Here is a 278894-nt window from a genome sequence, read left to right on the forward strand (position 1 = left end):
AGGAACAGGATTCCAAATCTAAATCGTGATCCACTTATTTATAAAATGTTTTATAGTATTGTGTAGCACGGTATAAATATATCTATCTGTAATAGTTTGCAAACTAATTATATATGATTTGTGAATAAAAAAGAAAGCATGGGGGCGGAGCCTAGCACCCAGGCTGAGAGGTTGTGCTGAATCTCAGCTCCGGCCTAATCCTGCACTTTTAGGGGGTAATCCCCCCAAAATCCAGCACAATCCCCCACTGGAGAGCATCTATCATGATGGGGACACCCGGGGGAATCACCCAATACCAAAATCAAGCATGTAACCCCCCTGGGACCCGACAATTTAACCCGAGGCCTGACGGAGATCGAGCAACGGGGAGACGGCCGCTCTCCGCACTGACTGACCTGGACGTGGATACCTCAGGGCACTCACCTCCTACCCCCCCCCCCCCCCCCCATGGACCGATGGGGGTCATCTCGGTCCACATTAAGCAACTGGAGAGGCAGTAAAAAGCAGCAACACCAGGACAACCGAGCACATGGCATACCTAAAATGGCGGCGGTGAGCGCGCTGTGCAAGACATCGGAGTGCCATACAGGGGTGCCGGATTACTCGGCCAGATTAAATGCTATATTTGAAGCCTTTTGGGCGAAACTGGAGATCTGGGCACGGCAGATCAAAAAAAGCCTGAACGACGAGACACTCAGGCAACCCAGCCGTAAGCGAACTGCTCCTCACCCACACAGGGCCTCAAGATGGCGCCGCAGAAGGAAATGTCCTCCGCACAAAAGCCACCACATGAGAGGTAACCTAGCCCCAGACCGCAACCACAGAGTGTTACGAACCCTCCACACACCCGGTACCCGACCGCACTCTTCTTCCGAGCTGGGAGCTCACCTGGAGGTAGCACTCCACCACCACCCATACACCCAGGGAGATAGCCAGGACCCGGTGGAACCCTGGGCCCACGACCCTGACGATGGGGTCAATGGACATGTGGTAGGGGCCCCCGCTAAGGCCTCGGGCCGAAGACACGCGGCAACACTCGGGAGTGATAGGAGAAAAACCGCAACAGGGAGGATCAAGCGACTGGATGGTCGGAATGGGCAGGCAAGAAAAGCAGGACAGCTTCCTAGCCGAGTGCAGGTTAGGGGGGGATTCCCCCCACTCCCTGATGGACTGGCTCTCGTTTCTTGCACCGCCATCCCACCCTGTGGCGTGGGCTGATTGCTCAAGCAGACGACTGCAATGCCCATCACCCGGGACTCCTACTAATCATTGCAAGTGTTATAACCTGTACCAAAACTGGTGCTAGATTTGCAAATGTCACATCAGGCCTAAGTCTCATCGCATAAGACTTAGCAAAGTTTTAATAATTGTGTGTTTCCTTAGTTACTCACCTAAGTTTAGCCTATGCTAATTAACATGTTACTCTAAAAGGAAGTAATAGCTAAGCTTTGTTTATTTAGTTGCTTATAATTTTGACTTAATCAGATGCGCAGTTTCCTATGTCTAGGCCCATAACCCAGCGGCATAACGTTCTCAATGCATGCAAGACTCAATGTTTAACTAGCCTGTTTACTCACAGACACATCGGCCTAGCAATTTTCAGTCTGAAGTCACTAGCCTGTATAGTTGCACAAAAAGCCATAAGATTGTAACCAGCGATTTGGAAACAAGAGTATCGCATTTCTTGGATAGCAGTCTATGTACCTTATATATACACTACTACTAACTAATCTATTCGCACTAGTCTGTTTAATTAACTAGTATAATATACCCATACTACCTATACTGTTACTAGAGCAACTTAAGTATTACCTTGACAAATGTACCTTACAGTTATGAGGGTATTAACAATCTACTTATTCTTTACAAAAAAAAAAAAAGAGGCAGATGCTTCGTGGAGATGATAGCAATTGTAGTGTTATACCCCCGTTTGGAATGTATATTAATTGTCTCCCCTTCTTTCTTCTGTACCCATGCAACTCTATGCCTCAATAAAAGAAAGATTGAAAGAAAAAAAAAAGAGAGCATTTTTTAGAATGCTCGCCAGAGGACATATATAAGATATTCCCGCATTGTACACAGCGAGCTTTCTGCAGGACATGTGGAAATTGACAGAATTTGCTGAAATACTGATATAGAAAATACCATATTAATCGTCAGCCACCTGGAAAAACAGGAAACAGAGGTATGACATCGAGAGAGGGAAAAACAAGACTTCCTGGCACTCATTCGTTAATACAAGCAAACGCAGGAAACAGAGAAACTGTTGCACTCTGCCACAGGTCAAAGGGCAGAAAAAAAATGGGATTATCTGATCTGTTTTTTAAAAGGGAAAAGAAGAACCTAAACCCTAAACGTGTATTCATTTATTGAGCGTTATAAAGAACATACTCCAGTCTCCCATCTCGGAAAGCATGTTTGTAAGCAATTTCCTATAGCAGTACATACATTATATTACATATTCACTGCACTCTATTGTAAAATGTCGGCAGAATATTCTGCTGTTTTATAAATAAAAATAACCACACACACACACACACACACACACACACTACAATAGAGGACAAAACATAGTGAATATTGCCAGTGATCAGAATGCACTCACATATTCCAGAATAGTAATGCGTGTTATAGGTGCCTCCCCTTGGTAGAAATGGGGGGTGTGTTCCTTTAAAATTCCCTCCTCAAGTGATAGCCGATAGGGTATCCAGGTCAGCATAGAATCTCACAAACAGCAACCAAAGGAATACTTAAAGGCGATTTATTCACTTGAAAAAAGGTTGAATTGAATAAAATAATAAAAACAAGACAGAGATGCTGCATCTCTGTCTTGTTTTTATTATTTTATTCAATTCAACCTTTTTTCAAGTGAATAAATCGCCTTTAAGTATTCCTTTGGTTGCTGTTTGTGAGATTCTATGCTGACCTGGATACCCTATCGGCTATCACTTGAGGAGGGAATTTTAAAGGAACACACCCCCCATTTCTACCAAGGGGAGGCACCTATAACACGCATTACTATTCTGGAATATGTGAGTGCATTCTGATCACTGGCAATATTCATTATATTTTAGTAGCAATATTTGCACTATGTTTTGTCCTCTATTATAGGTACACTAGTAATATCCCAAAATATCCCATCAACTATACAGTCTTGCAATTTGGTTATCAGCTGGGAGATAACCCTGGGAGGCCGTGTACCTATCAGTTAAGTTAAAGTTTTTGTGTTTTTTATCACTTTTCCACGGGTGTCCGTGTTGTTTTGTTACACACACTACAATGCCTGAAGACAGTTGTGCCCAGCATACAAATAACTTTAGATAAACCTTCATTTAAAGGGACACTATAGTCACCAGAACAACTACAGCTTAGTTTTGTGGCGCTGGTGTCTATAGCCTGTCCCTGCAGACTTCATAGAAAAGGCAGTGTTTACATTGCAGCCTAGTTACACCTCTAGTTGCAGTCACTCAGATGGCTACTAGAGGTGCTTCCTAGTCCAGTGTCGCATTGTGTGCAGCACATACGTTCAACGCCACCATGCTCTACATTGAGACGCTAAACACGTAGCCGATCCTGGGTGGGTGCACAGCGCCCAGGCGCTCTGTGAGTAGAGGCGCATTGTGGCGGTAGGCTCCGCACTCTCGCTAAGCCCCACCCTTCGGTTTTAAGATTCGCCTCCTGTCTGAGGCCTTCAGAGCTCCTGGAAAAAGTGATCACACACAGGGAAGTGGGGCTACATAAGGGCCCAGGAGGGGAAGGAGGAAAGATGGCACAGAAGGAGGGTTACATAAGGGCACAGGAGGGGAAGGGGCTAAAGATGGCACAGAAGGGGGGGTTACATAAGGGCACAGGAGGGAAAGTGGCTAAGAGGGCACTAGAAGGGGAAGGGCCAAAAGAAGAGGAGGGGTGTTGTGGAAATGAAATATTATCCTGATTTCTTTAAACTAGTAAAATGTCTATTTACTTTATATAGTTCTCAATCAGCATTTATCATTTTATATGATTTACCTAAAATGGCCGCTAGGGCCAGGGAGTTTCCCTTAGTCATCGAATAACACCCTCACTAACAAGATGGCGCTGGAATCTGGGGGAGGACCGCAAGATGCCAGTGACATCACACCAGATAGGACGAGCAATAAATCAACCACTTAACCCCTAACCAATTGTTGATGTATAAATCAATGTTATCTCTGACAATGCCTATGATGTAATTTTGCTTTATAAGGGGCATGCCACCCCCTTCTAATAAACATTCCTCAAGTTCTTCATTAACCTGAAACTTGTGTCTGGTGTGAATTACTTCAGGGAGCGTGCACGCACTGTTTCTTTAATTTGGCCTGGGACAGATACACAAAATAATCAATTTATTGATTGATTTCCACTTCAAGGGGAATCTTAAAACAAAGGGGACAGGGGTGGAAAGGGGCTAAAGAGGGCACAGGAGAGGAGGTGGCTAAAGATGGCACAGGAAGGGGAGGGGGCAGAAAAGGGCACAGGAGGGGAGGGTACTAATAAAGAGGGGAGGGGGCTGATAAAGAGGGCACAGGAGTGAAGGTGGCTACATAAGGGGACAGGAGGGGCTAAAGAGTGTTCAGGAGGGAAGGGGGGCTTCATAGGGGACAGGAGAGAAAAGCAGCCGGAGGGGGCTAGAGAGGACACAGGAAGGAAGGGGGGCAAAAGAGGGCACATAAAGAGAGGGGGCTAAAGAGGGCACAGGAGGGGGGCTACATAAGCAGACAGGAGAGGAGAGGGGCTAAAGAGGACACAGGAGGGAACGTGGCTAAAGAGACACAAAGAGGAAGCGGCAGGTGAGGGCCCTAAATAACTATACCGGGGGACACCTGTTGTCCTCCCCGCCGGCTCCCATCCCTGAGCGGCAGGTGGGGGCCCTAAATGAAAATTTGATGTCTTTTTTTTTCTAAAATCTTTTTTTTCAGCCCCAAAAAAGGCCAAACAAAAATCCATAATGCCCATCGAACTTTGAAAAAAAAAAAAAAAAAAAACAATGGAGAAAAAAACCCCCAGATGCTAAAAAACTAATCCATCTTCACCTATGGAGGGCACAGTGTCCCGGAGTGTCCCTTTAATGTTTGGCGATACATCCAAAGATCTTATGTGGACTAAGCAGAGGTTTTATAATAAAGATAATAAAGGAGGTACTCTGTTAGCTTGCTGCTTGAAATCAAAGTCAATGCCAAGAAAATTTCTGAAATGTCTATCTCCTGGGGTTCCTTGTTCCATGACCCAGAATCTTGAACTTTATACCTCGTTGTACGATCACTCTCCACATCTTAGTGCAGGTGAATCTGGCCTACTTCATCGCATTTCTCAATTTCTTGAATCCCTGCAGCAGAAATCTCTCTTTCAAGACACTAAGAAAGCATTGTCAGCGGCGATTACTACAGAGTAGAGATTGCAGATGTACTGAGATCCCTCAAACCTAATAAAAGCTGAGGATCTTATGGCACCAGTGCCTTGTATTATAAAGAATTTGGCTCTGTATTGATTCCTTATTTATGCATGATGTTCAATGATTTACTTGGAGAAGACCACCTACCTCCGAATATACTAACTGCTTACATCTCCTTAACTCACTTAGTTTGACTGCTTACGCTAGAGTTGTGCTCAAAGGCTTACATACCCTTGGAGATTTGGTAATTTATATACCATTTTTATAGAAAACATCAGTGAGCAGGCAAAACATATTTCTTTTATTTCTTATGGGATTCATATTCAACTGTAGGTTATAACAGAATGGCACAATCATAAAACAAACCATGGCAACAAAGAACAAAATGAAATGATCCCTGTTCAAAAGTCTGCATACCCTTAGTTCTTATTACTGCGTTTTGTCCCATTTTGCATCAATGAGAGCGTGCAGTCTTTTGTAATAGTTGTCTATGAGGCCCCTAATTCTTGCAGGTGGTATAGCTGCCCATTTGTCTTGGCAAAATGCCTCCAGGTCATGCAAAATCTTTGGTCGTCTTGCATGAACCGCACGTTTGAGTTGGCCACTCCAGAACCTTCACCTTTTCCTCCTGTAACCACTGGAGGGTAAACTTGGCCTTCTGCTTAGGGTCATTGTCATGCTGGAAAGTCCAAGAGCGTCCCATGTGCAGCCTACATTTAGAAGAATTGTAATTATCTGCCAGTATTTTCTGATAACATGCTGCATTCATCTTGCCATCAATTTTCACAAGATTCCCTGTGCCTTTAGAGCTCACTCCCTTTCTCCCCGCGAAAACATCAGTGAGCCACTACCAAGCTTCACAGTGTGCATGGTATTCTTTTCACCATAAGTCTTGTTGACCCCTCTCCAAACATAGCGCTTATGGTTGTGACCATAAAGCTCTATTTTGGTCTTGTCACTCCAAATTACAGTGTGCCAGAAGCTTGAGGCGTGTCAATGCGTTGTTGGGCATATTGTAACAAGGTTTTTTGTGGCATTGGCGCAGTAAAAGAGAGATAGACACCCCCCTAAGGGGGCCTAAAGTGTGTAAAGGAACTTTGAAGGAGGTAACCCTAAAAGTTAGACAAATTGTATACTGAAAAATGTCCAATGGTTACAAAGTCCATAGGACATAGAGAAGTCCCTACAAGAACACAATGTATTGAGCAATGTAATAAAAATTAAATTTATTAGATAATGATTAAAAAAAGTAACAGAGTAAGAAAAAGGAAACGTATAACTTTTTGATCAGGGCCATTTGGGTGATTTCTGTTATCATTATGATTTAAAAAGGAGCCGAAAAACGATGTGATAACAAATGGCTTTATTTGATCACTATCCTTCAGTAAAATACTTTTTTTGCATGGACAGTCATATTTTCAAAATCAATGCCAAAATTTCAGAATTTCTGCAAGGGCATGCAAACTTGTGAGCACAATTGTATATTCAACTTAGAAACTTGGCTTCCTCACCAGAAATGTGCCATTAACCTCATATGAACAAGATTGTTAGAAGCAAAAATGGCACAACTCCTTGTGGATGGGTTGAGTCATCATCAAAAATGGCGCAGGATTAACATGACTCCACGTGCAATTCTGCACGAACAATTGTGGTTGCATCATAAATGACACCAGTAGGAACGCAATAGTATTTTCATGCCTCTTTCTATCCTTTATGTGTTAAAAATTCAAACATGGGAATCCTTTAGTTGCAATCTATAAAAAATAGAAAGAGAATTATAAGCCAGTGAATATAGCTGGGAAAAAAATGTATTCAAGGCAGTGTGTGTGTGTCTGCGTGCGTACATGCGTGCGTGCGTGTGTGACTTTTAACACTATTTCATTTTATTGATGGCATTTCACTATGTATGTTTCTGTTATTCTTTTAGGTTTATATTATATCCCAGTTCTGTGTGCAGGTGTATTAAAGAGACCACTGGAAGGTCTTGAAGAGAAGAAGAATTCTCCATCTACAGAAGTATATGTGTTAATTGGTTATAGGGGTTTGCTGCATATTTTACTTATTGCCAACACTGCAAATGTTTTTACACAATCTTGTTTCAGAGGGTTCGCACATTGTCTCATATTTATGTATGTCTTTAAAGGACCACTATAGGCACCCAGACCACTTCAGCTCAATGAAGTGGTCTGTGTGCCAGGTCCATCTAGGTTTAACCCTGTAGCTGTAAACATAGCAGTTTCAGAAAAACTGCTATGTTTACATTAGGGTTAATCCAGCCTCTAGTGGCTGTCTCACTGACAGCCGCTAGAGGTGCTTCTGCGCTTCTCACAGTAAAAATCACAGTGAGAAGATGCTGACATCCATTGAAAAGCATTGAGAAATGCTTTCCTATGGACTGAGCGCGGACGTCGGAAGAGGGAGGAGAGTTCCCCAGCGCCGAGGAAGCCCGGCGCTGGAGTAAGGTAAGAGTTCAGCCCAGCGGGAGTGGGACCCTGGGGGTGGGGAGGACCTAAAGACCCTATAGTGCCAGGAAAACTAGTTTGTTTTCCTGGCACTATAGTGGTCCTTTAACCCCTTAAGGACCAATCTTCTGGAATAAAAGGGAATCATGACATGTCACACATGTCATGTGTCCTTAAGGGGTTAAGTAGGCACCTTGGACACACAAATTCTTGAAAATATTTTGGCTGCGATATTTAAGAAACTGTATGAAGGTCTGTTATCTTCTGTCTGAAATATAACATTTTCATCACCTGTAAAGCAGGTATATTTGCCTCAGTAATGATTCTGTAATTTGTCAAATATGGCAAAGGCATTACTGCAAAAGGCAGTGGCAAAGCCCAAGGGGTGGCTCTGAGGCCGAAGATAAAAATGCAATACATTTATTAAGCCTCCTTTAATTATTATGTTATTTCTTAAAACATGCTTTTTGGCAATGCTAGGATGTTCACAATTATTTTCTATTCCTGTAGGCTGTCCCCTAACCCAGTGAGACCTTCTAGCAAAAAATAAAAATGCAAAGTGACAAGTGACAGTTCCATTTTACGGTTTAGACTCTCTAAAGTTTAAACTAGGGCAGGGATCAAGAGGACGAACCTACTTATGTGTTATTTTGTTCTGTGTAGCTTTGGGATCCATACCAGATTCCTATCGGTCTGAGCACTCTACCCCTCCACTATAGGTGCCCCTTTGAAGGTGACCACAGGGAAGCATAAATTGAGGAGTTTCTGAAAGTTACCATGTAAATCTCCCATGTTAAAATTCATATTATTATTATTTATAAAGCGACAACAAATTCCGCTATACTGTACAATGGGTGGACTAACAGACATGTATTTGTAACCAGACAAGTTTGACGCACAGGAACAGAGGGGTTGAGGGCCCTGCTCAGTGAGCTTACATGCTAAAGGGAGTGGGGTAAAGTGACACAAAAGGTAATGGTAGGGTAGAAAAGTAGGTTGCTAGGATAGTATTCACTGAGGTCTTAGTGTTTTGTTTTGACAGTTTCAGCAGGGCGGTGCAAGGAGTTTTGGGTACATAGGCGAAGATGCATTTTTCCGCCCCCTTAACCCCCCCAAATAATAACATTTTCACCTGTGTGCCTCTTAACCTCCCTTATGTGTTTCTTATCCCCTCTTTTAAATCTTTCCCCTTTTAATGTATCGTATCTCCTATTTTTCCCCCATTGTGTCTTACATCTCCCTTGTGTATCAGTTACAACCCCCCCCTTGTGTGTCTCTTATCTCCCCTCTTTGTATGACTCTTACATCCTCCCACATTTTGTGTCTTACTCCTCCCAGCCCCTTTGTGTGACTCCTTGTCTCCCAGCCCCATTGTGTCTTTTGCTCTTCCCAGTTCCTTTGTGTGTGTCTCTTTCACCCCCAGCCCATCTGACTTCCCCCAGCCCCTCTGTGTGTCTATTCTTCCCCTTCTCAAACCCTGCTGTGTGTTTCTTGTACATCCAGCCCCTCTCCCCTCCCTCTCCCTTAGTGTTCCTCTCCCCTCCTTTTCCATTACCTTAGTGTTTCTCTCCCATCCCCTGCCTGTCCCTTGGTGCACCTCCCATCCCCTACCTGGTGTGCCTCCTACCTCTCTTGTAGCGTGGTCAAGCGGAGCGGATCCCGGTACAGGAGGTCAGTTTTCTGTACCCAGCTGACTGACAGGAAGTGCTCTCTCAGTGAGCATCTACTGTCCGTCTGGCCAGGTACAGGAAACAGAAGCTCCTGTAGTGCGGTCTGCTCCGCTCGGCCACGCTACACTCAGTGTTGTATACACATTGAAAGTCACACACACTCAATGACAAAAACACAGATGTCACTGACAGGCACAGACTCACTGATCTAAACACACTCTAAAACACACTCAAACCTTGACAGACACACACACGTATACTGACAGACACATACACTGACAGACAGACACATATGCACTGACAGACACTCATTGACAGACACACACTGTAGTCACACACAGACTCAAAGACAAACATACTCTCACTGATTTGACAGACAGACACACACACACTGACAGACACACTCATACACTCACATGCAGCGGTGTATTTAGGTTTTGTGCTGCCCTAGGCATGACTAAACCTGGAGACCCCCCTAATCTAAATTTGCCCCACCCCTACCGGTCAAGGCTGCACCTCTTCCTGATTAACAACCCACCCCTTCCTCTTTAGACTCCACCCTTTCCTACTCATTTTAAAGGGATACTATGGTGCCAGGAAAGTGTCCTACTCAGCATTGAAGGGGTTAAAACTCAGTCACTTCCCTGAATCCAGCAGCGATGTCTGTCAGCACTGGGTCAGGCTCCTCCTTCGCGTTTGCTTTAGGCTTCCCCATAGGAAAGCATTTTGTATCAATTCTTTCCTATGGGTATTTAGCAGACGCTTGATGTCCTAATGCACAGCGTGAGGACGTCCTGCATCAGTTAGACAAATTTTGGTCGCCTAACCACTCGGTAGGAGCTAACCCCTCAAGTTAATTATTGCAGTTTCTGAGAAACTGCAATAATTAAACTCGCAGGGTTAAGGGGAGTGGGACACTGCCCCCAGACACCTTCAATGACCTGACGTGGTCTGGGTGCCTATAGCACACACTCTGACAGTCACACACACACACACTCAATGACAATTACACAGACGTCACTGACAGACAGACTCACTGATTTGACACACAAGCATTCCCCAACAGACACACTGGCAGATACGCACTGACAGTCACACACACCCAATGACAAACACAGAGACGTCACTGACAGACACAGACTCACAGATCTGACACACACATGCACACTGACAGCCACACACTGATAGTCACACACAGACTCAATGAGAAACAGACTTTCACTGATTTGACAGACACTCACAAACACACACACATACAGACACACTCATACACTCACAGACACACACACACGCACTAATTATTTATATTATTAAAATACTCTGAAAATTTCCACCCAGCCTCCCTATCGTGGCTCTGTCCCTGGGGTCTAGTGGGGCTGCTGGGAGGTGTGCGGCTGTATTGGAATCCGAGGCGGCAAGGGAGCTCTGATCTCCATGCTCTGCTCCCTCGCGCCTCGCGGGCCGTCTACTGATGCCGTCTACTGTTCCTGTAAGTTTTTGTAATTGTCTCATTTATTGTTAAATCTATCCCCTCTTATAATATTGTAAAAGCGCTACGGAATATGTTGGCGCTATATAAAACCCAAAAGTAATTTTAAAAAAGTAACTGCGGCAAACCAATATTTCCTACTTTCCAAAATATGAAAGTAAAAAAAGGTTGTGCTGGCTACGAAGGGACGCGCCAATGTAGCCATACCGCCACTGACGCCGTAAAGGGCGGACCTGGTAGAACATGGGGTAACATGGGGTAATAGCCTGATTGGGGGGGCTCAGAGCCCTATTGGATAGATTATTATAGAGCATCTAATAATGTGTAGATGCTGTGCTGACTGGGATTACAGATATACAGTAACTATAACCACTGTAAATCAATTGATATAAAACCACCACGGTGACGTCACCGCAGTGGGATTACTCGACTGAACCGTTAACTCTACGACCCAGCAGCCAGTGTGTGGTGGGGCGGGGCCCGGCTGTCACGTGCCGTCCAATCGCGGCCCTCCAGTCCGCCTCGTCCGTCCAATGGGAAGAGGCCAAAGCTGGTTGGGCTCGCGCTGGGAGAGACTGAGCTGGAAGAGGGACGTCACTTCCCACACCACACCCTTCTGCCCTCCCCCTCCCTGACGCGGCGTGCGCGACGGACAGGCGGCTGAGCCAATCAGCTGCGCCACGTCGCGGCCGCCGTCCAATGGGAGGTGAGAGGGGGCGGGACTAGCCCTTGCGGCGGATTTCCTGCTGTTCCTCAGGTCCCTGGCTCCGAGCTTTCACGCCGTATTCTCTCTCGCTCGTTCCGTCGCTCTTCGCGCGGTGTCTCCGTGCTCTCTCTCCCTCTCCGCCCCTCCCAGTGTGACTAACCCTCTCCGCCCCCGCCCAGGCTGCCGGAGCTCACTCAGAGGGCAAGATGCCGGCGGTGTCCAAAGGTGACGGGATGCGGGGACTGGCCGTGTTCATCTCCGACATCAGGAACTGTGAGTGTTGCCGGCCCGCGGGCCCTGCCTGTCACCTTGTAACACTGCGAGGGCTAGCCTCGTACTGTGCAGCGGCTGCGGACTACATCTCCCAGCGACACACACAGCGCGCTCTAACCACAGAGCATCACGGGAAATGTAGTGCACAGCTGCAATAGCAAAGGTTACTCCTCACTGGTGCAATATGTGGCTCTCACAGGGCTTATAATGGGAGCTATATTATGGGAGCTGTATTCTAATAATGGGAATCCCAGTACTTGTGGGAGTGTTGGGGGAGTCTTTACTAAGTGTAGGAACTGTCCCTAGGGGGGAACTGGGAGTGGGAGCTGCCCCTTGTATTGGGAAGGGGGGGGGGCTGCCCCTTGTATTGGGAAGGGGGGGGGGGCTGCCCCTTGTATTGGGAAGGGGGGGGGGGGCTGCCCCTTGTATTGGGAAGGGGGGGGGGGCTGCCCCTTGTATTGGGAAGGGGGGGGGGGCTGCCCCTTGTATTGGGAAGGGGGGGGGGGCTGCCCCTTGTATTGGGAAGGGGGGGGGGCTGCCCCTTGTATTGGGAAGGGGGGGGGGCTGCCCCTTGTATTGGGAAGGGGGGGGGCTGCCCCTTGTATTGGGAAGGGGGGGGGGGCTGCCCCTTGTATTGGGAAGGGGGGGGGCTGCCCCTTGTATTGGGAAGGGGGGGGGGCTGCCCCTTGTATTGGGAAGGGGGGGGGCTGCCCCTTGTATTGGGAAGGGGGGGGGGCTGCCCCTTGTATTGGGAAGGGGGGGGGGCTGCCCCTTGTATTGGGAAGGGGGGGGGGCTGCCCCTTGTATTGGGAAGGGGGGGGGGCTGCCCCTTGTATTGGGAAGGGGGGGGGGGGCTGCCCCTTGTATTGGGAAGGGGGGGGGGGCTGCCCCTTGTATTGGGAAGGGGGGGGGCTGCCCCTTGTATTGGGAAGGGGGGGGGGCTGCCCCTTGTATTGGGAAGGGGGGGGGGCTGCCCCTTGTATTGGGAAGGGGGGGGGGGCTGCCCCTTGTATTGGGAGGGGGGGGGGGGCTGCCCCTTGTATTGGGAAGGGGGGGGGCTGCCCCTTGTATTGGGAAGGGGGGGGGGCTGCCCCTTGTATTGGGAAGGGGGGGGGCTGCCCCTTGTATTGGGAAGGGGGGGGGCTGCCCCTTGTATTGGGAAGGGGGGGGGCTGCCCCTTGTATTGGGAAGGGGGGGGGCTGCCCCTTGTATTGGGAAGGGGGTGGGGCTGCCCCTTGTATTGGGAAGGGGGGGGGGCTGCCCCTTGTATTGGGAAGGGGGGGGGGCTGCCCCTTGTATTGGGAAGGGGGGGGGGCTGCCCCTTGTATTGGGAAGGGGGGGGGCTGCCCCTTGTATTGGGAAGGGGGGGGGCTGCCCCTTGTATTGGGAAGGGGGGGGGCTGCCCCTTGTATTGGGAAGGGGGGGGGCTGCCCCTTGTATTGGGAAGGGGGGGGGGCTGCCCCTTGTATTGGGAAGGGGGGGGGAGCTGCCCCTTGTATGGGGTGTATTGGGGGGAGCTGCCCCTTGTATGGGGTGTATTGGGGGGAGCTGCCCCTTGTATGGGGTGTATTGGGGGGAGCTGCCCCTTGTATGGGGTGTATTGGGGGGAGCTGCCCCTTGTATGGGGTGTATTGGGGGGAGCTGCCCCTTGTATGGGGTGTATTGGGGGGAGCTGCCCCTTGTATGGGGTGTATTGGGGGGAGCTGCCCCTTGTAGGGGGTGTATTGGGGGGAGCTGCCCCTTGTAGGGGGTGTATTGGGGGGAGCTGCCCCTTGTAGGGGGTGTATTGGGGGGAGCTGCCCCTTGTAGGGGGTGTATTGGGGGGAGCTGCCCCTTGTAGGGGGTGTATTGGGGGGAGCTGCCCCTTGTAGGGGGTGTATTGGGAGGGGCTTTGTCTGTTGTAGGAGTATGGCTGAGGTGCATTATGTACCTTGTAGGCGTGGTATGGGAGGGGGAGTTGTCCATTGTAACTGTGTTTTGGGAGGGCAAGCCTCCCCTTGTAGTTGTATTTACGGCTGACTTTTTTAATTTAGAAGGTGCTCTTTCCTTGTTATTTAGGGGGGTGGGGTTATTTACTGAACTCTAAAATTTAACGAAATAAGCCCAAAGAGAAAAACTGAGGTTAAAGAAAACTTCAGCTACAGTCACAACTTGGCCTTGATTTTTCCATTTGGATTTAATTTGGGAACATATGAAGTTTATTCAATAGCCCTGTTAAAGTGTGAACTGTTATATTGTGACAGGAGCGCAAATCTTCAGTCTCTGTTGACTGTCAGATTGCGAATGTTATTGATGACCGTCACTTGTTCGTCAATAAATAGATGTTGATAACGCTCAACAATATAAAGGCTTGTTATATAAAGTAAATACAGTAAGAAGATAATGAATCAAAAAGACGTGAGAGCTCCAAATTATATACTGCATAAGCAGTAGTTACAAAGGCATATGCCTAAAACAAATACAGAATAAAAAATTATATGAAGTAGAATGAGATAATATAGCAAGTAAGTCTATTATACATTAAAACTATCCTCCAGCATGGATCGTACAGTAGCATGCCATCTAAAGGGATTGTTGCTCAATAGAATGTGAGTGTAATGTAACAAATTTGTTTGTCAAAACAGATGTATTTTAAAAGTGGTATCTGTTTTACACAATTGGTACACCTACTAGCAAATAATATCAGAGCATTTTTACTGTACTTTTGTTGATAAACTGTGTTCCCTTTTATACGTGGACAACTACATATCTTTGTTTTTGCAAGCAGCAAGATAGATAGCCGACTTACAAAATTTAAATTGGAGGGGTGGTGGCGTTTGGCCCATGGAGTGTTAATGGCAGGGTTTGTAGTTTGCTGTCAGCTTAAATTAGGTTGTTGACTCTTAGAGAGTTAATAATGTCCAAGTTGATGTTTAGCAAATTGATGTAATGAATAATTCTCAGTAGTCAAGCTATAAATGAGATATGGGAGCCGTTCCGTCTTGAGCAGAAGGAATGATTGACATTTTATTTTGAAAGTGTAAATGGAAGGTATAGCAGTTGACTGTCAGAGCTTTAACCCCTTAAGGACCAAACTTCTGGAATAGAAGGGAATCATGACATGTCACACACGTCATGTGTCCTTAAGGGGTTAATGATTGCCATCTTATAAACAGGAAGGGTTTATTCCATCGTTTGATGCATGAATGGAATGTAAAAATGACAGGTGCAATTGACAAATGTCAATATTTCATTGTGAGCGACAGTTATTAAATTTGCAAGCGGGAAGGATGATTGCTGCTCTTGAGTATTTAAATAGAAGAGTCATTCAGTGTCTCCCTGCTTGAAGGTATGGAAACGGTTCTTGAGCGCAGACGTTACCAAGCATATTTAAATTTGATTTGTGTAAGTCACTGTGGATATTCTAGATTTGTGAACAGAAAGATTGAGATACAGCTGTTAGAATGGTGTTATGCTCAAAAACTGCATGTGTCTATGTAAATGGAATCTGGATTATTGCAGTATTTGTGTGTATTTTTTTATTTTTTATTTGTATGTAATGATACAGTATTCTTTTGTTACACTTTTTCCAGGGAACCACACAGGTTTTGTATTATGGTTTTATTGTTTTTTCTTCTTTCTGCAGGTAAAAGTAAAGAAGCTGAAATTAAAAGAATCAATAAGGAGCTAGCCAACATTCGATCAAAGTTTAAAGGTGTGGATCCTATTTTTTTTTTCCTACTTCTCCTTTAACCTATCTGCAACACATTTGTCATGATCTATTCTAGAGCATACGTGCAAGGAATTGATCTAATCTGTTTCTTTTGTGTTTGGCCTGAGCCCTTCCGTTAGACTGCCTACTTCTTTAAATATAAATACAGTGCCACTATTCTCTATTTGTATCGGTAAATTGCATGAAATATGAGTCACTGAGCCAAAAAAATATGTGAATTATCACTCTTGTTGGAGACCCTAAAGTCACCCAGACAACTTTATCTCTAAGAAGTGGTCTGATATTGCAGTTTTTTACAAACTGAAATGTGTAAATTGTAGGGTAAAAGGTAAGTAACACTTTCATTTTATAACTTATTATTGCATAGGAAGGAGGGAGGGTGTACCTAACTCTATAGTGTTCCTTTAACACTTGACAAAAACTGATACTATGAATGAAAATACCGTACTCTATATTGAGGAGGGAGGGTGGAAAACAGGGTTGGAACATGCATGCTTCTGATCAAGGTTGAGGAGCGGTTGCCTCCCTTTCCCTGTGCATATCTGCAGGCCGCAGGTAGTCTGCTATTGGCTGCGCCTGACTGTTGCGGGTCAAAAGGTGCCAGAATATTGGCAAAATGTTTTCCAGGTCTGGGAACAAGATTGTAACCAAGACAGGAGTGAGAAAGTCCAATTTTACACTATATAACATGATTTCCCTGAGGAGCTTCAGCACCATGCCACTGTCCTGGTCGGCTATCAGGCCGCGCGCCCCTTATAGTCTCTTTTTAATCCAACCACAATTTTTGCAACATAGTCTTCAGGGTAGTACTCCTGTATGAGGAGAGATGCAACCTATTCGTTGGTGGCAAACTCCCATCCCCACGTTTGTTACAGTTTAACTTTATCCTTTACAGGGACACTCCTAAGAGCCAAAACAATATTAGCTTAAAGGACAACTCTAACATGCAAATGCAAATATGGTATTCCTAACGTCAGAAAGTAGCTGTATTTCTCTTGTTGCAGTATTTTCCTTATAACGTCTAAAAATGGATTGACAGCTTGGACATATGAGCAATTTAAATACAAATGTCTGGGCTCACCTTTTTGTTTTTCTAAGAGTGACAGTCTATTATTTAGGAGTACAAAAGATAAGTAATGTTTCAGCACTTCTCCTGTGCCTTTGTCAGAAGTGTTGAAACAGTGTTTACCTTTTGCACTCCTAAATAAGACTGCCACTCTAAGAAACCAACAGGTGTGCCAAGATATTTGTATTTAGATTGACTGGATGTATTTAGGAGCCTGGCCTCTCCCCAATTTGGAAGTGCCCTGGTGGGAGTAGGAAACAGCTTAGATATGAGACATTTCTACAATCAGGACTGATAATTACAGTTTGGCACTCTGCAAAAGGGTCAAAACAACCCCTGACCCTAATGCAGAGTAAAAACTCTTTTACTAATAAGCTGCAGTGGGACGCTGAAAAAAGATGGCCACTTGAGCACCATGCTCTGTGACCCACAGACTTATCAGTGTACTCAATCCCTTTTATGGGGCCCTCATGTAGGACCACAATGAACCCCTCAACATACTCGCAGTGCAAGTCCAAGGTAATGGTGCCTGGCTCAACAGCTACAGAAAACACAGCCGGTGGAATTCCGGGCACCTGAGACAGGTTCACCCTATTTGCTTTCTTGTAAAAAAAAAAAAAAAAGATCTACACGTAATGCAGGAGGAAGTGAAGCAAGCCTTCCACTCTGAGCTCCAGGACCTCTGGAGGGAAGTTCCTCGACCCTTGAAGCACCCGACCCTAATCCCAGTGATCCTACAATGCAATATCAAGAAAGCCAACTAGCAGAACTATGCACCCACATGAAAGCCCTTGAAAATAGAGATAGGAAACACAATAACAGGGTCAGAGGGCTAAGAGGTGCAGCAGGCCCTGAGGACCTTAAAGCAAAACTCGCCCAACTTTGTAGCTAGATACTTAAGAAGCTGCTGGATGCCAGCCTCGTCATTGACAGGGCACATAGGGCTCTCCGCCCGATACCGCCACCCATGTCTCCCGCAAGGGATGTAACATGTTGTATTCAGGACTACTCCACCAAACAGTCTATTATGCTCAAAGCTTGAACTGCAGGGATCTGGCGCTTTGAGGGAAATGCCATAGAATTATATTGCAACTCTTCATTCATTGCAAATAGCCCTTAAACCAGTTACTGAAGCATTACAAAGCTGCCACATACATTATAGATGGCACTTCTCCTTTGCCATGTTGGCTATCACAGATAATGCAGAGGTGCTCATTATTCAAGCAGATGTCTTCCACTTTTTAACTTCATTGGGCTAACCTGAGATCTCAGTCCCGGACTAGGCTCTGCTCCCCATTATGGGGACCCTACCATACCCCAGAGACTGCCAAACCGCAGGAGAATATCCTCTACCAGCCCGAACTGTGACTTCACTCCTCATTTTCCAGCAAGACTTGAGAAATAAAGCCCACACGTCCCACTAAGAGTCTCTGTTCACAATGCCAATACAACCCTACAGAAAGCTGCCCATTCATCCCGGTTATTAGCTGCTGCTTAAGTGGGTGAAAGATCTTCTAATGTAAAACATTTTATATATATATATATATATAGTTTTTTTTTTTATTTGTATGTAATGATACAGTATTCTTTTGTTACACTTTTTCCAGGGAACCACACAGTATTTATATTATGGTGTGTGTGTATATGTATGTGTATATATATATATATATATATATATATATATATATATATATATATATAATCTCAAGAAAACTTTTTGACAGAAATTACCCGGGTGCCTCCAGCGCATATGTACCGGTAAATAGAAAATACATGGAGCACTCCTCAGGGACTCTCATTTATTTTATATATATTTCTTCATCCCCACTGCACTGCCAAACGAAAGTCTATATGAAATTAATAATGCCATAACATTACCTAATGTTTATAACCAAGTGTTTTATATGTTTTAAATTATTCATATGTCTCTCTTCGAGAGCTGATTTCCTGTGCTGTTACTGCTAACGGAGGCACATACCACATGTATGTGACCGTCTTGCTGAATAAACTTAAACAGAAAAATTTAAATGAAGAATAGTTCTTGTTGGGTTGGTCAGATGGGCTTATAAACCTCTAGATACTTTGTATTTGAAGTAAAACTGATCTCTGTCAGGTTATTAATTTGTCACAGCTTTTTTTATTAGCACTGTTCTTGTTAATTCATATTTGTGTTCTAATTAGCATGAACATGCTTGTAAGTCTCCATAATTGGTTAATTGTCTCTTTTCTAAAATGTAATGTCACCTGACCGTGGGTGGTTTTTATATTTAAGAAAGTTTCTGTTGTGAATAAGAATCTGTCAAGAATCTTGTAGTGTTTTAACGTGTTTCATATATGTGTGATTTATTTATTTATTTATTTATGCATTTTCATTTAATTTGATTGATTGGTTTGAAATGTGTACTCCAAGTACTATAACCTGTGGGGATATTTATGGGATAATAATAGTCTCAGATCCCAAAGATTGTTATCGTGTAAGTGAAATGTATTCCATATAAATAAAATTTGTTATAAAAATAGATACAATTTATTGTGACAACTTAAATAATAATAATAAGTAACATGCGTGTCAATAATCAATGAATATTTAGTAAAACATGGTATGCAATACAATGGCAATACAAAAACATTTTTCAATGGTTAACAGCCTTAATTGTCAAGACAAGATTTATGACTGTCTTTCACAGAGACAAAGAAAAGGTTTCACACAGTTTGCAGCATAAAGCCATAAAACTTTAGCTGACAGTTAAAATAACCCTTTCAATGCTGGCTAGACCTCCTAAGTAATTAAGACCTATTCTCATGTGATTTAAAATAAAATAACATTTAAACCAGTTCATTAGTCATTTCCTGGAACCATCCAATAAGAGTAATCTACTATGTTCTATAAGCAGAATCTTAACTTGCCTAAACAGATATTTTATCTTACTTTAGAGCAAATCAATACACCTGGATAAATATCACGATATGCTATCATGTGATATGTCACATAAATACATACTTATTCTAATTCCATCTGCAGCATGGAATGGTTATAAATATATACTTCTTAGTTAACTAAGATTTCTAAATATCGAAATCTGATCGTGATTTATCCAGTCATATATCATACTATTAGATTTTTGTTAATTAAATTAGGTTAATTAAATGAAGCCAGTATATTTACCAGTTGAGTAGACATTCTCATCTGATGAGTAGGTAGTCTCAGGAACTTGTTTCTTTCTCGCTCTCTGCTTTTCTTTCTTAGCCTGCTTTCGACTCTTTGCCCCCGACTGCTCACTCTCTTGCTTTCTTGCTTTGCTTTCTCTGCATACCTTCTCTTCCCTTTGTCTTAACTTTTAAAGGAAAAATTCACTAGGTGATAGACCAATAGAAACATTGGAGGTGTGGTTACCTTCCAGATAGCAATTTAAGTATTTGGTCTATAGAGGGCAGTCTCGTCCCCCTAAACATACCTATCCAGGAAAGAGTTAACTTTTCCTGGTGGCTATTTTGACGTCATTTACCTTATCTTTATAGTTGTCTATGATTTAAGTTTACTGTCAGATCAAAGCGTTTCTTTGAAATTTCTTCAGACTATGTGTCTGGCAAATTCTGCTATAATTTCTAATATGACAGTTATAACTAAGTATGACCCCTAAACTTACAATGGGACGTTATACAATAATGAAAGTAAAATTAAATTATTTAATCTTCTCTGTCACAAATGTCTGGGTTTAGGATTGATTATATTCCATTAGCATTTAGACAGTCTGTCCATCCCACCTTCTCATTCCTTATCACTCGATTTGTATATACTAAGCATTCCTTTAGCTCTGGCAAAGTGGTTAGTTTTACAGAAAGGATAGAAATTTTGTGTCTCTTTGTTAACTTGAAAATAACAAAATGGAATCTGGTCTGTTCAGAGTGACTCTGACAATATACATTTTAATTTCTATCATAGCACAAAATGTCTGCCGATATAAATACCCTGACAAACCACGTCAGTGCTTTGAATTGGGCATGGTGCAAGGAGGCTGTATATGCCACTATTGGCTATGAAGTGCTGCACATACTTAGTCTAGCTGTCGAAGGTGTAACTCCACCAACGTCAGTGTCAATAGCTGGCTAATGTCTGTTCTGTGCACAGATTTTTAGTCATTGGCTGGTGCCTTTAGCTGACGAAGGATGGAAGTAGCTGCAGAAGCCAGGTGCGGTTCAGCCAAAGTTCCATTAAGTTCGGCACATGTCGAGACCTAGGTAACAGGCAAACCATTCCAAAATGGTACCAGGGTACCTAGCAATATAATCACTACAATGGGCTGTAGTGGTTGATATGCTTAGATTAATCCTATACTATATATATATATATATATATATATATATATATATATATATATATATATATATATATATATATATATATATATATATTTTTTTTTTAAATAACTTTTTTTATTTAGGTATGGTTTAGGTAGAAGAGCATGTTGAGTTTCTTTTTATTTATCTATTTTCATATATACCTATAATTCTAGTTATGTATTTGTATAATTTAAATATAATATATAAAGCTGTGTGATTATGTTGGCTTATCTCAAAATCCCAGCTTTCTCAGTAACCGCTTTTGCAGTGATGCAGCCGCTACATCTTTCACAATTGTGATTCGCCAGATAGGTGGAGTTAGGCTGCTTTGGAGCCTTGTGGAAAGATGTGTTAAAAGTTCCAGGCCATGTGAATACTATTTACTTATTTTAAGAGTTGGTTTCAGATGTCCAAATGTTCTCTCCATTCTCACAGTTTGTGTAGCCTGTAGCATCACTATAGCCTTCTGTTACTTGCTAAATAGATTTTAAGAGACATTGGGTGCCTGGAAGGAAAACGGTAAGCCGTATACTTACCTGAAAGTACTTACCTGATATTATAGAAGTCATATACAGTCATTCGCCTTTTAGTTTAAAATGTTGTTTATCCAATAAGGATCCTCAGCAGGACTTCTGGCTCCTTTCACTCATAACGGCACAGAAAAAGAAGCACAAAGGATAATGGGAAAGGTTTTGGTGTGACACCCCATGTAATTGACAAAGATCATTTAAGATTTCTTCAAATAAAGAATTGAAAAATAAAAATTGGACTGCTATTTTCAAACTTACTACTTGCTTAATTATACAAATAGAATAACTGGGAAAAAAAGATTTATTTGCAAACTTGCCTGTTTTGTGCTCTGAAGTGAAAAAAGAAAATTGTGACCTTTATTTTGCATGTTGTGTGCATTGATTCAAAACTAGAGGAAACATAGCTCGTATATCCTCACATTTCCTAAACATTCCATTACGTTTTGAGACCTCACAGTAGGTGAAACAAATAGTGTAGATATGAAGCATATGTGTAACGGTAGAAAAACAATGTTGCTGCAGAAGACACGGCCAGAGTTGATCATCTGTGTCTTTAACCACACTCCACTCCCTATTATGTTTTAAAGACAATTCTTACTTTATCTTTGTCAATATCATGGCATGTTGTATGAGGCTGGTCACACCAAAACCTTTCACGTTAATCTTTGTGCATCTTTTTCTGTGCTGTTATGAGTGAGAGGAGCCAGAAGACTTTTTCTTTAATGACTTTAATCACTTATTCTTTCTGTTTGGACATTTTCTGATGGGGAATTATGTAATATGCCTCTCATGTTTTCTCTGTTAATTTGTTTTAGGGGACAAAGCTCTAGATGGCTACAGTAAGAAGAAGTATGTATGCAAGCTTCTTTTCATATTCCTCCTGGGTCACGATATTGATTTCGGTCATATGGAAGCTGTGAACTTGCTGAGTTCCAACAAGTACACAGAGAAGCAGATTGTAAGTAGATGTGATGTGTTGATTAATCTCTACTTCCTGTGGGTGTTACATTATGGGGAAAGGAGATAGTTTCACAAGAACTGAGTGACAACTATATATTAGGAAAGTCAATCGAGTTCAATCTTTCACACATCTGTTTATGATGGTGATCTAATATAAGACGAAAAAAAACACGCTTTCTAAGTGTGCGACAAAAAGGGAGCAAAATCAAACTCCTCGTTGTATCAACAAGCGTATATTGCGTGTGTCAAGGATTACTTCCTCTGCTATAGGCAGAATCTCCATTCTTCTAGACTCAGTGGGTGACCTATTGTCCTTTGTACAATCCTGTTAAAAAGGAAGACTGGTACTGGTCCAATGTGTAGTGTAAAGTGATGCCTTTATTTGCCTGCAGTACAAATAGGCATTTTTATAGAGTTTCTTCAAAAATCTGTCATACCCCACCTTCATTTGTAGCCCACCTCTGCCGCTGATATTTTGCCCTGTGCTAAACCATCAAGAAAATGTACAGCTCGGACGATTAAAGGAAACCTATGTAGTAATAATTAGCCTCTATTTAAATGCCTTATAAAGTTAAAAATAATGAAAAAAATAGACCCACACATTCTATTTTTGTACTGTTTACTGAAGCTGCAGATAGACCCCCTCCCGTACCATCGAGAAACTCTTTTCTGTTAAATCTTTGCACTGTAGTAGTTTATTCCTAAAAGCATTCCACTCATCACACAGGATGATTGGAACTGCTGCATAAACTGATAGTAGCCATGTCTGTTACTGCTGTCCGTTATCCAGTAGCCTGGCTCACTGTCTAGTAACCCTGGTCTATGTTATATTCTTGTCAAAGCCACGGTCTGCTTGAACAGTTCAAGGCTCAGCTCTCCCTGCTGGGTAATGTAGACTAAATACATAATTTTTTTTGTGGGGTGGATTACACACCATATGGTTCATATGTTTTGAAAATAGGATATGCTTATTGATTAGATTACCCCTCCGGCAGTCAGATCAATGATTTATTCTGCCCACAAGTGTTGGACGTTTTGAGGGAGCTATAAAGGTTGCATTTTAGCATGGTAACATAATGACAAATACTCACTAGCCAGTAAATCTGCCACATCCACATCCCAGGAGAGCAGCTGGCATAGATAATGCATTAACTGTTCCACTGCCAGAGTGTGAATATATCACATAGCAATATGTTGCTGTATTTGGATGCATTCAAGAAATTACATTAAGAAGTAATGGAAATCAATAGCTGGCATCTCTGCAACCAGTTTCTTTTCAGTAGTGAGATTTTTTTTTTTTAGATTCTGCTTGATGGAGAATTGAATGTAATGGATATATTGCCATGCCCTCCTATGTGTGTGGGGGGAGGGTTTATAGATCTTTTCTCTAAAAATAAATCTCATAAATTGACACCAAACCTCTCTTTCTTTCATATCCCAGGGCTACCTTTTTATATCTGTGCTGGTGAATTCTAACAGTGAACTGATCCGCCTTATTAACAATGCCATCAAGAATGACCTGGCCAGCCGCAACCCTACCTTCATGTGCCTGGCCCTCCATTGCATTGCTAATGTTGGCAGCAGAGAAATGGCAGAAGCTTTTGCTTCTGAAATCCCCAGGATTCTGGTGGCAGGGTAAGGGCACAAGGTTCATGTAACGGTCTACATTCTTTCTCTGTTAATTAACGTTTTATGGTTATTATTTTTTTTTAATGGTAAAAAGGAAGCTCTTAGGATTTCAATCATACTCCTCCAGAAATATGGTCATTGTAATCCGAATGGACATTCAAGATTCTACTCCCCGGGCCTTGACAGTTTCTATATGTTCTTTAATTATTAGCAAATCTGAACCTTTTTTTTTAATTTTTATTTTTTTATGAATAATTAAAAATTTTTTTTTTTTTTTTAACGTTTCCCACAAAAGACATAACACATCAGTAATCTGTTTTGCAGGACCTAGTAGTCTGTATATTTATAAGAAAAATCTAAAAAAAAAAAAGTAAAAGAACAGTATGCGATGCACATTTCCCTTAGTAGGCAACATATTATGTGTAAACAACATATTGTGTATTTGTCTGTTAAGTAGTTTTCTTTGTAAACTTTAGGAAAAACAAATCTTAGTAAGGCCTGATTGATCTAGACCTCTCAGCAGAGAACACCAACAGGCCAATTAGGACCAGCCATCGGTACTGTTTCTTATGGGATACCAAGGCACTGGTCAATTATTTATTTAAGCGCCCTGCGGTCTGGGAATAGCTGGAGGGGATGACTCTGTTACTGGAGCTCACCCAAATCCTTGGCTGCCTGCATGATCTCCTCTTTCAGGCCATTACTGGCCAAACAGCAAGTCACATTCCGGGGGAGGGAGGAGGGCCTCTCCATTGGGCCACGAGGTCTCGGTGCCATGTGAGCCCTCACAAATCAATTGTAGTGGTGGGGTCCAGTTTTAGGAGATTATTAAAAAATCTCTGAGGACTGAAGTGAGCTGCTGAGGGGGCTCCTCCATCTCTGTCAGGCCCTGGAATCTGAGGTTTTGCATAGTCCGCTATTATCACGGTCTGCGATGTGGAGGGCCATATTTAATAGTTGGGCAGTTTGGCATTCTCAGGGTGTCTGTGCTTGCAGCCTTGGCCACTAACAAGTTGCCATGGTCTTACTCAATGTGAGCCACCCTGTTCATTAGGCATCATAAGACGGAATGGAGCAATTGAAATCAGCCCTAATTGAGGTCTGGAGGAAAGTTGTATCTTCGCATGTTAAAAGTTGAGATCTTCCTCTGTGGATAATGCCTTGAACAGACATGCTGAGTCAGTAGCCATTGGAACCTACGTCAGAGTCTGAGGACAGAGATGCTGGCATGGAGTCTCCTTGAGACATTGAGGCCTCTGCGTGGTCTGAGATATGGGGTCGGAGAGCTGCCACCAGTGTTGCCAGATACAACCAGAGGGATTGAGTAATCACCCTTTTCCTCGGGTCCAGGAGCCTAGAGGCATTAGTAGGCATTTAAAACAATGGGTGGCTGTGGGTCGGAGGGAGCACTGAGCTATGTGCCCATCTTGATCAGCAGTTCAGCCACGGCCCAGGTCATTTTTTTTTTTTTTTTTTTGGGTTCTGCAGTGCAGAAGACCTGTTTTCGTCTGATCTCCTGTGTGATTTTGGTTATGCCTATATGTTTTTCACTGTTTTATTTATTTATTTTTTGCTCCAACAGAGACACCATGGATAGTGTAAAGCAGAGTGCTGCTCTGTGCCTGTTGAGACTTTATAAGACATCCCCAGACCTTGTGCCTATGGGTGAATGGACATCACGGGTGGTCCACCTTCTTAACGATCAGCACATGGTATGTTCTTGAAGTGTGTATTAGCAAGTTAGGATTTCCTTTTAAATTTTTTTGTGTTTTATAGATTGTGTATATCTGTGTGTTACATTAGAGATTGTACTCCGGTAGTGGTTGATTTAAAAAAAAAAAAGAATATAGATATTTCCTTTTTTTTCAAAGTTAACTAAGGATTTTTCAAAATATCTGTTCTGAAAAGAAACTTAGTACAAAGAAACACTTGTCAAATCACCAATGAAATATCTCTTCTGTTCCCACTCATTTCCAGGGTGATTGCCCATGTGTAGTTATTGCACACCTTCCAACATGTATGTAGTCTTGCAAAACTGGTTGATTTTTAAATGTTATTACAGGGAGTAGTGACAGCAGCCGTCAGCCTCATTACTTGTCTCTGTCGAAAAAACCCTGAAGACTTCAAAACATGCGTCTCTTTGGCAGTCTCCAGACTCAGCAGGGTAATGGTCTTTTTATCATACTGATACCACTGAGCCGTTTGACTTTTATTAAAATGCGTTTTGGTTCTCCTGACATAGTTTAACTTTTGGACCTCCTCTTCAGATTGTCTCATCAGCTTCAACAGATCTCCAGGATTACACCTATTACTTTGTCCCAGCTCCCTGGCTGTCTGTCAAACTTCTTCGTCTCCTTCAATGTTACCCTCCACCAGGTAAACATTTCCTCGTTCTAACTCTGATAAATACTGTGTGCCTCGTGTTTGTGGTTAGACCTCAAATATGCCTTCGCTATTTCCAGAGGATGCTGCTGTGAAGGGGCGGCTTGTAGAATGTCTAGAGACCATCTTGAACAAAGCACAAGAGCCACCAAAATCAAAGAAGGTCCAACATTCCAATGCCAAGAATGCTATTCTGTTCGAGGCCATCAGTCTCATTATCCACTATGACAGGTAACACAAGATACAGATTGATATTGCATTCCACATTGTAAGGTGTGAATTGTCGATGAGGAATCAAAGTTCTTTCTTTCCCATTCAGTGAACCTAACCTATTGGTGAGAGCCTGCAACCAGTTGGGCCAATTCCTTCAGCACAGAGAGACCAACCTTCGATACCTGGCCCTGGAAAGCATGTGCACTCTGGCTAGTTCTGAATTCTCTCACGAGGCTGTGAAAACACACATTGAGACTGTAATCAATGCCTTAAAGGTGAGCAAGTCTTCAACAAGTTACATGAGGACATCCCACTTTAGTTTTGACATATGATCACATAGAATTGTGCTATCATTCTTTGTGTGTTATGCATGTATCGTAGAGGGCAGATGTTTATCGCATAAAAATACAAGCAAACAATCTTAAACGTTTATTTTCTTGTGTATGTTTGCTAGTTAGTTGTGTAGTGCACCTTACTTGTTGAGTGCAAAGATGATTCCAGTGGTATAGAATTATTTTCTAAAATCTAATTTTTAAACCTGCCCTTCAGAGTTCCCCAGTAATCATAGGAGTTGGGTATACTTCTTTCTCATCAGAAACTACATTTTCTACAGCTTGTGTCCCTACTTACCTGCTCTAGTTCTGAAAAAGACAAAGAAAAACAGGGAATGAGCTAGGTACTAAACACACCATCCTATTAGGGGGTAGCCCTAAATAATTACAGTAAGCAAAAGAAAAGACAAAATGGAGTGTGTCACACGGTGTATTAGAAAGTGGAAGTTTTAGAACTATATATATATATATATATAGAACTTAACTTTTATTGAGTATAAATCTAAAATTAATAATTACTTCTAGTTTTATACTCAATAAAAGTTACGTTTCATATATATATAGTTCTAAAACTTCCACTTTCCATTTTGTCTTTTCTTTTGCTTAGTTCTGCAGAAGAGCCCAGCCTGTGTGCATGCGCATTCAGTGGCTCTGATAATGCTTTACGCAGGCCTGTTCACAAAGCTGAATTTGTTCACTCAATTTATAGCAGCTGCAGTATATCTGCTACCCACTTATTCTGCAGTTCGTTCTTCCTATGTAATCCATGGTACTGTTGCTGATGGCTGAACCACAGCTTCCGTAATGCTCTGCTTGGCACGATTATACTGGATAAGATCAGGCCCCATAGACCAAAACGTGAGGCTGCTGATTGTTGGAGGCCATTCCTAGGTAGAGCTCTCTGCTGCATTTTGATGCTGCAGGTATTTGCAGCGTGCATAATTTTAGCCTATTCGTGAGTGTATAAATATGTAGCATTTTAAATGGAAAGGCACTTCTAGTCGTAATTGTCCCTTTATCTTCCAGTCCCTTAAGGTGATACACAAGCTCTTAAAACAAAACAAAAAAAATGAATAAAAAATCAATAAAAAATAAAAAATTAAGCAATATTTTAAGCTCTTTCATAAGCAGGAAATTGTGTTTTGGTTCTTGGTATGAATCTTTAAAATGATTAGTTATTAAAGGTTTGTACTGTAACTGTGTTTACAGTAAATTATGATTAGATGTGTTGGTCTCCTTGTGGCTTTTCCTGTAGACTGAAAGGGATGTCAGCGTCAGACAGCGGGCAGCAGATCTCCTTTACGCAATGTGTGATCGTACAAATGCTAAGCAGATTGTCTCGGAAATGCTAAGCTACCTGGAAACTGCAGATTATTCCATACGGGAGGAAATTGTAAGTTACCTTAATCCTGAATTGCACAGTTGCTGCTCAAAAACCCAACTACCTTTATACATTACACTCACACACTGACTGCTCCTGTAGGCATTTGTCGCGGATGGTGTAATTGCTTATGTTGTAAATCTAAGGCACACAAAACATTTAGAATCAAACCTATAAGGCAGTAAAAAAACTAAAAATAAATAATGGACGCTTTACTTCTTTGTTTTGATTGTTTTATGGGTTTTTTTGTGCTCTGTTTTTATTTTGCTGTCCCTCCCCATAAGACTGCATGTTTAATTTTTCTTTGAAAAGGTACTTAAAGTTGCCATTTTGGCTGAAAAATATGCTGTTGACTACAGTTGGTATGTAGACACTATTCTGAACCTGATACGCATTGCTGGAGATTATGTGAGTGAAGAGGTCTGGTACCGTGTCATCCAGATAGTCATCAACCGGGATGACGTACAAGGTTATGCTGCTAAAACAGTATTTGAGGTAAGTGGGAGCACTTTATTAATCTAAACAGAAGAAGTGTAAAATGACACACCTTAGAGACTTTCAGCTAAGAGCAAACTGAACATTTCACCCTGGAAAGGAAAGGACACAGCCAATGGCCTGTGAACATAATGCCTCAGCATTTTTGATATAGACAATGCCAAGATTGTCCACCTGAGTAAATATAATGTTACAGCACTCCTTAAACGTTCTCTATAGAAAACACATATTGGAAACCTGGAAAGTGTCTAGCCATTGGAATCACTTACTGATATTAACTATGCTTTGGGAGAAAGGAGATATAGGTTAATTAAAACAGCATTAAAGGAAATGCTAGTGTCACTCTCCCTAGCTCTAAATAGGTCCCTCATATGTGCCATAAAACCTAGATTTCTCACCTTTTTTTCAGCACAGAGGCTCCCTCTCCGCCTCCTGCAACATCACGCCACAATGGTCTAAACTAGTCCTCATACAGGAGCTTTGGGGACCTAATAAACAGTTAGAGCCACATACGCATTCAAAGTTTCCTTCGGAAAGCATTGAGTCAGTGATTTCCTATGTTACTTCTGCGTCACAAGACTGTTTTACTTGGTCATACTGACACCCACCTGAGGTGGACTTATCTCTGCAATGTAAACATTGCAGTTTCTCAAAAACTGATTTTATGTTTTTATATTTACATTACACTGCACCCAGAACACTTCACTCAGACGAAGTGGTCTGGGTGACTATAGTGTTCCTTAATAGAAAAAAAATCATTGTGTTTGTTTTTTTGTTTGTTTTCTTTCAATTTTGCAAATATCTCTAAAGTGGGTCAGCAACACTCACCAGTGTCTAATATATTGTATACAACCATTACCTAGTCACACGAGTTCCATTGCGATACCTGCATTCTGTAACGAACAGGTGAATTTGTATACCTTTTGTTGCTAACCCCCTTCACCAGATACTGCACAGCCTCTTTATTAATTTAGTAGGGAAATGAACCACAGAAGAGGTTACAGCTACTAAACTGTAAAAAAATATATTTGAATTTAAATGTTAAGGGTTTTTACATTAATGTTTTACTATGAACCCATCATGAAATCATAGTTTCCTTTTTACAAAGGCCCTACCTTAGGGGACTTTTCCACTACATGGTAGCCATTGGGACATATGCTTACCTGACTCTCTCCCTTCTCGACCATCTTTGGCTCTTGGCAACAGAAGTTACCAAGAGGTGACTTTTCATATTCTACCACATGTCCTAGAATACAATACAGGATATCCAGTGAGATTTAGTATCAATGAGATGTTAAGGATGCTTTTTTCCTATCGGCTGTTGTGTGAAATGGCCGTTGGCTAATGGTAAGGTATGGCAAGCGGAAGCTGTTTGGGAAATGGTAAGGTATGGCAAGCGGAAGCGCTTTAGAGCTCAGTGTATAGTTTAAGTTCTTGGCGCTTGCCTTTATTGAGCCCATATCATCAGAAGCTGAAAATTGATTTTGAACTAATCCACTTTAAATTCCACCTCACGCAGGCAATATATTGATGCGGCTAATTACTGTTTTCATGATGACCTTGCAGGCTCTGCAGGCCCCAGCTTGCCACGAGAACATGGTGAAGGTCGGAGGTTACATATTAGGAGAGTTTGGCAATCTTATAGCAGGAGATCCCAGGTCGAGGTAGGACTTCCCTTATGTATTGCTGAAATAAAGTGCAGTGAGTGTGTGCGGAATCACAGTGAACCTTGTAGGTAGTGTCACGGGAACATATTTAATTGGCATCCCACTGTTTCTGTGTCATTCATAGCCCATTGGTACAGTTCAACTTGCTCCACTCCAAATTCCACTTGTGCAGCGTCTCTACCAGAGCCCTCCTGCTCTCCACCTACATCAAATTTATTAATCTGTTTCCTGAGACCAAGCCTACTATTCAAGATGTTCTGCGGTCTGACAGCCAGATCAGAAATGCTGACGTGGAGCTACAGCAGAGGGCAGTAGAATACCTGAAACTCAGCTCAGTCGCCAGTACTGATGTCTTGGTAAGAGCGTCTACTAACGATAGAGGTTTTGTTTGGTCCATGCGCCTCTTATTTGTTTTGCATATCCACGTTTTTTTTTCTTTCCTTTTTGCATTTTAAATTATATTTTTTAAACGTACAGAGAAGGGGCTATAAAGAGAAAGAGGGATGGGGGGAGGGGGGACGGGTTGACGGGTTCTTGGAATTACAGTTCTTGGAATCCTTTAATAACTTTTTTTTTTTTTTTTTTTTTTTTGCAGGCTACAGTTCTGGAGGAGATGCCTCCATTTCCAGAGCGGGAATCCTCTATCTTGGCCAAGTTGAAGAAGAAAAAGGGTCCTGGTGCTGTCAGTGAGATAGAGGAGGGGAAGAAAGATCAGAACTCTGAAATCAATGGAGTTGAGCCAACAACAAGCACTGCGGTAAGAAATTATCAAATGTACTTGTCCACTATGATAACAGGTGCCAATCTAAGGCTACATTCAAACACATTGGTATTGATCATATATTTTGCTTGAAGAGATATATACAACATTTCTCAGGATTAGATCAATTTCTAGAAGCTGTTCAGGCACAGTGTGCACTATTGTGAGTGCCAAGATTTTAAAGAAACAGTCTAGTGTTTCAAAAATGTATTCCTAACACCAGTGTGTTATTCTAGCCATCTAGATTATTGAACCTCCCGAGAACCAAGAAAACAGTTTTACTCTCCTTGTTTCCCCCAGCGTGCAAGTATCACAGCGGCCGCTGCTCCATCCATGGCTGAGATTATCAATACTGATGATCTTTGCCAAACCAATGCTTTCCTGTAGAAAGCATTGGGAGGCTAGTGCTTAGCCACTACTCCAAGCAGCACGTTCTCATAGAGATGCATTGACTCTGTGCATCTCTTTGGGGAGCGTCCAGTGTCTCCATGCAGAGCATAGAGACTGTGAACATCACTCCTGCAATCATTGCACAACCAAATCCAGGAAGTCCCTCTAGTGGCTGTCAGAGTGAAATCCACTACAGGTTTTGTTAGGCAGCTGTGCAAATACAGTCTTTTCTCAGAAAAAGTACAATCTAAACTGCTCAGCCTGCAGGGGCAGATTCTTTGCTCCAGAACCACTACATCAAGCTGCCACCATTAACAAATTTGCCGTCCTGGAAAATAGCATATCATCCATGTAATCTTATAGTTTGTTTTTTATTCAGGTGTTAACCCAAATAGAAGGCGGAAGAATAACCAATAAGCAGCAGATGCAATATTAATACATGCTGTGCAATGCACACCAGGCAAAGCATGTAAATGGTTTAACTGTTGTAGTGCAGTGTGCATGACACTGCTGGTGAAAATGCAGTGTGCGCATGCGCTCGTGGAGAATTTCTCTGTACATGCAAGAGTGCATTTAAGGCCTCCTAGAATGACTTGGCAAAACACAGAAGTGAAGCAGAGGTAATTATTTTCTCGACTCCATTGCTTTATTCACCTCCTTAAATGCAGCAATAATGTTTACTGGGGTGAGAATTAAGAGGGTAACACTTTTCTTACCCAAGTAAATATGCTGTTGGGCACTTACCTCTAATACTGAAATTGAAAACATACTTGCCTCTGCTGCAGATTATACACTGCTTTGCTACGGGTTTTGGGTGACGCTGGACGTCCCCATGCATAGTGTGAGGACGTTCAGCATTAGTTAGGCGACCGAAAGTCGCCTAACAGCCGGAAGTCCCTCTAGTGGCTGTCTGGTAGAAAGTTCAGTGCCTCCATGCACAGTTACTTTTAACTTTCTCTGGGAGTGCATGGATGCCCAACTGGAGCTTGTGATAACTTTTTAGTGTCCCTTTAATCACATACAGGAGGCTCCTGCTGCAGGCTATTAACAAAGCAGGAGATAAGAAATTCTATATAAAACAGACTGGGCAATGCATGAAGTTTACACATTAGATGACTCTTTACAGAATGTGTTTAGGGAGGCTCTGTAGGTCATGTGCAGGGATATGTAACTAGGGCTGCATAAACAAATTGATTTAACTCCTAAATGGCAGAGAATCGAGCAATGAGCGTGTGGGGAAATGATCTTGTGCCTGCAGTGTCTTTATACAATTGACCGGCTTGTGCAATAATCATAGCTAACAGTTAATATTGATAATGACAGGGGTTATGTTTCCAACCTGCTTTTCATAGGTAATGATTTATTCAGTAGCATAGGTGAGAAATTGACCATACAATGCTGTGGTTTCCCTGTATGCAATTAATACTAACCAGTGCTTTTTAATGATAAAAGGAGAAATTACCCAGATGTTGTATCTTGAAACGTTATTCATTCTGTTCCATGTCAAAATAGTCTACGCCGTCACCATCTGCTGACCTCCTTGGATTACGCAGCGCCCCTGTGACTGGTTCTGCGGCACCTGGCTCCAGTAATCTGTTGGTTGATGTATTTGACACACCACCAGTGTCTGCAGCCCCTGGTAATGAAGACAACTTTCTAAGGTAATATTATCTATCTATTCTTTCTTTTTCTTTTTTTGCTTGCTAAATTATTTTTAAAATATACTTATTAATCTTTTAGTACAAGTAGTAGAGCGAAACAATACTATATGTATATTTAAAAAGTTACTCTAAGCATCAAAACCACCACAGCCTGCACTTGGTAAAAGGCAAACCATTTTACAAGGATTCACCGTGATTACCTGGGTTTCACCGGGTATCAAGGCTCAAAGGGTGTTGGTTCAGCCACACCCACCTTTTGCTTTAGCCAGATGCAGAACCCTAACCTCCTATTTATTGGCTGTGTGCATAACCGGTTCTCATGTCAAAGCATCCTAAAGCTGTGTTTCACTGGTGTTTGTGGATTTCAGGAGCCAAACAGACTTGCTTCAGATGTAAAGCTGTGTATCTAGGCATACTAGGCTGAATTACATTTGCAGAGGTCTTTGTAATACACCTAACCGTTATGAGCCATCAGTTAGCATTTTAGGAGCTTTGGTGTTTTTAATGCTCTGTCCTAAAATATGACAGTAAATATTTTTATGAAAATGTGAAAGTATTTCATGATTTGAAAAGAAATCTAGATATATTAATTCTCCATATCCAAGCAATCCTTCTGTCACATCCTTTTCTGCCAACTGATTTATTTGCAGTGTATTTCGTACGTTTCCTGCAGTTCTTATGATTTCCTGTGACTGTCTAATTGCATGTAGATTTTCTGTCTTCTTTCCTGGCCTTTGTTCTCTGTTTTGTTGCTGTCTTGCTGCTGTTGGGATTGTGTGTCTGTGTCTGTCTTGCTGTGCCTACCTGTGGTTTGATGCTGCGCAGTGACTCTGACCCACCCCCTGAGTGTCCTGCGTCTCTATTGGTCGATGCACCCGAGTCTTCAGAGTAAGGGGCTGATTTAGTAACACTTTATTGGCATGTTTCATTCATCTCACAGTCCACAAACTCTCTGCTAACTAATGTCACCTACTGCTGGCACCAAAAAACTCAAACTGAATTTCAAATTTAAGGTAAAATTAGCTGAAATTGGAAAATTCTCAGTCAGCTATGCTTCTAGTTCTGATTCTTTCACCTTTAACATTGAAAATCACTTTGAATTCTCATTATTTTAGTGAAAAACTCTGTGTTTGAGTTTTTTATCTATATTATTATTATTACACATTTTAATGACAGTCATTATTCTTATCCTAAGTTCAATAAGATTTTAAAAGGATATTTTCGAAGCCTAAACTGTCCTTTTCTAGGAAGTGAAGACATGTACATTGGGATAAAGTTGTTATGATGCCAAGAGGTCACTGGCATGCACTTTTTTAAGGGTTTAAACTGTTGATGCACAGTTCCCTTGACTCCCTGTTTAAAAGCAGATGTGAACAGCCTGGAAGAGACTTTGGGGTTAAATTGTGCATTAATAGTTTAACCACTAAAAGTAAGATGACACCAGAGAGTCTCTAGCCATTGTAACAAGTTCATTGTGATGAAGTTATTGTGGTGCCACTTTAAGAGCTGAAAAGTCTCCTCTATATGGCCTGACATGCGCTGATTATTTTAAGTTAGTGCAGAAATCAAGCAGTGCTTGGCTGACACCACTCAAGTTTGGAGTGGATCAAATCTCATGAACTTGTGGCCAACACAACAATTTAATATTTTCCATTTTGTTCATGTAGATTTCAAGTTTGATTTGCCCTGTGGGCATGTCTTGGGCATATGTCACACCCCCATCCTGTATGTGTCACACTAAACTGTGGGGAAATTAGTTTACCTAAAGGTTAAAAACAAAAGTACACACTAGGTTTGAGACCAGAACATTTTGTCAAGTTCTCTGGCGGTCAGAGTTCAGTCTTGTGTGACCTTTTCGGCTTTCTCTTTCTCCTTCCTGCTTTCCTGTTTCTGATCAATGTTGCCTGTCTACTTCTGGGCCAAGTGGACGTTTAATAGTGGAACTAACACTGTTTGTAATCCTAACAGATCCATTTTGTTTTGTTCCCTCTTCTCTTCCTTCTTTTGCTTCTTTGCTCTGTGGTTTTCTTTATTTGTGGTCTGCCTCCTTGCTGTTAAGTTCTGGTTCTGCTGTCTCCGAGGATCCTGCTTTGCCTATTGCTGAGTCTGATGAGCTCCTAAACAAGTAAGAAAGGCCTGTGTATTCCTGCATGCTCAAATTCGGTGTCCTGATAATTAGTAATTACCTGTGCATAATGACATATCTGTCACCTGCTTTGTCTAGTGTTTCGAAGTATTGTGGATTTGCCCTGTCTTCTGCATGCTTAATGACTGTCTAAAATATATATATATTTTACTGTGTGATCAATTTGAGAAGCTTTTACGGGATTTGTAATGCAATAGTGCATTTGACCCTGTTCTATTTAAATCATTCATCACCAAAATCAGCTGGCAACATGTCTGAAAATGAGGAGCTATTTGCAGAGCAATGTGGCACAGTAGAGCCTTCGTACGAATAGATGCTTGAAAAAGGGGAGGTATTATTTAAAATGCCCTAAGGGGCACTCTCTAGCCTACTCTCCCTATATTGTGCCATAAAACCTGCAAAAAAAGGTTTTTACTCACTTGGAACTAGCGCCGGGATTTACATGCCTACATTCAGTCACCTAAGAGCTTTGCTCAGTCCAATCATAGGTTTCTCAAAGCAAAGTCTTTTATTGGACCGTTTTGCTGATTTAGAGCACATATGCGCCATCTGAGCCAACAAGAGAGGGAAACATTTTCTTAAAAAGAACAATGAAGAAGCTCTATACATCCATTGCCAGGGTGCAGTGCATGCACAAAAGTTATATTGGGCTCTGGCCGGCCTGACTCATGTGTCCTAGGGGGTGTAACTAGCCCCTGGCACACAAGCAGATTTTTTTTTCAAGCAGAAACTCTGCACAAACAGACTTCTTCAAATTGCTGAAGTGATCAGGGTGGTTTGAGTAGCCCTTTAAAATATCACACTAAGGCAAAAACACGAACAAACTGTTAAAGTGCTTTGGCGCTAAATACAAACAAGAAGGTTTTGGAGTCTACTTAAACCTTAACTACAACTACCTGTCAGCCGGGTGCTGTACAGCTCTATGGTAGTTGTGCTCTCACCAGCCCTCCAGCACGCCCAGAGACCTAACCACATAAGCGTTTTACTTTTGTTTAAGTCGCTTTTTCCTTTTTTAGTATAGTTGGGTTTAGTGAATAATCTTTGTGTATATGTCTGCACACATTATCTGTGTATATATGTCTAAACCTACCCAGAATTAAAGCAGTCACTTGGTGGTGCATGCACATTGTTGGCGATGGAGTACTGTGTTCTTAGCTTTGGTGTTTGTTTGACTAATACTTACATTTTTGATGAGCATCCTAGGAGTGTAAAGTGCTGGTTAGTAGTTGATATTTGCTGTGCATCTTATGCTGATTAATAAAAATATTAATATATCTAATTTGTTAAAAGGCAGTGCATGTACCATTCAATATACTTTTCAGCATATGGGTATGTATTGAATAATCACTGCACACAAAACCTTATTCATTTATTTTCAACATTTTGCTGCACTTGGACACTATAGTCACCAGAACAACTACAGCTTCATGTAGTGGTTATGTTGTCTATAACCTGTCCCTGCAGGCATTTTAATGTGAACACTGTCTTTATGAGGAGATGCTGATTGGCAAAGCACAGCGTTTTGTTGCGCATGCACCATATTCTTCCAATGCTTTCCTATGGGAGAGCATTGGATTGACTAAGATCATAAAGTTTGAGCTCGTCCATGGAAGGAGACAGGCGGGCCAGCAGCGCAAAATCGGCATTGGGGGAAAAAGGTGAGTTTAAACTCCTTTTCCGTGCTCTGACAGAGGGGCCAAGGACCTAAGTAGTGGGTCTTACAGCATAGTGGCAAGAATACATGTTTGTTTTTGACACTATAGTGTTCCTTTAATTAAATTTTTTTCCTTTATGAGTAGTCTTCCAGTCTCTTGGAAAAATACATGTAATAATTTGTTAATTATTCGTCTAGGTTTGTCTGCAAGAACAACGGCGTCTTATTTGAGAATCAGCTTTTGCAGATCGGGGTCAAGTCAGAATTCCGTCAGAACCTGGGTATGAATGCAAGCAGGATTGGTTAAATGCAGTGCTGTGACATGACACTTTTGTTACCTTGTTGAATCTTGATAGCAGTTTGGGCTACACAATTTCCATACAGAGCACCTTCCCTCTCAATTGCACAGCTAACTGGGTACATTCACAGAGAAATGACTTATTCTGATCAGATTTTGCTGTGCTCCATCAATTTATTTTAGTGCAATAGAGAAGCAGCCTTTGGGGAGCAATTGTAGGGTAAAATGTACTTCTTTTATTCCAGAAGTTTGGTCCTTAAGGGGTTAAATATAACCCTTTATGTCACAATTATTTCTGGATTGTTGTCAGAGAAGGTCTAGAGATTTTGTATCTACTAGGCAGAGACGAACTGGGACCTCAATTATACCCTCTAGATTGGCCATCTGGGGCCGAAATGTCACGATGGGCACTTCTGTGTAAAGTAGTGTGTGAAAGTACAACACTTTAGTGGACCATTTTGTTCCTTTCATTTTACAATTTTTGGCGGTTTGTTTGGATTTGTGTCCTTATTTATATGTATCAAAATACTACACTTTATGACAGATAATGTGTTCTTGTACCCTGAACCTATGAACACACTGATTATTGGGCTGATTGTTTTATTTAAAAAATTCCTTGTTGATTCTATTCTCTGGTCTTGTTTTCAGGACGTATGTATTTGTTTTATGGCAACAAGACATCCGTGCAGTTCCAGAGCTTTACATCAACAGTCTCATATCCAGCTGACCTACAGAGTCATATCCTTGTAATATGGGCTGTTTTTGGGGAGAAAATAATGAACACTTTTATTCTGTTTTTCTAATTCCTCTATTAATTTATCTGTAAATGTGAGAAAGGTACTGCTGCCCCAGGGTCAGTTTGTTTGCTGCAAATCATGTTGTTTAAATTGCTGCTCTCAGGAGTTTTGTGGATTATGTATTTTTTTGGTTGGTAGTAATTTGATTGAAGAAAATATATATGAATGAATCTACTGCACAACCTAATAGAAGCCACATTTTCGCTTGCTAGGTTGCGGGGGGTTGTTTTGTGGTTAGTTTGTGCATTTCTGTTCACACATAAATGAAACATGGCCGCACTGGAGAATTTTCAAATGCGTGACTATGTTCTGGTGTGTATCCTTTACATACTACATCCCTACTTTATTTATTTTGCACCTCTCTTCCTTAACGTTACTGCTCACTGCTTAACATCCAGACAAAGCCAGTAGATCCAGTCGTTGAAGGCGGTGCTCAGGTTCAGCAGGTGTTGAACATTGAGTGCTTGTCGGACTTTGACCAGGCTCCTCTCATCAACATAAAATTTAGGTATGTAAAAAATAACTTGTGCTGCATGCAGGTTTCAACCACCTAAACACAAGGCAAGCATTCCTATACTATCAATGTAGTACGTATTTAAGATTCTTGTTTATTTTTTATTTTTTTTACTGCTTGCCAGGGATAGTAATGGAGCAGGGTAATGGAAATACTTTAGGATAGGTGAAGTGTTTATTCTGATTGCTTTTTTTTTTTTTTTTCTGTACCCTTATTTGTAGGTATGGAGGGACACTACAAAACATTACCCTAAAACTTCCTGTTACCATTAACAAGTTCTTCCAAGCCACTGAGATGCCGTCTCAGGACTTTTTCCAGCGTTGGAAACAACTTAGTCTGTAAGTTTAACATTTGCTTTCTTAAGGTTTTCATAAACGTTATTTTTATTATTTTTATTTTTTATTTTTTTTGTGTGGAAGGTTATATAGCATTAAAGGGACACTCTAAGCATGCTGTAGTGGTTATGGTGCTGTCTGGCGGTAATCATTCCGTTCTTTTGCAATCCATGTGACACTTACCTTTCAGTGTTGTGTGCCCACCATTCTTTATGTCGGAGTTGATCTAATAAAGTCGAAGTTCATACTTTCACATTATCGTACCACCTAATACAGTTTTCATTGGCTGAGAGTGACAACCACCTGCTCATCATGTTGGGATCGTGATGCTTTTATATTAACGCAGCCTCTTTCACAGTGTTACACATTTCATGACTGGCAGATGCAACATAAATCTTCATTGTCAGCAGTACAAGAGAATTAACGATATATTTTGTCTCCACCTCCTGGGTATAAGGCACAGCCCTACACGTGGGCTAACTGGTGTCTTCCGTCTTTTAGGAAGAAAATAAAAAGTACTGTTCCATTTGATTTGCCATGAAATAGATCCGTACTAATGGAAATGGCGAATACCATATAACTTACCAATGTATTGTGTTCCATTTTGCAGCCCACAGCAAGAAGCACAGAAAATCTTTAAAGCAAATCATCCAATGGATTCTGAAGTAACGAAAGCAAAGGTAAAGCTTGCTTGGAGAAAATACTTTGCGTCTTCAGTCAGACCTCATTAGGTAGCTGTCAGCCTTCCCATTTACAGCTTCCATTCACCAACCAGTATGTCACAGCTGCCAGGGATTTACAGGCTGTCTGGCTATTTGTTTTGTTATATTATTCATTTAAATATATTTTTCAAATGGATGTGAAATTTCATACGGTTTCTGTTTGTTTCATTTATGATTTTTCTATCTTTGATTACAGTTATTGGGCTTCGGCACCGCCCTATTGGAGAATGTGGATCCTAACCCAGACAACTACGTGGGAGCTGGAATTGTTCAGACTAAATCCATCCAAGTCGGATGTCTGTTACGTCTGGAACCCAATATCCAAGCTCAGGTACATAAACCTATATTCTTAGGCTTATTAGTGATGAAAGAAATCTCTAGATGGATCGATTATTCATAGGTGACAAGACTACTTACATACATATATATATATATATATATATATATACACACACTGGAAAACTATTGAAAAACCTATAGATCTAAAGATAATACAAGGCTAAACTTTAAGGCAACACTCTAAACAAATTACGCCCTACATCTCACTGTAATGGCTGAATCTACATTATCCGTATCCTATGTTATGAACCTGAATGGCGATGAGTGGCTGAGAAGTACTGGGCTAGCATTCTGGCTGAGGTGGGGCAGCCCCTCGAGCTATAAAGACCATTATTAAATGACTTGATATTAAACTGTGGAACTGTGCCAGGATCCTCTACAGAGATTGCCCCTTTAATGCTTACTCACGCATAGGGGTTTTATATGCATTGTATGCACCCTAGTTGTAGTGCATACAATAGCATTATAGAACTGGTTAAAAAAAAAAAAAAAACAACTTGTTGTTTGGTCTACATATTTGGAAATAGTTTCACCCACATATTACTGTTCTTTAAATCGCACTGCTATAATTTTGACACATCAACACTCATGGAGACATTGCCTTAACTGTGTTTTCATAGTTTGACAGGCATTATCTACTTTTTACAATATAAATAACTCTTCTACTGTAGTCACATTACTGAGGGAAAAAAATAGTAGCAGAGAAACTATAAAAATAAAATGAGCTGAGTTCAGAGTTTGACAATGTATCGGACCCCGGGTAACCCGGCCGGTTACCTCGACCGGTTACCTCTGCTATAATCTTCCTTCAGCCGCTCAGGAACCATTCTAAAATATAAAGAGACCCATTTCCCCCAGTAACTGGATGACACATAGTTCTGGAGGTGCAACACTGATTGAACTCTGTTTTGTCACACATGGTTTTACATGCACAGACCCCTACATGGGGTCTCCAACACAAAACAGGGGTTTCATTCCCAAAAAGTTGATGGAATAGGGACAAAACAGCCAGTTCAAACTGGGCTGGCAGTGTCCCTGTGGCAATGCCCTGCTGTGACAGACAAAGAGGGGGGAGGTATACTTTACAGAGCTGCTTCCCCCCCCATTCCTTTGTTGACCCACAGCTGCATATTCAGACACATGTAAAACCGTCCCAAAAATGGCTCCGCAAGCTTGTGGCCTGCGCCAAACAAATCAGGCCATCCATCACATATCTCCCCTCATAGAAATAGACAGCGAACACATGGGGATATGGCACTCAGGGACGGCGTTCCATCACAGTCAAGTTCCTATCAAACCTTGGAGCACAGAACAAAGTAAAGAACTAGACTAAATTTATTATATGGCAGGTATATGTGTGTGTATTTATCTGAATGGAAAGCACGAAACCTGTTTCTTTATCCAAACCTAGCACACTGGTATCAGAGTTTAGAGTCTTCTATGAAGCTGCTGTTCTCACTGGGATGCGTGAAGTGCTTGAAAGGCTACATGTGAACTGAACAAATGCCTTTGTTATGTGGAATTGTAGTCCCTTGCAATATCTACACAGTGCTACGTCTTTGAAACGTAGGATATATTTGTCAGTAATACTGGTTTCAGATACATTTGTGCACTCACCGCCTTGGCTGTCTCTGTGTAGCCCCGGGCCGCCTTTACATATGAGTGACTCTCCCAGCTCCTTACATGGTTCGAATTTCAAGATGCACATTCTTATATATCTTTCTTGTATATTTCTTATTTGGTTTTCTCTCTTTTTTTCTTTGTTTTAGATGTACCGACTTACTCTGAGAACGAGCAAGGAGTCTGTTTCCAAGCACTTATGCGAGCTTTTATCAAAGCAGTTTTAAACCAACACAAATGTGTCCTCTAAAGGCAGTAAAGCTAACAAACAAAACACTACATGGAGATTTTACCATGCGTCACGCAAACGTGTGTTTGTACAATGGCAAAGATGGGCATGTTGGTGCCTCGTCTATGCAGAATGTCTTAGTTTGTGTGTTTGTGTGTGTGTGTGTGTGTGTGTGTATGAGCGCGCACGCATATGTATGTGTCCAGTAAAGTCCAAGGGACTTTGTATAACAAAAGAGAAGGCTAACTATTAATATTCTTATTGTAATAAGATGTGGTCGTTCCTCTACATTTTGTCGTTCTTTCTGTGACTGTACGTTACCAAGCTTGAAAGGGATGCATGAAGCAGAGCAGCCCGCCTCATCCTATACTCAGGATAAAGGGTGCCTGCTTTCATGCCACTCATGGCTGGTATTTTGATAAGGGAACACGTTAGCCTAGATGCTGCTCAACAATGGAGACCCTGCTTATTGAGTAGGAATGTAATGAATTCTGCAGATGGAGAAGAAACCAAAAGCAGCGGCAATTCTCTTTTCTTCCTTTATCATCCTCTTCTGATGTATTCTCTCTTTGTGTTTCTCTCTTACCCTTTCTCAACCAGTAAAGCAGCCAGTTTGGACTTTGTTGACTGTTGCATGCCATATCAGCACAAAAAAGACGTAGATGCACAGGGTCCCAATGATTATCATGAGGCCAATGTGTTTGTGGATAGGTCTGTACTGCATTTTTAGCTAAGATTTTTTTTCTTTTTTTTTTAACATTTGTCCTCTTCCTTTAAAAGAAAAAAAATGTTTCTGGAAATTATAACATTTTAGCCTGTGGATGGCAAGAGTTTTTACATTATACACAAACCCTTGACTCTGTGCTCACAACTTGCCTGAAAACCAGTATACGGTATGTAAAACAAGAAGAGAAATATATGTCGCAGACTGGGGCCTCTGTCTGTCTAGTTTATCTGTTGTCCGTGATCTGTTGCTTTGATATTGCTAGGGGTTTCGCCAGGGGATGTCGCAGAAGTAATAGACATATTTAAATTAATTTGCTGTATGTTGCAGCTCATTCTCATGTTTTGGGTCTAGCCGCCAAAATCTCTTCCTGTAGGGAATATGTGTGCCTGAGCTATGTTTTTGTTGGTTTTTGTTTAAGCATTCCATGACATTTTTGTTTCGTTTTATTTTAACATTGGATTTGTACTTTGTATGAATTATTCTATGTTGTTTGCTTGAGAACCTCAGTATCATCTCCATTCCTTTTACTGCCTTCTCCTAGGCTTAGAGAAGGGATTCAACCTTTGGAAATAAAAGTATAGGAGAAGCCTGGGCACGTGAAAAGATTGTGCTCCTTCCCCCATACAACTTATATTTTGTAGAACAGGTGAAGCCCAACTGGTTGCGTTCAGTGTTTGAAACTGCAAGGTGTTCAGGACTCATGGGACAATTACTCACTTGTTTTAAAAATGACCACTACAGACATGTTTCCAAAATGGAATATCTTGTTTATTTGAGAAGGATGATCTCTATTGTCTCCTCCAATGTGAATGTACTGGCTCAATCTGGACCTGCAACATTGAAAATGATACAGTATTACATACACCTTTAATTCTAGATATCATGATGTCCTACACTTTTTCCATCAGCTTCAAAGCTACCTATTGGCGGTTCCTGATCTACCAGAGTGTAATTCTCATAAATCAAGCCCATGGGGGTCCTTTTAACTCCAAAAGAGTTTAGTTATTTTTATATATTCATTTTTTTTTTATTTTTTTTTAATTCTGCGTTGCATATCTTGCCTAATTTTTTAATTTTTTCCAAATTTCTATGGCCCATAATTTACTTTCAATTTTCTTTTGAGGGGTAGGTGACTATACCTGCCTGTGTACATAGGTATATATAAATATATAAAATATTATATAAATGTTATTGCATAATCATGAGGTACATAAATACATTTTAAAAAAAAAAAAGCATCCCTGCCAACAGTTGGGTAATCCTGAAGCACCATCAAACATTCTTGTAAGGACACATTAACCTAATCGGCCCAGCCAACTAGTCACTCCTCGTCCACAATTTTCTTTATAGGTTAACTTTTCTAAATCAACAGGCCATCTGCCTGCAGATGCCATTTCTCGCCTCTAGATGGCAGTAGAACGTAGCCTATATACTTAAGTCTTTCTTTTTGATTAACCACACTTTTACATCGTCATGTCTGTTAGCTCCCCTTTTAGATTGTTAAATATTTTTATCCCTGCTAGCCACGAAGAAATACTGACGGTCATTCACTAGTTGTGAACTGTGGTGTTGAGATGGCTAGGCTGCAAAATCGAAGTCGAAATAGTGGAGTTAAAAGAATGTGTTTCATTTATATTCCTTTTGCCTATATTTTGCATTTTGGGATTTCCTTTTGCTTGGTTCTCTCTGTATAGAATAACCTGTTTGATTTATTTACCAGGAGAGAATATGCATTGTGAGTTGCAAAGCAATCAAATTAGTGTATTCTGTAAAGCAGGGGTTCCCAAATCAGTCATCAAGGCACCCCCACCAGTCCAGGATTTAGGGATTATCCAATTGTGTTTTAGGTGTTTTTTGTGTTTTTTTTTATTTTTAGGTAATCCCTAAATACTGGACAGGTAGGGGGTGCCTTAAGGATGAGTTTGGGAACCCCTGATCTAAAGTAAATGATACGGAATTGAAAATTCAATTGTAAATCTTAGACCAAAGAAGCTGAATTGGAGAATTTTTTTTATCTCTTGAACCAACATGGCTAAACTAAGACTGTAGTTTGAGATTCAGTTGTCAATTCGCCACAGTTCAGTTTTTAGTGAATAAACTACAAGTTACATTTGTATTATCTTAACAAACTAAAGGGTTTTATCTGCAAATTAGCACATACCTTTAAAGGAGCACTCTAATTTAAATTTATATATAATGCATTCCTTTATCCATTTAGACAAAAAAAAATATTGATACTATTTAACCTACCTGTTATACAGTATCCGAATAGACCTTATTACAGTCCAGTCGCCCTGCTGTGATGTCATGAAGATGGATGATCTGTGTTTAATCAGACGCATACCATAGAGAAGAATTGGGGCAAATAGCAAATGCTCGGCAATTGCTGCAATCGGACAGTCCAATAGACGCACAGCCAGTTCTTTAATTATTGAATCCATTTTAGTCTGAAGTGGCAGTCTCTCTAACAGCTACTGGGGGCACGGGGGTTGCTAAATGTAAAAAGTGCTGTTTCCTAGCAACATCATTATTTTCATTTGAAAGGCTGCAAAGGCAACATCAATACCCAAAAATCACTTCATTAAGATCAAGTGGTTTTGGTGCTTAGAGTGTCCCTTTAAAGTTGTGTAGATAATTTGTCACTATAACATGTCATTTCTATCATAGGGTGGCAAGAAGATAGGCAACAGTCAGGAGTGGGAATATGTTAAATATATATATATATATTATATTTTTTTTCTGTCTTTTTAATATTTTTGGGGGAGTGCAGTCATCGCTGGTGCTGATTTTTACTTTGTGTAGTGTACTTCTAGCTAACAGCCTACGTGTGAGAGTTTTTTGCGTGTGTAACTGCATATGGATGTATTGCTGCAGCTTAGTGCGTCCTGTATCATATTAGACTTACATATTTTCTATCTGTGTATTTTATAAACTGTATCATTCCCATCAAAAGTCCTGGAATAAAAGATTGAGCCATGGCTTCATTTTATTTTATTTTTTTGTGCAATTTTTCCTCCATGTTATTTAAATTAAACGTTTTGACAAAGTCTTACAAATTTTTATCCTTTAAAAAGAATGGTGGTAGCCTTGCAAATATGGCATCGTTTGTGTATACACAGAGTGTTTCCTTCAGTCATTGCAAAAGGAAAAATAGGATTGGTTGTAAATCCTGACCAACTTTATTTATATTCTCCTCCTTCACCACTAGTGGGCAACAGGTCCAAAGGAATGTTGACATGGCTCGTACTGATGCTGACATTTATACATAGAAATTTTTATTTTAAGGACCACTCGTGTAGTGTAGGAATACAACTCGCCCCCACCCCCAATTCATGAAAGGGTTAACTAAACCTTTAAACACTCACTTGAGTCCAGTTCCAAGCCCAAACTGCTGGGTTGGGCTCCTCAGATGTTTGACAATGGAGGGAACTTAGAGCACATGTGCAGAGAGTGCTGCGTACGCATTAGGCCTATTCCCCATACGAAAGCATTGACTTAAAGGGACACTGTAGGCACCCAGACCACTTCTGCCCATTGGAGTGGTCTGGGTGCCAACTCCCACTACCCTTAACCCTGCAAGTGTAATTATTACAGTTTTTTACAAACTGCAATAATTACCTTGCAGGGTTAAGTCCTCCCCTAGTGGCTGTCTATTAGACAGCCACTACAGGGAACTTCCTGCTCTATAGCACAGGTTTTCTGTGCTAGAGCGTCGCTGGACGTCCTCACGCTGTGTGAGGACCTCCAGCGTCGCTCATTTCCTCATAGGAAAGCATTGAAAATCGTTATCAATGCTTTCCTATGGGGTGCGCTAATGCGCATGCGCGGCATTGCCGCGCATGCGCATTAGGTCTCCTCGGCCGGTGGGCGGGATCAGTCTCCCCATCGGCCGACGTAGGCAGAAGGTGTAGCGGCAGGGAAGGAGCAGGCAGCGACGTGGGACATGTCGCTGCCTCAGGTAAGTCACTGAAGGGGTTTTCACCCTTTCAGCAACTGGGAATTGGGGGGTGGGAGGGAGAGGAATCCTGCAGTGCCAAGAAAACTGATTGTTTTCCTGGCACTGGAGATTCTCTTTAATGCTTTCCTATGTGGTTTTGCAATGCTCTAGACGTCCTCATGCAAATTGTAAGGACATCCATCGTCCCTCAATGAAACTGCAGGAAGCTCCTCTAGTGGTGGTCTGAGAGTCATCCATTAGAGTAAATCTTAGCACTGCAATGTAAACATTGCAATTTCTTTTATATTGCAGGGTTGAGGGGCCAGGGACACTGCATCCAGACCACTTTAAAAAAAAAAATATATATATATATTCAGGATTTTAAAAAAAAATTATTATTAAAATATTGTCACTATTCACAGTAGCTATACACAAGCCAATTGTGGGTATGAAATATTTTGGATCATGTTAGCTAGCTGCTAATAAATACCAGCCACTGATAAACTAGCTAGAGAGATATTTAAGGGTTACTCCAAGCACCATGACCACTTCTGTGATTGGAAGTGGCCATAGTGCCTGGATTCCTTTGTATATCCACATACCTGGTTTAACCCCATAGCTGCCATATATGTAACTACACATTCTACAGCGTCACGGGGTGTAATCAGCAGGCCTGGAACAAGAGTTCAGGGCTGGCTAATATCAATTCTGTGCAAACATTATTTCCCACATTCATTGGTCGAGAGTGGTTTTACAGGGTAATTCTGGCATCGTAACCATTACAGCAGGTTGCTGTGGTTGTAATGTTTGGAGTAACCCTTTAATCAGCATTGCATTTTAAGAATCCCTTCAGGTTTGTCAGTTATGTTGGAGTAAATGACATGATTGATGGTGAGCAATTGGTGGAGACTGTGAGATGATCTGCGTTATTTGTTTTGTGTGGGTGTATAAATATGTATAATGTCTGTGTGTATTAATATAGATATATACATACAATATTTCTAGTAAATTGGGTTCTAAACTTCACTTACACTCTGGTTTGGAAGGCTAACAATATTGTCCTTAGTCCTATTCATGTCCCTACATGTTTTTGACTGTAGCAGAGAGCTGTGGTAGCAGGGCTTCTTCTCCGCTGGTTACTCCAACAGCTACTCAGGAACATACAGGAAACTTCAAGACGGCATGCATCAATACAAGATAATCCACGAATATCCCATCACCCTGCCCAATAACTGGACGAAACTCAGTATTAGGACAGAACTGATCCTTTAATGGCCAGGCTGCCTTTTTATGCAGGTCTTGCCCCAAAGGTTACCACCCAAGTGGAGCTTGTGGGGCACCCAAAAAAATATACTGGCCTGGTTGTTCGGTATTTAGTTTGTTTGCCGAACTATATATTCGGAATAACTGAACAGAGAGATATTACCGAACAACCAGACGAATGGTATAAACGTGTAGCTTGTTCCTACAAGTAACGAACAGTTGCAAACGGAATAAAATAAAGCAACAAAAGTGTTATGGACAGCCTCTAGTATCAAAGGTGGATAGTAGCAAAGCCCATTCCGCTACATTGACATACTTTATTTTTGGTGTGCAGTGGTTGACAAAACAAGTTAAATACTGACATTTCTTTAAAGTGATAGAAGTCATGCGATTAAGAGGCAAGATGAACATGCTGATGATAACAAATATTCAGAAGGAGTATGACAGAACTATTGGTGGTAAGCATGATATGGTAAATTAATATGGAGGTAACCTAGAAAAGGAAGGTGTACTAGATGTCAACGGTGCTGCACTTTTTATATGTTGGAAGGCCATTTGGCCTGAACTTGTGGGAGGAGTTATGATCCTATATAAACCCTACACCCACTACTTACCTTTGTTGTGCAAGCTGTTTGTCTTCACCATAGCAACCAGCACTTCCGGTCCGTTGTTCCCGCCAAAGTCAGTCTCCAGTAAACAGTCCGTCGCCAGCAGCTCCTACCTCCCTCCGTCTTCCGTGCCTGTCCACCGGCTGCTACCCGACTTCCCTACTCGCTACCCGGCTTCTGGTCACGAGGCCGGCACGTCCACGTAAGCATAACGTGGGAAATAGCGTTCAGCTATTTCCCACGTTCGGGCCTAAAAACGCGGGGATAGGATCCCTTCATTACTTACCTATTCGTGCTGTTACGCTGTTTGTGTACTTCCGCGTTCGTGCGGCTAACAGCCGAACGCGGAATACACACGCTTTCATTTACTTTAGTTTAGTCTATGTACCGTACGTGCACACTTACCCTACGTTCGTCTGTTCTTTCATACGTTTGTTTCGCCGAACACGTTCAAATGGCTATTTCATGCAACCTTTCGTTAATTTACACTTTACAGCCTGCAGCTGATTATTCTATTGGCTTTCGTTTAAATCCTTTTGTGCGTTCCATTTACCGAATGCGGGAGTTCTTTCTATTTATAGTACTCTTGTTCATTTGGTTAACTGAACAAAAGGGGCTACAGTGTTTACATTTACTAATCTACTATAAAATATCTAGTTATGTCTCTTTACTTATACCAAGCACTCACATTAAAATTTCTTCCTATATGATGTAAGTTTATTATATGGCTCTTAAAGTCATCACTGGGTGAAATATATGTTTTTTACAAATTTTCCGTCCATGGTCACATAATGGTCACATAATTGGTCACATAATTGTTTTCACAGGGTAATCTTCTTAAAGGCACAGTTTGACTTTCTTTTATAATTTACTTATATAATACACCTCCACTTTCCTCCAATCAGTCTTCAAGAAGCGGTATCCCAGTACCCTGTATTACTGTATCAGGTAAGTAGGTTTACCAGTTCTCTTTTTCCCTCGAGGCCTCATTCAGCCTCCCCACCTCCCGAAGTGGGTTCTAAACTTCCAACAGGCCAGTTCTGAGATTCCTCACGGCGTTTAAAAACATCAATCACACAAACCTACACCACCTTGCTATTACTTATACTTTTCTTCAAACAGAGCTTCAAGAAGATGTACCCAGTATCCTGCATTCGGGTAACAGGTAAGAAGGTTTACCATTTTACGTTTTCCCTTGAGGCCTCATTCTGCCTCCACGGCCTCATACAACCCCCCACCTCCCAAAGTGGGCTCTGCACTTCAAAACGTACCTGGGCTAAGATTTCTCACAAAATGTCAACAACAATATCTTAATCATAATCCACCATATTACTACTATTTTATTGGTACATGTTTTGTCATTTATTTCTACATATCATTACTTAGACACAAAGTCCTACGCCATCAACAAACTACAGTCTACCTCGTTCCCTGCATTGCAGTATCAGGTATTGGTAATCTTACTCACTACGATTACGTTTCTCCTTAAGGCTTCACTTTGCCTTCGTATCCTTCAAAAAAATTCACATTTATGGGAACCCAGGGGTTGTCTCTAATTTACGGACCAACGTTCAGGTCCCTCAGCTTACCCACGTTCGTACGTTACAGTATCTCTGATACACACCTTCTCATACGTTCTACATTTTTACACTCATTATATTAGTGACACGCCTCAGGCCCACTAGCATCTTTTTCCCACTAAGGTTTCCCGGACCGGGCCCATTCCCTGCAGAAGCAAGAATATATTGTAATCTTCTGGCACATTGTCCAAATAAAGAGGACAAACACTCAAGATTAAGTATCTTCATATGTTATATCACACCATTCTAAGAGACAAGCCCCATTAGGCTAGAGAACTGGCATTGAGGGTTAGGCGCTGGCCTTAGCTATCCTAAGTAATACTACGGTCCCGCGAGGTCTACACCCCACCTCAACACGGAGGTTCAGCCCCACAACCAAATCATAGTTAGCCACCTCGCTCGCCCTTATTTAGGCCTACAGTTAGGGCTTCCCATGTCACGGCCACACGTTTTGAATCTCTGACGGTCACTGAGAGGCCGACATCCTGCCACCACGTTCAAGTGGCCACAAAATCCCCTCGGCCCAAATCATAGGTAGAGCCTCTCTCCGCCACTCGGCACTAGCAGGGCCTCACCTGTCACTTGGTACTAGGTAAATTCTTAGCTTCGGCACTAGCTAGCAGGCCAGTTCTCCGAAGGTCTCATCCATACCTCTAAGACACATTACTTATCCAAATCATTATTTCTTTTTCAGAATGTCACAAGTATCCATCCCGATAATCGGTCTGCTGTTGGACGAAATACCCAGCACGCCAGTCTGGCCAGGGTCTCCATAGGAATCCCTCACCCCTTCTACCCTCAGTTACCTGTGATTCTGGTACATTCTAAAAAAATATCAGCAGAGCTCTGACACAGGGGTATCCTCTCCCCAGCCACTGCCAGTAAGGCAGAACTACACTGGCTCACAACGGCTCAACCCAATGTTCCCATGCCCGGCTCTAGTTCACAAGGGCCGTCAGCTTACTCCTCAGATTCCAATCAGGAGACCCCAGTCGCTATCCTGGCCAGCCTCCAAATGATTAACAGGCTGATAAATGGAATCGACTATAGCCACACCAGGTGTCTCGTTAAGCCCGCCAGGCGCTCACCTGGCGATCTCGGTCATACAGTCTGGCTTACCCCTCATTTCCCTCCCCGTCCCCCACCACCCACTATCACTACTCCATACGTCTCACTGGCCCACCCTGTTCCAATTTCCATGGAGAAAGTAATTCTCGATGGAAAGGACGTTAAACTAACATCACTACTTAACTTCACAAGACTCCCTACAGTACAAAGGTTATATTCTTGGCGACATTTTAGTACTCCAAAGAGTGACACCCATGACTTAACAAAGCTTTCCATTCCTCTGTTTATCATTACCTCTCGCATAAAGACAGTTACTTCCACTTCTCACCACCCCTTCACCCCACGCACTAGTTAGGGAGGCGGCCAGAGGGACAAGCTGGGCTGACCACTTCATTTCTGGGGAAGGCTCGGGTGCACTATGACTTTAATACTGGGGTATGCTATTTCACTGCTCCAGAACCTACACCTAGTCCACATACGCAGCCCATCTGTCACCTAAGATACGCCAAACTAAGCTTAACTTTGTTATCCTAATATACTATCTGCATTTACACCCATCTAGGCCTTTTCGCCATTCCCACAGGTACACTCGTAGGCCCTAACCTATTATCTGCACCCATTGACCCTCTTACAGTGGACCACCTTCTGTCCACAGCAGTCATACGCTGGGTTCACGATCGCCTCCTTACGGTCTTCACACTTCTCATCTTGGCGTACCATTCCCATCGATGTAGAAATTCACTATACCCTATAATACGTCTGATCATAGACTTCTTCCGCACCGCACTCTACATCCATTCCCAGCATCAGACTCCCTCATTCCCACTACGCAAATCAATCATGCCATACAAGCTATCACTTAATAAGTAGTAAGGCCATTTCTCGCCTCTAGATGGCAGTAGAACGTAGCCTATATACTTAAGTCTTTCTTTTTGATTAACCACACTTTTACATCGTCATGTCTGTTAGCTCCCCTTTTAGATTGTTAAATATTTTTATCCCTGCTAGCCACGAAGAAATACTGACGGTCATTCACTAGTTGTGAACTGTGGTGTTGAGATGGCTAGGCTGCAAAATCGAAGTCGAAATAGTGGAGTTAAAAGAATGTGTTTCATTTATATTCCTTTTGCCTATATTTTGCATTTTGGGATTTCCTTTTGCTTGGTTCTCTCTGTATAGAATAACCTGTTTGATTTATTTACCAGGAGAGAATATGCATTGTGAGTTGCAAAGCAATCAAATTAGTGTATTCTGTAAAGCAGGGGTTCCCAAATCAGTCATCAAGGCACCCCCACCAGTCCAGGATTTAGGGATTATCCAATTGTGTTTTAGGTGTTTTTTGTGTTTTTTTTTATTTTTAGGTAATCCCTAAATACTGGACAGGTAGGGGGTGCCTTAAGGATGAGTTTGGGAACCCCTGATCTAAAGTAAATGATACGGAATTGAAAATTCAATTGTAAATCTTAGACCAAAGAAGCTGAATTGGAGAATTTTTTTTATCTCTTGAACCAACATGGCTAAACTAAGACTGTAGTTTGAGATTCAGTTGTCAATTCGCCACAGTTCAGTTTTTAGTGAATAAACTACAAGTTACATTTGTATTATCTTAACAAACTAAAGGGTTTTATCTGCAAATTAGCACATACCTTTAAAGGAGCACTCTAATTTAAATTTATATATAATGCATTCCTTTATCCATTTAGACAAAAAAAAATATTGATACTATTTAACCTACCTGTTATACAGTATCCGAATAGACCTTATTACAGTCCAGTCGCCCTGCTGTGATGTCATGAAGATGGATGATCTGTGTTTAATCAGACGCATACCATAGAGAAGAATTGGGGCAAATAGCAAATGCTCGGCAATTGCTGCAATCGGACAGTCCAATAGACGCACAGCCAGTTCTTTAATTATTGAATCCATTTTAGTCTGAAGTGGCAGTCTCTCTAACAGCTACTGGGGGCACGGGGGTTGCTAAATGTAAAAAGTGCTGTTTCCTAGCAACATCATTATTTTCATTTGAAAGGCTGCAAAGGCAACATCAATACCCAAAAATCACTTCATTAAGATCAAGTGGTTTTGGTGCTTAGAGTGTCCCTTTAAAGTTGTGTAGATAATTTGTCACTATAACATGTCATTTCTATCATAGGGTGGCAAGAAGATAGGCAACAGTCAGGAGTGGGAATATGTTAAATATATATATATATATTATATTTTTTTTCTGTCTTTTTAATATTTTTGGGGGAGTGCAGTCATCGCTGGTGCTGATTTTTACTTTGTGTAGTGTACTTCTAGCTAACAGCCTACGTGTGAGAGTTTTTTGCGTGTGTAACTGCATATGGATGTATTGCTGCAGCTTAGTGCGTCCTGTATCATATTAGACTTACATATTTTCTATCTGTGTATTTTATAAACTGTATCATTCCCATCAAAAGTCCTGGAATAAAAGATTGAGCCATGGCTTCATTTTATTTTATTTTTTTGTGCAATTTTTCCTCCATGTTATTTAAATTAAACGTTTTGACAAAGTCTTACAAATTTTTATCCTTTAAAAAGAATGGTGGTAGCCTTGCAAATATGGCATCGTTTGTGTATACACAGAGTGTTTCCTTCAGTCATTGCAAAAGGAAAAATAGGATTGGTTGTAAATCCTGACCAACTTTATTTATATTCTCCTCCTTCACCACTAGTGGGCAACAGGTCCAAAGGAATGTTGACATGGCTCGTACTGATGCTGACATTTATACATAGAAATTTTTATTTTAAGGACCACTCGTGTAGTGTAGGAATACAACTCGCCCCCACCCCCAATTCATGAAAGGGTTAACTAAACCTTTAAACACTCACTTGAGTCCAGTTCCAAGCCCAAACTGCTGGGTTGGGCTCCTCAGATGTTTGACAATGGAGGGAACTTAGAGCACATGTGCAGAGAGTGCTGCGTACGCATTAGGCCTATTCCCCATACGAAAGCATTGACTTAAAGGGACACTGTAGGCACCCAGACCACTTCTGCCCATTGGAGTGGTCTGGGTGCCAACTCCCACTACCCTTAACCCTGCAAGTGTAATTATTACAGTTTTTTACAAACTGCAATAATTACCTTGCAGGGTTAAGTCCTCCCCTAGTGGCTGTCTATTAGACAGCCACTACAGGGAACTTCCTGCTCTATAGCACAGGTTTTCTGTGCTAGAGCGTCGCTGGACGTCCTCACGCTGTGTGAGGACCTCCAGCGTCGCTCATTTCCTCATAGGAAAGCATTGAAAATCGTTATCAATGCTTTCCTATGGGGTGCGCTAATGCGCATGCGCGGCATTGCCGCGCATGCGCATTAGGTCTCCTCGGCCGGTGGGCGGGATCAGTCTCCCCATCGGCCGACGTAGGCAGAAGGTGTAGCGGCAGGGAAGGAGCAGGCAGCGACGTGGGACATGTCGCTGCCTCAGGTAAGTCACTGAAGGGGTTTTCACCCTTTCAGCAACTGGGAATTGGGGGGTGGGAGGGAGAGGAATCCTGCAGTGCCAAGAAAACTGATTGTTTTCCTGGCACTGGAGATTCTCTTTAATGCTTTCCTATGTGGTTTTGCAATGCTCTAGACGTCCTCATGCAAATTGTAAGGACATCCATCGTCCCTCAATGAAACTGCAGGAAGCTCCTCTAGTGGTGGTCTGAGAGTCATCCATTAGAGTAAATCTTAGCACTGCAATGTAAACATTGCAATTTCTTTTATATTGCAGGGTTGAGGGGCCAGGGACACTGCATCCAGACCACTTTAAAAAAAAAAATATATATATATATTCAGGATTTTAAAAAAAAATTATTATTAAAATATTGTCACTATTCACAGTAGCTATACACAAGCCAATTGTGGGTATGAAATATTTTGGATCATGTTAGCTAGCTGCTAATAAATACCAGCCACTGATAAACTAGCTAGAGAGATATTTAAAGGGTTACTCCAAGCACCATGACCACTTCTGTGATTGGAAGTGGCCATAGTGCCTGGATTCCTTTGTATATCCACATACCTGGTTTAACCCCATAGCTGCCATATATGTAACTACACATTCTACAGCGTCACGGGGTGTAATCAGCAGGCCTGGAACAAGAGTTCAGGGCTGGCTAATATCAATTCTGTGCAAACATTATTTCCCACATTCATTGGTCGAGAGTGGTTTTACAGGGTAATTCTGGCATCGTAACCATTACAGCAGGTTGCTGTGGTTGTAATGTTTGGAGTAACCCTTTAATCAGCATTGCATTTTAAGAATCCCTTCAGGTTTGTCAGTTATGTTGGAGTAAATGACATGATTGATGGTGAGCAATTGGTGGAGACTGTGAGATGATCTGCGTTATTTGTTTTGTGTGGGTGTATAAATATGTATAATGTCTGTGTGTATTAATATAGATATATACATACAATATTTCTAGTAAATTGGGTTCTAAACTTCACTTACACTCTGGTTTGGAAGGCTAACAATATTGTCCTTAGTCCTATTCATGTCCCTACATGTTTTTGACTGTAGCAGAGAGCTGTGGTAGCAGGGCTTCTTCTCCGCTGGTTACTCCAACAGCTACTCAGGAACATACAGGAAACTTCAAGACGGCATGCATCAATACAAGATAATCCACGAATATCCCATCACCCTGCCCAATAACTGGACGAAACTCAGTATTAGGACAGAACTGATCCTTTAATGGCCAGGCTGCCTTTTTATGCAGGTCTTGCCCCAAAGGTTACCACCCAGGTGGAGCTTGTGGGGCACCCAAAAAAATATACTGGCCTGGTTGTTCGGTATTTAGTTTGTTTGCCGAACTATATATTCGGAATAACTGAACAGAGAGATATTACCGAACAACCAGACGAATGGTATAAACGTGTAGCTTGTTCCTACAAGTAACGAACAGTTGCAAACGGAATAAAATAAAGCAACAAAAGTGTTATGGACAGCCTCTAGTATCAAAGGTGGATAGTAGCAAAGCCCATTCCGCTACATTGACATACTTTATTTTTGGTGTGCAGTGGTTGACAAAACAAGTTAAATACTGACATTTCTTTAAAGTGATAGAAGTCATGCGATTAAGAGGCAAGATGAACATGCTGATGATAACAAATATTCAGAAGGAGTATGACAGAACTATTGGTGGTAAGCATGATATGGTAAATTAATATGGAGGTAACCTAGAAAAGGAAGGTGTACTAGATGTCAACGGTGCTGCACTTTTTATATGTTGGAAGGCCATTTGGCCTGAACTTGTGGGAGGAGTTATGATCCTATATAAACCCTACACCCACTACTTACCTTTGTTGTGCAAGCTGTTTGTCTTCACCATAGCAACCAGCACTTCCGGTCCGTTGTTCCCGCCAAAGTCAGTCTCCAGTAAACAGTCCGTCGCCAGCAGCTCCTACCTCCCTCCGTCTTCCGTGCCTGTCCACCGGCTGCTACCCGACTTCCCTACTCGCTACCCGGCTTCTGGTCACGAGGCCGGCACGTCCACGTAAGCATAACGTGGGAAATAGCGTTCAGCTATTTCCCACGTTCGGGCCTAAAAACGCGGGGATAGGATCCCTTCATTACTTACCTATTCGTGCTGTTACGCTGTTTGTGTACTTCCGCGTTCGTGCGGCTAACAGCCGAACGCGGAATACACACGCTTTCATTTACTTTAGTTTAGTCTATGTACCGTACGTGCACACTTACCCTACGTTCGTCTGTTCTTTCATACGTTTGTTTCGCCGAACACGTTCAAATGGCTATTTCATGCAACCTTTCGTTAATTTACACTTTACAGCCTGCAGCTGATTATTCTATTGGCTTTCGTTTAAATCCTTTTGTGCGTTCCATTTACCGAATGCGGGAGTTCTTTCTATTTATAGTACTCTTGTTCATTTGGTTAACTGAACAAAAGGGGCTACAGTGTTTACATTTACTAATCTACTATAAAATATCTAGTTATGTCTCTTTACTTATACCAAGCACTCACATTAAAATTTCTTCCTATATGATGTAAGTTTATTATATGGCTCTTAAAGTCATCACTGGGTGAAATATATGTGTTTTACAAATTTTCCGTCCATGGTCACATAATTGGTCACATAATTGTTTCACAGGGTAATCTTCTTAAAGGCACAGTTTGACTTTCTTTTATAATTTACTTATATAATACACCTCCACTTTCCTCCAATCAGTCTTCAAGAAGCGGTATCCCAGTACCCTGTATTACTGTATCAGGTAAGTAGGTTTACCAGTTCTCTTTTTCCCTCGAGGCCTCATTCAGCCTCCCCACCTCCCGAAGTGGGTTCTAAACTTCCAACAGGCCAGTTCTGAGATTCCTCACGGCGTTTAAAAACATCAATCACACAAACCTACACCACCTTGCTATTACTTATACTTTTCTTCAAACAGAGCTTCAAGAAGATGTACCCAGTATCCTGCATTCGGGTAACAGGTAAGAAGGTTTACCATTTTACGTTTTCCCTTGAGGCCTCATTCTGCCTCCACGGCCTCATACAACCCCCCACCTCCCAAAGTGGGCTCTGCACTTCAAAACGTACCTGGGCTAAGATTTCTCACAAAATGTCAACAACAATATCTTAATCATAATCCACCATATTACTACTATTTTATTGGTACATGTTTTGTCATTTATTTCTACATATCATTACTTAGACACAAAGTCCTACGCCATCAACAAACTACAGTCTACCTCGTTCCCTGCATTGCAGTATCAGGTATTGGTAATCTTACTCACTACGATTACGTTTCTCCTTAAGGCTTCACTTTGCCTTCGTATCCTTCAAAAAAATGCACATTTATGGGAACCCAGGGGTTGTCTCTAATTTACGGACCAACGTTCAGGTCCCTCAGCTTACCCACGTTCGTACGTTACAGTATCTCTGATACACACCTTCTCATACGTTCTACATTTTTACACTCATTATATTAGTGACACGCCTCAGGCCCACTAGCATCTTTTTCCCACTAAGGTTTCCCGGACCGGGCCCATTCCCTGCAGAAGCAAGAATATATTGTAATCTTCTGGCACATTGTCCAAATAAAGAGGACAAACACTCAAGATTAAGTATCTTCATATGTTATATCACACCATTCTAAGAGACAAGCCCCATTAGGCTAGAGAACTGGCATTGAGGGTTAGGCGCTGGCCTTAGCTATCCTAAGTAATACTACGGTCCCGCGAGGTCTACACCCCACCTCAACACGGAGGTTCAGCCCCACAACCAAATCATAGTTAGCCACCTCGCTCGCCCTTATTTAGGCCTACAGTTAGGGCTTCCCATGTCACGGCCACACGTTTTGAATCTCTGACGGTCACTGAGAGGCCGACATCCTGCCACCACGTTCAAGTGGCCACAAAATCCCCTCGGCCCAAATCATAGGTAGAGCCTCTCTCCGCCACTCGGCACTAGCAGGGCCTCACCTGTCACTTGGTACTAGGTAAATTCTTAGCTTCGGCACTAGCTAGCAGGCCAGTTCTCCGAAGGTCTCATCCATACCTCTAAGACACATTACTTATCCAAATCATTATTTCTTTTTCAGAATGTCACAAGTATCCATCCCGATAATCGGTCTGCTGTTGGACGAAATACCCAGCACGCCAGTCTGGCCAGGGTCTCCATAGGAATCCCTCACCCCTTCTACCCTCAGTTACCTGTGATTCTGGTACATTCTAAAAAAATATCAGCAGAGCTCTGACACAGGGGTATCCTCTCCCCAGCCACTGCCAGTAAGGCAGAACTACACTGGCTCACAACGGCTCAACCCAATGTTCCCATGCCCGGCTCTAGTTCACAAGGGCCGTCAGCTTACTCCTCAGATTCCAATCAGGAGACCCCAGTCGCTATCCTGGCCAGCCTCCAAATGATTAACAGGCTGATAAATGGAATCGACTATAGCCACACCAGGTGTCTCGTTAAGCCCGCCAGGCGCTCACCTGGCGATCTCGGTCATACAGTCTGGCTTACCCCTCATTTCCCTCCCCGTCCCCCACCACCCACTATCACTACTCCATACGTCTCACTGGCCCACCCTGTTCCAATTTCCATGGAGAAAGTAATTCTCGATGGAAAGGACGTTAAACTAACATCACTACTTAACTTCACAAGACTCCCTACAGTACAAAGGTTATATTCTTGGCGACATTTTAGTACTCCAAAGAGTGACACCCATGACTTAACAAAGCTTTCCATTCCTCTGTTTATCATTACCTCTCGCATAAAGACAGTTACTTCCACTTCTCACCACCCCTTCACCCCACGCACTAGTTAGGGAGGCGGCCAGAGGGACAAGCTGGGCTGACCACTTCATTTCTGGGGAAGGCTCGGGTGCACTATTACTTTAATACTGGGGTATGCTATTTCACTGCTCCAGAACCTACACCTAGTCCACATACGCAGCCCATCTGTCACCTAAGATACGCCAAACTAAGCTTAACTTTGTTATCCTAATATACTATCTGCATTTACACCCATCTAGGCCTTTTCGCCATTCCCACAGGTACACTCGTAGGCCCTAACCTATTATCTGCACCCATTGACCCTCTTACAGTGGACCACCTTCTGTCCACAGCAGTCATACGCTGGGTTCACGATCGCCTCCTTACGGTCTTCACACTTCTCATCTTGGCGTACCATTCCCATCGATGTAGAAATTCACTATACCCTATAATACGTCTGATCATAGACTTCTTCCGCACCGCACTCTACATCCATTCCCAGCATCAGACTCCCTCATTCCCACTACGCAAATCAATCATGCCATACAAGCTATCACTTAACAAGTAGTAAGGCTTGGTTGAGCAAGATGGACTTGTCCAATGCCTTTAATCTACTATCTATTCACCCTTCACCATGGCACCTGGCCTACATTCGGGCTGCCATCCTCGCTAACCATTTTGTGGCTATTTTCATAGGCTCACTTGGCTGGCAGCAACCTCTCAGTTCTTATTAGTCTGCTTTTACATTCCTGGTGTCCACAACACAGCCGCTGAAGCTCTTTCACGCTCAGTTTAAGGTCTCCCTACGACCTACTACATACCATCCAGGATACAACCTTTTCATGAGATAATCTTGGACTAAGCACACAGTTACACTTCATACAGATACGCACGCTTCACGCAGTTTCACGACTACTCTATCACTCACGCCAGGGCTTTGTATATTGTTCCATGTCACAAGTAGAGTTTGCTTGATTCAAGACTTTGTTAAACTATTGTACTTTTTGCCTTTTCCTCTAAACCTACATATCAAGCATCTTATTTATACCTCCTATGCTGTCACTCCATTTTACGTATCCAAGGTCAGCCACGCACTATCAGTACTAAGCCATTACTTCACGTCTAAACATTCCATTAAGGTAAGCTACATCATGGCTTCCTTCGCTGATCTCTCTTTTTCACAGAAGCGCTGCATCAGCGGTTCCAAGCTGTTACACCCCAGTCCACATCACTAGGTGATGGGGCCACAGGTAATCCTCAGCTTAGTTACATATATACCTCAATCAGAGTAAAAGCTCCTTACTAGCTTTTAGTACACAAGCTGTATAAACTTGCAATAAAGTGTGTTTTCTTTGAATCCTCTTTTTGCCCTCTTTTAAGGCCTACTCGTACGTTGGTTTCAGCACACCTCAACCAATGCACACCTCAACCAATGCAGATGCATCTTATAAAAGATATAAGAAAGCAAATAATGTGTGCAAAAAGGCAATTAAACTTGCTAAACTTCAAAATGAAAAAATGATAGCTAAAGAGAGCAAAACAAACCCCAAAGCATTTTTTAAAGGACCGCTCTAGGCACCCAGACCACTTCAGCTTAATGAGGTGGTCTGGGTGCCAGGTCCTTCTAGGGTTAACCCATTTTTTCATAAACATAGCAGTTTCAGAGAAACTGCTATGTTTATGAATGGGTTAAGCCTTCCCCCTATGTCCTCTAGTGGCTGTCTCATTGACAGCCGCTAGAGGCGCTTGCGTGATTCTCACTGTGAAAATCACAGTGAGAGCACGCAAGCGTCCATAGGAAAGCATTATGAATGCTTTCCTATGTGACCGGCTGAATGCGCGCGCAGCTCTTGCCGCGCGTGCGCATTCAGCCGACGGGGAGGAGAAGAGGAGGATCGGAGGAGGAGAGCAGGAGGAGATCTCTCCGCCCAGTGCTGGAAAAAGGTAAGATTTAACCCTTTCCCCTTTCCAGAGCCGGGCGGGAGGGGGTCCCTGAGGGTGGGGGCACCCTCAGGGCACTCTAGTGCCAGGAAAACGAGTATGGTTTCCTGGCACTAGAGTGGTCCTTTAAGTACATAAATTCTAAAAAACCCAAAAATGAAAGTATAGGTACACTTAAAACTGAAACGGGGGTGTTAGTTAATGAAGACCAAGAAAAGGCAGGAATTCTAAATAACTATTTCTCCTCCGTATATATTAAAGAAGAACCCATGACAATAGATGTGCAAATGATTGCTACTAAAAACTTGCAGAATAATTGTAATTGGTTAACTCAAGACAATGTGCTGCAGCAACTAAAGAAAGTTAATATAAACAAAGCTCCAGGGCCTGACGGTATCCATCCACGTGTACTTAAGGAACTAAGTGTAGAATTAAGTGAACCTCTGTTTTTAATCTTTCAAGATTCTTTTCTTTCAGGAAGTGTTCCGGAGGATTGGAGGAAGGCAGATGTGGTTCCTATATTCAAAAAGGGTTCAAAATCCTTGCCTGGAAATTATAGACCTGTGAGCTTAACTTCTGTGGCTGGTAAAATATTTGAAAGGTTATTAAGGGATAATATTCAAGAATTCCTTGAGAAGAATATGGTTATCAGCAAAAATCAGCACGGTTTTATGAAGCACAGGTCATGTCAAACTAACTTGATTGCGTTCTACGAAGAAGTAAGTAGAAGTATAGATCAGGGTGTTGCAGTGGATGTGATCTATTTGGATTTTGCCAAGGCATTTGATACAGTTCCACACAAAAGATTAGTGTTCAAACTCAAGGAAATCGGTCTCGATGAAAATGCTTGTTCTTGGGTAGAACATTGGCTTAAAAACAGAATACAAAGAGTTGTTGTTAATGGTAAATTTTCAAGCTGGACAGAGGTGGCAAGTGGTGTCCCTCAGGGGTCTGTTCTGGGACCCCCTTCTATTTAACATTTTTATAAATGATCTTGAAGACAGCATTGAAAGTCATGTTTCAGTGTTTGCAGATGACACAAAACTTTGTAAAATAATACAATGTGAGCAAGATATTACTTTGCTGCAGAAGGATTTAGATAGACTGGAGGACTGGGCACTCAAATGGCAGATGAAATTTAATGTTGAAAAATGCAAAGTTATGCACTTCGGCGTAAAGAATACACAAGCAACGTATACCCTTAATGGAAGTGAATTAGGGATAACAACACACGAAAAGGACTTGGGAATTGTTATAGACAACAAACTATGCAACAATGTGCAATGTCAATCAGCAGTGGCCAAGGCCAGTAAGGTATTGTCATGCATGAAAAAGGGCATTCATTCTCGGGACGAGAATATAATTTTGCCTCTCTATAAATCACTGGTAAGACCACATATTGAATATGCTGTGCAATTTTGGGCACCTGTTCTAAAGAAGGATATCATGGCACTAGAAAAAGTGCAGAGGCGGGCTACAAAATTAATAAAAGGAATGGAACATATCAGCTATGAAGAAAGGTTAACAAATTTAAACCTATTTAGTTTAGAAAAACGTCGCCTGAGAGGGGATATGATAACATTATACAAATATATTCGGGGCCAATACAAACCATTGTGTGGAAATCTATTCACAAACCGGACTTTACATAGGACACGAGGCCATGCGTTTAGACTGGAAGAAAGAAGATTTCGTCTAAGGCAAAGGAAAGGTTTTTTTACTGTAAGAACAATCAGGATGTGGAATTCTCTGCCTGAAGAAGTGGTTTTATCAGAGTCCATTCAGATGTTCAAACAGCTACTAGATGCATACTTGCAAAGACAGAATATTCAAGGATATAATATTGCAATGTAGGGTAATAACTGCTTGATTCAAGGATAAATCTGACTGCCATTCTGGGGTCAAGAAGGAATTTTTTGTCCTAGCTTGTTGCAAAATTGTGCTTCAAACTGGGTTTTTTTTTTTTTTTGCCTTTTGGATCAACAGCAAAAAACAAATGTGAGGAAGGCTGAACTTGATGGACGCAAGTCTCTTTTCAGCTATCTAACTATGTAACTATGTAACTTTGCTTCTCCTTCTACATTCCATTACGTATTAGATAAATTCCGAGCACAAGTTGGAAGGCCATTTGGCCTGAATTTGTGGGAGGAGTTATGATCCTATATAAACCCTACGCCGCCTACTTACCTTTGTTGTGGAAGCTGTTTGTCCCCACCCACCTACACCCATCTATATTAACAATTCACCTTTGTGGGCCCTCTTTTACAGGCCTACTCGTATGTTGGTTTCGGCACACCTCAACCAACTTTGCTTCTCCTTCTACAATCCATTACGTATTAGATAAATTCCGAGCACAAATATATATGTATGTATATATGTATATGTATATATATATATATATGTATACATGCAAGGATCTTGAAAAAGACCCGGCAGGGTCGAAACGTCGATTGATTTTTTTGTATACCACACATGGAATAATAAAGCACCATTTTTCTCTTATACTGGAAGACCTGTGAGTGCATCTTGATTTTTTTGTTTATATATATATATATGTATATATATATATATAAAACTGATAGGCAACAAGCTAGGTTAGCATGTCTAAGCTTATAATAAGCCTGAATTCCTAGATTTATAGTATTTTCTAGACGTGGTAATAAAAAGAGAGAAATATGGATATATGCTATACTAATATGAGTAGTGTATACTCAGACTTGCTTAGGGAGCCATTGGAGCTCCACATATCATGCTATAAAACTACATAAAATAAACTTTGGGGACAGTTTAGCATGTCCCTGCTTTGCACAAATTAAAATATGAAAAGACAAACAAAAAGCATGGACACTTCTTAGAGGTATCATGGGGATGTAAGAAAATACCGACAGGGTCTATGGTTTTGCAGGTTATAACTGGCAACCAGGCCTGGACAGATGGTCCAGCGTCAGCCAACATTGGAAACATGCGGCGGCAGCCGAGAGGCACTGCGGGACGGGGCAAAATATGGCAACCCTCCAGGCCGTGACAAGGGCCAGCATTTCGAGACCAGGGACTCTGGTTCTCGTGTCAGAGTCCAACCCCATCCCTGTCAGGGTACAGCAAAAACTCCACGTGGGCTGCAGCCACCCACAGCGGTGGATCTTCTGTCTCTGTGGTCGATGCTGCTGGTGTATTACCAGAGTGGTTCTCGGCCTAGGCAGGCCACGGATGAGAGGCTTAGATGCTTGTAGGTAAGTTGTGCCTGGAGGGGGCCTGTGCGCCCCTTGCTGTTCTCCTCCCAGCTCTCTCACTGCTCCGATCTGGTGCCAACATAACTCGAGCCTCCAACTTTTCCCAGAAGCGGTTGAATATTTCATTAAGGCATGTCATTGTTTCCGCTAGCGCTCTCTGGGCCTTCTCAGACATTGTCTACTTATGTTCAAGAAGGGAGGGTGTGTCACCCATCTTGATGGGATCTGCTGTAGATGGGGCCTGTGCAGTGCAGGTAGTTTGAGTCAGCCACAGTACCACTCCGCTGGTAAAAAAAACAGGAGAGAGGCCGTCACTCTCTGGCTCGGAATTGTGCAGGCCGCAAGCCTCGATTAGGGCAATCCGGCTTTATGGGTGCTCATGTGAGGTATCCCCTGATGCGCCAGTGTTCCCCCAACAAGCAGGTGGCTATGAGCGGTCAGCTCATATATATGTATATCAGAAATCAGGAAAATTTTATCACAAACCAAGGCAAAAATTGGTATCGAAAATATGTTGGGGAAAATTGTTAAAGCACCTCTGTGCCTAATTTGCAAAGACCCCCAAATTAGATTTTGCCACTTCCACTTGGTGGCGGGGTGCAGGGGAACATGAGTTTTGTTTACCTGAAACTGTCCTGCAGAACTTTGCCATCTGTATCCTGGGGGACCTCCAACGATATTGTTTTGTGATGAATGAAACAATGCTTTGTTCCCCCAGCTGTTACTAGCAAAGCCTAGCAGAGGTTGCACACTTGAAAAAGGTAGCTCTGCCTTTTCCCTATTTTGCCATTTGTATTTTAGGAGAAATAGATTGAAAAATAAATTAATGAACAGATTAGGAGTAAGTGTCAGGATCGGGACAGGGATCCAACACGCAGAGTACAAAGAGAGGAAAGGTACGTATACCGGGCCTTAGAATGGCCGGACTAACGTACCGAGAGTAATAGAGAATAGTCAGAGACAAGCCGAGGTCGAGGGAACGAGAAGACAGATAAGCGAGAGACAAGCCGGGTCAAGGGATAACAGAGAAGCAGGGTAGTACAACGAGCCGAGTCAAAACCAATAGAGCAAACAAGAATACCAGAGCGCTGAGTGACTAGACAAGCTAGAACCACGACAGGGCAATGAGCTGAAGTGAGAAGTAAGCTTAAATACCCTGGCTCTGGATAGTAATCACGCCTCTGACAAGTACCGATTGGATATCGGACACTTGAGTGACAGGTCGCTCGTGATAGCGTCATGACGTCACGTATTGAGCGTCCTGCTAGAAAAGGACGTGGATTCCTCGCGGCCGGTGTTTAAGTGACTGGATGAACCGCGAGGAACGGAGGAAACAGCTCGCCTGGACGGATAAACCACCAAGTCTCTACCTCCCTTAGAGGTAGAGGCCTCAGGTACCCTGACAGTACCCCCCCTCTCAGATACGCCCACCGGGCGGAATGAACCGGGGCGAGATGGGAAGCGGAGGTGAAATGCTCTGCGAAGGCGAGAAGCATGAACGTCCTCCTGAGGTACCCAACTCCTCTCCTCAGGACCATATCCCTTCCAGTTGACCAGATATTGCAATTTTCCCCTTGAAATTCTGGAGTCAATGATGGAGCTGACCTCGTACTCCTCCCGACCCTCCACCTGAACAGGACGAGGTGAGGAGACCTTAGAGGAGAATTTGTTGCAAATAAGAGGTTTCAACAAGGAGACATGAAAGGAGTTAGGAATGCGTAAGGCAGGTGGCAGAGCAAGGCGATACGCAACCGGATTGATACGAGTGAGAACCCTGTAAGGGCCTATGTAGCGAGGAGCAAATTTCATAGATGGAACTTTTAGGCGAATATTCTTGGTACTCAACCATACCCTATCCCCAGGAACAAAAACAGGAGCCGCTCTTCTATGCTTGTCAGCGTGTTTCTTGAACAGCGAGGAACTATGTAATAGAATTTGCCGAGTCTGATCCCATAATTTCTTCAGGTTGGCGACATGATCATCAACCGACGGTATCCCCTGAGAAGAGGAAACCGAAGGAAAAATCGAAGGATGAAAGCCATAGTTCATGAAGAAAGGGCTAGAGCGAGTTGAATCGCAAACAAGGTTATTGTGTGCGAACTCTGCCCAAGGAATCAGACCGACCCAATCGTCCTGGTGTTCGGAAACAAAGCAACGTAGATACTGTTCGATCTTTTGATTAGTACGTTCAGCAGCTCCGTTAGACTGAGGGTGATAGGCAGAGGAGAAGTTCAATTTGATGCCCATTTGAGAACAAAAGGATCTCCAGAAACGTGAGACAAATTGAGAACCTCTATCAGAAACAATCTCTGAAGGAATCCCATGTAGGCGAAAAACCTCTCTCGCAAAAATCTCCGCCAATTCAGGAGAAGTCGGAAGTTTAGGTAATGGCACGAAATGGGCCATCTTAGTAAATCTATCCACCACCGTGAGAATAACAGTCTGTCTCTTGGAAGCAGGCAAATCAACGATAAAGTCTATGGACAAACAGGACCAAGGTTTCACAGGAATGTCCAAGGGGTGTAACAGGCCACATGGAGATGCATGAGGTAGTTTAGTCGTGGCACAAGTCTCACAAGCTGCGACGAACTCCTCAATATCTTTTCGAAGTGAAGGCCACCAGAAATCCTTGGATATCAAAGAGTATGTCTTGCGAATACCAGGATGGCCAGCTAATTTACTTTCGTGAAAGCATTGTAAGAGCTCCAGTTGAAATTCAGGAGGAACAAAGTTTCTTCCCTCAGGAGTGTTTCCAGGAGCTAGATGTTGTGACTTCAAGATCTGGTCAAGTAGCGGAGAATGAATTTTGAGACTGGTATTAGCAATAATATTGCATTTGGGTACAATGGAGGACAACAGTGGTTCAACTGAGGCAGAGGGCTCATATTGGCGAGATAGCGCATCGGCTTTAGAATTCTTTGACCCAGGTCTGTAAGTCAGAACGTAATTGAAATGGGTAAGAAACAATGACCAACGAGCCTGCCTGGAGGACAGACGCTTGGCCTCTCCGATATAAGACAAGTTTTTGTGGTCTGTCAGAATGGTAACAGGATGTAAAGTACCTTCCAATAAATGTCTCCACTCTTTCAAAGCCTTGATAACCGCTAGTAATTCTCTGTCACCAATGTCATACCTGCTCTCAGTACCGGTCAATTTTTTAGAGAAAAATCCACATGGATGTAATGGTTTATCAACACCCAACCTTTGAGATAGGACAGCACCTAAACCAGTCTCTGATGCGTCTACCTCAAGTAGAAAAGGCAGAGAAGTGTCGGGGTGAACTAAAATTGGAGCGGAAGCGAAGAGCTCCTTGAGAGTTTTGAACGCCAGAAGAGCTTCAGTAGTCCAATTCTTAGTATCAGCCCCCTGTTTGGTCATGTTAGTGATAGGTGCGATAATGGAAGAATAGCCCTTAATAAAGCGCCTATAATAATTAGAAAAACCAATAAATCTCTGTACGGCTTTAAGACCTTTGGGTAAAGGCCACTCTAGAATGGATTGGAGCTTATCCGGATCCATCTTAAATCCCTCCCCCGAGATCACATAGCCGAGAAAGGTTACCTGGGTTTGATCAAAGCTACATTTCTCCAACTTGCAGTACAAGCCATGCTGGAGAAGCTTGTGCAAAACCCTCCTGACTTGCTTGTGATGAATCTCAATGTCACTAGAATGAATGAGTATATCATCTAGGTATACAATGACGCAATCTTGCTGAAATTCCCTAAGAACCTCATTTATCAGATCCTGGAATACAGCTGGTGCATTGCATAACCCAAAAGGCATAACAGTATATTCATAGTGACCATATCGAGTATTGAATGCCGTCATCCACTCATGTCCCTGCTGGATTCTCACCAAGTTATATGCCCCTCTGAGGTCTAACTTGGTGAAAATTGTAGAGCCCTTCAAACGATCGAAGAGTTCGGTAATCAAGGGGATTGGGTAGGCATTTTTAATGGTTATCTTATTTAGGCCTCGATAATCAATACAAGGTCTCAAAGAACCATCCTTCTTTTTAACAAAAAAAAATCCAGCCCCGGCAGGGGAGGAGGACCTTCTAATGAATCCCTTGTCTAAATTTTCGTGAATATACTCCTCTAGAACTGAGTTCTCTTTCGTAGATAACGGGTATACATGACCTCTGGGCGGCATGGTACCAGGGAGTAGGTTAATTTTGCAATCAAAGGACCTGTGTGGGGGTAAGGTATCGGCTTTCTTTTTGTCAAATACAGCCTTTAAATCTAGATACTGAGACGGAATTTGTGTCTCTGTAGGATTATCAGAGTTAGCCGCTGTATTGGTTAAGCCGAGAGGTGAGACTTTCCGCAAGCATTTCTCTTGACAATTCTGTCCCCACGAAACTATCTCCCCTGACTCCCAATTAATAATAGGGTTATGTCTCCTCAACCAGGAGTACCCCAGCACTATGGGAATAGACGGAGAAGAAATGAGCAGTAAGGATATGTCTTCTCTATGTAGGATGCCAACAGTTAAGTTAATCGGTATGGTCTCATGGAAAATAACAGGCTCAAGTAACGGTCTACCATCGATGGCCTCAACGGCCAGTGGTGTCTCCTTTAACTGGGATGGAATAGCATGCTTGGCAGCAAAACCCTGATCTATAAAGCTCTCAGCAGCTCCAGAATCGATTAGTGCCATAGTCTTAACTACTCCCTTCTCCCACTTTAAAGAAACGGGTAACAGAAGCCTGAGCTCTTTGTAGTTGTGAATAGAGGACAAAGTAGAAACACCCAAGGCCTGTCCTCTAGAGGAACTTAGGTGCGAGCGTTTCCCGAACGATTGGGACAGTTTAGGCGTAAATGACCCCTGACTCCACAATACATACATAAGCCCTCCCTTCTCCTGTACTGTCTCTCACTCTCTGTGAGATGAGTACTGCCTATCTGCATAGGTTCAGGAATACGTAAGTCCTCGAACTCAGAAATTTGAAAAGTAGGCGCTAGTTTAAAGGAGGGTCTACGGGTCCTATCTCGAGTGTTCAGCCTCTCTCTTAAGCGTTCATCAATACGAGATATAAAAGAAATTAAATCCTCCAAATTTTCAGGGAGTTCTCTAGTAGCGACCTCGTCAAGGATTACATCTGATAACCCATTCAGAAACACATCTATATAAGCCTGTTCGTTCCACTTAACTTCTGCCGCCAAGGACCTGAACTCTAGTGCATAATCCACAAGTGTTCGATTGTCTTGTCTAAGGCGCAACAGTAATCTAGCTGCATTGACCTTCCTACCAGGGGGGTCAAAAGTTCTTCTAAACGCAGCTACAAAGGCATTATAATTATAGACTAGTGGGTTATCATTCTCCCATAAAGGATTGGCCCATCTCAAAGCTTTTTCAATGAGTAGAGTGATAATAAATCCAACCTTCGCTCTATCAGTAGGGTAAGAGCGGGGTTGTAATTCGAAATGGATGCTAATCTGGTTTAGAAAGCCACGACACTTCTCCGGTGACCCGCCATAACGTACTGGTGGGGTAATACGGGAAGAAGCACCTACAGTGGCTACCTCTAGACCTGAGACTGCAGGAGAAATAGAAGGAGTACGTGTCTCCTCAGGTGGATTACTAGCACGAGACAAAAGTGCCTGTAGTGCTAAAGCCATCTGATCCATCCTATGCTCCATGGCGTCAAACCTGGGATCCGAAGAACCAAGCTGACTGTTTGTACCTGCAGGATCCATTGGCCCTGTCGTAATGTCAGGATCGGGACAGGGATCCAACACGCAGAGTACAAAGAGAGGAAAGGTACGTATACCGGGCCTTAGAATGGCCGGACTAACGTACCGAGAGTAATAGAGAATAGTCAGAGACAAGCCGAGGTCGAGGGAACGAGAAGACAGATAAGCGAGAGACAAGCCGGGTCAAGGGATAACAGAGAAGCAGGGTAGTACAACGAGCCGAGTCAAAACCAATAGAGCAAACAAGAATACCAGAGCGCTGAGTGACTAGACAAGCTAGAACCACGACAGGGCAATGAGCTGAAGTGAGAAGTAAGCTTAAATACCCTGGCTCTGGATAGTAATCACGCCTCTGACAAGTACCGATTGGATATCGGACACTTGAGTGACAGGTCGCTCGTGATAGCGTCATGACGTCACGTATTGAGCGTCCTGCTAGAAAAGGACGTGGATTCCTCGCGGCCGGTGTTTAAGTGACTGGATGAACCGCGAGGAACGGAGGAAACAGCTCGCCTGGACGGATAAACCACCAAGTCTCTACCTCCCTTAGAGGTAGAGGCCTCAGGTACCCTGACAGTAAGGAAGAGAAGAGGAAAAGATTGAAGGAAGGTAAATCTAGCGTCACAAGGTCACTTTAATCTCTCCTGAGTTGTATTCTTTGAAATAATATAATTCTCTGTGAGATTAGTGATGCTGATATAAATTAGATGCTTGTAATAATTGGTTAGGTGATGTCTAGCTTGTGTAGGCATTAAAGGGGCTTCATAGAGGAAAACCGTAATGGCTCTAGCCTATCTGTCATGCCATAATGCTGCCATCACGTTGGAATTCTTCATGTGTGAAGACAGTTGGTATGAATTAGGAGATATGAAGACTAGGGCAGCGTGGGGGCATGTGAGCAACTCAAATTGGTACCGGTGATCAAGCATTCATCTACTCCAGGATGGCTGGCACAGCCAGTTGGCAGCCCACGAGGGTTGCCCAAGCATTGCAATTTTTTTTAGTACTCTTGTGATGTCCTTGAAAAGTCTAATATAGCTGCTAGCACATTTAGACACACAATGGAGCTGAACTTTAATGAGACTTGTTGTCTGAGGTCCCTACAAGTAGAACACCATATTTAAAAAAAAAAAAAACCTGAAGGAACTCTAAAATTGGGGCTGGGCGGCCACGACCAGGACAGTTGGTAGACATGCTACTCATAGGTGTTGCTTGTGCAAATATGGATGGAGTTCATCACAGCATCATGATGTGTATGACAAATATTTTGTAGCCCATTTAAATTTGGGCCATATTAAAGAATACCAGTTTCAGCTTTTGCAGCGTCTTTAGTATGTGATTCAAGGAGAAGCATAAATTCCTGAAGCAAGTATAGCAATAGAGCATACAGCAGTGGTTTGTAAACCAGCAACAGTCCACGTTTTGCCAGTATGTCCACTGGTATAGAAACTGGAAAGACATAAAACCTACACTGTTGGTGGGTCACGAGGACTGGTTTGGGAACCACTGTGGTCCAAAGGATTCTGTACCTCCTACACCTGACTGCCTTGCAAAAAACAGGAAAACTAACTGTATCTGCGAGTAAGGCCCATTCCTACTCTGTTCATGTTTCCGGACATTGTGTATCCTTGGAATCTTTCATAAAACCATACCAAAAATAGTACCTTTCATTTTCCTAGAAGGGGTCAAGAGACTTTGTATTGGGGCGGAAATAAATTCCTGTCCCACAATATGTTAATGAAGTCTTACTAATAACTGCCTGGAAGATGCTGCATTCATCTCTGTGGGATTTTATCAAGATACAAGTTTTTGTAAAATGGTGATTCTCCACCTTTGCTGCTGACTCTGCTACTATTTAGACACGCCCCATTCCACTTTGATAATAATATTTTGTCTATGTCTACTACATAGGATTAAAAAAAAAATGTTTTTAGTTAGAAGACCAGCATTAAATCAATTTCTGAGGGATTTCGCATCCCCCAAATTCTATTTGGGAGCATCCTCAGTACAGAAACCGTTAATCCAAATAGACACAATAAAAGAAAAGGTACGTAAGATTTTTGTTTGTATGTTTTTTTTATTTTTGAAATGTTCATTACATTTTAATATGTATTTGTTAACGTTACCCTAGATCCAACGAAAACAAGAAACGATTTTACAGCATTGGTTCTCGAAAGCAGCCATTATTCACTCACTTTATTTTGATAAAAACAGACACCACATCAATTTACAACTATTTATATTATATTAACATCCTCTTCAAACGCAAACACACAAAAAAATATATACATCAAAAGTGTGCTCTGCTTGGACAGACGGTAGTGAAATCACTTTTTTTGTTTTGTTTTTTGGTAATCAACATGTTGTTGGTGCAAATGTATTCCAAGCAGCAGGTCAGGTTTAAGCAACGGGTTACAGGTTTGTCAAGTGATTGCTAAGACTTCATTTCAGATACTGTGATGTTTATCTCAGCCTGCACTCAACTGCTTAACTGCTGGTTCTGTCGTTTTAAAAAAAACGTTAATATTTTTGTATATGTGGTTTTTGACACACAATTTTTGCAAGACCTACCCCAAACCTGTCCTCACAAGTACAGGAAAGTAAAATCCTTTGAACCAGTACCCACAGTCAAGCTCTCACCTATGTGTTTATAAGTATTTATATTCTGCAACTCGTTGAACTGATGGTATTGTATAACGGTTTGAAGGTTATATATATCGCAAGTGATGCATTTTAACTCTTGTAACTGAACAGAAGTTCTCTAGAATTGAGCTCTTTATGTGCAAATATCCGGTAAGGCTATATTCTTTAATGTTAAAAGGGTATAACGCACCATGACATCCTTTTTCTTGAAATTCTGTTTTTGACAGAAATAGCGTTGGGATTGATTCTGAAAAAATGCAATTAATTTGATAGATGAAAGAATAGTAATAAGGTACTTTCCTATAGAGCTATAATTAAATACATTTGATGCTATACATCGCTGGATTAAGCCTTTAAATTATTCAATATACACTTTAATCTTGATTGACAAATGATTGACTGCATTTGATAGCGAACACTCCTTGTAATTTTTCATTTATCAAATATAAACATTATTGGTTAAAATTGGTTCGAATCAACTTTTTTTTTACATGCATATTGTGTTGAGTAGTTTAGTTCTTACAGAATGGCTTTGTTGATTGCAATTATTTGAATACATCTGGAAGTACATTATGGTTCTTATAAAGACTAACCTCTAGAAACCTTTAGTTTCTCTAAAAGTAAACTCTTATAGCGTAGCCAAATTGAGAAGCATAATTCAACTCAATATGACTGTAAATATATCTGGTGATTTGATTTCTAGTCTATCCAATATGGAAGAAAACTAAAATGAAAGCAACAAGGAAAATGCAAAACAAAAATGTGAAACAGATTCAATTTCAAAGGCTTATCAGGATCTAAGCAGTATAGCATTGGCCCTCCACCCAAGTAGGCATCTAGCTAAAAAACAATTTAATGTGACATTCTTGAGTGTTGTCCTACAGCTTTTGGCAGTAAAGATCCTATAATAGTACTCCTAGATGTTCTAGTACATTTCCCTGACTGATCACTAAACAATTCTTCTACCTCCTGAAAAAGTATCTTTCCATTTTATTTACATGGGTCGAGTCCCTCAGATCAAGAAGATTCATGTGGAATGGGTTATTGCCTTGACCACTTCAAGAAATGATGAAACTTTTCTCTGGAGCAGAATCTTCCGTTTCAACTTTAGGTGTAAGCTCGAAAGTCATTAGTCAAAGTTTATTAGAAATCTCCAATGTCAACCCCTTTCCGACCCACAACTGGAAATAAAAACTTTAAAAAGTGGTTAAATGGGGACCCTGTATTGTCTTTTGTTTCCCATATCAACAGGATTGGGTAGGTATTGTTTACGAGATCGGGTGCAATGAAGACTCCACCTTTCTCTCTCCCAAAAGCACACTATCAAACTGGTATGTTAACTTCTTCTTTACTTTGCGGATCTCTCCAGTTTTGCCATAGTTACGAAGGGCACGAGCCATCTTCTGGTAGGTCATCTTTTTGCGGTTGCCTTTCTGTTGGCCCCATCGATGAGCAAGTAACTCTTTGTACTTTGATGAAAACTGGAATGTCCCCCTCTCGCGATCAAGCCACCAGATACAATCTCTCATGTCTCCATTCTGCAAGAGCTCCAAGAGGAATTTGTACAGGCGGACCTTCTTTCGTACACCTTTTGGCAAAAAAATGTAATGAATTGAGTTAGTATTTTGTAAATAAATGGAGCTCTCACTAAACCAGTAATAGCTCAAACATTTAGTATGTTTCCTTAATGAGCTGAGCTAATTTGTAAATCTTAATGGGAAAGTCAACGTGTTGGGTGGAAGGTGGTGAACTTAAAAAAAAACAAAAAAAAACTTTTTTTTTTTTAATGAAGAAAATATTGTTACAAAAACAGCACAACTAACTATAAACTATCTTACACATTTCGCGTAAAATGTGGGTGACTGAGGGGAGTGCGCTTATTAACGATGGGTGAAGGTTTGGTCATTTTGAGTGTTCCCAAGTCCAAATGTTGTCAGAAGCGTGTGATAATTATCAGCTACAGTTAGAGAGCTATTAATTATGCTACGAATTTATCTGTCACCTTACTCTTGAAATTTTCATTAGAACTTGGACACATTCCAATAGAGCAATTTTGCTGTATCGCTTTATGACTCCAATATATAATAGTGATTTATGAGCACTTCTATACTACAAATTATTTCCTGTGATTTATGTCACTGCTATATAACGTTGTACGCAATACAGCGAACAATAAATGGCTAAAGTGATCATCATTTAGCAATGGCCAATCAGATAAGCATGTTCGTGATCACTTCACCAGCTTGGTTTTCTATTATGTTTGTTAGGCTCAAAATTCCAAGCCATGTTCAAAGTCTGGCAGTGTTAGTGCTAGGTTTCACTCATCAAAGGCTAGTGGGCGAGAGGAATTTTTTAACCTCTCAATCCCAACATGTTGTGTTTCCTTATTTAGCATCAACTTTACTGCTAATGATGGTTTCTGGGAGATGTAGTTTAGCTGTTAGTATTCTCCAGCAGAAAGGCGACAATTATATCTCTGTAAGCGTAGCCTTCATCATTTTTTGTGGCAATACCTGGGTCATATCCTGGGCACTCTCCTCGAGGAAAGTTCTCATCAGATTCACTGTCCGACACCTCCAGATCAGGGCTGTTCATGTTATGATATTCCTCTTCTTCTGACTGAGATGGACTTGGCACATTGCATGTGGATTGGTATTGAAGGTAGGTGGTAAACTGCAAGATGAAAGTCATTATGATCACTTACAGGTCTTTAAGTTGCAAGTTGAAAAATACAACTGTCAAGGTCCATTCACAGTTACATTTGATCTAAGAATTGTTCACCCGTTGGGATAAGGTTATTAAACTCCAGGAAATGAACTGCAGTCAGCCAGTACTATGTGATTATACCTTAGGAATCCTGTATTGACGAGTCAATGAGCTATATAGACCAGTAAGGGATTAATTTGCTAAACGAACATCTGACAACGTTCTTCACCATAGTGTAGACTGATGGGAATTTTGCAAATCTAAACTGATATTTGTTGGCAAAATAGCCAAGCTGTGAGTATAGCTGATTTGAAAAACACTACTGCAATATTGTCTAAACTTTAACGTTTGAATTTAGATATAAGCCCTTATGTGAATTTCAAGATTCAGACAAGGTTCTCTAAATGAAAAACAGTTGACTTGGAGAAATAGGGAGGGGGGGGGGGAGGGGGTGAGAGAGGGGAGGAGGCTATTTTGGCCTTAAACTCACTTTTGAGTTTACAACATTTCACACTTTAGTGAGTATCCCTATGTATCTTTTTAACGGTATGTACCTCCAATAACCTATAGCTTCTTGTATCCCATTTATTATATATATATATATTATATAATATTATATATTATTATATATAATATAAAATATATAACTATAAATACTATGACCCATATAGATATATTTATTCATTACAACATTGCGAAATTATTTGAAATAAAAATGACCAGGAATTTATATCTTATAAAACATTACAATGAAAAGTTTATTTCTGGTGGAGTATGCCCCCTAGTGGAATAATGAGCTATCTGCACAATGGCCATGTGTGGATCAGTTGTTCCCAATGCAGTCAGCAAGGCCTTAAGGACTGACCACTTATGTGGATTGTACTGACAGAAGTCCATTTTATCAATCCAGATCTGTAAGAGTTTTTCTTATTTTCAGCTCCATCCTTGGATGTAGATTATCAGTACTACACTGTCACTCATTTGCTCATTCTTATTGGGATAAAAGTTGATTAGACCCTGTCCCTGTGGAAGTTATCATCATGGGTGACTTTAATCTTCCTGATATAAATTGGAAAACAAAAATAGCTACATGTGCCAGGAGCACACATATTCTAAACTCCCTACTGGGATTGTCTCTAAAACAAGTCGTTGAGGAGCCAACTCGTAAAGAGGCCATACTAGATTTAGTGTTAACAAATGGAGATTTGGTATCAGATATTACTGTAGGTGAAAGTTTAGGATCCAGTGATCATCAGTCAGTGTGGTTTAATATAAGAACAGTGACTGAGTCACACCACACAAAAACAAAAGTTTTAGACTTTAGAAAAACAGACTTTTCCAAAATTAGAATATGTGTAAAGGAGTCATTATCAGACTGGAGCAATTTAAATGGAGTCCAAAAGAAATGGGATTATTTAAAAGTTGCACTACTGAAGGCAACAGAAAATTGCATTAGGCTTGTCAGTAAAAGCAAAAAATTCAAGAAACCACTGTGGTACTCCACAGATGTAGCCAAAATAGTAAAAAACAAAAAGTTAGCATTTAGTAATTATAAAAAAACCCAGAGTGAGGAAGACAGAATGACCTATAAGATTAGGCAGAAAGAGGCTAAGCAAGTTATAAGAGCTTCCAAATCACACACAGAAGAGAAAATAGCACAGTCAGTAAAAAAGGGGGACAAAACCTTTTTTAGATACATAAATGAGAAAAGAAAAGTAAAACAAGGATTAGTTAGATTAAAAACAAAAGAAGGAAGGTATGTAGATGAGGATAAAGGTCTAGCTGACTGCCTCAATGAATATTTTTGTTCGGTATTTACAGATGAAAATGAAGGAAAGGGACCTCAGTTAAGAAAAAGGATAAATGAGTCATTTATTACACGTGAGTTTACAGAGGAAGAGGTTCTATTTCAACTGTCAAAAGTAAAGACAAATAAGTCAATGGGACCTGATGGAATACACCCAAAGCTATTAAAAGAGCTTAGTGGTGTACTAGCAAAACCATTAACAGATTTATTTAACCAATCATTGATAACAGGAGTAGTCCCAGAAGATTGGAAGTTAGCGAATGTTGTGCCCATTCACAAGAAAGGTAATAGGGAGGAGTCGGGCAACTATAGGCCAGTAAGCCTAACTTCAGTAGTGGGGAAAGTGATGGAAACCATGTTAAAGGATAGGATTGTTGAACATCTAAAAACACATGGATTTCAAGATCAGAGACAACATGGGTTTACTTCAGGGAGATCATGCCAAACTAATCTTATTGATTTTTTTGATTGGGTAACTAAAATTATAGATCAGGGTGGTGCAGTAGACATTGCTTACCTCGATTTCAGTAAGGCTTTTGACACTGTTGCACATAGAAGGCTTATCAACAAACTACAATCTTTGAGTTTGGATTCCAATATTGTTGAATGGGTAAGGCAGTGGCTGAGTGACAGGCAACAGAGGGTTGTAGTCAATGGAGTATATTCGAAGCTTGGGCTTGTCACCAGTGGGGTACCTCAGGGATCTGTACTTGGACCCATTCTCTTTAATATTTTTATTAGTGATATTGCAGAAGGTCTTGATGGTAAGGTGTGTCTTTTTGCGGATGATACTAAGATATGTAACAGGGTTGATGTTCCAGGAGGGATAAGCCAAATGGAAAATGATTTAGGTAGACTAGAAAAATGGTCAGAGTTGTGGCAACTGACATTTAATGTGGATAAGTGCAAGATAATGCATCTTGGACGTAAAAACCCAAGGGCAGAGTACAGAATATTTGATAGAGTCCTAACCTCAACATCTGAGGAAAGGGATTTAGGGGTGATTATTTCTGATGACTTAAAGGTAGGCAGACAATGTAATAGAGCAGCAGGAAATGCTAGCAGAATGCTTGGTTGTATAGGGAGAGGTATTAGCAGTAGAAAGAGGGAAGTGCTCATGCCATTGTACAGAACACTGGTGAGACCTCACTTGGAGTACTGTACACAGTACTGGAGACCCTATCTTCAGAAGGATATTGATACCTTAGAGAGAGTTCAAAGAAGGGCTACTAAACTGGTTCATGGATTGCAGGATAAAACTTACCAGGAAAGGTTAAAGGATCTTAACATGTATAGCATGGAGGAAAGACGAGACAGGGGGGATATGATAGAAACATTCAAATACATAAAGGGAATCAACACAGTAAAGGAGGAGACTATATTTAAAAGAAGAAAAACTACCACAACAAGAGGGCATAGTCTTAAATTAGAGGGACAAAGGTTTAAAAATAATATCAGGAAGTATTACTTTACTGAGAGGGTAGTGGATGCATGGAATAGCCTTCCAGCTGAAGTGGTAGAGGTTAACACAGTAAAGGAGTTTAAGCATGCGTGGGATAGGCATAAGGCTATTCTAACTATAAGATAAGGCCAGGGACTAATGAAAGTATTTAGAAAACTGGGCAGACTAGATGGGCCGAATGGTTCTTATCTGCCGTCACATTCTATGTTTCTATGTTTCTATGTTTCTGTCCAGTATCAAATCAGTGATCATTAAGATTTAAACAGGTATTATAGGTGGTGTAGTAACCAACTGAGCTATCTCATGAGCTTGGAATCTGTGATCAGTTATTTACTAAAGTGATAATCCAAAGTGAATTTCAAATTTCAGGACGGAGTAACTGAATAAAAAAAACAAAAAACAAAGCATTTCAGCTATTGTCACCTTGAATTTGAAATCCACTTTGACTTTTCACTTGAGTAACTAAGCCTGTTAGACTAGCACAGTCTTTAATCCTCAAAGTGACAAATGGGATTGCTAGCAGTGGCGCCCATTGATTATTTAGTGAGAAAGATCACGTATTTTTTTTTTTTTTTAAATTCTTTATTTTTGTGTGCATGAAAATATAACAAGTGGGCTCGTCATGCACCAACATCTTTGACAAGCATACAAACAAACATTCGCAAGTTGGTTGGCATGTAGAATATTTTGCACATTTTTATATAGATTAGTAGTTGCTTAAACTATACTGCATAAGTATGCATAGTATGGCAGGTTAAAATATGATTCTATGCATGTTAATGTATGTTAATGTAATCAGTAGACATATTCAAGCATAGCATTTGTCTGAGTGTACTGATGGTTAATATAGACAGGGAGTATTTTAGTACACAGGCTAGTAATGTTTGTCCACAGAGAGGTCATAAGAATTAAAATAGATTTGTAATTAGGAAGCAGCGTAACTTTGTCATAAGGCACATTTAGCTATACAAAATTAGACTGGCATCCTATAGCTGCTGAAAAGTGAGCAGCTCAGTGCAGCTCAGACCTTGAGAGAGAGTCCCTTTGGCACTTCATGCTGTGGCAGTTCTTGCTTGTCCAGCCCTCGATCTGCAGGGTGTGCGGCACGGCAGCAGTGAGTCCATCATGGTCACCGGTAAGATGTGTGAGTGCTCTCCCCTTATGAGATTCCGTTGTGCGGTTCTCAGCTGGATGTGGTCGGGTTGCTGTGTTGTCGTGTAGGTCGGTATGAGTAGCAGCCTGGCCTCTTGATGGACCGGGTGGCAAGTCCAGCCTGCACGTTGCCGCAGGAGCTGGGAATCCCCGTCTGTGTGTGGGTAAGTTGGTAGCTACGTTGTGGTGAGGATCCCCGTTGCTTTTCTGGACAGTCGCTCGGCAGTAGTGTAGCTTTGTTCTGGTTGCGCCGTCATTTTAAGGTTGCCTCTCGTATCCGCCATATTGGTCGTGGGGAGGCCCAATTCAGCGTTAGAGTGTTTTCTGTTTCTTTGCGTTTCAGGGCTTTCATATGTTGGTAGTTTGGCGGCCATCTTAGGCCTGACATGAGGTCTGCAGCACAGGCGGGAGATTCGAGGTACAGGCTTAGTAGATTGGTCATCAAGGTTGTAGACCGGGATCACCCCCCCGGTCCATAGGGGGGGGGAACGGAGCCGGTACCCTCACGGGTCCGACTTCAAGCCCCGGGCAGTAAGCGGCAGGGCAGCGGCCGTCCGTCCCGCTCGCCTCTGGAGTAGGCCTTGAGTAAGTCGGGTAGGTGTCTTCCTCCAGGGGACTGTAGCCTGTAGGGCCAGCCTCACCCTGGACCCCAGGGCTCTCTGCCCAGCGAGGGCCACCATTACCGGCAGGTTTTGTGCCATATTTCGCTCAAATAAGCCTTTTGTTAGTGTTTGGCTGCCGGAGCTGATCCTGCATGCGACCGGCCGGCTCGGCGGTCCGGCCCCGCCCCCCGAAAGATCACGTATTTTATAAAATAAAAAAGAATTACATTTCAGGCAAATTAGCATTCGTGGGAGTGTCTGGGTATCACACAAACTATTTGCATATAACATCTCATATACGTTTAGGCTTTAGTCCAATTTGTTTTGTAAAGCAGCTTATCTTTTTTGTTTGTTTTTCTTTTCTTTTTTTTTTGTTAACTAAAAGTGTCTTTGTTATCTGTAAAAGTCTATGTACGTGTTCTCTGTAGTTTTTTTTTTCAATTTTTTTTTTTTTTACAGTAAATGTTACCTAGAGTTGTAAAAATGTAACGCAACTAACAGTTGACTTCCTGAAATACTGCCTTAAAGCGGTAATTCAAGCTAAATGTATTATTATTATTATTATGATATTTATATAGCGCCATCAAATTCCACAGCGCTTTACAATGGGTGGACGAACAGACATGTATCATTTAGCCAAACCAAAAAATACAATTCTATATACATTATCGTTTTAAAATAATATACAGAAATACATTTTCAGATGACAGCGCCATTGTAATCAAACGTATTTTCTTTCTTACAATAGCATCCCAAAGACGACGTAAATGTCTCATTGAGTATTTGAGTATTTTTATTTTTTTTACATTCATTTATTATACATATCTGTGAAATATGATTATGTGTGCCATATCCTCTGGGTAAGGCTAATAATAACAGAATTCAAATTTAATACAGATTAAACTGCTTTTGCATTAATTTGTGTCTCTTCAAGACAGTTAATTCACTTCATTTTTTTTTTGCATATTAGCTGTTGCTATGTGCACTTGTACGTTTGAATTAGGTTGTTATGGTGATCGTTGTATAATGAATAATTATGTAAAATATTTGTTTGAATTTGCTACATGCATTTAAATATTCCCTCCTACAGATACAATAGCTTACTTGTAAACTGAAAAAAGACTTACTCTCAAAGGTTTGACCAATACATGGGTGTGGAACTGTACACAATCCCAAGTTGTAGGTATCTGGGTGCATCCAGGCCAGTCCCAGTACCAGGAACCAAGCATTTGATAAGGAAAAAATAGAAAACGGTCTCAGGCACCCCAAGATACAAAAAAGGCACATTTATTGAACTCACTGCCACTCAGTGGGTTCAATAAAGTTGCCTTTTTGTATATTGGAGTGCCTGGGCCATTTTCAATTTTTTTCCCTTACTTTAAAAGATTATCACAAATTTGCTTTACTGTCTCCTGATGCGCAAATATGCAATAAAGCTATGCTATGTTTGAAAATTGTGGTTGTCTGGTTCCATAGTAAGGTATATTGAACCACTTCTATGCAGAATATGCATCTTCATGTTAAAGCAAAATATACATTTTTATAAATTGTATTCAACAAATCTGGTAGTTATTGACTCAAGGCATCTTCTGTACACCTTTGCAGTGGTGTAACTTTTAGACCTGTCTAGTTGGTCAGGATTTGAAATTTCGAGCACTGTATAACCAATGGAATGGTTTGTTCTTTAACTTTTTGAAGTGCATGGGATCAGAATTTGATAGCTCATTGTATTTTCTTACCTCCGTTCCACAAAAGTCCTCTGGAAGAGGGCACTGCGTTTGACAGGGAACCATCCCGTTCAAAGTCTGGATGCTGGCGTCTGGGAAGTAGTGGGAATACGGTCCCTGAATGTACGACTCTTGGACGTTCTGGAGGCTTGTCAGCTGTCCGGTTTCACTCTCGTCATAGCATGTTTCCTGAGGATCCATCCAATTCCACAAGAAATCTACAACATCAAGAAAATTTAAGTCAATATCCTTGTACTAGAAAAAAAAAAACGCTCACTATATGAATTGCAAAACCGAGACAATTGTAAAGGGACATTAAATTGCGATAAATTCAATGGATCTTTGTTTTAATGTCAAGAGAGCCTATTGTGAATGTGAACTGACCTATGGGACAGGAGGTCAGTGGAATATGTTATACTCCAGTTTCAACGTGGTCAATTTCAACTTAGTATTTCAAATTATTGAATTTTTAAGTTTTATGCCATAATAACTGAACTGGCAAACTTTTCTGGCTCAAATAAGTTTTACATTTTGTCCTAAAGTTTAAAATTCTCTATTACAATAAGCGAGGGCAAAAAGGTTCATTAGAATAGGGGTGCTGGAAAGGTAGATCCCCGGATGTTTTTTCATTCTGAAGGCATGCAAAGCACATTGGGAGCTGTAGTTCTATAACATCTGTGAATCTACTTTTTGGGTAGTTACTAAAAGTCTTTCCAATGGAAAGGTGCAACAATCACTATGGACGCTGCATGTTTGACTTAACATGACCTTTGATTTCCAAATCTATCCTCAACCACTTCTGAGTGGTCATAAAGACATGCCTATGTTAAAATATGCCAATCATGTCACATCACATCTCAGGGTGTGTCCACTGAACTGTTAAATGTGTCATACGGACACTTGAAATATCTTGATCAAAAGATGAAGATATTATTTTGACGTTATGATTTTATTTTTAACATAATTGTGTAACCCGGTGGTGCGCTCGTCCTAACACAACTTAAGGGATAAAACTCAGCTTTAAGATTTTTGATATTTTGCAACTTGATTAAATCTGTTACTTGTTTAGTAAAAAAAAACACCAATCTTACAGTAGCTCTCCGTGGCTTGATAAGGAGGCTTGAAATGGGGGTAGAGTGGTTCTTTAGAAATGTAAGAATAGATTACTTTTGTTAGATTTCTGTCTAGTAAAAAAAAACCTTGTGCTCCCACCTCCAAAACAGCATCACATACCTCACAGACAGACAGAGAGAGACTGTGATATACTGTGATAACAACAAAACTATCATTTCACTTTTTACACTGAGCTGCTATCAAGCTGTGCAGTAAAATATTAAATAAACGGGGGCGGGGCCTGACTGCCATGCCGGGCAGACGTGTTTCGCATGAGCTTCAGCACTAAATTGCGGATTTCTGCCCAAAAACTCTACGACAAATAACCACGACAACAGCTCACCTTCTCTAGCCGTAACTGAGTTCAATATAAGCGAAAATAACGAACCGTATGCGGACACAATCCCGGAGAGCACCTAGAAAGCATCGGAAATGCTGGACTGGTGGGGGATATCTCAGTCTAGGAGGCATCCCGGCGAAGACAGGCACAACCGCATGGCGGCCTTCCAATGCAGGAAACACAGCGCTCTAACCAAGATGGCAGACGCCATGTGCGCAGCACAACCCAGAACACAGACCTTGCAAGCAACCACACTTGACAGAATCTTTGAGGACTTCTGGGCAAAATAAACCGCAAACTGCAAGCACCCTCCTCGCAGAAGCCGGGTTGTAACTCAGCTCCCTCCAACGGCAAGAGCTCCAGGCCGGCGGCATCTCAACAAACACCCCCCTGCCGCAAAACACAAGAAAGACCCAGCGGGATTACCGACACTCAAGCAGAGGAGAGGACAGACCCACAGGCCCACAGGCATGTGCACCAGGCTGTCAACCACCCACAGCCCGAGTACACGCCAGCACACCTGCAAGACGAGTAGCTACCCGACACTGGGCAAAGGTACACACCACTGCAGCGAGATTCCCTTTCTACTTCCCAATCGGAGAAGGGACACTGCGACAGCACGGAAGGTACCCTAAGGAGCACCCAGTGAGCTACGAATTCGACACCAATCTGGTCCAGACCCTGATGGACTTACACACATGGCTCCAGAGACCCTGCAGAAAAGGCATAGGGTGAAGACTAGCTCGAAGAGGGACTTGTTCACTCGCTATAGGAGATGGCTCCTGCAAATGAATACCTACTACATGCTAAAATGACTGTCTCAATATCTATACAGTATACAAAGCTAAGCTTATTCAAAGTGCACAGGCTTTATCCTACGTATCGTTATATCCACTGTGTTGCTAGCCTAGCCTAGTTATATTCAACATATATTGTAAAAATGATGCTGCTTTCTTTCCTCACGTGAATTTATCAACCTAACTTTCACACTCGTCTTAATGGGTAAGTAACACGTCCAGAAGGAATTAACACTTAAATTGCTCACTAGCTCACAACAGACACATATCACGCAGCATACTATACTCTTATCTAAACTGTTGTTTTAATCTCTTATATATGACTAAAATGTGCAGTCTACTCAAAATGCTGACCAACTGTTATGTTTTAAATGTTATGTTTAATACCGTACTTGCACATGCTGTTGGGGCATTGCTGGTCCAGCTATGTTACTTACTTGCACGACTAAAATAAAGAATTGCAAAAAATATATAAAATAAAAAATATTTTTAGGGCAACGTTGGTAATGGCACAGAGGTCGATGCCAATCGTAAGAGGGGCCTATTGTGACAGGTGTATTTAAGGAGCTTGAAAAGGCAAGTTTAAAATCTTTTTATATTGTGGCACGGTCTTTGATCACAATATAAAGTGCAAATATTCTGATATCTAAAAATAGAATATACAGAAGGAAGAGGGAATAAGACAGACAGGAAAAAAGCTCTAAAACTGGAAGGATATAGGGATTCACCAAAAAACCTATAAAAACAATGCGAATAATGTGTTGCACTCTATAAAATAGTGCCGAATTTCCAGGAGCCTATAGATAAATAAAGCAGATGAATTAAAATGGAGAAATATAGAGTAAACAGAATGTAATCTATAAGAAGAAAAATAATAATAAAAGATGTCTATGTCCATGGAACTGGTTGCTATAAAGCAATATGTTAAAAAAATATCGCTAGAACGACTAGTTTACTAAAAAACTGTTTATTATTGATCACAATATACCGAGAACACCAGGTGACAACAGTCAATTCTGTCATCTTTGAATAAATGTCACACCATACCCTCCAACAATGAAGGAGCTAAGCCAGGAATAAGTTATAAGCATGTTCAAAGACAATACCACTACAGTTATGGATTTCTTAAACAAAATCCTGGAGAGATAGTGTGAGCGGTGGAGGTAAAGATATGGGTCAACAGTGGGTCAGGACAGCAAACCCTTTGTTTTTAAAGAGCTGTCGGAGAGCCAGGTCCCGTTCTCCATGCACTATTTTTGCAAATTCCCGAGAGGAATATTTGCATGACATCTATGGGGCTGACAATGTCTTTGTGTTTTTACTAACAGGCATGAGATTAGGAGAAAAGGTGAGTCAGATTCGGGGCCAATAAACCATCGCAACCAGCCAAATCCACTTTCAATGAATTGCTCTTTTTTTTTTTTTTTTTTTTTTTATTCAATTTTTTTTTAAATTAAAAGTAATATATATTGGGGTGAAATATCTAAATAACTGCGCAATCATCGATTTTCTATATGAGGGTGACTACAACTTGTGAGCCTACATTAATTTTCAAAAAAAGTAATTAAATATATTTAAGAAACTGAGACACTCTATAGACTTAGGATTCCCAGTGTGGAGATAACATGTGACAACCTAGAAAAGTCCCAGTGTGGAGATAACACGGACTCCTTCACAATCAGAATTAAACTCTGACCAATCAGATAGATTTATAGAGGTTATTGAAGCTGTTTTTTTCATTCTTCCTGCTAACTATTCCTTTATTCTGGGTTTATTAACTGTGGAATACAGAATTAATATCATCTGCCTTTGGGTTGCATATTATTTTTTTATGACAAAGTAGTGATGAGTAATAGTCGCTCAGATGGTAATCACAGACAAGTCGGGCATCCCCCTCTCTAGAACTTTAGTTTCTATTTTCCGTCACAAGACATACTGTATTTGGCCCAGGTGGCAAAAGTCATTATTTTTCTAAATTTTTTGTACAATCTTTCCAGCTTACCCTGAATCTTTGCCAAGGAAGATATATTTTAAGTTGTATGTAAACCAGAGAATTACCAAAGGGCCTTTTCAGTAAAGGGATCTGCGCTATAGATCCCTTGCGGGTCTCAGTAAAGGGATAGGAGCTAGAGATACCTTAAGGGTTTCAGTAAAGGATCGGGGCTGTAAAACCCCTGAGTGTTTCTGTAAAGGAATCAGGGCTATAGATTCCATGGTGGGGTTTCAGTAAAGGGATCGGGGCTATAGATTCCATGGTGGGGTTTCAGTAAAGGGATTGGGGCTATAGATCCCATGGGGGGTTTCAGTAAAGGGATCGGGGCTATAGATCCCATGGGGGGTTTCAGTAAAGGAATCGGGGCTATAGATCCCATGGGGGGTTTCAGTAAAGGGATTGGGGCTATAGATACCATGGGGGATTTCAGTAAAGGGATCGGGGCTATAGATACCATGGGGGATTTCAGTAAAGGGATTGGGGCTATAGATCCCATGGGGGGTTTCAGTAAAGGGATCGGGGCTATAGATACCATGGGGGATTTCAGTAAAGGGATCGGGGCTATAGATTCCATGGTGGGGTTTCAGTAAAGGGATCGGGGCTATAGATACCATGGGGGATTTCAATAAAGGGATCGGGGCTATAGATACCATAGGGGGTTTCAGTAAAGGGATCGGGGCTATAGAATTCATGGTGGGGTTTCAGTAAAGGGATCGGGGCTATAGATACCATGGGGGATTTCAGTAAAGGGATCGGGGCTATAGATCCCATGGGGGGTTTCAGTAAAGGGATCGGGGCTATAGATTCCATGGTGGGGTTTCAGTAAAGGGATCGGGGCTATAGATACCATGGGGGATTTCAGTAAAGGGATCGGGGCTATAGATTCCATGGTGGGGTTTCAGTAAAGGGATCGGGGCTATAGATACCATGGGGGATTTCAGTAAAGGGATCGGGGCTATAGATACCATGGGGGATTTCAGTAAAGGGATCGGGGCTATAGATACCATAGGGGGGTTTCAGTAAAGGGATTGGGGCTATAGATACCATGGGGGATTTCAGTAAAGGGATCGGGGCTATAGATACCATAGGGGGGTTTCAGTAAAGGGATTGGGGCTATAGATTCCATGGTGGGGTTTCAGTAAAGGGATCGGGGCTATAGATACCATGGGGGATTTCAGTAAAGGGATCGGGGCTATAGATACCATGGGGGGTTTCAGTAAAGGGATCGGGGCTATAGATACCATGGGGGATTTCAGTAAAGGGATCGGGCTATAGATCCCATGGGGGTTTCAGTAAAGGGATCGGGGCTATAGATCCCATGGGGGGTTTCAGTAAAGGGATCGGGGCTATAGATACCATGGGGGATTTCAATAAAGGGATCGGGGCTATAGATACCATAGGGGGTTTCAGTAAAGGGATCGGGGCTATAGAATTCATGGTGGGGTTTCAGTAAAGGGATCGGGGCTATAGATACCATGGGGGATTTCAGTAAAGGGATCGGGGCTATAGATCCCATGGGGGGTTTCAGTAAAGGGATCGGGGCTATAGATTCCATGGTGGGGTTTCAGTAAAGGGATCGGGGCTATAGATACCATGGGGGATTTCAGTAAAGGGATCGGGGCTATAGATACCATGGGGGATTTCAGTAAAGGGATCGGGGCTATAGATACCATAGGGGGGTTTCAGTAAAGGGATTGGGGCTATAGATACCATAGGGGGGTTTCAGTAAAGGGATCGGGGCTATAGATACCATGGGGGATTTCAGTAAAGGGATCGGGGCTATAGATACCATGGGGGATTTCAGTAAAGGGATCGGGGCTATAGATACCATGGGGGATTTCAGTAAAGGGATCGGGGCTATAGATACCATAGGGGGGTTTCAGTAAAGGGATCGGGGCTATAGATCCCATGGGGGTTTCAGTAAAGGGATCGGGGCTATAGATCCCATGGGGGGTTTCAGTAAAGGGATCGGGGCTATAGATACCATGGGGGGTTTCAGTAAAGGGATCGGGGCTATAGATCCCATGGGGGTTTCAGTAAAGGGATCGGGGCTATAGATCCCATAGGGGTTTTCAGTAAAGGGATCTCAGCTACAGATCCCCTGGGAATTTAGTGAAGGGATTCCAATTCCTGGGTGTGATGCCTGATCTTCCCTCAGTCCTCCTGTTTCAACAGCCGGGATCTTCCGCTCAGCGTTGGTTAAAATGAGGGAAACCACAGACTGATGATCTCTCCGGATCTGTGACTAAGCCCCAGGGCAAAACCGTGTAAGATCTGTTTCCTTGTGTGTGGTTATGGTTGCCATAAACACCATGTTTCCTGGACACAAAATATTATCATGCTGATTGACAGCATATGAAAATGTTGCCCTATAGTATGTGTAATTTATATGCTGTAGGATTCCTGATTGACTTATCACCTGATTTACTACCTGCAGCATGTGATTTCCACATACTAAAACTCGGCACTCTCCATATGTTGCCCATTTATCTGTATAAGTGACATGTGTCCTGCTAAACCTGGTGGAGCTGGTATTCTTACGGTAAAATACATTGTTACTGATTTTAATGATTCAGGAATAAATATGAATTTTAAGCCTGGTGTTGAAATGCGCAGAGTTTAACACACTGTCCTCGAGCTTGTAATGAAATCCAGGGAATGTAAGTCCATACATGAGTGATGTGGGCAGTGTATCGGCAGCCCTGATTGGTTGCTCTGCCCAGCAGCCTGTCACCCTGGCGCTAATTTATGCCAGAATGGTGACCCCACTCTTTTTTGCCCACCGGCTATCCATGCCCCTTTTTATCCCCTCTGTTTCCTGATATCCAGCTTGCTAGAGTTGGCGGGTCTAGAAACTCAAAAACCTACAGAAAACGTTCAGAAAACATTAACTTTTATTTTGCTGTCTCTATAATGACATGTTTAACAATTACAGAAATCTAAGTGAGCAGTAGAACTTACCTGTGTGAGACTCGGGTTCATTTATTTGAGAGAAGTTATTGGGATATTTTGGAAAAGACTCCAAGCAGTGGAAAATTGTATCCGAGTACTAGGAGAAGAGAGAGGAATTTTAGTTAGTATTTTTTTCCCGTTAGTGGATTCAGACTAGAAGCTTACAAAACAGAAAATGCTTTTGCTAAAATACACGGGAATTAACTATTTTCTGAAAAAGTTCAATAATCGGGTTTTGGGAGGCTGAAACTCCTAACCTTGAAAACAAAATAATAAAGGATTACGGAAATGTTCAAGAGATTAGCATTTTGACGTGGGAGCAGTATGAGAAATTGCCACTTCACTAAAAAGGTAGTGGACGCATGGAGTAGACTTCCAATGGAAATAGTAAATTCTATTACAGTAAAGGTATTCAAGCGTGCTTGGTGGATTGGCCTTGAGATAGAGTTTCTAGGTCAGTTATTGCCGTTGGTACACTTTAATCCCACTCCTCTAACAATTCATCTTAAAAAGACACGTCTTAAACGTCCATAACACAGCTTACTTAACAATGATGCAGCTCTATGACAACAGCACCGTAAAACCTCCACAAAGTAATTTGTACCATTAAAAAGGACACCAATAAGGTCGATAGCCTTTCGGAGTTAGGAGAGGTTTAGGTTTGGTGTAAAACGAGAGAATCTTAGGGGTAGGAATTAAGGGGGTTTAGAGACAAGTTGGACTTAGAAAATACCTGCCTTTCAGGTGCTGTGGACTGAAACTCTCATGGTTCTCAGCCAATAAATAGCGTATGACTACCGCAATTCCCTATTTATCTTTGACTTTTTTAACTTGACTTTAAAAAAGTGATTTGTGCTATAGGCAGACCATAGATAGCAGTTTAGATATTTAGATAAATAAATATCATATACAACGCTGCGGAATTTGTTGGCGCTTTCTAATGATCAAAAATAATAGTAACATAGATGTATTCTGAAACCTCTTTCTACATCGGCATTCACAACCTGCCTCGGATGACTTACAGCTTTATTATTTTAAAGAGTTTGCCGTGTAAAATACCTTTTTTAAAGTTATAGCCTACTTATTACTGTGAATTCATCACTCAATGTGATAGTCAGGCTTCGCAGTGACACTGATAACAGGGAGGTTAAGGGTGGGCAAGACTTGATGTAGGTGGAAATGATATCTTTTAGATGAATTTCCTGCCTCCAGAAAGTTACACGCAATGATGGCTATCTAGCAGTCAGCTGTCTAAAGCTAGAGGCTTTTGCAAGAACACACAGTAATATAAAAGCCATAGACATCAAGTGTACAAATCCACGGACCAAGCTTGAAATTTAAAATAAAGACACTTACCCCACCGTTAAATGGCACACTGTCAAATCTAAGGGGAAAAAAAACCAAAAATAGTCAGCACGATATCAGACATTAAAAAAAAATCCTAAATCTTATGTTCACTTAATAAATTAGTGTCAGGAATGCAGCCAGGATGGTCATGCAGGTTGTCATGGTGTATTGGGGGGCGGGGGGGATCAATGCTAAAGGGAATTTATTTTGTTCATTGTAACTTAACTACCTTATACATGAATAATCCAAAGTCACTTTAATAGTTTATATTATCACACGTTGCACAGTGTGTTTTCCTTGTTTGTTTGGCTTTTTGTTATTGTTACAAACAAGAGACAACCTCTACACTTAGTATTTATGATATGTGATTTATACACAGAATCATTATATTTAAAATTTGTTATTTTAATATTTTTTATCCACCCTGTAGCTCTAGCACTTGTCTTCCTTCTAAATGTGTTGTAGTCGGTGTCAAACTCATTTCCTCTGTGACTTTAATCTGTTACAATGTTCTGATATAAATCAGCAAAATGACTAAATTAAGCTTCTTGAGCCATGCAGTTTATATTCCTTAGTGAGGTCTCAAAAGAATTTTGTGAAAAGTATATCTCCGTAATATATTGCATATAAGATTAACAATTTATGTTATGATTTCATATATAATTTAATATACAGTCAGATATGTAGATTCAATTGAAATCGCACACATCACAAACACTGCTGACAAGAGGTGTAATTTCTTTACACTTCAAAAAAAAGTCCAACATAGGCCTCCGTTTAATATTTAAGAATAAGCTGTTCAAATGATTTAACATTTTTTAATACACTTTTTATATATATTTTTTTCAAAATATAGAAAAACATTTTTTTTTTAAATCATCATATATTAAAAATAAAATTAGTTTATCCACATATTAAAATATATTTAAAAATTTAAATTATTTGAAAATCTTATCCAAATATATTAAATTAAGGACATATCTTGAAATGTAAACAAACAAGCATCAAAACAAAGCTGGGTACATGTTATGATTGATTCAGAGAAAATATACTGCTGATTAAGGATTGTTTTACATTCTGTCTTACACAAATCTAAAACCCACATGATAATTTATAAACTTGAAAAAAGAAAATACAGAAAGTAGTGTAATATATATATATTGCACTATATTATACATCTCTTTTTTTTGTGTTCCGATGAGTAACATTCATAGGACTGGCACAATTTAGACGGATAAGAAAAATGTGGCGGAGTAACTAGGGTAAAATCTGCTTGTATTGACAGCTTTGTGGAAATCGGAGCCCTATTAATGTGACCAGGTACAATAACTAGTTACTTTTACTTTAACAAATCACTATAGTGGAGTTGGTCACTGTGTATCTAACAGTATGTAAATAACTGTATGTGAAACATACACTGTAAATCACAGGTATATGCGGTTTGTTATCACTGCATCTAATGCACTGGAATTTTTAAATGTTATCTCAACCTCCTTTAGCAGAGCAGAACAATTCTCTGTTGTCTGAATATATCCCTACTGTACCAAACATGTATTTCTATCCAGTGCTTCCTGGATCATTCATACCCTCAACCATTCTTTAAAGTGCCAAAGTGCCCTCAATATCCTGTATATTTTTTTTTTCATTAATCTCTCCAGTTCTCCCAATCCATTTTTTCCCATCCTGTTTTATTCCCACCTTTTTTCCCCCTTTTTCACAATCGTCTCCAATCTCAATTTGTCTTGCTCCTTTAATTTTAGTTCAGAAATCCAACCCCACTTTTTATTTAGAAATATCTCTCCTCTACCCCCCACCCCCCACACCGCCCTCCCCTTTTTGTATCATGGGATGTAGCGCAATGTATGAAGAGTCACATGTCTGTCTGTGTTGTACTGTTACCCTTTTGCCTAATAATAACAGGGAACGATGAGTAACATTTTACATTGTTGGGCATTTTGCCCTGCTTTAGAGCTATTGGTAACATTGTCGAAAACATAGGGGGAATTCGTGGTTTTTAAATGAGTCCTAGAGTGTTATTTGAAGGACTCTCAATAAGTCGTAACAGACCGTTCCATATAATGAACCCATACATTGCTGGAGTTGCTGACCTCTCCAGCACCTGATGGGTTAAGGCCCTTCACAGCTCAGTGATGACTTAAACATTTAGGTTCCGTTTTCTAAGAATACATGATATTTTCATTAGTCAGTAGCAGCACTGGGGACCATTGAGTCTACATATGGAAACTTCCACTGGGCCTTGCATGAGGGAGTCTGTCTAAGCCATGTGTGTCAACCCTCCTCGAAACACTAGGTCATGGGTTACAAATGTTCCAGTTGCCCACATTAGCTCTCAGTCTTCATGTATGATGGCCCTCGGGGAAAGCAAATTAAGACCTAAAATTATTCTGTTTTACCACACTGACATTAAACCTTATCACCTCCTCAAGAAGCAACATCTCTACAACATATATTTTTTTTACTATGTCTAAATTTACAACAGCTTGCTGAACTCCATAGGAAATAGCAGACAGCACCTTCGCTCAACTCTAAATTAAGAGGAGATAGCAAAACCACAGATATACAAGCTAACAGTCAACACTTGGGACTTGCAGGAGGAGGGGATGCTACCATGGTGTTCCTGCATCATTTAATTCTCAAATGTTTAAGTATTCAAGTGTGTTTTTTTTTTTACAAAGACCATATTGTTTTCATGGCACCGGCCAGGGGTAGGCAACCTTCGGCACGCCAGACAGTGTGGACTACATGTCTTGTAATACTCTTACAGCCACAATGCTTCCAAAGCTTTAGGGGAGATGTAATCCACAACTCGTGGAGTGCCGAAGTCCCTTAAGGGGCTTTGAAATAGTATCAAGTCAGTGGAAAAGCAACGTGGCAATTAAAAGTTTTTCTATACTCTGTGTACAGGTCCACCTGATTCCTTAACTCACCTAACATAGTGTTTTTTTGTTTTTTTTCTCATGAAAGCAACCTTCCTACAAGGTAACTCACTAAACTGGGGATTCTATGGAATTCAAAGTAACTTGATGAATTTCAAATTTGTAGGGTAAAGTAGCCAAATCAAAATACATAGTTGACTTGGAGATTATTTTTGGAACATTTTCAAATTCACTGAATATTTGGCATTTTCAAGGCGACCACTAAAGTTTGTAACAGTTTGAATGGACTTAGTGGTGGATAATAGTGAATTTTTGTAAAAAAAAAGTATTTTTCAACATTTTTTTAATTTTTTATTTATATTATTAATTACAGATAATACACCAGGACGTATGAACCTTCATAGCTCTCAGCACATCAGAAACACAAATGGCATATAAAGTGCTATAATAACATCCTGTTTATCCAGAGCAAATGGACATATACATGTTTGAAGTTCAGGAATTGAAAGTGAATTTAAAATGGTTAATTGGGCAAATATATATTCTTCAGCTCACCTGTGTTTCAATTAATCTGTTTTGTCCTAAAATTTGAAATTCACCCTGACTTTTCAAACTTTGTTTAAGCTTTGATTCTCTAAACACCCATATGATCTGAATTTACAGTCGGATTATAAATTTAGGCAAAATAGTCTGTTTGAAGAAATTGCCAAACTATTTTTTCAACTGTTTTAGCCTAGACTTTGCAATTTTGCTGTCAATACACTAGTTATTGTTTTTTTTATAAATATATAACCTAAAAAAAACAATTTAGTTCACATTCCAAATTGGCCTCCAGGGGGCGTCAAAATAATTTTTTGTTTATTGATTTTTCACATGCCTGTAAACCTGGTCTAGACAACTGTAAGTCAATTAGCTGTTAATGCACTACAACGCCTGGCTGTAATTGGCGAGGGTTGCAGCTTGAAGGCAGCTGTAGGCCCTGCAGTCACAAAACCATTGGATTAGCTGAAATCTTATCACATCAGCTCTTTCGCCGACCAAAGATAATATTTCTGGTGATAACACAAACGACCATCATCAAATATTTAAACATTCACAGTGGTGCCTGTTAAGTTTAGACGGTATTCATATGAGCCACGCGTGACATGGTACAGTGCAAAAAAAACAAAAAAGTAATTTTATGATCAAAAAGTGTTGATTTTGGCTTAACCCTTTAATGCTACTGTTGTGACAGATTGACATCTTTGGTTCTCAATTCTAAAGGAGGCCACTAACAGACCATGATGTGGGTGGTATAATGATGATAGGAATGCTATAAAAAAAAACAGTGAGTAAACTGGGCATCCCATAGAGAAGTGTCTTGCTCAACATGGCATTGAACTCTATATGGAGATATTTGTCTTAGCAAAAGGTAGCACAGCTTTTAAAATACCTTCCAATAATTACAGGAACCAACAAACCCATAACGCCTAATTTTCTTTCTGTTGTTGATGGTAATGTCTACAACTATTTAGATGTACATCGTCGTTCTTAAAATAAAAGCTTAATTGTAAAACTCTTTAATTCTACAAATTGTGGTAGTTCAGGGAAATGTATTTACTAAATGGCAAACTGACTATAAATACAGAATTTACCATTTGAGCCCAAATTAGCCAACTGTAGAATACAGTAGTATTTAAGAAGTTTTCCATCCCAGCTATTTTGGACGTAATATACAAATCTGTCTTTCCATTCATCGCACTTCACAGCTTAGTGAATAAACTCCTTAGTCTAATACTCTAACATAGGACGTAAAGGCAGTGAAATTTAGAAAAAATCGAAAATTCAATAAAAAAATAATACAAAAAAAATCAGTTCAGCCAAATAATGTGCAAGTGTACATAAAATTTGGGCCATAGTAACAAAATCCACAACTTATTTAATTACTAAACTCAGGAGATGCCCCTCAAATATTTTAAACTGAATATTAGTGTATTAGTATTATTATATGATGCCATAATTATCTACCTGGCATCGTTAGCCCTAAGTTTATGTTAATACATTTTACAAGGGACGATAACTAGAATTTTTAAACAAAAACTACTGTTAATTATCTTCTTCTTTTTTGGCAAATGAACATATTTGCTTTTTGTGTTGTGATCAATATTTTGGGAATCATTAATGAGAGCATTAATGGGTCTTTATTCGCCTATGTCACACACACAAAAAAAGAAAAAAGACTATGCAAGATACTATACGACCTACATATACGAAAACATTTTTTTAAATATAATTATTACTGTATTATGACAAGAGAAATCAGCATGTTTTCTAAAATATGCTACTAGCAATTTGAGTTAGCTTTACCAAACGCTTAGCAGTGCTAAACAAACAGTTACATAGGCTACACAGACCCCTAGCTTCTCTCCAGACAGTAAGTGTAAAAAATAAATAAATTAATTAAAAAACAAATACAAAAAGAAAAAAATTGTGGTTGGTTCTCTGGTTTTAAGTTGTAACGTGATATTTAGACATAAAAAAAAGGAGAAGTAATATATGTTTCAAAAGCAGATAAACAACAAAAAAAAGATATAATGCATGAAGTTATCACTTACTGTAGCGAGTCCATGGGCATTTTATGACCAGTTTGTAGAGTCACTGGGTTAAGTGACATGCACCGCACAGGATCTTAGCTGAATAAAAGCACTTAGCAACTTTACAGAGTATTTTAGATTATCTGCTCAACATTAAAGGCTGTCCTTGGCTTTTTAACTTCTTTAAGAAATGGAAGGGAAGTGCTGCCTGTTATACTGGGACCTGAGGGGGAGGGGCCTACGTTATCACATGTTCATTCTTTTTTCATTCTGTATGTTTCCTTTGCTGCTATTTGTCAACAGTAAAGAAAGGGATATGCAATATGAGCCTCCGTGTCTTGTTATAAAATCATGAAATATATACAGTGAATTCTCTACAGTAGTCGGACTGTACACAAGGGAAAAAAAAAGGTAGTCCTCTTTTTTACCTCCTAGTTCATGGATTCGATGTCTGGTGGTAATTAGAATGTTTCTGATTATTACAAATGTAGTCTTTAATGCTTTTCATGAAAGGTAACTGTGTATCTTTCGGTGAACTAAGCAGAATTATGCTGTACCCTTTTTAACGTGTTCTATTTTTGCCCTATAAATTAAGGGATGTTTTTTGGTAATTCTGCTGTAAGTTTGAGCATTGATCGGCAACTTTGGTATTTGAGATGTGGAGTAAAACTTGTATTACGATCCAAAATTAGACTTCATTCATCAAAAGTTGAAACTGTATATAGCAAGCTGTACGGAGTGATTTTACATTTTACATTTTTTATTTTTTTTTATTTTATAAGTGCCCCTAACCAGAACACTATTTTATAAATAAATATATATATATATCTGTCAAAGCCATAAGATCACGCCTTTTTTCACATATCCAAATCACAGCATAGAAATAAAAAGGCTATAGCAGGTAGAATAAGTGACATTTATTTCTCAGTAAATATGATTCTATTTTTTTTTACTTTTTGTTTTATTTCACCTTTTATATTCTGTTGGTGGTTCTATATAGTTTCACCTGTACTGTGGTTATAGAACGTTTCCAGAGTTCTTTGTTCTAGTATCCAAATCGTACATACCATTCCCTAATCTCCGAATATTAAGAGTGCTGTTTGCCAGTGACGTGAACCAACTGTGGTTTTGCCAGAGCCACACTGTAGGCTCATCCGCACATGAGTGCATTATTGCAAAGTGGGAGCCGGCCAGAGGTAAACTAAGAGAATAAACCTAGTGGAAATGTCGTACCAGTAAATGATGGTAAATGCTCGTTTTGTCGGAGAGCTGAAATGATTTCCCCTCCAAAATACTTATGCACGGACAGGTAACTGGATCCTACAAGGGGTTATTACTGGGGGAAACGCCTTAACATAAAAGTACATCAAAACTAGAAATACCTTTATTAATCTTTCATAGAAAACGAGCTCGAGCAACAGGGTTAGCAAGAAAGGGGAGGGTGGGGGAGGAGGGGGGTCAGCAACAGGCGCATGTCATACTATAATACACTTTGTCAAAGAGCTAGGTGCTTTATGTCGCAAGAAAAAAAATCAGACGTTGACTCGTTTCGCTCCCAGTTGCCCCTTTGCTTCAGTTCACTAGTTTGGATCGTGCCAGGAGTGCCCCAGAGCACACCCAGCGATAGACGTCAAACCGTTGGCAAACAGTTTGATAATTATCTGTGGTGCGACAGGCGCCCATCCGGGACTCAAGAGACCCAGAAACTTCTGCATAGAGCCTCCATCTGCTCCCCTGATCTAAGCCCTGCAGTGCATGACATCTTATTAGCTCAGAGCACCAATAAGTTCTTTAGCTAAGCCCCGCACCGCAGTGCTAGCTCGGCGCACAGAGATTCAGACCCGAGTAGGTTGTCAAACTATTTGCTAACTCTTCGACAACTTTCCCCAGAAGGGCACTTTTGGAATCACAAGAACTGTAGAGCGCTGAAGTGGTTATGCTGCTCGGAGTGTCATTTAATACAAATTAACGAATTAAACATAGTTGTATATCCCGTTGGAAGGAATTTTCTTTTACACAATCCGATGTTAAGAAGATGAGAGCCAATGGAAGAGGATACCTCAGCATACATTACTCTATAAAATATATTACTCAAAGTATTCAAACCCCTTCATGATTTTTTTTTTTTTATAAATTTGTGCAAAAAAAAAGTTTTTGGAAAACTTTGCAAACGTTTTAAAATGAAAAAAGTGGGCAATCGACGGAGAAGGAGCCTAGGTTAGAGAGGTGACCAAAAACCAGATGGTCACTCTGGGTGAACTGCAGAGATCACGTAGGTGGATGGGAGAAAATTGTGGAACTGCAACCATCAATGCAACACTCTACCAATGTGGTGTTTATGTCAGACTGGCCATGACGGTAGCCTTCCCCCATGGCAAGACACACGAAAGCCTCTGACTGTGAGAAACAAGATTCTCTGATCGGCTGAAACAAAGATTGAATTAATTTCAAAGCATCATGTCTAGAAGAAAACAGGCACCATGCTCCACCTGTGTACTACCATCCCAATGGTGAAGCATTTTGGTGGTAGCATCATGCTATGGAGGTATTTTTTTAGCAGCAGGGACTGGGAGACTGGTCAGGGTTGAGGGTAAGCAGAACAGAATAAAATACAGAGATATCCTTAATGAAAACCTGTCCAGAGCACTCTGGACCTCAGACTGGCCTGAAGTTTCATCTTCCAACAGGGCAATGATCCTAAGCACACAGCCAAGACAATGCAAGAGTGGTCTATGGACCACTCTGTAAATGTCCTTGAATGGCTCAACCAGAGCCCAGACTTGAACCCAGCTGAACATCTCTGGAGAGACCTGAAAAAGGTTGTCCATTAGCTGTCCCCTTCCAACCAGACAGAGCTTGAGAGCATCTGGAGATATGAGTGGCAGAAACTACCCAAATCTAGGTGTGCAAAACTTACATTATAACCCTAGGTATTGAGCTATAATCACAGCCAAAGGGGCTTCAACTAAATACTGAGTTGAGGGTCTGAATACTTATGTCAATGTGACATATTAGTTGTTTTTTTCTGTTTAATATATGTGTAATGGTGTCACAAATCAGTTTTTTGCTTTGTCATTATGGAGTATTGAGTGTGCATTTAAAAAACAAAACAAGAAAATTCAATAATTTAAACAATTGTACCATACAAAAAAACTAAGGGTCCTGAATACGTTCTCAAAGCACAATATTTCTTTTTTTTTTTTTCAGTACTACACTAAAGACAGGGTTTGCTGATTTGCCTCCCCACCCATCTAGGATAGAAACTGAGTGCCCATGAAATGACAAAAAATATTTTAATTTTTAATTTTTTTTTTATTTAAAAAAATAATGTACTCACAGTATATCACAAGTGCAAATGGGTTTATGGTTAGACCAGGATCTCCAATTTCCTGTCATTTCAGAAGAACTAATGGCCAACAGATAGGGTTGTGTCAGTTCTTGTGAAAGTTCTTGTGAAAGTTCAGCATTCTTATCTTCTATTTGCATTGACAGGAGATAAGTGTACTGGAGAGTGGCCCTAAATTGCCACACAGACCATCATTTACAAAGCTTCTAAAACCAACTAAAACTAATTGGTTATTTGTCAAACAATAATGAAATAATCTTCTAGATCCCAAGTCACCAAGGTAGAACATTTACATCATAGGACCCAAAACAACGTTGGGCTCATTGAGTAAAATGAGAATTGCGGAATAGTGATGATAAATTAAAGGCTAAAATGGGCAAATTGAAAAGTCTCAGAAGGCTATTTTGACCTAAAAGTTCCAGTTTCCTTATCTTTCTTCACAATGTCCACTTTATTCACTAAACTCTTTAAAATCGGATTCAGCTGCAGTAAGCAATGCTCAGGGATCAATTTATTTATCAATAAACAACCAATATACCGGTATATGAAATTGAACAATATTTACACTTTTATAGATAAGTAGAAAATGATTCGGTACCGAACAACTGTTTCGTGTGCAGGCCTGGAATATTAAACTGGAAAACTGGGCAAGTGAGCGCTGGCCCTTTATGGGTTAGTGGGGAAATAAAAAATCTCCCTCGCCAGTCCATTGCACACACGGGCAAAAGGGAGCATCTGACCTGCATCTCCCGCACACGCACATTAAACAGACATCACCTCCATCCCGGCACCCTAGGTCTTGGTAGCAAGAAAATAATTTATTATTTCTTAAAGTCTCAATGTTTCAGTTCAACTTGTGAATGTTCCGTAGGACATGAGGAAGTTTCTGAGGAAAGTTCACAAGTTGAACTGAAACATTGACACTTTTTGGAAAAAAATGATAATACAGTTTTTTTTGTTTTTGTTTTTGTTTTTTTGCTACAAAGACCCAGAGTACCGGTATGGAAAGGGTGGTGTGTGTGTGTGTGTGTATGTACATATATTGTATTAATATTATTATTATAATTAAAGTTCCCCCCCCCCCACTTCGTAGCCAGAAGTCCCCAACTCCATAAATATATAGCCCTTACCCGCGCACATACACATACCCTAGAGCCCCTGGACTTGCATACACTACAGCCACTATATCTGTACAGGCAAACTACAACCCCTGTACATATATATATATATATATATATTAATATACACACACACACTACCCTCTAGAAACACACACAACACCCCATAGACAAAAACATACACTGCGCCCTCTAGACAAACACACACTCTCTCTACAGCCCACAGACACACAGACACACACACTTTGCAGTCTGTGCACAGATTTATTCACTACTCTCTAGCCACATATAGTGCACCACGGATCGCTTTAAATACATACCACAAACAGCTGCCTCTACACACAAACCATCTCACAAGCACTCTTCACACATGCACAAATCCCTTCACCAACCAGACCGACCTTCTTCCTCTGGTATCCAGAGGCAATTCCCCAGTAAAATCAGAATAAGCATGAAGTTAAATTCTCTTGTGCTGTGTAGAACAGAAACAGGGCATTTCCCTTTGCCAGAGCACTTCAGCAGGACTCTGTGCATTCGCTGCCATGGAGAGGCATGAACCTGACATACTGGCATTGAGTAGATATGCATTGCTATTGGAGATTATATACATGTCCTTTTTCCGTCTTGGACCCTCCTGTGCATCTCCTCTTTCTTTATATTCCCAAGCCGGCCCTGGCTGTTTGGGTGCGGTAACAAGATTTAACACATAATTATTGAACGTTGCAATTGATCTTTATAAAGGGAGGGCTGGCAACCTTCAGCCTGGAGGACAGAGTAAAAGCCATAGTCCTTTTTTGTGAGCAAAACTCACAAATGTTGGTGTGAAAGGTTCCGCTCCTGCAGAGTATGCAATATATGGATTTGACAGATGAATCTACCAATGGCAAGACGTGTGGTATAATTGATATAATATCTGTCTCATCTAGCTCTGTGCAGGCCCAGGAACCGCAGGTCACCAAGAAATATCCCAGTGGGCCTGTCCAGGACAACTGGTGATTGCAGGCCCCCAGTCCATCCACAAACTCTCACACAGTGCCGGGCTAGCAAGTGATTTGCACATGGTATCTGTGCACTGTACATGGTATCAGAATGCATCTTCTATCCCTTTAAACCACTGCAGAATATTGTGAGGATGCAGCCCACAAGCCTTGTACGCAAGTGGCATAACATATGAGTAAATCTATGCGTTTGGTTTCTATTGTTATATGTGCAAACTCATTAAAATCTTTTTGATCTATATGATTCAATCACAGACTGTTGGGGGAAACGTGAAAAAGGTATGACGCATATACATGACAATGTTTAAACCATCTAGTTCATTATCAAACACAGCGTAACGCAGGCATTGCAGTCCTAGATTTGTCTTTATGATTACATTTATGGCCAGAGCCGTCTTTACTGCAGTGCGAAAGGGGCAGTTTGCCAAGGCGCGTACATTTTCCAGAGCTCGAAAAGCAGCTTTCCTTGAGTAACTCTCGTGGGTAGGGTTGGGTGTTCTGGGAATCTAAAGAAAGGAAGGATGGGGAGCTGAGAGGCAAAGGGGAAGGTCTGAGAAGAAAGATAGGGATGTACGAATGAGGAGCTTTGGTAGTTCTGAAAAGGAACATAGAATGTGGCGGCATATAAGAACCATTCGGCCCATCTAGTCTGCCCAATTTTTAAAATACTTTCATTAGTCCCTGGCCTTATTGGTTAGGATAGCCTTATGCCTATCCCACGCATGCTTAAACTCTCTCTGTGTTAACCACTACCACTTAAGCTGGAAGGCTATTCCATGCGTCCACTACCCTCTCAGTAAAGTAATACTTCCTGATAGCAAATGAAGTGATAGGTTGTGGGACATGTGACATTAGGGCCATATACTTGTGGCAGGTGGGGCAGCGAAGAGGGCAGAAGTAGAGAACTGCCCAGGGCCCCGTAAACACTAAAGACATCCTGTTTATGGATTGTGATAGGGAAAGGCCTTCTGTATCTTCTGATTTCAAACACAGAAAGATCCAAGGCTTTCTATTTCCCTGTCTCTAGCACAAGAGTTACCAGAGGGTTTAAATGGGTCGACAGCAGCTAAAGCTGGGCAGGTCTCTACTTGGGGCATTGCTAATCAAAATCAAAGATTGTATTTATTTTGCTTCTTGTACAGTAGAGCAAAGTGTAACAAGCTTTTTCCAAGAATTTTTTAACTCTTTGTTACAAACGGTAAAAATACAACGAAGAACAACCACTTAAAGGGTTAACCACTAAATTGTAAATCTGGGAAGATTTGGCAAGATAATTTAAAATTGTATTTTCAGTTCAGTCACAAAACAACCAATTCTGAATAATCCTCCAACTTTCTTATTTTTTCATCGTGGTTTTTGCAATTTCCTTGTCATTATAATCCCAGTTTACGAATAACCCCGCAGTTTTGTGTGGCAGTGAGAATGCTAGGGTCAGAGGCTGAGAGTACTGGGCTAACCCACATAGGCCTGGCCTTATGGGTGTGTGGCAACATTGGCACAAAGTGTCCGACACCGCTTACAGCACCAGGGGCCGCCTTACTGATCTTGCTATCTCCATGTGTCAAATTTGTATTTAATATATTGCTGGATCAGCAATATGTCAAATAAAAAAAATGGTTCCCTGGTGGTTTGGCGGTGTACCGTCTTGTCTGTACCTGACGTTAGTACGGACCATCATGTCTTCTCCTTCGCGGTTCCAGCTTTCACTTAGTGAGTCAGAGCGCCGGCTGGGAATCCCCTTGGCTGCGATCTGACTCAACGTTGAGCGCTGAAGCCGCGAGGTAGAGGACATGGTCCGTACCAGTGGCAGGTGGCCTCAGAACCATTACAATTAGCTGTGGTCATGGTGCTCAGTGATGAATGCATATACTTGTTAATTAGCTTACAGAATGTTCTATATTCACAATTGCATAGAGTTCCGTCTGCATCACAGTGTTTTTGTATGGTAAATTTTGTTTTTGATGTAATGTCTTTTTTTTTTTTGTTAATAAAATTTTTATTAAATGTACATAATGTAAGAAAAATTTGTGCTAAAGGTACTTAAAGGTAGGCAGACAATGTAATAGAGTAGCAGGAAATGCTAGCAGAATGCTTGGTTGTATTGGGAGAGGCATTAGCAGTAGAAAGAGGGAAGTGCTCATGCCATTGTACAGAACACTGGTGAGACCTCATTCGGAGTATTGTACGCAGTACTGGAGACCGTATCTTCAGAAGGATATTGATACTTTAGAGAGAGTTCAGAGAAGGGCTACTAAACTGGTTCATGGATTGCAGGATAAAACTTACCAGGAAAGATTAAAGGATCTTAACATGTATAGCTTGGAGGAAAGACGAGACAGGGGGGATATGATAGAAACATTTAAATACATAAAGGGAATAAACACAGTAAAGGAGGAGACTGTATTTAAAAGAAGAAAAACTACCACAACAAGAGGACATAGTCTTAAATTAGAGGGACAAAGGTTTAAAAATAATTTTAGGAAGTATTACTTTACAGAGAGGATAGTGGATGCATAGAATAGCCTTCCAGCTGAAGTGGTAGAGGTTAACACAGTAAAGGAGTTTGAGCATGCGTGGGATAGGCATAAGGCTATCCTAACTATAAGATAAGGCCAGGGACTAATGAAAGTATTTAGAAACTTGGGCAGACTAGATGGGCCGAATGGTTCTTATCTGACGTCACATTCTATGTTTCTACATTATTGAAAATGGCCAGGTTGGTTACGTTGCCTTTGAGAGCGTATGGTAGCCCAGGAATGAGAATTACCCCCATGATGGCATACCATTTGCAAAAGTAGACAACCCGAGATATTGCAAGTGGGGTATGTCCAGTCTTTCTTAGTAGCCACTTAGTCACAAACACTGGCATTATGACATTTACAGCTAAAATGTGAGGCGGAACTACACATTTTTTAAAAAACATTTTAAATTTATTATTATTATTTTACTCATAATAAATTTTATTTCATATATAAATATTTGATATGAAATGAAAGCCCGGTTTCTCCTGAACAAAATGATATATAATAAGTGTGTGTGCATATAATATGAAAGAGGGGAACTACGGGTGAACAGACATATAGCGCAAATTCCAGTTTTTGTTTACGTTTTGTTTTGATCAGAACGTGCACTATTGACTCCGTCCTGAAGGGGTTAATTAAGGTTAATGTTTTGATTCAGGTGATTTCTTAGTGTTTACATTTTTACAACTAATTAAAATGCCAAGAAGAACGAGGTAAACAAACAACAAATCATCCTGTTTGCTTTTATTTACACGTTTACAGTTTCTGTTCTAGGTGTTGCTAAAACCTTTATAAATTGTATTGACGTTTGTCCACACACCAGTTTACATCCAAACACAGTAACTTAACGGACTTGCAAAACTTGGATTAAAAAAAGTCTTAAACAAAAAAAAAAACACATATGCACCAAATACAATGTATTTAGTGAAAAAGCTCCTTGGTTCTCTGGCACACAGTGGGAAGGGTGCGGATGGCAGAGAGGTATATATGGCAATGGGTAGAAGCTATTGGGATGTGATTTCCACTGCACCATCGGATGAGACAGCTGTTACCTCAAAACTATTTTTAATATAATAATCCATTAATTAAGTTTTAAAATGAAATCGATTTTTTTTTTATAAAATAATGAAATATATGTAAGGGGAAAAAAGAGCAAAAAAAAGAAAAATGAACTCATCCATATATTTACTATATGACAGGATCTTTCAGCCATATAAATGCACCTTTGCAAAAAAAGTGTTTAAAACTCAATGTCTCTATAGCAGCGGTTCCCAAACTGTGCACACAGGGGTGCCACAAGATATTTCCCCGGTGCTATGAGCTTATAATCATATCACCAGGAACTGTGCTCTCCGCTGGGAGGGAGACAGGACCCGGGGGGAGCTCTAACATGCAGCTCCGCCGGGTTCTCCTCTCGCGAGCTGGGAGCGTTGCCGCGGTTACCTCGGCAATGCTCCAAATCTCGCGAGAGTGAACTCTAGCAGCTCCTGAGCCACCATGGCTTCCCCATGGACCACCCGGGATTAGTACTGTCCCCCTCCCAGGCAAAGGTAAGCAGGGAGGGGGGACATTAAAATTATTATTTTTTATTAAAAAAGTATATATTTATGAATTTGCCCTCCAACCCCCACACCACACAATAACTCCACCCCTCACACTGCTCCCCCATACACACACACACACACACACACACTGCCCCCTTCACACAGACTATCCCCCTATTTACACACACTGCCTCCCATTCACACACACTGCCCATTCACACGTGTGTTAAAGGGGGGGAGCAACAGCCTAAATACCAAAAAACCACCCCCCCATTCACACACATTGCCCCCCCATCCACACACTGCCACCCCCACACTACCAGCTCCCCACACACACACACTGCCCCCCACACTGTACCCCACATGCACAAACTGCACCCTCACACACACACACACACACACACTACATCCTTCACAAACACAATGCACCCCCATACACATACTGTACCCCTCACACAATCTGCCCCTCACACACACACTGTACCCCTCATGCACAAACTGCTCCACATACACACACTGCACCCCTCACACACACACTACATCCTTCAAAAACACAATGTACCCCCTTACACACACTGCACCCCAACACACACACACCACATCCCTCACAAGCACACACTACACCCCTCACACGCACACTACACCACTCATAAACACATGCACACTACAGCCCCTATCCCGGCAGATCCCAGGTAAGTTGTCAAACTGTTCTTAAACAGTTTAACTACTTAGCCTAGGAGGGCACTACTGGCAACATAACCACTACAACGAAATGTAGTGGTTACTGTGCCTGCATTGTTTCTTTAAATAATCTACCAGTTCCACTCCCAAGATTAGGTTCTGGATCTGCGCCTGAACGTTAAGCATTTCTGCCAAAATGGGGCCCAGTATATGCCGCAGCGCTGTACATATATACAACCTTGAAATTGTTTTGACTTGGGACGCCTTTGAAAAATATTGAAATATTAAGGGCGCCTTGAACCTAAAAAGTTTGGAAACCACTGCTCTATAGTCTTCCCACAGATGCAGGGAAGATCATAGAGACTAACTCTTGGGTGTCAAGCACTGTCTGACCCAAGGTCCATGTATATGGCTAAAGGATCTACCTTCTCAGTAGATATAAGGTTTTTTTTTCTCCTCATTTTTTTTTAACATATACTTCATTAACAAGAAAAAAAAACTGTTTATTTTCCAAGCTTGATGAATAGTTTTGAGGTGACTGTTGTCCTTTAAGTTAGCCTCTAATTTATTTGGATGGAATAGGAGAACTATTTGCCCCAATGTCTTCTCCTTCCTCTGTGTTACATGGTGGAGGTCGATTTTAGCAGCTCTGTAAATGTATTTTCTGAAATAATCACACACTGCAGGTTCATGCCCCTCTAAACAGCATCCACAACTGATAACTGTCTAGAGAAACATGAGTAACGAGACATTTCTAGTGTATATGCCTTTTATTTTTACACAGGTGGACACTGTTTTATATGTGTCTGCAGTGTCTGGTTTGCGGATGCGTGTGATGGTTGTTTTACTTGTGTCTACAATGTCCACATATTTAATTTTGTATTGTGGGTATTTAAAATGGAGGAGAGGATAGGAGGACTATGAATAAGGCCCATCCAGTAATTGTCCATCCTACATGTTTATTCAAGTAAAAGGTTAAGGATATAAGGAAACCATAAGTTGTAGAAGGAATGAGGATCCATACAACTGGAGACTTTTCACCCGAGGAGCACAAAAGAAGAAGGTTGATTCAATGTCACGCACAGGATAGACCTCTACAGGGAGTGCAGAATTATTAGGCAAGTTGTATTTTTGAGGATTAATTTTATTATTGAACAACAACCATGTTCTCAATGAACCCAAAAAACTCATTAATATCAAAGCTGAATATTTTTGGAAGTAGTTTTTAGTTTGTTTTTAGTTATAGCTATTTTAGGGGGATATCTGTGTGTGCAGGTGACTATTACTGTGCATAATTATTATGCAACTTAACAAAAAACAAATATATACCCATTTCAATTATTTATTTTTACCAGTGAAACCAATATAACATCTCAACATTCACAAATATACATTTCTGACATTCAAAAACATAAAAACAAATCAGTGACCAATATAGCCACCTTTCTTTGCAAGGACACTCAAAAGCCTGCCATCCATGGATTCTGTCAGTGTTTTGATCTGTTCACCATCAACATTGCGTGCAGCAGCAACCACAGCCTCCCAGACACTGTTCAGAGAGGTGTACTGTTTTCCCTCCTTGTAAATCTCACATTTGATGATGGACCACAGGTTCTCAATGGGGTTCAGATCAGGTGAACAAGGAGGCCATGTCATTAGATTTTCTTCTTTTATACCCTTTCTTGCCAGCCACGCTGTGAAGTACTTGGACGCGTGTGATGGAGCACTGTCCTGCATGAAAATCATGTTTTTCTTGAAGGATGCAGACTTCTTCCTGTACCACTGCTTGATGAAGGTGTCTTCCAGAAACTGGCAGTAGGACTGGGAGTTGAGCTTGACTCCATCCTCAACCCGAAAAGGCCCCACAAGCTCATCTTTGATGATACCAGCCCAAACCAGTACTCCACCTCCACCTTGCTGGCGTCTGAGTCGGACTGGAGCTCTCTGCCCTTTACCAATCCATCCATCTGGCCCATCAAGACTCACTCTCATTTCATCAGTCCATAAAACCTTAGAAAAATCAGTCTTGAGATATTTCTTGGCCCAGTCTTGACGTTTCAGCTTGTGTGTCTTGTTCAGTGGTGGTCGTCTTTCAGCCTTTCTTACCTTGGCCATGTCTCTGAGTATTGCACACCTTGTGCTTTTGGGCACTCCAGTGATGTTGCAGCTCTGAAATATGGCCAAACTGGTGGCAAGTGGCATCTTGGCAGCTGCACGCTTGACTTTTCTCAGTTCATGGGCAGTTATTTTGCGCCTTGGTTTCTCCACACGCTTCTTGCGACCCTGTTGACTATTTTGAATGAAACGCTTGATTGTTCGATGATCACGCTTCAGAAGCTTTGCAATTTTAAGAGTGCTGCATCCCTCTGCAAGATATCTCACTATTTTTGACTTTTCTGAGCCTGTCAAGTCCTTCTTTTGACCCATTTTGCCAAAGGAAAGGAAGTTGCCTAATAATTATGCACACCTGATATAGGGTGTTGATGTCATTAGACCACACCCCTTCTCATTACAGAGATGCACATAACCTAATATGCTTAATTGGTAGTAGGCTTTCAAGCCTATACAGCTTGGAGTAAGACAACATGCATAAAGAGGATGATGTGGTCAAAATACTCATTTGCCTAATAATTCTGCACTCCCTGTAGACTCATCATCTTTTTTTCATAGTCTTTCTTGAAACCTAAATTTTGAGTAATATTCAAAGTCTGTGAGGAATATGGTTTGTGTCTAAAGGACAAATTACATGCTTTAGACAAGTTGGGGTCAATTACCTTCAAAGCAGTTTTTATTTTAGGTTTTTGTTTTTTACCCTCTTCTTCTTTGCGTGATAGACAGTTGCAGTGTTTGGTGTTGGTTTCCCAAATGTCCTCACGGTCTTTAGAGTCAACCAACATTCTAAAATCAGATTGTTATTGTGTCATTTATGCATAGGAGATTATAGTGGACAGAGAAGGGTGAAAGTTAAGGATCCCTTATAATGCAGGTTGCTCTTCAGGTACAGATGTTACTGTGCAGATGTACTCTTAAATGACCATTCCACACACATAAGGTACTTTAGTTTGCTGATATGCTTATGTGTGAAGAGTGTGTCCTTTTTTACATTTTACAAAAAGTGCAGATTTCTATGCAAATGTTTCTTTTACTAAAATTTCAACTAAAAGATACAAAACATTGTCTAGATTAGAAGCACACTGAGTTACTGAAAATAAAAAGGCAAACACATAAAAAAAAATAGGTGATTATATAAGTACATAAGGGAATGCATTACACAATACATGTATGTACGTAGTGGGGAATTACGATGCAGCATAAACATAATTAAACCCCATTCAACCTCCCCCCAATAACGACAGACAACGTGGTATGGATGAACAGGCCACAGCATTTATTAAAACATAAATAAATTACTGTATAACACACCCATAACTCCATATATTAAACTCTTCTTTCTGTAACGAAATTGTTAGCAACAAAACATAAATAACATATATATATAAATAACAACTCAACATACAGTGCTATACAGAGAACCCCCCGTCCTTGCCAATAAAAACCTGCAGTGGCTCCTAAACACCACTGCCTCTCACCTCCCCCCCCGTCATAAAAAACATATTCCAATGCCTGCCATCAGCCGACCTTATCCACGCTCGATGGGCACGAGACCTCAGGCAACCTAAAGTTAAACCTTTTGAAGCAGGGGAGGCTGAGACCTGTAAACATGAGGAACTTATTCCATCCTTAACATAACCACACTTAATTGGCAAGGACATACCCCCGACTCGCTGTGACTAACTAAACCTACTCGGAGTGGGCGGGCGGGAAGCTGTTCACTGGCCCGAATCCCAAGTGGCACTGAGGTAAGACCTCCCCCCTGCTAGCTCACATAGCCCTAACCCCCACCCACACAATACACCCACTATCAAAGACCCTCCCCTGCATCTATCCCCACACTCCTACATGTGCCCTTGTCCGCTTAGCTGCGCTATCTCCCCAGGGCCTGAGTGGGGTAATTCGCTAAAGTCCAAATAGTGAATTCAATGTGAATATCCTGTTCCCAAAACAGCAGAATTAGGAAATCCAAAAATAAAAATCAATCAGATATGCTTTAGGTTTGGATATTTTGGTCAACAATGTGAAAATCACTTTGAAGTAGCAAGGATTTACACTTAAGAGAACGTAACAACTACATGGAATGTTATTGATGGACTATGAATAGAAGAACATGTCAGAGGTTTTTTGGATAAGAACATTCAAAAAAGGTCACATATATCTTAAATGGTGTCATATTCTTTTTGCACTTTTCTGTGGGAAGTGAAAGAATAGTCGATTTCAGATTACCGTATGTCTGTGTTCTTTTTCTGGAAGTCTTTTTTTTTTTGTATATTCTTTATTTTTGTCGGGCTAGAATTAACAACAGTGTCTGTGTAGCCACATTAGCCAGAACAGACGCGATCACATGTAACATATAAAAACAGTTTAGTGGCGTAATGAAGCTTAGCACGTTTTTGTTATAAAATGAATCATGCGAATAAACATTGAGCAGTGTACCGTTCGACATATCTGTCATTAAGAGCATTTAGGTATCTAGGTCTTATGTTGATCTGTGGACTTGTGGATTCTTTATTTGTTAAGTAAGGTGTTACAGGCTTCTCAATCACTGCTATAAAAGTGTGTTACGTGAGTTCCCAGTAGGACGCTGTGGCATAGTAATGCGCACATTGTTATATAGAAGTGACAAGCTTGTCTAAGCATTTGTGTTATCAGGGTAGTGTAAAGTATGTGTAATGTACCCGTGCGTGGCTGCGCTAGCGTGGTTGCTTTTTACTATCATCTTATTGTGTATTTATTGTGTGTTTTTGTCAACGTATAACAATCAGTTTACATTTGCTTCCTATATAGGTCGATAGTAGTTATCTCCGAGATAATGCAGAGTTAAAACCTAGTGACACATCTTATGCCGAGATTGCCTAGGCATATTCTTGGTCGCATACATGCCGTGGGCTGTGCAAAATAGTACTGTCATTATGCCTATCTATGAACCTTCCTGCGGGCCTAAGCCAGGTGTCCATCTGGCGCCTCGCCTCCGGTCGCCTCTGCCTGGCTCGCCTCTTGTGTGGATGGGGGGGCAGGGGAGGGCAACGGGTGTAAAGTGCAGATTTCAATAAAAATTTGCATTTTACTAATTATCCTTGTTACACTGCTGGGCTGTCAGTCAGACAAGAGGTCTTATTACTTCCTGGTTTGTTTAGCTCAGTGGAGCTAAATCAAGAGGCAACAATTGCTCAGAGCACCTGCCTTGCAAAGATTTCTCATTGAGCTGCGTTGGGAAGTCTGTGATTGGGCAGCCACAGCTAGATGTTTTTAGTTATACACCCAATAAAAAAAAAACGGAATAATTTGATGCATGCATGTTTTCAATAGGGGTTATAGCTACTAAACAGTGATCTTTATTTATTTGTATTTGGACAGTGGAGTGTCCCTTTAAGACAGTTCATAGTTTTGGGTGTTCACTCAGAAATCAGCCTAGACCCTCAGCCATCAATTTGATGATGTGTTAAAAAAGTTTAATTTTTCCAAATTCATCCAACCATGCACAACTATTATCCATTTCAAGGACTAGACTAAGCATCCCTCAGTTTTATCAGCAACCAAATAAAAATGAAATAAAGTCGCTACACGTATTTATTAAATTTTTGGCACTGATTTTGAATCCACCTGGATCACATACAGCAAAACCGCAAAGAAGTTAATATAAAGCAACCACTTATTGTGTTTTTTGTTAAATCATGCAGCAGAGTGGAGATAAAGAATTGAAGAAGTAAGCATTGTTTTGTATTTATTTTATGTTCTGTAGCAGAATTAATGCTTTATTTGTTTTGTTCTAGAGCCTGAGATGGAGTAAGCAAAACGGATTTCCAAAGTAACACAATCACATAGGGGATTTCAAATACTTTATTGTGTATTTGGATTAAAGAGTTAAAAAATACCTGAATTCTAGCCATTTGGGCATTCTTTCTTCCTTTCTCCCACTTGCATAAAATGTTTGTTAAAGGGGGGAGCAATAGCCTAATGGTGTAGACATCTTTCTACGATTTCCAATGCTGAACAGTGAAATACCCCAAAAATACAGCAACTATTTGGGTACCTAATTACCTTATTATACTGCTCTAACGTTGCTTTATCACGGAGAAGAAATCGAAAAGGAAATAGGCAGTTCATTGAGCGAGATCCTGAGTTATCAGGGATTTTCTCCTTCAAGGCCAGAAGCAAATCTTGCCTAAACGATCAGTCCCACCAGATCAGGACATGTTGTCCTCAGTGCAACCCTCGCTTGATGCAACTGATGACATGTCACGGAAAGGTGGACTGTACTGCACATCTTCCAAGGAAGACGAAAACTTGATCAGTCTGTAATCAAGGAATAAGTCCAGACATTAATGGTCAGAGGGAAGACCCTGGAGCAAGATGTTCATGATGTGCTCATCAAACAGGCCTCATCCTCTCCACTTAAATGCAGACACTTGCATTTCTGTTGAAACTGTCAGACCAGGAGAAAAAGAGTCTCTGCCCCCAAGCAGGTTAAAGGTATCCTATTTAGTATAACTAAATCTACTAAAGCCCTATTACCCTCACTGAGAGTTGTGAATGTGCTGTTTTTGACTCATATTGATAAGGTGTTCGTTATGTCTGCAGTAAGAGGGTTCACTTGCATCACACACATTATCCTTCTGTGCCGACCTCTCCAGACCAATTTAAGCACGGCGACAATTACTTATCACTAGTGACTAAGCATTTACGTTATGCGTTTACGAGATTTGCATATCCCATACCCCCAGGGCACTTGCAGAACTCTTCAGGTCACTAAATGTCAGGATCAGCAAGGAACCTAAATGTGCAGATTATGACACACTAAATAGACAAGCGGTATACTCGCCCTTAGAGTGGCCGGACTAACGGTAAAGGAGTCAGAGAGAATGCCGAGGTCAAGGGCAAGAGAGGTAGGAAACAAGGTAAGAATCATAGGTTTGCGACATTAAAGAAAGAACACTCTTCGAGCTTACAACTGCAACAGTTCTGGAGAGCCTTGCCATTACTCACATTGACAGGACCAAGTCTAGAGAGCTTATCAAGCAACAATGGGACATACTCTCTGTTAGTTCTTCTGCATTAGTCCTCAGGAGACCAGCTGGCTGAAACATGTTTCATATTATTACTATTCTTGTTTGATTTGTATAATTCTCTTTGATTTCTTCTTATATAATCTGCCAATATCCATGATTCTCATTGATGGTTTTCTAGTATGGTAATAGCACTTTATTATTTGAATTTGTTTACTTATCGGTGTCTACCTGACTTTCCTCCCACCCCCTCATAAAAAACTCACACTGGTGTCTTAATGACGGGCCTGCCTTTCAGAGGCCTATTCTGCTCTGCTCTGTTTTGTCATATTAGAAGGCCTGGTTTTTGCAGTTGGATTTATTTGACCTAACTGAATGTCCCCATCAAAAATAAAAATAAATGCTTGTTCATGTTGCATTAGACCTTATGCTGAGGAATACTGTTCTATGTAAATTAGAGCTGCTGTAATAGGACTGATCTTAGTGGATTAGCAGGTATAATTTAGTGTGTGAATTGCCTGTGTCCATCCATACTCTGTCACTTTATGTCCATCAAGTTTTTTTTCCCATAACCATCTGCAAATCTTTTTATTTTTTAATGGTGTATATGTCATGGTGTGAGTAGGGGCTACTTGTAATATTCATGTCCAAGGAAAGCATGTCCTTCCTTTTTTTCTTGGTGGCCACATGGTTGTATTGAGGGTGGGTTATGTTCCCCTGATGACATTGGGTCATATTGAAGATGGAGTTGGCGGTACTCTAAATATCACAGGAAGAAGCACTGGTCATTGGATCATATGTATGCAGGAACAATGGACTTGTTACTTTATTCTCTAGACTTCACCTCATATGGAAGGAAGAAAGGACCAACTTTGCATGACAGAGAGAGCATATACCTCCTTATGATGTATTACGCTTTAGAAAGGCCTATCTATGGATGTCACATAAATAAACTACAATGGTGCAACCTATCGGACAAGGGCTCAAATTTGGCAATTTTCATGAGCTGGATGTTTTTGACTTCTTTGAACCTTTAACTGTGTGATCTTGACTATGAGCAAGATGAAGGACCTCTATTCTGTGTACCATTGCTTTTTAGCAGAGCAAAATTAGGTACTAGATATGGCACTTTTCGAAGACGTCTGGGAGCTTGTATCTAACATTGATAGTTGGATAAAGGGCAAAGCAACTCTTCTTCAGTCTGGGCGTTTGGTGTCTAGCTCTGCCCACCCCAGATCCAGAAACCACACCTACTTCAGAAATGGCACAATTCTTTCTAGCTGCCCCACCACCTTCCCAGGTAAAATAAGATGCAATTTGAAAGTATTTCTTCTTCTTTGTTCTTTTAGTTGAACCGTCGATTCTTAAATTCTTGCCTTACTGGAGGCGGACATCTTGACCTGATGGACATGGCTATCTGTCCACTTTAATTTATTTCATCTCTTTTATGCAGGTAGGTGCATCCTAGCAGCATTGGAAGGGGTGGTGGTATGGTGGGAACTAATTTGATGATAATCTTCCAAAAACAGTATAACACTGCGATTAAATAGTTTGTCACCAGTAACTTTAATATCAATCCATTAATTTCAATGTGGCACGTGTCTTTCATACCTGCCATACAACATTAACTTAGGGGTGGATTTAAAGTTAGAAGATGCCAAATATTATACCGATTAGAAAACATGGCATATAATAGATATGAGATTATTAACCAACATTCTATTTATACAGTGAATTACTGAAACACAAATTGCACAACATTTTGCGGTTATGTGGAAATTTTCTTTGTTACACGACACATACACTGTGAGAATCTCTCTAGTCACAGAGACAATGGAAATGTTTGCCTGTAAGAAAATAAATGTTTCTTTGGCTTTAATTTAAACTGGGAGATTTCTTAAAGTATTGCTGATGGATAAGAGGACACATTTCTAAAAGCGGATCAAATTGAAAGTTTGAGTAACCAACAACTAACAGAATGAAACACTTTTATTAAGGCAAAAAAAAAAGCTCTTTAGGGGAGTGATGTTTTAAATAATGACTTTAGTGTATTTAGTGTATATGTGGGTTAAAGACAGAGGGCGGATTAGAAGAGACAGAAAATAAGGGTCAGGAGGAACACACAAAAGTGCAGGGGTACGGAGTGACACAAAAGCTTAAAATGTGTGTGGTGCGAAAAGAGTGCCAACTGGGTGACAAGTGACCTCTAGGCCTGGCTAGTGGTATAGGACTTGAAATGTATGCCCTGATCCAAATATAAATTTACCATAACTCTTGGAGACCAAAAAAAACCCATCTGATTTGAATATGTGACATTTCTTTATACAATCTCTTAAAAGAGCATCAGTTTAAGAGCCAGAATGGATCATGATTGCAAAATTGATGCTCTGAGCACACTGTAACTGCAGCGATTTTGTAAAAAAATAATTTTTTAAAATAAAATCACTGCAGCTATATGCCAGCCCTCGAGAGCAGTCAGGCAGACAGACAGAACCCCCAGTTTCACCCTTCCTGTAATTATTGTGTCCATAATGTGCATTCAAGATGCACGTACCGCATAGAGTTCTGCGGGGTAAGATCAGACCATGTGGTACGGAAGGAGAGTCCCTGCTTCTGACAGTACAAGCACAAGGGAACAAATTAAAAGGTAAACATTTTATTTTTTGCATTATTGAAGGAATTATCTATATAATGCATTAAATACAGTGGGGTGTTTTGTATTCATGTATTCCCTTCATATTGCAGTGAGACCGGCTTAGGATAAAACACCTTGTACCCATCTAGGGAATAATAAATCAATGCTAACCACAGAAATATATTCTCTAAGTGCTGTTTAGCTTTGTTGTACGGATTGTGCCAATGTTTCAATGTCCAAGAGAGCAATGTGGTGGATTACCGTATCGCTCGTAGCCCTATTCACGGTAGACTTGTGCTGGTTCTGTCAGGACTACTTAGTGCTCAATGATGAACCTTAAACACACATGAGTACAGGAAAGTATACTTACATTTTTAAGAAAAAGTGTTATCATAAATGGCATTGTTTCATTGTTTCCACATTGGATGCTTGTCCTCCGAGTGTCCCTTAAACACACCCCTGGATTACCTGTCTCATCACAGTGGCTCTATAGAATTTATTAATACGGTAGTAAGATATGAGTGAAAGGCTGAACTAAATGGACGTGAGTCTTGGTTCAGAGTATATTACTTTGTAACTATGTTAAATCTTGCGTGGTAATTAGAGGTATGAAAGAAAACTGGAAAAGAGAGATGTTTGTGCTTCCACAAAATAAAGAGCTACTAGAGGTGGTAGATAGGCACTTGCCCAAAAGTAACCACAAAAATGCCCTCGTTTGGTGTAATAAATCCATCCACCTCTTAAGTTCTTCAACTTTACTTTGTTCAATATAAGAATTCTCACTAGAGAAACACTCCAACCAACATAACAAGTGTGTTGTAGTGGTTATGGTGTCAGGTTTTCCCTGGAGCTGTCCCCATTGTAATTGGTCAAACTGTTTGTATGGTTTGACTTCTTACATGGGACTAACCAGGTGCCGATCCCACTACATCCAACAGAGAGCCAGATGCTCCTGTTCAGGACCTTCTGTTAGCTCTCCTGAGCTACGTTCAGTTGATGACTTTCAGCCAATGAGCTGAGACTTCCTTTACCAGGCTTAACTCAGGCAGAGGGCTTTAATCGCCCTGCCTGGAGTAATGTAAACGGTGGACCCCAAGTAAGAAGTCAAATGGTTCTAAAATGGTTTGACTCCTTACAATGGGGGGCAAGGCCACTAAGCTCACTGTACTGTTTTTTGGTGCTCTGAGTGTGTCTTTAAGTGCACAAGCTGAACACAAGCTGTATGGCCTGTTTATTAGAAGTTTATTAGAAGTTTATTATACTTTGCTACAAATTTGTAACTGCCTTCCCTTTGAAGAAGTATGGCAGGGATTATTATGGAATTTGAAAATCATTGTCATATACTTTCTAGGTAGACCGTAAAACAGGAAGCCTAGACAGACTTCTTATCTATGTTACTGTCTTATTTCTATGTAACCCATAACTGCTTTGCAGAACGTACAGAGAACATGCAAGCTTGCAATGCTTTATTTAATGTTTGTTTAAGTGATTATGTTTAATCCTTCATCGAGGGCTCTTACTTGAGTAATTTATTGTGTGATTACCACCCCCGGAGTTTAGTTAAGCACAGCAGGCGATTGATATCTGATTTATGGTGTATGTTAAAAAATAAAAGAAATCAAGGTTTATGACTGAATTATGCTTAATATGACTGGAATTCTCCACAATGTTTGCTAGGAACAGATTATGGACCATCTGCACACCTGGTGTAAATAAACGCAAGGAAATTCATGGCCATGATGAACTCATCTTACACCCGTAGACGGGTAAACTGGCAATTTATCAAGTTAAAAAGCAATTTGAGCAGTTATTGCCAGTCCGTAATGGCCTAAATATAAAATATGTTTCTGTGAAGTCAGTGGGATTGAGGAGGCCATAAGGAGTCAAATGGATCTCAAAGGAGTCAATGGAGTGCAAGTTGCAGCTATTGATTTAGGTAACTTGAAGTGAATGTCACATTCTTTATTTCAGTTTTCTTTTCTTTTTTTAAAACATTCTTTATTTGTTGTTTTTCAATGAGGTAAAAAACATTAGGGTACAGAAAAGAGATAGGGTAGGGGTGGTACAGCCAAAGTAGTACAGGTGCGCAGCAGTTTCTACATTCATATCTTTATGACTTAGGGTTTTGTGGGAGAGCTGTTATTGCGTGGTGTGGTCGGTTGGCTTGGTGCTTGCTGTGCGGTAGTGTGGGGTTCAGGGACCTCGTTTTTGGTCTCTTTCCTTTTATGCGGTTCGTCTGCTCATACCTGTATTGGTGGCTGTTTGAGGTTTGCGGTGTTTCTCGGTAATGGTTAGTTTGGTAGGGTAGGTTACCCTCTTTCTGGCTGTTTTGTTTTTGATGTTGCTTATTGATGGGTTCCTGTGGGTCCGGGTGGTCGGTTGGGGGGGGGGTTGAGGGCCTATGTACAGGGGTAGAGTACCATGGCGAGGTTCAATCTTGAGTATCCATTGGTTGTCCAATATATCGGGTTGGGGTTGTGCTGCGTATGTTGAGTATCAGTGTTTTGGTGTTTTAGTTGTTTTGTTAATGTGGTGGGCCTGATTGGTGATGTGGTGGCCGTCCGTGGGCCCTTATTGTAGGTGGGGTTCATATAGCCAGGGGTCCCATATTTTGTGCAAGTGCTTGGAGGTCTCGGGAATTATGGCTGAGATTCCTGTCTATGTGTATTGCTTCTCTGGTTTTGCGGATGATTGTTTGTAGTGTGGGTGTTCCCCATACTTCGGCTATTGCCCGTCTAGTCGCTAGTTCTATCCTGTTTGTCATTTTGTTTTGGGCTCTGGTCAGGTTCTCTCGTGGTCTGGAAAGGAGCCATGTCCAGGGATCTAGTGGTATGGTGGTTTGGAGGAGTGTTGAGACTAGGGAGGCCACTTCTGCCCACAGTGGGGCTAGTTTGGGGCAACGCCTCCATGCGTGTATATATGTGCCCCTCTGTCCGCAGTTTTTCCAGCATAGGTCCGCGTCTGCCTTGCCCATGTCGTACAGCCATACTGGGGTTAGGTACCATTGGAGCAGTGTTTTATATGCCTGCTCCTTATGGTTGACGCATATGGATATAGAGGCTGTTGCCTCCCAGATGTCTTGCCAGTCGGTGGGGTCGTCCAGGGGCCCTTTTATTTCAGTTTTCATATTCTAGTTTATTATGTTTTATCCCCTAAGGGCTCCTTTCATGAGCTTGTACCCAATCTCATTCTGCCTTAATAAAACACTATCTCACTTACAGAGGCGTAACTAGAAACCACAAGTCCCTGGTGCGAAATTGCCCCCCCCTTCCCCCGTACGTCTACCGTCTACCGCCCCCCTCCCATACTTTCCCCACACACAGGCAAACAGATACACATGCAGACACATACATACATACACACATACATGCAGATACACACACACACACACATACAGAGATTCATACAGACACACATACCTTTCCCTGGGGTCCAGTGGCTCAGCCTGACGGGAGTCAGAATTCCCATTCTGACTCCCTCCTCTCCTTCCTCCCATGCGGCTCCTGGTGGTTGCTGGAAGGAAGTGACCGGGACAGTAACTTCCTCCCAGCGTCTGACATCATCAGAGGGGGCCCGTTCGCACTGTTAAAGTGCTGACTGGGCCACCTGGAAATACATAGCAGCGGGTGGCCCCATAGGCGTGCGCACGGGGTGTGCCGGGTGTGCCTAGGCACACCCTAATCCCCGCGGCACGCCTGTGGTGTGAGACCGGCAGGGGAGATCTCAGGATCCCCCCCTGTCTGCTCTCAGCCTCCCTCCCCACCGACCCACAGGCAGTGAGGGAGGCAGGAGAGGACTCGGGGAGCTCTTGCCAGTAGCTCCGCCTGGTTCCTCTCGCGGGATTCTGAGGGATGGAAGCAGCAGCAGGATCCCCCCTCCCAGGCATAAGGTAGGAAGGGAGGGGGATATTTATTAAACGGCCCCCACACAATACACACAATCACCCAAACATACAGCACACACACACAGCACCCACATACAGCACACAAACAGCAACCCCCCACACAGCATCTACACACATACAGCACACATACAGCACACAAACAGCACCCCCCACACACAGCATCTACACACATACAGCACACACACCCTCACACACACACACAGTGCCCCCCCACACACACAGCAGTATATGTGTGTGTGTATATATGTATATATAACAGACCAGACTCTGGCACTCGACCCCAAAAAAGTATATGATATGAAAAATATATATTACCAGGGTGCCTCTAGGCCAGTAGATATAAAGGTAAGAAACAAGAGCACTCGCTTGGATTTTGCAAAGGTGTATTAATAGTAAATCACAAATCAAACATCAACGTTTTGACCCTTCAGGGTCTTTATCAAGATAGTGATAGTGCACATGAAATACAAATATATACATAATAATGATTGATAAACTTGCCCCACCTGTGTGAAGTGATTCCGGAAATCAAACCAGCCGGACGGAGTGTGTGTATAGTGATATGAACGTTTGCGTCATGACGTTCATACGTGCGTGCGTAGTGACGTGCGTGCGTCAAAACGTGAACCGCGTGATGACGTCATCACGTATAGTGTACAGCGTAACCCTAGTAACAAGTTTATCAATCATTATTATGTATATATTTGTATTTCATGTGCACTATCACTATCTTGATAAAGACCCTGAAGGGTCGAAACGTTGATGTTTGATTTGTGATTTACTATTAATACACCTTTGCAAAATCCAAGCGAGTGCTCCTGTTTCTTACCTTTATATATAGCATGGGCCCCTTCAATGCGTCCCCGGCGGTTACACCGCATGGGTTGGGGCCAGATTACTTAGCCGGCGTGACCCGCGGTTGCAGGAGTCTGCATGGCGGCCGGGGCCCCCTTGAGTGACGAGCCCAGTCGCAGTTGCGACCCCTGTGACTGCGGTAGTTCTGCCACTGCTCACTTAAATCAACACTCCACAGACCTAAAGCATGTTAACTTGCTGAAATGCTTTCTGTGTGAAGAGTGTGTCCTCTTTTTTCATTTTACAAAAAGTGCCTCTTTCAATGAAAATAGACACTTTTATAAATTAACCTTGTTACACCTCCTGGTTGTCAATCAGACAACTTGCCCTGTTACTTCCTGGTTTGGTTAGCTCAGTGAAGCTAAACTCAAGTGGCAGCAGTTGTCCAGAGCACCTGCCTTGCAAAGAATTCTCGTTGAGCGGCACTGGGAAACTATGATTGAACAGCCACAGACAGTCTGGGCGGAGTTAGAAGGGGAGGGCTTGCAAAAGCTTCAGACAAGAGATCTGCAGTTTTTGCACGCTGCTTTTATATATATCCCCTATGATAAACACAGACCAATCTTACCATTACAACTAAGTTTATCACGTTACCAGGAGGAAAGACATTGCAGCTCTGAACGTTAATGTATTCTTGCAAAGTGTGTGTGCAGGGGTATGCAAATTATATTTGCCTTACAACAGCTATTGGAAAAAAAATAAACAGTTTGCCATTACTCAAAGAAGAAAAAAAGGATTCAGTTATTTTTCATCTTATCAGATAATTTGTTTAATGAAATTTTCAGTCTCCTGTGCCTCACTCAAATACACATATTCTGTTTGTTCTTATCACGATACATCTCATTATGTAAAATTCCACATATTATTTTGCAGTTACGTGCTGTATTCTGCTGTAATTAAACCACACATTCATAAAGGAATACGTTTAATTAAAGGCTTACTTTGGCATGGATTCCTCAAAATGTCATGAATTATTTTTACTTTCTGTTTTCTTAACATATACATTTAATAAAAAAAATAAAATACATATGGATATCTACAGTTAGAAACCCTTAGAGTGTTCTGAAGGGTAGTTCCATTTCATGAGCTTCAACCAGTAACAGAGTCCGTTGATGCTTATGGGGGACATTCGAACATACAAGATCTGTCCTGAAAGTATCCAGCCATGTAATACGAATAGAGACAGTTATTGAAGAAGATACAAGATACATTCATTGTACATTATTATTCTCGCCATTTATATAGCGCTTTACAATATTATGAGAGGGGGGGATTTAACTATAAATAGGACAATTACAAAAAAAAACTTACAGGAACAATAGGTTGAAGAGGACCCTGCTCAAACGAGCTTACAGTACATAGGATAATGACACCTCAGCCCCTTTCAAAGTCGGTCCTTCCAATTCTCCCAGTGTCCCAGTGTTCAAAACTCTTTGCAAAATCCTTTGCTGGAATCGCTATCAGCTGCGTCGTATTTACCGGAAACCTCGTCATATTTATCTGAAATCTCTTCCCTTTCAAAGGCGATTTTAGTTTTGGGAAAAGCTATAAGTAGCAGGGCCGAATCTTTCAAACAGATTCTCCACAATCTTTAAAGCGTTTGTGCCGCACTTTTATTTGCGCTGCACTCATTGCGTCGTCCCTGAAAGCCTTTTGAATCATCCAAATAGTTTCCACGGAGAAATGTTCAAGCCTAACGCATAATTTGATGCAGATTTGTTGCTCTACTCACTCAGTAATTTTAAATGCAACGGCCACACAGTACACATGCTCACTCAACGACGTCTAGAGCCCCCACTGACTAGTACTGTTAGGTCGTCATTGTTCACGCACGCACATTGCAGTCCACTCTCCTTGGTTGCCCGGTTACATCGATGTTGCACAAAAAGTTCTCGTTACATTAACAATGGCTGGGCTTTTCTAGACAGATCTCGTATATCTGCATGAAGGAATGTGAGTATGCTCAGTGATTTTCCATATACAGTGGGACCTCGGTTTACAAATTTAATGCGGGACGTTTCTTATTGCGAAAAATTTGTAAACTGAAATGCGGTTTCCCATAGGGATGCAATGAAAACCAATTAATCCGTTCTGGAGGTAAGAAAAAAGTCAAAATGAGCTGGCATGGAAACCAACCCACAATGCAGAACACACAGTAAAAGGCATGCAAACCTTTCCACGGCTTGAGAAATGCACCAAAAAAGTCCCAAAACAACTGCAAACAATTTCCAGAATGGCTCCAAAACGCGATGCAAAAGCCGCTCCAACACCTCCACACTGAACGTCACGTGCTACCCACAGGCTCCAGCATGCACGTGGGCGGCGCTATAAACCTCCCAGGTGCAATGTATCCTGGGGAAACTTGCTTTGTATTGTATTTGTAAACCGAGGCATTCTTTTCAATGGATTTTCATTTTTAAACCGAAAATTATATTAACCGAGGCGTTTGTAAACCGAGGTCCCACTGTACATTAATAATAATGGATGCCCATGTACAATGCAGATGCAATGAGCATATATTGAATAAGCCTGCATTGTATCGTTCTTTTTGTTTTCTCACTGTCAGGGTCAACATTTGAGTACCAGCAACTAAAAAAACAGCGATCTCCTGCTTACATAATCAATATAGCAAGGTTATTCAGTAACTGTACTTAACTGAAATTGGAAGTGGAAATTTAAGGCTAAAATAGCCAGGCTGAAAATATGACTGAGTGGGAGAATTTTTTTAGATCAATTATTTTAGCGTTAATGTTGCATGCAGAATTTCAGTTCTAGAACAGTCTGTAGTCTAGTAAATGGCCCTGTAATTGCTTTTAAAACTGTGCAGAGATCAGAAACGGACAAAAGCTACCGAATCCTCTGTGGGTTTAAAAAAAAAAAAAAAAATGTCTTCTTCAATGTACTAGAAAATGATTTGGGGAAAACCAAGATGCTTCAGCCATAGAATCCATGTTTCAAAATACCTCAATACACTATAGTGGGCATGGAGCTTCAAGTGACCCTTGTTAAAGAGAGATTTGCGTGTGTAAAAAGAAGGTCAACCTTTGATAGTCTGGCTAAAGTAGACTATACCTAACATGAAGCTCAGCCAGGCATGAGAAGACAAGGTGCCAAAATTAGTTATGTTTGGACATAGGCCTGGGCACACCCTAAACAGGGGCGGCTCTCTAATTAGGCGGTTTAGGCTTCCGCCTGAAGGCCTTGCGCTGTCTGGGGCCTCACGCCCTCCTAAACCCCCATAGGGCAGACTGTGTCAGGTCCTCGGTCAGTGACCTCTCTATGCCGCCGGGTGCGAGACTCCTCCAGTCTGCTGGGAGGAGAGCGACAATCGCGGACACCGGTCTACAGCTCCGCAGTGTGCAGAGCTGCACACCATGTGTTTTTCGCGAGATCTGTCCAATCAGAGTTGCTGTGGATTACCATGGAAACACTCTGACCAGGTCGCGCGAGATACGTTGTCTGCAGCTCTGCACACTGCCCACCGGACTGCCAGGGAGCCCACCGGACCGCCAGGGAATGAAGGACACTGGACCACCAGGGAAATAAGGTATTTAATCTCACCCCCTGCCTCACAGTATCTCCCATCACTTTCACCCCGATCCCAAACCATTACCCCCTCCCTCCCAGTATCCCACCTATCACCCCCCCACACCACCATTACTTTGTCTCTCCAAGTATCCCCTCACTATCACCCCCCTCCATCTCCCTCCCAGTATCCCCCCTTACATTAAGTGTATGTATGTGTGTATATACATACATATACAGGTGGCGCGTGCTTGTGCTTTACGGTGTACACCCTAATGCAATAGGCTGCGCACGCCTATGTTCTTGTGCATCAAGAACTTATATATACCATCTTTTCCCCAAAGGACAAATCTGATTCCACCACGTATTGGAGGGCTGAGTCTGTTTCAACTATTTTCCAACTCTATGTTGGTTTTATTTGTCAAAGTAATACGAGCAGTCTTAACGTCACTTCCTTCTAAACTGGGAAACCTGAGTTTTAAAGGGACACTATAGGCACCCAGACCATTTCAGCTCATTAAAGTGGTTTGGGTGCAGTGTCCCTGTCACATTTATTCCCGCAATGGAAAACATTGCATTTTTTGGAGAAACTGCCATGAGTACATTGCAGGGCAAAGACTGCCTCTAGTGGCGGTCTACCAGACGAGGAAGGCGCGAGGGAACATACAGATTTTTACTCCTAGCACTATAGTATCCCTTTAATCTCAATCATACTACCTCACCAGTAAGTGTCTGTGGGTAAGACACAATGTATCCACCCAACGCAAATCTTTATCGATTGTAAGATGGTTTGAGCAGAACCTTCCTTAACCGTAAATATCCCCATTCTAGAATTGTAAAGTGCTGTTGAATATAAATATTAGCAATATAAGTGCTAATACGAATAGAAGGACAGGGATGTACAGTAGATATAAAATCCACCAAAGATACAATTGGATAGCAAAGGTTTCAAATGAAAGTTCACATAAACCTCAGAGCAATGGTCAAAAGAAGTTGTGAAATGCAGTACATGCTGGGCGTGAGAATGTGAAATAGACAAAAGCAACAGGAGAGGATCAGGAAACCCGGAGACAGTCTTGTAATTGCTTGTGTGATAAGGTTGTGTCTTGCAATAAAATAACGCCCACCCCCCAATTAACCAACTAATATTCAGACTTTGTGACAGATTGACCAACCCTCTACTCAGAGATCACATCATTTGTAATTTTTTACATCTAAAATGCAGAACACATTAAAAAACAAAATAAAAAACGTTGTGGGTGGATTAGGGAACAAAATGTAGGAAGCACAGGAAGAAAATGTGTTTTGGATAAATGGGAGAGAGAAGCAGAATTAAAATGACACGGTCACTGAAGTGGTTATGGTGCCTGGATTCAATGGGCACCAGGTCCTATATAACTACTAGAGAGAGACAATATGAACTGCATTCAATCCACATCAGTCAAAAGGGTACTTAACTAGACCATGGGCCCGCAACAGCCCACTAGAATATACTTTATTTTTCCATGTTTTTCTCAAATATTTTTAGTCTAAAATTGGGGGTCGTCTTATACATGGAATGTCACTGCAGGGGTTAGAAAAAAAACCAACACTTCTTTTCAGGGCCTGAGAGCTTAATTTGGTACGTGCTTGAGAAAGTGGCTAATAAGGTGTGTGCAAGAATCTGGGAGATCTTGCGCCACCGCATGCTTCCTAGCATCACTCTGGGCCACGCCAAGACCTCCGGATTACAGATAGACGGCGCAGGGTGAGGCCTGCCTGGACATCCAAGGTAGAGTACAGCGGAAGTGGAGGAGCGGGTAGACACCTGAGTCCCACGCCTGCTTCTACATACCTGAATGAAAGGTCCACTGGGGTAATTCCCCACAGCATGGCTTCTATGGGCAGAGGGCATCATTGTCGCCAACAGCAGGACGGCGGTCCAGGAAACCAGTGTCCAGACGTGGTCAGACCTCTGGGAGTGGCCTAACGGATTGAGAAGGGTTTAGTGACTGATCAGCCAAACTGGACTTCAGTGATATAGATGTTTAAAATATGTACCGGTATTTCTTAATTCTGGGCTCAAAAAACAGGGGGCATCTTATACAGGGAAAAACACGGTAGATACCAATAGAAGAAAGTCCAGGCACTCAAATGCTTTATAGGCACATTTATTGGAACCAAGGGAACACTGCAACATTTTGACCCTCAAGATGGTGTTTATCAAGCTTGACAAAGACCCTCTTGGGGGTCAAAACATTGCAGTGTTCCCTATATCACTACTAGATATTTACTCACCATTTAGTAGAGATTCTAGGTTCCTGGCAGCTTGAAGCCAAGCAGCTAATGATGATATAGTGGAGGTAGAGCCAAATTTCCATCTGGTGTGGTATAGATTTTATTTGAAGGCCTCTGGATTAAATTTTCTGTAGCATCGTCAAATTTAGGATTTGCCCTGGAGGCTCTACACGTGACAGCTTCTTGTTGGATCTCTGGGGCAGAGTTAATTTACCACTGAGCCTTGTCCAATTCATTTACTTCAGTATATACAGTCCAATCCCGTAATGGTGTGAATTTCACTCACGCAATACATGACCGCTCGGAGGTAGAGGTAGAACAGACCGATGCAAAGTCCCTAACCTCACAGTCAAATTAGAATCGGTCAACAACAGTGTTCATTGACAGTGTTCATTGTACACTGCTACTGCATGTGTTGCCATTTTATATATTTATTTAGTTCTTTTTACTCCAAAAATGACTCAAGGTCATCTGCCCACCAATTTCAACAATAAAACCAGTGGATCAATGATTGCTATTAACCAACTTAAATTCACCCAGTTTATTAACTTAATGAAAAACGTAAAGGCGGGTTACACACTCAGGTGCTGCTTTGTGGAAATCTGTAAGTATTTTTTTAGCACAGGTAAGAACAAAGTATTACACACAACCATTTATACTGGTTTTGACAGGGACTATAAATACTTGATTGCAAAGTACAACGAGGAGCGCCGGGTAGATATGAATTGTAAACAGGGCCACACGCAAACATCGTATTCTTCACTAAATAGTAGCACTATGTTACGGAACACATCACAACATGTTTTATGTTTGACACATTCGTGGTAAGAGAGTGCTTGATAATTAAGCAAATGCAAATAGATTTTCCTTGCTTTATATATATTTTTGGCTATTTGGTTCCCTTTTTTTTTTTTTTTTTAAACAGAAATTTTCTGATATTGGGACACATGTATTTCAATAAATCTGATGTTGTAACTGAGCTTATTATAAAACAACTTTCTTTCCCCAGGAATCTGACCTCATCTGGGACAGAACTGTAGCAAAAGAATATTTCGCGCAAGTCTAAAAGGACCACTCCTAATCTAGGGATCTTACTAAGATGATTTTCTTGTTGAGAAGCTGAACATTTTGAGTTTAAGCAATATTAGTATATATTTGATGGTTCTGTTCACAAGCCACATTGAAGGGTTCAGGAAGCTATAAGTGAGCCCCCGTTACAAAATGTCATAACAGAAACAGGACACTACTTAAAAACAAAACAAATGATGAAGATTCATTCCCTTGTTAGGGTGTTTTTTTGTTTTCATTTTTATACGCAAACAAGAGAAGCTTTAGTAATTTTTATAATTATATATTTTCTCTCTCTCTCTCCCATTATTAATACACAACATAAAGGAGGAATCATGGCAAATGGAAGGAATGCATAGTGGAGCGAGGCCGTCCAGTCTTGCAGGAAAGTGTCTGGGCACCATCTGTAGAACCGTGACAATCGGGTTTTGAGTCGGGATGCAAATAGGTCGATGGCAAAAGGACCCCAGAGAGATGACATAGCTGAGAACCCCCCCATGTTAAATGACCAGTCGCTGCTGTCCGAAAGATAGCGTGAACTCCAGACTGCATGAATGTTGTGGACCCCTGGGAGGTATTCCGCCTGGACCACCAGATCCCTGGCCAAGCAATACAAAGAACTGTCGACTGTGTGCTGCCCATGTGATTGACATAACAGACCGCCGAGACATTGTCCATGCGCAGCTGGATGCATGAGCTGGCAGTGCCGTTCACGAAACTCCAAACTGCAAAAGAACCGGTAAGGAGCTCCAAAGCCTTGATGTGGAGTCGTGCTTTTTCCTCCGACCAACATCCTCTTGTAGACACATCGTTGCAGTGTTCACCCCAACTGTCCACTGTGGATCCACCTAGTCAACTCGGCTCGCGTCTCGGTGTCCAGAGAGACCAGGTCCGCGTAGGAGGCGCCATTGCGGTGTGCGATCTTTAGTCGCTAGAGGGCACAGTAATGAAGAGGAGCCGGGAACACCGCTTTGATTGAGGATGCCAGCAGGCCAATGATCCGTGCCAGATGGCGTAGCAATCCTGTGCCATGATCAGGATAACATCCAAGTAGACAATCAGCCACCAGCCCCTACTGCGTAACCAAGCCATGGCCGTGCACATCAGTTTTATCAAGCACCAAGGTGCCAAAGATAGTCCAAAAGGAAGACATGGAAAGACATGCCTGCCTTTCCTTTCCACCAGGAAATTGTTGCTGAGGACGTAGGCAGGGGACGTGGGTGCTAGTTTGATCGCCCCTTCCTTGTAAAGGGTCGACAATTCTACAAGATTGAGTGAGGTGAAGGCATGTGACAAGGAGTACCAACCAACTCTAGGTGGATACCCTGAAAGGTGGCCAGAACCCAAGCATCGGATGTGATGGCTGACCAAGCTGGGAAAAAATAATGGAGTCTGTCCCCTACACAAACCGGAGAAGAAACATGAGGTAGATGTAATGGTGTCTGGAGCCGGAGTTCCCTCTGAATCCTTTGGACCGCCATGGCCTCCCACATTAAGGGAAGAAGGGGGACCGGCCTCTCACCTCCTGATAAGGATGTCGCTGAGTATAGGAGCCTAGTCCCAAGCCACAGGAGTTGTAGCAGGTACGGACGGACAGACGACCCATGAATCTGCCGGCCGTGGTAGAGACCCGCCCTTTAAATAGCCTCTTCATGGAGGATTGGGCTTTATCAAGGGCTGTGAACAACAAAACACCCCTGGTCCTTTATAAAGGAGTCCCCAAACAAGAGGCCTTCGGCATCCTTGCCCGCTTCGGTGAGGGTGAGATTGGCCAATTTTGGCTCTATTTTAAAGAGAACCCAGTCACAAAATTCTTCCGGGTTAACCTGTCTGACCTGGCAGAAGATGCCAGAGCTGAGAACAAAGAGTTTAGCCAAGGAACCAAATACGTCCAAATGTTTTATACGTCCAAATGTTTATCAACTTAAGTGCCGAATCCAAACCCTTACGGGTCGCCTTTCTGAGTGGGTGCCATACCCAGTTCTCCAGGTAACATGGTCCGCTGGGAGCCACTCAGCTGACCTCTAGTAATGGAGATCATCCGGGTCGAACATAGATTCTCCAGATGGATCCAAGATAGTGGAGCCTGCTGAAGCGGGGGAGTCACTTCGAGATCCACTCACAGCCACCCCAGACTGCTCGGGGGTCAAAAGGTCAAGGCCCTGCCCAAAGGATTCATCATCAGAGTCACTCAAGGACTCAGCACCAGCCTCCTCACTAGACCCGATTTCTGAGTCAGAGTCGCACTAGCACATTTCCATCGCCACGCCCGTTCTGCCTGGTGCGGAAAGGCTCTTTTACATGATACAGACACGCTTTCATGGGTGACCTCAGGTGCACCAGTCATATGGGTTCTGGAGACAGAGGGAGTTAAGTGCCTGGATTTGGCAGTAGCCTTCTTGGGTGTGTCCCCTGAAGTGTCCGAAACAAAACATGGCTGGTGCGTCAGTGGACCCGAGCTTTCTGCATCCAATGGGCGTGAGAGTAAGGCCTGGGAGATGGTCTGAGAGAGGGCAGAAGACATAGAGCCCATAGCTGCCATAATGGCGTCAGTGACTGAGCCTCATCAGGATGAAACATAGGGCCAACTACTGATGGAGGGGAGCTTGAAACTGAAGAGGGGTTCCCCAGGCCTTGAGGTATATCCATCTCACGAGAAGGGGGGCAGGCAGGCACCTCCGGCTTGGGCATATTACAATGTGAGACCCACAAAAAAAAAAAAAAACAGCACAATACTAGACCCTTAGACAACAAAATACAGCTGTACACAAAATAATAAGAATAATACAAGCCAGTAGGGATTAATCACCCAAACCAGCTATGCCAGAGAGGGAGAGATAGGGGAGCTCACCAGGGCCCAGACCAGCAGACACTGTAGACACGAGGCAAAGGCAGAGCAAGGAGGACAGATAAGATTAGAAATTGGCTGCCACCAGTCTCGCGAGACTTGCGGCAAAACCCCCCGCAAACGCATCCAATTCGCGAACAAAAACTCGGCGAACAGGACGAATTTGTGGGAACAAACTATTGAACGGCCTGTTCACAGCAAAAACTGCAAAAAAAAACAAAACAACTATTTGCGGCAAAATTGCCAAACACTGCAATTCGCAGGCAAACTCACAAACGGCACAAATTCGCAGCACGTTTAGCCGAAAGGCCCAACTCTGTCGTAAAATAGCCTAACAGTGGTGCAAAAATAGGGCACCAAACAGCCATGAAGAAGGGGATAGGGACCCAGAACATAAAAATAATGGAAAATAAAGAAAATAAATGAGATAAGGGGCGGCAAAAACCCCAAGGGACCCCCCCAAAGGATAGGAGCAACAAGGCAAGGCTCAGAAGAGAGGGAAGAAACACATGCAAGAATCTCGCACAGGAAGGTCTGGAACCCTGAGTAACCAAGGCAATGAAAACCAGATACTGCTAAGAGTAAAAATTTGAATACTTATCTTGACTGTGGAGGACGCATTAGAGGCGTCGCTTGCGGTTATACTGGGACTTGGATGGAGATTGGCTGGTGTCTCACTGTATTTGTTATATTTTTTTCTATTTGAGTTCTTTGCTGCTATTGGTGGACAGTAAAGAAAGAGTTAAGCAATATGAGCCTCTGTGTCTTGACAAAGTCCTGTTTAACATTGCAAGATGGTCTTTTAAAGTAGAATTTGTTATTTGCTGAAAAACTAAAAAAAGTAATAAAGGGAGGTTATAAAAGGAACCTACAGTAGTGTCACGAGCCATCTTTAACTTGAAATAGATATCACGTGAAATTTTTCCATCACAAACAATACAATATTCTAGAAGTGGCGCATGCAGTTATGGTGTGATGTTTCCATATTCCATCCCTGCTTTGCATACTGCAGTCCCTTTTGTTGGGCTCACAAAAAAACAGATTGGCTCTATATTAGTATTACTAAATGAGAAAAGGAGCCTTTAATTAAGTACATACAGCGCCCAGATAGCATCTGTAAGGAAACAGATTAGCCTTATCTGACACCCTCTCCGTTTTTCTCATGGGTGCCTTGGTGAGTTGCTAAATGTAAACTTGGTAACATACTTAGAGCCAAGAAAAAAAAAAAAGACAACTAAATGTTGGCCCTCCTGATGTTGCTGATTTAAAACTCACATAATTCTCTGATCACCTACTGTATCAAAGTATTATGGCAGTTGTAGACAATTATTAAAGACAATTATTAATACAAAAAAAAGGAGTACTTAAAAAAAAATATATATATATATCTGCTGAGCTGGAGATGAGATTTATCGCGATTATTTTCACTTTCATTTTGAGACAGGGTTGTCAAGTAAAAGCAATTTGAAATGTATCATGGAAACGATTTAAGGTTCCAGCTTTGTGATTTAAAATTCGGCATTAAAAATACAAATCAAGATTTGAGTGATCCCTCAAGTGGATTGGAGGGTATTGTGCCACAACATTACACATCTGAGCAGCTTTGTAGGAACACAGAGCATGACGCAAGCATGATCAGATGGGGCTGCATCCTATGTCCTGTCCTTCTGTTACTTGTGACTGCTTCCTGTCCCTACCATGAGATCAGACAGAGAGAGTCCTTCAACTCTAGGTATATTGCATTTCAATATGATGATGCAGGGGTGCGATGTGGATGCTAAAAACTGAGATGTTAAAGAGACTACATGAGCACATCATGACATTCCTAAAGTGTTGTATGTGGGTCCAATATGAATGACTGGAGCTGTTTTGGTTCCATTTAATATTTGGTTCCTAAATGTTTGAGCTACATTTTATTTTTAATTCTGGGTCAGTACATTATTTTTTTTAAATGTACAGAATGATCTTGGTCTTGTTTTCAGACACAAAAATCACATTATCCACAAATAACCTTTTAATGGTAAGCCTTTTGAAGAATCTATTAAGTTGATTCTGGCTTGCCTGCGCATTACCATGCTACTCGATAAATTGCCCAAGGAATTGAATTACCAAATTTGTAAAAGACGAGTTGGTGATTTTTATATTGTCTGTGTTAGCCTTAATTGTAAATATTCCTTATTCATTCAAGAAGAACATTCTTGCTTAGAACATAACAGTGACAGACTCTTACATCAGTTGTCCAGCATAACTTCAACATCTGTACATCACGGCTAGCAAATTAACGCTTTTCTAAAATGAGTTTGTATGCAACTTACAAAACTATCTCCTGATGACAAGACTGCCCACAGCTTCTGTCTGAAGGTTAAAGTTGCACAGCGTGAAAGGGGCAGCATGTTTCCATAGGGTCAGGTAATGTTATAAAGTAGGGCATTAACCATTTAATTTATCAAGACAGACTATCATAGTTACATAGCTGAAACGAGACATGCGTACATCAAGTTCAGCCTTTCTCACTTCTGTTTTTGCTGTTGACCCAAAAGAAGGCAAAAAAACCCAGTTTGAAGTGCTTCCAATTTTGCAACAAACTAGGAAAAAAAAAATCTTGACCACAGAATGGCAGTCAGCCAAACAGTAGTGGTTACGGTGCTTGGAGTGTTCTTTTAAGAGGCAAATTTCTTTCATTCCAGATTGATGCAGGCTTACTTAGATCCCCTTTAAGGAGAATAATTCATCATATGGTATGCTTCTAGAACAGTGGCTCTTAACCTACTCCCTCAAGGCGGACCATCAGACCACGGTTACTATTCACCACCAAAGGAACCGGATTGGGAAATGCCTTAATTCCCAAAAAGCTGGTGTGCCTTGAGGACTGAATTGGGAAACATTGGTGGATGTCCATCTGTTGATAACAACTGTAAGTTGAGAAACCCCATAGTTATCCATCACACGGTCCATCGTAACTTCTCTCACACTAGGACAACCGTTTAACATTTTCAGTAAGTTTCATTTACAGTCTATCATGTCATCCACGCTCATTTTCTAATAAAAATGCTACAAAAAACAAAACAAAAAGCAAACACAACTGATGCTTTAAAAATTAAAATGATCCATTCATTCTTTTGTTAAACACAAAAAGTGGGCACTAGTTTGTCTGGACAAAGGAAAGCAAAAATCTGTATAATTACAGCTCAACTCTTCCATTGATGGCCAACATTACAGGCATTCAAATAGACTGTTGACATTTATTTTCCCTCTATGATCTGAGAAAAGAGGTGTAAATATTTATTTTTAAATACTGCAAATATTAGGAGGGAGTAGCGTCTTGATTTAGTTCTTGAGGTAGGTGCGTTCTCAGGGGTAGTAGGATATGTGGAGACAGAAGAATGCAGTAAAGTATAGTCTAGTATAGTTTGCATAAAATTATGATACAAAAAACAGATATGCACTTACAGGTTTTAGAGCTGTGATAGCTCTATCTATGCACTTGGGAGGTACAACCCCCACCTAGGGATATCAGAAGTCTTTTTTGTTAAAATGCTTTAGGAGAGGGACTCACAAGTAAAGAGCAAAAATACAGTTTTGCTCAATACACAGTGCTCGGGTGTGTTTTTTGTTTTTGTTTTTTTTTACCCACCAAAGGAATGTGTGGTTCCATGCACCAAAAAAGTCAGGATGAAGTTCAAAGGAGTTAACAAATTAACTACTTTAATAAAATAGTGTAAAATAATAAAAGCAGTACAGAATAGTAAAATACGTGGTTAAACGCGTTTCACCAATAACAAGGCATTTTCAAAAGTGTTTATTGGACCAAAACTGAGAGACTCTGGTTTGGGTGTTTTAGCTGCCTACCTGTTTGAAACATGCTTGCTAGAAACCAAGCTTCCATATATTATTTTTAAATAGATATAGGTTTAAAAATAATATATTATTTTCAGATACCACAGACAATATTATTGGCTAGTGAAACATTATTTGCATTTAAGCATAAAAATCTCAATTTAACAAAATCTGAAAATAAGTCTAGCAAGTGCTTTTCTTACTGTACAAAATAGTGCAATAAAAAAATAAATCTAAACAAAAAGGGCTGGGTGATGACCATTTCTAAATTACAGAGTCCTTTTTTGGTTGGAAAAAATATTCGCCTAACATGAATTTGAAGCAAGCAAAGTTAAAGTTATTGTTTGCATATAACAGCAATTTTGTATATAGATTGCTTTGCAGACGAATGTAAAAATTAAAATTATGCAAATTTACACCATTTTTATTTCTTACTTATTTGTTCATACTTTATAAAAAATATGTGGGATCTGAAAAAAGAAAAGAATGTCTGCATTTGAGCACTTAAATTATAATTCTAAAATAAAGTTATTTAGAACTACTATAGCAGTCTTTATTAATCTTTGGTGCTAATGTAATGCTGACAATGAAATGGTAGAGTCCATTTACTGCTCCCCACTCCCTGACTGTAGGAATGATATGTCCCCATTGATACTTCCTGTACTGCATGGGAGCAGAAGGGGAGCTGACATTTTAAGCAAATGTACAGGCATTATATATGTGACAAGTGGCTTCTGGCAGAGAAATCTGTTCCTCTACAGCAAGGGTGGGGAACCTTTGGCCCTCCAGATGTTTTGGACTACATCTCCCATAATGCTCTTACAGTCATAATGCTATCAAAGCATCAAGGAAGATGTAGTCCACAACATCTGAAGGGCCATAGGTTCCCCACCCCTGCTATACAGGCTGGTAAACATAACTAGATGATAGATTTTATATTACAATATATAAGAAAATAAACACATTTATCACTATTTAGGCAGCGAAGTGTTTATCACACGTCTTATAACTAAATAACTATATTTTAAGAAGATACAGACCTTTGAATGTCATGTACAGCCTGGATAAGGCTTATGTTTTAGAGAGTATCGGTAGTTTACAGTGGGTTATAGGAGAACTGTATGTGTAGATGTTCACAAGAAACGAAGACAAGACCGCAAGTTCACAAACTGCTTGTTTTGGCCCCAGTCATTGGAAAAAGAAAAGAAAAAACAAAATACAAGTGTCCAAATAAATGGAACTCGTTGGCGCTTTAACTATGTTTTCTAAGAATGAGTCCACAAAAAGCAGCTGTATTTGAGAAGGCAGGTGAAATGCAACATGGCATAAAGCTTCACGTCTCGGTAAGGAGCTTACCAAAGTAAATAAATCCCGTGACATTTAAGTACTATTTCAGTTCCTAACGGTCACTGTATATGGTTGAGCTCATAAAAAGCACGTTAAGTGCTTTACTCTTATATGTAGAGAGTGGGACATGAAAGAAATTCTTATTATTCTTTAATATAATTTGTAAATAACTCTACCCAAGGTTCAGGACCACAAAAGGATGTAGCATTGGTTGACCCGTTTGGTCAATGCAGTCATGGTTTTACAGTTTCAGGTTTATTGCAACATCTTGGAATGGTACCTTAGTAACAGTATTATAGGAGTGATGCGGTGGTCAAGGGGTGTCGCAGTGTTAGTGGTGAAGATAACAGACTCCAGGCAGATTCCCAGCTGTTCATTTACAATCATAAAACACAGCTAGAAGACAATGTTCCTTTATAGCAAAGGCAAATTAAATTGAACAATGGCTGGTGAATGGCCAGGATGAACTATTTGAGAGCGGCAGACACTTTAACATAGGCAGGTACTCTAGATCAGTGTTCCCCAACCCAGTCCCCATGGACCACCAAAAGTTCATGATTTATGTATTTCCTTTCTTTATTCAAATAGAGATACTGACAAAACCTGGACTTTTGGTGGTCCATTGGGACTGGGTTGGGGATCACTGTTCTAGATAACAGCATACCCATACGATAACTATATGAGGCATCACAAAGTCTGGACCCCCTTCTGATGTTGCTGAACTGCCAGGATTCTCTTGTCATCTACAAAACTCAAAGAATTCTGGAAGTTGTATGCCATGTGCAGGGGTGGCATTGTTTGAGGTCACTGGACTATACAACTATAACCTAGCTTGTCTGATTGGAGTATTTGAGTGTAGATTGCTGCCTGTACTTTGTGCTACTTATATGGTTGAAAGCTTTGAAGGGGCACTGTAAGCACGTTAACCATGTAACTCTGTATCTCCATTCACTGTTATAGCACTTTCAAGCAAGTGAACACTAAATAAGGGTCTCTGGCTACCCACAGTCCGGCCCCAACGAGAAGTGTGGCTATGGTAGAGATTACACACTTCCTTCTAGTCATACCAATTTATACCTGCAATTGCCACTGTGATAGGCTGGAAGTGGTCAGCTGACACTCTCAGCCAATAACAGCCTTCTCTTTAGCACAAGGAGCAGAAAGAGGATGAACTGCTGGGGACCCTCTTTTAGCAATAAAACATTAAAATTGGATTAATGCTGAATGGAAGGATGGCACCAGGGAATTCTAGACAACAGCTTCAGTAAGAAAAAGCAGTGAGAGTACCTACGGTGCCCGCTTAAATATTCTCTAAGGTGTTAAATTGACAAAGGAAGTGCGTCCTAAAAGGTCTATGGTGTGTATTGTTGTCACTAATCAAATTTGGGTTATTAGGGGACTCTTAGCATTTACTTGTACCTTTTGTTTTACTCATTTCATTTTACTTCTCAAATATAAGAAACTAACATTTGATTTATCGGATATGTCATTTTTGTGAAGAACTAAATGTGTGGCAAATACAGATTACATTTACAGTATGTCAATAAATACAGAAACGTTATGTTCTACAAAATAGTTTTGACTGTTTATTAGCTTAGTTTTCATACAAAACGATACAAAAATCTCCTGTTTGGTAAATAAATCTCAGACTAAAGTCAAACTTCCAAAATCCCAGTGCATAGTTCAACAAAGGTCTAGATCCGTATAAATTTGTCCAACCACACGACAAAAGAAACAAAACGAATATTGGAAGTAGAAATGATGTGGGGTTGGACACGTATTATAAAGTACTTATTAGGAACCCACATGGTCTTTTTTTTGTCCTCTGATCTGACCATATATTCTAACAGCAACGGAAGTCTTGAGGTTAAGAACATTAGGATTGATGAACTGGTTCCCTGAGTCAGCAATCCTGGCTGTTGAGCAATCAAGTTGGGTTGATTTCATAGGTTGAAGGTTTGTAAAGCAAAAAAAGGAACTTGTCCTCCAATCATTTCTTCTAAAATTTTACAGATTGGCAAACCTAAATATGGCTGATGGCCTAGCTTGTCTTTTCGATGCTCTTGCTGTTGAGCCGAAGCATCAACCACAGACAAAATTACTAACAGAACCTACTCTCCTCTTCACGTTCCTGGGATGGATGCATCAGGGAAATGTTGTGGTATCAGTGCATTATTTTCAATCCCAGAGAAAGGGACCTCTGTTACCAAACTGGGGGTCCAAAGCGACGAATCAACGTCTCTTGGTCATCTAGATCTTTCTGTACCTTCTTCCTCATGTAGAATATGGGGCAGTCACGGCTGAAAGATATATTAAAAAAAAAAATAGATTTTACAAATTTAAGTTGGCACATAGTAATAGTAAATTTATGTGTGTGTTACACTGCTGGAGAAATCTGTGACACATTTATAATAAGTTCAACATTCAAACAAGTTACTTTCTAAAAAAAAATTTATAATAACGGCATGATAGCAACTGCTGATAAAGATTGCATGCTTTGGGTACCACTATTTAAAACTTCATTGAAAGTCAGCCCAAAGAAAAGTCATCATCATCCGTGGTGAAATATCGGAGCCAAATCTTTTGCAAAGCCAGATACACGGAAAGGGCAGCAGGGTCAAACCACTTCCACCTTATCCCGCACAGACCATATCCTCGGACAGATGTTAAATGTTGATTACGAGGGAGCAGGGGGTCACAATTTGCTATATGAGCAGTTACAACACAAAACCAGACTATGAAACAGAATACAAACATCCAGTGCACACTTTTAATTTTAAAGTAATTTAACCCCTTAAGGACCAAACTTCTGGAATAAAAGTGAATCATGACATGTCACACATGTCATGTGTCCTTAGGGGGTTAAAGATAATGTAATCACACACATTCCCTAGTTTTTACTAAACATGAATAAAAAAAAAAATAAAAAAAAATAAAATAAAATAACTCTTGGGCTCTCCATAAAAAAAAAAAAAAAAGTGATATATTCTATACTGGAGTATATGTACACAGTTCCTAAAGTTCTGCTAAGATACGTGACTAACGGTGAAAAACATATCACTGTGTTCAGAATGAGAATGACAATCTTGCAACCATCTAATGGATCGGTATGAAATTCGACATAATTTGTATCCAAAATTCCCAACATGCACTTGGCGAAGTTTGACTTGACACAGATGGTTGAGCGTACATTCTATGGCAATGTGATGTACACATTATGGTTAAATATAGAATTAATGTTTATTGTGATACATTTGTGCTGCTTTAATACATACATATGACGTGATTTTTTTTTTTTTTTACTTGGAGCCAAGTAAAATTATTTCTATACTACTCCGTACTGCCCATCAGTGCCCTAATCTGCCTTGCACGCGGATCCATTCATTTTTTTTGTAATGTTCATATAAAATAATTCACGTTTTACAGGGTATTTAAATCGACTTTAAAGTGCATGTAAAACCGTGTTTGCACCTTCATTTTGTTACACAGATATTAGCTTACGTTTCTCTGGATTACCAGATTTCTTTTTTCAGTAAGGCTTTTTCCATCAACCCTTTAATAATTATTAGATATGTTATTGAATTCGGATGGAGGGTGCACAGGCTGTGCGATCTCTAACCTGTAAAGGTGCGCAAGCCATGAAATACATGCCCCATGGTAAACATTCCAGGTTCCTATAGTAGTAAAACCCGTGTCAGCACCAACTGAAATTCCTGCAATATCATCATTAAATCTCAAAATACAGCTCTCCAGCTCAAAGCTCCCTCTACCCCCGCCCCCTCTCTCCAGGAAAATTTATGAATGCTGTAAATTTTAAGCGAGGTAAAAAAAAAAAAAAAAAAAAACACAACAAGCAGCCATAAAGCATCCAAGCTGTCAGGAGCCTTTTAGCTTTCTCATAGACCTTTGTACCCGAACTGCACCAGAGGTATCTTTAAACGGCTGAGCATAGGTAGCACCTGCCTTAAACAGTTTCCTTAAAGCCTATTACAGTCACTGGGCAATTAGCTCAGCTGCGTTGATAAGAGATCTTTGGGAGCCATACTCACACACACACACACACACACACACACACACATATAGACACGGGGTGGTCTGCCCGCCTCTGACAGCTGGCAAGCAGAGTCTCGGAGCTCTGAGTAAATCTGTTTCCGTTTGTTTTTCCCTTGGGAACTTGGAGTAGACGCAGGGGTCTACAGATAATGGGGTGATATTGAGTGGGCCATATCCTTCACTGCAAGCATAGGTGTAGTGCAAAACCCTAAACGGATTATAAGGCCTTCTCCGTCCATGCCCAGTCTCCTCCTCCGTTATCTGACAGCAACAGATGTAATATATGTTGCGGTTTATTTTCCAAGTACAAGGTTAATAGTCTTGTACAGAATAAATCACTGGCAAGGTTTCTGTAATTGACCTGCAGGGCATTTGTTTGCACATCTCAATTACAGTGAAGAGATTTGCTTTAAAAACAACCACATGGGTTTCTACAAATACATAACAAAAAAGAAGAAACGTAGGTAAATATAGGTGTCTTGAACTATTATGGGAAAACTGTGTCAAAGCAGTACTAATTTTATTCTCAACTAGTAAATGAACAATCCATAAATCCAAGCTCATCGGTGGTCATCAACAATACGTTAAGAGAACCACTGCTTCAGAGGACAGATGTCCTCTAATCTTAATCTCTGTACTTCACAGAGAAGACATCAGACTCCATCTTGTAGAAGATGTGATGACGGCTCATATATAGTTTAGATTACAAGTACAAATGCCCTGGACAGTATAAAGCAATGGATCTGCTTACCTCGTGCATAAAACATCTTCGTGTAAGCTGCCCTGACACCTCTGGCACTGAGTCCAGAGACGAGAAAATTTCTCCTCAAGGGAACCAAGGTGTGAAATCTGGAATATAATAATAAAAAAAAAAAAACGGATATAAGGACATCAAAAAGCATCAGCCAGAATCGGAATATTAAAATTAAGTACGTGGTGCTTTAGTCCAAAAAGCTCCTCATTGTGCAGGTAAACCTGGCCCAATTTCCAGTAACAAAGTTCAAGTTGCCAGGTTAAGATAGCAGTCAAAGTAACCCAGGTTGGATATCATTGAGTTCCTGGCACTTATGGATCTTAATGAACTCAACACCATAAAAGACAAACTTCAAGGCTGCATACCAACAAATACATTATTGAATCATAGAAATGATATAGATGGCCATAATATCCCTATGATCTGGGAACCCTAATAGAACCAAGGCTTTGGAATCATCACCAAAGGTGAAAGGTTCTTTAATCATACTTCGTGTTGCACAACTTTACAAATATAGAATCCCATATTGTGAATGAAAAAAAAACAAAAAAATCCATTAGGTAATTTCATTGTAACCAAAACAGAGAGGAACATCGTTCAAAGAATTGTTAATTCCACATTTTATTTCATTTTTCTGTTCAATCAATGATTCGGGAAGGACATACTTTGGACCTACCTTGCATAAGGAGTTTTAGTTCAAGTAGATTAATTTAATTTAGTAACCATTTTATGATTGTGAAATTGGCTGGAAATATCCAGATTAAAACATATGTGCCACCCCCTGAGTGGATTTGAACATGTTCTGCTCGTTTTTCCAATCATTCATCATGACCTGTGTAGTCCAACTGGATGACTCTAATACATTGATTTCACATGAATTCCATCTGGTCATCAGGTGGCTCTACATGCAGACCTCAGTCTTATTTATAAATTTTTATTGTGCAGGTAGGTACAAATATTCATCAAAATGCCACAACCGTGTACACAGATATATACAGGCTTGACAGTGGTATAAATAGTCGCACGTTTCACTTTTTATATGAAGAAGCTTAACGTAGCCAACGATTCTCAATAGTGAACATTAGTATATATGTGAAGTAAGAATGTGTTGCATGAGAATTACGTAGTTGTAATCAGGCTAGCTCCTTAACCCCGAAACTCGAGGGGGAGGGGGGTGTTGCGTTAGGGAAGCGACTTTAAATTGTGTCATATTGCGCTAGGCTTTTAGTAACTCATAAGGGTCTGAGGGTCCCAAAGGACATATCAAGGTGAGACCATAAAACCATAACGCTAAGTGCAAAAGAACAATAGTGTAGTAAACAATTTAGCGACCAAGGTTTGCATAGGACCACAATTGGCCATTCGGTTAGTTGCCTCATCCTGGGGCCATTGAGCTTGCAGGCGTGAAGACAGCTATGTTGTCAACATCCCACTGATGTATAGGTCTGTTTGGCCTAGAAGTAGCTTTAGCAGCCAGTCCCTGAGACTGCAGGAAGCTTTCTGCCTGCGCCGCCGAGGTGAGTCTGTGCCGTTTGCCACTCTTCTCTGCTACAAGTGCCTGTGGGGCCCCCCACCAGCATTTAATTCCTGCAGCTCGCAGTTGAGAGGTCACCTCCTTCAGCATTGCACGCCACTGCAGCGTGAACCTGTTAAGATCCTGATAGAAACACAGCGAGTGCTGTTCAAGTTTATGGTGATTGGCCTTTGACTTGTGCCATAAATGTGTACTTGTCAGTTCGTGACTGAAAACTCATTATGACATCTCTGGATCCAGAGGACTTGGTGGAAGTGTTCCCTGGGAGGCGGAATACCCCCATCCAGCAGCTTTCTTTTTGCCTGTTTGGGTGTTAGGGTAGTGGAGAGCAGCCTCTTGATGAACTGTGGGAGCTCGCCAGCATCAATAGTGTCTGGGATACCACAGATTTTTTAATTGCGCTGCCTTGCCAGGTCTTCCAGCTGTCCCACTTTTGCTGTTAATTCTGCACACTTATGTGATACCTCATGTAGTTGAGCTGCTGTGGTGTCTTGTTTGACTCAAAGGCTGCGGACAGTGTCCTCTGTGGAGTTCATCCTGCTTGCCAGAGTGCTGAGGTCCGTTTTCAGGGCCGCCATTTCCGGCAATGTAGGCTTTGATCTTTGTCACCATTGCGGTGATGTCTGTTTTTGTGGCCCATTGCGGGTTGGGCTGCTGTTATGGAACTGCGGCTGAAGCCCTTCCGGTTCTGAGGCGTGTCAGCCATTAGATCCGCCATTTAAGGTTTGTACGGCTGGGTCAGTAGGAAGCAGATATCCCGGGTTTGGCTCCAGCCCGAGCCCTGAGATTGTGTGAGTGCTTCCCCAAGTCCTCCTGCCTCAGCTGGTGCTCTGCAGGTGCAAATCTGCTCGGCCAGAAATGGCAATTTGAGGTTGCAAAGACTGTTTTGTGTCGGAGCTCAGGGTACATGTGACCGCTCTGTCTGCTGGCTAGCTGCCCCCTCACTAGCTTTAGATATTTTAACCCCTAAAGCTGTATCTTAGGAAGGCGTGTGTGTACATACAATTTTCACCAACCACAAAAAAGTACAGACACGTACGCGTCTACCAGCATAAAATACAAGTTATTCAGTGTTATTCACTAAATTGAATTTAAACTTTTAGGCAAAAAATAGATATATGGAGAAAAATAAATAAAAAACAGTACTTCAAGTCAACTGCATTTTTCAGATTAGTATTTGGCCTAAAATTTTACATTCATTTTGAAATCCACACTCTAGTGCATAACCCTGTGTGTTCCAAGAAGTTGTCTTCCCGGTCTCTAAATATTAAGATTCCATAAGTTGCTCAGACGTACTTACCTCCTTCTGGTGAAGCTCAGATTCCTTTGGCTTGCAATAATTACACACTGCACCTGCAAAACAAACAAGTAGAAGACCAGATTAAAATAGTGAAAAACTAGAATGATACATCTGCAACCAAATTTGCAATATTTAGATTTCGTTTTGTGGCAGCAGTCTAGTTAATGCATCCTTTGGTGGAAAATAAGAATGTTAGAGAAATTATACACAATAGTTGCAATATTTTACTACAAATTTTACATTTTTTAAAAACATAATTCAGCTTTGGGTCAGCCAAACACTTTAGTTGCGATATATCTACTGCTAAGTTACTCCTGAACTCTCTTGATGGGAACCTCGATACATGTGAAGTCCAACGTGATGTTTAACTTGGTAAACACATCCAACTGCCAAGTTCAGGTGGAATTCTAAGTCACCCGTAAACTGGAAAGGAACACTGCACGGGTGAATGTGACATGTAGAGAATTTCCAACATTTATATGGCGGCTAACATCTGGCACTTCCTAAACAGGTCATTTTTATTTATTTTTTTCCTTTTGGCCATCTAAATCAGGACTGTCCAAATCACAAACTTCCAAATGTTTGGCTATACTACACACAACCCTCTGCCACAAAGATTGGGCATCCATGCTTTAGAACTGTGGCTTCCGACCCCAAAAATAAAAAAACAAAAGTCCTCGTGTGGAGATGTTATGATGGTGTGTGGTAGGTAACCCAACTACAATTACTAATTATAAATGGATCAGTTGGCCTTCCCAACTCAGTCTTCAAGGCACACCCTCTGTGCACTATTTAGGCATTTCTCTGTTCTATTGGGATACTGACAAAACCTGGACCATCGGTGTGCCTTAAGGACCGCCTTGGGACCTCCATCACTGCATCAATATTTGCCAAATTGAGCCTGCTAACTGTCATGCCATAACACCCCTTTGTATCACATATTAAGGACTGTGTAATTTGCTGACAGATTAATTAGATTACATGGTATAAAATGAACATATACAAGAGTGACATTGATTTGACCCTACGTCCTGCTAATTCCAAACTAATCATCTTATCTTACAGTTTCTACATAGTGATTGACGGTCGTGCTACCATCAAGTAACCACATATTTTAGAGTTTTGTAAATGTTGTTTACCCAATTTCCTTTTGCCATTTCAGATAATTTTAAAACCAAAGTAATCGTATTGTTGTAAGGTTGAACAGCTTTACAGTGCATTATTTTAAGGCTTGCAAAGTTGAGAGGGGAAAGAAGTAAATGGGTAACTGCAGAGAACGGACGGGGACTAAAACAGATTTCTTAACTCATACAAGTACCACTACAATGTTCAGACAAGTAATTAGTTAGAATGTTAGCTATTTTAGTGTGTATCTGGACATTCTTGATGTGGTGGGCACGGTTCTTAAAGGGCTACTATAGTGTCAGGAATATTAGTTTGTGTTCCCGATACTATAGTTCTAAAACCACCATTTTGGTGGTCAACCCTCCCCCACCCTTACCTGGGGTTAGAAAGGTGATTACTAACCTTTTTCAAGCCTTGCACGGGGTTCCTCGCATTTGAACCTGCCTCTAATCCACCTCCTTGGCTGACATAATCAGAATTGATAATCTCGGCCAATCACAATGCTTTCACATAGGTATGCATTGGATTGGCTGAGATAGTCAATTCTGATGGTCTCAGCCATGGAGGTGGGTGGGGGTGGAGAGGCCACTGGAGGTGTTCCTAGGCTGTAGTGTAAACTCCCCCATTGAGTTTTAAAGAAGCCTTCTTTATATCGTATATGAATCCCCACATAGAGCAGCATATCAAGATCAAGTATTTTCTTAATTGTTGTTGCCAGGTTGCCATTTACAAAAAGGTTGGCCTGTTTTATTGGCTTAACATTGTTCACACAACCAATGGTCATTGACTGAACAAACCTCCATTTTAAAATATTGTATTATCAGCGTTCAGATTGGTACCCATGTATCTTTAAAGCTGCCAAGACTAGGTTGACATGTTCAACCCCACTGCCATGGCAACTTCAACAAGCTATGGATCGTTTTTCCAAGACACTGGAGTTGGAACTAAGTTGAGCAAATGCTACCAGTCATTTATACAATCTTTGCATATATGAGTCATTTAAAAACAGCTGGAAAAAAAAAAAATTAAAAAGAAACAAAAATATATTTTAAGAAAGCCTTTAGGTCATCATCTGATTTTGAAATATCTCTTCCTTTACTGAGCCAGTTTCCCCGTGTTGTCTGTTTGGGTTTCCCCAATTACATCTTAGTCTGATTTGTTATTGTTTGTCATTTCTACCCAAGCCCAGAAATGTGGAATATATTGATATCTTACAAATAATAAGGTAAGTATTTGCTTCCCTCTGACTGTAGATGTTGTGCCATACTTTTTAGTACTTTAAAGGTTTTGAATAAATATTATGATATTAAAAAGATACTCCAGGCACCGAAAGAACTTTAATACATTCGATTGGTTTTAACCTCATTAATATGCTGTATTTTTTGCATATTCAAATCTTTATAGTTTCTGCACAAAATAATAAAAATGTTTTGGAGAAAGCTGCACACCAAGCCTCCTTAGCCACTGCCCCCTCATGCCAGAAATACTTCCTTATTGCTGTATGTACACAGCTTTGCCTAAACCGCACTGAGTGGGCTACTTTCAATTCACTTCTAATCCAACTTGGTTACAGACACACATATATCCTTACTATATGCTTCCCTGGGAGTCCTAACCCTTCTCTAATGGTTGTTTTGTAACTCAGATCACTCAATGCATTCTGTGGCTGAGCTGTCTAGAGATAGATTTGATCAGGAAGTATTTTTTTCTAAAGTGAGAGGGTGTCGTTTATGGTGAAGCAGGTCCATGGGGGCAGCATTTGGCAAAAAAAAAAAAAAAATTCTAACATGTGGTGCCCACAATGTCTCATACAAAATATTTTTTTTCTAGCTTTTTGGTCCTTCGGGGAGCCAGTACGTACGAATTCTCATACCACCAGTCTTTAGTGAATATCTCACCGGTTTTCACACGTTCGATTCCCTTAAAGGGAAAGCTTAGCCCGTTCGGCCTTAAAATACAGCTGCAAAATTAAGTAATCTAATAAGTCTTGTAATTACTCCATTTACATCCATTGAGCATTTTGTAATTTGTGGGTGCTCTAAACACATATTGTGGTAAAAACAATAATTTGTGAAAATGATAAAATGCCCTTATATACAAGAGTGACAAAGAGTTCACCCTAACCCCTGGTAATCAGAGAAATGATCATACAGTTTTCCATTTGCAAATGAATAATTATCAATGTTGGATATGTTCGCATGAACTGATCACACAAGTTTTGCAAATGGTTTACCCAATTTCCTTTTGTCATTTCAGAAGAATTTAACACACTAATCTTAATTGCAAGAAGGATGCATGGTTTTACAGTTTATAATTTTAATGCTCACAGGGTAAGAAGGGTCAGAAGTACACAAGTATTCACAGAAAACAGACAAACAAAACTAGTTACTTAACACATGCAGGTACCACTACAGACTATGTTCGTTTGAAAAAAAAACAAAAAAACAAAAAAAACAACCGAGGTTAAAATTTAGGGTACCGGTATTTTAATTTGTGCCTGGAAATTTGTAAACATTAACAGAGCACTTATGTTGGGTAATAATGTCACAACTGTAGTACTAGATGTACTTTAAAGATTAAATACTTAAACAACCTATTGTTTTGTGCAGATTAATATTGTTCTTCCACTGTCTTTTCACGTATGTATGAAAAACAGACCATTTCATGAAATTTGGCACAGCGGTGCTCTGTTGATGTTCAAAAATGTCCAGACACAAACTAAAAACACAAAAAAAAAACCCCACATACAAACGCAACTGCAGAATCCACATAGGGCAATACATCAGCCTCTGAGGAGGAAAGACTAGACCTGCATCAGAAGTTGAGTCGACACGGTACCGACTCACGTTTAACGACAAAGACTGAGGAAACTCATTTAGCTATAAAAAAGTGATATCTTCAACCTGACCTAAATGCCTTCTTTGCAGCAGAAATGTGGTCCTCAAGAAAGACCTTAGTACCCTTGCTGGGTAGATTAAGGCCCCTGAAGAAGACATACAAGGAGTTCGTATCAAGTAAGATTTTACTATAACTCTACTAAAAGCATTAAGTAATACATGCTCCTTTATAACAACTAAAATGGAACAATTTGAAGACAGAGCATGGCAACACAATATGAAGATCAGCTGAATTCCTGATGCCATCAGTGAGATGTTTTCAACATTGCTCTAAGCTAAGAATCTTAACCTGGACAGGATATACTGTCTTGCCTGCCCTCCATTGCCACAGGAGTTTGTACAAGTTTATTATGTGTTTTAGAACAAGCAATGGTAAAGATTGTTTCTTAAATGCAGTCATGGCGCGGACACACCTTTCATTTTTGAACATTCTTTGTTTTTTTCATGACGTATGTTGTTCTACACTACAGTGGCGCACATCGCTTTAAATGGTAACCTAGCAACTCTGTGATGCAGCAATTCCCTATAAATGGGCATCAACGCGTTTCTTGATTGTTGAAAATCGTGGACGCAGACAAAGGTGCACATCAGTCTCGAAGGCTACTGGATTCCTGAAAATTTGGGGCATTTATACAACTTCCATTTCCAAGGACACACGTCCATTAGCTAACTGGGATGTGGATGATATTCCAGTTTTAATTCCCATTCATCTCACCCATGACAGCTGGCTAGTTTCTAGTTTTTCTTGTGGGACTGTACTTTTAAATGGTTCCAGGCATTTATTTGTATATGCTGAGATATCATACCTGTATGATTCTAGGTTTCATGTTCGGGCAAAATGAGCCCTCAAAATACATGAATTAGGACAGAGGTCCCTGGTGGGAAAAATCTTACTAGCTCGTTCCTCTTTGGTGGGAATTTAGTGTATTTTGAGGGTTCAGTTTACCCGAATACAATTTCCCACTACCGTCCCCCTCACCACAGGTTGATGGAGTATAGAAATATCTCCACCTCCCTAGGCCAAGCTTCCAGTATATCGATAACCACCATAGCACAGCACGCTAGTTATGTTCATATTGATAAAGTTTCTTGTTTTGATGCATTGTCTATTTGGTTTATGTAAAAATAGGTTTCTTGTTGTACCCAGCCACTGGTATTTCCGATATCCGTAATTCCCCAAATAAATATTAAATAACAAAATAAGGAAAAACAAATATATTTTATTCTAGCTCTTTTTAAGATAATTAAAGGGACACTATAAGCACTAAAACCACTTTAGTTTAATGAAATAGTTTTGGTTTACAGATCATGAATCTGCAGTCTCACTACTCAATTCACGGCTATTTAAGAGTTAAATTACATTTGTTTCTGTGACCCTAGCCACTCCTCCCCTGGCTGTGACACACACTTTAATCACACAGAGGAAGGTATTGCAAGCCTGAACAGTTATATTCTAAATGAATCACACTGTGCAATAAGAAAAGAACATAAATGTACACTTCTGTTTCAGGAAGTGTTTAGGGAGGCGGTGTGAGTCTCAGCCAGGGAAGGTGTGGCTAGAGCTGTATAAACAAAGTACGTTAACGCCTGAAAGGCTGACAACTGAGGAGCCATACTGCAGGGACATGATCTATATACCAAAACCACTTCATTAAGTTAAAGCTATTTTGGTGCTTAGGGTATCCCTTTAAAGATGGGATATCCAGTTTCCAATAGACACTAGCTAAAATGATCATCAAGACATTTTTACCACTAATTTAACTTCACTGTATCTACCTACTGTCATTTGTCTTGAAATCTCTGGATCTGTTACCATTTTTAAATTTAATTTAAATAAATTATTTGGCGGTTATTTTTTTTTTGATGTCTCTATCCAAGATCTTACACCTTTCTCCAGAATTCTATGTCCCACCTATTCTTTTTCCACCACTCATTACTTGGTTCTGAATAAACATTACTTTAAGAATAAATAACAGTAAATAACCAACAGTGCGATTCTGACTTAGTTCTGTTTTGTTGCTTCTTGCAAAACTGGGGTCTAAATTAGCCAAGTTGCCACTCAGCACTTTTGTAGGCAGACAAATTTTGCCAATACCGCAAGATTTGCAGAATAGAAAGAACTATCCTTTTTCTGTCGTATGGTCTGTGTGAGAAAACAAAGAAGCTCCATGGAAATCAACAGCTTACATGAAGCGCTTGTGTCATCGGATATATTAGTGCAAAACAAAGACAGAATGGTAAACACTATCAGATCAGTGAAATGTGTCAGGGTTGAGCCTGAGGTTTTTTTTTTTTTATTTGTTTTTTTTATTACTGGCATTTATAAAGGGCCAACATATTTTGCGGTTCCACTTGTTTTCAGTTGCAGGGCATATCAGCACAAGTAGTTTGGTGAAGTTTTGGGGAAAATCTCAGTGGTGATTACAAACATGGATTACATGCACTTTTTTTTCACGAGATAACATTCTTTTAGTCTGCTAGAAACATTATTCCATCCTTTTAGAGATGGTGTACAGCATCACCACTTCAGACCTTACATTGTCCTTTCTAAAGGCCACCAAACTTTAAAACAAGTTCACAAAATAGAAGTGTAAATAAATCAATTACAAAAGAATATGCCGAACCATTTACCCTATACCTCAATACCTCCCTAGTATCCGAATAGGTGGAACCAGAAAAAAAACAAACCCCAAAAAGTGCCCATATTCATGTAAGCCAAGTAGGTTTCCACCGCCCACCGCACTATTATTTATCATGCGTCCCCTTACATACACTGTTGCTACATGCTCAGTTCCCAATAATAACACGTATAAATCTGTATACAACTGAAGACCAGTAGAGCATCACACTTTAAGGAAAGCGATGGCTGCTGGGTGTGTGTCACCCGATTATGACCCATTTATTGGTTGATGGTCCTTTTCTAAAGCGGGTATATTACAGCAGTTTTTGACAGAGGGGTGGGACTGAGAAATCAGTGATGTATCGAGTTTTGCAACAAAATACAAGTAGATTAACGGAGGTAAAATAGTTCCATATCATCTGCAAAACTATTTCAGCATATGAAGAATAAAAAGCACAGATATGATAGGTTTCTAAACACAACAAGTACACTATAACAGAGGCAGAAAATGATAATGCTTGTGCCACATAGCATCAATATGGTAAATCAAGCCATGGTAGAAGACATAAATGACAGTTTGAGATTGATAGGCGTCTCAATAACAACACAAATATGCAAACATTATCGGGTTGATGGTGGGTGCTGACATTGCACAACTTAAAATTTGAGGCTGTGGATGACCGGAAGGCTGTCTATTTACATTTCTATAATTAAGGAAGTGCAACAAGAGTTACGGGTTATCTGTGGTGACTGAAATTATTTTAAATAGACTACTGAAAAGGACTAGCAAGACACTAATTATGCAGAAAAGAACTCCCTATTAAAATCACTGGTTTGGGGAAGACGGAACCATGAAATTGAGATCATTCTTTATGTGGTTCTTAACAAGTTTTTGTTTAATGCTGGGTGCGCCTCTAAAAAATATGTTTTGGGTTCACCCGGTAAGAGATTAAAAAGTACTTTATCTTTTTTTGAAATTGACCAATGTTTGTCGATAAACCAAAAATAATTTGTAACACACGTGTTTAGTGTGTAATTCTAATCAAGGACTCAGCCTCCTTATTGGATCAGAATACTCTGCGTTATCGGAAGAACAATCCCGGCGCCAATATACAAAACACAGAAGTCTACAAGCAACAGCCGACTGAGAAAGCTTACTTTGAAGCGAAACGCGTTTCGGCAACAGGATCTGCACTTATTGGACTATTTCCAACATTTGTTTTTAAATGTGTTTGTTTTTATACATATATTTTTATTATCAATAAATCATTGTTGGATTCATCCGGTGTCCAGACTTTACCATATGACTTCTGCACTTCAACAGGGGTAGTGTCACCCCATAACTTGACACCTTGCCTTTCCACCTCAGAGCCAGGCTTATCAGGCTCTGAACAAGGTGAGCTTAACATCCTTATATACACGTTAAGTCACTATTGTTGAAAGCTCTGCACTATAGTATATTTTCTATGTCTGGAGAATATTCACCTAACATCTACCAGAGGTGTGATGCTGCCCTGAGAGCATAAAAGTTCCTTTCTTTGAGCCAGTTACTATACAGGCTCAAGTCAATGTGAGTTGATACATACCACAAGTATATTGTACTATTAGCAATTTATACCATCTGCACTATATTCTCGTTGTGTTTTTATTTCATATATCCCGTCTGATGCCACATTTTCCCTACATACCTTGAGGGGTTAGCATTATAATTTATGCATGGCTCACTTTCCACCTGGCGCTCCACTCTCGTATAGATTTAGTATGTGTATATTTCTTATTTATCACGATTTTACGCGTGGGGAGGAGGTATTCCCACACGAGTGTTGTTAGAGCTGCTTATTCATCTTTACCTTAAGTGCTATATACACACTAATCTCTCTTTACATGAATGCGAGGACCACGTTTTCATAGCATAACTATCTCCACCATCCTGACTTCTTCCCATAGTGCATCATGCTGCCATCTCTTCCCCAGGTGACCAACAGCACACATGCAACTGGCCAGCTACCTGATCTGAAAGAAACCGTGAGTTCTCAGAACACGCAATTTTCTTCCATTGTTCAACAGTCCAGTTCTGATGTTCACAACCACATTGAAAGAGCTTTCGACAGTGGAGATGGGTCATCATGGGCACTCTGCTGTGCATGGGTAGCATAGCCCCATACCAGTCAAGCTGTGATGCACTGATTGTTCTCACATCTTTTGATCATGGCCAGCATAATTTTTTCAGCACTCTAAGCTACAGTAGCTCTTCTGTGTTCTCAAACTAGATGTGCTAGTCTTTGCTCTCTACGTGCATCAATGAGCCTTGGGCGCCAATGACCCTGATGCCAGTTCACCAGTTGTCCTTCCTTACACCACTCTTGGTAGGTACCAACCATCTGATACCAGGAACACCCCATAAGACTTGCTGTTATGGAGATACTCTGACCCACTATTCTAGCCATCACCGTTTAGGCCCATGTCGAAGTCACTCAGATCTTTTCGCTTGCAAATTTTTCCTGCTTTCAGCACATGAAATTCAAGAAACTGACTGTTCACTTGCTGCCTAATATACCCCACCCCTTAATAGGTGCCATTGTAATGATACCATCAATATAATTCAATTCACCGGTCAGTGGATTTAATGATGTGGCTGACCAGTATACACACACACACACTTATGCATCACCTTCCTATCTCATGTTGGAATTTCAGGTGTCCTTCTTGGGCATAGAAATTATAGAAATCATGTTTCCACAACTATCCCAGAATTCCCAACATGACATGCAAATGAGCACAGACATGCATCATGTTTTAGACTTCATGCTGTATTTCTGCAGATACCCTTAGTAATGGACACTGATTTAAAAGATAGATTATTTATTTATTTTAAACAAAAAGCATAAGCTATGATCCAAAAGGATCAGTGACCAAAAACCCGCCATGGACTACAGTTTCGACCTTGTAGGTCTCATCAGCATGGTGCCGTTTCTGGTTTGGAAGTTGAAGTATCTCTAAGAGCATGTAGCTAGATACAAAAAAAAAAAAAATGTGGAGAGACCAAACAATACATACAAAAATGGACTGTTATGCATCACCTGCATATCTCAAGTTGGACTTTGAGGGATCCTTCTTGGGCATAGACACTCAAGAATTGACTACAACATCCATCCATCATGGAAGCAGACACGTCAACCGTGGGTAGGGGGGTGATGAAAAGAATCAACAAGTAGCAATGCCGTTATAAGGACAGCTTTGAACATTTAAACAGAGTTTGTAAAATGTTTTAGATCCGGCAGCCTACTTTTAAAAGCCTGGAATTTGTGAACACAGACGTGTTTTTATATCTACCGAAGTAAAAACCAACAGGGTCAATGTGAACATAATAAAATCCTGTAGTAACCCATCTTTTATTACCAGTAAGTTTACGTTTAATTTCAGGTCACCTTGTAGCTTGATTTACAGCTTACAACGCTCTGTAAAGATTATACACGTGCTTTGAAGTGTGCAATTCCTCAAATAAAATCATATGTAAATTAATACTTATCATTAACTTTCTATGTTCCTCTTTTCTTGAAAACTGTCAATAATGCAACCCTGCAAACCCCACATCTACAATTACAACAAACAGAGTTGCTAATCGGTTACCGTTGCTGTGTGTTAATCAACTTTTGTTTTTTATATTAAACAGGCAGAAAAGATCTTTCCTTAACCGCACTTAATGAACTGTAAAGATTTGATGAACTTGGATGGAATATTTATTGCAGAATCTGTGAAAGGAGGTTGGGTATATGGACAGGAGAGGACAAACTGAACTGAAGATGTTTTCTTACATTTATTTATTTTTTCTTAGCTCTTATTAAGTTAGATTGAAAAAGTTTTTTTTTTTTTAAGAGTTAGAATTTTTCAGTGTTCCAGATGTTGATCACATCCTTATTGAGCCTAGCTGTACTGACAGTGCCTAAGAGAGACTGAAAAATATCTGGGTGGCTGGTTCTGTTGTAGACAACCAGCTTTACATTTTGAATATGAACCTGCCATACTGCTGGGACCAGTTAGAGTGTAATGGGACACTAGCTTGTCCGTTGTCCGCTGAGCATCTCCTACATATTGTGTGTCTAAATGTCCCAAGTAGAACAACATTTTTCAAGGCATATACAGTTGCAAGCAAAAGTATGTGAACCCTTTGGCAGGATATGGATTTCTGCACAACTTGGTCATAAAATGTGATCTGACCATCATCTAAGTCACAACAATAGACAATCACAGTCTGCTTAAACTAATAACACAGAATGAAATGTTGCCATGTTTTTATTGAACACACTATGTAAACATTCACAGTGCAGGTGGAAAAAGTATGTGAACCCTTGGATTTAATAACTGGTTGAACCTCCTTTGGCAGCAATAACTTCAACCAAACGTTTCCTGTAATTGCAAATCAGACGTGCACAAAGGTCAGGAGTAATTCTTGACCATTCCTCTTTACAGAACTGTTTCAGTTCAGCAATATTCTAGGGATGTCTAGTGTGAATCGCTTTCTTGAGGTCATGCCACAGCATCTCAATTGGGTTGAGGTCAGGACTCTGACTGGGCCACTTCAGAAGGCGTATTTTCTTCTGTTTAAGCCATTCTGTTGTTGATTTACTTCTATGCTTTGGGTCATTGTCCTGTTGCAACACCGATCTTCTGTTGAGCTTCAGCTGGTAGACAGATGGCCTTAAATCCTCCTGCAAAATGTCTTGATAAACCTGGGAATTCATTTTTCCTTCGATGATAGCAATCCGCTCAGGCCCTGACGCAGCAAAGCAGCCCCAAACCATGATGCCCCCACCACCATACCTTACAGTTGGGATGAGGTTTTGATGTTGGTGTGCTGTGCCTCTTTTTCGCCACACATAGTGTTGTGTGCTTCTTCCAAACAACTCAACTTTGGTTTCATCTGTCCACATAATATTTTGCCAGTACTGCTGTGGAACATCCAGGTGCTCTTGTTCAAACTGTAAATGTGCAGCAATGTTTTGTTCGGACAGCAGTGGCTTCCTCTGTGGTATCCTCCCATGAAATCCATTTTTGTTTAGTGTTTTACGTATTGTAGATTCGCTAACAGGGATGTTAGCATTTGCCAGTGACTTTTGTAAGTCTTTAGCTGACACTCTAGGATTCTTCTTCACCTCATTGAGCAGTCTGCACTGTGCTCTTGCAGTCATCTTTACAGGACGGCCACTCCTAGGGAGAGTAGCAGCAGTGCTGAACTTTCTCCATTTATAGACAATTTGTCTTACCGTGGACTGATGAACAGCAAGGCTTTTGGAGATACTTTTATAACCCTTTCCAGCTCTATGCAAGTCAGCAATTCTTAATCGTAGGTCTTCTGAGAGCTCTATTGTGCGAGGCATCATTCATATCAGGCAATGCTTCTTGTGAAAAGCAAACCCAGAACTGGTGTGTGTTTTTGATAGGGCAGCTGCAACCAACACCTCCAATCTCATCTCATTGATTGGACTCCAGTTGGCTGACATCTCACTCCAATTAGCTCTTGGAGATGTCATTAGTCTAGGGGTTCACATACTTTTTCCACCTGCACTGTGAATGTTTACATGGTGTGTTCAATAAAAACATGGCAACTTTTCATTCTTTGTGTGTTCTTAGTTTATGCAGACTGTGGTTGTCTATTGTTGTGACTTAGATGATGATCAGATCACATTTTATGACCAATTTGTGCAGAAATCCATATAATTCCAAAGGGTTCACATACTTTTTCTTGCAACTGTATGGTGAGGATAACAGTTCAATCTCAAAACAGAGGCAGTTTCATTGCACTACTGATTATAAGCAGGTCTGGAAACATGTCAAGACCGCAGACTGCAAGAATGTTACTGTAATTTGAAGGCAATTAATATAGGCCTTCTCAGCTCCTAAAATTGGTTCGTCTAAATCAGTGTTTCCCAACCCAGTCCTCAAGGCACACCTACCAGTCCAGGATTTAAGGATTACCCAGTTTTGTCTAAGGTGTTTTTAGAAAAAAAAAAAGAAAACACATTAGACACAACTGGGTCACCCCTAAATCCTGGACTGGTAGGTGTGCCTTGAGGACTGGGTTGGGAAACACTGGTCTAAATTGTCCCCTGAATATTTAGATGTTTAGAGGTAACAAGTCCAGTGTACCATAACGAGCACAAATTTAGAGAAATTAAAAAAAATCTCACAGTTGGATTTTCTCGTATTACATCATTTTTGAAGTGTTGCATTTTTCCTCTGGTCAGCAACACGATTAAGCAAAGACTGGAAGAAAAACCAAAACTAGCAAAAGGAGGAACTTTCTTCAGCTTTTACCAAGAAATGGAAATTGTTCCAGGAAAAAACAGCCACGCTTTTAGAATGTTTCTGAACCAGCTTTGTGATGTTAAACAAGAAATTCCACACATAATTCTTTGCATGATTTTATAAAGAGATCCGATGGAAAAATGTTTACATTTGGTTTAATCAAGAAAGCAAAATACCAGTCGAGTAAAGCAGTGTTCCCCAACCCCCGGACCGGTACCGGTCCGTGGATCAAACGGTACCGGGCCGCCCAGGGGTGTGCGAGCCTGCCGGCTAATGCGGGGCTGGCATTGCCCAAGTGCCAGCCCTGCAATGTGCCTGCGGACCGGAGGGGAGATCAGAGATCTCCCTCCCCGGTCTGCAGGCACTGTGCTGACAGCCGGCAGGGGAGGGAGTGAGAGGACCCGGGAGCTCTTACCTACAGCTCCTCCGGGTCCTCCTCTTGCGAGATTTGGAGCGTTGTCGCGGTGACCACGGCAACGCTCCAAATCTCGTGAGAGTGAACTCTAGCCCTGTAACTGGGCTAGAGTTCATCTCACCTCCACTGGGACCACCAGGGAATCCCCACCGGACCACCAGGGACTAAGAAATGTCCCCCCTCCTCCCAGTAAAGGTAAGAGGGGGGAGAGGAGGGAGGGGGGACATGAATATATTAAGTTTAATTAATTAAATAAATAAAAAAAAGCCTCCCTACCCTCCTTACCCCCCATACACACACTACACACACTGCCCCACAAACACTGCCCCATACACACACTACACACACTGCCCCACAAACACTGCCCCCCATACACACACTGCCCCCCATACACACACTGCCCCCCATACACACACTGCCCCCCATACACACACTGCCCCCCATACACACACTGCTCCCCATACACACACTGCTCCCCATACACACACTGCCCCCATACACACACTGCCCCCCATACACACACTGCCCCCCATACACACACTGCCCCCCATACACACACTGCCCCCCATACACACACTGCCCCCCATACACACACTGCCCCCCATACACACACTGCCCCCCATACACACACTGCCCCCCATACACACACTGCCCCCCATACACACACCGCCCCCCATACACACACCGCCCCCCATACACACACCGCCCCCCATACACACACCGCCCCCCATACACACACACTGCAACTCTCACACACACTGCCACCCTCACATACACACTGCACCGCTCACACACACATACACACAATTTTGAGTCTATGTCTTTATGTGACTGTGTTTGTGATTTTCTGACTATGTATGTGTCTGCGTGTTTTTTTAATATATGTGACTGTTTTTTTTTTTTGTCTTATTAAATCAAAACAAGCGGGCCACGGAAAAATTATCAAACGTTTACCGGTCCGCGGCGATAAAAAGGTTGGGGAGCACTGGAGTAAAGGACCAGAATCTGATGCTGTAATAGTGTTGGCCTACACTTGGACATGTGTTACTGTTTTTTGATACTTGCCCAATCCTTCCAATTTTATTATTCCGTTTGCTTTGTGTATTTGCAAAATATGAAAATAAAGATCGTCAAAGAAAACGGAATATAATTTATGTTTCAACCCAAAATATAATATTTACACCACAAGTAGACAAAGTTATTCAGACAAGGATGTCCAACAAGAATGGATGAGGAAGATAAGTTGGTGGTAACAGATTAGGCGCATACCATGTCCAGTTCCTAAAGTATGGCATTATGAAAAGAAGTCCATATATTAACTGTGGTGGTATCAAACAATTCAGAGGTGGCCTTCAGATAGATGGCCTTCAGAGTTCCAACCACTATAGAGGTTTGTCGATTTATGGCAATGGACCAAAATTTACTGAGGCTAATCAATAGCAACCTGTAGTATTAAAGTTCGGAAAGCTGAGCAGGAACCTAGGTGTCTAATCACATGCATGAAAACTGCTTCCATCAGCCCTGTTAATATTTGGGTCAGTGAACTGGCATGCAAAGCCCAGGGTCCATTCTCGTGCCTCAACGCAGCTCAGTGAACAGTGGATGGTGGGAAAAGTCCCTGGCACGTTTCCGCACAGGTGGTCTGTGAAGGTCACAGTGACAGAATCAAGTGGAACAGAAGGTGCTCTGTCTGAACTTTTAAAAAAAAATTCCCAAACTATGAGGAAATTCTAGAATTTGTATATTGTTAGTTGGTACACATAAGGCCAATTAAACACCAAATGGATTATAAGAAACAAATGCACTGCTATCAACATCGATTATGCATGAGAAACATGGCCAATGACAAATTGACCTTGATCTTGGTCCTACATACCATCGTGAGTTAGCATTGCTTTGCATCCAATGCAAGTACTGCGTTTCTTAGCGAATGCCATCAGACCACCAACCTTCGATGTTAACACCGTCTTGCAACGTGTGTGTTCGCCCTCTGGAAGTAATAAAAAAAAAAAAAAAAGTAAAATAAAAAAAGTTATTTAAAAAAAGTTTCTTTAAAAGGAAATTCTCCTATTTCTCTTTAAAAAGTTTAAAAAAAATAAAATAAAATCTATTATTAGGTTTCCCATCAATTTTATCCACTTCCTCATTAATTAAAAGGATCAGTAAATGTTAAAGATAAAGATGTCTACAAGACAAAACCATGTGTGTTTTGGAAAGCTGGCATGCAAAAAATGATTTTACAGGAAGCTTTCTACACATACATATTTATATATATATCTATGTAGTTTATTTTACACACACCGGCAGATGCAGGAAGGATGACTGCTCAGCAATAGCATTCAAGAGCATCAGTACTGGCAACTTAAACATCGCTATAGAAGCCCTGACCACTCCATACAGCTGGTCATCACTGCACTCCTCTTATTAAACGGTCTAAACATTGTGTTAAATTATTTTCATGTCAAACGCTGCAAGCGGATTAGGCTCTAACAATCAGGAAGTGCCTCTAGCAGCTCTGATTGACACCCACTAGGGGTGGAGTTAACAGTGTAAGTTAATTATTGCCGGTTCTCAATGTTAGTTTACATCATTACACTGGGGAGGGGGGGGGGGGGGGGGACGACGACTCCTGTTTTCCCCACTTTTTTTCCAATATACAAAAATTAACTAAAAATCTGCAAATACGCTGATTTTCAGCTCCAAGAAAGTCGACATTCAGGAGATTGACAGCTCTAGACTCTCCAGTAGTGACTGTCACAATGGTTGGACCTGAATGATCCCATTGGCTAAAGATGCTACTTTGCAATCAATCCAACCAATGTGACAGAATCCGTAGAAAGCTGGGAATACAAGAACTGGACGCAGTTACGGCAAAAGTAGAGCTTCAAAAAGTGGTGTCTCTCGAGCACATTATTAGGAGTTCTGAAAAGCAACTTTATCCGTACATTCTCTCTCTCTTTTTTTTTTTTTTAAATGCACCAGCCTGTAAGAAGTTTTATTTTAAAAGACCCGATTGTCTCTGGCTATTATTCTAAATAAAATAGCTACCAAGACTTTGAAGGTACTGTAGAGATGCCTGCTGGACTAGCTTGGTCTAATGTGCTACGCAATACGGTACTCACTGAGAAGTACACTCTCTGCCTTGGACTCCCCCAGGATAGGTTCGAAGATTCTTAGTAAAGGTTTTGATAGTTGTTGCTGCAGGTAATACTGGGTATCTATGGGGATGTTGTTCTCAAGGACGTAGATAGGGTCCTACGGAAAGTGAAGAAAAAAAAAAAGAAAAAAAAAAAAAGGATTTTTCAGTATGATTCACTAATACTCAGTTAAACTTCGTAGAGATTGAATTACAAAATTTCCTAACAAACAGAATTGAGTTTAACCCCTTAAGGACACATGACATGTGTGACATGTCATGATTCCCTTTTATTCCAGACGTTTGGTCCTTAAGGGGTTAAACTATTCACTCCTGCAGTAACATTATCCCTTTCAACTTTTAAAGTCACAAACTCTGACTTTAAACCATGTTCAGTCTGAAAAATCACGGCAAAGTCTGGGCATTTTATTAATCATCTTTTATTTTAATTTTTTTAATGATAATCAACAAATAGACCTCAGTATCAAAAACATGTTCTGGTGTAAAACATCATTCAATTGCTCTATTGAAGTGATCAGAGGATCTTTATTCTCTATTCAGCTTTGAAAAGCTACATTGTTCAGAGAAAGATGAAAAAAATACCTGAATCATAAGGCATAGCTATTGACCAAAGGTACGAAAACAATTATTTTCTGTTAAAATTCCTTTGTTGCAGTTACTAACAATGGCATCTATTTAAACGGACTAAATCTTATCACATCAAGCACAGTAAAACAGTTCCTCTACGATGACAGGCCATTGGAACAGTAATCACAATAATGAGTGTGCCTCACATTGACTCAGCTCAATTAATACAGGGATTGCAGAAGTTGGGCAGGAGACGGTGTCCTCTGCCCCTGGCAAGAGGGAACCACTTTCTCTGCTAAACTAACCTCTGAAAAAGAATAAATAATCAAAAAGCAGAAGTGGAACCTGCCTCTAAAACTCACTCTTTCCCCTAGGTGCTTCAGAGATCTGCAGGTGTTTCACACCTTTCACTTTTATTCAAAAGAGATATAGAGTCTGTCTTTGATCTAGACCTGGATACATTTCACCATGGGTCCTTAGTTCCTACTTTTGTCTGATCCTATCATAATAGTCAGCTGCATTTTGATTAGCAGCTATTTTCTTCTGAACCATGGAGCCACCTACATGATTTCTTGTTAAAAGTACTGAAGAAAAAAAAAAACAAGCAAAAAACAAACAAACCTCAAGTCTTTGGAGACCTTATGCAAATCGAATGAAAGCATCTGGAGAGCAGCTAATGATGTGGTGGTGGGGACTGTGTTTCAAAGTCTTAAGAAGTTGCCGTCTTTGCAACTTTCCCCTTCTGCAAACTCAAATTAGTCTTTACGACCAAAGAGCTGGTCTGGGTTCTATGCTCCTTTTTTTTCCACTGGACTTTCAAATGATCAGAGTTTGGTGTCCAAAGACCTTATGTCAGCATGGAATGTCCTGGTTAAAGGAAACCACTTTCTTCCTAAGCGCTGCCATTTTAAAATTTACATTGCGAAGGCATCCCCCTGTCATTGCCAGGGTTAAATGTGCAGTAGGCTACTTAGAATGTGTTTCCAGGCAGAGCAGAGTAGTCATCAGTCAAGTAATCTCATGCTCCCGATGGGGGATAATTAAATGGAAGTGCTCAGTGAGATACACTCATAGAACTTGACGGATTTCTTTTAACACTAGCAGTTGCATACAGTTCTGCAGTTGCTACACGAGTTGGATCTTTCAATTTCCGTAAAAACTATTAGCATTTCTAATTGCTGAAAATAAGAGATTCTATGCATTAGTAAACAATACACAGCTGCGATAATACATGCACGCCATTTTTGTAAGTCATATAAAAAATTATGTCAGTGTTCTGACCGTTATGAAAGCACAGATGATGTGGAATTATTAAAAATCTTTATTGTACTTGTATTGAATTATTGTACTAACTCCATTTTAACTTTATACTGTGACTTCGTCCTCCATTTTGTCCTCCTAACCTGACTTCTTCAATCCTCCATTTTGTCCTCATGACTTAACTTGTTCATTTTAAAACTACATTACGTGACTGAACTTCTCAACCCAATTAATACAGTAGACAAAGACCGTGTTTCCTTCAAGGACAAGTACCAGGAGGTGCTGGCTACTCCTTAAGACTTGCTGGCTACTCCTTAGAGCTTGTAAGATAGTACAGTTTGAAGGCCACAGAACACAGTAGTAATGAAATGTTCTATTCATAAGAGACCTTGCACCTGGACATAAAGCCTGATATCATTGACCGTGTAAAATGACGCTTAGGACCCCCTTGTCCCCCACCCGTGTCCAGAATAATCCCACCTCTGATGGGTGGGCACGGGACTAACCTCTTAATTTTACGAACCAATAGGTAAGACACTAACCCCGTCACTTAACAATTAATCCAATTGATGATGTTTATTTGCTGATATTCTAATAATCAATGATGACGCAAAATGCCTCTTAAAAGGGCCTGCGCGCCCGCTTTTTCTTCACTTGCCAATAAACTTTCTCGAAGTTATTTTAACCTGAACCTCGTGTGTCAGACTTAATTACTTCAGCGTATATACGCAATTTAATTTTATTGATTTGGACAGGAACAGATAGACTTTGAACATTTTGGTTTACTTTCAAAAAGTACCATAACAACTTGGCGCCCAACGTGGGGCATCGGGCTATGTCCGGCCGGTGAGCCGTCCTAAGGAAGACAAGGGTGGACGGAGGAATCCAGGGGGAAGGAAGGGAGATTGATCACCTCCAGATACACGGTAGAGACTTCTGCAGAGCCACCGGTACGTTCCGGCCCCTTTGATTGACCCGTCCACGTGTCTGTGACTGCTTCCCGGGAGGACATCAAAGACAGGTAATATCTTGCCCGGTGTCTCGTTACTCACTTGTTTACCTGCATTTTAGTCTGTTGCCTGGGTGTGTTTGAATTGTGTTTGAATTGTTTGCCTGTTTCCCCATTTTGAGATAAAGGGGGGGTGGACCTGCAGGGGATTTGCCTGGGGTTCTGTCTTGCTTGTTTTCCCCTTTTTGGGATAAAGGGGGGTGGACCTGAGGGGACTTGCCTGGGTCTTCTGTGTGTCTGTCTATCTGTTTGTATTTTACCCCTTTTGGGATAAAGGGGGGTTGACCCGTGGATGTGTTCCTGGGGGGTCTTCTGTTGCCTGTTTTACCTCTTTTAGGAACCACGGTGCTGTGGTTGTAAGGAAAAAGGGGGGTTGACCCGTGGATGTGTTCCTGGGGGGTCTTCTTTGCCTGTTTACTTCTTTTAGGAGCCTCGTGGCTGTGGCTGTAAGGAAAAAGAAGTTTGTGGAACTGTGGGATCTGTGTAGAATCATAGTTTCCTGTGATCCAAGTTTGTGACACTTTGATAGCCTAGCTAGCTTCACTGTGCGCGTTCGGACTATCCAGCTCTAGTTGAGTTGGGGACGTCCTGACCCGGACCATCCAGCTCTAGTTGAGTTGGGGACGTCCTGACCCGGACCCGTCGGCTCTAGTTGAGCTGAAGGTCCACTGATTATTTAATCGTGGTAGGAGACTTAGCCTTGTGGCAGGGGACTTTGTTTCCTGGGGGAATTCAGGCAGGTATTGCTTGTTTTTCGCATCACGTGGTAGTGAGACTTATAAGTGGGTTTTATAGGGGCACTACGGGAGTGAGGATAGACGTGGCCACATTCTTGTGGACTGCAGAGTAGAGGGAGGCTGGAAAGGATTTCGGACCGGTGTTAGCTGTTATCCTTGGCCGCTGGTAGTGAGACTTATGAAAGTCGTTCTCCGAGCGGGGACACTACGAGGTTGAGAAAGGTGACTTTGGAGTAAGCACATGTAGAAGGAAAGGGATTATTGTTGATTTTATTTGAACTGTAATGCATGCACTGTATTTCAATTGTATTGTTGTCTTGTCTGTTTTATTAGGAGTCTCATGAACTCCTGTGTCTGTCTCTAAGGATTTTTCCTTGCCTTTCATCTTTTCTAAACTTCCTATATTATTATACTATCCACTCCCATTTCTCTTGAAAGAGAAGTGATTGGTCACACACTTCTCACCTCGCTCCAATCCGTGTCTACCACCCCGGGTAGGCGGATTCAGTGACTAGTCTACGTTTTGGGAAGACGCACCTGAGAAAGTCCCACGATTCTCGGGTGGCAGTCGAGCATTGTAGACGTTCTTGTTCAGTTTTCCTTCTCTCTCCCTATATCTAGGACGCTGGTATAGGGGTAAAGGGATTATGGGACAGGATTTAAGCAAGCCCAGTAAGGGCTGGTTAGCATGTGATTTAGTCGAAGACAGAGAGGGTGAGGAAATGGTTAAAGGTGTTGAAAAGATTGCAAAAGTATGTAGAATTGCTGTACCGACATGTGGAAGATTGCAACCAGAAAGTTGGCGTAGGTTACTGACAGAAAAGAAAGGCAAACTTACAGATAATGGTTTATTAAAGACTGCTGAAGCATGGTATAGAGTAGCGAAGGCTATTCAGCTAGAAGGTTGGGTTGAGGAAGAGATAAATCACAAAGGTGTGAAATTGTTTGTGTATCATAATAATTGTGTTGCTGGGGTCTATCCTCAGCCAGCGCCCAAAACCGGCGCCCAGGGAATGTCTATCCCCAAGGTTCAGTCAGCAATTAGTGATAGCCAGCTGACTATGTTCCCCACTCCCAATACCCATCCCATCACCTCCCCTGTCTGCCCGGTCTTGAATTCTGATGGATCTTTCTTTTCCCCTGCCCCATCTTTAACATTCCCATCATCCTCATCCATCCCTACGCTACCTGCTATACCTTCCCCTAACATTTCATCTGCCATTCCTGCCCTACACTCTCTCTCTGTTCATGACCCCCTCCTCTCTTCTTCCACCCAACTAACCACCTCCTCCGCCCTTGCCCCGGCTCCTCCCTCTACACCCACCCCTACCAATCCCTCTCCGTTCCCTCCCATCTCCACCCCAGCTCAATACCCCACCTCCTTCCCCTCCCCAGCCTGGCCCTACCCCTTCCCATATCCCATGGCCCTGCCCTATCCCGGATATCCACTCTCCACTCCCCAAGCCACGCCCCAGGTTCCGGTCATGCCCAGTCCGGCACAGTCTGCCCCGGATGTGCCCTCTTCCAACATGGCCGCCACTCCTTCCCTTAACCCTAATGTAGTACCTTCTCCGGCCACCAATATGGCGGCCCCCAGTTCGGCCCTGATGCCGGTAATTCCCGGTGACTACCTATCCCCAGGTTATGACTCGCTAGCCACCCCTGCATCTGGGGCTCGTTCCCAACCACCGATCCTTTCACCTCATTCAGGCCCTGCACCACGCAAAAGAGCCAATATCATAGAATTCGATGATGACGAGATGGACAGGGTGTCCCATGTCTCATCGGAGCTTGCCGCGGGAGCCCCAACTCATCGTTCTATCGATGACCCCTTTGGCCACAAGGGTCGGGGAGAACAGGCCCCTCCTAAATATGTTGCTTTCAATCCCACTCAAGCTAGTGCTCTAATGAAATCACTCCCTGACCCAGAAAAACAGCCTATGCCCTTCTACCGAGGGATAGTTCAAATTCAAATGACTTATTCCGCAGCATGGCGTGATCTACTGAGCATTTGTGCTATAAAAGCAGGGGATGCATATTGGCCAAGCATGGCCCGACACCTCAGTACAGATCTGCTCAGCAGTGATGTTGATTACCCCTCTGGAGTAACTTTTTGCACCCAATTAAGAGAATGGGCTAAGGACAAACTTGCGGATCAGGCTGCTGGCCTTACTGATGTTATTCAAGATAAAGGAGAATCAGTGGAAAGGTTTCATGCAAGACTGTATCAAATGTTCACAGATTTGGGGTTTGATCTTACAGATAAGATTCATTCACAAATGCTGTCAGGTGCGTTTGTCCAAGGTGTTAAAGACTCTATACGCAAGGGAATCATTGCTGCACGTCCTGAATACAAGGTTGTTCCTTTGGATACCCTGCTTTTAGTTGCTAGAGGTCTGGAATCTGTTCAGACCCCAAGAAGACCCAATCCAGCTCCACTCATGGTGGCCCGCGCTACCCCCATCACCTCTGGCACCAAGGGTGCCAAGCTAGAGGATGTAACTTGTTTTAATTGTGGGGCTCAGGGACACTACAGAAGTGATTGTCCGGAACCTAAAAAGGAACCTGGGGCACCCAGAAAGTTCTCTAAATCTGCCCCAGGCCCCAAGACCGAGAAAAAGATTCCAATTATTGAAGAACCAGATGATTAGGAAACTGGCAAGCCTGTGTCTGTAATCCCTGTAATGGCAGCGTCTACAGGGGATAAGGGAGGGCCACTTGCCACAGTGACTTTGCCCATTGAAGACCATCCTACTACATTTCTAGTTGACACAGGTGCAGCCCGTAGTGTTCTACGAGAACAAGACCTGCCAGACCCATCCTTCCTGTCCAGTATTGATGTCTCTTGTGTTGGAGTGGATGGCCAGCCAAGACGTAGCCCTTTAACAACTCCACTACGAGTTGGCTCTAGCCTGCTTGCTCGCTTTGTAGTATCCTCCACATGCCCCATTAACCTGTTAGGTGCTGATGTTCTCTCACGCCTGCAAGCATCCATCACCTTTACCCCGGATGGGCAGGTAGAAATGTTTACACCTCTGTCTGTATCAGACACTTCAGCCCTATGCTCTTTGCCTCTGATGCTGCATATAGAAAAGCCCCGTGAGGAGGCAGCAGAATTAAGGTCCAATTTCCCAGAGGAATTAAAAACACAGGTGCCCGCTAAGTTATGGTCCTCAGGCCCAGAGGACATAGGTCACCTAAATGTTCCCCCTGTGGTGGTAAAGCTTATTTCAGGAGCTAAGTTACCAAGAAAACCACAATATCCATTAAAACCAGCACAGTCTGCTGCAATTTCTGTCCACATCAAGGCACTCTTGGGGAAGGGTGCCCTTGTCAAATGTAAATCTGAATGCAACACCCCGTTATTTCCTGTGAAAAAGAAAACTCCAAAGGGTGAGCCAGAGAAGTACAGGATGGTTCAGGATCTCCGTGCTGTTAATGAAGCTACCGTCCTAGACACCCCTCTTGTACCAAATCCTCATACTCTGCTCTCCGGAGTCCCACCATCTGCAAAATTCTTCACAGTTATTGACCTGGCCAATGCCTTTTTCAGTGTCCCACTGGACCCATCCTGTCAATACCTGTTTGCTTTCACTCATGAAATGCAACAGTATACCTGGACTGTCATGCCCCAAGGGGCACAAAATTCTCCAAGTCAATTTGCTAAGGCCATGGGCACCATCCTTGACCCATGGCAAGCTGAGCACCCAGAAGTTGTCCTACTTCAGTATGTGGATGATCTACTGCTGTGTGGAGATGATATTCCCACTACTGAAAGGTGTTCAATCAGTCTTCTTTCCTATTTGGCAGAACAGGGATGCAAAGCTTCACTCATCAAGCTACAATTCTGTCAATCTTCAGTGATCTTCCTTGGACATTGCCTATCTCAAGGTACCAGACATCTTACTCGGGACCGGGTAAGAGCTGTTCTGGACATTCCACCTCCGAGGACTTCAAAGTCTCTTCATGCCTTCCTAGGCCTCATTTCCTACTGCAGAGCATGGATCCCAGAAGCCTCTCTGCTTATGCAACCTCTCTATGACGCTCTTAAGTCTGACCCGTTTTGTCTGACCAATGACGCCCTGGACAATTTCGATGCTTTAAAACGTGCCATTGCTTCAGCTCCTGCCTTGGGCCTACCTGACTACTCCAAACCTTTCAAATTATTCGTCTCTGAAAGACAAGGCCATGCTACAGGAGTCCTCACCCAAACTAATGACTCAAGAGGCCGCCAGAGGCCTATTGGATATTTCTCATGTCAACTGGACATTGTGGCCAGAGGGACTCCTTCCTGTCTCAGGGCTGTTTTTGCTGCGAGAGAACTCATAGAAAGAACCTCAGACCTGGTCCTTGGCCACCCTCTGGTTGTTTTGGCCCCTCATGACATTTCTGCCATCATCAACCAAGTCCAGCTCAAGCACGTGTCTCCAGCCAGACATCTGCGCTTACAGTGTCATCTTCTTTTGCCTGACAACATTTCCATACAAAGATGTCAAGTGCTTAATCCGTCCACTCTTCTTCCACTCCCTGAGGGGGGTATCTATTATGGATTTATCACGGATGAAACCTACATTCACCTGCTCTGTGGATGTATCAAGAAAGTCATGCATCCACATTTGACATTTTATGAAGGCGAAAAACCTCTCTGTGAAGGCCCAGATCACGCCTTCTGCACCATGTGGTACAAACCGAACATTACTCCTGAACCTTGCTATGAAGATGAGCTTTACCACCGGACCGATGTAAAGCTCACTGCACAAGACTTCTATTGTGACTCTGAAGGCAATAGCATGGTCTTGATCCAGCTACCTCAACAACTTAACTACCTTTACCGTCATTGGGATACTGCTATCCCACATATTCCTGTTACCAAGTTGAAGACAAGGTCATGGAATGATCTTGGGCCCATGGCAAAACTATGGGCCACCATGAACGAAGAACAGCTACAGGAAAATGATATTGTCAAATACCCAACAACTGACCTTCTAGAAGCATGGCCACGCCATTTCCTGGAAAAGGAATTCCAAGATCTGGTCATAAAGAATGATTATGACCCAGAAACACCTCATGACTGTTTTGAACAGATGAAAATGGAAACAGTGCACTTACCAACTGTGCATGAGAACCCATTACCAGATCCGGATTTTACCCTGTTTGTGGACGGATCGAGATATGCCGATGAAGGTGGAACATATCACACAGGATATGCCGTAACCACAACAGATGAAGTCATTAAATCATCATCCTTACCGCCAGCAATGTCTGCGCAAGAAGCTGAATTACAGGCTCTGACTTCAGCATGCAAAATTTCCGAAGGAAAACGTGCCAACATCTATACAGATTCAAGATATGCCCTGGGTGTGGCACATGACTTCGGCCTAATTTGGAAGACTAGAGGATTTCTTACCACCGCCGGTACACCAGTCAAACACAGCACTGCGATCAAGGAGCTAATGGATGCCCTCCTACTCCCCAAAGAAGTGGCCGTTTTGAAAGTTAAGGCCCATGGGAAATTGGATACAGATGAAGCAAAGGGCAACCATTTGGCTGATCAAGCTGCTAAGTTAGCGGCCAGGGATCTGCAGGAAGTGGATGAAGAAGTGTCCGGACAAGAAGAAGAAGAAGAAGTCCCTATTTTTGCTTTGCAAACTCTTCCTACTGATTTGCGAATTTTACAAGAACAACAAGCTGCAGTCACTCCTGAGGAAATCCAGAAATGGAAAAAGAAAGGAGCTGTCCAAAAGGACGGAATATATTACAACAACTTCAAATTTTGTCTTCCCAGAAATTTATACCCAGCAGTGGTCCAATGGGCACATGGGCCTGCACACCTGTCAAAAGAACTGATGGCCGCCCTCATACAGAAGTATTATGAAGCACCCGGAATCACAACATTGATAAGCAACTTCTGCAAAGCCTGTGTTATTTGTGCAAAATGCAACCCGGGAAGACCAGTCAAGGTGCCTGCAAAGAACCTGGCAAAGCCCATGTACCCCTTCCAACGAATTCAAATTGACCACATCCAAATGCCCAAGAGTGGGCCCCATGAATATGCACTAGTAATAGTGGACATGTTCTCAGGCTGGCCAGAAGCCTACCCAGTGGCCAATATCACTGCAAAGACAACCGCAAAGCGCCTAATTACAGATATTGTATGCAGATTCGGACTCCCAGAAGTCATTGAGAGTGATCAAGGCCCAGCCTTTACAGCAACTGTGACTAAAGAAATTTGGACTGCTCTAGGGGTGACTCTAGCCTTCCATACCCCTTACCACCCACAAAGTAGTGGTAAAGTGGAGCGCATGAATGGCACTCTAAAAACCAGAATGTTAAAAATGTCACAAGAAACAAAGATGCCCTGGCCAGAAAGCCTACCAATAGCTCTATTCAGTGTTAGGCACACACCTAGAGGGAAGCATTCACTGTCCCCATATGAGGTTCTATTTGGGACAGCACCCAGACTAGGTTGTTATTATCCGCAGCAGTTGCAACTCCAATCAGATGTTTTAGTAGACTATGTAACTGAACTTGCAAATGTCCTAAACAAAATACATGCCCAAGTTTTCTCTTCAATTCCAGATCCCGAATTGGATACAGGTTCCCATAACCTACTCCCCGGAGATTGGGTCCTGGTTAAGAAGTTTGTGCGGAAAAATACCCTAGAACCGAGATTTGACGGTCCATTCCAAGTTCTCCTGATTACCGCAACCTCCGTCAAATTGGCCGGTAGGCCAAATTGGATCCACGCTTCCCACTGCAAGAAATCTCCTGCCCCAGAGGAGGTGAATATCGCACAAACATGTATCTCTGGTACATCTTCCCCTTAATTAGCCTTATGAAGGCCCAGCAAGTAGCCATTACCAAAGACATTAGTGGGTACACCTTCTGGTATAATTCATCATGCACCCAGGTGGCTACTTATACCTTTGACTACTGTGATATTGTAGAATGCCCATTTCCCACACCACAAATCCAGAGCATCTATAGAGATATCCCTCATTCGAAAGACCCATATGTTTGTGTAGTTGACAAGCAATGGGGGCACAATTGTGACCATTGGGGGGCGGCGGGGTGGAATGCCGGGCCTGCCTGGGGTTACAAACCAAAAAGTGCCATAGCTAAAGTAGATGATCGTGGTAGATCGCTTCTCCAGAGAATGACTTTGAGAAAGCCTGGGGGGAGCACACCAATGAAATTAATCCTTAACATTGAGCACCCAAGCCCAACAGATGCAGACCAGTATGTGATGGGAATGTACTGGAAAAGGGGTTCCTACCAGAAATTAGGGCATTTCTACCTCAAAGATATGTGCAACTCTTCTGAGTGGCAAGGGGCCACCCATATGGTCCCTAACCCATTAAAACCCCATATCCAGACCTTTCAGGATATGATGGCCATTGCTAACCCCACTTTTGAAGATACCATGGCCGCTGAAACAGGTTTTAATGATGTAAATTTATGGTTAGAATGGATGAAATATAATGCTAATAAGCATAATAGAACCGCATGTTATGTGTGTGGAGGTGCCCGGCCTCACCTGGGTACCGTACCTTTAATCCTACCCGTAGATATAGAAGAATGTGTTTTAAGCCTTTTTGCCTATCACTATAATTTTAACAGGTCCATATGTATTGCATGGACAAAGGAGTATCCTCTTCTAGCCAAAGACGTCAAACCCCCTGATGGTATTACCGTATATAAAGGTAATTACACTTGCTATGCCATGTACGATGGTATTGGTAAATTTGTAGGTAACTTTTCCAAAGGCTATTGTGCTACATACAGAACTGTCCCTGTACGTTTGCTGCAACATCACACTAGGTCACTAGGGGACATTTATTGGTTGTGTGGGGATTTACAGCTAAGATCCAGAATGGACACAGAATGGTGGGGAGAGTGTACTTTGACTAAGGCCATTATGCCTATACATATTATTTCTGACACACACCTCAACACCCATGAGTTCAGCCACACTAAGGTTAAACGTGACGCCCCAGTGAAAGGAAGTTTTGATCCTCATGTATACATTGACGCCATTGGAGTGCCCAGGGGGGTGCCCAATGAGTTTAAAGCAAGAGATGAGGTTGCTGCAGGATTTGAATCAATTTTTACCATAGTTACCGCAAACAAGAATCTAAATTGGATAAATTACATTTATTATAATCAACAGCGTTTTGTCAATTACACCAGAGACGCCCTCCAGGGGTTGGCCGAACAGTTGCAGGCCACATCCCAAATGACTTTCCAGAATAGAATGGCCCTAGATATGATCTTAGCCGAAAAAGGAGGGGTTTGTAAGATTTTGCCCGACACTATGACATGTTGTACCTACATCCCAGAAAACACAGGCCCTAATGGTAAAGTCACACTAGCTATAGAAAAATTAAATGACCTGTCTGAAGAGTTAAAAAGGAATTCGGGGATAAAAGATCCCTGGGAAAGATGGTTTGGTTGGATGACAGGATGGCAAAAGGCTTTAATACAGATTGGTATGGCTATACTAATTTTTCTTTTTATTTTTGCTCTTCTCTTTTGTTGTGTCCTCCCATGTCTGAGAAAATCCCTCATGAAGACTGTTGACCAAGCAGCACCCACTTTGACCCATCTCGAAGTTGATGACCAAGAATTCCAAGACATCAACTCACCCTGTCTGCCGCTGCAAACATTCCCTTTTGTTGATAAAGTGCAGGAATTCTAGGAAGGGACTAGCTCAGGGACAGCATCTGTCAGTGAATGGTAAAGGCCCCATGTGGAGAAGTGGTGGGTTAGCTGCCATGGGATACCCTTGGGTGTGAAGCGTTCGAGAGCCATACTGACGGATGGTTAGCCTATTAGGGTCAGATCTAGGGACAGCCTTGCACTTTGCATTAACACCTAGCTAGCGGCCACGGGGTTTTTTTGTGCCTTTGGGTTAACACGTCTTCTGATACTAATATAATAAAGTTTTATCTCTTAGAATCTAACATTTCATAGGGGGGACTGATGTGGAATTATTAAAAATCTTTATTGTACTTGTATTGAATTATTGTACTAACTCCATTTTAACTTTATACTGTGACTTCGTCCTCCATTTTGTCCTCCTAACCTGACTTCTTCAATCCTCCATTTTGTCCTCATGACTTAACTTGTTCATTTTAAAACTACATTACGTGACTGAACTTCTCAACCCAATTAATACAGTAGACAAAGACCGTGTTTCCTTCAAGGACAAGTACCAGGAGGTGCTGGCTACTCCTTAAGACTTGCTGGCTACTCCTTAGAGCTTGTAAGATAGTACAGTTTGAAGGCCACAGAACACAGTAGTAATGAAATGTTCTATTCATAAGAGACCTTGCACCTGGACATAAAGCCTGATATCATTGACCGTGTAAAATGACGCTTAGGACCCCCTTGTCCCCCACCCGTGTCCAGAATAATCCCACCTCTGATGGGTGGGCACGGGACTAACCTCTTAATTTTACGAACCAATAGGTAAGACACTAACCCCGTCACTTAACAATTAATCCAATTGATGATGTTTATTTGCTGATATTCTAATAATCAATGATGACGCAAAATGCCTCTTAAAAGGGCCTGCGCGCCCGCTTTTTCTTCACTTGCCAATAAACTTTCTCGAAGTTATTTTAACCTGAACCTCGTGTGTCAGACTTAATTACTTCAGCGTATATACGCAATTTAATTTTATTGATTTGGACAGGAACAGATAGACTTTGAACATTTTGGTTTACTTTCAAAAAGTACCATAACACAGATATTGGATTACGTTTCCATTTCTACAAAAACGTTATCTTCATTTTCGATTGGGTGTTTTTCCTTGTGTATGTAATGGATATAAATACATTTTCACATACTTTTTCTGCAGCCTGCTTAGTTTAACCCCTTAAGGACCAATCTTCTGGAATAAAAGGGAATCATGAAATGTCAGACGTGTCATGTGTCCTTAAGGGGTTAAATGAAAACCGTCATTTATCAGGATTTTTTTAAATTGTGGTTTTTGTGAGGTCTGAAAATTACAATCCATTGCAGAAACCCACACTGTATTTATGTTGGTCCTGAAACGGAGCGCCTCCATTTTGCTTCTTGTCAAGTCTAGTTATAAGTTCAGTCCTTTGTTCAGTATAGAGAAAGGAGAAGAAGTGGTGTATGGACTAAAACCTATTGTGATGTCTATTGTCAATCCTCTAAAAGCACGGCCTAAGCACCATAACCACCACAGCATGTATGTTATAGTGCGAGAAGCCTCCTGGTTGCCGGCCTAGTGTCAATAGTCAATCTGTTTTTAAACGGTTAGATAGTTACTTGGGTTCTCAATTAGCACAAAGCCTGGCCAATCTTCTGTTTTAGAAATATCTGTGAAGTTCCTATTCTATTTCAGCAGCAATTTGTGTCCAAATACTGACAATTCGGTGTGACGCCACATTCAAATGGAGTGTAAGTCAAACATATTAAATCTGTATTCGTATCCAGTAAGCCCTTAAAGGTATGGGCCATGCAATATTCAAAACGTCGCTTCTGGGTGACATCTCTATGGCCTGTAATAGGCTATATCTACAAAATCATGATGATCCAGATGATGTACGATAATATATGAAACAGGAAGTACTTGAAGCTTTACAAGGAAGCCAATAAGCATCCACCATTAACAGCTGAAATTATTGAACAATCACTGAATCCCTTATATAAACTGAAGCTGCACTCAAGAACAGCACACTTTTGAAGCCTTATGGTGAAACGCACTTAGTGTGATTTATTTATTTTTTTTTTTTTAATTCTTTATTTTTGTTGCACAAAGAATATACAGGGTAGGACTGTCTCGCCACGACAGCGGAGCAGTCCTGCATTTGCAGACATGTTATGACAATATCACATCATTGACAGTATGTGCATAAAATTTTATATTTTGAAGGTAAAATAATACAATAATAACAACCTGGTAAGTCTTGTAGGCTAGTAACTGCTGTAGATGTTTGGCTGCTGAGTATGTCTGTGGTAAGAGCGTCCCTTGACTCGCCGCCTGGGCAAGAAGTAGGTATGTGTGGTGCTATACGTGGAACAGACAGGAAGTGGCGGCGCTCTTACAGAATTGACGGGCTCATAAGTCGTACTTGTCTCTGGGTTTTATTTTAAGGAGCCCAAAGGGTAATGTTAAGTGTGCTAGTGGTTCTTGGGCAGAGTCGTGGGGGGCAGGTGCCTTCTCCCGTGAGATATAAAGTGGGGTGGCCGATGGAACATTGGTGCGCCCTGGGATGTGGGGGGTTCTCTGTTGGGAATTAAGACATCGCTGGGGAGGGACGCATTCCTGGCGGCCGGTCTCTGGCTCTGCGTTTCTGTGTGGGGAGAGTGTAAGAGGGTAGTGCTCAGTGTCTTTGAAGCCTGGGGGAGGGGTGGGAATGTAGTCGGTCTGACTGTCCTTATGGACTAATGTTGTATCAGCTGCACTGTATATAGACTATATAACGTTGGCTAACATGCCAAAAAACAAAAAAAAACAAAAACAGAACAAACCCACACTTAAATTGTACATATTAACTGCTGTAATAGTGATTGCCAGTCCCTCGGCATACTCCCTTGTGGGAGAGTTTAGGTATGTCCAGGCCCTCCTGTGGTGTCTCAGCCTGTGTCAGCTTCACTGCGAGGTACGAAGGGGGTTATGTTGGGCACATCCCAGGAGTGTCCAGGGGTAGGAGGTTTCTTCTTGAGGCCGTTTAGTCCCAGACTGCGGAGGAAAGAGTCGGCATCAGCTGCTGACGTGAGTCGGCGGGTGGTTTCACCCTGGGTGGCAACTAGTGTGTGAGATGGGCCCCATCTGTAGTGGACGCCTGCTTCTCGTAGGGTCTTGGTGACCTGGTTGACTGAGCGTCTCCACTCCAGTGTTGCCTTGCAGAGGTCCTGTAGGAAGGTGAGTTGGCAGTCTTCAAATAAGAGCGGGCATTTGTTCCTGGCTGCTTCCATTACGGTTTGCTTATCTCGGAGGTGCTGGAGTTGGATGAGGACATCGCGGGGTGTGTCCGCCGGTGCCCTTGGGGACTTTGGGAGTCTGTGTATTCCGTCCACTTGCATGATCTTTGCCTGCTTAGGGGTCAGAATCTCAGAAAAAAGGCGCCGAACAAAGTGGGGTAGCTCCTTGTCATGCACCGTTTCTGTTATGCCTCTGACTTTGATGTTGGAACGTCTCCTAGCGTCGTCCATTGCATCTACTCTGGCCTGCAGAGTCTGATGTGAGCCTTGGAGTTGCCGTATTTGTTCTGATGCACCTGTTTGTTGTTGTGCTATGGCGGAGATGTCCTCCTCTGTTGCCTTAACCCGGTCTGTCACGGCTGTGACCTCCTCGCGAAGCAGCGCTATGTCTGTGCAGAACCAGGTACGCAGGTGTTTCAGGAGGCCCAGGATGTCTCCCTTGGTTGCAGGGTCCCCAAGGTCACCTACTTGTATGGTCGTGAATGGGTCATCCGCTTCGGGGATGGCGTCTGGGGAATCCAGTGAGTCCTCTTCCGAGGATAGGCCTTCTGAGACAGGCGTCGCCGCCATTTTGGGTTTAGGCCGCGCCAGAAATATGTCCCCTATTCGTCGTGTGCCCTCGTCGGAGTGGGCTTTTAGTTTCTTGTTTCGTTTTCCCATAGTGTGGAGCCAGTGGGTTGGAAAGATTTTGGTAGGGCACCGCAGATTTTTGGAGTAATTGTCGAGTTTTGCCGATTTTGGCCCGGAGCACTGCAGACATGCGACTGCACTCCGTGGATGCTAGGCTCCGCCCCGACTTAGTGTGATTTTATAGCTTTATTTCATATTGTTTATTGCTGCTAATTTGCTTTTATACGATTTTATTTATTTGTAATAAAAAATAAAATTTAAAAAAAAGTTGAATCCTTTTAAATGTTCCTTTATTTTGCATTTAGTTTGGATTTTACTATACATCTTGGCAGCTTCCTAATCCCACATACCCCAGGTGGGGATTATACCACCAATGCTACATACCATCCAGAGCAGGTTTATTTATCATTACTGCAAAATATACCCTGAGATGGGGATTGTACCATCCACGATGAATACAGCAGAGTTCTTAGTAGCTCTATAAAGTGTGAGTGTGCCTTTATTATATGCCCGTTACATAGTTATTTTTGAACATTTTTACACTATTCTTTTTTGTTTTCTGATTCCCAAGATACTTGGCACTAAATAAAATAATGTATATGTGTGATATATATATATATTTTCACTTGTAAGGGATATATACTATATTTACCTAGGCACGGTTTATGAATTGTCTTGTTTCTCTTATACAGTTTGTCACACGGTTGTGGGAATTCCTTGTTTAGATTCACTGCTGCCTTACCCATGCACCTAATCTTCTATAAGCTTTACGGTGTGTCCAGCTTTGAATGGAATTCATTGGCTGAGAAGTGTCAGCTCATCCAAAGGAGGACAGATTTATTTGAAGGAACTTCTGCTTTATTGCTAAGAAGAGGGACTGGACTGCAGGCACCCAGACCCAGTATTGAACGATTCAAAATAAGTTGGAAGCTTAAAGAAACATATCAAGTCAGGAGTACCCTGGGTCCTTTGTTGGGAAAGTACCGTATATACTCGAGTATAAGCCGAGTTTTTCAGCCCATTTTTTGGGCTGAAAAACCCCAACTCGGCTTATACTCGAGTCAAGGTCTGTATTATGGCAATTTGCATTGCCATAATACAGACTGGGGGAGAGGGGGGCTGGCAGAGCTGTAACTAACCTGTCCTGCAGCTCCTGTCAGCTCTCTCCTCCTCTGCGCCGTCCGGTCAGCACCTCAGTCAGCTCCCAGTGTAAATCTCGCGAGAGCCGCGGCTCTCGCGAGACTTACAGTGTAAGCTGACAGAAGAGCAGAACGGACGGCGCAGAGGAGGAGAGAGCTGACAGGAGCTGCAGGACAGGTAAGTTACAGCTCTGCCAGCCCCCCTCTCCCCCCCACTGAACTGCCACTGGACCACCAGGGAAGGAGAGCCCCCCGCCCTGCCATATATCAAGCAGGGAGGGGGGACGAAAAAAAAAAAAATATAAATAAAATAAGAAATAATAATAAAAAAAAATAATAATAAAAAAAAATTAATAATAACAAAAAAAAGGGGTATAAGGACCACTATGGGAGGGAGGGGGGGGGGTATAAGGACCACTATGGGAGGGAGGGGGGGGATAAGGACCACTATGGGAGGGAGGGGGGGGATAAGGACCACTATGGGAGGGAGGGGGGGGGATAAGGACCACTATGGGAGGGAGGGGGGGGGATAAGGACCACTATGGGAGGGAGGGGGGGGATAAGGACCACTATGGGAGGGAGGGGGGGTATAAGGACCACTATGGGAGGGAGGGGGGGGATAAGGACCACTATTGGAGGGAGGGGGGTATAAGGACCACTATGGGAGGGAGGGGGGGTATAAGGACCACTATGGGAGGGAGGGGGGGTATAAGGACCACTATGGGAGGGAGGGGAGGGTATAAGGACCACTATGGGAGGGAGAAGGGGGATAAGGACCACTATGAGAGGGAGGGGGTGGGATAAGGACCACTATGGGAGGGGAGGGGGAAGTAAGGACCACTATGGGAGGGGAGGGGGAAGTAAGGACCACTAGGGGAGGGGAGGGTAAGGACCACTAGGGGAGGGGAGGGTAAGGACCACTAGGGGAGGGGTGAGTCAGGACCACTGGGGGGGGGGGGGGGGTGAAGGAACACGGGGGTGGGGAGGTAAGGACCACTGAGGGAGGAGGAGGGGGAAGTCAGGACATATGGGGGGGGGAGGGGGCGGCAAAAATTTTTTTGCCTACGGCGGCAAATATCCTTGCACCGGCCCTGCACACACTGCATTCACACACTGCATTCATACACACACACACTGCATTCATGCACACACACACTGCACTCATACACACACACACTGCACTCATACACACACACACTGCACTCATACACACACACACTGCACTCATACACACACACACTGCACTCATACACACACACACTGCACTCATACACACACACACTGCACTCATACACACACACACTGCACTCATACACACACACACTGCATTCATTATACACACACACTGCATTCATTATACACACACACTGCATTCATTATACACACACTGTAAATAAATATTCAATTAATATATTTTTTTTAGGATCTAATTTTATTTAGAAATTTACCAGTAGCTGCTGCATTTCCCACCCTAGTCTTATACTCGAGTCAATAAGTTTTCCCAGTTTTTTGGGATAAAATTAGGGGCCTCGGCTTATATTCGGGTCGGCTTATACTCGAGTATATACGGTAGTCAAACTACTGGCTAACAGTTTGACAATCTATCCAGGGCCCACTGGATGCAGATGCCTCCCCCTCGCTAGCCTGAAGCTCCCTGCATTGAGACAACGCTTTCAGCCAAAGAGCTGGCCCTGCATGACAGAGCTTTGCCAAGGGAAGCTAACTTAATTTACTTAAAATAAAAGTAAACAGATAAATAAAAATAAAAATAAAAATAAATTTGTTGCTGGAGTTTTTATACACTGTTACATTCAATTGCACCAGCTAGTACTCAATACATGGATTTAGTATAAGTTTTTTTTTTTTTTTTTAATTTTTTTTTATTTTTTTTATTTATCTGTTTACTTTTATTTTAATTCTATTTCTATTTCTATTTTTATTTATTTGCTGTTTTCCCTTTATGGTTAGAGGATCTCCTGGTACGTTTAGGGTCAATTCCCCTTATTCATAGTCTTATTATTTCAGAGCTCTAATGGGGAGCTCATTTACCAGTTGAGGACTTCTTCCTATCAGACTATTAAATTCTGAGACACAATCGAATTAACCATTTTTTCCACTCATTTAGGGTAGATTTTTCCACCCATATCTGTAACTTAATTTACTTGCAGCAGCTCTTGGATCTGCAGAACGAGGTGCCCGTTGGACCTCCTAAAAGCTGTTAATCTGTTCTCAAACAGTGTGCCTACTTTTTCAGGAAAGGCGCCATGGCAGCCGTAGCACCATAACCACAATGAGCTGTAATAATTATGGTGCTTGGAGTATTCTTTTTACACCTATATGGCACCGGCAGATTTCTGGCACCACAACCACTATGTTCTAGTGGTTATGGTGCCTACAGTAACCTTTTATTATTGATTTAAAAGGAAAAAGTATGTCATGAAAAATGGTTGACAAATTATAGGTGACTTTCAATGTTTTATTCATTGTGGGAATTTCTACACCCCTTTAAGTTACCAAAAACTTGGTAATCTAAGCACCTCGTCTACAGCCAATCATGGTGCTGCTGTATAACTTGTTCCTTCAAAAACAAAAACAAAAAAAAAAATCTCTTTATTTAAAGCCCTTGAGATACAGTTATTGCAATCTGGCCATGTGGTTGAGAGTGGCACTTCAGTAACAGAAGACAGAATGCTCTCAGCACACATTAAATGCTCACCTCGGACTTCATATATGCAGCCACTCCTTTCGCTGCTCCGATGATGACGTACGGCACACGGTCTCCTAGATTTGGGGCACTTCCCGGATCTCTCTTCCGCATTCTGTGCAGGAAAAAGGAGGAAAAAGCACAATAAAGAAATTAAGACTAAATCTCTAATGCCAACTGTCATTAAATTAAATGTAAAGTTACCCCACCAACTGACTTACAACTAAATCCCAAAGCAGGTCATCTCCTCTACAAGGAACCTTCCTACAAAACACTGTAGGATGTTTTAAGAAAAGATTCCCATTATCAAAACCACTTTTATTTTAACCAGTTACTAAACTTGCATTTCCTTGCATTTTCAAAAGAAAAAAAAAGAAAAAAATTACTTTACTTCATAGATAAAATTACTTAAAGGGACACTACAGATTCCTAAGGCACTTTTGATGTACTGAAAGTGTCTTTTTCTAAAAGTTTTTTTTACAAAAAAAGTGCTGATTTCAATAGAAAGTGGCTATTCTATAAATTAGCCTGGTTACACCCCATTTGCTGTCTGGTCCTGTTGCTTCCTGTCTGTTTAGCACAGTGGAGCTAACAACTCAAGAGGCACCTGCCTTGCAAAGACGCCAGAGAACAATAGGTAATATGGACGTGGGGAAGATCAGCTACATAATCTCTCAGCACTAGAATTGGATTTGAGATAAATAATTCTATAACGTATTTACTCAGAGCATACATTAGCGCTTGGAATGACTGGGGTTTGTAGCCACTTGTACACACGCATGCACAGTACTAAATAATTCCAATATGCTATTGGCTGGATGAAAGATACGACAACTAAAAGGTATACTATTCCATGAACCCACAACAATTACTCTTAAAATAATAATACTAGGAGGTAGACCGCCACTCTACTACTGATCGAGAATTGACGTAAATAAATAAAAAAAAAAAACACAACCTACATTATGTATTTGTGACTAGATTAATTCTCCTACCCAATCAGATAACTCATATGCCATTTAATGGAGTTAATGAAAATGTAAAAAACAAACATAACCTCCCCCAACGATAAATATGGAAAAAACATCTAAACCGTCATTTCCATTACGCTCTACTAATTAACTAAAGGCTGGTTGTTTTTATGCCGATAATGGTTTATTTTAATTAAGCTGTAGTCTGTAAATGACTTGTTGCAAGTAAGTTACAATTTCAGTTTGCTTGAGGGAGAGTGGGAGAATGGAAACGATTAGGTACAGTGACGCATAAAGTAACATACAGGCTTCCACACAAAATGCTTAGAATTACGTCTGCAACAGTACGTCGTCTGAGAGCTGCACATAGATACCCAGGGGAATCCATCACTGCTAAAGCAAAGGCAATAGAGCGCAAAGTGTGAGGCGTACAATGTCCCCACCCACATCAACAACCAAAGTGGGTGGGAGAGGAAAGGTGCGCAAGGTACTTGCCATACCACAGAAAGGAGGGGGAGGATGAGGGCAGGAACACCTGGTCAGTAAGCACTGAGGCCTGTCACACCAATAATGTGTGAAATAATAAAAAATAGGCAAGGGGACATGTGTCTTCCTCGAGAAATGGGCAGGTACCGATCAACTGCAGGAACAAGCTGCAGATAGAGAGAGAGATCATACGAACATGGGCATGCTCTACAATGGATCGACAAACAGGAATACATTTTTTAAATTTATTTTTTAAACTACAAAGTGGGACCATATTCCTTGCATCCGTTTTATTTACTAACCATCATGGACCGCCTGTCCTTCAGCTAAAGAAACTATATTGTAAATAAGTGGGTAACGGGGTCACAATATGGCACAAGTATAGAATATGTGATTCTATGTGCTCCATGAACGCCCGATTAACAATACAGCTTTTAGAACTGCAAAGTAGCAGCCCATCGAGGACTGGCTTAAAGCGCTTGGTCACAGCATTGGATCATCAGGCTGTACAAATTGTATAAACCCGCAACAATACAGATCCTCTACCTGCAGGACATGAAAACGAAGAGGACAGGCTTAGAACATCATTAGAACATACATACATACACACACACACATATAGAGCAGGGGTAAGATATATTATGTTTTTCAAATTTATCCAACTATTTCTAAATTTCCTTTGCTTCATTTCTGTGTGAGCTTGCTGGTAAATAATACCTTACAATAAAGCTCTTGTGGTAATATTTCTTCCGCAGTGAATATCCCAAAATACAGTCCATCGGCAGAATCAGCACATTGTGTTTAACTTTTGTACGTGGCAGCATTTGTTTGTTTTAGTAAGCACAGATTAGGCTGTGTGTTTGCCATTCTAAATTTAATATTAAGGAACTCCAGATTAAACTGTGTATAATTTGTAACTTCGCCTTTTTAGCTCTTCAAACCAATGAAAAAAGTTTTTTTTACATAACGGAGACTTATTATAAACATCGTTGTAATGTTTTGTATCCTGTTACCGGCATAGAGTACAGTCACTAAGGGGATCTGCTTACTTAGGGTGAAGGAAAGTGATTGGCTGTGGGGTGGGGTCACGTCCACACTTATCTCACACTCAGAGAACCCACTCAGAGAACCCCAATAAGGAAGTTGCTTTGTGAGAAGAGGAGTTGTGGCTTCAGGGGGTGGTGCATATACATATATTTAAGCAAAACTAAGAAAATCTGGATGTGGAGAAAACCAGCATAAGCTATCATTCCACAAATGTGTGTCGGTGCCTGGAATGTCCTTTAAAGACTAGAACTAATTTGCATCTTAGAGAACCACTAAACGTTGTCTAGCCATTTTACAGTAAAATAAAATATTAAACAATTGCAATTAATATGAGCCAATGTCATGATTTCCCTCCCCCCCCACCGTACACATTTCACCATTATATATCATATTGTGTGGTTTCTTTTTTTTTTTAGATATAAAAAAATATAAATGCAGGGCTACCCAACGTAACGGGAATTACCAAGGGAATTGCAACTTTTACACCAAAATGGAAAAAATGTCTTACTTTGCAATTATTCCAGCTTGACTATTTTAATCTGTTTCACGTTCCCTCGTCAATTCAAGAAGATTTACAATATGGTGCCTCCATGATCGGGGTCAATGGGTGTTACACTAATTTAACACCTATCCCTGTATCTTTCATACCTCACACCCTACTCTCCTTAGTGAGTGGAAGCTCACCTGAGCAGGTGAGCAGGCTTTGTTACCAGCACAATGGCATCTAAACAGATTGACCTCTGTTACTTCACTCCTATATTCCTATAGCCAAGAGCAAGTCATACACACCATAGAAACAACAACTACAGTGCAGACTTTATAGTTGTGCAGGACAGTGGGAAAATCACATGGGAGGGTTCTCCTGCTCTCCCCTGTCAGTTGTTACATTTACACAAAAAAAGAAATTGAAAAAGAAATTGAAAAAGACCTAATTGAGGTCGAAACGTTGCAATAAATCTGCTTGAAGAACAATCACAGTGAGTGCCTGGGATTCTTTCTATATGCACACATTTCTTGGGGGTTTTTTGCTGACCCTTGCCCAGTAGCACCCTGTGTTTAAATTGATGTGATTGAGTGCGACCCTATCTCCTTTTTTCGTTACATTTACACAGGCCTCTATACTGAGAAAGGATTGTCAGTGTTTTATTTTCTTAAAATCTATACATTTGCTAGCATGATTTGGGGATGCAATGTACTAACTTTTCATTTAACATGATGTGATTACCATGGTAGTTACACCTTGCATAAAAAAACACCCAAAAAAACATAATTCTATGCACTAGTACAGCAAACGACAATGATTTATGAAAAGAAACCCAGTGATAATTATTACATATACATTTTCCCCAAATCCACTTTTTTAATTTTTTACTTGTACATGTAATTCCCATTCAGTGCTGCGCTCTAGAATAGGATGTACATATATAAATAGATTGTGTTCCCAACACGAGGGACACTATAATGTGAGGATAATAGCGATGTGCTTAGTATTCCTTCAAAGCAGCAATGTCACCACTCCTGAAAAATTAGCATTTTAAATTTTTTTTTATGAAATACTCATTTTGACTATGCTGGAATTTCACTAAAATTCCAACCCAGTTAATAGATACACAGAGAGAAAGTATGGATTTAATTTGTCTCTGAATATTTCCTCTGCCCGACTTTCTTAGACACTGGGCAGAGCTACAATGTCAATCTCGACAGCAGTCACCAGTGAGGGCTGCCAGTAATTTGCTCTGTCTACAGAGGACCCCGCTGGATCCTTCGTAGACCTCAGTACCGCAGTGTTATTGGCTCCTGTGAAGAGCCGAAGAAGACCGATCGAAGGAAGATGGCTCGCCCAAGAGGGACAAGTTCTGGTAAGTACATTTTCCCATTACCTGCCCCCTTGCCAGCGGACCACCAGCGGCTATGTCATCGCGGGGGTCTTTGCGAATTCTGAAAAGTCCCCAGACATTGCTGCTTAATGGAGTTAACATTTGTTTTATGCAATGTGTGTACGAGTCTGCGTGTGTGATTTAATCGAGAATCCTTTATAACAATAACAGCCACGTGCCAATAATACTGAACGGTTTCATTTTTTTTTTTCAATTTAGGATTCTTTTAACTGGAGAGAGCATTTCGCTGAAATGAACGCTGGACTTTTATTTTATTTTTTTATTTCAAAGAAGGTACATTTATAAGAAGAGTCCCTTAAAGAAAGAAGAAAAAGGGGAATTGTGATTAGTACACAAAGTGACAAAGACTTGTAAACTCTTGCCTAAAGTCATTGCTTAATTTAAATCTACAGGAAGTCTTTGCAATGTCTGACTTCAGCACTGTGGTGGGGCTTATTTACTAAACAGCACATTCAAGTTGAAAAGCAAGTTGCAAAAGTAAGGTTAAAAAAGCCAAGCTGGAACTTTTAAAGAATTTTGGATTAAATTTTTTTTTTTAACAAACCAACACTTTTTGCAACTTGGTTTTGAATTCACTATAATTCACTGCTCACTGAATAGCCCCCCCATATTTCTTTCCACACGCTCCCCTCCCCACACCTTCTTCCACAACAACAGACGGTTGCAGACACAGCTGCTGCTCTGGGTGGGACAAGTTATTTCTGCGTTTCCCCTCCGTCACGCACGGATAAGCACAGGCTTTGCCGGGGTTAGTAACAGCCAGCTGAATGCCGCGGTAAGTAGGTGCATATTGCAGGACACAGAAGTGCCAGAAAATGGTTCCACCTGCCCTGGGTATGACACGTTAAGTGTGGTTCTCAGAAAGCAACTTCAGAAGATGTAAAGTAGTGATCCTATTGCCATAATGCTTACTCTTGGCAAAGCAGAGGTTTCTGAATTATATTTTGCACAATTAAGCTTTCCTATTTTCCCCTGGAAACCTGGGATAAAGTGAAGTATCACCAGCATGCTGTAGACATGTTTGCCTGGATTGAGAGGTCACATTGAATAAAGCAAATCAAAATGCCAGTCTGTGCCCCAACTCTTAGACAATTTAAACAGAGAGAGCAGGAAAGGTTTGGCTATTACATAACAATCCGTATTGCCCTGAACTCACCTAAATATAAACTGAAGCATAAATCCCAATGCTCTTCCATTTTCTCAATATCAAAGTGATCGGACACATTTTAACTCCTTCGTTTCAAGGCTTGATGAAGACCTGAATGGGTCATACATCCGAAGAATTAAAATGGCCACAGGGATGTTTTCAGTTTAGTAGGTGAAGCCAGCTATATAGCAAGTGGCAGGGCTATTTTGAGCTTTCATGAGACTTCATGATCCAATATAAAAATTAAAATCTAATACGAACAAAATAAAAAAAAAAAAGTTGTTTTACAGAGGAGACTTCTAAAAACATTAATGGCAGTTTAAAAGGTTACTGTTGGTGTTATTGCTACGCTGCTCTGTTATATATACAGTCACACCATAAAGTGTATAGTTCCTAATGAAGAGGACATTAGGATAGAGGGATATAGACACAAAATAAGGACTATCCCTCCTTAATTGGGACACTTGGGAGGTATGAAACATTAAAGAGTTTCAAGAATGATTCTTGTTTTTCTATTTTGGGAATCTGAGAGGTGGAGGTTCCTTATTGGTATTTGTTGAATTATATAGATCTATTTAGAGCAGATGATCGTATGTGTGTAAAACTGCTTCCCAAGTCCGTAAACCGACGTAGATATGACTTATTTGTTTATGTGCAACTTTATTTTTGCATGCTTCTATTACGCCACGGTAGCTAAAGTCATCACCTGCCTTCTGAAAAGGCACTTAAGGGCATTTCATGCAAAGCAATTCTTGTTCACAACATCCCTGAATAGGCTCTAGATAAGCTTCTTAACTGCCATAAATATTGACTCATCTCAGACCAACTAACTGTATAAACTCCAAAACAAGATGAGTCTGGAGGGGTTGGTGTGGCCTCTTCTCTTTGAGTCGACATTTTCAAGAATACACCTTGTGGGAAACGTACGTAGGTTAATGCAGAGGGTAAAGAATTGTGAAAATGACTCATAACTGAGGCACGGCTAATACAGCTTAATCCCATCAAGTAGCTTTCGCACCACCCCCTTCCGTACACACCCCCACACCACTAGCATAAATACATGAATCCAGCATGGACAAACCAACACACTCACATGTTACACAGCCTCTCACCCATACTGTAATGCATTAATAAACTACAGGTGGAAACATACAAACACACCAGTGTGTGAGAATATAACAAGGCTGCTTCCCACTGCAGCCACCTGATCTTTTGGCTCATTAAGAGCTACAGTGGGCAGCAACAAACAATTGGTGGAGACAGAACTGAATCTTGCCACCCTATGTCCAAGCGTTGTTTTCCCATGGTGAAAACACATCCCTGAGTCAGCAGATATAAGTCAATATGCATTTCAATAGTGTCTACTGAGATAAATACCCTATGGAACTTATAAAAACACACAACGCGGCAGATTTATCTGCTCGGTCAACTATTGAGCTGCTACATAAAGCCACATGCTTTGAAAGTGGGACTGGGAAACCTTTGGCCAGCTTTTATGCTTATTCCTGTATTGAAAGATTGTTTCTGTAGGACTCCTAAAATGTAATAATAATAAAAATAGAAAAATAAGAGGGGAAAATAGTAAATCCACACAAAGTGCCAATATGCCCGCTATAGTTTCCTTACCGCTCTGCCAGCTCCACGTGGGCCTGCTTTCCTGCATACTCGTCCGCAGTCCTCGTGAGCTCCTTGGTTATCACCAGCTGGGAGATGTCTATACGATTACACAGCAAATCGGAAATAATGTCCTTTGCGTGTTCAACAGCTCCCACTGGATCTCTAAAAGTAAAAAAACAAACAACCAAAAATAAAACAAATCAATGTGGTGTACCTTATGGTCATCAACGGTCTCCATACAGCACCAATTCTGAATGCAAATACCATAGAGGAGTGTCTCAAACCTCTGCAGCATTTCAGGAGGGCCAAAAATTTGTCATAACCAACTCTGGGTCTGTTATTATATATCATTTTCTTTGTGTCTTACACACCAAGTCCAGAATTGGGTAGGGAAAGTACAATGAAGCTTGCTCACTAAACGTCAAATTTTACAGTGGCCTGAACGTTTATACATATTGGTACACAAAAGGAATCCACGCAAGCTAGCTGAGAGGCAAAAATAGAGGAATTTAAAGACACACAGTTCCTTCCACATGTCAGTGTAACACCATGTTCCAAACCGATTATATTTATCTAACCAAGCTACCCTGGCGTTTAGCTGTAATAATCACTAATTGGTCAGTTTCCACCCACACTCCCAAAAACCTTTACAGTTACAATTACACAGAGAGAGAAGAAGGAAAAAAAAAATCAACAAATAGGATAAACATATTTCAATTTCTTAAATGATATATATTGCTAGATAAGAGTATAGAGATTCAGATGACCATGCAATGTTAAACTGCCAACTATTTGGTGCAGGGAATGTCTGCTTGATATTTTAAATTGACGTTTTTACAGATAAAGAATCTTTAGCAAAATAACTTATTTTCACTCATTTTAATTCACTACTCGATCTTATGCAGTTTCCAATCTTTAGTAAAAAGTGGTGCTTCTGCCACCAATTCCCATAAGCCATCTGTCAATACAGCTAATGGGAATAGGGATCATGCTGCTGCACAGTAGATGCCTCTAGCACCTTATTGCGTGTGTGCAATATTCTATATGGAAGGGCTCGTGAAATCTCAGTCTTATACGCTTATGTGCGCATAGGATTACAATAGAACTGACAACTTGTGGCAGATGAAGTCGCCAGGGACGTTTAACATAAGAATATCCCCTATTTGCTCCCCCCTCCACCACCCATATTCAAACGGGTACGCCACCTTGTGGCATTTTTGCAAAAAAAATGTTAAAGACTCCACAAGTGACAATGCTGCTTTTTGTTTATAAGTATCTGTAAGGGCCCGGTTATGTCTGCGATTCCATACCGGTCAATTAAAATCTTCTGCAGACAGGTATTGATGAGATTGGCCACAAGAGGGCAGTTGTCCCTTCGGACCGTCTCGATTCCCTTGCAGTCCATTTTGTCATGAGTGTCTGGGCTAGAAGAGAAATAGAGCCCTGCATATCTCTTCTTGTTGATCAGCAAGTAAGGGAAATATACCTGGAAAAACACAGGACAAAAAAAATTATTACAGAAAGACATTAAAATGACTAACAGCAAACACCAACACTGTGAGAAGTGCCTTAAACTGCAGAATGTCAGAAATGCAAAATCTGCAGAGCAACAGTCTACCTAATGATGGTACCAAATACTTCTTGACTCCTAGGTTTGTCCTATGTGATTTAAATTAGGATGCACCCAATTCAAAATGTTCCAAGTCAGGAAATTTCAAAATAGCCATAATGCTATTCTCCCTCCCACTAGCTGCCTTACTCCCAGAGAGAGGGTTATCATCCCGTCATGGGTAGCAAGAGTTGGAACAGCCTTCCTTCTTTAGCTTTGAAATAAACTTTATTCAAACATACAGGTATTTGGGACCAGCTACATTGTGTAACACTATCAGGCAAGATTATTCTCTAGAGTGGAACGTGCGCAGAAATTCTATGCAAATTTCACATTTTAGGACAAAATTGGGGAAAGCAGCACAAAAAAATAAATGTGTAAAGTTTTGCTACTTTGGTTTAACCCCTTAAGGACCAAACTTCTGGAATAAAAGGGAATCATGACATGTCACACATGTCATGTGTTCTTAAGGGGTTAAAACCTGAAATGCACCAAGAACTCATTCCTTCGGGAATAACCTTGTTGGGTGCTGCATCCTTTAGGCACGATACTTGCATAACGCGGCCAATATTTCACCTACGCAGTCCATCGTGTGATCAAAGGTTTTCATTTTGCTGATGGAAAGTGTTTTAAAGTTTAGTTTTGGAGAAGAGAAAAGGATATTGGGATCAATTCCATGTAAAAGTACTGAAATGTAACAATGTGAACATAATGTCCAGAGAATTGTAGGAGCATGATTTCCCTCGCCCACATGCTTAACGCTATTCCAATGTATCTCTGTGGAAAATCAGTGATTGAATGAAAATGGTTTCCTTTTTTACAGTCAACCTTATAAAATATGTTTTGGCAACTTTTTTCCTTCCAATTAATTTTATTTGGCGGTAAAAAAAAAAAAAAACAACAACAAGTCAACAGTAACAATGCAGAAAAGGAAGTAACACTGCACCACTAAAAAGTTGTGAAACTACAAATGTACATCATTATGTACAAATTACATAGACCCTGGGGAGGAAAATATATATATAACAAACAAGAAGAAAAAAAAAAAAAAGATTTTTTTTCGTAGTTTTAATGGAAAATGAAAAGGTGGGTGTATCAATAGCAAAGTAAGGTCTCCCTTTAAATGAACTCTTAAAGGAACACTACAGTGTCTGCCTCTGTACTCCCTCCCCCTCCTCCCCCCCCCCCCCCCCCCCCCAAGTCAAGAAAGGGTTACTTTTACTTAGCCTATTCCAGCACTGAGGTCCCTTGATTGGGCTCCTCCTCCTGTGATGTCACAGTGACCCGGGAACCTAATGCGCATGCGTAGCAAGTGCCGTGCATGCATTAGGCCTTTTCCATAGAAAATCATTGACTCAATGGGGGTTTTCAAGACGCTGGAAACCCTCAAGCAAAGTGTGAGGACATCCAGTGTTGTTTCACAGAGTTAAACTCTATGAAATACCAGACAGCCACTAGCTATAAACATGCACAGTTTTACATAGCATAGTTAAGGGGACAAGGTCACTGCACATAGGCCACTTCAATGAGATTAAGTGGTCAGGATGCCTTTAAGACTAATTATTATTGGGGGGGGGGCAGAGCCAGCGCCTGAACGAGCAAGTCGCAGCTTATCACAGCTCAGAGTGCTGGACCCAGTAAAACGGCTGAACCGGAGGCAAAATCCACTTTGGGGTCCAGAGAGAGAGGCCCCCTGTGTACCCTAGACCATGGGGAAAAAAGCAAAGAAGCATCCAAAGATATAGGCACTTTTATGCGCCCGACCCAGCGACAAGAGCTTACCAAGATGGCGCCAGTGGAGGCCTACACCTCGCAGTCGGACGACGACAGCCTACCAGACTCTCTGCCTGCACACTCCAAGGTACAAACCAAGCCTCAGCAGAACTAGGAGACGAGGCACCATCAACAAAATCCGATATAAAAGGCGATGATGCAGGAAATCAGGGCGATGTTTGACGCCGATATGGCGCTTGTCCGCGGGGACATTAACACGCTTACTGGCCGCGTGGTTTCAGCGGAGGAGGCACTTAGGACCACCAAGGTGGCGCAAACAGCTACAGACGCAACCTTGGGATCCCTACAAAAACAGTGTGCTACACTGACAGCCCAGTTAGCAGGCATGGAAGATAAAGCTAAGGCACGAAACGTGCGGATTCGGGGGGGTTCCCGAAACTATCACTACCATGGAATTACCACATTACTGCAGAAGGCTTATAGCCACTTTATTGATCCCAAAGCAAGCTAAACAGGTTGGAATTGACTCCTGCTTCCGTCTCCCCAAGGCCACCAAGGCACCGCAGGATGCCCCACGGGATGTGTTAATTAAATTTGTCTGGGACTCTGACCGGGGGGCCCTTATGGGAGCTGCAAGGGGTTCCCCCACGATTACTTTTGAAGGAGCAAGCTTGACAGGGACTTCTCAAGACACACCCTCACATGGCGCAGAGCCTTCCACCAAATTACCCAGAAACCCAGAGAGAACTCTATCCCTTACAAATGGGGTCCCCAATGGGGCTGATGGCGGAACACGCTGGAAAGAGGCACCTTCTGACAGACATTTCCGAGGCACCAACTTTCTTCCAGTTATTGGGTCTCTCAACATCCGTGGCTATTACGGACGCCCGTCCATCGTGGAACATTGCAGAAATTATCCCCTTTGCGCCTAGAGGAACTGTGCCAAGGGCGGCGGGCCTACCCATTTGAGCTGGGCAGATGTACATCCCTATATCATAACATAATGTACTCTGAAGTTCGTATCACAACACCTAGTTGTAGGCCTTCTAGGCCTGTTATATTTACCAGTTTTATTTGCATGACTACATGACTTCTCTTCACATAATTTTTTCTCAGTGTTTTTGTTTTTCTATTTTAGTCTCATACAATCTCAGTATATGAGATGCATTCTCTACCCTGGCTCCGTAAGCGGAAAGCCAACATCACTAATTACGCAATTTCCCTCCCCCTGTCCCTTTACCCAGACCGTGTTGGGTCCCAGCCCTTTAACTAATAACCCCTCACCACGAGGTAGACAACCACCTGGAAGCCATGGACCGACCACGAGGCCCACAAATGGCCATGGACAACCACAGGCCATATTATCTATGCTTTACCAACCCCCCGTGCATTTCCCTATGTATAGCATGTCACCCAACATCTTTTAGCAGGGAACACCAAGCATATAACCCACGCCCTCCTAGACGTCTCAGTGTACATTTTTTGAACAGACAAGGGGAGGATTAGCCTGACTCGTAATATAAAAAACGGGTGGAAATAGCACTTGTGCGATTCTATATTACATAATGATCACCTTATATGTAATTTGTTACATGTTATCTTTTTATGCACATGTTGTAAATTGATTTCTTTCCTCGCATACCCACAACAAAAAAAATAAAATAAAAAGACTAACGAGTATTAGTCCAAAGTTGGTTGTGCTTTCAAAATAAATTTACCAGTAAGGCAGCTGCAGGCTACGAACCTTTTCAAACTCCAGTTTTATGGGTGGGGTGAAGTGGCTGGATACCCATTCTGCCGCCTCTCTTCCAACCTCCATTGCTTCGGCCACAGTCTGAACGCCAAGTTTGCACATTACGGAGTCTGTGTCTCCATATATCACCTGTCAGACAGCAAAGGGTTACAGAGGAGATAGAAAATAGTAGTTATAGTTAACGTGACTGTAAAGCCCTGTGAGATCGAATTATTACGAGTTCAACATCACAAGGTAACATATGTACCAAAGCATGTTACAGTCCCCTTCGTTACTAGGTAAAACAAATAAAACAACCTAACTCAGTATTTCTGATATAAAGTTTCACTCCCAGGACTGACCTTCAAGATTCTGTTAGAATCTAACTTATTTTTTACATACAGGTATTATTAGGGAAAGTGATTACTGTCAGGTTTTTAAAGTGAATTAGAATTTTAGGCTAAAATAGCTGAATTGGGAACATTACTCCAAGGCAACGATTTTACGCTCCGCTATTCTGCTCTAAAATTTAAAGTAATCGTTGAATTCATGAAAAGTCACACTTTACTGATTATCTCATTCATTGCAGTTATTGGTCATGAAACCAAACCACCAATTTCAAACTGCAGTTGGTGTTTCGGGCCAAACTAGTCAAGGGGCAGCCTAAGCACCATAACCACTACAGTGCCTTGTAGAGGTTCTATTACCATCCCACAGGTGGAATCAAATGGTTTCTAAACAGTCTGACACTATTATTATGAATGGTATTTATATAGCGCCAGCTTATTCCGCAGTGCCTAACAATACATACTTGGGTCCCCTCAGATCCAGCCTCCTCTGTGGATATTGCCAATACAGAAGTTTCTACCTTCGCATTGGTGGCATCAACTCTGCAGATGTGTTAACAGAATTCATTGGTTGAGAATTCCAGCTGACACTCTCAGCCTATGAATCCCATCCAAATAGGGACCACGTTGAGATGTATAGCAGAAGGGGAATTCCCCCTTTAGCTATACTAGAAGAGAGGGCTGGAACAGAGTCGCCAAAGCGTTCCAGGTAAGGAACTGTTCAAAAATAGTTATGACTCTTACCTGCAGGGAGGTGCCAAGGGAAACCAGGCACTTTAAACACTAAAGCATGCTGTGGGTTTATGGTTCCAAGACTGGCCCTTTAATAATCAATGTCATTTACAAACATATACACTGTGAATTCTGCAACTTCACTTTTTTGGGGTTCAAATTTGCATTCTATGTTAACGAATCCAAATGTAGTGAATTACCCGCTTATGTCCCAGAAAGAAACACCTATTATGGTTCCTATAATATGAAGATAAATATTTGAAATGACTGAATCGTAACCTCAGTCAACTTTTTCAGCAACTTTGCGTTTTACCTTGGCGTCTGCCCTGTATCCGTTGTCCGTTGTATATTTGGATTCCACTAGTTGCTTTGTTTTCTCGATCATTTGACGTCCGAAGCCCGTGACACTCTGAAATTAACAAGGAATGAGAAAGGTTATAAAAGAGGGGTGATCACAAACCAACAATAAAATTATAAAGCAACAATGAACAAATGTATATATAAAAGATCGGTTATAATAAAAAGAAAATTAGTGGTAAATCTAAACAGAAAACACTATATTGATATGTACACAGCTTCTGGCAGGAATAAGAATCCAGTCAGCAGATATCACCGATAAAATGGTTTTATTCACTAAATATTGAATACGTTGGCCAAAACTCTCCAAGAGATTTGTTTTTTTTTCCTTCAAAGCAGATAAGTATGCCTTAATTATCTAACTTAATTCTACACATTTTGTAAGGAAATAATAAAGGACCACTATAGTCACCCAGACCACTTCAGCTCAATGAACTGGTCTGGGTGCCAGGTAACCCAGCAGCTGTAATAATAGCAGAGAAACTGCTATGTTTACATTGCAGGGCTAATCCAGCCTCTAGTGGCTGTCTTCATGAGGCGCTTCTGCGACACTCAATGTGAAAAATCGCATTGAGCACGCAGAATGTCCATAGGAAAAGCATTGAGAAATGCTTTCCTATGGGCGTTTTTGATGCACGCGTGGCTCTGGCCGCGCACGTGCATTCGGCTCCACTCGGGAGCTGATGTCGGAGGGGGAGGAGAGGTCACCAGCGCTGGATAAAGGTAAGTGGCTGAAAGGGTTTCAACCCCTTCAGTCCTGCGGGAGGGGGGGACCTAAGGATTATATAGTGTCAGGAAAACGAGTTTGTTTGACACTATAGTGGTCCTTTAATCAAATAAACATGCGTAGCTGATATAAACAGATTTATCGATTAAAAAAAATATATAAATAAAAGGAACAACAAACAGTCCACACAATCAGTGCTTGTTTTCCTATATTATGCTATAGCCTTGCTCATTGCCCATAGACAGGTGTCCGAGAAAGTTTCAGTCTATATGTAAATAGTATCAGTCGGCGCTTCTTAAACTTCGGATAGGAAGTCATGTAATGAACATTTAACTCTGTAACCATTTTTCATATTCATATACGTAACATTAAAATACATTTCAATATGTTAATTTGACTCTTCCAAGTGTTAGGTTGGCCTACAATACTCTGGGGAAGGCCCAATAGCAAACAAGTTATTGTAGCCAGAGCTGATCAATGAATGAGGTACCTCTTTGAAGCACTGAAGACTCATTGAAATAGCATGAAGACATATATTAGAGTCTTGACGCAAGGCTTAAAAACCACAGGATTTCATAGGGATTTTCTGTAATGACAAAATAGCTATACCTTGCTTCAGACCTGAACAGTAGACTTGTGCACAGAACGCCCAAAATTCAGACCAACTGCAGTTTGGGAGAAACGGAATGGGTTATGTAGCTGAGCTACTAGTTTTTAATTTACACCTACAGAACTACTCACTGGTAGCTTCATTCGTGAAACACATGAATGAAACAATTAGCACGAATTAACAGTGGCAACAGAACAGCTTTTTTTTTTTTTTTTTAACTCCAATTCTCCATTCACTTGCTGGCATGAGTGAAACTTTGGCAGGTCAAATCCGCCATGCACCTCACTTTGTGAAGAACACATACAGCATAACCTCATACAAACACAAAAGGAGAGGGACACAGAAATAGTATAACACAGGTTAAGGGATGAGCAACACTCCTTGCCTAGTTTAAGGATGGTTTGAAGTCACAAAAATAAATAAAATACAAGGTGCTTGGAATTTAATTTTCAAAACAAACACAGAGGGATAAAAATGTTCTGTATTTAGTCCCAGGAGGGTTTGAAATCACAAAAATAATAGAAATGTAACCCCTTTAGATCAACATAGCATCAGGAAAAGACATTTAATGCCAAGCACCAAGCTCCAAAATAACCAAACTCCAATAGCAATATCACATTGTCTTAGACAGATAGTGTGTAAACTGACTTAATATTCTAAGTAATAACTGACTACAGAGCTGTAACAGTGCCATACAGGAGCTGAATCAATAAAGGCTGAAACATGTCAGCTGGCCAATCTCATAGTATGTATTCAAATTAGGGATTTAACAGACAAAAAGTCCCGAGATCTAGAACAAGTAATATAAAATCTAAAAGGGATTATGGTTACTGAATACAATCTGATCATTTTAAAATAAACTTTACACTGATACAGAACTGATAAAACATTGAAATAAATTGCAAGCTCCCAAACTAGAGTTATTGGTGCTACCAGAATACAGATACTACCGATTAAAGCGGCTTTGTCACTTCCGATGGAAGATGGAATGTTGGAATTGTATTGAAATTCCAGCGCATTCCAAAGATATAAGAACAACATCGGGTACCTACTTGTTCTTATATCTTTGGAATGCGCTGGAATTTCAATCTCACTCATCGCGAGGCGCGATCTATGGTGGCACATGCGTGAGAGTACAGTGATGGTGCGGCTTCTGGCAGATGAAAAACACCAGGAGCCACGTTTGAAGAAATAGACAGAAAATGGCGGCTACTGCCGCAAGGGGCAGTTTCAGGTAAGTATAACTACTTAACGCTGCACCTCACATCCATTGGACGCTAGGTGGAGATATAACCTAAAAGACTTCAGAAAATGACGATCCGCTTTAATATAATGCGGCTCAATGGTCTATTTTTTCCTTTTCTTTGACCAGATAAATTGAACAATATATTGCTTCTCAATACTTGCCAGTGACAGCTATTTACAGATGGCAATTTTTTTTTTATAATCTCTGCTGAGAGCCATTTTCTATCATCAAATTTCATTGGGGTATGTATTTGCAGGCAGTATACTGAAATAACGACTGTGCGTTTAAATAAGAAAATGTTAAAACTGACATTTATTGATCACATTGTGATTATCAAACAGCCGGACCATCATCCTTTATTACCAAATTGCCTCGTTCTGCTGCTAATATTTCACTATTTGCACCAATACTTAAAAAGAAAAACAGTCCTTTGTTTTTTTAAACATCGATCATTAGATATGTTACAGCTTGTGTACCGTATATTGTTTTGTACTGCATATATCTTTTCAGTGCCCCTCATTGCTTACCACTGCACTGCTTATCTGACTGTAGACTATTCATAACAAATCGCTTTAAATAGATCAGAGTGGATTTCTCAGATGTCCAGGGCTTGCATGATATCAATACCTGTGAACACACACTAGTTTATTGCATGGAGTTTGGTCAGAAGCACCAGTAGAAGGGCTGATGATCACTGTGCATTTCAAAATAATATTCAAGGCCATAATGGGGTTTTTGTTTATTTAAAAATGCCAGTATCCCCTTTAACTGTGTCTGCAATAATATCTCTTTTGCAGCAACTATCTTCTAACCATACACCTTTTGAGCATTCTCTTACAGTCTCTGTAATGCAGTATGTAGCATTTTCTTTGCCCAATACACTAGCCGCGATATAACAATATAGTGCTTTTATAAGATATACTTGTAGTCGCTGCACTCTGACAGTAAGTCTCTGCCAACACTCCATGATTTATTAAGATTTATTAGTTATCTGCGTGTGGATCAGAAAAACTGCAGGAGCAAGCTTTCTAAATCTGTAAATCCCCTGGTTATGTTATCACAAGGCTACTATCAGGGATCATTAAATTAGCGTCAGACTCATAACTCCTTATTGCACGAGTACCATTGCATATTCTAAAAAAAAGACATTTAAGATTTTAGCACAGGTAAGTTGGGACTTAAATCACCTGGAAGTTTAAGATTATGCGTCGCAGGTGCGTATCAATCAGTGCATTCCCGGATACTGCTGCACTACAACTCCCATCATTTTGGAGAATTATGGGTTTTGAAGACCATCACTATCTGTTTTTATTATAGGCATTTACATTAGGAGAAACCTTTTAAAAATAGTACATTTTCCAATTCTTACCCACTAATGAAAAATGTCCAAACCGCTTATTTTTTTTTTTTTTATTCTAATTGGTTATGTACATTTTCCAGGCCCTTAAAATGAGCTGCTAGTTTAAGCCCCCTTGGAAAGTCTATGGATTGCAGTATAGCTATTTGGTATCTGTTGATCTTGTTACTGTAAAATTAGTGATAGCTCTATGGTTATATGGTGAAACTAACACATGCAAGCCTTATCAACATTCACACTTTAACTGGTATTAATGCTCGTCTTATCCTCCTGGCAATCTCTTAACTATATGAAACCATTTTTTTTTTTCTCCTCTGCCTTCAATGCAACATGCGCCTCCTTGGGCCAAAACTGGACTGGATTGTGTTGTTGAATTAGTGAATATTTAATATACATTTATAATATAATGCAGCTACAAATAGAGAAGAGAAGAGAATTAACAAAAACAGAATTTAAAATGAGCTATCCTGGCTACCACCAGAAATTCTATGGATTGATGTATAGCTATTAGGAATCTGTAAAAAAAAAAAAAAAAAAAAAATTACCGTGATTTTATGTATTTTATTAAACGGTTTCATTTGCAGATAAGCGACAGTTCCTCTTTAATTTTAACATTACCATAAAAAGATATGGATCGTCCTTGGAAACAGAAATCAGCTGACGGTGCACACAGTGTGATTGAATTCAATCTGCTCTTTTTTTTTGTGCACTATGACACCAATAACGAGTCCGATAATTAAAATATGTGTTGCAAAGTAAAACTGTCTCCTAAATGGTGGGACTTCAAGAAGGTCTTAAACTGCAGATTAAAGTGGATCCATGACGGAAATATCGGATTCTAGCTACATTTACAACAGCAAACTAGGGGAACTGCTAGATTAAAAGGCAAACTGGGGGAGGGAGGCCGGGCCGCCGAGCTGAACAGCAGCCATCTTCCTCAGCTCCGGTCCCCGCTCCGTAAAAACAAAGATATAGGGCCAAAAGAGCCCAGCTAACAACCACATACAGCTACACTCATCTGTGGGAACACATCTGCAGCCGGGAGATCCCAGAACTGTAATACCGATAGATCGGGCCCGCCGACACCTCAGGCCTACCTCCACGCTTCACTACGACGACAAGCCACACGCAACGGAGGAGGAAGAGGTCGGCCTGCTCCTAAGCATACCCACGGCCCTGCAAGGCATGTAACTAATGGCGGACTGGGGCCCGGCCCCGCTCCCCCCCCTCCCCCCTATTTCCCGGATGACGGGGGGTACAAAAGCCAGACGGCTGGAGCTGACCAGGAACTTGACTGCAAGCTGATTCACAGCCAAAGATGGCGCTCTCCCCTCTCCCTGCCATATCCATAACATGCGCATTAAGCCTGGAGGTGGCTGTATGCGGGATCGCACTCACATATAGGGTTGCAGCGTGGGGGCCTCGGGGGATCGATGACCTGGGAAGTAGCCACCCGGAAAGTCTACCCACTGGAGGCATGCCGCCCTCGACCTCCGGGTTTGTGGGGGGCCTGGAGGGACTTGTCCCCAAAGCCGTGAGTCCTGTGGAGCAACGGTGTACCAGTGACCATGAGTTAAACACAGTGGATCCAAGTATGTGGCCAGAGCTGGGAGAGACATTGGAGGGGGTGATGCCTCACTGAGCCCCTGAATGTGCAGGGGAGGTGCAGGAGATAGATGAGGCCCAGCGGACTGTCTCATTTTCCGAGTGCCCACTTTGCCACAGGATACTCTGCTGGAGGGTTAGGACTGAAGGGGGATCTGGAAGGGGGTCCTGGTACCTCTCTGAGCAGGGGCTACCGTGCTGCTGACAGCTTACCATGGTTTGCCAACTTCTGCATACCAGAGACTGATGAATCTGAATGGGATGAACCGGGGGAAGACTATGACTTTCTTACTTTGTTTTAATTGCTCTTAATTTCTCCTACTATTTGAGTTTAGGGTATCTTGTTATGCTCGGTTGCGTGAGCATTCGTTTACTGCAGTTGATTAGCTTAACCGCTCTATATAACCTCGTTATAAAAAATGAATACGCTGTTAACGCTACAGTGACCGCATGGGTGTAAGCTTACTGTTGTTATATATGGGCTATCACTTAAATACAGCACACAGATATGATCTAAGACACACATTGTACGTAAGGCTACATTGCTTGTTCACACCTGACTGTCACGGACTGCTATGTTTGAATGGGGTGGGCAGACCTGTTCCATACCTGTATTGCCAGCACCTTACTTCTTTCCTTTTATTACTTTACTTCAGGGTGTATTACTATGCCCGGCCGCGCGTACATGGCACAAGGCCCTTTTAGACCGATGGGAGATACTCCCACTGGTGCTTAAATGGGGACTTCACATAGGCCCTTTTCCCCTTTTTATGTCTCCCCCTTTTGGAAGGAGCGAACAACTTTGATACAAAACTTGACGTGACCTATACTACGCTTTGCACAGTCTTATGTCATTACTGTTTGGCCAAATGTGCTTAATTAGGCTCTGAACCAGCATACAGGCAATGATGGACCGAACAGCCCAAACAAACACAGGAAACCTGTGCCACTAGTCGCTACTACAATTTATCTAACGCTCTAAAATTAAAGGACCACTCTAGGCACCCAGACCACTTCAGCTTAATGAGGTGGTCTGGGTGCCAGGTCCCTCTAGGATTAACCCTTTTTTTTTTATAAACATAGCAGTTTCAGAGAAACTGCTATGTTTATACTGAGGGTTAATCCAGCCTCCAAAACCTCTAGTGGCTGTCTGAAAATCACAGTGAGAGCACGCAAGGGGCCATAGGAAAGCATTGTAAATGCTTTCCTATGCGACCGGCTGAATGCGAGCGCGGCTCCTGCCGCGCATGCGCATTCAGCCGATGACGTCGCAAGGAAGAAGGAGAGGAGGAGGAAAGCTCCCCGCCCGGCGCTGGAGAAAGAGGTAAGTTTAACCCCTTCCTCCCCCCAGAGCCCGGCGGGAGTGGGTCCCTGAGGGTGGGGGCACCCTCAGGGCACTCTAGTGCCAGGAAAACGAGTATGTTTTCCTGGCACTAGAGTGGTCCTTTCAAAATTTCTACTGACTTAGGCTAACAACTCGTGGACGTTGACTTCGACCAAGTAGGCTAGATATACTAGATAGGCACCATAGGATGAAATAGGCTCTCTGTAACAACGCCTAAATGTACTGTTTAACCATTATAAGCCAACAGCACCCAGCAAGCGAAACATAATTAATCCCTGACTTCATGTGACGGAACGCGACGGAACCCATCACTTATAATTCCACCAGAACTGCCTGACATCGACCTAGCTTGCACAGTTTTATATTACTACTGATTAGCCACCTATGCTTAATTATGCTTTGGACCAGTATGCAGGTAGCGAAGGACCGTACAGCCCAAATAAGCACAGGCAACCCAGGCCATTAACGGCTACTATAGCTTAATATTAAACTGCTGTTTATACGGACTATAAGCCAATATTGCCTAGCACACGAACCATAACCAGACCTTGAATTAAAGTGACGGAGTGCAACAGAACTTATAAATCTTATAATTTCATCAAAACCAGAACCGCCTAACCTAACTGGCCATCAAATTAATGTAATGCCTTGACACTGTTGTGATACTCAGACCTAAATTACTACCACGTCTTGAGACTGACATGCAGCGAGACATTCTTAGATTAAACGGTGTGCTGTAGACTTATGTTATCTTCTGCTATGTTGTTAAATAATATGCTATACCATGATGCACATTGACCTATACCATGCTTTGCACAGTTTTAAATTACTACTTTTAAGCCAACTATGCTTAATTATGCTTTGAACCAGTATACAGGTAGCGAAGGACCGTACAGCGCAAATAAGCACAGGAAACCCGGACCCCTAACGGCTACTATAGCTTAATATTACACTGCTGTCACAAAAACAAACATTTTTAGACGTCGGCCTAGGCTAGGTAGGCTTGATATGCTAGATAGGCTCCTTATGCATAAATAGGCTTTCTGTATCTATGCCCAATTGTACTATCCTATTATTACAAGCCAATATCGCCAAGCAAACGAACCAAAACCAGACCTTGACCTAATGTGATAGAGGGTAAGGGAACTTATAACTTCTTAAAAACCAGAACCGCCTGAAAGAGCTGGCCAGCAAATTAATGAAATGTTGTGATACCCAGACTTAAATTACTACCACGTCTTGAGACTGACATACAACGAGACATTCTTAGATTAAACTGTGTGCTGTAGACTTATGTTATTTTCTGTTATGTTGTTAAATAATATGCTATACCATGAAACTGTAATACTGCATATTATCTTTGATGCACATATCTGCCTCAACTAATGTATGACATACTATGCCTCTGCGTAGGCAACAGCGCATTTGTTCATCACACTAGTTCTATGTCTGCTAATATTTTGCATACGAAAAAAATAAAAAGCACTCGGCCTTAAAATTTTTTAAATAAAATGTAAAAAAAAAGGCAAACTGGAGTATAAAGTGGTGTGCTTGGACTCCGTTATTAACCGCTTAAGGAGCAATGTTGTGTCAGGTATGTCTCGATCTAAAGGGATGAAAGGGGTTAAACAAAAAATATAAATCAACAGTAGCACGGCACTTGGTGTTAGCACAATTACATTCGTTCTCTCTTTGCTTTATAAGTACTTATAAAGTAACTTGTTTTGGCCAACCAAGGGAAATGCTTGGGCCTCATGAATGACTCAGTAACAAGCATGTCGCAAAAGGCATTCAACCTGATAGATTGGTCCACACGAGATACAGAGAGATAAAGGGTGAATTGTGCAATAAACAAATGGTAATTGAAAAGACCAACACCACATTATTAGTGACACAATCCCATAAAGCCAATTTTTCTCTATTTCCATCGAGGTTGCAAGGGGGGAAAAGATCTTTGGTCCAGAATGTTTCTTGGTGTTGGAAGACTTTATTTTCCTATTTTTATGTAAGAAGAGCTGGATGAATTGTTGAAAGAACAGGATGCTATGCGCTTCCAAATACCAAGCAGGCAAGACCTCCAATTAGCGTGCCAGTGGGGGGCAGCATGACGTAATGCAAAGCAGTTCAGTTACCAAAAAGATCAGAGGGTTAAAATATATTTTTGAAACCGTATTTAAAAAAAAAAAAAAAAAAAGAATTGTAAGGAATCAAGTTGGGCAGAGCAACGGTTAGGAAAATAGGCAGCCTATCCAAAAAAAGCTTGGAGACATGAGAATGTAATAAGATAAGCATTGGGCAGAGAAGATGGGCCGAATGGTTCTGATCTGCCTTCACATTGTACGTTTCTAAGCTGGTTTAGAGTGCAGAACCCTCGTCCTGATTGACTGGCATGGTTTATAGCATGTGTGATGTCATGGCTGACGAGTGAAGTAAACGAGATTTTCTCTAAAATCAAACCGTTCGATATTATGGTGACACGTGGTAAATAAAAATTGCCATTTAGTTTACTACTTTGAAAAAAATTGCACCGTTGCTTTAAACTGTATCAGTCAAACGTCGACTGCATTGTGTCATTTTTTAAAAAATATAACATAATTGCAGACTGTGCTACTGAAGATACTGCCAAACGCATACATTAACCTTTTTACGACTAAGATTTTTATAGGCTTCAATCAGTTTCTAAACATTGTTATCCAAATTCAAGTTATAGCCTGGAAAAAGACAATCTGGACCATTTTTAAACATCTGTAACGGAAGGTTAAATATATAGCTATATATAACAAGTATTGCTTCCTGCATAGTGATTTACTAGATGGTATTTTAAGTAGCTAAAAATAAAATTAAAAAATTATTTTAACCCCTTAAGGCAACATGACATGGGTTAAATTCACAGCAATTTTCTACTCAAATACTTAAAGCGCATACAATATTCACTTGTGGAACTAAATTCAGAATCGAGTTGAGTTAGAGCATATTTACTGATCTCTTGAGGACCAAAAAGACTAGCAGGTCCCAGACAGCTTAAGGGACCAGATTGTGATGATAGTATAATGAAATATGACACAGCGGTTAACAACAACAACATAAAATGAAAATAATGACCTATAAACACAAAACAGAATTAATAACTGCGTTTATTTTGAATAAAAAAAAATGAATAAAACCATTCACGCAAGCATGACCATTATTATTTAAGCTGTACATTTGCTGCGGATTGTTTGTACAATGTATAGATTACGTCACCCCCCTCTTAGAGGGCCCTGCTCACTTGTATCTATTGCTGGGTCCAATAGATCCACTTTAACCCCTTAAGGACCAAACTTCTGGAATAAAAGGGAATCATGACATGTCACACATGTCATGTGTCCTTAAGGGGTTAAAATAATGGAATTACATGGGGTATCAGTAGTGATTATTCATTACAAGAGAAACGTGGTTTAGGAAAACAAAGAATGAACCAAGAGTATGAATTTTTGTGGGTAATGTTTAGCAAGAGGGAATAGCAGCCAGCCAGTTCCTGCCCTCGTCTTGACACATGTTTCGATACATGTGCTTGATTGAGATAAGCAGGGTTTAAACTCCCTGCAGGAGCTGAACATGAGAAGAAAGGCCAGTCTCAATCATTGCAACATTCAGGGAGGATATGAGCTCAATATCTCGGTTTCCTTCACACATTTTGAAAGTGTGATTTCAGCCTCTTTGTCTGCACATTAGGGGGGGCTGCTGCAATGTGACACATGCACACATCACTATTATTTTTTTATTTTTTTTAAATAGGGCAAGCACTGGTGTTGCAAAGGATTGTGGGTTTCATTTCCCATGATGCTTTGCATGAAAAATATCGATCTCAAAATCTGTATTGCCAACGATGTTCACGGGCAACTTTCCAGGAAATACACTACAATAAACCATGTTAGCTGATAATACACTTACGTGGCATTGTGGTTGACGAGTTTACTATGTTTAGCTTGGATCATTTTTCTTAATAGTAGAATATCACATGCAACCCTAGCACAAGGGCAGATGATGAAGCATGCTCATGCATTGCAGATTATACCACGGTGTTGCATTTATTTCCTACATATTTTTTCCTAAAAACATGTGGATGGTTTGGAGATTTTTTTCGCTCCTGCCACAGATCACCTCAAAATTTACATACATGTAATATTTGAATAATCAAGAGAAGACCACGGAAAAGTTGGCACTCCCTACGGTACTATTAGAGATCAGCAACCGGCTTATTACCAGCAAAGAAAAATAGGGCTGTAATACTCTGGAAATCAGTCTAGAAGCCCAGAACAAACGAACCTGTTGCCAAACTAGTCACACCTCCCAGGATGATGACTATAACCCGTACGGCACATTTCCTTGGATTTATAATAATAGATCAGCATGTCATTTAGGCGGAAATCTTTTGTTCTTTGATGTAGTCGAAATAATGCTTTATCTCTGTATTATGTCATTTGTGCACTAGAAGGCCGATTGTTCTATAACAATATACCTGTAGCATAAAATATTGTACACATTTACAAGGCCATAAAATCTCTTCTCCACCAGGAGACTAGCGACAGGCCTACAGAGAACTAGATAGGACGTCTATTCTGGGGAAACAAGGGAATTCCCATTGAGCCAAACCTGGCACGGCTACACACGATGGCAAAGAGATCCGAAAACGTATTGCCTATGGGTGCTTTCCAGGCAACAGAAAATCTCTATTCCCGCGCTCCTTTAACCCATTTAAGGCTGATGGCACTCCAGGACTATCACAAGAACCTGCCTAACCTTGGTGGGATTAATATATGATCGTGTTATTTAATGTGTCCCAGTGACCAAAAAACAGGACAAAGAAAAAACAAAAGCCAGTCCATCAACTGTATGCCAAGACAGGCCATAAAGAATGTTATTAGGGCTTTTTTTATTTATTTATTTTTTTAGAGGTTCAGTGTGGTGTATTTTCCATTTTCACAGCTAAGAATTTTTGCTTCTATTAAAATACTAGGTTCAATGGGTTCTCTTTGTGTACCTGTGCATGTTACCTTGCAGCTTTTCCCCCCCAGGAAACACTGGAATACTGTCAGGACTATTATTATGCGTTCATCTCTTGTCTCCCTTTCCAAACAATGGCGGGTGTACCATAAGCCAGCATCTGATTTTAAATACCATCATACCGTACAACTTTTTTTTTGTTGGTAACACCATTGAATGTAGAAATCTTATTAAACTATAAAACTGAGCTTAACTTTCATTATAGTTGATCACAGAAGCTTAAGCTTGAGCGACCTCATGTCACCCCTCTCTGCTGTGAGCACTCTTGTGTGGAGCGCAGCTCAAGGCAGGGAGGTGAGAGAATGTGTATTCAAAGCATATTACTGTGCAGACACAGGGGTTCTAGTGAGAGTGATGACTGATTTACGCTAGAGAAGGAGTGAGCCCTGAAATACAGTTATTGCAAGGATAATGAGACAGGGCCACTGCACCCAGACCACTTCAATGAGATGAAGTTGTCTGGCTGCCTGTAGTGTCCCTTTAAGTGATAACCGCTCCTAAAGCAATGATTTATCATAAAGATAAATTAGATTTTAATGCTACCATAAGACAGCACAACTGGTCCATTCTACGTTTCACCCATCTACTAGACTATATGCTGTGCTAAAAACACCTCCCCAAGTAAGACACACTGCCCAATGAATCCAAAATGGACTTCATCGACGGTACCAATACATGTGCATTTCCATTGCTGTATATGAGATGTGCTTGCAAGAAAAACATCACAGCAACTACAATGTATTTGCTGTACTGGCTATGAGATAGAGAGCAGCAGGAGAACTGCCTGTTGGAGATACATCTCCTGCTCTGTCCTTGCAATGCACTCTTCAATATAAAGGACTAAGCACTAGACCTCTATATACTTCTATGTCAGTAACTGATTGACAGATGAGAAGAGGGGCCATGAATATTTTTAGTATAAAGATGGTAGTAATTCTACAAGCACTTTGTATAGATCAGTGTTCAAAATATCCATTCTCCACTAGCCATTGGGGAGTGAAAATTAAACTCTGGTGAGTGCCACAGACAGTCCAGACTTTCTGTGCCGATTAACTTTTAGACCAGGCTAGTACCACTGGACTTGAAATTAGGAGCCTTGTACAATTGATATTTTATGTTTTTTTTATTTAAGCTAAGGCAACATGTAATATTACATAAACAGAAACCAAATGGCAGAGAATTGAGAAGCAGGATTGCAGAGGCATGATATATACAGCAAAACTGCTTCATTAAAGAGACACTAAAGTCTTAACGTAGTGGTTTTCTGGGGGCATGTACCTGCAGGCTGAGCACTGTAAACACTGCCTTTTTAGAGAAAAGGCATGTGTTTACATTGCTGCCTAGGAACATTTCTAGTGGCAGTCACTCAGAGGGCCATTAGAGATGCTTCTTAGCTCAGTGCTGTACAGTGTGCAGCAATGGAATTCAGCTGAACAGTCCCCATAGAGATGCACTGATTCAATGCATTTCTATGAGTCGCATGCGCAATTGCCTCACAATTCTTTCCTATTGGACTGGCTGAGATCATTAAACTTGATAAGACGGGGCCAGCCGCCGCAATATCGGCGTGGCTTGGAAGAAAACGCGAGTAAAAACACCTCTTCCATGCGATCGCAGGGGGGCTAGTAACAAATAAACACTATAGTGTTCCTTTAAGTTAAGTTTGCTTTGGTGATTAGATTATCATTAATAAAGGGTTGCTGTGTATTAGATGACATGTATGTGCCATGCATAATGTATTTATTTATCACAAATAGGACCACAGCCAGCATAGACATGGGCATGATTTTTTACTTCCCCTTTTTCTAATTTTTCATTCTTATTAGCAAAAATAGTCATGGACCACGTGCCCATCTATCATTATTCGATATACACACACTATTTAACTATTTCCTCATTCCTTCACATCAAGTTAATTTCTTATATAAAAGTCTAACAAACAGGGCTGTCTCCGGGGAGTAATAATAGTTAATGAATACACTTACACTTTTAGAAACAGACCATAACTGCACACACCAGAAATTTAGTTTCCCCTTAGGAGAGTACTGAACCTTCACTAGCCCAAATAAAGCATTGCTGATGAATACTAAGAAACATTCGTTTTCACCCAGCCACAGAGAGAAGATTCAGAACAAGAACACGGTTTGCGTTATTTGCTACACATGAATTGCTGAGAATTCTTCAGGGGGTTGTAAATGTCAGGCAAAACATTCAAACTGGAAATATTCAGCTATGTTTCCAGCTCAACTAATTTGGCCTTACATTTCCAATTGTCCTACAAAGTGGTCTGGGTGCAGCGGTGTGGTGGTTTTAACCCTGCAAATGTAAAAAAAATTGGAGTTTTGTAGAACCTGTAATATCATAGAGTTAAAACATCTCTGTATGCTGTCTGGAAGACATCCAGTAGAGGCGTTGGCAATCCTACAATAAGTGAATCTTGGTCATGTGACTCTCCTAGAGAGCATTTGATTGGTGCACAGCGTAGTTTGGCGTATTTGCGCACTAGCCTTCCAATGTTTCCGTATATGGGTTTGCTGAAATGGCCAATCTTGATGATGTCAGCCAAGAAGGTGGAAAGGTAGGACAGAGACTGGCGAGGTCAGGGCTGAAAGGCATCTAAAACTTGCCTTTCAAACCCTCACAAGTGTAAGGAGGACCTAAAGAGGTATATGCATTTGTATTCCTGACGCTATAGTGTTCCTTTTAAATAAATCATAATCACTATAGTCCTCTATACATACCGTTTACAGTGCCAGCTTGCCCCGGGCACTATCCCTTGTTATGGATCAATTCATTTTGGAGCAACCTGACACAAACCGAGGGTCTTTTATCACCCAGCCCCTTGCAGTCCATGACCCCGATACAGAAGCTGCACTTCCTCATTAGCAATGGCTACAATGTACAAACGTGAAAGGCATTCATTGGTTGAGAAGTGCCAGGTGACATGCTTAGCCAATGAATGACATCCAAGTATGGACAGAATTGGTACTGCTAACGCAGAAGTGTAAATTCCACATTAAGATGGACAGCAAGGGGCCAGGCCTGTTTATGTCAAACTGCTTGAAAACCGTTTGACACATAACATTAAGATGGCAGCAGCGGCATACTGGCAACATAGCCACTGCAGTTGGCTGTAGTAGTTATGTTGCTTAAAGTGCCCCTACATATGCACATTTTTTGTATCTGTGCATTTCCTATTTACTTAACATGATTTTAATATCGGTTTGTGATGGGCTAAAAAACCACACACAAAAAAAAAAACAATTGGAATTTATTTTAAACTGATCTGTGTTTTTAGCTCTGTGGCTCCTGCAGCTTATTTTTACCAGCTCACATTAAAGTACAGATTTGCAGAGTTTATATCGACAGAATGATATAGAACGTTTATAAATGCATCTGAATGTCTGGGTTCTAGGGAATCGGAAAGTCATCCATAAAACAAATATAAATGTGCTTTATACGCTCCTCTAAGACCCATGGTAAAAATGTGACACATGGAACTTCAGGCATGGAATTTTGACGAGATCTCAGGACACATTACTTGTTGACAGATCATGTGACTTTTGCTTTTAATTGGCCTAAAGTCTGGTAGTATTATGGTGTAGTCAAGTACGTTTGTGGGGCTTTTCTAACTAGACAGCCCATTAATGGAAGAAAGAAAATGAAAGCCAGGTCCTGTTTACAACAAGTATTACATATATTTTGACAATACTGTACGAGGAATTTCCATCAAACAATATTACCCAATGGTTTAAAAACTGAAGCATCCACATGACTAAAAGAATGACTAATGTGTTTGAAATAATTTAGAGATCACAAAAGGGACATTCTAACTACCAAAGTTACTTCACCTTAATCAAGTGATTTTGGGGCATAGATGCTGCCCCCGCAGCCTTGCAAAAGAAAACCGTGCTGTTTCTGAGAAATGGTACGGTTTACATTTTACCATTTGTACACCTACTACTACAACAATTAAATGTATTTTACATCTGGCGTCAGCATGCAAAGTTTGCGGATACGAGATGCTGTGTACGTCCAGTGCCTCTCATGAGAAGCATCGGAATCCATATATTCCACAAGAAGCAGTGGATTGGTGGATCACCAAGACTGTCAATCATTCACCATGTGACCACAATGCTTCTCTAAGAGAGCAACCAAAGGGACAACGGTCACTGGGACTGTCAAAGGTAAGTGTAATGGCTTTTAAAAAAAAAAAAAAAAAAAAAAATCCTTAAAGCAGGTATATTGAAAAAGAGAACCTAAGTCATGCTCAGATACCAACTCTCAAAAAATGGGCAAAGGTTTACCCATACAAAAAGTAAATAACTCAATATGAGGATAGTAAGTTACAATTGTTAAAAATAGTCTTTAATGTTTTTAGACACTAAAATAGTCTACAATGGTATTAGACACTTAATACTGATATGTGAACCAGTGATACAAAAAAGAAACCGTGAGGAAAATGTGCAAGTGCTGCAAACGGTAGGGGTCTTATCAACATCTAGACTCTTTAATATATTGCTCAGTTTATACTTTAAATGGAGGAGATTTGAAATAGGTTCAATTGAATATGTATTTATAGATGTTATTTTAGCTTTCATGTTGTGCCTGTTCAAATACGTACGGATAGTCAAGACACCATAACCAATATTCTGAATAGCATCAACATGTCGTTAGTTTGGATACAGCGATTAATCCTTGTAATATCGAGAATTAATAAAACCTCTTTATTGTGTAAAATAAAAATCTCAATCTATAGAAAATGTAGCTACTAAATACTAAAAAATTTCACCACCATGAAGTAGCAAAGAGGGACATTCTGCAAGGATGTCTTGCAAGGCTTGAATTTCAGCCGAGAAAAGCACACCCTGCATATTCAAAAACAGGGGATTTAGTGGTGTCTCCTGCTATCTGTATAGAGTGCAATGGGCATTCATAATGGTTTACTCAACATGTACTTGTACACCTCTTATGGTACACACAAGTTAGCCTAGTTTGAAAATAATTTAAACTCAATCTCGGCATTGTGCTGAGATAACTGCTAGTAAACGTATAGATTAAGAGAAAAAAAAAACTTGAAGGGACACTATAGTCACCAGAAGTTCAGTTTATTGTATTTGTTCTGGTGAGAAGCACATTCCCTTCAGGCTTTTTGCAGACAGCAGACAGAGGCAGTTCAGGGGGTAGCTAGGGAGGCTAGATGGTGGTTTTAACACAATAGGGTCAGGAATACATGTTTGTGTTCCTGACCCTATAATGTTCCTTTAAAATGAGTCCATCATAAAATAGGTGACAAACCTTGTGCCAAAGAACAGACGGACAGGGGGATCAAGAGAATCTTCCTACAGGCAGCGCACCTTCTGTCCAGCATGGAACCATAACACATGAGCTGGTGACTCATGTACAGAGCTGTGGATATGGTCGGTAAGTAATGTCATTATTATTAAACCTTATATTGAATATATGATGTATCTCTGTGTCTTATATTAAGTGCCTATGGAGGGATTTTAGTTTAAGTAAAACTGCCATGACAGGCCCACAATACATTAGTGGGTAACCGCTGTAATAAAAATAAAGTGGGAGAACCCAGTTCATAAAAAAAAAAAGTGAAAAACCAAACTCGTAAGATCTTGGTATCCTTAACTCACCTGTGATATTTCCAGACAAGGCAGTTTGCCAACCTGCGCTCCCGTAAACCCATACACAGAGTTGGCACTGATTTTAAGTGCCAGCTGACGTCCATCCAGCACCTTCTGTTTAAAGGGGTCAGTCTCCTTTTTCAGCTCCGTCTTTGCCCTGCATGGGAAAAAGCAAAACCAAGTCAGTGTAGTTGATGGCATTCTTTTAGGCGATCATTGGGTCTAGAAGAATTCTCAAATCAAGTTTACATAAGCAAGTGAAGAGCAATTAACCAATTAAAAACAATCTGTCTAAAACATAAACACACTTCTTCGACTTTAACTCCTCTCAGATAGAATTTTAGTAAGCACTTGCTAATGTTCTATGAGTTTTGCCAGCTATACTGTACACTGATCCATCCATCCATCCTATAGGAAGAGACAGACAGACCAATAAATGAGCTAATGGTATAAATTCCCTCTCTAGCAACATAAGTGAACGAAATTTAAGAATATCCGATAGGCACTACACCTATCTCAAGCTTTGTCTGTAGTCAGCACGTGTACCTTATGCCCCATTTGGCACACATAACAATACCACTGAGAACATATCGCGGTATAATGGAAATTGGATTCAATGAATGAAGAAGTCTTGCAATCTGGCTTTCCTTGAATAGCGCAGAGGTTTGGAATGATTTTAACAGCTAAAATAACAGTAGCCCAAAGAGTTAGAATATGGCTGAGATTTCTAAAATTTACAAATCGGAATATGAATTTCGCTATATGAATTTCACATTGCAAATGTTTATATTTAACAACGAACAGCTGAATATATCCGTTATTAAGTGTATAGACCCCTGGCCTTTGTCTAGAAGTGAATCTCCTCTGATATGATGGGAAAGAAAGAATCTTTTACCTCTTTCGGGCAGATAACAGATTTTCCAAGATCTCTGGCAGAAGCCCCTTGCGAACGCTTGCCTTCACAAACTGATCACCGGTCGGGGTCTTAATGAAATCTTCAGGGTTGAGGCTGGAGAAATAGAGCCAAATAAACCATAACTGAAAATGATGATTTCTATTACACAAAAGATAGTCTTGTCCCAGGAACCAAATATTACAATGCCCTATTCAGTAACTCCAGGGTCCACAGAGTGTAAGAATGTAATAAGCAGCTCCAAAAAATAAATAAATAAATAAAGGTGTGGGGTGTAAACATTATATTTTTTGTGGACGATATATTTGCACGCCATTTTGCTTGCACACAGGATATACTGTATTCTACACTTTATATTCACAATTAAAACTTTAACCCCTTAAGGACCATACTTCTGGAATAAAAGGAAATCATGACATGTCACACATGTCATGTGTCCTTAAGGGGTTAAGTGGGTGACAGGGTAACTTTAATGAAGCGCTACGATATCGATTGGGATCAATATTAACCCCATGCAGGCATGTTCCACAATACATAGCGTGGAAAACTTTCACACAGGCTAGGTGGCCACATCACACACTTATCATTCCATGTATTTCTTGCAACACCAATCCTTTTGGAAGACGGTTTCCTTTAAGAGATCAACTGAACACTTACCCATATTTTTCGGCAGAGCCAGACTGGAGCAGGGTAGTATAGCACAGATTATGAGCCATCATAATCGATGGATACAGGGATGAAAAGTCCAGAGTTGCAATGGGCACAGCGTAATACCTGCAAACATAAGGCAATTTTAAATCGCTCTTAAAGGGAGCTAAATACCAACAAGTGGATGACAAGCCGTCCTTTATGTAGGACATTAAAATGTAATGCCTACATTCTGCTATTGGAATTACAGGTGAACATATAATAAATCTAGCAACTTTACATAACTGGGTCTGGTTTGGACAGTTGTGCAATTAAGTACATCAGAATTCTTTGCCTGTGACTACACCCAATGCATTGTGGGATCATAAATAAACAATGCATTAAGATAGAGAAACATGTAACCTTACTCTTCAAATGATTTCCTAATTTTCAGGTCAGATACTCCGGGATTATACAACATTCCTACTCGGTACCTACATAGTGAACATGACCTTAATCCAGAGTATGGAAGGAGAACTTGCCCTTTAATGTGATGGTTTTAAGCAAAGCCATGTATATAGCTCCCAAAAGAGCGGATGAATCACACAGCACTTAATTCAGCCTTTTTCCTTCTTTACTCACCCTATCGTAACTCCTTTACTGTTTAATCTCCTGTGAGCTTTTTTGTAGTCAATGAATGCAATATTACCGAATTCATGCAAAATAAGGTCATACGCCGTATATTGGTGATGTACTGTAACAGCTTATGGAGATCTACCCAATAATTAAGATCTCTCAAAAGTCTACAGTTACACTGAATTTTATGCGCCATGGAAAGAGGCTCAACTGAATAACAATTTCAGGCCTGCTCAGACACATGACGATCAGTTGCGCTTACGCTAATATATTATAGCCATTTTCGATGGCTCACTCACATCCTGCTTGTGTTGGTTTGATGAAGATCACTCTTACCCTTTCACAGGTTCAATAACTGTGGCCCCAGTATAATCCTCTCCTCCCTCGGATTTCACCACCGGCATCACCAAATCCTGTTTCATTGCCTAATTTTACAAAAGGTAAGCATACCAGATTAAATACTAAAACATACAGCATGCAATTTGGATACACAGTTTTATTTTAAATTACATCTACCAAGTTAAACCCTCTATAAGCCGAGTTTCAAACAAAGTCTTTCAACGGAAAAACTAACAGAGCAGGTCATAATCCACCGTTAACATAGAAACATACAGAATAGAACGTGGCGAATAATAACAACTGCAAATCAACGTTTTATATAGGATAAAATAAACAAACAGATTCTCAGATATAACACACTTCAATATTGGAGGTATTGAAAGACTTCCTGTAACAGAAAAAAAAACAAAAAAAAAAAAAACTGTTGCATCTTTAGAAAAGCCAAAGGCCAATTTATGACTTTCAGTTCTTCCAGCAAACTCTAAATAAGAAGAGAGTTTTTCAAACACAATTTTATTAAAGGACACGGAGGTGAGTATTCTGCTCAATCTCTTTCTTTATTCCTCAGCAGCAAAGAAAGGATATTGTAGATATTCAAAGAAAAACAAAACAGTTCCTTTAACCACATATAAAATGTTACCCAATGAGAGTGTTCCTAGCAGATTAATGCCCCATGTGACACTAAGCCACTCCTCTTTCTTAGCTGCCGCCTCCTCAGCCAAGTACGACTTTTCATATCTCTTTTCAAATAATTTTTATTAAAGTTTTAAATTTTTGTAGAACAACAAGAATACAAACAATGTATTAGAGGTAGGAAGGGACTTGGAAATGGAAAAGGGTAACCATCCATCATTGAAATAGGCATAATGTATATGGCAAAAAAAATAATTTTTTACATCAATGCACTTTAATAATAAACATCTCAAAGACCATATGCTGTTTTGATTTTTCTTCCCATTTATCCCAATTATATTTTAATATTGGGAAACCACGCATATTAGCTCTATGCGATAGTTCGTGTGCCTCGTTTTCTAGAATCAAATTAAAAACTTCTCTGAGAGATGGCACATTTTGGGACTTCCAATGTCTAGGTAAACAGGATGTAGCAGCGATCAGAATGTGGCCTATGATTATTTTGTCTGACCTATTAACGGACTCCGGGAGTTTTTTAAATAAGGCTAGTTCCGAGGTTAAAATGCTAATGGTTCTGTCCACTTTAATAATTAGGTCGTGAATCTTTTTCCAATATTTAGTTAATTTAGGACAGAGCCACCAGATATGGGCCATATTGCCCACGCCCCCACAGTCTCTCCAACACCGGTCAGAATACATATTGTTCATGTTGTGCAATCTAGATGGAGCCAGGTACCAGCGATATAAAATGTTATATCTTTTCATATCTCTGTCTTAATTTGGGCAATTTCTAATTACTGTATTTATTTCTAGTATATTACTGCCTTCTTTCCACAGTTTTTACCCTATTTAATTCCTCCTTATAGGAGCATTGTTGCTCCTTTCCTTTCTCCCTCCCTGCAACCTCCTTCTCTCACTCCCCCTTCCCCCCCAGTCGGTTTGTTTATTTTCCGACCGTTCCTGTTGCTTTATTATAACCTTAGGTCTGAGGCTAATTCCTTCTACTGGGCACCGTTCTTTCTCAAGGTCCCGGCGGTTTGGGACGTTGCCGCTCGAGCATGCGCACATTGCAAGTGGGGTTCGCAGTTTTGCTGCACTTTTTATTGTCTGGCCAAATTCGCTCGTTTCGGGCAGGAATTAAGCTGATTGAGTGGCTGGGTTGATGGGCAACTTACCAGTGCTCCCCAGGAGTCCATTCCTGAGGGAACACTCGGTGAGCTTGCTCTATTTTACACTGTGCCATAATACTATTGCATAAATCTGTGCCTGGCATACTTACCCTTTCCATTGCACCCCCAGTTCTGTTACTGTGCAGGATCTCCCTATTATGTGACCCTTATAGTGCCTGGCCCTCCTATAGGCTGATTTTTCTGTCACACTTGTGGGAACTAATTACTTTGCTATGCAGTCAGGTAAAGAGATGGGAGCTTCCTCTACCGGCTCTTCTACCAGTGCCACCAAAACCTTTACACCCCTAGTGGTGTCCAGGGTACCCTCATTAAATGAAGCATCACAGGAGCAAATTAACTGAGGAGTTTCATTCACTCCTTGACGCTACAATGGCTAAGTCTGTAACACAAGCCATCTTTAACGCTATGGGGGCCATGTCAGGTCATCTGTCCCAATCGATCACTCATACACTGATGTCCACCTGCTCTCATTTCTAACCATGAGACTGATTTTGTCGATGCCTGGCGCAGGCTCACTTCAGATGCTAGGGTCCTGGGTTACTCTATAGATCTTGTGCAACACCCTGTTCAAACACAGTTCTCCAACCGCATTTCCTGGCCCTCTGCACTACAGAGCACTTCAACGTCTGAAGGCAAGTACCTTCGCTTGGGTCACTCTTATTCAGACTCTGTTCCTCTCAACTGCACAGCCAAAGAAGTACTCATGTGGTGGCTACAACACATGGAGGCATGGAACAGGCGAGCGATCTTCGGAAATACTCCGGACTTTGTAGTAGAATCAGATGAAAGTATGCTCGGCTGAGGCGCTCGCTGCGGGCCTACCTCAACTGGGGGTAAATGGTACCTGGAGGAACAGGCTCATTTGCTCTACGGAGCCTCTTGGGTGTATCGACCAACTGCTCCATACTGTTACACATGGACAATGCATCAGCGGTTCGTTACACCAAGCATCTCTGGGGCACAAGGTCAACAGTCTTAGCGGATCTAGCGAAGGAATTCTGTCAATTCTGCCTGGATCACAATATTTCGGTACAGGCGGAGTACATTCCGGGGATGTCCAACGTAGTGGCAGATTGGAATTCTAGACACCTACAAGATACCAGCGATTGGCGAATGAAGCCTTCCATCTTCAGCCGTTTACAGTCACTTTGGGGCCCCTTATATATCGACCTGTTCGCATCACGTTTAAACTCCTAACTACGGAAGTTCTTCAGCTGGAGGACATATCCAGAAGCTCTAGCGTCAGATGCTTTTCTTCACCCGTGGCCGAATACTTGCCATTACCCCTTTCTCTCTCATTGCTCGGAATCTATTACATCTCAGGCGTTACCGGACCTCCTTGATCCTCATAGAAAGGACCTTTCTAGAGGTCTCAACCATGGTTTCCTACACTCATGGAAATGTCCATAGACTTCCCGAGGTTACTATCAGTATTCTCCGACCTCTTACTAGACCACAGCGGGAACTCTCAAGCTATTGGCATGGTTCATTTCCGGGGACTCTTTCGTCCCAAATGTTCCACAAGCAACTCTGGACCTCCTGGCGGGAGCTAGGGCACCAGGAACAAGAAAATCCTACCTAAATGCCTTGATCTCATGGACTGGTTGGTGCATGGAACAACACATGGATCCCATATCTGCACCTGTGAGTCTTGTTTTGAGATTCCATGCTTTTCGACCATGGCCTAGCCTATCGTACAATAAATTTATATAGATCAGCTATCTGGCAGGTCACCAAGGCTGGAACGGACTTCAAGCAGGTAAACATCCATTGGTGTGACGACTCCTGCGTGGCATCATATTTGCCAGAAAATTGGCCAAAGAATGAGGATCTTTCGATCAAGCAACTCACTGCTAAACTGATTATGCGGTTTTGTCTAATCTCCTGTAAACATGTCTCAGATGTTCGTCCACTGGACCTTACAGCACACTCATTTATGCCAGAGGGCGTTTCCTTCGATATATCGAGACATACAAAGACATTGTTTTTTTATCAAGCTTTTCCACCTAACATTAACCTATGTCCAGTGGCCTATATCAAGGAATATGAAGCAAGGACCTCTTCAGTTCGAAATCCCAGGTATCCGGATTTGTTTCTAGGGATTCTACATCCACATCATCCAGTTTCTACAGTTACCTTGCCTCGTTGGGTTAAATGGATCAAAGGCGTCAGCTGACATCAACACTTCCACATACTGAGCACATTCTGCTACGGGTGCCATGGCATCCAAAGCTTTCTCCTTGGGATGTAGACTGGAAGACCTCTTCTGTGCTGCTGATTGGTCCCATGAATCTACGTTTTGGGAAATTTATTTTCGTCTAGCTTCTTATTTTTCCACTACGGTGGTCGCACAGCTTTGAACTAGCATAATATAAGCCTCCGTGTCTTAATAAAATGACCAGATTTTACTAATTTCATGATGTAAAGTCATGATTTTATTAAGGACACAGAGGCCCTCCCTATGCGTATATTGTCATGCAATGGGCGTACAGTCCTCATGGTAATGTTGTTTATTCACCTGGTTGATTATTACTGTTGATATTGTTGAGGTTTTGTCTAATTGGACATATTGTCATGGTTACGAATACACTGTGGATGTGGAATTTAAGATCCAGGAACATATTTTACCACTTATTTCTCTGTCTTACAGCCTCCTAATTGGGTTTCCCACTGGTCCGTACCAAGTTCAAGCACCATCAAGAAAGAGAAGTGGCTTTAGGGCACATGGGGCATTATTTTGCTAGGAACACTCTCGTTGGATAACATGTTATATGTGGTTAACCCTATGGGGTACATGTGATTTTGTTTTTCTTTGAATATCTACAATATCCTTTCTTTGCTGCTGAGGAATAAAGAAAGAGATTAAGCATAATACTCGCCTCCGTGTCCTTAATAAAATCATGTCTTTACGCCATTAAATTAGTAAAATCTGGTAATTATGTTGCATATTTGTGTATTACATGCACATATATTACTTAAACTACACTCCCCCCCCCCCATTTTACTGCAGTCATGTTGAAGTGTAACCCAAAATTTTAATTTTATAACCTTCAAATAATTATTGAAACAATTATATATCTGTAAATAGTGTAAAAAAAATATATTGAACAAATCATTTCTTGTTAATTTGAAACTATATATTGAGAATTCTGCTTAAAACATGCTAATCACAATCTTAGACATACATCAACTCTAAACATACTTTGTAAAGGCAACAGATCGGCAAATTATCCATTCACTTTTAATCTAAGCATTGTGATAAAGTAACCTGCTCCTTAAACTAACCTGTCTAAGAAGCTGAGACACTACTTTAATTTGCTGACCCCGGGACAAGAGATAGTTGAGAGGCACGCCAGTGACACGAGCCATCTCCATGTAGTTGATAACACACATGAGCTTCTCCAGGAGACGTAGTGGTAAGTAGGCATCTTTCAGACAATACACAGCCAGCCTCCTGCGGGTTTGTTCATTGCCGTTCTGTAAATACAAATAAGGCACTTGTTTGTGACCAAAAATAGCAAACCCTCTGTTTGTCTTAAAGGGGTACTCAAAAATCATGATTTCATGATGCCAGAAACAAATATCTTGCATTTAGATGAAGAGATACAGCTTTACCTCTCCCATATTCAACATTTTCTTACACAAGTAAATATGAAGCAAAACAAGAGTGCATGGAAAAGTAAAGTGCTCCCACAGAAACCTGTGGCTGGATCAGTGGCAGAACATATATGTGCTTTCTTGTAACAGGATTTCCATCAATCATGTAATATTGTAGGTTAGTGTTGAGGACCAGCACATATTGACAAGAGTGACACCAGACAAGGACCTTTACTAAAGTACTAGCCCAACAACGGCAGGCTTAATCCGCAAACCTGCCGCTGGAGCAAAAGCGTTTTTAAAGATTTGTCCGTTGTCTTTAGCACACTAAACAGTGTAAACACCAAGTATATATTTGCAAATGTGTAGTTAAGATGTGGCATTCCAAAACACTGATGATAAGAAGAAATAAACAAAAAATAAAAAAGGTAAAATACTGCCTCCTGCTATACACAACAACTGCTAGTTAAATGTTGGGGCTTTTATGGTGCTTTTACAGCAAAACAGTGTGCTGTTCTAGAGCACACAATGTTGGCACCATATGTTTCACCCCCTCAAGGTTCTGTGGAATTTCTCCTCCTTTGTAAATCTTTACACCAATTCTCCTTGCTATCCACTGGCAATTCTTTTGCTTCTATGGTGACTGACGCCTTTCTCCAATCAATCATTCTCAAAACGAGCACTGCTGACATTACAAGCCCCAGAACAGCACACTGCTCGGATGATGGGAGTGTAAAATGTGGAATTCACATAGCTTTATGTTACATCATTTAGTGAGCATACTGTGCAGCACTGGAAATGACACAAAGGAATAGAAGAGAACTTATTCCAATGGGCTGAGATGAGCAGCCACACTGATCTATATTTATGTGAGTGAAAAATCAGTAACAATATATTTAATGACGAATGTATTTGGATGCCATATGACTGTTCAGTACCTGAAGGTCGGTGATGATCGAATGCTGCACGTCTTCCTTCTGTTCTTGTAAGAAATGGTAACTTACAGCATTCAAAGTGTAGGAACGGAGCTTATAATCTCTCAGGAGAACCTGATGCCAATAAGGGGGGGAAAGAAAGAAAGGAAGATTATGTCTCTGTTAGACGGTCGCCTGAGTAATAAAATAGTGCCATTCGCCATGCTTGCTTACTGACTTTTATTATCATAATTGCACTTTATGTGCTTTTTCAGGTGTTTAAACCTGAACTAAACATTCAACATCCTATAACATAGTAATAGGAGAACTCGCGATACTCCTTATTTAATATGAAGCTTGTAAAATATATAGTCACACTACAAGAATTTGAGAACGATCAGGTTACTTTGATTTTTTTTAAGGATGTTTCTCTACTCTTGCATGTTCAAAGTATCCATAAATTCTACATTTCATATAAAGTGTAATGATTGCACATTTCGATCTTTAGAAACTAGCAAAAATACATCTACAGCTTCAACGTTGCTCAACAAGGGCCTGAAACATCCTCATTGCTCCTAGAATGCCTAAAGCCAGTACCTGCAGCAAATCAAACTGGACACGTCCTTCTGTATTAATAACTTTGTTTTCTCGACGTCCCATTTGTTTGGACTGGAAGGAGGAGTCTTTGATTACAGACTTCATGGAGCGGATTCTTCCCAGGAAAGGGAAAGTTTGTACCTGGGAAATAGGGAGGAAAAGAACCAAATACACAGATGCTTAGAATGGCAACCACAAATACAGATGTTAATGCAGCACTGTCACCCTCCCCACTTCAAAAAAGTTGTATTCCATACAGAAAGAATCTTTTATTTAATACTCATATTAACAGTGTTGGAATTTCACTGAAGTTCCAACCCAGTCAAGAGATATACTGAGGCAAATTAGGAGCTACTTTGTCTCAGTATTTTGCCTACAGCCCATCAGTAAGAAGAAGTGATGTGAACATGGTGAATCTGGCAGTCCTACACGCATCTTAAGACACTATGCAAGAACCAGCACGAAACCTCTTCCTGATTTCATCACCAAATATAAAACTGGTTATACAAATACAAAGAGAGAAGTCTTGCGCTCACTCCCATCACTACTGGGCCGGCAGCAGTGACTACAAGTACACATCAGCCCCAATATATAGTAAAAACCAAAGAAAAGAAAAAGTTACCCCTCTCTGTCTCATTAGAGATATCTTTGCCAGAAGCTCAAGGAAGCAGGCTGAAGGGTCAGTGTTAGGACCCGCTTAGGGGGGTCTGCCTTGACGTTGGCAGGCGGGCATTCCCTCCAATGGCCATTGGAGCAACTAAATGACCTCCATTTGTCTAAATATACATAGGGATTAAGGAGAGAGCGCAGGTAACTTTCTTTTCTTTGATAAAACTGGTTATGACAGAAGAGATCGCTTTTAAGAGATCTGGGGAATGCTGATAAACATTTTCTTCTAAGCACTAGATTAAATACTATGAAAAAATGATTTTACGTATGTGGACATGTAGGGCTACAAGTTTAGATTTAGGCCAAATAATCTACAGATCAAGGCAATCCAACCAATGGCTCTCAAATTGTTGTAGAACTACTACTGCTACAATGCTCAGCCAGAAAGAGTCACCAGTTCCCTCATAACTCCAGACCTACTTAAATTAAATCTTCAATCTTTGCATAGACTTTTTTCACCACTCAGTTTTGTAGTAAAAGTCATCAGATATTTGTTATTTTATTAAAAACATTACATAATTTTAGGTTCATTTAAGGTAGAAGGACCAAGGTGATCTGATGAAAATGCTCTTGGTAGAAGAGCTGATTGTGATATTGTATTCTGTAATAACTATAGCATGATATGCGCCTCCTCTGTTGGTAATCAGCCCACACATTCTAAGCTAATCACAGTGCCCATTGCCGTCTTGCTAATGCTTCCTCATTGACCCAAGCAGCACAGAGGGGATCAGTCTCTAAGGATTTATGTTTAGCATTAAAACATTAAAAACTTAACGCAGAGTTGCAGGGCAATGCCAGGGGGCACCAGATACTATAGCTACTTCAATGAGATTAAGTAGTTATTGTGCCTATAGTGTCCCTTTAATCAGGCTTCCCCAAACCCCGCCCTTTAGATGTTGCTGAACTACAACTCCCATGATTCTCAGTCTATTTCATTCATAGAATCATGGGAGTTGTAGTTCAGCAACATCTGGAGGGCCGGAGTTTGGGGAACCTGCTTTAAATGGTAGTGACACCTCTAAATTTCCTCTGGTGCCAATAGAAACTGGAGTAAAGTTGTGAGTGAGTAAAGTTGTTAATTATCATTAAAATTTGATTTATTTATGGATTCAATTAGTTTTCATAGGTGTAGTACCACTTTGATTCAACTTGGAAGACATTTGTGAGATATTTGCTATGACATGAATTACACAAAAAGATAAACATTCAGTTTCCCAATTCATGGTGAGCCTTTCCTTCCATATATTTAGCAGATATTGAAAACTATTACCTTTAAGTTGTGAGCTCTGTTGATCAGGTATGGCAAGTCGAAATTCTGAATATTGTAACCCGTTATAATGTCTGGATCAATAATACGCACAAACTCTGCCCAAGCCTGGATGAAAGAAAAGAGGATTCAATGTGTATACTTAAAGGCTGCCACCTACAATATACATTATCACGGGACATTCTATCTGGAGAGAACTACAACATGTGCATGCAATATCAGCAGAGCACAGAAGAGGTTGACTATAAAATACTATTAACTGGATTATTCATTAAGGTGTGAACTCAAAAATACTAGAAAGCCATTGGTGGCTGGAAATAACAGACCTACCACCTTCACCATAACCTCATTATATTGGGAGAATCCAAGCTGAGCTAATTTTCATGATTCTTTTCTTTATAATTTTCCAGAGAACACTGGAAAAAGAGAAGCTGGAACTATACTATAAACGGCGGATATTTTATTCACTCACTGGCAGAGAATCATTGCTAATGAACGCCAATAAAAGCCGGTAACAGGGGGCCACATCTGGACAACCAGTATAAAGCTCTCTTTAAATGGAAAAACAAAAAACAAATACACAGAACACATGGGGCCACAACACTGGGAGCATTAAATTACGACACAGGAACTAACCCATCACCGGAGGGACCCCCATGACGAAACTGGCAGAGCAGGTCAACACAACGTACACTGAATAGAAGTGTATCTCCCTACCCTCCTTCTGTCACACTAACTTTATCTCAGCTACAATACTTGCCAAAAAAAAGACGCCCCAACACTCCGAGTAACTTGTAAAGCTTGTAATACAGCTAACGCTAGTTAAGTTTTGACTGCATGCATTTTCATTCAAGTTGAGTGGTTGTGCCCTGCGTGGCCATAATGTCACTTTCTAATCTCCAGACCTGTGAGTCTTACGTATACTATGTAACTATGCTGACACAATAAAGCTTTATTTTGATGCAAAAAAAAAAAAAATGTAAAGGCACCTGTTTTGCCTTGATACATCTCTCTAAATAATATATTTGTAAAACAATGTGGCACAAGGTGTGTAACACTTGATAACCCCAAATAAAATGCGTTTGGTACTAAGATTACCGCCTATCAAAAAAAAGAAAAACAAAAAACATACACCAAGCAGACAGACAATCTGGGGGAAAAGCCAGAGACTGCTGATCCTGCATTGACGGATAGCTGACATTTCATGGTTTTGAGGTTACATTTATTTGATCATCAGACTGTGAGTGTATGTTTTGCAAAACAAGTTCCATATCAAAGCAACAGCTGAGATAAAGCCAGGAATATCTCCCCATTTGGATTTCTTTCTTAATGACTATTTAGTACCAAGACAAAAATACTAATTAGCTGGCGGTGCTTAAAAAGGAGAGTCCATGCATCAACAGCAGCATTACTTCCACATAGCTAACCCAAATGGCAATAATTGTCTAACAGCCATAGGGGAGGTTTAGCCTAGTGCCATAGTGGTTATGGTACTAGTGTACTTTTATAACATCCTCCTTTTTATTATAAATCCCTATGAGTTACTTAAATGAGGTCTGACGTTTGTATGATTGCAGCGATCAATAAAGTTACAAAGCAGTGAAGATCGATATAGCACATGTTTATAAAAATAGAGAATACCAACTTGAAAAAGGACACATTCTGAAGCTAAAAGCGCCAGATTTTTCTAAACAGAACATATAGGACATGTTTTAATTTTAAAGACATCGCACCCTGAGCAGGTCATGTTCCCTTTCGAAGCAGAGTACTTGGGAGCCCACAATGCTTGAACAGGATCCCAGAGTGAAAACATTCCTGATGAAAGGATCCTTCTCTCCCTGGCGTAGGACCATATTCGCAATCTGAATCACAGGATCTTTATCAGGCTCAGGGAAAATGCCTGGGGAGAGAGAGAGAAAAACTGAGTAATTCAGAAGTGCAGTCTGCTTTGTATGGAGTATGTCTACTACGAAGGGTGCGGTAACTCAAAATGTGGAATGCATTTTCTTTATTTCTCTCTTTTTGTTAAACGTTCTTTGTTCCATGGAGCAAAACTAGCTAGAAACAAATGAAATATAACAAAATAAAAGTTATATTAGGAGAAATAGTGGTTATTGCCACCTAAGAAAAGTTGGATACCGCAAGTAAAAAATAGAAAATAATAAAAATAGAACGCTAATGCGTTCCAACTCAAAGCGCTTTATTTCAGAAAACTTTATTTGGGTTAATATGTCATCAATGGACTAAAAATGTCATCCTGGGCAAACTGCACTAAAGTTAAATATTTGCTCTGGATAGACCAACCAACACTTTGATACTTCCCAACACCAAATTATTGTTAACAGTTTGGTATCTTCTAGGAGATAAGCTATGCCACTACACACCATGGTCACTAGCGACACCGAAACATTCCATCTCCCCGAGTCTAGGGTCCCTTAGTACAAACAATGGCTAATGCATGGAGTGCATATGTACATCCCGTGATCCAGAATAGGGTCATTGATAACTTATGTACCACTCACCTTCGGAGACTGTGTTTTCCTACTTACAAGGGAAATCTCTTTTAGCAAAGAAATCATTAACCACTATCTCACAAGCAAAATATTCTCAGCTCACTAACAATGAGAAACTGTCTAAACCTTGTTCCATCCAAGGTGCTGTACATATGTTGGATAATGGTAAATTAAACCACATTCACACAAAGCCTGTTAGTCGACACTCGGCATAGTGACATAGGGGACATATTAGAACCAAAAAAGAAAACTTATATGAGGCAGCAGTGCACCACTGAGTCACTCTAGCAAACGTCAAGTGTCCAGTCGTAACCTGCTGTCTGGAGTACCAAGTAGAGATTCCAAACAAAAGTCCCAAATTTATAAAGTTCAGATGATCCCTAGTGCCAGCAACCACTCAACTGACAATAGATGGTGAAGTATAGAAGTCATCACAATGAAACATATTTGGTGGTTTTGCCCCCAAATCAAAACCTACTGGGAGATGGTAGCTAAATTCCTATCAAAAGCAAAAATAAAAAAAAAAACCTTTTTTCCATCAATAGAGCTATTCATATTGCTACCCTAGCCTATCCAGATACAAAAAAAAAATAAGCACACAAACTAACGTTCCATTTTTTAATTGCAGCACTACTATTGGAATCCTGACATTGGGCATTGTTGACGATTCCATTTAAAGCTGAAATTATATATCAGGTAAGGGTGAATTGTACGTCCGAAAAAATGGCAACTGACCAGATCCAGACAGGAAAGGTCAAAGAAGAGGCATGTGAGACGTGGAACTGCGACTAACACAACGCTATCATGACCCAAGGCAAGCCATTGTAGGTGCTGTTAGTGTATTAGAATCCCGCACTTAGGTAGATGACGACAATGTGTGTTAAGATATTTGTTTCACGTATTCCTCAATTTAGTTCTTGAGTCAATTACTAGTACATGAGAACCACATTCCCGCCCACTGCCTTCCTTCTCCTACCCTGTTACCCACAATGTATTTCTTCTTTTTCTTGTGTCTTGGAAAAATATAATATAATTTCATAATATTGACTGCGAGTCTAAACATCCTTCTACTGTATGTTAAATGCATGCTCTTGCAATCTACTTTGTCATGGTCAAATGCATTTTTTACTACTTTTGTCTGCGACACAAATTTAAGTAAAGTCTCAAATTATAAAAATAATTCTTTTTAAAAAGCTTGCTTCCCATGTAGGGACCCAGTCATCACAAGAACACCCACAACTCGCACTCACAATCCCCAAACGGGAGAAAACACAAAACTACCAAGCCAACAAGGAAAGACACAGATTGTACACCCCAGTTTAATAGTTATTTTTCATATTATTCTGTGATGTTGAAACACTGTAATTTATAATAGACATGTCAACTATAGCTAAATTAGAAATGGGTTGGAGAAATGAAAATATAATGTTGAAGAAATATAATTTAAAACAGATTTCCAAAAAGCAGTTTTACGGTGATAAAGCCACTTCCAGCCTTTCATTAGTAGCATTCCATATTCTCATTTACCTTTCCTCCCAGCACATTCAATGTCGAAGCTCAGGACACGCATAGGTGCGATTTTCTGCCAGTCTCCTTCTGCTGGGTGACTGATGAGATCCGCAGAGTTAACATCAACCTCAAGCTGAGCAAGTGATACCTGTACAAAATGCAGAATAAATGCAGGACAAAATAAGTATAGACAGGAAAAAGTCTACTTTTTAGATTACTGTAGTTGATGTTTGCTTATGCTTTACAAGCAATATAAATAATAATTTTTAGAGATACTTAGATTAATGTTATCCCCACTGACCATCGCACAGTTGATGAGCTGAATCATAAACAGACTATGTAATGGAATAGCGTAGTGGGAAGCGCACTGCAGAAGTAGTGAAATATATTTCAGTTGTAATCTGATCTGTACCTGTTACACTGAGGAGGCAGGCAGTAACTAAGAGGAGCTTATGCTGTAGGAGCAGTTAAAAATTACAAATATATCAAAAGAGGCGAGCATTAAAACACTGTCAAAATATCCCATACCGCATGAGCTTTGAGACCAGGCCAAAATATCCCAGACTACAGGAGCATTGAGACTAGGCCAAAATATCCCAGACCGCAGGAGCATTGAGACTAGGCCAAAATATCCCAGACCTCAGATGCATTGAGACCAGGCCAAAATATCCCAGACCTCAGATGCATTGAGACCAGGCCAAAATATCCCAGACCGCAGGAGCATTGAGACCAGGCCAAAATATCCCAGACTGCAGGAGCATTGAGACCAGGCCAAAATATCCCAGACCACAGGAGCATTGAGACCAAGCCAAAATATCCCAGACCTCAGATTCATTGAGACCAGGCCAAAATATCCCAGAGCTCAGATGCATTGAGACCAGGCCAAAATATCCCAGACCGAAGGAGCATTGAGACCAGGCCAAAATATCCCAGACCGCAGGAGCATTGAGACCAGACCAAAATATCCCAGACCACAGGAGCAGTGAGATTGTCAAAATATCTCTCAAATTGGTGGCCACAATTTTGCTGCTTAGACAGTTACACAAGAAATAACATCACGCACAACATTCTAAATACACCTTTGAATAAAAAAAAGAATGTAAATGTTTATATTTAATCTTTAGTGTTTTTTTGTAACAATTTATGATTCAAACATGAGGATATTGCCAATTATAACATCAGACAAAACCTTTCACCTTGATGGGCTTTGCTTTAGAAGAGTCACCTTCACCCGGTTCCTTCCGTATATGATATTTCCCCGGAGGAAGCTCAATCCAGTTACATCCAACAATATCATTGTCGACCATAAACCTGCAACAGACAGGACCAGGCCAGAAATTCATATTCACACATAATAAGAAGGTATGAACAGCAAATGAGAGACAGAGAAAGAGAGAGAGAGAGCGTGAGCGTAAAAAGAAAAAAGCCAATAATGGGCGAAAGGAGGAGAATTTTTTCAAATTTGTTTTGGCCAATATGTAAAAACTTTAATTAATAGCAAGATCATAAAATCAAGAGGTGATGCAAATCTCCAACATGTGCTTATTCCCAAAAAATGATTAAAAAAAAATTAGATGTAGAAATAAATGACAATACCGGATTTCAAAGTCGATATTGGCCTCATAAGCTTGATAACAATGTATTGGGAAGCATCCGGAACGCAGCCCTTGCTCCAGAAGACGCTTAGCGGGTGCAATAAGACGCGGAAGGGCCATGGTGATTTTAAGGAAAGGCATTATTCTCTTCCCGTGGTATCCGTACATATCTAGAGTAAAACAAGTTAACATTGTCAGGAAAGGGAGAGAAGGTGGAAGCGAAGGGAAAAACACTCAAAAAATGGGGTTAACCCACAATGAACTACCAAGGTAGTAACAGGAAAGAAGAGAAAAGCTTAGAGTGCCCTTAATATAGTTGGATAAGATTAAAATATAACTTTTAATAGTTCAAAAAATATAAAACAAACAAAGGGAGAAAAATAAGGGGAGAAAAATAAGGGGGGAAAAATAAGGTACTAAATGTACTAGTATAGGACTAATGGCTAAGTAGCAATTACAATATAACTAATATAAGTTCAAAAAACATAAGACAAACCAAAAGAGAGAAACAAGGTACTAAATGTACTGATATACATCTGATGGCTACGTAGCAAATATACGTGCACCAGCACTGTAACAGTATATTTGAAGAAAAAAACAATGGTTTCTGGTTGTACATGCAGTATAACGGCAAGTCCACGCAAAATCTCAGTTTGATTGAAATTCAATAATGCAGGTAATGCATAATAGATAATATACTGATAAGGGTCTGATAGCCAGATAACAAACATGTGCCAACCCTTTAACCTATGTAGAAAAAATATATATTTGCTGATTAGGTGTGTAATATATCGGTAGGTCTACATCAAATCACAGTTAAGATGAAGTTCAAAGTTACAGTAGTAGATGCAAGTGTAGCAAAAAATATAATTGCTACAATTACTAGAAAAAAGAAATATAAAACGCATACAAAACACAGAGGACCTGTTCAAAAGTTTTCAGGATACCTATGGTATAAGTCATTTGCAACAAAACAAAGTTGCAGTTCAGACTAAGTATAGTAACTATTGCTTTGTAACAAAAGTGGAATGTTACCAAAGTATGCACATGAATAGTGGAGCCTAAATAGCTCAAAATAGACCACAAAGTCTGTTATAAAGAATAGAGACAGAGAAAGGGGGTAAACATAACGGTAGAATGTATACTTAAGGTGGATAATAGTCCCCAGTTGCCTAAGTCTAACCCCACAAAGAGTCTGCTCCAGTCATAACAGAAGTGGTGCACGGGATTCTTGTGAAAGTGCGGTTATATCGATCAAAAGACCACACAATGAGCTGTTACACTGAATCTCCGATAGCCCCTGACGCGTGCGTTTCGCCACAGCTCATCAGAGGGGAAGTTAACATTGTCAAACTATGGATTAAATGGTATTTAATTTGGCCGGACTGTACAGAATTTTTTCTGTCTAATAATTTCTACAGCATCATGGCCAATTAACAGCATTGGCAATTAATATTTTACAGTTTTACACTGCTTTCCCTCTTTCTTACTTCCTCACCCATAGCTTTGTTCCTCCTTGATTAGCTTCATGTGGCTTTTATAGACAGTCGCTTGCTTACATTTAATATTTTTAGATCATTTTAAGAAGCAATTAATTCTTTGTTTATGCTGGGACAGAACACAGAATAAACTTTGCAGTAAAACTCAAGGTACTGCCAAAAAATATATATTTCCTTTATTCAAATCAGAAATGCTTAAAAAATCAGATTATTGCTTTTTCTGTTTTTAAAACATCTTAATAGTTGCAAGTATTTGGCTATTCATATACATCACATGTGACATCTGTAAATACAAAAAAAAAGTGTGTTTCTTTGGGTTTATTTATTTTTTATTAAACAGGGACGTACACCATTCTCGTTTTCATTTCTCAAGAGGGCAGGGGCTTTCTAGACCCTCGACGCCATTCTCGTTTTCTTTGTTTTCATTTCTCAAGAGGGCAGGGGCTTTCTAGACCCTCTTGACAGGCACCCAAATTACAAAATATTTTAAGCTCGGGGCCCTGTTCCGCAATATTAGCTCAATGATCAATTTTTCTATTGTAACAACACGTAATGAAATTGTCAGACTCTCCAATAACCATTGGTCTCATTTCCATAATACTTACTCTCTTTCATACAGATGTCTACAGCCAAAACAGCCTGAGATATATTGTCTCTGTTAGAACGCAGATCTTTCATGACAGCATTATTTAACTCCTTCTTGAAGTCGCTCAGGTGCTCTTCTTTGAAACCTGAATTTATCAGCAGACAAGAAACAGATTTTAAAGGCATATTTCCTGATTAAATTCTGGATTATTTTATGGCATGGACCCAGAATAATCCAATACCAAAATCTATGTTTAATTATATTCATTGGGTTTTTCCTTACAAAGACAACATTTTACAAAAAAAAAAAATTTGATAGTATTACATTATTTGAACTAAGTTAAGGTTAAGGAGAAATGTACTCTTTTCTCATTAAAAAAAAATAAATAAAAGTTAACCAATGTAAAAAAACTAAACAAAAAAAAAATGTAAATTTTTTTTAATTACCTGGCCTCTTCCCCCTCCCCCTCCCCCTCCCCCCACCTTTCCCATTTCAGATCAGTGTATTTAATAGCGTTTTAACACTGGAAATCACATATTTAATAAGAATTCATCTATACTACTTTAAAATGGATATATCCATTAAAAAGGGACATAAGCACAATAACCATTTATGATTCTCACACATGCTATGGCACGAGGAGGTCCCTAGTCCTGTTTCCCTGCACTGTATATCTCATGAGACTTAACTGAAAATGTTAGTTTTCTGTCTGATATAAAAGCTATTTATCCTGATTACTTCCACGCCTTTTATACTAAGAAAAACAAGCAGGATGTCCCTTTTTTGTATATTTTGGTAGCCCTCGTGATACTCTCATGTCCCCTTGTCTAGATCAACGTTACAATTTTATACCAGTTTGGCAGGGCACGTAAAAGTAAGGCGCGAATCCATGGATGTGACACAGAATGCTATTTCCTTCTGCTGTAATTCCAAACATGCGGACAATAGGCACTGGTCCAGTCATTGCTCCGAGCATCCCAGGCATGTGTGATCCTGCAGGTTATAAGCAAACACTCAGCATCAACACTTAAAAGTATTCTAAAATGCAGATCAGGGGCGTTTTTAAGGGACTTTTATGCAGACAGAACATGTATATGATCAATTAAGCAACAATTATTTTAAAAAGAAAAATATACATTGCAGCCATATTAGTCCAGTGATGCAGATGTAAAACAACAGATGTGTGTGAATGTGTGCGTATGCATATACAGTTGTAATCAAAATTTCTCCACCCCCCCCCCATTTAAAATCAGGTTTATTTTACAGACTTTAATCTGTTTGCAATGAACAAATCAAACGAAAGCAATTGAAAAAGCTCAATACAACGGATGCTTCAAGTGGTTTCCCCAGATTCAAAAGAAAATGCAACTCATAATGACTTCTCCAGGCAATATTTTCTAATAAATTCATTAGTGCAATGTATAGGTGAAATATTATTCTTGTGAAAATGAAATCATGTTTTTGTTTTTTGCACAAGAGGAAAGCCTTAACCTTTCCCACGCTCCACCAAAATTCCCTTTTTTACATCTCACTTTCAGTTAAATTTGACTAAAAGGAAGTACACCATTAATCCAAAAGCCAAATAAGAAACAAATAATAGTAAAGGAGGAGACTATATTTAAAAGAAGAAAAACTACCACAACAAGAGGACGTAGTCTTAAATTAGAGGGACAAAGGTTTAAAAATAATATCAGGAAGTATTACTTTACTGAGAGGGTAGTGGATGCATGGAATAGCCTTCCAGCTGAAGTGGTAGAGGTTAACACAGTAAAGGAGTTTAAGCATGCGTGGGATAGGCATAAGGCTATCCTAACTATAAGATAAGGCCAGGGACTAATGAAAGTATTTAGAAAACTGGGCAGACTAGATGGGCCGAATGGTTCTTATCTGCCGTCACATTCTATGTTTCTAATAATGAAGTTACACACAGCTACTGTTGAAATCTTTAACCTATGACAAAACAAAGCAAGCTTGTTGTCAGGAGATGACAGTGGTCTAAACCAGGGGTTCCCAATTAATTTTTGATAGACATACACACATATACATTCAAACTCCCTTACAGACACACATTCAATTATTATTATTCTTTTTTACATTTTAATTTTAGGAGTGCTGGCATTGAGTCTCTGTGGTCCAGTGGGGCTGCCGAGTGGCTGGCGTGCGGGCGGCGAGGGAGCAGGGATCTCCCTGCTCAGCTTCCGCGCGCGCCTCTTAGTGATGCCAGAGCGATGTCATATTCCGGCTCCGGCATCACTGCTGTGCACGCGAGGGAGCCCATAGCCACCCGCGGCCATTGTATTTAGAAAAATTTTGGCGGAACACCAATTAGACTAAATAGGCTAAAACTTTACTAAAACTGCTTGCATGAGCTGACAAACACTTTGCAGATTTAAGGTCCAAGAGAATCAACAAATTCATTAGGCTGAAGATTTTTTTTTTCCCAACTTTGCCATATGTTGTAGAGAATTGACAAATTTCTATTTTTTTTTTTTACAGTTGTCAACTCACTAATACCAGAATGGCCCTGGCCCTGAACGGAATTGGGCAAAAGCATACAAATTGCAAAATTCAGACAATGTCATATATAAAGGAACACTCCAAGCACCATAACCACTACAGCTCAAGTGCCCTCATGTTTCCCCATTTTAAAGGAACTCTATAGTGTCAAGAATACAAACATGTATTCCTGACACTCTAGTGCTGGGATGCAGCATTAGGTCCCTGGCCCCCCTCTCACCGCAGATTAAAGGTGATTTCTCTCACCTTTCCTCCCACATTGTGCCGGTCACACCGAGGCTGGCCTCACCTCCATAGCGGAGATCACTTATCTTGGTGATCTCACCCAATTCATAGGGAGGCACAGAAAAACACTGCACTGCGCCAATCAGCATCTATTCGTGGAGATGCACTGAATCAATGTGCCTCAATGCAGGGCGTCTGAGAGACCACCACTAGAGGTGTTCCTACGCTATATTGTAAACACTGACTTTTCTCTGAAAAGGCAATGTTTATAGCTCTAAGTTTGCAGGGACATACTATACACATCATAACCAGAACAAGCTGTAGTGGTTCTTGTGACTAAAGTGTCTCTTAAGGAGTCAAACCGTCTGAATGGTTTGATTTCTCATCTGCAGTACACCAGGCCTCCATTACTAATGTTGGAGAGCCAGAAGTTCCTAAATAAAGCCCAGCAGCGGGCCAGAATATTATCAAACGGATTGGGTAGGACAAAACAAGCACTGGACCATCAGTGCCTCCACCAGTTAGAATTCACTGGAAAAAAAATTCAGTGTTTAGCAAAAAGATCCAATTTTTTTGTGAACATATTCCTTAGATTAAAAGTGTGGGATGTCAGCATAAAGATGTAAAATCTCACTTTACTTGCAAGCAAATTGAGACATGCATAAACATGCACTCATAATGCACCACTCAGATCACGGATACAGTGGAACCTCGCAACTTGAACTTAAAGAGACACTATACTCCTCAAAACTACTTTAGCTTAATGAAGCAGTTTTGGTGTATGGATCATACCCCTCCCCTGCAGTCTCACTGCTCAATTCAATATTGATCAATATTAAAGGGTTCATCAGCCCTAGCAATTTCTTCCGATGGTCACATGAATCAAAACAGAATTTATTGATTATCTGTGGATTTTATCGTTGTGCAAGAAGCATTTATAAAATGCCTTCTCCTATAACTGCACTGAAAAGTCTAATCCATTCATAATAACCATGTACACACTCAATGATGAACTAAACATTGCATTGGGAGTACACATATGCCTTTCTCAATGAGAGTTGAGTAGATGAAATAGACGTTGAGAATGTGCCAGTGTAAATTCTGCATTAAGGATGCAGCTTAAGCGGGCTCACTCCAAGGGTACTAAAAGCAGTCATGAATTTTGTTAAACTGCACCAAAACAGTTAGACAAAGAACCAGAAAACAGCTCAGGGTTTTTTTTTTGGCAACATAACTGCTACAGTTGGGTTTTCCCTCTACCAGTGTTTGTCACTTTTCGGGTGCTAAATGAGACATTTGACAGGCTCTGCAGGTAGCAAATCCCCACATTCTGATCCAGCGCTGGGGATGTCTGCTTTAAGGTTCCAAGATCCTTCTATGAATCTAATGTCTAGGGAGTTTGGGTTTAGGGCACTTGATAATGAAGAACGATTAATGCTTTGGCTCCACTATGAAACCAGGAGAACCGAGAACAGACTTTATTCAAAAGTGAATACAAGAGTGCAATTTAAGGGAACTGCAGCATGGAAAATGTTAAACGTGCAAACAGCCATATATACGTTTCCTTGTAGACCATATCTGACCAATCCATCATTCAACAATGTCAAGAAGAAACAAGGAAATTAAAATATCACGGCACGCAGGTGAAGCTTAAACGGTGTAAGTATGGGGAATATTGGTCCTATTCATACACATGGCTTAAAAAATAAAAATAAAAAAAATCATTGGACACACAGACACAAGTGATTTATCACAGGATGCTGTTGGCAGTTGATAATAGTAATTGACCATTTAAGATATCAGTCTGATCCACCTACCCATAAACATCACTAAACAAGACTGACGTAAGAAGACAACGACAAGGGGAATTTTTATAGCGTATAATTTATTTCTAACTTCAGAAACAAAAATTCCATGTAGTTATCAAAGAAAAGATTTCCCTATGATAGCGATAAACCGTTCGATAAACCGTTTTACTTCCCTGTCAATGCAGAGCGAGCAGCCTAGCCCTAGACATTTGCCCTTACCATAAGCACATGCTGGTTATTCATTTTTACACTATATTTGTTTTAGTTGGCTTATCACTGTTAAGTCAACAGAGTCGAAGGCATATAAAATACTTTTCTTTTACCTCCTGCTTTGCATGTAGAACAAGTTAAGACAGTGCATAATGAAATTCTTAAAGAAAAATAAATATTTCAAATATATGTTTTGTTTTTCTTCTTCCCAGAAAATGCATGCTTTAATCTGAAGAACTACCATCACCTGATCAGATCACTCATGCCCTGGCACCCCTTCCCTATATTGTAAGGAGACTTCTAATCTGAGGATCTGCCTGGCACCGCTCCACTAAATTCTCCACAATGATGGAAGTAACTCAGTGATAACTTCAGTTAGTTCTTCTGAGCCAAGTCCTGTCAGCTGATCCCACTCAACCAATGAGTTAAGCCCTGTATTACAGCACCTAGTTCAGGAGAGCTAACGGACGTTCCTTCTGAAGAACTCTCGGCTCTTGGGAAATGGTATTGAAGGCGGCGAGCATCACCCTGTAGGCACCAGGTAAAAAAAAGTCAAAATGTTCAAAAATGGTTTGACTCTTAATAGTCGAGGGAGGAAGGTGGGGGTGGGGGTGGGGGTGGGGGTGGGGGAAGAGGGCAGGGCACTCCTGGTTCCATAACCACTAGAGCAAGCTGCAGTGATTATGAAACTTCTTATTTAAAAAACGTGTTTGCAAGTTCTGAAAATCGTTGCCAAAGTGCTCCTTTAGCGCATTCTTCGTGATGACCTTCCCCATCACAGGTGTGTTTTTTTATTATTTTTTTTTAAAGGGGGGGGGTGGGAACACGCCAGGAAGGCTTACTCCAACCAAAAACTGTTTTTATTGAAACACTGTTTTGGATGGAGTAACCCTTTAAGATATTTTAAATGAAAAACTAAATTTGTCAAGATTAGCCCAATAAAGCTTCCAGGATATCTTTAGTTGTGAGAAAGCAATAAGCTGAAAGCCAAATACTATTTTACAACCCCGAGCCTTAGAGATGAAAGACATGGGTTAACTGTAAAACTGTGCCTCGATTCTTTTGTAACTGCAGGGCAGACAATGCATGGAATTCACTCGTGGGTATGAAGGCCAAAAATGAAGAGCCCCACAAAGCTCCCTTCTGTGGATAAACTGTATTGCTCCTTAAAAAAAAAAATTTAAAAACATTATATATACTTTAAAAAGACTACTTAGGCACTAGACATAATGTTGTGCTGTCTGGTATCCAGCTCTAGGGAATCTAACACAATGACATGTCAGCAAAACAAACAGGTTACATTGTAGTAGCTACAAAACTATATGGCTTGTGTTAAGGAACTTACCAACGTAGTGGTCCAGCTCTACCTGTTGGAAGCACAGAGAATGCTGTTTGGGATCACTCTGTGGAAGCGGTGGCCTTAACCATTTTGGGTTAGTAATTTCAGAAATGAGTTTGCCTAAACCCAGAAAAATAAAATATGATGAGATTTTTCTAGGCTGAGAAAGATCAACAATACAGAATAAACACAAAAGGCACACGTTAAAAAGACTATCCATGCTGGAATTCACCTAGGTCTTTAAATGCATTATATAGATAAAGTGATAAAGAATATATGTAAACAGAATAAAATAGTTGAAATGTGTGTTTGCTTCAAATCGCCATGCTTTGCTGCTTCTCTACAGAGTTCCACCAGATCAGGAACTAGCTCAGCCAATCGCCATGCTTATTTTATTTTCAATAGGACTGCTTCGCTTACAGCTAAAGCAGTGCATTATGGACACAGAAAGCAAAAGGACTATAAGACTACAACGCTCCTGATCAGAGTCACAGGGCGAACCTTATGAGGAACTGAAAGGAAAATTGCTATAATTTAAAAAGGTACACTGGACAATTGCAGTATTGGTACGTGTCTCATACTGACTGAGGGTCAATGGTTTTGTCTGAATAGGCTCATTTTTCGTAGAGTTGTAGCCAACAACATATATCTCCATGTGCACCAATCTGCAAACATCAATGAGAAGCAGGTATACAGTCCTAGGAGATAGAACTACTGCTTTTTTAGAGTAGCAGAGATATATAGGTTTAGGTGCATTTTTCATCCAAGCATACATCATAACTGCATTAAAAAAAGGACCCTGTTGGCGTTTTAACAGCTTCAACTCATTGAACTGGGTACAGCATATGGAATCCCCATGTGCTGACATTTCATGCAAGTGTTAGATTTTACGATCAGAGACAACATGGGTTTACTTCAGGGAGATCATGCCAAACTAATCTTATTGATTTTTTTGATTGGGTAACTAAAATAATAAATCAGGGTGGTGCAGTAGACATTGCTTACCTAGATTTCAGTAAGGCTTTTGACACTTGCACATAGAAGGCTTATCAATAAACTGCAGTTGTTAAGTTTGGATTCCAATATTGTTGAATGGGTAAGGCAGTGGCTGAGTGACAGGCAACAGAGGGTTGTAGTCAATGGAGTATATTTAAAGCATGGTATTGTTCCTAGTGGAGTACCATAGGCATCTGTACTTGGACCCATTCTCTTTAATATTTGTATTAGTTATATTGCAGAAGGTCTTGATGGTAAGGTGTGTCTTTTTGCTGATGATAATAAGATATGTAACAGGGTTGATGTTCCGGGAGGGATAAGCCAAATAGCAAATGGTTTAGGTAAATTAGAAAATGGTCAGAGTTGTGGCAGCTGACATTTAATGTGGATAATGCATCTTGGACGTAAAAAACCCAAGGGCAGAGTACATATTTTTGATAGAGTCCTAACCTCAACATCTGAGGAAAGGGATTTAGGGGTAATTATTTCAGATGACTTAAAGGTAGGCAGACAATGTAATAGAGCAGCTGGAAATGCTAGCAGCATGCTTTGTTGTATAGTGAGAGGTATTAGCAGTAGAAAGAGGGAAGTGCTCATGCCATTGTACAGAACCTCACTTGGAGTATTGTACGCAGAGAAGGGCTACTAATCTGGTCAATGGATTAGAGGATAAAACTTACCAGGAAAGGTTAAAGGATCTTAACATGTATAGCTTGGAGGAAAGACGAGACAGGGGGGATATCATAGAAACATTTAAATACATAAAGGGAATCAACACAATAAAGGAGGAGACTATATTGAAAACTACCACAACAAGAGGACAGTCTTAAATTAGAGGGGCAAAGGTTTAAAAATAATATCAGGAAGTATTTTTGTTACTGAGAGGATAGTGGATGCATGGATTACCCTTTCAGCTGAAGTGGTAGAAGTTAACACAGTGAGGGAGTTTAAGCATGTCATAGGCATAAGGCTATCCTAGCTATAAGATAAGGCCAGGGACTAATGACAATATTTAGAAAATTGGGCAGACCAGATGAGCCGAATGGTTCTTATCTGCCGTCACATTCTATGTTTTAAACTGGTTTTAATGGATTAATGCTAAATGAGAGTGCCCAGCAGCCCCATCCCCTATGTGCTGTATAGGTTGATGAGGATGCATTAGCCTGAGCAGCAAAGGGTGACTGTGATTGGCTGAGTGTCAGCTAACTACTTTCAACCTATCACAGCCACCAATTGCTGGTATGAATTGATATGGCTAAGAAAGATTGTAATCTCTGCCAGAGACATGCCTCCAGTGGGAGCTTATTTCTTATTCCTTGTTAAACTTTCAGGAAATGGTTTAATACTAAATAGAGGGACAGTTTCATGGGACTTCATGCACTATATAACCAATGAAATTAGATGAAATAATTATTGTGCCTAAAGTGTCCCTTTAAGTACAGTGAATTTACATATTAAAAATGTTTATATAATAAGGTTGTATCACTGGATTCCATGACAGCAAGAGAAGAGAGCTCAATGAAATCTCTTACCAACAGGCAGGACATCAGCACTATGTTGTTCTTCCCCAAACTCCATTGCCATGTCTGCTTCAACTTCTTGCAGGAATGCAAGCTCTTCCTCAAACTGAGAGGGGCCATCGTCGTCCCCATCGCCTCGCTTCTTCTTGGACTGCGAGCTGGATAGATTTGATAACGGCGCTTTCTTACGCTTGAAGTCCATCTTAAATGTCTATCAAAGATGTAGAAACATAAAATAATACATATAAATAACATGATCATCCAGTTCTTGCTCTGGACAATCTATTTCTTCAAGGATAATGGAATCACCGTAAGATCTAGATACAACCTGGGAGTTCTCCTTTGTTCCATTAAAACCTATAACTCAAAGGGAGCGAAAAAAAAACCCCCAAAATACCAAGTGCCAGACTTAATAAACAGAAACCTCTATAAAGTCAGACTTCTTAAACTTACTCAATGTTTAGTTTATTTGCAAATCTTGACATGTAAGATGTCTGATTTTAAGGTCTACTGATGAAAATATTTTACTTGATTGCTTTAACCCCTTAAGGACCATACTTCTGGAATAAAAGGGAATCATGACATGTCACACATGTCATGTGTCCTTAAGGGGTTAAGATGGGCATATTTTCCAAACAACCCTAATTCAAGTGCCGGAAGCATCACCCTAAATACCTTCTGAAGTTTTAAATTTTGGATTTGGTAGTAGTAATTGGCAGTATTATATATTTATTCTAATATTATGCTTCTATCTCATTTGCCGTTTTTGTGGCCAGCTGAATTGTAAGAAATTAAAATTTCAAACCAAAATAACCGAACAGAAAACACAGCTGACTAGTGGGGGGTTTTTTCACCCAAACAGATATTTTTGATAAAAATGTGAAGTTCGCTGTGAATTTTACCAATTCACGTTTAAGCGGATAACTTTGTCAGAGTATTCTCCAGGTACTATTTACTAAACCAGGAATCATGGTAAAATTGAAAATGGAATACAGCCAAACTGGAATGATATTCAAACACATCAACTGTCCAGCTGGACTAGTGTCGCCCAGGAATTCTAATTCACAGTTTTATGAATGCATCTAACAATCTTCTCGCACATTCAGTGACGGGATAACATACTTTAGGAGTATTCTGTGATTTTATTGGTTTCCCTGGACAGAAGGAAGTGGGTTCCATACAGTAACAGTCGCACCAGACCAAGGAGCATGAGCAAACAGTATTTGATTGGTGGTGATGAAATATTATTAAAGGAACACTTTATTGACAGGAATACAAACATGTATTCATGTCACTATAGCTATGAAAATATAGTTTAGGCCCCCGGTCTGCAAAGTAAAAGGTTTTACTCACCTTTATTCCAGTGTCGCACAGGTCTCCTAACGGCTGGCCCAAATCCCGCTCCGCCTCCTTGGCTGAGATCATCAAACGTGAAAATCCCAGCCAATCCAATGTTTTAGGAGGCTATTGCGCAAAAGGGGCAAAACACCACATTGCGCCAAACGGCATCTCCTCATAGAGATATATTTAACCAATGCATCCCTATGAGGAACGTTTAGCACCTCTGTGCAGAGTATGGAGATAATAAACGTCAGTTCTGCACACTGTGAAGCACTGGATTACGGAGCACCTCTAGTGGTCATTTGAGTGACTACTATAAGGCAGATACCATAACAACTACATTAAGCTGTAGTTATGGTGACTATAGTGTCCCTTTAAGGTTTATGTGTGGAGTGAAAGCTTTCTTCGTATTGAATTGTAAAAACAGTTATGTCTGGCATCAGGAATAGAAGCAATATAGCAGCACATTTAATATAGCGTCTGTACTAAAAATGCCCAGCTCAGTTAATATAGCGTCTGTACTAAAAATGCCCAGCTCAGTTAATATAGCGTCTGTATTAAAAATGCCCAGCTCAGTTAATATAGTGTCTGTACTAGGAATGCCCAGCTCAGTTAATATAGTGTCTGTACTAGGATTGCCCAGCTCAGTTAATATAGTGTCTGTACTAGGAATGCCCAGCTCAGTTAATATAGTGTCTGTACTAGTAATGTTAGTTAATATAGTGTCTGCACTAGTAATGTTAGTTAATATAGTGTCTGCACTAGTAATGTTAGTTAATATAGTGTCTGTGCTAGTAATGTTAGTTAATATAGTGTCTGCGCTAGTAATGTTAGTTAATATAGTGTCTGCGCTAGGAATGTTAGTTAATATAGTGTCTGCGCTAGGAATGTTAGTTAATATAGTGTCTGCGCTAGGAATGTTAGTTAATATAGTGTCTGCGCTAGGAATGTTAGTTAATATAGTGTCTGCGCTAGGAATGTTAGTTAATATAGTGTCTGCGCTAGGAATGTTAGTTAATATAGTGTCTGCGCTAGGAATGTTAGTTAATATAGTGTCTGCGCTAGGAATGTTAGTTAATATAGTGTCTGCGCTAGGAATGTTAGTTAATATAGTGTCTGCGCTAGGAATGTTAGTTAATATAGTGTCTGCGCTAGGAATGTTAGTTAATATAGTGTCTGGGCTAGGAATGTTAGTTAATATAGTGTCTGCGCTAGGAATGTTAGTTAATATAGTGTCTGCGCTAGGAATGTTAGTTAATATAGTGTCTGCGCTAGGAATGTTAGTTAATATAGTGTCTGCGCTAGGAATGTTAGTTAATATAGTGTCTGCGCTAGGAATGTTAGTTAATATAGTGTCTGCGCTAGTAATGTTAGTTAATATAGTGTCTGCGCTAGTAATGTTAGTTAATATAGTGTCTGCGCTAGGAATGTTAGTTAATATAGTGTCTGCGCTAGTAATGCTAGTTCATATAGTGTCTGCGCTAGTAATGTTAGTTCATATAGTGTCTGTACTAGTAATGTTAGTTCATATAGTGTCTGTACTAGTAATGTTAGTTCATATAGTGTCTGTACTAGTAATGTTAGTTCATATAGTGTCTGTACTAGTAATGTTAGTTCATATAGTGTCTGTACTAGTAATGTTAGTTCATATAGTGTCTGTACTAGTAATGTTAGTTCATATAGTGTCTGTACTAGTAATGTTAGTTAATATAGTGTCTGCACTAGTAATGTTAGTTAATATAGTGTCTGCACTAGTAATGTTAGTTAATATAGTGTCTGCACTAGTAATGTTAGTTAATATAGTGTCTGCACTAGTAATGTTAGTTAATATAGTGTCTGCGCTAGTAATGTTAGTTAATATAGTGTCTGCGCTAGTAATGTTAGTTAATATAGTGTCTGCGCTAGTAATGTTAGTTAATATAGTGTCTGCGCTAGTAATGTTAGTTAATATAGTGTCTGCGCTAGTAATGTTAGTTAATATAGTGTCTGCGCTAGTAATGTTAGTTAATATAGTGTCTGCGCTAGGAATGTTAGTTCATATAGTGTCTGGGCTAGGAATGTTAGTTCATATAGTGTCTGCGCTAGTAATGTTAGTTCATATAGTGTCTGCGCTAGTAATGTTAGTTCATATAGTGTCTGCGCTAGTAATGTTAGTTAACATAGTGTCTGCGCTAGTAATGTTAGTTCATATAGTGTCTGCGCTAGTAATGTTAGTTCATATAGTGTCTGCGCTAGTAATGTTAGTTCATATAGTGTCTGTACTAGTAATGTTAGTTCATATAGTGTCTGTACTAGTAATGTTAGTTCATATAGTGTCTGTACTAGTAATGTTAGTTCATATAGTGTCTGTACTAGTAATGTTAGTTCATATAGTATCTGTACTAGGAATGTTAGTTAATATAGTGTCTGTACTAGTAATGTTAGTTCATATAGTGTCTGTACTAGTAATTAAACATACAGTAAGCAGCCAGCCCTCTGTTTCCCTAAGTGCACATGGCTCCCACCCCTGGTGATGCCCCCAGCCCAGACACAGAGAGCAGCTCCATGTCCTCCTTCATATAACAACACTGAGTGATCTGCACCATGTGCCCCCATGTCTGAGCCGGTTATTGATCAATTCTTCCTATAAACAACTCACATCCCGATGCTGTAAAGCGCTTCCACTCTCCCGCCAAAGATACTCCTTCCTGTCTCTCTCCCTCCCCTACTTTTGGGGGTTGCTATGGAGCCTGGACGCCTATAGGCCACTTGTAAAACATAATAACAACGCCATGGCTGTCATGCTTGACTTGGCGCGCATTCGATGACGTCACTGGATGGTTAGCGTGCACAGGGAGCCATGTTGTGTGTGGCGGAAGTCGTGCTCACAAGGGTTACTTGTAATGTAATAATAGTAATAGCTGTGTGCGATAGGGGCTGCCAAATAGCTGGCTCAGCCAAGGGTGGCCGACCTAGAATGATGGGAGTTGTCCATGAACAGATTAAAACTGCAATACCTGGGAATTATAGTGGATGAATGTTTGATGTCAGTACTCCTGTGTATTTATTTATATTCATTTATAAAAAATAAATTATATTTATTCTAGTACTGAAATATAATATAATAATAAATATATATATTTATTTGTTTTTACTTATTTTTATTTTGCCCGCACAAAGATATGTACAATTTCTTTGTGATAATGGCCAGGCAGTGCTTTTTGCTCAAATCACAATTCAGGACTAATGCAAATACAGGCAGATACACATACATTGAAAGGACAACTATAGGCACCCAGACCACTTCAGCTCAATGAAGTTGTCTGGGTGCCAGGTCCCTCTAGTGCTAACCCTGCAGCTGAAAACATAGCAGTTTCAGAGAAACTGCTATGTTTCACTGAGGGTTAATCCAGCCTCTAGTGGCTGTCTCACTGACAGCCTCTAGAGGCCGGTTCCGCGATTCTCACTGTGAAAATCACAGTGAGAAGACGCTGGACGTCCATAGGAAAGTATTGAGTAATGCTTTCCTATGGGCGGTTTGAATGCGCGTGCGGCTCTTGCCACGCATGCGCATTCAGAGCTGAGAGGCAGATCGAGGCGGAGAGATCCCCAGCGCCAAGGGAGCCCGGCGCTGGAGAAAGGTAAGTGCTGAAGGGGTTTTAACCACACACACTCTCACGAACAGACGTATACACACTAGCTAACAGACACACACATTTACTGACAGACACACACACACTCACTGACAGACATACATACACACTCACTTTCAAAACATACACTCTCACTGACAAACACACACTCACTAACAGACACCAAACAGACTCACTAACAGACACACACTAACAGACACACACAGTAACACACACACTGACACTCACTAGCAGACACACTCAATAACAGACACACACAAAATAACACACTCCATAACAGACACACACACACAGTAACACACACACACACTAACAGACACACACAGTAACACACACACACTCAATAACACACTCCATAACAGACACACACACACAGTAACACACACAGTAACACACACACACTCACTGACACACAAAAACTAACACACTCACTGATACTCACTAGCAGACACACATTCAATAACAGACACATTCTAACACACACACGCAAACTAACACACTCAGTAACAGAGACACACACACTAACTTTTTTTATTTTTTTATTTAATCCCCCAGCCTCCCTATCTTTGGGAGTGCTGAGGGGATTCCAGCTTTCCCTGGGGTCCAGTGGGGCTGCTGGGCGGCCGGTCCTGCAGGTGGCGAGGGAGCAGTGATCCTCCTGTTCAGCTCCCTCACACGCTGCTTACTGTTCCCCGAGCCGGAGTGATGTCATATTCCGGCTCCGTCATCACTGCAGTGTGCACGAGGGAGCTGGACAGAGAGAGCTCAGGGGAGAATGCTCCCTTGCGTGCCCGCCTAATATATATTTTTGACAAACTGGTGGATCCTGGTGGAATTTATAGCATAGATGGGCTTATGGATACATTCCCCCAGCTCTGCCTCTAGGATGATTATCGCCACCTAGAGTGTATGGCAACCACGTACTTTCGGGTTTGCCACGTTCTCTGAAGGGTGAAACTGAAGGGAGGTTATGATAAATCTTCCATTCCTTGATTAGCTTTGTCCCCAAAGCTAATCAAGGAATGGAAGATTTATCATAACTTCCCTTCAGTTTCACCCTTCAGAGAGGCCTTGGAGAAGCCCTGCCTCCCCCAATAGTTACTTTCCACTGAGTAATTGAAGTCGAGTGGAGGAGTAATGATGGAACACTGTACCCCCTGATAGCCGCTATTGCATTACTAAATACAGGATCTGCTTACGGAGGGAGGTACATTAGCACTTTGTGAAACGAGCATCTAATGTAAATACCGTCCCCGATAGCGATGAATTATTCGAAGGCAATTGGTAGCAATTGGTGGATAGAGAACGGGTGGGGGAGCAGGATCCCCTTTTTATACCCAGAAAATTAGGTCTAAATATTTTTCCCTTAATGAAGGTGTTACTTTAGCACCGAAACCCGCCTCGGTAACTATTTTAATTTGTTCATTTAGCACTATGCACGATTTGCACTAGGAAATAATTTAAAGTAATCAACATGAATACTCCAAGATCAGCAACAATGTATGGTTAATGTAAGCAATGGAAAATCCAATATGCATAAACTGTAAACTTTTCAGAGATCGAAACTTACAAATTAGTCCGGAGCAGTATGGGGCAATACAAGCAGGGACGGCCTTAGGGGTGTGCAAGTTGTGTGGCCGCACAGGGCACCATGGCAGCAGGGGCCGTTATGTGGCTAACACAGCTCACACAGGGCCGGAATTAAAGTGTATGCACCTGCTACCTGGATAGAGGATTTCATTTTTCTTCACCCGAGACTATCCCAAAAACACATGGCAATGTGGGCGGGGCTTACGAGTGACAGGGCGGGGCTAAACAGTGGTGGGGTCAGAGCTAAGCGCGCCCAGAAGCCAGTGCTGCACAGGAAAGAGGGAGCAGGAAGCAGTTCCTGCTTCCCCAACAACTCCAGGAGCTGCAACTGCCTCCTCTCCTCCCTTACAGCTCATTATGGAGAGAGGTAACTTTCTATTTATTGTCTCCCCTGTGTGTGACTGTCTCCTCTGTGTGTGACTGTCTCCGTTGCGTGTGACTGTAACTGTGTGTGTGACTGTAACTGTATGTGACTGTCTGCAACTTCCTGCCTGTGTGTGTGACTGTAACTGTGTGCGAGTGTCTGCCTCTTTGTGTGACTGTAACTGTGTGTGACTGAGCCTATGTACGTGACTGCAACTGTGTGTGTGACTGTGTGACTGTGTGTGTGAGTGTGTGTCTGTCTGCATTTATGAATGAAACTGTGTATGACTGACTTTAACTGTGTGTGACTGTCTGCCTGTGTGTGTGACTGCCTGTGTGTGTGACTGTCTGCCTGTGTTGCAGTGTGTTTGACTGTCCCCTATACAAACACTAACCCTCTATACACTCACACACACACTATACATGGATGAAAGGGGGGGTGAGGGGGGCTGTCAATTTTTTTTGTCCAGGGCGCCTAAGGCCTACCCTAAATCAAAGTTGTGTAAATGTTGAACTCATCCGAAGTCGGCATCTTAATGAATGAGTTAAAATAATAAGGGAATAGCAGAAGAATAGCATTAGGCAGTCTAAGGTTGGTAACAAAATATCCGATATCCATCAGTAATCCCTTCAGATAATTTCAGAGAACGAGGTGTGTGTCACATTAACTGTGCGCCGAGGCACTGATGTCGAATGCTTAAATAACATAGCATACGTTCGTCAGTGTTTTCTTAAGGACACAGTTTCCCATTTAAACATCTAAAGAGAAAAACCCTGACAGATATAATTATTAATTTGTGGGGTTATAGATTTTTGATCCAAGGAGATATGAGACTGCCATTCTGGGGTCAAGAAGGATTTTTTCCTAGTTTGTTGCAAATTTGGAAGTGCTTTAGACTGGGTGTTTTGCCTTCTTTGGATCAAGAGCAAAAAATAATTTGATAAAACCTAAACTTTATGAACTAATGTGTCAATCACATATGATGGGCAGGTATCTTCAGGGGGCCCGACCGTGCGCTGCAATGCTTTAACAAGACGTTGATACACTGAAAATGAATTCAAGACACAATGGTCTTTTCCACTCTCCCCTTCTATTCTCTCCTTCTTTTTCTACGCTTGCTCTTGAATTCCGTCTTTGTTTTTGGTTTCTCTCTCTCTTGTTCTCACTTTATACGTTCTGACTTCCGTTTGGGGTATGCACAGTGGGTGCTTTGCAAATAAGTGCCTGCAATGCACTCATTACATAATGAATAACTCTCAACATTTCAAATGGACAAACAGGGGCACTCAAATTTTAGTTCTTGAGTGGGGAGTGTTGGGGGGGGGCTTGTCTAGGGGAAGGACTGTTATTAGAATTTTTATGTGCCTTACGACTAGCAATTTATTCAACTAGGCTTGGAAGTGGAACAAAAAGAATTATCTATTTTATGGTATTTTCTATTTTTTCTTTCGAAATTTGTAATGTATTATCTAAGCAATACATTAAAACATAGCCCATATCCGCCCCTTTCTTACGCAAGATGCTATTAAGGGGCTTGTCCATGCACTAGTAATCTCTCGCATGGATTATTGTAACTAATTGCTCCAGAAGCCGTATTGCCCCGCTACAGTCTGTAATGAATGCTGCTGCCAGAATGATTTGTCTCTTCAGTCGGTCCTCTCACACCTCACCCCTCTGTCAATCCTTACATTGGCTTCCTGTATCGTATAGGAGTCAATTCAAAGTACTAACCCATACTTATAAAGCATTGAACATTTTTAGCCCCTTTTATATCTCTATACTGATCCACAAGTATGCCCCTTCTCGGTCTCTCCGCTCTGTCCATGACCTTCTCCTGTCCGCTGCTCGCAGCCGTAAGGCCAACTCACACTTGCAGGACTTCTCACGGGTGGCTCCCTTCCTTTGGAATAGCCTGCCTACCACTATCAGACTCTCCCCTAGTCTTCAATTTTTAAAAAAATGCTTTAAAGGGGGTGCAGAGCTAGTAGCCATTATGCTAAGTGGCACTCTTTGTGAGCTCCGGCAGATACGCTGACTTGAGAGTCCAGTCAAAACCAACAACAATCGGTCAGCATGGGGAAAAAGACCCACAAGTCTTGGCCAGAAAGGAGCGAGGGATCCCGTGATATTGGGGATCTGCTTTGCACTAGGCCGCGCTCTAAGATGGCGGCCCCAACACAAAGGTCGACTTCCTGTTCCTCAAGAGATCTGGAGTATGATGCTCCGGACCCATTCCCAGAAGCCAGGGTCTCATCTGCGAAGACGTATGAAAGAACTACAAAAGTTGATTGAAGATAGTGCCCCAACTACCAAAGGCGAACTTAAACATCTCCTGCATGAACTCCGCTCAATGTTCCAAGTGGACTTTGCAATGATATGGAGGAAATGCATACCCTCTCCAGTCGCATAAAGTCTGTAGAGGATGAATCAGTGACGGCCCGTCAGACCCAACTCAACACTGCCCTACTCACCCAGCAGCTCACACAGCAACATGTAGCTCTCACCCGCCGGGTAGCAGATCTGGAAGATACCATGCGCCGGCGAAACCCGAAGATCAGGAGGGGTGCAGCAACATTGGCCCTGAAGAATTGCCTCTGCACATATGACACTTACTCTCTTCACTACTGCCATCTAAGCAGGTGAAATCTCATTTAAGGGGTATACTGAGGGGACCGTCCCCACGGTCCCACGACAGCTCCTCTACGAGATGTTATCATGACATTCCAATCTATTGCCAACAAACAGGCAGTGATGTATGCCGTCGAAGACAGACAACCACTGGACTTTGAAAGCTCCAATCTGTCTTTTTACAAAGACCTCAACAGAGCTACACTCACATGGAGAGCATCCCTTCGTCCCATTACTCAACGCCTAGAGGCTGCCGGGACTCGGTACCGATGGGGCCTACCATGCATGCTGTGTGCCAACCGAGAGCATGTCCGGACTGGGAATCAAAACCAACCCTGTAAATAATTGCTTACTAGCCCCATAGCATACAAACTAATAAACTGCCCCACACCCCTGTCCCTCCACTCTAATACACTGCCCCCCTCCCCCACTTCCTTCCCCCAATTTAATACACTGCCCTTCCTCCCAATTTAATATACTGCCTCCGCTCCCTCTCCCCAATTTAATACACTGCCCCCACACACTCCAATTTAATACACTGCCATTCCACCAATTTAATACACTGCCCCCAATCTCCCCAATTTTAAACACTGCCTTCCCCCCAATTCTCTGCTTTCCCCATTCCTCCCCAGGGCTCGAGTCCTGCAGGAACGCGTGGGAACGGTGTTCCCACACTTTTTTCACAGGAGGAACGCTGTTCCCGCTGCAGGTACTCAGGGGGCGGCAAAAAATGAAAAATGCCGCCCCCAAATGCCCTGTGTTCCCCCTGTCATGGGGGGGGCACCTGATGGACCCCCCCCCCCAGGCGGGCAGCTCTCTCCCTGTCACACGCGGCGAGGGAGCTGTGTCCTCTCTGCTCCCGCTCGCCGCGTGCCGTTCTCTGATGCAGACAACCCACGCGGCGAGAGGGAGCAGAGAGGACACAGCTCTCTCGCCGCGTGTGACAGGGAGAGTGCCGCCCGCCAGGGGGTAGGGGGGGGTCCATCAGGTGGCCCCCCATGACAGGTTTCCTAAAAGGTAGGGAGGCTGGGTGGGCAATGTTAATTTTAATAAAATTAATCATTTGTATATATGTATGTCTGTGTGTGTCTGTTAGTGTATGTGTGCGTATGTCTGTTAGTGTGTGTATGTCTGTTAGTCTATGTATGTGTGTGTATTTCTGTTAGTTTATGTCTGTTAGTGTATGTGTGTGTTTGTGTCAGTGTGTGTGTGTGTATGAGTGTATTTACGTCTGTTAGCGTATGTACGTGTGTGTATGTGTCAGGGTACCTGAAGTCTCTACCTCCGAGAGAGGTAGAGACTTAGACGTTCATCCGTCCGGACGCCATGTTTCCTCTGTTCCTCGCGGTCGACCCGCTCACACAAACGCCGGCCGCGAGGGAGTCTCTTCCTTTTGTAGCATGGTGTCCGGAGGCCGACGTCATCACGCCAATCCGGAACGACCTGTCACTCAGTCCGAGACAGACTAATCAGGTTTCGTCGGAGGCGTGTCTATCCTCTCTAGCCAGGGTATTTAAACATACTTCGCCCTGTTGCTCATTGCCCTGTCGTGGTTCTAGCCTGTCTAGTCACACAGTGCTCTGGTGTTTCTCAGTTATCCTTTTGGTTTCGACCCGGCTTGTTTCCTTTCTCTGTTTACCTCCGTTATCCTTGACCCGGCTTGTTCCTCGCTTACCTGTCTTCTCGTTCCCTCGACCTCGGCTTGTCTCTGACCATTCTCTATACTCTCTGTACGTTAGCCCGGCCATTCTAAGGACCGGTATACGTATCCTGTACCTGTTTGTACTTTGCGTGTTGGATCCCTGTCCCGATCCTGACATTACGACAGGGCCAATGGATCCTGCAGGTACAAACAGTCAGGTTGGTTCCTCTGATTCCAGGTTTGACGCCATGGAACACAGAATGGACCAAATGGCCTTAGCACTACAGGCATTGTTGTCTCGTGCTAATAATCCTCCAGAGGAGACGCGTCCTACTCCTATTTCCCCTGTAGGTTCAGGCCTAGAGGTAGCTACTGTAGGTGCCTCTTCCCGTGTTACTCCACCTGTACGTTATGGTGGGTCACCTGAGAAGTGTCGTGGTTTTTTAAACCAGATCAGCATTCACTTTGAATTGCAACCTCGCTCCTATCCTACCGATAGGGCAAAGGTTGGGTTTATTATCACCTTACTCATTGAGAAAGCTCTGAGATGGGCTAACCCATTATGGGAGAACGATAACCCGTTGGTATACAATTATACTGCCTTTGTAGCTGCTTTTAGAAGAACTTTTGACCCCCCTGGTAGAAAGGTCAATGCAGCCAGATTACTGTTGCGCCTGAGACAGGAGAACCGAACATTAGTGGATTATGCACTAGAGTTCAGGTCTCTGGCGTCAGAAGTTAAGTGGAATGAACAGGCTTATATGGATGTATTCTTGAACGGGTTATCAGATGTTATCCTTGACGAAATTGCTACTAGGGAGCTACCAGAGAATTTAGAGGACTTAATTTCGTTCATTTCTCGTATTGATGAACGTATAAGAGAAAGACAGAACACTCGAGAGAGGAACCTAAGACCTGCCTTTAAATTAGCACCCGCATTTCTAAGTCCTGAGTCCAATACCTCACTAATTCCTGAACCTATGCAGATAGGCAATACTCATCTCTCAGAAGAGGAGAGACTGTACAGGAGAAGGGAGGGATTGTGTATGTATTGTGGAGTCAGAGGTCATTTACGCCTGAATTGTCCTGTTCGCTCGGGAAACGCCCGCACCTAAGTTTCTCTAGAGGACAGGCCTTGGGTGTTTCTATTTTGTCCTCTACGCATAATTACAAAAATCACAGGCTTTTACTACCAGTTTCTTTAACATGGAAGAAGGAAGTACTTAAGACCGTGGCATTGATAGATTCCGGCGCTGCTGAGAATTTTATCGATCAAGCCTTTGCCACTAAGCACACTATTCCTTCCCAGTTAAGAGAGACCCCCTTGGCCGTTGAGGCCATTGATGGTAGACCACTACTCGAGCCTGTTATTACTCGTGAGACTATATCCATGAGCCTGTCTGTTGGTATCTTACACGAGGAGAGTATATCTCTTATGCTTATTTCGTCCCCTTCCGTTCCCATAGTCCTGGGGTATCCATGGTTAAAGAGACATAACCCTACTATCGATTGGGAGTTAGGGGAGATACTCTCGTGGGGTCAGGGTTGTCAGGAGAGGTGTTTACAGAAGGTATCCCCTTTGGCTGTAATTTACACACCTGACACTACTACCCAGCCTAAAGAGAGACAGATACCTCCTTTGTACATGGACTTAAAGGCAGTATTCGATAAAAAGAACGCTGACACTCTACCCCCACACAGGTCCTTTGATTGTAAAATTAACCTATTACCTGGTACCATGCCTCCTAGGGGCAATGTATACCCTCTATCCACTAAAGAGAATGCTGTTTTAGAGGAGTATATTCAGGAGAATTTAGACAAGGGATTTATCAGGAGATCCTCATCTCCTGCCGGGGCTGGGTTCTTTTTTGTTAAGAAGAAGGATGGGTCACTCAGACCTTGTATCGATTATCGAGGGTTGAATAAAATAACCATCAGGAATGCCTATCCTATCCCCTTGATTACAGAACTCTTTGATCGGTTAAAGGGCTCTAAGATTTTCACCAAGTTGGACCTCAGAGGGGCGTACAACTTGGTGAGAATTCAGCAAGGCCATGAGTGGAAGACAGCGTTTAATACCCGCTATGGTCATTATGAGTATACGGTCATGCCTTTTGGTCTCTGTAACGCACCTGCAGTTTTCCAAGATTTGATTAACGAAGTTCTTAGGGAATTTCAACATGATTGTGTTATTGTCTACCTGGATGACATACTCATACACTCTAAAGAGATTGAGACCCACCATCGACAAGTCAGACAGGTATTACACAAACTTTTACAACATGGTTTGTACTGTAAACTTGAGAAATGCAGTTTTGACCAGACCCAGATAGACTTTCTTGGATACGTGATTTCTGGGGAGGGCTTTAAGATGGATCCTGACAAACTCCAGTCTATTTTAGATTGGCCATTGCCTCAGGGACTCAAAGCTATTCAGAGATTTATTGGCTTCTCTAATTATTATAGACGCTTCATTAAGGGCTACTCGTCTATTATTGCGCCCATCACCAATATGACCAAACAAGGGGCGGATACTAAGACATGGTCTACTGATGCTCTAGCTGCTTTCAAGAGTCTCAAAGAACTTTTTGCTTCTGCTCCAATACTAGTCCATCCGGATACGACCTTACCGTTCCTGCTCGAGGTCGATGCCTCTGAGACAGGAGTAGGGGCGGTTCTGTCACAAAGATTGGGGGTAGATAAACCATTGCACCCATGTGGTTTTTTTTCTAAGAAACTTTCGGGTCCTGAGAGCAGATATGACATCGGCGACAGAGAACTCTTAGCAGTCATTAAAGCCTTAAAGGAATGGAGACATTTATTAGAGGGAACCTTACATCCTATTACTATCCTGACGGACCACAAGAACTTGTCCTACATTGGGGAGGCTAAGCGCCTGTCCTCTAGGCAGGCTCGTTGGTCCTTATTCCTGACTCACTTCAACTATGTGCTGACTTATAGACCTGGTTCAAAAAATTCTAAAGCCGATGCCTTATCTCGCCAGTATGAACCTTCTACTGTACCTGAGCCGGTCCTTTCCTCTATAGTTCCGAAATGCAATATTGTTGCTAATACGAATCTCAGGATTCATTCTCCGTTACTGGCCGAGATCGTTAAGCTACAACATTTAGCACCTAGACAGACTCCTGTGGGTCGACATTTCGTTCCTCCTGCTCTTCAACTGGAACTGTTGCAGTGTTTCCATAACAGCAAGATGGCGGGACATCCTGGTATTCGCAAGACTTTTGCGTTGATCTCTAAGGATTTCTGGTGGCCTGCTTTACGTAGGGATACTAAAGATTTCATCGCTGCATGTGAGGTTTGTACTAAGACCAAACAACCTCATACGCTTCCTTGTGGATTCCTGCACCCCTTAGAAGTTCCAGAGAAGCCGTGGTCCTGCTTGGCCATGGACTTTATTGTCGATCTACCTATCTCTAAAAAACAGACTGTTATCCTCACCGTGGTTGACAGATTCACTAAGATGGCACACTTCATTCCTCTGCCTAAACTTCCATCTTCTCCCGAATTGGCCGAGATATTCGCTAGGGAGATTTTTCGCCTACATGGGATACCCTCTCAAATTGTGTCTGACAGAGGTTCCCAATTTATTTCCCGTTTTTGGAGGTCCTTCTGTTCGCAACTTGGTATCAAATTGAACTTTTCTTCTGCCTATCACCCTCAGTCTAATGGAGCTGCTGAACGTACCAACCAGAAAATTGAACAATATTTGCGATGTTTTGTTTCCGAACACCAGGATGATTGGGTCGGTTTGATTCCTTGGGCAGAGTTTGCACACAACAATCTCGTTTGCGATTCTACTCATTCAAGCCCCTTCTTCATGAATTATGGCTTTCACCCGTCTATTCTTCCTTCGGCTTCTCCTTCCCAGGGGGTGCCGTCGGTTGATGTTCATGTTGCTAATTTGAGGAAGTTGTGGGATCAAACTCGGCAAATCCTTACGCACAATTCTATGCTGGTTAAGAAACATGCTGATAAACGTAGAAGGGCGGCTCCGCTCTTTGTTCCGGGTGATAGGGTATGGTTGAGCACGAGGAACATCCGTTTAAAGGTGTCCTCCATGAAGTTCGCTCCCCGTTATATTGGACCTTACAGGGTGTTGTCTCGTATCAATCCAGTTGCGTATCGTCTAGCTCTTCCTGATACCTTACGCATCCCTAACTCGTTTCATGTGTCGTTGCTGAAACCTCTTATTTGTAACAGGTTCTCCTCCACAACAGCCCCTCCTTGTCCTGTTCAGGTGGAGGGTCAGGAGGAGTATGAGGTTAACTCTATTATTGATTCTCGTATCTCCCGGGGGAAAGTACAATATCTGGTCGATTGGAAGGGATACGGTCCTGAGGAGAGGAGTTGGGTACCTCAGGAGGATGTTCATGCTCCTCGTCTCCGCAGGGCGTATCACTCTCGCTTTCCATCTCGTCCCGGTTCTTTCCGCCCGGTGGGCGTATCTGAGGGGGGGGGTACTGTCAGGGTACCTGAAGTCTCTACCTCCGAGAGAGGTAGAGACTTAGACGTTCATCCGTCCGGACGCCATGTTTCCTCTGTTCCTCGCGGTCGACCCGCTCACACAAACGCCGGCCGCGAGGGAGTCTCTTCCTTTTGTAGCATGGTGTCCGGAGGCCGACGTCATCACGCCAATCCGGAACGACCTGTCACTCAGTCCGAGACAGACTAATCAGGTTTCGTCGGAGGCGTGTCTATCCTCTCTAGCCAGGGTATTTAAACATACTTCGCCCTGTTGCTCATTGCCCTGTCGTGGTTCTAGCCTGTCTAGTCACACAGTGCTCTGGTGTTTCTCAGTTATCCTTTTGGTTTCGACCCGGCTTGTTTCCTTTCTCTGTTTACCTCCGTTATCCTTGACCCGGCTTGTTCCTCGCTTACCTGTCTTCTCGTTCCCTCGACCTCGGCTTGTCTCTGACCATTCTCTATACTCTCTGTACGTTAGCCCGGCCATTCTAAGGACCGGTATACGTATCCTGTACCTGTTTGTACTTTGCGTGTTGGATCCCTGTCCCGATCCTGACAGTATGAGTGTGTGTGCTTCTGTTAGTGTATGCATGTATGAGTGTATGTGCTTCTGTTAGTGTATGCAAGTGTGTGCGTATGAGAGTATGTGCTTCTGTTAGTGTATGCATGTATGAGCTTCTGTTAGTGTATGCATGTGTATGTTTGCGTGTATGTGCTTCTGTTAGTGTATGCACGTGTGTGTGTGCTTCTGTTAGTGTATGTTTGCGTGTATGTGCTTCTCTTAGTGTATGTTTGTAAGTGTCTGTCAAATCAGTGAGAGTCTGTCATTTAGTGTGTGTGTGTGACTATTAGTGTGTGTCTGTCAGTGTGTTTGTGTGTGTCTCTCTGTCAATGAATGAGTGTGTGTCAGTGAATGTGTGTGTGTCAAATCAATGACGTCTGTGTGTTTGTCATTGAGTGTGTGTGTTAATGTCAGTGTTTATCTGCCAGTGTGGGTGTCTGTCAAAGAGTGTGCTTAAAAGGACACTATAGGCACCCAGACAACTTCAGCTCATTGAAGTGGTCTGGGTGCAGTGTCCCAGTCCCTTTAAACCTGCAAGTGTAATTATTGTAGTTTCTCAGAAACTGCAATAATTACCTTGAGGGGTAACTCCATCTCTAGTGGCTGTCTACCAGACAGCCACTAGAGGGACTTTCGGGTGGTTAAGTGACCAAAAGTCGCCTAACTGATGCTGGACGTCCCCACCCTGTGCATGAGGACATCCAGCATCTGCTAATTACCCATAGGTTTTAACCCCTTCAGTGTCAAGTGGGGGGGGGGGGGGGGCATGAGGGAGAGGGCACTATAGGGAATTATAGTGCCAGGAAAACAGGTTTTCCTGGCACTATAGTATTTATTTTTATTTAAAAGGAGCAGGAAAAGGTGGAGTCTAAAGAGGAAGGGGTGGGTTCTTAATTAGGAAGCGGTGCACCCTTGACAGGAAGGGGTGGTAAATTTAGATTAGGGGGGTGCTCAGGTATAGTCATGCCTAGGGCAGCACAAAATTAAAATACACCACTGTGTGAGTGTCTGAGTATGTGTGTGCGTCTGTGAGTGTCTGAGTGTATGTGTGTGTCTGTGAGTGTATGTGTGTGCACGCGTTTATATCCCAGGACTTGACCCCTGTTCCTCCCCAATTTAATATACTGCTCTCCTCCATTCCCCCAATTAAATACACTGACCTCCCTGAAATGTAATACACTACTCTCCCCCTCACTCCCCCCAATTTAATACATTGCTCTCCCCCTAATTTAATACACAGCTTCCTCCCCAATTTAATACATTGCTCTCCCCTCTCCCCAATGTAATACATAACCCCCTTCCCCAATTGAATATGTTGCGCCCCATCCCCCCAATTCAATACCCTGTCCCCTCCCCCAATTAATTACATTGCTCTCCCCCATTGCCCCAATTAAATACACTGACCTCCTTCCAATTTAATACACTACTCTCCCCCTCACTTCCCCAATTGAATACATTGCTCTCCCCGATTGCCCCAATTAAATACACTGCCCTCCCCCCAATTCAATACATTCTCTCCCACCTACCCCTAATTTAATACACTGCCCACCTCCCTAATTAAATACACTACAGGAAGGTCCTCCAAGACCCTCTTTCCCTACCTCAAGATGAGCTCTCCTCCAGTTCTACTCCGGCATGCACAATTCTCTGCTCACGCAGGCACTGCGAGCAGGAGGTAAAAGGGAGTGGCTCTGCTGGTCTTTCAGCCACTCTGCACACCGGGAAATTTCCCGGTATCCCGTTAGGCCATTCCGGCCCTAACCGAGAGGGCAAGGAACATCTGACTTAGAGAATATTTTCGAGGGTGGCTATTTTGACCTTATATTTTAAATTCGTTTTTGGATTCTCCCTTTATTGAATAGTTTGAACTGGTTTTAGCTAGAGAAACTGACAGACTGACTCCTGGCCAGATATCACTGGAGCACCCATCTTTCTCCAGGCACTTGGCCTGCCCGACCAACCAGCCTCAGAGGCCATCTCCACCTCATCTCCACAATAGGACATTGATAACATGGTGCCATTCAGGCCCAGGAACGCATCAGGCGATGGGTGAAGAGTATCCTAACAGCCCTGTGTTAACCCAGGACGTCAAACTGCTCTCGCAGTTCCCCAGGTTACACATAGACTCTAGTAAAATAAGCTTTTGCTTAATTACTTTTTACGTTCTTATCTTAGCCTTTCTTAATTACATGCTGTCCACTAGTAATGAACCCTCAATAGTGTCTCCCACTTCAGCAACCCACAATGGCCATGTGCGCCCTTAATACAACCCCCCCCCCCCCCCCCCCCCATACCCCAGGGTAATAGGGTGCTAATGCAAACCGGTCAGATACCTATTATTTGTTGCCTACCGGTGCAAGCCCAAGTTAACCACCAGATCTAGCATTTTACATAACCTCTTCCTTACCTTTGCCTAGTCTAGCCAGTGTTAGCCTGGTATTATTACTTTATCTCTTGCGTTCTTATATATAAAAATGAGGAGTATAATACTCAATGTACGCAATACTTTGAATCACTTATCTACGCTTAAGCTTTTTACATGTTTTTTTTGTACTGTGCAATCTACCTCAATAAAATACAGATTGACCAAAAAAAAAAAAAATGCCTTAAAACCCATCTATTCAGGAAAGCTTATGGCCTCCCAGAGTAACCTCTACCTCACATACCTGTCTCTTGCGCTCTCCTAAAGGGCAGCACTCTACTCTCTCCTCCAGCCCTGCTTCACTCCCACCTTATTTGAGTGCTACCTCCTGTCCTAGTGTGTTTTATACCCCACCTCCTGTAGACTGGAAGCTCATTTGAGCAGGGTACTCTTCATCCTATCGTTCCTGTCATTTTTTGTAATTGTCTCATTTATTGTTAAATCTCCCCCTCCTATAATATCGTAAAGCGCTACGGAATTTGTTGGCGCTATATAAATGGCAATAATAATAATAATTAAAATTAGAGTCACTTGGAGTATGACATGTCCCTTTAATTTATATTTACTTTGCAACCCCTTCAACTGAATACATTATACTGTGATAAGCAAATTTAGAATCAGTGCAGTGTACGTGAGGTTCATAGTCCAGACAGGCTAAGCACATTAAATTATAGTGTTTTATTGTTGGGTCAGGTGCCCTCAGACTGTCAGGGCTTATTCATTACAGTGTGAGCTGTTGGGGATTCATAACAAAGTGAAAGTGGATTGCAGATTTGAGGCCAAAATGTGCCTATGTGAAAAGAATTTCCGATTCGGCTCTCGGGATTCACTTTGAATTGATGACAAATCATTCTTTAGTGAATATAAAGCTGTCAGGGTGTTCACTAAAGCAGTGTTCGCTAAAGCAGTTGGCAACCTTCGGCACTCCAGGTGTGGTAGACTACATCTCCCTTGATGCTTTGCCAGCATGATGGCTGCAAGAGCATCATGGGAGATGTAGTCCACAACATCTGGTTTATCGAAGCTTGCCTCCCCCTGCAGCAAAGTGAGCACCGTCAGTAATTCAAAGTGAATTTCAAAAGAAGCTGAACTGGAATTCTCCAAGTCAGCTATGCTTTACATTCAGTTACTTTGGCCTTAAATGTGAAATTCACTTTGATTTCACTATGAATTAATGACAGTTCTCGTTTTAGTAAATAACCCTATCACTGCATCTCAGTCAATATAGTGCACAAATATTATTATTTTTATTATTTATATAGCGCCATCAGATTCTGTAGCGCTGTACAACGCTAGGGTAAGCAATTACTTCTACATGACATGCGCACAGTCGTTATTCGGCTTGTGGCATTTTCTTCCCCATAACCCACCAATAAACACAGACACCAATTTTCTGTTGGAAAATAAAAGTCCACAGCTTTATTTAAATTTTTCAATAAACAAGATAACAAATTGGGGTCATTGCCAAATAAATTAATTTACCCCCACCCCCATCCGTACAGCATTAACCCAGACAATGACCCCATACCATAAACAATATATAACAATATAAATAACACATAAATATAACACACGGCCTACCAAAGAGGCCCCATAATTATAACTTTATTAACTGTAGGGGTGTACCGAGACACCCCTACACCACCAGGTTCGGAGCCACCGATGAGCTCGAACCAACAGACCACTTCCAACTCTGGCCTAATTCAACTTAAGCTTAGCCTAGCCACTTGCTAATCCACTTCCATCCCAATTACCCTAGCCCTATCCCGCCACAGCCCGAGACTTGATCCCTTAATGTCTCGAGCGCCCCCCACCACACAGAAATAGGGCCCGGGAGATCCCCTCCTGAAAACCGAGGTTAAGCAAGTCACAACCAACCTCCGAAAGGTGGACCCCATCCTTACGATAGTACCCAGGTAACATACCTTCTAGCTCCCAGTGCCTGACCGGGACCCCACCTGACCGCCTAACAAAAACAGACATGGCCTTGTTAACTTTCCCCCGACATCTCGCCACCGCAGCTGTGTCCCTGGCGTGTCTCCAATTAAATCTAGGAACCATCTCAGACCACACTATAACCACTCCCGGCACCCGCTCCCGGAAGCGATCCAAATCCCGCTTCATTCTCCTAATTAGCTCCCTCTGAGGGATAAGCCCCAAATCGTTACCCCCACCATGTATCAGTATTACGTCCGGGGGATTTCCTTCCAACAATTTACCAAAAATCACTCCGCTAATGCTCTGCCAGCTGAAACCACGAAAACCAAACCATTGTAACTGTACAGTGTCCTGAAGAAAGCCCAGTTGTGCTCCATTCCTCCGAACTGCGGCCCTCTTCTGCGCCCAATAAACGTAGGAGTGACCCACCAACCATACAACCCGACCTGGAAAGAAACACAAGTTATTAACTAGCAGAGCATCGACACCACAACTCAAACCCAACCAGACACCCCCTTCAAACCAACTTATCTGTTCGTACATAAGTCCTAAAACGCGCGGACTCCCACCGACCTATCTGTTTAATCCGATCATCCCCGAGTCCGAGCCGCGCTGCTTCCGTTGCAGCCCCGATGCGAAATGAATGAGTCCCAAATTGCATGGGATGCAAACCCAACTGTTGCAGCCCCATGCGAAATACCCTGACAAATTGGAAGCGCGACAGCGCAAGACCATCCTCGTGAACGAGGAAGCACCCCGAGCTTTGAGGGCGCACGCCCAAGTATTTGTGCCCACACGCTACTGGGCAGACTACCGACCCTGGCAACGCAAACAAAATTATCGTCTTACCTCTCCCAAAGACATCCGTCTTGGAGCACCTCAGGCGTATCTCGACTTTGTCCTGCCCCAGCACCACATCCTCGAACCGGATCCCGTTCGCCCCGGACTTATTAGAACTGACCAGTTCGCCGATGCGGAACGCCCCAAAAAACGCCCAAACAAAAGCTACGGTAAACAAGAGCACTTCAAACGTAGATGTACAAACGTCATGCAGCCTTTCAGTCAAGCCATGTAGAATGTTAAACGACACAGGCCGTCTCGAGTCTACAGTCCTACGTCCTTTACGAAAGCCTCTCAACACCTGCTTCACCAAAAAAGTTTTTGTAATATCCTCTTTACCCGTGAATTTAAACCAAAATGCTAATGCTGACATGTAACGGTCCACCTTCGCGGGAGAAGCCCCTCCCGCGAATAACCGACACAACAACCATAATAGCGTGTCCAACCTACCTGCCGGCGAATTCGCCCCTCCAGACTGCCCCATCATCTCCTCCCATTCATACCATACCTTGGTGTACGCTGTCCACATTCCGGTCGCCAGGGAACTTCTTATAAAGCCCCCAAGCAAGACGTCCCGAGCCGCCACATCTCCGCCGGGCATGACTGACCTGTCTCCTGAGCTCCCGGCGCCGCTGCCCGAAAACGTTCCCACTGCGAACGAGATAAGGCGTCAGCGATAACATTCAACAATCCCGGGACGTGTTTCGCCCTAAACACAATATTCCAAGACATGCACAGCAGCACCAAACGCCTCAACAACCGTACCACAGGCAGCGAAGAGGCCGAGATATTATTAACTGCCTGCACCACCGCCATGTTATCAGAATGAAAGATCACCTTCCTGTTCGCGAGCTCTTCGCCCCATAAAGATACCGCCACTACCACAGGAAAGAGCTCAAGGAAGGCCAGGTTCCTGATCAAGGCGCTTTCCTTCCACGCCTCTGGCCACTCTTCCGCGCACCATCTCCCTGCCAGGTAGGCCCCGAAACCTACGCTCCCGGAAGCGTCCGTATATAAGCCTATCGCTTCTGATGATGTCGCCTCATCCCTAAAATACACCCGACCATTGAACTCCTGTAAGAAACACAACCAAACATCCAGATCCGCCTTCATCGCAGCGGAGACTCTGATATAATGACCTGGCAATCGCGCACCGCAGGTTGCTCGAGCCAACTGCCTGCAAAAAACCCTCCCCATAGGGATCACTTTACAAGCAAAGTTCAAGCTCCCCAGCAGGGACTGTAACTGCCTCAAGGTCACCTTCTTCGAACCCCTGACTACCCCCACCCGCTAGCGGAGCGCTGTCAATTTATCCGCAGGTAACCTACATTCACCCTTCACCGAATCTATTTCCAGCCCTAGGAAGCTCAAGCATACCGTCGGGCCCACCGTCTTCTCAGCCGCCAACGGGATCCCATAGACCTGCGCCACCCATTGCAACACCCCTAGTACTTGCCCACAACGATCGGACCCTGCCGGACCTACGCACAAAAAGTCGTCCAGATAGTGCACTACTGCACCCCCAGCCGACTCCAGACGCACCACCCATTCAAAGAAAGAGCTGAACTTTTCAAAGTATGAGCAAGAAATAGAGCAGCCCATGGGCAAACACAAATCCACGAAAAAACCCTCATCAAAGAAACAACCCAATAAGTGGTGACATGTTGGGTGAATAGGAAGCAACCTGAAAGCCGCCTCCACGTCCACCTTCGCCATCAACGCTCCCGGCCCCGCTCTCCGTACCAACTCAACCGCTTGATCGAATGACGCGTATGACACAGAGCTTAGGGCCGCGTCAATGTCGTCGTTAACAGACGCCCCTTTTGGGTAAGACAAATGGTGTATCAACCGAAATTTGCCTGGTTCCTTCTTGGGGACCACCCCCAACGGAGACACCCTCAAGTTCGGCAAAGGTGGGACCGCATAGGGTCCCGCCATCCTGCCAAGCCGTACCTCCGACATCAATTTGTCCCGCACCACCCCTGGGTGATCCCGAACGGATCGTAAATTCAAACATAAAGTCCCTGACCCCTTCCCTTTAAACGGTATCCTAAACCCCTCTGTGAATCCTTTCCTCAAAAATTCCGCGTCAGCCCGATTAGCGTAGCGCTTTAGCCACGGCAGCATCTCGCCTACCTTCACCGGAGTTGCCCCCAGTGGCAGCGGCGGGGGCCGTGGCGCCACTGGGACCTCCCCCGCTAGTCGATTTGCCTCTCTTGAAGCACCTATTGACTCCATGTGTACCGCCGCAACCGGAACACTCGTGTTTGAATCTGCACGACGAGCCCCATTTACATTGGCCCTCGTTGAAAAGCCAGCAGAAACCCTTCTTTTGTCCGGCCGGCGCCGCTCCTCCAGGTGCTGCACCGCCCGCCCCGTGAAAGGGCGCAGCCTTCTGCGCCATCATGAGCCGCATCCACAGGGGCAGATCCATCTGATCCCATCTCATGCTCGGGTTCGCTGCTAAACGTTGGCGGAACTGCTCATCGTATCTCCACCAAGCAATCCCACCATACGTCCGGTAAGCGTCCCCTATCCCGTCCAAGTAGCAGAAAAGTTGCGAACAGCGATCGGGAAACTTTTCCCCGATGACGCTGGCCAGTATGCAAAAAGCCCGCAACCAGTTCGCAAACGTCTTGGGTATCTTCCGATACCTACGCTTCTTCTCTTCTTCCTCCTTCTTCGCATCCTTTTTATCCTCATCCTTTAGATCAAGGAACTCCTCCAGAGGAAGGAGAGAAAAAACCTCTACAAACTCACCTTTCCAAATCCTGTCCTTCACCTCAGACTTCAGGTGACATCCCAAGGGGCCCGCGAAAGAGACATGTACATTCTGCCGCGCCGCGTCAGAAACCTCCCCTCCTCCTACCGAACTTAAGCCTGTCCTCTCACCTGGTTCGGGCGTGCTCCGTCCGGAGACACCACTCACCGCCCCCTTCGCCTGACCCGACGTCCCGGAACCTACTTCCGGAACCCATACCCTCGAAAATTGCGGTGAAGCCCCCTCCCCACCGCCCCATGAATCTAACAATGATTTTAGGCAAGTTAACATGGAATCAGAATGTGATGTAACAGGCAACTCACCGCCAGAGCCTCCGGCCGCGGAAGGCCGCGGGGTCGTTTTCCTTCCCTCCGCCGCGTGCGGCTCCGGGGTGTCCAATTGACGCCGACTCCCTTCCGCCAGATCCCGCCGTGGGACCGTAGGTGTACCGCTCCGTGACCTGTAGGGAGAAGAACACCTGGGTAGTCTGTTCGAGTGCCCATCTACCCGCCCTTCCTCCTTACGTTCCCTGTCGTCAACCCTGCGCCTCTCCCGCCTAGTAGCCAGGCCCTCTGGGCCGTAAGAACTATCCGGCCGTCCTTGGGTGCTCCCGTTGGATGACCCAGACTCGCTGCGCCGTTCCATTCTCCTCCTGGCCCTGCAGACTGATCCCCGCCTACTGCACCCGTCAGTAGACGGGCTCCTCTCCCTGACACACCCTGCCCGGTTTTGCCTGGCGCCTGCCCCGCGCCGCCTCTTGTAATCCGCAGGCCTAGGGTTGTCTCTGTAATCATGCCGTCCCCGGGAGCAACATTTATGGCCCTCCCGTACACTCCTAACCCCGCTGTCAGAGTGTGTGTCATACCCCTGGGACAATCCCTCACTGTCCGCTCCCCTGTCCACTGGGGAAGCGCTGCGCTGGCCCTGACAAACGGAAGCCCCTTCCGCTGTCGCCCTGACTTGGTCCTGCTGCCCTAGCTGGGTGACCTGTCCTGCCGTCCCCCCGCTGCCTTGCCTGGGCCTTGCCTCGCCCGCATGATCAAGTCCCCCTCCACTGGAATCCCTTGCTGCCCTCTGAGGTGGCGTCAGCCCGTCCTTCCCAATCCCCAGTGCCTTTCCTTGCCGCCCGGTATTTAAACCGGCGGCAGACTCACCGGGACGTGTCTGGGCTCCATCCACACCTCCGACATCCTCTGCGGTCCCGGTCTCCTCGGAGGCCGTCGCTAATTTTGCCGCCTTGCCGCCCGCCGTCCTGCGAGCAGCGCTCCTCGTGGTAGGCCGCGACACCATGCCAGGCCTAATCACCGCCCTTGCCTTACCGGCGCCACGTCGCACAGACGGGGCCGGGGGCGTTTGCGTTGGCTCCGACCGGCCTGCTTCCCCAACCGATGATCCGCTCGCCTCCCTGGAAGGACTCCGTCTCCGACGCGCTGCGGGCATCACGCCCGGGCTCAGCCGCTGGGGCGGTCTCGCCCTCCACACCGAACGCCTCTCCACAGCCGCTGGGGGGTTACCGCTGGTCCCAGGAACCGCCAGTTGCTGCTGCAGCCATGCCATCCCCCTGTCTCTCACTGCTGCTCTCACACCGTCCAGGATCTCTTCAAGCGAAGCCATCTGAAAAACAGAAGAAAAGAAACCACACAGCCTGCCAAAACAATTAACAGGTAAGTGCAGATTCTGAATTAAAATGGCCGTTTGCTAAAATGGCCGCTTAATATACTCGCACTTTTCCACACCCTTTAGCATGCTCCACCCTAAACCCCACCCCCGAATCTATAGCTCCACCTGCCTACTCCTTGGCTCTGTCAAGGCCCATTCCCCTGACTGCGCTGATCCATGGGCTTCAGGATGAGTGTGTCGTGGTATACCAACATTTAAAAAAGAAATTTTATTCTGAATCCATAGAAGATAATTTTATGCATTTGCGGGGGTTTTTTTTTTTTGCCAATCCACACTCACCTGCTTCCATTACCTGCATGGTTTGTTCAAAGCATGTGACAGGTTCATAAAAGGTTAAAAGAAATCAGGAAATTCAGGATAAGCTAAGACTTCCTCTTTTTGCTATGACAGGTCCATTGGCATATAATATACAACACCCACGGTTTTATTTTTAAGCGATGACAAATGGAGCAACTGATTTAACAAAAATCAAATGCCTGATTGTTCACGGTTATGTTAGGAGATGTATTATTTATGCAAAGCAGGTAGTAAGCTCGTAGTTTTTACAGAGGGGGAGTTTTAACAGTGATTATGGTGTTAGTTTTATAGCCGTGATTATAAAACAAGATCCAGTAGTTTGATAAGAGCCTCAGTGTGCGGCATTAACATTTATTAAACTTCCATAGCAACAGAGTTTGTAGTATTTGTTGACTAAACAGATAATTCCGTTGAAGTTTTGGGAGATGGACATTTTTGCAACCCAGCAGTTTTTTCATGAAAGGAACACGTGAAGCACCATAACCACTACAGTGAGCTGTAGTGGTTATGGAGCGTTTAGCATTAATTTCACCCCAAATAGATTTTTCCCTTCACCACATTTTAACACTCAGAATTATTTACTAAAGTGACAATTTAAAGTCCAGAGTAGCCGATCTGAAAGCTCTGCTGACTTACAGAATGTTTTCAAGTTTGGCTATTTTGACCTTATATTTTAAATTCGGTTTTGGATTCTCCCTTTATTAAATCATTTTAACTGGTTTTAGCTAGAGAAACTGACAGACAGACAGACTCCTGGCCAGCCCCCTCCATAGAAGACAATGCAGAGGAGATCACTTCTAAAGCACGCTCTGCATGGTCAAAGTTGCTGCTATTGATGCGCTTGCGTGGTGCTGCCCGTGGACATTTCTCGGTGTCCCTGAATGCTGGCTACCAGGGAACTAAAGCGGGACATGACCCGGAAATCAGGACCGTCCCCAAGCAGTCTATAGGTTGATACACTATCTATTTCTATAATTTAAAATGTTATTTATTGCACCCATAAAATGGTTTACCCACGAAACCGCACATTTTTCCAGTTGAGCAATTTTGGCCTACAATATGCAATTCCCTTATCAATTCATCACAATCCTGTCTTTTAGTGAATAAACCTCTAATTGTTGGTTTTGGTCAATGAGTTTATATCTTCATATGAGTAAATTCCACGAACATTCCTTGTTGACATACTGATAGTAACTTCAGTTACTTGTCCTGGGAACATGGTGTAAATCAAGAAATTATGACATCTCAGTGTAAAATCAGTAACATAATAAAACAGTATATCACACTGCCCTGAGTCAGCTCATCTTAGTTCCATAGTAACAAAACGAAACAAACAGACCTGCAAAATGGCACGTGGTTGGCCAATCACTGACCTCTGGGCAACTCAGCAAGTTACCAACAGTACTAGATTCTAGCTGACATCTGGGACATTGTAAAACCACAATGAGGGACACAAAAGTTAATCTCCACATTCTTGGATAGAATTAGTGTTTTAAAAATAACTCAATTATTACTTTGCCCTTCATAGATTTAACATAAGACCAAAATATAAGTCACAAATGCAAAGTTTGATTTGTCCTTTCATTACAGTACACTGTAGTGGTTATGGTGCCAGGAGTGGCCTGGACCCCCAACCCATATAAGAAGTTAAAACATTTTAGAACGGTTTGACTCCGTACTCCGGTTCGTCCTGTAAGTTTTATTGTAAATGTCCTATTTATAGTTAAATCCCCCCTCTAATAATATTGTAAAGCGCTACGGAATCTGTTGGCGCTATTTAAATGGCAATAATAATAATAATTTTTAAATTATATTTTATGAATTTATTAATGGAAACTCTCTAGAAAGAGAATTGTACATCATTATTATTCAAAATATAATGAACCCTTTCAAGTCTTCCTTCTTCATTTCTCAACGGATGACCATTTGTCATTTGTACCGTCCAGTTAATGAAGAGTAGTGATGTACCGAAGTGTCCGCCGGCGAACAGTTCCCGGCGAACTTAGCGTGTTCGCGTTCGCCACCGCTGGCGAACACATGGGCGGTTCGATCCGCCCCCTATTCGTCATCATTGGGCAAACTTTGACCCTGTGCCTCTCGGTCAGCAGACACATTCCAGCCAATCAGCAGCACTCCCTCCCTTCCACACCCTCCAACCTCCCTCCCAGCATCCATTTTCGATTCATTCGGAAGATGCATGCTTAGTGAGAGGAGGGAAAGTTTAGCTGCTGCTGATTAGATAGGGAAATTGATAGCTAGGCTAGGGTATTCAGTGTCCACTACAATCCTGAAGGACTCATCTGATCTCTGCTGTAAGGACAGCACCCCAAAAAGCCCTTTTTAGGGCTAGAACATCAGGCTGCTTTTTTTTTTCTGTGTAATGTAATTGCAGGTGCCTGCCTGCCAGCTTCTGTGTGAGGTTCACAGTGGATACTGTGTCCTCTTGCCCAGTGCCACCACTCATATCTGTTTTTACAATAGCTTAAGCTTTAGATTTAAAATAAAGAATTTTTTTTCACTGTAATAGAAGAGCAGTTGCCTGCCTGCCATCTTCTGTGTCAGGCTGGATGCCTTGCCCATTTGCACAGTCAGTGCCACCACTCATATCTGTTGTGACAATAACTTAAGCTTTAGATTAAAAAGAAATAATTTGTTTTCACTGTAATAGAAGAGCAGTTGCCTGCCTGCCAGCTTCTGTGTCAGGCTGGATGCCTTGCCCATTTGCACAGTCAGTGCCACCACTCATATCTGTTTTTACAATAGCTTAAGCTTTAGATTTAAAATAAATAAAAAAAATTCACTGTAATAGAAGAGCAGTTGCCTGCCTGCCAGCTTCTGTGTGAGGTTCACATTGGATACTGTGCCCACTTGCCCAGTGCCACCACTCATACCTGTTTTTACAATAGGTTAAGCTTTAGATTTAAAAGAAATATTTTTTTTTCACTGTAATAGAAGAGCAGTTAGTTGTCTGCAAGCGTCTGGGTGTCAGGCCTACTTCAGCGTGTGCTCTGCAGACCTGTGCCAGCGTGCTTTGACAGTTGCCAATCATATCTGGTGTCTCTTTAGCGTGCTTTTACAAAGAAAAAAGGTTTCCAGTGTAAGCTAATAGCAGCCAGTCAGTGTCCTTCAAGCGGCTCTGTCAGGCCTTCCTTCAGCGTGTGCCCTGCACAACCCTGCCAGCGTACTTTGACAGTTGCCACTCATATCTGGTGTCTCTATAGCGTGCTTTTAAAACCAAAATTTTTTTTTCACTGTTATAGATTGAATAGCAGTTACTTGTCTTCAAGCGGGTGTGTCAGGCCTACAGTGTGTGCTCTGCAGAACTGTTCAAGTGCACATTGCCAATCATATCTGGTGTCTCTTTAGCGTGCTTTTACAAAGAAAAAAGGTTTATAGTGTAAGCTAATAGCAGCCAGTCAGTGTCCTTCAAGCGGCTCTGTCAGTCCTTCCTTCAGCGTGTGCTCTCCAGAACTGTTCCAGTGCACATTGCCACTCATATCTGGTGTCTCTATAGCGTGCTTTTAAAACCAAAATTTTTTTTTCACTGTTATAGATTGAATAGCAGTTACTTGTCTTCAAGCGGGTGTGTCAGGCCTACAGTGTGTGCTCTGCAGAACTGTTACAGTTCACATTGCCAATCATATCTGGTCTCACAGTAGCTTGCACGCATAGTACCACTAATCCCCAAAAAAATGACAGGCAGAGGCAGGCCACCCCGCAGGGGCCGTCATGGTCGTGGTGCTGTGATTCCCTTTTGCCCTAGAATAATGCCCAGTTTTCAGAAGCCACGTACCCTGAACTTGAAAAGTTCTGAGGACATAGTTGACTGGCTAACACAGGACACCCAATCTTGTACAGCCTCCGCTCGGAACCTTGACGCACCATCCTCCTCCAGCTTAGCTTCAGGCACCTCTCAAGATACCACTCACCCGCCTGCCGCCACCACCAAAACTAGCACCACAGCCGCTTTACTTGGTATGTCAGAGGAGTTATTCACACACCCGTTTGAAGAAATGAGTGATGCGTAACCATTATTGCTAGAGGATGTAGATAACAGGGATATGTCTCAGGCAGGCAGCATTAAACACATGGAGGTACGGTGTGATGATGATGATGTTGTACCCGCTGCTGCTTCCTTTTCTGAGTTGTCAGATACAAGCGAAGCGGTTGATGATGACGATGCGTCCATGGATGTCACGTGGGTGCCCGCTCGGCAAGAAGAAGAACAGGGCGAAAGTTCAGATGGGGAGACAGAGAGGAGGAGGAGACGAGTTGGAAGCAGGGGGGGGTCGTCGCAAGGAGCTAGTGGCACAGTCAGACAGCATGCATCGGCACCCGGGGTCAGCCCGACAGCACGCCAATCAACGCATGCTGTGTCCACCACCAGAATGCCGTCATTGCAGAGCTCAGCAGTGTGGCATTTTTTTTGTGTGTCTGCCTCTGACAACAGCGATGCCATTTGCAACCTGTGCCAAAGGAAACTGAGTCGTGGGAGGTCCAACACCCACCTAGGTACAACTGCTTTGCGTAGGCACATGATCTCACATCACAAACGCCTATGGGATCAACACATGAGTACAAGCAGCACGCCTACTCTAAGCCGCCATCCTCCTCCTGGTCGAGCATCTTCAGCCACGTCAACCACTGCTGTCCTCCTTGCCCCCTCTCAACCATCCGCCACTCCGTCTCCCGCCTTGAGCAGTTCCCGCTCATCTGCCCACAGTCATGTGTCTGTTAAGGACATGTTTGAGCGTAAGAAGCCAATGTCACCAAGTCACCCCCTTGCCCAGCGTCTGACAGCTGGCTTGTCCGAACTATTAGCCCGCCAGCTTTTACCATACAATCTGGTTGAGTCTGAGGCGTTCAAAAAATTTGTAGCTATTGGGACACCGCAGTGGAAGGTACCCGGCCGGAATTTCTTTTCACAAAAGGCAATCCCCAACTTGTACTCGATTGTGCAAAAGGAAGTCATGGCATGTCTGGCACACAGTGTTGGGGCAAGGGTCCATCTGACCACTGATACCTGGTCTGCAAAGCATGGTCAGGGCAGGTATATCACCTACACTGTGCATTGGGTAAACCTGCTGACGGCTGACAATCAAGGAATGCGTGGCATTGCAGAGGAGTTGGTGACACCGCCACGAATTGCAGGCAGTCCTGCTGCCACCTCCTCTACTCCTCCTACTCCATCCTCTTCCATAACCTCCTCGGCTGAGTCCTCTTGTGCTGCTGCGTCTTGCTCCACATCAACGGCACCCCCCCAGCTCCCCAGGTACTATTCCACATCCCGGATACGGCAGTGTCACGCTGTCTTGGGTTTGACTTGCTTGAAAGCAGAGAGTCACACCGGACAAGCACTCCTGTCCGCCCTGAACGCACAGGTGGAAAAGTGGCTGACTCCGCAGCAACTGGATATCGGCAAAGTGGTGTGTGACAACGGAAAAAATTTGATAGCGGCATTGAAGTTGGGCAAGTTGACACATGTGCCGTGCATGGCACATGTGTGTAATCTGATCGTACAATGCTTTGTGCATAAGTACACAGGCTTACAGGACGTCCTGAAGCAGGCCAGGAAGGTGTGTGGCCATTTCAGGCGTTCCTACACGGCCATGGCTCACTTTGCCGATATCCAGCGGCGAAACAACATGCCAGTGAGGCGCTTGATTTGCGACAGCCCTACACGTTGGAATTCAACACTCCTAATGTTCGACCGCCTGCTCCAACAAGAAAAAGCTGTTAATGAATATTTGTATGACCGGAGTGCTAGGACAGCCTCTGGGGAGCTGGGAATTTTTTTGCCACGTTACTGGACGCTCATGCGCAATGCCTGTAGGCTCATGCGTCCTTTTGAGGAGGTGACAAACCTAGTCAGTCGCAACGAAGGCACCATCAGCGACATCATACCATTTGTTTTCTTCCTGGAGCGTGCCCTGCGAAGAGTGCTGGATCAGGCCGTAGATGAGCGTGAAGAGGAAGAGGAAGAGTTGTGGTCACCATCACCACCAGAAACAGCTTTATCAGCATCGCTTGCTGGACCTGCGGCAACGCTGGAAGAGGATTGTGAGGAAGAGGAGTCAGAGGAGGAATGTAGCTTTGAGGAGGAGGAGGAGGAGGAGCAAGACCAAACACAACAGGCATCCCAGGGTGCTCGTTGTCACCTATCTGGTACCCGTGGTGTTGTACGTGGCTGGGGGGAAGAACATACCTTCAATGACATCAGTGAGGAGGAGGAACGGGAAATGAGTAGCTCGGCATCCAACCTTGTGCAAATGGGGTCTTTCATGCTGTCCTGCCTGTTGAGGGACCCTCGTATAAAAAGGCTGAAGGAGAACGACCTGTACTGGGTGTCCACGCTACTAGACCCCCGGTATAAGCAGAAAGTGGCGGAAATGTTACCGAATTACAACAAGTCGGAAAGGATGCAGCATTTGCAAAATAAATTACAAAGTATGCTTTACACAGCGTATAAGGGTGATGTCACAGCACAACGGGAATCTAACAGGGGGAGAGGTGGAAGTCATCCTCCTCCTCCTCCCACGGCCATGCCGGCAAGGACAGGACGCTTTAAAGACGTGTTGTTGATGGAGGACATGCGGACCTTTTTAAGTCCTATGCATCGCCACAGCCCTTCGGGATCCACCGTCAGAGAGCGACTCGACCGACAGGTAGCAGACTACCTCGCCTTAACTGCAGATATCGACACTCTGAGGAGCGATGAACCCCTTGACTACTGGGTGTGCAGGCTTGACCTGTGGCCTGAGCTATCACAATTTGCGATAGAACTTCTGGCCTGCCCCGCTTCAAGTGTCCTGTCAGAAAGGACCTTCAGTGCAGCAGGAGGTATTGTCACTGAGAAGAGAAGTCGCCTAGGTCAAAAAAGTCTAGATTACCTCACCTTTATTAAGATGAATGAGGGATGGATCCCGAAGGGACTGACACTGGGCGATACATTCGATTAAAAAAGGCCTGATGAGATGAGCTGCCTTGGGCTAAAAATGGTCCACACGCTGCTGTATTTTTTTTTTTTTTAATTCTTTATTTTTGCGGCGCTTTGCATGACAGTAAAACAGTACATTGCAAGTCATAATTTCCAGTATATAGCATCAACATATTTATCTTGCATCTTGTGAGACTGCACCAATTATATAATTTTATAAAATACAAGCAATAACTTGGATCCGGGTCATTAACCGCTTAACCTATGTTATTTTTGTGTTTGAGTCGTATATTCGGTGCTGGTATCCGCGTTCCGTGTGTGAAGTAGTTATGGAGTATGTGGTGCCTCCATGGTTATGACACTTGGGTGTGCCTGTATGTGTCGGTATGGTGTCCCGTGGGCATATTGATGGGTGTGTACTAGTGAGTGACTTCTGAAGCGTGTGGGCTGTCCAGTGCAGCCTCCTGCCGTGAGTGTGGTCTCTGCCTCATGTGATCGAAACTCCTAACCTAGGGAGTCGCGGGGGGGGGGAGGGGGGTGGTCGTGGTAAGAGTGTAGCAGTCACTCCATTAAGCGTTTGTGGTATGTCCCCGTCTTAGGTGTACCAGTCGTGCGAGAGTGGGTCCCGTTGAGCCTGTGTTGTCAGTCAAGTACGGTCCATGTCAGGGTTAGGCCTGTCGATTGTTGTACGTGTGTCAGTCTTCTAGTAGGGATCGCAACAACATAAACAATAAACCGTTAAAACGTCCTTTTGTAACTCAGGTATGGTGTGAAGTTAGATAGGTTTCTCCTGACCTATGCTTTTGTATGCAATTCTTGACTCGTTTTAGACTTCACAAACCCTCGAGCTTAAAGCTCTACACCCACTAAGAGTGCAGGACAAACCCTAATCTTTGCAGAATAATGTACGTTGCCATATGGACACTTTGACGGTAGGTAATGGGTCGTATACAACCTGTACCTTTACTATGCTGCCCTCTTAAAGGCCGGCTACTGTTCAGTATTCTAGATTAGTCATCTATATAAGGTCAGCATTTAATGGGCTTTAGCAATATATACATTTTGTCAGACCATTTAATATTGCTTTTGTAGCTTGGAAGTAGTGAGGTGTGTTTATTACATTTTAGTGCCCCTATTCAGCCTTAGGAGGGTAATGTCCCCTAGTCATGGGACACTGAGCTTGGCTTTAACCTCTATCAGATGTTTGGAGACCTTACAAACTGACAGCCACCGGCTCAAAAACAGGGTTCAGGAGAAAGAACAAGGTAATAAACAATTGTGATTTTCGCATTGAGTGTACGAACTGTAGGAATTATGGTAACGTTTCCAAAACGGCACTTGGTTACCAAAATTGGGCTCACAAAAAAAAAAAAATATATATATATATATATATATATATTGTTGCCCCCAAGAACAATGGGGTACTATAAGAAATGTTAAACGTTCAATGAAAATAACTTTGCAGTCTTTAGACCTGAGGTAAAGGTGAGCGCTGGGAAGGTGTCCCTACTGTGCCTCATTGTCAGCCAGTCCCTTGAGGCTGTCTTGGGTCCGAGGACCGAGGGCTTCTGTTCCGCGGTACAAACGTTGCGGTGCGCTCTGGGTCCCAATTGGTAGTAGAGGGTCTTGAGGGTGAGTTGGCGGTCAGTGGGTCCAGTCCCAAGGCCTGTATTATTGTGGGTGCCTCTTCCATGGAGGCAAGTGTGAGTTGGGATCCGTTCTGTGGTATCACCAGGGATCCGTGTGCCCCCCATCGATAGGTGATGTCTGCTGCCCTCAGTCTGTTGATGAGGGAGCTGAAGGTTTTGCGCCACATGAGGGTAGACTTTGTAAGATCCTGGAAAAAGGTTAGGCTAGCGCCCTCAAATATCAGGGGTGTTTTACCTTTTAATGCAGACATGACCTGAATCTTGTCGTGTACATTTGGGCACCTGAGTATCACATCTCTGGGTGTGTTTGAGCGTACCTTTGAGGACGTAGGCAGGCGGTAGATCTCCTCAGTGACAATCTTCTTGACCGTGGTGTGAGGCAGAATAGTGGCCAGAAGGCGCCTTGTGTAGTGCGGTAGTTCATCTGGCAAGATGGCTGCCGGGATGCCTCTAATTTTTATATTAGTGCGCCGATGGCGTTCCTCCATGGTTGTCTGCTGTGCCATTATGGCTCTTTATTGCACCTGAAGGTGGTGCATTGATTCTTGCAGCTCAGCTAGGTGAGTTTGCATGTCTGTAATGTGTTTTTCATTAGTGTGTACCCTGTTTATAGTGGCAGTGATGTCCTTTTTGATGGGGGCCAGTTCTGCCGCAAGGATTTTATGGAAGTCAGAAAATAGGATTTTTAAATCATGCCTGGATGTTGGGGTCATGTCTGCTGGAGGGTCTAGTTGGTGTTGTGGCCCTATGTGGGCTTCTGAGGTTGTTTCTGCCTCCGGTTGATCCGTGTGTTGGTAGTGGGGCGCCGTACGCGGCGTGTCCGCGGGAGTAGTTTTAGCCGGAGCAGGCCTTTGAAGCATGGTCCCTATGTCCTGGTTTTGTTCTATGGCTTGTGGGCGCTGTGAGCGGCGGCCCATGGCTGGTGTGTGTGCCGGATGGTCTGACCTTTGGAGGGAGGCTTCGTCCCGCGCTTGTCGCGCTCCGTAGCCGCCAAGTAGTTTCTCCAGGTCTGGGATTGTGAGCGTGGGGTAGGCCCCAACCTTCCGTCTCCGCTTCTGCTGGGTGGAAGCCGCAAAGAAGGGCATCGATCGGCTCGGGAGTAGGTAGGGAGTCCAGCTGGGGGCTGGAGGAGGTTGGATCGGCTGAGGGTGTTGGGATTTTTAATGGATTGTGCCCGTTTACTGGGGAGCTTGTCGAGATGGCGTCCGTTTAGCTCGCTGGTTAAGCTCCGCCCCCCACGCTGCTGTATTTTAGCTCTGAATGACGTTTGACTTGCGTGACTTATCCGCCACCAACTAGAGTTCAAGCCGCCATGTTTTAGGGCACTTTCTGCCTGTGAAACAAACATTAATTTTTCTGGCCGCTGCTACAGCCGCGGCTGCAACAATACCAAATTTTTCAGACATGTGTACATGCCTAATTTTTAGGCCCACTGGTGCAGCACTGTGGCTTCAAACAGGGCCGGCGCGTCCATAAGGCGGCACAGGCGGCCGCCTTAGGGCGCCAGAGAAGGGGGGCGCAAAAATCCGAATCCCCTGCCTCTGGCTGGAGACTCGGATTTTTAATCTCACCTCTCTCCCTGCAGCCAGCACACAGGAGCCTGGCAGTGAAGTCAGCCGTCCTCCTCTGATGATGTCAGAAGGGGGCGGGACTTCTACTGCTCCCAGACTCCCCAGCGGTCCTGATTGCAGCTCCAGCCTCCAGCCTCCAGTGCAGCCCATCCCATCCCATCCCATCCCATCCGACCACCAGGGGTAAGGTTCTCCCTCCTGGACCAAGGTAAGTCTCTGGGAGGGGGTGGGGGAAGAACTTGTAGCATTTTTTTTTTTTTTTTTTTAAATCAAAAGGTTTTTTTTTTCAGCCCCTTTCTTCAGCCCCTGCCCCCACCATACTCCCCCCTGCCCCCCACCATACTCCCCCTGCCCCCCACCATACTCCCCCTGCCCCCCACCATACTCCCCCTGCCCCCACCATACTCCCCCCTGCCCCCACCATACTCCCCCCTGCCCCCACCATACTCCCCCTGCCCCCACCATACTCCCCCCTGCCCCCACCATACTCCCCCCTGCCCCCACCATACTCCCCCTGCCCCCCACCATACTCCCACTGCCCCCACCATACTCTCCCTGCCCCCACTATACTATCCCTACCCCCACTATACTATCCCTGCCCCCACTATACTGCCCCTGCCCCTGCCCCTGCCCCCACTATACTGCCCCTGCCCCCACTATACTGCCCCTGCCCCCACTATACTCCCCCTGCTCCCCCTTCCCCCACTATACTCCCCCTGCCCCCACCATACTATCCCTGCCCCCACCATACTATCCCTGCCCCCACCATACACCCCCTGCCCCCACTATACGGCCCCTGCCCCCACTATACGGCCCCTGCCCCCACTATACTCCCCCTGCCCCACTATACTCCCCCTGCCCCCACTATACTCCCCCTGCCCCCACTATACTCCCCCTGCCCCCACCATACGGCCCCTGCCCCCACTATACTCCCCTGCCACCTCTATAGCCCCTGCCCCACCATACTACCCCTGACACCTCTATAGCCCCTGCCCCCTCTACAGCCCCTACCCCTCCAAACTGCCCCACCATACTACCCCTGCCTTTACAGCCCCTCTATAGCCCCTGCCCCACCATAGTGCCTCTGCCCCCTCTACTGCCCCATGTGCCCCTCTACAGCACTTCTATTTCCCTCTATAGACCCTGCCCCCACCATACTGCCCCCTTTACAGCCCCTGCCCCCACTATACTCCCCCTGCCCCCACTATACTCCCCCTGCCCCACCATACTCCCCCTGCCCCCACCATACTCCCGCTGCCCCACCATACTCCCGCTGCCCCACCATACTCCCCCCTGCCCCACCATACTCCCCCCTGCCCCACCATACTCCCCCCTGCCCCACCATACTCCCCCCTGCCCCCACCATACTCCCCCCTGCCCCCACCATACTCCCCCCTGCCCCCACCATACTCCCCCTGCCCCCACCATACTCACCCCTGCCCCCACCATACTACCCCTGCCACCTCTATAGCCCCTGCCCCCACCATACTACCCCTGCCACCTCTATAGCCCCTGCCCCCACCATACTACCCCTGCCCCCTTTACAGCCCCTGCCCCCTCTACTGCCCCATGTGCCCCTCTACAGCACTTCTATTTCCCTCTACAGCCCCTGCCCCCTGCCTCTGCCCCCCTTTCACACGCCTCTACTGCCCCTGTCTCCCCCCTCTACCCGCCTCAACAGCCCCTGTCCCCCCCTCTACTTCCCATTTACCCCCTACCATACTGTCCCTGTGACACCACTTTATTGCCTCAGTGTCCCTCGTTACAGCCTGTGCCCACACCATACTGCCCCTGTGTCCCCCTCTACTGCCCCTGTGTCCCCCCTCTACTGCCCATTTCCAACCACATTGCCCCTTTGCTCCCACCACAGCCCCTATACTCCCTTCTACAGCCTCTAACTCCCTTACTTCACATCCCTTCCACTCCCTTTTACCCCATAGCTCCAGTACAGCCCCTATTCCCTTACTACAGTCCTTACCCCCACTACAGCACCTCTCCCCCAAATTGCTGCCCATATCCCCCACACTACAGCCCCTGTTCCCACTTGCAGCCATCAACCTACTTCAGTCCCTAACCCCCTACTACAACCCCAATTCCCCACTACATTTCCTAAGCCCCCAATTACAGCCCCTAACTCTCAACTACAGCCCCTGTCCCCCTACTACAGCCATTAACTCCTTAATTAGAGCCCCTATTACCCCTTATTATTGCATCTTCATGTCTCTGTATGTCTGTGTTTGTATAACTGTGTTTTTATTTATCTATATGCCAGTGTCTGCATGTCTGTGTGTGTGTGTGTCTGTATGACTGTATGTCTGTGTACCTGTATGTGTTGATTGTATGACTGTGTGTCTGTATGGCTGTGTTTGTTTGATTGTGTGCCTGCATATTTCTGTGACTATGTGCCTGTATGTGTGTGTGTAGCTATATATCTATGTCTATATGGCTTGGGAGGGAAAAGTTACACAAAGGAGCCTGAGGGGAAGAGGGACACACAAAAAACAGGCTGAGGGGAGAGACCCACAGAAAAGGGCTGTGGGAAAGAAAGACACACAAAGGGGCTGGGGGGGGGGAAGGAGATACACATGGGGGTTGTAAGAGACATACAAGGGGGTGTAAGACACACTAAAGGGGGGTACAATACACTACATGGGGATTTCAAAAGGCTGGATATGAGACACCGCTAAAGATACATCTTATTTGTGTGTGGGGGGGCGGCAAAATTCATCTTCGCCTGTGTAGCCAAAAATCCTTGCACCGGCCCTGGCTTCAAAAACCAAACCAAAAAAAAATCCTCCAAGATGGCACCAATATACCAGTGGTCTAAGCATCTTCCCACCTTGGCCTAAAAAGGGGAGGTGATTCCACAATTAAAAATCGCTGCCATTTACACGTCCACTGATAGGAGACGCGGAAGGTATTAAACTGATCAGAACAATACTAAACTCACCACTCCTATCTGGTGGCACATTAGCTTGCCCGCGCAGTGCCCCAAATTTCAAGTAAGAGGACCGACCAAGCATCTTCTTCCATCTCCCTGTTACATAAATCAATGCCATATCCATAGAAATTGTACATAATATCCAGGAGAGTTTTACAGGGCCAAATCTTGTCGCCTGTTGAAGAGGTGACCTTGCTCGGGTCCCAGGTGTGCGGTTCCTAAAATGGCTGCCATATACACGTCCACTGATAGGAGACGCGGAAGGTATTAAACTGATATGAACATTTACTAAA

General features: G+C 42.0%; 3 protein-coding genes across 5 annotated transcripts; 1 reads left to right on the forward strand and 2 right to left on the reverse strand.

Annotated features, from left to right (window-relative positions):
* The first annotated feature begins 11726 nt into the window (after positions 1–11726).
* LOC134577565 (AP-2 complex subunit alpha-1) lies at positions 11727–44798 on the forward strand. 3 transcript variants are annotated; one of them, XM_063436371.1, is made up of 24 exons: positions 11727–12010; positions 15636–15704; positions 22475–22617; positions 24061–24254; positions 25831–25960; positions 26311–26412; positions 26516–26624; positions 26711–26861; positions 26950–27118; positions 28431–28568; positions 28869–29051; positions 30618–30715; positions 30843–31074; positions 31314–31475; positions 33381–33529; positions 34355–34417; positions 35589–35654; positions 37528–37610; positions 38276–38364; positions 38808–38932; positions 39160–39276; positions 39884–39953; positions 40192–40326; positions 42104–44798. In XM_063436371.1, exons 1-24 carry the CDS (start codon positions 11944–11946, stop codon positions 42179–42181), a joined length of 2922 nt encoding a protein of 973 aa, XP_063292441.1. In that variant the 5' UTR covers positions 11727–11943; the 3' UTR covers positions 42182–44798. The 3 variants fall into 3 exon arrangements, with proteins under 3 accessions (XP_063292441.1, XP_063292439.1, XP_063292440.1); XM_063436369.1 differs by lacking the exon at positions 34355–34417 and having other exon boundaries at positions 11729–12010; XM_063436370.1 differs by lacking the exons at positions 34355–34417; positions 35589–35654 and having other exon boundaries at positions 11730–12010.
* Positions 44799–72542: 27744 nt separating this feature from the next.
* Positions 72543–96708, reverse strand: LOC134577232 (transcription factor Spi-B-like). Its single transcript, XM_063435911.1, has 6 exons — positions 96598–96708; positions 91116–91143; positions 89769–89856; positions 82577–82782; positions 75622–75781; positions 72543–74696 (listed from the first exon to the last, which is right to left on the reverse strand). The coding sequence occupies exons 1-6, from the start codon at positions 96654–96656 to the stop codon at positions 74377–74379; spliced, it is 861 nt and encodes a 286-aa protein (XP_063291981.1). The 5' UTR covers positions 96657–96708; the 3' UTR covers positions 72543–74376.
* Positions 96709–137775: 41067 nt separating this feature from the next.
* On the reverse strand, positions 137776–243424 carry POLD1 (DNA polymerase delta 1, catalytic subunit). The gene is made up of 27 exons (XM_063435970.1): positions 243298–243424; positions 239331–239529; positions 236809–236922; positions 231556–231696; positions 230723–230848; positions 228620–228788; positions 228220–228334; positions 227042–227171; positions 224735–224901; positions 223005–223109; positions 221066–221206; positions 220493–220603; positions 219243–219434; positions 214132–214220; positions 213190–213306; positions 212515–212628; positions 211629–211776; positions 194001–194096; positions 192621–192758; positions 188844–189019; positions 187543–187695; positions 180380–180482; positions 160329–160461; positions 159083–159196; positions 143844–143896; positions 141007–141104; positions 137776–138502 (listed from the first exon to the last, which is right to left on the reverse strand). The coding sequence occupies exons 2-27, from the start codon at positions 239518–239520 to the stop codon at positions 138406–138408; spliced, it is 3330 nt and encodes a 1109-aa protein (XP_063292040.1). The 5' UTR covers positions 239521–239529; positions 243298–243424; the 3' UTR covers positions 137776–138405.
* Positions 243425–278894: the final 35470 nt, after the last annotated feature.

This window comes from Pelobates fuscus, chromosome 11 (genome assembly GCF_036172605.1).
Source record: "Pelobates fuscus isolate aPelFus1 chromosome 11, aPelFus1.pri, whole genome shotgun sequence".
NCBI classification, from domain to species: Eukaryota; Metazoa; Chordata; class Amphibia; order Anura; family Pelobatidae; genus Pelobates; species Pelobates fuscus.

Coding starts and splice junctions, on each gene's coding strand:
- LOC134577565 (XM_063436371.1), top strand. CDS start 11,944: ATGCCGGCGGTGTCCAAAGGTGACGGGATGCGGGGACTGGCCGTGTTC. Junction 30,716..30,842: donor GCAGGAGATCCCAGGTCGAG/GTAGGACTTCCC, acceptor TGTCATTCATAG/CCCATTGGTACAGTTCAACT. Junction 31,075..31,313: donor TCGCCAGTACTGATGTCTTG/GTAAGAGCGTCT, acceptor TTTTTTTTGCAG/GCTACAGTTCTGGAGGAGAT.
- LOC134577232 (XM_063435911.1), bottom strand. CDS start 96,656: ATGTCACTTAACCCAGTGACTCTACAAACTGGTCATAAAATGCCCATG. Junction 91,144..96,597: donor ATGCCCATGGACTCGCTACA/GTAAGTGATAAC, acceptor TTTTCCCCTTAG/ATTTGACAGTGTGCCATTTA. Junction 89,857..91,115: donor GTGTGCCATTTAACGGTGGG/GTAAGTGTCTTT, acceptor CTCTTCTCCTAG/TACTCGGATACAATTTTCCA.
- POLD1 (XM_063435970.1), bottom strand. CDS start 239,520: ATGGACTTCAAGCGTAAGAAAGCGCCGTTATCAAATCTATCCAGCTCG. Junction 220,604..221,065: donor TCCAGTTTGATTTGCTGCAG/GTACTGGCTTTA, acceptor TATTGGCATCAG/GTTCTCCTGAGAGATTATAA. Junction 180,483..187,542: donor CACGTGGAGCTGGCAGAGCG/GTAAGGAAACTA, acceptor TTTCCTGCACAG/AATGCGGAAGAGAGATCCGG.